The sequence below is a fragment of the Chrysemys picta genome, chromosome 19, assembly GCF_011386835.1.
Source record: "Chrysemys picta bellii isolate R12L10 chromosome 19, ASM1138683v2, whole genome shotgun sequence".
NCBI lineage: Eukaryota > Metazoa > Chordata > Testudines > Emydidae > Chrysemys > Chrysemys picta.
The window spans coordinates 18,817,004-19,048,566 of NC_088809.1; the positions used below are offsets into that span (position 1 = coordinate 18,817,004).

The 231,563-nt window shown below is 52.0% G+C and overlaps 6 protein-coding genes across 19 annotated transcripts; 3 read left to right on the plus strand and 3 right to left on the minus strand.

Moving 5' to 3' along the window:
* The first annotated feature begins 292 nt into the window (after positions 1-292).
* Positions 293-10,649, plus strand: PRKRIP1 (PRKR interacting protein 1). The gene is given in 7 exon segments (XM_005284424.4): positions 293-412; positions 2,191-2,233; positions 2,236-2,268; positions 5,035-5,135; positions 5,973-6,058; positions 7,516-7,583; positions 9,910-10,649. Coding segments are annotated over 7 exon segments (567 nt in total). The 3' UTR covers positions 10,026-10,649.
* A 4,318-nt stretch (positions 10,650-14,967) lies between these two features.
* Positions 14,968-27,749, plus strand: ORAI2 (ORAI calcium release-activated calcium modulator 2). Of its 6 annotated transcripts, none has more exons than XM_005284429.4 (4): positions 14,981-15,106; positions 15,942-16,154; positions 19,236-19,476; positions 27,063-27,749. In XM_005284429.4, exons 3-4 carry the CDS (start codon positions 19,249-19,251, stop codon positions 27,606-27,608), a joined length of 774 nt encoding a protein of 257 aa, XP_005284486.1. In that variant the 5' UTR covers positions 14,981-15,106; positions 15,942-16,154; positions 19,236-19,248; the 3' UTR covers positions 27,609-27,749. The 6 variants fall into 6 exon arrangements, with proteins under 6 accessions (XP_005284487.1, XP_005284486.1, XP_042713676.1 ...); XM_042857742.2 differs by having other exon boundaries at positions 14,982-15,110; XM_005284430.4 differs by lacking the exon at positions 15,942-16,154 and having other exon boundaries at positions 14,968-15,106.
* An 11,789-nt stretch (positions 27,750-39,538) lies between these two features.
* Positions 39,539-42,423, minus strand: ALKBH4 (alkB homolog 4, lysine demethylase). Of its 2 annotated transcripts, XM_065573071.1 has the most exons (4): positions 42,290-42,423; positions 40,913-41,110; positions 40,621-40,661; positions 40,192-40,288 (listed from the first exon to the last, which is right to left on the minus strand). In XM_065573071.1, the coding sequence occupies exons 1-4, from the start codon at positions 42,395-42,397 to the stop codon at positions 40,270-40,272; spliced, it is 366 nt and encodes a 121-aa protein (XP_065429143.1). In that variant the 5' UTR covers positions 42,398-42,423; the 3' UTR covers positions 40,192-40,269. The 2 variants fall into 2 exon arrangements, with proteins under 2 accessions (XP_065429142.1, XP_065429143.1); XM_065573070.1 differs by lacking the exon at positions 40,621-40,661 and having other exon boundaries at positions 39,539-40,288.
* On the plus strand, positions 41,041-63,743 carry LRWD1 (leucine rich repeats and WD repeat domain containing 1). Of its 5 annotated transcripts, XM_065573067.1 has the most exons (17): positions 41,041-41,181; positions 41,690-41,809; positions 45,535-45,681; positions 48,773-49,007; positions 49,819-49,938; positions 52,030-52,182; positions 53,707-53,850; positions 54,833-55,156; positions 56,004-56,130; positions 56,508-56,617; positions 56,942-57,149; positions 58,824-58,896; positions 58,989-59,129; positions 60,440-60,537; positions 61,354-61,515; positions 62,328-62,452; positions 63,369-63,743. In XM_065573067.1, exons 3-17 carry the CDS (start codon positions 45,602-45,604, stop codon positions 63,507-63,509), a joined length of 2,241 nt encoding a protein of 746 aa, XP_065429139.1. In that variant the 5' UTR covers positions 41,041-41,181; positions 41,690-41,809; positions 45,535-45,601; the 3' UTR covers positions 63,510-63,743. The 5 variants fall into 5 exon arrangements, with proteins under 5 accessions (XP_065429139.1, XP_005284482.2, XP_065429140.1 ...); XM_005284425.5 differs by lacking the exon at positions 41,041-41,181 and having other exon boundaries at positions 41,656-41,809; XM_065573068.1 differs by lacking the exons at positions 41,041-41,181; positions 41,690-41,809 and adding an exon at positions 41,931-42,085.
* On the minus strand, positions 61,353-71,809 carry POLR2J (RNA polymerase II subunit J). 2 transcript variants are annotated; one of them, XR_010593810.1, is made up of 5 exons: positions 71,652-71,809; positions 67,604-67,693; positions 65,293-65,467; positions 63,737-64,348; positions 61,353-62,498 (listed from the first exon to the last, which is right to left on the minus strand). XR_010593810.1 is itself a non-coding variant. In XM_065573075.1 (4 exons), exons 1-4 carry the CDS (start codon positions 71,702-71,704, stop codon positions 64,313-64,315), a joined length of 354 nt encoding a protein of 117 aa, XP_065429147.1. In that variant the 5' UTR covers positions 71,705-71,809; the 3' UTR covers positions 61,353-64,312. The 2 variants fall into 2 exon arrangements, 1 of the variants encoding a protein (XP_065429147.1); XM_065573075.1 differs by having other exon boundaries at positions 61,353-64,348.
* Positions 71,810-72,459: 650 nt separating this feature from the next.
* On the minus strand, positions 72,460-120,074 carry LOC101931252 (ras GTPase-activating protein 4). 3 transcript variants are annotated; one of them, XM_008166188.4, is made up of 21 exons: positions 119,887-120,074; positions 105,602-105,658; positions 103,411-103,524; positions 99,757-99,818; positions 97,384-97,513; positions 91,027-91,108; positions 88,515-88,646; positions 87,375-87,466; positions 86,787-86,904; positions 85,679-85,835; positions 83,803-83,867; positions 83,081-83,193; positions 81,743-81,935; positions 80,402-80,539; positions 79,771-79,915; positions 78,494-78,654; positions 77,428-77,565; positions 76,748-76,883; positions 75,821-75,941; positions 74,743-74,804; positions 72,460-74,416 (listed from the first exon to the last, which is right to left on the minus strand). In XM_008166188.4, the coding sequence occupies exons 1-21, from the start codon at positions 119,949-119,951 to the stop codon at positions 74,280-74,282; spliced, it is 2,418 nt and encodes an 805-aa protein (XP_008164410.2). In that variant the 5' UTR covers positions 119,952-120,074; the 3' UTR covers positions 72,460-74,279. The 3 variants fall into 3 exon arrangements, with proteins under 3 accessions (XP_008164410.2, XP_005284488.2, XP_042713675.2); XM_005284431.5 differs by having other exon boundaries at positions 85,679-85,832; positions 119,887-120,073; XM_042857741.2 differs by lacking the exons at positions 97,384-97,513; positions 99,757-99,818.
* Positions 120,075-231,563: the final 111,489 nt, after the last annotated feature.

The following is a 231,563-nucleotide window of genomic DNA, read 5'->3' on the forward strand; positions in this document are numbered from 1 at the left end:
AGTGGCCCTACAATAAAAACACAACAGCCCGGTGCTAGCAAGAGATGCTGCTTGAATAAGGAGCCAGAGCTTCCAGGCGACCCTACAATAACAATAACACGGTCTGGCGTAGACACGCTCTTGATCAGCGCCTGGCTATGAATATTGACGTTCTCATGAATATGCACAGAACTCATAGTAATCCGCCTGACCTGGTGAATATTCATGTATGCTAATGAGCAGCGGCCCGTCGCCGCCAGGACGTCATCAGCAGGGGCCGGGCGGGCCCAGGCGCTGCCGGCAGAGGCCGGAGATGGCGGCGCCCTCGGCCCCGCGGCCGCCCCGGCCCCGCAAGGAGCCGCAGCCGCTGGTCATCCCCCGGAGCGCGGCCGAGGAGCAGCGGCTGCGGCTGGAGCGGCTCATGAAGAACCCGGTGAGCAGCGCCGAGCCCCCGGCCCGCCCCCCGACTGATTCCCCCGGCCCGACCCGCCGCGCCGAGCCCCCGGGACCGGCCCCCGGACTGATCCCCCGGCCCGACCCGCCGCGCCGAGCCCCCGGGACCGGCCCCCGACTGATCCCCCGGCCCGACCCGCAGCGCCGAGCCCCCGGGACCGGCCCCCGACTGATCCCCCGGCCCGACCCGCAGCGCCGAGCCCCCGGGACCGGCCCCCGACTGATCCCCCGGCCCGACCCGCAGCGCCGAGCCCCCGGGACCGGGCCCCCGACTGATCCCCCGGCCCCCCCGGACTGACCCGCAGCGCCGAGCCCCCGGCCCGGCCCCCGACTGATCCCCCGGTCCCCGGCCCGACCCGCCGCGCCGAGCCCCCGGGACCGGCCCCCGACTGATCCCCCGGTCCCCGGTCAGAACCCGCCGCGCCGAGCCCCCGGGACCGGCCCCCGACTGATCCCCCGGCCCCCCCGCGAGCCCTTGGACCGGCCCCCGACTGATCCCCCGGCCCCCCCGCGAGCCCTTGGGACCGGCCCCCGACTGATCCCCCGGTCCCCCCGCGAGCCCCCGGACCGGCCCCCGACTGATCCCCCGGATAGACCCGCCGTGCCGCGCCCCGGGCCCCGACTGATCCCCCGGCCTGACCCACCGCGGCGAGCGACCGGGACCGGCCCCCGTCCCACTGTTCTCAGCTCTACCCAGGGGCACGTCAACCTTCCCCCCTCCCCCGCGGGACTGATCCCCCTTCATGCCCTGAGGCATCACAACCCCCACTAGCTGAACCAAACTCCCCTTCCCTCACTGATCCACATCCCTCTGCTGGGGGCTTGGACCACACCCTGTCTCCCAGGACTGGTCCCACTTGTACTGTCCCCACCATCTCCATCCTGGGGCACCCTGATCCCCCACTCTGGGAATGAATCCCCCCTTGCTGCCCAGGGGCACCCCCACCCCCTCTGGGAACTGATTTCCCCCCCCCCCTTGCTGCCCTGGGGCATCACAACCCCCACCAGCTGAACCAAACTCCCCTTCCTTCACTGATCCACACCCCTCTGCTGGGGGCTTGGACCACACCCCTGTCTCCCAGGACTGGTTCCACTGGGTACTGTCCCCACCATCTCCGTCCTGGGGCACCCTGATCCCCCCTCTGGGAACTGATCCCCCCCTTGCTGCCCAGGGGTACCCCAACCCTTTTCCCCAACTGAACTTGCTCCCTGTTTTGGGGGCCCAAATTGACCCTCCCTGGGACTGGGTCCCCTTTGGGACTGACATCCCTCCTTATGCTGGGGGCCTGAACCAACCCCCCACGCGCCCCCTCCCTGACTGTTCCCCTATACCCCTTCGCTGGGGGCACCTTGATCCCTCCTCCCTGGCAGACTGATCCCTTATACCTCTGTGCTTGGGGCATCCTGATTCCTCCCCCTTGGGGGGATTAGTTCCCCCATCCCCTGTGTTGGGTAGACACTGTAACCCTCCATTCTGTATCCCAGGAGGAAATCCCAAATTCAGTATGTGTGGGGAGGGGTGGCTGGCACTGACCTCCAGTTCCCATTCTGGGGGTGTACCCTGACTCCTGTCCCTTGGGGCCACTGATCCCCAATTTTTCTGCTGGGGAAAGGAGCTAGCACAATTCTATTTCCACTAAGATCTGTGCTGACATGGAGAGATTCCACCATTGTGTGTATATCAACTTTCGATAATGCATTAAACCTTCACTCTCTGCCCAGAGGAGATATTGATGGTTGGCTTGTTTCTTGTTGTAGGATAAGACTGTTCCAATTCCTGAAAAACTAAATGAATGGGCACCACGCCTCCCCCGGAATTTGTGAGAGATGTTATGGGTAAGGGCTCTCGCTATTCTTCAAATAACTATAGATCAAATGGCCAATCCTAGATGAATGTGCAATAAAGACGGGGGAGAGAGCTCTTCTCCTGTCCACCTTTGTTAAGAAAAGCAGCAGGAATGGGCTTTTGGTAGCATTTTTCCAAGTGGTCCTTTTATTAGTCTACGTTGTGGCTGTTTATTTTCAGAGTGTAATGTGAACAGCACCTAAGCCTCCCCAAAACGGTCGTCTGCGCTTCTGACCATGTGGGTAGCGGCAAGGTGCTGCTATATTGATAGTAAGTAGTAACTCTGTCCTCCTCTAGGATCTCAAAGTGCTTTTGCGGATGCTAATTCAGACTTCACAGCCCCTTCTGTGAGTGTATTATCCCCATCTCTCAGAAGGTGGGAAACTGAGGCACATAATGAACATCTGAGCCAGGATCAACCTGGATCTCTTGATACTTAGACTTGAGCCTTGAAGACCATCCTCTGGTTTGGGACCGTGTCTCTGTTAAGTACTTTGCTGAATTGGGGCCTTAAAGAGGTGGTTTAGCAATCAAAGGGAAGGGACAGATCCTGCAGGTGAAGCCCCAGTGAGAGTCCGGGTGCAGGTTGACACCAGAAAGAGGGAACTCCAAGGATCACTTTGCAAAAGGGCAGGGGAAGCCAATTATATCTATAATACCATTATTGCCTTAAAAGGATGTGTGGTGAAAAGACTACAAAGGTTTCATTACCACTGTATTTGCTCTCCCTCCCTGACTTTGTATAAGACTTAGTGATGCATGTGGAAAGGGGGGCAGGTGGGAGGGACTGGTCTGTGTGTGCATAGCAGGACAAGATGTACCACACTGCCCAGTCAACCTACCGTTACTTGAACCAGGATGGGGGATGAGTTGAGTCTCCATGGCCCGTTCAGTTCTTAGAGACTCAGCTGAGACTGATGGCAAGAGGTCTAGTCAATGAACTGACGGTGGTGATGGTTTTGTGTTGTGAGCTGCTGACCAACCAACAGAAGCTGGACTGAGCCACTGGGGTCTCATAGCTCACTCTGGCTTTCAAACCCTGTTGACCTGGGCTGGATAAAAATCGATGATAAAAATATGCTGTTACCAACTTGTGATGGTCTTTACTTCCTACAGTCCCTCAGTCAGTTGTATCCCATATAGGGTGACCAGATGTCCCGATTTTATAGGGACACTCCTGATATTTGGGGCTTTGTCTTCTATAGGTGCCTATTAACCCCCACCCCCGTCCCAATTTTTCATGCTTGCTGTCTGGTCACCCTAATCCCATAGGCATCCGTTTGGGAGCATCTTAGACCAGGGACATTTTTAAAACTGGAGTTTTGTTAAACTCAGTCTCCAGACACACGCCCCAGGGCTGCTGAGTCCTTTCAGAGCACACCAGACTCTGCTTCCGCACCCTGGGCCATTCCCTTTGATCTCCTCAGCAGACGTCAGTGCTTAAAGGGGCAGAGTTTAGGTAAATCTTACTCTGACCTTCCCTTAGGAGGTGCTGTGTATACAGTGTGACAGGTTTGGGCCCTTTGGGGTGTCACCTGATGATGTGCTGGGGTGCCACTGAGTCAACCTATTCTGCCAGCCTGGGTTCCCTTTACCTGGCCTTGCTGGGCTAGGCTCACAAGCCTCTTCCAGTCAAGCACACAGGCAGGGACACACCCAGCTGTACAGAGAGACAGAGATCCGATCTGGAAAGATTCAGCCTTAGGGGCTCGCCCCAACACTCTGGTGCCCACTCCCTTTAAGGGGCACAAACCCAAAGGTTTTATGAAACTCGCCCCCTCCCTCAATGTGGAGGGAGATATGCACAACTCCCCCCCCCCCCGTTAGAAATTACATAAATTGGATTATATTATAAACAAGAAATAAGTTTATTCACTACAAAAGGTGAATTTTAAGTGAATATAAGAGAAAACAGACGAACAAAGCAGATTACTGAACCAATAAACCAAAGTACGCAAGCTAAGCTCAATAAACTTAAGAAATAGGTTACAAAATGTAAATTCTCACCCTAAATGTGATTTTAGGCAGGTTGCAAAGCTTCTATGGTTCAGAGTTCCAGTTATATTCCATTTCAGAGTGGACCCCTGTCTCAATCTGGACCCCTTCCTCCCGCCCCCCCGGCCTTCCCTTCAGGTGGCTTTAGCAATCTTTCTTCTTGGGCAGACACACCATGGAGAGGAGGAGCCATGTTTGCCTTTCTCCCCACCCTTAAATAGGATTTACATAAGGTGAGAATCCTTTGTTACCAAAACTTGACCCCTTCTCCCCCCCCTTCCCTTCCAGTGGAAAGTTACAAGAAGTGCCAGATAATGTTTAGTATCGGGTGACAAGACCACCTGACTCTGTAGTGTCACAGCGTCCATGAGTCAGTGGCAGTATGGAGCAGTCTGGAGGAAGGCCAGGCCTTTTCACAGTCCATTGTCCTCGCTGATGGGTCATCAGCCCTGTCTGGCTTTTCAAATTTGTTGTACCTGAAGTGTTAGCAGTGGGCTTCACCCAAGGTAGCATAGTTGAAATACAGATACACAGTCGCTATTCCTAACTTCAGGTACAGAAATGATACAGGCATACACATTGGAGAATCGCATTCAGTAAATTATAACCTTTCCAATGATATCTTACGAGACCCATCTTGCATAAAGTACATGAGTTATGTCATATTCATACAAGCATATTTTCATAAAGAATATGGAGTGAAACGTCACAGACAGTACTAAGAGTAGCAGACTATCTAATGATCCCTGTGCCGTTGGCAGGTTCTAGCGCTGGAGCCGGCAGTGGGGAGTTCCATGTGTACCGACATCTTCGTCGGCGAGAGTACCAGAGGCAGGATTTCATGGATGCCATGGCTGAGAAGGTAAGCGGGCCCCTTACGGCAGTCAATTGTCCGATTACTCAGTGTTCATTGCACTGTTTTTCTAAGAGTGTCTGAAATCAGACGAACTTCAAGCTGGCTGTTTTTCCTAATATGGGATATGGGCCCTGGAAAACCAGCGTTAACACATCTGGCTCTTTGCATCAGACCGTGCCATCCCCTTTCTGTAGTGGGTGACCCTGCTGGAGGTGGACTAAGCCAGAGTGCTTATGCCCCCGTTCCCAAATACGACTTAAAAATGCTTTAAAAATCAATAGAAACATGAGTAGATTCTTCCCAGCCAAAAAAGTGAGCAGCATTGGTTATGCTTCCTTGACTAACAGCCCTTCGCTTACAAAGACAGCATCAAAGTACTTCTGTAAAGTGAGGAATCAAAAATTGCACTCTCTTGGACTTGCTCTCAAGTCCTGGACCAGGGATACATCAACACTGCTCTCCCATGGATCTTTGTCCCTCAGCACATCTTTTAAAGCCACTTGATTCGTATGTTGCTGCTGATGTCTTCCATGTTATTCCCTCTTTTGCTATATAATTTTCTAGGGCCAAATCCTCAGGTTCTTGCTGCAATTGATGTTGATTGAGACCTCACTCTTTCCCCCTCCCCTCTCAGTTAAGGATCTTGGAATTTGGCTGTTAAATTTTACATAGAACATTTTTCTTATCAATACACACCTTTTAATATAAATAGGCACGCACACCAAACCTGCTGGCAAATCTTCCCAGTGTGTCTGCTAAGAGACTTCTCCCAACATCGAGAGACAATTTATATAATCACATTTTGTTTAGATTGTAACCAAAATGTCATATGATCAATTACAGCAAAAACTGGATGAGGAATACCAGAAGAAACTGGAGAAGAATAAGATAATTGCAGAGGAGCAGACAGCGAAACGCAGAAGGAAGCGGTGAGAGCAAATTGTTCCCGGGGGACTGAACACAGAAACTCTAAATGCTTTATGTCCTGCCTGTAGCTACGTACTATGGCTAAATGCTGTCTTCCACTCTCCAGATCTTTCAGCTCAGATGTCTGGCTACAGAGATCAGTTTCAAAAGTGTCACCATTAAAAGTTTCTTAAGTGAGTGTCTGTAGCACTTGGAGCCAAGAACTTTAAGTTCAGAAAATGACTGTGCATCTTGGGAATTTGCAGGGGTATGAGCCTGCAGAACAAAAGCGGATGACTTTGTAGATCAGTGTTCTGTATAAATCAACAGGATTTATTCAGCTCATTGTTTTATGTGGACGCTCAAAAAGACTGCAGATCAGATTTACTACTTAAGTTGACTATTTAAGTCAACAGTACTGTGTGTGCTCTCTTATACCAGTAATGAATTTAGCTCTGAAAATATACCAAATATATGGAACCACTGATTAATGTGAAATGTTTAAAACCACGTAAATGACTGCCATCCATCAGCATATATGGGATTGACACGGATAAATTCCTGTTAACAAGCGTACTCCAGGAATTGTATCGGAATGATGGAGGCATGTGAAGTCTGCAATCTTCGTTTAGTACCGTGTCTTTTTAAAACACCTAGAGGATTGAATTTTCAGGTGTTGAACCCCTGCAGCTTCCATTCACCACCACTGGAGGTCAGTGTTCAGGGTTCTAGTGACTGAAAGGTGCTACCAGCTGTTGAAAGGTCTGTGAAATTAGTTGCTGGTCTCAGTTAATGTATCTGTGCACAAATATCCACATCACAAACAGCCTTGTCACCCTTGACTGTTACTGGTCCCTTGTTAGCATTCTTGACATAAGGGCCAAGGAGAGAATGAGCCCTGGAGACTGAAATTCCCTCCTACGCCTAGAGGTGCTGCCTTTAAGTTAGAGCTGAAGCACGCTGCTGGGGAGATGTTTGTAATAGGTCAGTATAGTTAGAGAGATGATTTCAAGTTAAAAACTTGTATATAAAAATTGTTGTTATTGATAATGCCTTCTGTTTTTTTTTTTTTTTTTTTTTAAATGTTCAGCTTTAACAAACTGACTTCGCCATTCTGTTTGCTTTTGGGGCTTTTTACCTTGGATAATGAAAATAGATGAGTCACATTCATTTTTGTTTCATGTCTGTTCCATTTTCAGGTTCTCCTGTACTAGCACTTGCGTTGCAAGTCCCCCAGGGAAATGGCTAAAATAGAAAGTTTTCAGTTGGAATAAAAACAACTTGGGGACACTTCTGTTGGTCTTGTTTCGTCAAACTTTGCTCTCACTAAACGGAAATGTGAGGCCAGATTTGACCTGAACTTGGCTTTTAAGGTCCAAGTTTCAAATCTGACAGCAACATATTGTCTAACACATTAAAATGTACAAAAATATGGACATGCTGGAATTTTCAGTTACAAGTGTTTTTTCTTGTTTTACAGACAGAAGTTAAAAGAGAAGAAACTGCTGGCTAAGAAAAGTAAACTTGAGCAAAAGAAGCAGCAAGAAGGTCAGTGGAATAAAATTTCCCCCTTTTTCAGGGCTCAGTTCTGCTTTCCAATACAAGGGCAATAGCTGATTCTCCTCTCTTCCCCCCTCCCCCCCCCGCCCCCCCCCCCCCCCCCACACACACACCCTCTGAGCCTGCAGTTTGTACCTGTGTGATTGAGGACAAGCCAGTCTGTTAAACTTGAAATTTCAGTCCAACTTTCAAAGGCCCCATTGGAATTCACTTAGAATGGGAGCTAGGCTGGTAAATCATGTGGGGTATGTCTGCAGGGGCAGACAGACGCGCTAGCTCTGCTCCAGCTAGTGCACTCACAGGAGCAGTGTGGAGATAGCAGCGCAGACTCACCACCAGAGTACGGACCAAGAGGGTTGAGCGGGTGTGTACTCGGGTGGCTAGCCCATGCCACTGCCCATGCTGCAGTGTCCACGTTGCTATTTTTAGCGTGCTAGCTTGAGCAGAATTAGCGCGTCTGTCTGTCCGGGCTGGGAAGCAACTTCCCTGCTGCAATGTAGACATATCCTTAGGTGCTTCTGAAAATGTTACCCTTCATTCCAAATATCGCTGACCTACAAACTGGGTCCGTTTGCTCCTGAACTGCAGCTAACGTTGGTGTTTTTCTAAGGTGATGCTGTTGCAAATATTTGGCTCGGTCAAACTGAGAACTTGCAGAATTAGAGCATTTTACAAAAGGCATTTTTAAAAAGGAATCAGATGACATAAAAATAGTCTTGCGCACTGAGGACAGGGCAGAAAAATTAGAACCACACTGAGGAAAAAACTACATATTCTGTGGCCAGCCAGAAACTGACTTAGGGTACTGCATGTAAAAGAGTGATCTATTCCAGTACCATCCGTGTTCCACATGTAGAAAGAAACCTCCACAATTCTATAGCTGTTCTGTTTAAATCTGGAAAATCAGGTATTTTAGTACAATCAAGATCACTGATTTGAGAATCAAACACTTGCTCTAGTGAGAGCACTATAACTCATTTTTCTTAGAAATAACTGCACTTTGTGGCTTTGAATTATGATTCCACGGGAAGTCTTTGAGGGCTGTAGCAATGCTGACAGTTTTGCTAGATGTGTGACTATTTCTGCTTGTAAAACACACATTTATTTGAACCTGACATTTGCCAGCCTGTGACCTATTAAATCAGAGGGTCAATCCTTGGCGTAATTCCACTGAAGTGACACTACGGGTGGATTTGGTCCCTTGTTATCAGTTCGTTAGTTTGTTGTGGAGCTTGATCTCGAGGGGAACGTAAATTGCAGAGTCTTTATTTTGACTAGTGTCATATTTAACTAAAATTGTGTACTGGTGAGGATGGAATTGCTGCATCAGGGACTTGTGATGTGATGTGGAATCTTTCACAACTAGGTTGTTGGTTTGAACTAGCATCACAGTTGGCTGTAGCTGGCAAATGTCTTGGAAGTCTCAACAGAGGTCACACTCCCCTCTGTCTTCTAGAGAGAGCCCTTCCAAAGCAAGGTGGAAGTTTATTGGTTGGATTGGGTATGGAAGCTTGTTCTCTGAATAAATAGGACATCAGTCTCCAGGACTGTGAATCCAATTCCTGTCGCCTTCGCTTTTTTTTTTTCTTTTCTCCAATAAAGTGTGGTGCCTAATATCAAGCGACATTACACAGCTTCACCAGTTGGTGGCATCAAACTACTAAAAAATAAATGCTGTGGGCAAGGGTTGGCACTTGGGATGAGTACTGTTGTGTCCCAAACCAAATTCAGATGCAGGGGCTGGCGGAGGGATTTTGGATGAAGGGTCCCATTGTATCCAACCAAAGGTCATCATTGGGGTTCTGATAAATGGTCCCAGGTCTGGTCCTTCTCCAACAGATTGAAACCGGAGACGCTTTTCATGAACCTGGTTTGCAACACATACCCCAAAGAGCTCGGCATACTCCTAAGCAAGGCCAAACCTGTCAATCTGTTGCAGATCCCAGCCTAGGTATAAAATAGCTGTGATCTTGAACGGGCATTACCTAGTGGTACATGAAGTGCTAGTAATAACTAGGAGCAATGGGATACAATTAAGAAGATGCAGTGAGGGAGTATTCCTGAAGGTGTGATTTTTCTGGTGTGTCCATCATTTCATTTGGAAGCCTGTCACATGGGGCCTTTAAAATTTAACTGGACAAAACGTTGGTAAATACATGGTAGAGAGCAATCTTGCAGTGACCCTTTAGGATTGGACAAGGTGGGTAACCTAATAAGCTTTTTCTCTTCTAATTTCTGAGGTTACCCTGCTGTTTAATACATTGGCATGCACGCCTTGTTACAGGTAATCAACACGTTCTCTTTACCCCATTAGAGTCTGACCAGTCTCAAGAGCAACAGACCAGTGAGGAAGAAGATGAGGATACCAAGGAGGAGGAAGAGGAGAAGGAGGAGGATACAGAAGAGCCCAGCTTTGTGATGAGAAGATGATGATAATGCAGTGGCAGCTGGAAACAACGTTCATTACTTTATGTTCAGGAACACAGAAGCTTTCATTTCAGCTGGGCAGAACCCATTAGCATATGTTGTACCTGCTTGACAGTGGAGGTGTGACCTTCACATCTGAGTCCCAAAGGCTTTTGGTAGAAGGCTGCCAAATAAGAATATTTTCATAACTGCTTGTATAACTGCTGTGCAGTCTGCTATAAGGTTGCTCTAACGAGACAGCCACAAGCCTGCGTTACCCTAGAGTTCTTTCTAGCATGGCCCAAAGTGTTTTCTGGCTGAGATCTAAAACATATCCATCAACATTTAGGGCAGATTCTACCCTGAAGGCTGTGTACACAACATTCATTGAACTCAATAGGAATGGGATGTATGACTGAGGGCAGAATTTAGCCTGAAGTAAAGATTGGTCTGGGCCCAGACTTCCCCACACTGTGAGTGTTTTCAATTTGGGGTTTTGTATTGGGCCCGTCTCTAACCCGAATAAGTCGGTTTCTGTTGCTAGACGGGTGTGATAGGTATTTAAACAGAGAAACCCTTTTTTTATTGCTCAGATGTGCCCTATTACTTTCTTTTAAATTTTTCTATTAATAAAAAGGGAATGTCTGATTTCCTGTCTGCTCTTATTTGAATGTGATTTAACTAAAACAAGAACCTCTTGCTTGTTGTTTTTAAAGCTAGACTGAGGAGTTTTTAAAGAACATGATACTTTGTTTCATGGGGGGGAGAGAAGTGTGTGAAATTCCAGGAAATCTAGAGTTACAGTAAAGGAGAAATACTTAACACTATATGGCAATGCTGTGCCATCCCAGCCATGTTTGGATTAAGGGGATGAAGAGATGAGTAGTGATACTGACGCTTAACATGGAGATAACAGATTTGAGACTGTAGAGAGCTGCTGTGTATACTGTGCCTTTAATTTTCTGATAGGAGGAACTTTTTCTTCTCATTTTTCCAAAAGAAAGTAGGTCTGTAAACACCACAGAGCCAGTCATCTCTTAAGGGATAGCAGCCTCTCTTTCGATCATGCTTTGAACCTTGTGTTGCTGTGTTAAATGTTTTGTGGTCCTGGGACACGCATCCTTCTCTTAAAGACTGTCTTAGGGGCGGTCTCTGCAAAAAGCCCCAGCACAATGCAGCCTCAGGGTTGACGCACACTTGCAGGGCATCTTGCCCTGCCACTGTTTGAACTGTGCCCGTTTTGTGGAGCGAGGACTTTAGGTTTCAGGAGCTGTCAATCTAGCACCTTCCATCTGCGCTGAAAACTAAACCCCAAACCCATTATTGTGTTCATTGCCTGCAGCTTGAATTGAAGAAAACAACTTTTGTTTCTTTTTAACTTGGAAGTGCTGGTCATTTTTTTGAATGCTTTTAGTCCAAAAAGCCTTTGCTGATGCTAAGTTATGTAAAATAACCTTAAAAGAAAGGGAGACTATTAGATCAGCCCACTGCATCTGATGTTGCTGCCTGAAACCAGTTGTGGTGTTTGAGCAAGTGAATGTTATGTTTCTCTGTAAAGTTATCTGCATAACAGGGAAACAGACTTTGTCGCTTCCACAGAGTTTTTTCCAGTTCTTGAGGACTAGATCCCTTTCCTTAATGGCCTGTGGCAAGGTAACCTCTCCTTCAGTGGTGGAAAGCTGCATTGTGCTCTCTTGGGAGCTCATCGCTGCAGAAGGTGGTGCTGTAATGCCCTTTTTTGCTTTGTATGCTGTCTCTAGCCCATTCCCAATGCGGGGAATAGGATTGAAGAGACTGAATGATTCCATGATCAGTGAGACAAGGTGGGTGAGGTAATATTTTTTATTGGGCTAACTTCTGTTGGTGAGAGAGACAAGCTTTTGAGCTTACACAGAGCTCTTCTTCAGGTCTGGGAAATGTACTCCATGTCCCAGCTAAATACAAGGTGGAACAGATTGTTTAGCATGAGTGGTTAATGTATATTTCAAGGTGAAGTGGCCTGTCAACACCTGTCATGTGGGAGAAGGGGAAAAGAAAGGCAGCTGGGAGTGGGGCAGAGTGGCTGTTGTAGTGAGCCACAATTCCAGTGTCCCTATTCCGTCCATGATTTTTAGTGTCTAGCAAAGTTATTTAAATTCCCAGGCTCGTCCTTTGAAGGTATTGTGCAGATTTCCTTTGTGGATGAGGACTGAAAGATTTTTCACCCACAGGTGACAGGGTGTGTTTATCTTTTTTCCTTTTCCTGTGAGCTCACGCGAGAGCGTAGTGATTGCTTTCACCCACGTAGTTGTTGAGGCGTTTAGTGTGCTGGAAGGAGGTACGCTACACGTGAACAACACGCTGTGATCAGTGGCGTTTCCCCAGGGATCTTGGTACAGACATGAGTTAGAAGGGCTGTGCCCTCTGCTTGCTCCAGGCAGGCACGAGGGTGGGCAGACTTTCCACACTAGGATGATTTGTAGGTGACAGGTAAAACATAGATTGTTTCCCAGCCTGTATGTGGGGAAAGGGAGGGGAGGAGCATGAGTCTCATGAATAAACTATACCCTGAGGCATTGCTTCTCTTCTGAGCTGTCAAGTTGCTGGACTGAATGAAATGAATGGGGTTTTTCATTAATAAAAGGCATGTGTGTCACCGGAGGACTCTTGTCTGAATGGTGAAGATGGACTTGTCTATCCCACTACATTAGGGTCCAACTGCATTCAAGCTATGCTGCCTGGTTCTGTCGCCTTATGACTCCCTAACGACCTATAGCGAATTGTGTACACACACACATCTCCTTCCAAGAACATTAAGCTTGTATGAGAAACTCATCAAAGGACTGATGTTGCACCACTGAAGGTGAAATGTGTCCTGCTGTCTCCCTCGCTGGCAGTCTCTGGGAGGGCTGAATGTGTGCGCCAGTTCAGGCCATGTTTGGTGTATGTTGCAAGAAATCCTGCAAAGAACTGTATAAGCTACTTTAGGGATATGTTTCAATGGTGTCTCTTCCAGACCACAGACATTGTACAGTAAATATCGATGCAGTATGTTTGCCCCCTAAAGACGAAGAGCACCGTCTGCTGTGGTGATCTTATAAAAGAAAATTAGTATCATTATCCTCATGTAGAAAGGAAAACTGAAGTACAGCAGGGGAAGTGGCTTGTTCTGGGTCCCATGAAAAATCAGTAGCAGAAACCCAGGTCTCTGGATTTCTAGTCCAATGCAGTCCCAAATGAGGATTGGTAAAATAAAGCCTACAGTGGTAAAACTAAGCAACTTTCAGCATCTCACCTTGAATGAATGCAAAAATTGAACAACCTAAATGGTGAAAAGTCAATTAAATACATATTTATATTATTGTAGGGCTAGAAGTTATTTGGAGTGGTGCAGTCCCTTTAGTGGGCTTTTGCTGTGTGTTGTTTTTTTCTCTCTCTTCCCCTTCTCCCCTCCCACCCAGAAAACTGACTTCTGAAAGATGGGGATGACTTTGGGGGTCAAGCTGCCCTATTGTGCTACTTTGTCCTGGTAACTTCTGGTATGGAATCTCCATTTTCCTGCATCTCCTTTTTAAGTAAAGAACTAATACAGCCTCTTCCCTGCAATGCAGTCCCCCTCCCTGCTCTCTTGTGATGGGCTCCTACACGATTTCCTGCAGAGGCTATAGAGAGAAGACGCAGCACTCTGGCTTTGTTTCTAATATACAAAGGGATACTTTCCTGTGCTGCGGCCCAGAAGTGGCTGCAGCTTAGAAGAGGAGGTCTCTGCCTTTCTGAGTTCATCTCAGTGGGACAAACAGGGATGTTTTGGAAGATAGATGGATGATTGCGGGGGTGCATAATTATTTATTCTCCAATAAAGCAAACAGGGTGGTTCTTTCCATCCTATTGAGTCCCTCCTGGCCTCGGTGCAAAGAATAGCGATTACATCAGAATGGGCGTGTGATGAAATTTTGATGCAACCGGATTTGTCTTTTGATCTTCAAAAAAGCCTCCTTCAAAGATTGCAGGCCCTGCAAACACGATTATCCACTTGGTTGCTCCTGGGTCATTGGCTCTATCTATGCCTTGTATATAGCACGACACTGCAGCAGCCAAATGCACTCCTCCACCTGATGCTTGTAAACCACACATGGTATGGGTGTGGCAGACGCAGCTCCTAGTAGTGGGGGGTGCCTCCATTCTCATCCCCGCAGTGCTCTGCAGCCAAGGGGCTATGCCTGCAGGGTGCTGGGACCTGCGGGGAGGGGGTCTGCCCATTGCAGAGTTGGGGAGATTTGCCACCTGTTGGGATTTCCCTGGAGACTGGGATGAACAGGGCCAGCCCCACAGTCCCCATCCTGGCTCTGGGAGCCGCAGGGGTTACACAATCCCCTAGCAGTGAGGTACCCCAGTGTGTGTGGCTGCTGTGGCTCCCAGGGCCAGCACTGCAGGGGAGGGGGGGCCCTCTGCACCCTTCCTGCCCCATCCACTCCTATCCAGACTCCTCCTGCCTCCCCCCCCCCAGTGGGATGAGCCCCAGACTCCCCCTGCCCCCTCTATGGGGGTGAGCCCCAGACTCCCCCTGTCCCCCTGCAGCGAGGCGACCCCAGACTCCCCCTGTCCCCTCTATGGGGGTGAGCCCCAGACTCCCCCTGTCCCCTCTATGGGGGTGAGCCCCAGATTCCCCCCTATTCCCCTGCAACGAGGCGACCCCAGACTCCCCCTGTCCCCTCTATGGGGGTGAGCCCCAGATTCCCCCTATTCCCCTGCAACGAGGCGACCCCAGACTCCCCCTGTCCCATCTATGGGGGTGAGCCCCAGACTCCCCCTGTCCCACCCCAGAGAACTGACCCCAGACTCCCCCTGCCCCCTCTATGGGGGTGAGCCCCAGATTCCCCCAGTCTCCCCCCCGCCATCCCCAAGGGGATGAGCCGCAGGCCTCGCCCATCTCGCCCCCTCCCCGCCTGGCGCGGGGCTGCTCCGGTCACGTGGTGCAGGACTCCCCGAGTCACGTGCCGGGGGGTCCGGCGTTGCCGTGGCAGCGGCGGAGGCGGCTGGGTCTGTTTGGCGGCGGCGGCGGCGGCTCCAGGTCCAGCGCAGTCAGCGGGGCTGAGCGGACCCGCCCGGGCACGGCCCCCGCCGCGGTGCGTGAGTGCGGGGATGCCGTGGGGGGTCGGGCCCGGGGAGGCGCGGCGGGGCCGGCGTGGGGCTCAGTGCCCGGGTGCTGGGGCTCGTGCCCCGGGCTAAGGAGGGAGCTGACGTCCGAGACCCCCCCCCCCCCGCCCCTTGTCCCGGGGCTTGGCCTGTGATTTGGGGCTGTTCCACTTTCGGGTCCCAGTGCCGTGGGGGGCTGGGCCAAGCCATGGCCGCAGCGGGGCTGGAGCCGCGTGTACAGCGGGGGGGGGGCTCTGAGAGCCAGGGAGGGAAGGAAACCCCTTCCCCCGGCACCCCCATTCCCATAGGCAGGCATGGCCCGGGGAGGTCGCGAAGCCGATGGAGATGGTGAAACCGGGCAAGTAGGGTGACCAGATGTCCCGATTTTATAGGGACAGTCCCGATTTTTGGGTCTTTTTCTTATATAGCCTCCTATTACCCCCCATCCCCGTCCCGATTTTTCACACTTGCTGTCTGGTCACCCTACGGGCAAGGGTCCTGAAATCCTAGTGACCCTGCTGTGATTCATTCAGCAAATGATCAGGCAAAAGGCAATTGTCCTGTTTGCTACTCCCGAGTGCTGACCCTTGGTTTCATATGCAGAAAAAAACCAGTTGTGGCACAGGTAGGCTGTGGAGTTCTTATATCCGCTTGAGAGGGGCCTCAGAAGGAAAAAGGTTGAGGACCCCTGGACTATTAGACTGTGGAAGAGTCTCCTTGTCACTTGGTCCAAAACGTGACCTAGTGCTGGTGAATAGACTTTGGAGAACACTACTACGCTCTTCCACATCTGCCCTAACTTCCCTTTCTTTTCCATTCTACCAGAGGCAACAGCTGGTGGTCTCCTGTCTTGCAGTATGACAGGGGCAGGACCAGGATTCCTAGAATTACTCTGCCTCTCTACTCAGATGTCTGGCTAGCGATTACTGTGCAGTAAAACTGTTCTGTTAAAGACACCATCCCTACAGGAATCTCCTTCTGGGTCTCCTATCTCAGCCCTCAGAACCATCCAGTCATTTCCCTCTGCAGTCAGAAAAGGTGCTCCCACCAACGTTTTTGTTGCTTATCTGGCATTGGCCTTTTCTTATTTTGCTTGTTGCAGTGTTGTTCACATTCATTTTAGGTCATCTGTCCAGCTGCTTGCACTCAGAGTCACAATCCTGTACTAACGGTATTTTTTTGAAAAGGGAAAATTATTCACCTGTGAATCGGCTTCTTGAAAATATCATGCTGGAGTCTCACTTACCATGTGGAGCCTCCTTCTCCTTCTTTGTTTGCAGGGATGTTTCTGTGATTTTGTTCTGGTTTTTATTGTCACGTGCCTTGGGATGGTTTTATAGACATTTTATCTGATTTCTGAATGGAAATAAATTGGGAGGTCTTGCTTCCCGCACAGTTCAGGAGCGGAGTAGGAATACCCCAAGGGCTGAGGCTGTAGCTGCTGGTGCAAGCTGACCAGGAGGAGGGTCTTGCACTCGAACTATCACCATGTCAGAGGGCCAAAATCTGAAAGAATTTGCAGAGCACAAGACTCAAGAGTGAGAATCCTCTGTCATTGTATCTGCAAAATAGTAGAAATTGCTGGTGAGCAACTTTCCCTTGTTGGCCACAACAACCTACTCTATTCCTGGTTCACCATGGCATGTAGAAGTAGCATCCATTTTAAAATAGTGTATGGAATGAAGACCGTTTCTACATATTGTTGGCATTCGAGTGACATTTACCTCCATCACTGCTTGAAACCCTGGGGAAAATACTGGTTTATTAGTTATGTTTGTAGTCTCCATTTGTACTGCATGGTTGTGAATAAAAAGTAACTTGTGCCAAACTAAAGGCAAGGTGCTTTTGACCTTGAAGTGTGGTGCTGAGATGAATTAGTACCACGTCATGTGTGTTCCTTTTAGATACGTATAAATATTCATAGCGTTAGAATGCTGATGTGATCCAGTTCTGCAGTAGCTCCTGTGTGTTACTCTCATTGAGGTCAGTGGCAGTCTTGTTGGTACAAGGATTGATTGCAGGGTCAAGGTCTCTGTTGTTGATCTGAAACCTCCTAATTAGGATACGAGTTTCAAACTTGTGCTAGAGTTCATAAACCCTGCTCAGTTAAATTCTACTGTATGTCCATGTCCACGAGTAACACTGTGATCATACCCCAAGAGGTTGCTTTTTAAATAGCAATAAGGTTAACTCATAGTATTAATGAAGGTGATGTTTCGGTCATGGCCAGTGTTGTATGTGGTCACTTGAAATAGTCTTGCTGATTTAACTTGCTTTTCAGACAGTTGGTTGAATCTGATGATGTTTGAACATTTATGAAACTACATAGTTGAGAAGTAAAATCTGATTTCCCTTTAAGAATCACATCTTTTCCTTCACTAAGCGAGGCTGATAGACGTAAAGAAGCACAAATATTGGCTGATAAGCATGGAATGGGGTGAGTGGGTTAGGAAATCCACAGCTGTCCCTTTCAAGGTATCAGCCAGTTCAACTGCTCTACGCTATATGCCATTCAACTCCTTTCGTATCTTTGCAATCTCAGGTGGCGGGAGGAATTGTAAAATGAATTGTGCTCCATGATGTGATTGTTACAGTTCAGGGCAACTGCACCTCTATTCCCCCTCTATGGTCCAGCAATGGCACCCATTTTTAGGCTTCCAACTCCCACTTGTTACCTCTGTTGAGTAGAGACCCACTTCCCTTTCCCATGTGACTGGGGTTTTCCCCAGGCTGCACGATTCCCTACCTACATTGTGGTATTCTCAGCAAACCAGACTTCCTAAACAGGCCCACAGCTGTACTTTACTTGCTCTTCGAAGGCTTACGACCAACTTAACTGCCAGCAGTTATGTTACCACACAGCTCTTTGTAAGTGAACACGTTTATTCTGAAGGTGTAGGCATTACAGTGAAAACATATTAAAACAACAAAAGATTAGCATGTGTGTAGGTTAAGCGCTCAAACCAGAGCCTACAACCCCTCCCCCTCCCCAAATTCCAACATGGACTTTGGTAGGAGTCAGTCCTTCAAAACCCACACAGGAGATTTTCTGAGGTTACAAGTTCATACCAGCCTTAGCTCAGAATAGGTTAGTCCTTCCTTTATACAGCTTGGGCCTTTGACCTTGTGACTCTAGGACAGGTAATCAGTAGACAATGGTCCTCCCTTCAGGATGTAGCTTCAAAAGGCTGGACTTTTGCCAAACTGGAGGTGGGAATTTGCATTTGCTTCCCCCTAGAGATTCCCCAGGCAAACCTTTTGACACTGTTTGTCCAAAAGTCCATTTTTGTCTGGCCCATTGTTGAAAATAGTCCTCTGAAGTTTATAAAACTTCCCAGGTTGAAATCCCATCTCCCCCCCCCCCCCCCCCCCCCCCCAACGATACTACATACAATCCCAGCCCACGTTAATACATAAAATTTGCCTTTGATACAATGAACTCCAAAGCTACTTACATTTAATTCAATAAGGTTTTTCAAGGATACTGCAGGAAATTCCCATCTCTTTCAGGGCGACTTAATTGAAAATGCTTCAATTTAGAAAATAATGAACATGGACACACTGAATGCAGTAGCCGATATTACAGCAGTGCTTTAATAAGAAGCTTTTGAGACACACCCATGATGCAGCATGGAATTAAACTGTGTCACTTTGGAAACAAAGTAGAAAGAACAAGCAAGGTTTAGATTGAAAAAAATAAGGGCAACCATCTTAAAACAAACAAAGAAGAATGGGGTGGGGGGCAGAATTAAGCAATGGTTTAAAGTTGAAATGCAAACTGGCAGCAACCTAGAGATACAAAGGTTAACTGTCACCAACCCATCCTGAACTCATGCTGAAAGTAGTTCACAGCCTTACTTATGTAGTCTTTCCCCTTGTAACTCCCATAGGCATTCACAGCAGTTACAGATGAGCAGGGAGGAGAGATTAGAGCTCTATATGCCATGCAATCTAGTTTACATCTACCTCCTGAGGGTAATTTTTTTTTAATGTAGCTTTTTACTGAATTCCTATCCATACATCTTCTACAAATCAGGCTAATAAAACAGTCTGTGGGATTGCCCTCTCCTGTTCAATAGTTATTGCTATCCTGAACATGCAAATGTTTTATTTCTCTAGCATTGCTTTCATCATGAGTTCCGAGTTAAATGTCCCGGCGGATCCTGCCACTCCTGCTTGCGGCTCTGAACCTGGCACAAAGGGCATGGATTATCGGGACTGGGTCCGGCGTAGCTATCTGGAATTGGTCACTTCAAATCATCACTCTGTTCAGGCCCTCGCATGGAGAAAACTGTACCTGAGTCGAGCCAAGCTCAAAGCTTCCAGCAGAACGTCTGCTTTGCTCTCTGGATTTGCTATGGTATGTATTTCTAGTTGCTGGATTGTGAATGTTGAGTTGTGTAAAATCTTCCTTTGTTAATAGGGGTTGTTTTCAGTACATAGAGCAGGACATTCCATTTCCTTATTAGGTGGTAAGGAATCAGAGTGTGTGCGTTTTTGTTGGTCTGCTGTTGAAAAGTTTTAACTCGAGACATTTGTTGCAGTGTTGTGATATCAGCTGCCTAGAAATAGTCTCAGGGAGCCCCCAAACCCAGGCCCCAAAGTATCAGCTGACCGGTCGCTAACTGGCAGCCAGCAAGAGTCTTTGGCATGAACAGAACACTTGCATAAGATGATGAAGTGATGAACCTCCCCCTTATCGAACCTCTGGATCTCACTCATTGGTGGATGGAACTGAAACTCCTATCCCTATGCATGCGCAGCAGATATGTGTGGTAGTGAGGAGGTGGAGCATCCTCCGCACCCCTAGTTCCCGTGCCTGCGTCTTCTGGGACCGACTGAGCTGACTAATCGCACTGGCCTGCGGGGGCCCCCCCAAAGCGCGGGGCCCAGAGTGGTTGCCCCGATTTGTCCTACCCAAGAGACGGCTCTGAGTGTAAAAATCAATAGTTAATAAGTTGGTTATTAGAACGGCCGTACTGGGTCTAGTCTAGTATCCTGTCTTCTGACAGTGGCCAGTACCAGATGTTTCAGAGAGAATGAACTGACAGGGCAATATATTGAGTGATCCGGCCTCTGTTGTCCCCAGCATCTGTCAGTCAGAGATTTAGAGACACCCAGAGCATGGGGTTGCATCCCTGACCCTCTTGGCTAATAGCTTGAACTTATCTCATTCTTTTTTGAACCCAGTTATACTTTTGGACTTCATAATGTCCCCTGGCAATGAGTTCCGCCGGTTGACTGTGCGAAGAATAACTTCCTTTTATTTGTTTTAAAGCTGCTGCCTATTAATTTCATTGGGTGACACTTAGTTCTTATGCGAAGGGGGAAATTACACTTTTCTCCAGGAGTGCTGGAACTAGGGACTTAGGGGTGCGGCAGCACCCCTTGTCTTGAAGTAGTAATAACAACCAAATATGTGGTTTCTGCTTTCAGTACCTCCACTATAAAAATTGTTCCAGCACCCCTGCTTCTCTATTCCTTTCTCCACACCATTCATGATGTTATAGATGACTATCATAGCCCTTCTTAGTTCTCTCTTTTCTAGGATGAAGTCCCAATCTTTTTAATCTCTCTGCGTATGGAAGCTGTTCCATACCCTTAATCATTTTTGTTGCCCTTCTTAGTATTTTTTCCAATTCTAATACATATTTTTTAGATGAATACTTGGGTGAATACCATCTGGTCCTGGTGACTAATTTGTTCCAAAACCTCCTTTGCTGACACCTCGGTCTGAGACAGCATCTCAGATCTGTCACTTTGAAGGACTGGCTCAGGTGTGGGGATCTCCCACACATCTGCTGTAGTGAAGACTGATGCAAAGAATTAATGTAGCTTCTCTGCAATGGTCGTGTCTTCCTTCAGTGCTCCTTTAGCACCTCCATCGTCCAGTGCCCCACTGATGGCTTGGTAGGCTTCCTCCTTCTGATGTACTTAAAAAAAATTTTTCACTGTTAGTTTGTGTGTCTTTAGCTAGTTGCCCTTCAAATTATTTCATAGCCTGCTTTATTTTATTTTAAAATACATTTTACTTGGCTTGGTTGTACTTTTGCACGTGACTTGCCAGAGTTTATTCTCCTTTCTGTTTTCCTTACAAGAATTTGGCTATTCGGCACTATTAGAATCTATAGGTAAAATCTGCTTCCTTTTAGTAGTATTTAGCATAATTGTTGTATGTCTTTAGAGAGAGAATTTTGTAGTAAGAACAGTGTCATTATCCTAGCTATAATGAATTCTGCAACCTGATCTAGGCAAACGGACCTTCTATGCCCCTGTGGAGTGTCACTGAAGTTCACAGAACTGCTCCTGGGCTCAGGGTCTACCCACACAGATCTGTTTGCAGGATCGGAAATCACAGTGGTCACTTTAAAAACAAAACACTACTTCTCAACTCACTGAACACAAACAGCAATGGAAAGTTCTCAGCAAATATCCAATATAAACCATCTGACTTCTATTTATGGCATATTCACAAGGTGTTTAGATGTTTCTGCTAAAATTATCCACTTCACTTTGTGCTATTGGATCTGTTAGATTTTTTTTTCAGTGCAACTGTTGTGAGAACTTCAGAGCTGACTCCAAGGAGTACTGGTTGTTTGGGTATATTTTTTTTTAAAAATGGAACAAAAATAGACCAAAATGACTTTCATTTTGGATGGCGTGCGTTTACATTCAAAGAAGTGGGATCTCTGGTCTTTGGTATTACTTGCAATGTTTTCTTCATAAACCTAACTTTCAGAATATAGGGATTCCTTTAATTTGTGCAAGTCTTTTTACTAATTTTTCTCCAACTGATAGAATTGGGCATCCCAGTTAACGACCATGGTATCATTTGCAGCCAATTTATTTCTGCTGCAGTAATTTGGTAGGCAAATACTTATTAAGCAGGCTGTGTACTCTGTCCTAAGAGAGGCAACAATCTGGCTATTGATGGAAGTAAAATGTATTCCCAAGTCTTATGTATATTTAAATATGTAAATAAAATAAGTCCAAAATAATGTAGTATGGGACGCGGATTCAGATCTTTTCACCACCCTGTTGCTGCTTTCAATTCAACACAGATCAGTAGTGGCTGAAAATTGTTACCAGCTGATAGCTGTTTAATGATCTATGTGAATCAAGCTGCTGGTCTGGGTCCCATTCCTATTGGGCAGGCATCCTATCACACAAATCATCACTAATTGATGCTCTTATTGGCCGTTTTAGCGGAGAGGCCAAAACCGAATAGGTCAGGAAGACAGAGCTCCTCTTTTTCCTGTAGGTATATTCCCTCTAGGTCTAGTTTGAGGCAGGTGGGGAAGGTCTGCATTGTCACTGCACCTGGCCTGTGACCACTGCAAACAGAGGGCCTCTGGTACCCGTGGTCTCAGACTAGCACTAAATTCACTTTCAGAAGAAAGATCTTCAGAAATCCCCTTCATCATTTTCCTGTCTGAGATAACAGCTGCTTCTGCAATCAGCCTCCTTGGCTTGTTGTCAAATTGCTCTGAGATTTGTCCAGGTTTCTCCCCCCGCCCAGATCTACTGGCCTGACTATTTGCAGAGGCTGCCCAACCATGTGCCTGATGGTAATATATTTGTGTTCAGAGTTACTGTCAACATCTTGCCTCACAGCATCAGTCCTAGCCCCATTTCTGAAGGTAAGAGAGTTCTCTGTAATCGTGCTATGGAGAAGCCAGGGAGTATATTGAACTAAATGATGTGATGATGGAGAAAAAAATCAAGAGCTCAATCCTGCAAGGACCCTGAGCCCTTTGCCTTGCCCAGCGAAAAACTTAAGTGCCTGCTTAGCTTTAAATGCATGAGTAGTCCCATTGATTTCAATGCTGCAACTCACAAGCTTATAATTAAGCACATGCTTAAGTTCTTTGCTGTGTCAGGGCAAATTGCTCAGCAAATTGGGGGATCGAACTCTAGGTATCTCTAGCTACATTTCCAGGGGCAAGTTAAGGGAGTATAAGGCCCTGAGGCCAGGGTGAGACAATGTAGTGTTTGATACAACACTATGTTAAATATTGAGAGCCTAATGACACCTACAGTTTAGGAACCCAGAGGCTATGCGCTCTCAATGGTCCTTGCCGGTCATTCTGTGTCGCTATACGAAGAAGAAAACTGCAATCTCCTTTCTGCCCTAACTCTTGTGTTTAAATGGTCTGATCCTGTGCCTGCCTGCCTCCCTCAAGGTCAGAGTTTATTCTCTCTCTCAAAGATGTCCACCAGTGACTGCTTGAATTAACGATTCCAAGACTAACTTCGAGCTGTCTAAATTGTCCAGTAAAATATTTTATTTTACAGAGAGATTAAAATAAACTCTAGGTATAAAAATAAACTTGACTAAATGACTAATATGGAAAATTTTACCAGGCTGACCCTATGCTGAATTACATGTACTGAAACATTTACCAGGACTTCTAGCATGTTAGCTTGTCCTTTTTCTCTGATTTTGACCAGAGAGTAACGACAGCCTTTGAGGGGAAAAGTGCTAAGAGGAGACTGCGTTTCTTCAGTACTTGTTTGGGCTAAATAAAATCTCTTCCTCCTTTTCTTCCACCTCCCGTTGTCCATCTTCCTCTGGACTGTTGTTGCTTACCTGTGAAATTTCACAGAGTCATCAGTCAATCTTAAAGATTCATCAGTTCACACCACTAAGGCCAGCCTTAGGGAACGTTAGCGTGACAGGGAGCACCCAATCAACTGGAAACTGTTGTCCGCACAAAGGGTAGCAATTGCAAGTGGAAACTGATATTTTGGCAAGCCAGGCTGATTAATAAAAAGCCTTAAATCCTATATATAGGTAAAATTCCTGTCCAATATGCTGAATACTGTATATGTCCTTTGGGTCTGGTACTCTCCCTCAAACAACTGTATAATTTTTCCAGTCTAATATGGTGTGGTTGACATGCAGCATTGTAGAACAGCAAAGTGGAGAATGAGAGTCCTTTTTCACTTTGGAACTCAAATAGTTGAGGGCTGATGGGTCCCTCGCTGAATCAACACAGAGAGAATTACAAGGAGAGAACGTCTGCAAGCATATTTCTAACAAAACATACATTTTGATTAAAAGATTCATGCTTGTAATGGATGGCAAAGCTAAAACCTTCATTAATTTTGTCAACATATGAAGAGAGCTCATTTTTAGAGCCAGTGAAGAGCCCTGGAAAGCGGTATGTAAACACTAGTGAAAGGATACAATATTTCTGGAGATTCAGTATCCAAAACACTTGATGTATTTACTGAAATGAGAATCATATGATCATAGAAATGTAAGACTAACGGGACTTGGAGAGGTCATCTTGTCTAGCTCCCCCATGCTGAGACACCTCCAACTATATCTAGACCATCCCCTGACAGGAGTTTGTCTAACCCAGTGATACTCACTCAGACTGTGGCTTGTGAACTGCAAGTGGCTGTTTAATGTGCCTTATTTGCTGTGAGAATAACATATATTATATATAATATACACAGACACTAAATATTTCCCCTGTCATACTGTTTAAATGTGAATAGTACTATAGTAAATGAAACCATGAATTTACACTACTCTCGCTCTTTTGGGTAATGTTGATCACCAATTTGGCTCCTGAACCACTGAGGTCTGAGTATCACTGATCTAACCAGTTCTTAAAAACCTCCAATAACTGGGATTCAACAACCTCCCTTGGTAACCTAGTTACAAAGCTTTTCCTCGTATTTAGCCTATCTCTTCCTGGTCACACATTAACCTGATGATTTGTCTTACCTTCAGTGACCATGGAGAACAATTGATCACCATCCTTTTTATAACAGCCCATAACATATTTGAAGACTGTTAGCAGGTCCCCACTAAGTCGTCATCTTCCCAGGACTAAATGTGCCCAGGTTTTTTAATCTTTCCTCTTAAGTCATGTTTTCTAAACCTTCTAACCTTATTGCTCTCCTCTGGACTCTCTCCAATTTGTTGGAAGTCCAAGAACATGGAGATTCACAGTTTCAGTCACTGTAGGAACAGGTTTTGTTCAGCTAAATCAAAAATAACAATGTCACCTGTGTACACCGGTATGCTGTATGTATTTGCTAATACGACTTTCCTGCAAGCTTCTAATCAGTCTGCTGGTGGTTTCAGAGTAGATGGCAGGTAGAAAGGTCAGTCACCCTAGCCTAGGCCCTAGTCTTGTTCCGCTGAAATTAACTGCAGAGCTTCCGTTAACATGAGTGGAAACAGGAGTGTATCCCTGGACTCCCAATGCATTTTAAAGGGTCTTGTAATAGGACGTACCCCACAATAAATGAATTGAGGTATTGTGTAGAGCCTGGAACAGCTATTCAAGACATGTTTCAAATGGAACCTTTGTAAAAGTGGGGACACTTGGCCCAATGAAATCCATTCACCCAGCGCTATGGTCAAGCTATTCATTCTGCCTCCACTAAGCTCCTGTAAACATACTGAGGTCCCTCCTGACAGGGACTGATCTGGTGCTGGTATCCAAAAACCATCCCTGTTTGATCCTCGTTTGTTAACAGACATGGGTGATGGGGCCTTACTGGAATACAAGATCAGGGAGAGTATGAGCCAACACGTTTGTTTTTATTGCTTTGCTTACTGACATGCTTTGTTAATCAGTGTAAAATCAATAAATACAGCTGCAAACAAATTTGAACAATATGCTGGAGGCTGACTAGCGGAGACGTATAGTATCTGACTGCTACTGTTATACAGGGGCATTGCACTTACATAGCTTCTCGTAACTCTGGATTTTCTGAGTGTTTTACAAAGATTAAATTTCACAGCAAACCTGGGATATAGTTATGCTGAGCATTTTTCTTGTTATAAATGGAGAAACTGAGTCACAGACAGGTTGAGTGACTTGCCCAATTTCACCCAGCAAGCCAGTAGTAGAGGTGGACTGGCATTTGAGTCCTGACACCCAATCCTCTGCTCTGTTGAACATGCTCCATTCTATTTTTTACATGGAGCTTAACTTAATGAAGTGATAAAACTCAACAGTGTATGGGCAAAATGATCAAATACACTTTATAAAGTGAGCGTCTGTGAAGCTAATTTCTGTAGAGTACATTGGAAACAAAAGTGCAAGACAACTCCCACCTGTTCGTGCTCTCTGTATGTGTGTATATATATCTCCTCAATATATGTTCCACTCTATATGCATCTGAAGAAGTGGGCTGTAGCCCACGAAAGCTTAAGCTCTAATAAATTTGTTAGTCTCTAAGGTGCCACAAGTACTCCTGTTCTTTTTTCACTTATATGGAGTTACTAAGCATGCATAACGCAGCTATCATCCATTTCTCTTGAATATTCAGTAGTTATTGGAAACTGAGAAAGATACTCTGGATGGAAATAATTTCCTTGATCTGGCTATATTTGTGGTGGCATAAGGATTTAAAATAATAGGAGGCACCCATTTAACCAAGGATTAGTTAAACTATTCAATAGCTTGAGAGATAGTATCCCCTATCCAATGACCAGAATTACAACTTTTCTGACTTAACCCTTTTTACACCAGAAGTCAGTGTTTCCTATCATGTGACTACTAATGATGCAAACTGAAACTATGTGATGAACTGCATGGTTGGCTGCGCTGTTATCTGTGCCAAAGTTACACTTGCTGCCTAATAAATTCCCCTTTTGAGCCTTTTATTTGATGCTGTTCACATGGGTCACAATTTAAGGGAGAGTTTGCTTAAAAAAAACAACCGTGCAATGTTGAAATAATTTCCTGTGGGCTTGGATGTAACTTTGTGAGTTAGCCTCGAGAAAGGGAAAGATACAGACTGTTCATGCATCTTCAGGGAAAAAAAGGAATGATCCATTTAGGCCCCAATTCAGGAAAGCACTTAAGTATGTGCTTTAAGCACTCTGAATAATGATGCTCTCCTGAACTGGAGCCTTGAAAAGTGAAATATGGGAATTCTAGCAACTGACCATCCTTTTTTCCCCCTCCCCCCCAGGTTGCCATGGTGGAGGTGCAACTAGAGATGCAGTATCAGTACCCCCAAATGCTGCTGATTGCGTTCAGTGCCTGCACAACAGTGCTGGTAGCAGTTCATCTCTTCGCCCTTCTCATCAGCACCTGTATACTACCTAACGTGGAAGCGGTGAGTAACATTCACAACCTAAACTCCATCAGCGAATCCCCACACGAACGCATGCATGTCTACATAGAGCTGGCCTGGGGTTTCTCCACAGTCTTGGGAATCCTCCTTTTCCTCGCTGAGGTGGTGCTTCTGTGCTGGATAAAATTTCTGCCTGTGGACTCCATTATGAAAAACGAGACTACCGTCATCCAAAAGCCCAGCGGCCATGTGGGCTGGCAAGCGGCTCTGGTCTCCACCATCATCATGGTCCCAGTGGGTCTGATTTTTGTTGTTTTCACCATTCACTTCTACCGTTCTCTGGTGCGGCACAAAACGGAGCGACATAACCGGGAGATTGAAGAGCTTCACAAACTGAAAGTGCAATTAGATGGACATGACAGAGGGTTGCAGGTAGTGTGACAGAGGAACAGGGATCTGTTTCAAAGCAAATCATTTTGCTGAGGCGAAGAGCAAAATAAATATTTTGCTAACATGAGCAACCCAAACCAATGATGGATTATTTGGGGGTCTAACAAACTAAAATGTGAATTGCCTGATTTATAGGGCAATGGGTTCTAGTGCTTTTCCAAACTAATGGGGTCTCTGGCCTATTTCTAGTCCTACACAATTGTGTACTTAAGTTGATACTGCCATACAGTTAAAAACCAAAACGTTACCTACTTTAACATTATGTTCTGGAGGGTGGTTTCCAAATTGTTATATTTTAACAATGCAACCTTCTTTGGCCAAGAGTGAAACTACTTGACACTTCAAAGAAAGCCACTGTTTCTGTAGGATCTGTTTGTTTGGGTTATTTTTAAGTGTCCGCGCTCTCTTGCTGGCTGTGCAGCAGCAAACTGACAATGACTGTTTCCAGGGTTGAGGTGATAAGTAGTGCTATCGACTACAAATCCGAGGACATTCTGAATGCGCTGCAGAACATGGGTGTGTTACCTTTATTATAAAATGGGTATGACAGAAACCGCTCACTAGAATGATGCAAGAGGTTAGAAATCAGCAGTCTTAGTACATATGTCCTCCTTTTGCTATCCTCTCTTGCTAGTGCCTAACCCTCCTTTAGAACAGGGGAGAGAGAATTTCAGACTGGCAGGAAGCTCTGTTTTTGCCTGCTTCAGTAGTGTCCATTCTTTTACAATGAATGCATGCCAAGATCTTCTAATGTTACTGATAATGAAAGTTGGTGTGTCCAGGGAAGGCTTACAGGTATTTTCATTTTAACAACAAAGACATTGTTAAAGCAGGAAACTAACTGGGAATTTAAAAAGACCTGGCATAGAATTTCGAAGGATTAGAAAAGCAGATTTAAAGGGGTGAGGAAAGATAGCACATAACACAGTGACAGATTTCAGCTGTATGCTTTCTTCATTTGCTTTGTATATACCAGAATGATTCATGTGTTTTGCTGGCCTGGTTTGTCACAGAGGGCTCGGAGTCCAGATCCTGTGCTTTTCCCTTGTTCTTTGTGCTAGTTGTGCCTGAGAGCATACAGCATTCTTACCTCTTAGGGAAGAAAGCATCTTGCATTTTCTCAAACAACACATACCCCTTGTGGCACATGGAGCTGCATTTTTGAGTTCAGGGTGAGCTGCAAACAGCCTTTGCCATTCCAAAGGGAAAGCTGCGTGCAGTTAAAGTACTATCACATTTCACTTGTTGGCTGTATTTCAGCAGTGGAGGAAGTGATTCTTGTTTGTGCTTATGTAGCTTAGTGAGTGAAACTTGTAAAGCGCTGTAGCATCTTTCTGGGTGAAAGTATTAATAAAGTCCCAACTAATTACAACTACTTCACGGGGAGGCAAAATATTCTTCTGCAATCAGTAGCTTGATTTTAGTTTTTAAAGGAAAAGTCATACGTATTTCAGCTACAGAAATATGTCAAAATATTTAAGCAAAATGGTCCGGTCCTGTCTCATCACGCTCCGTAATCTGCAGGCGGCTGCCAGTGCTAATTTCAGGCCTTACTCCCTTGCATTCTATAATAGTCTTACAATTTCTGCCAGTTCTTGAATATTTCTAAAATAATTGAAGAAGTTTGTAATGTTCTATTTAATCCCCTCCCTTTAACCAGTGGTATTTAGGAAATATGTCAGTGTATGAAGTCAGATTCCCAGCATGGAGTGTGTGTGAAATAATGCGTGCAGCAAGATGAGAATGTAGCTTTAAATATCTCTCTCTGACAAGTTCCTGGAAAGCCAACTCCAATCCTTTTTTTCATTTTAATTCAGTCATTCCTGGGCAAGCGGCTTAGCGCGTGTCTGTTTTTTCATCCGTTATTCTTACCCCCATCAACATGGGCCATGTTTACATAGGACTACCTACTACTTTCCACATACACAATATAAGGACCTTGTTCCTGTAAGGGGTAGTTTTAAAATTCCTGCTAAAGCTCCTGAATGTAATTTCAGTGAGCTTCCATACCAAATGCTAATACACTTCCTTATATGTAGTACCTCTATCCTAAGGACCCCAACGTGTTTTGAATGTCACCCAGTAATCTCTTCATCCGTTATTGAAATGTAGCCACTATTTGACATTGCACAGGTACACCATGCAAGTTTTAGGATGGAACTTTAATTCTGATTGCAGTTGAAATTGCTGGGATAGTTTAGGTAAGTAGAATATAATTACCTGATGTGGAGGTTGGCTAGGGCATTAGGGTTGAATTCTGTCCCACCTCACCCCTTTTCTCATCTCACCACAGTAAAAATTAGTATTGACATGACAAAACCAGATCAGGATCACAGTAATGAAAATCAGATTTTCAAATGTAGTGGTATGAAATTTTTCACAACCTTAAGTGAAGTAGCTAGGTTGACTTAAGTTTTTGGTGTAGACCAGGCCTCAGGCTGTGCCTAAGTTTGTCCACTAGAGCAGCGGTTCTCAACCAGGAGTCTGGGGCCCCCAGGGGGGCCGTGAGCAGATTTGAGGAGGGCCGCCAAGCAGGGCTGCCATTAGACTTGCTGGGGCCCAGGGCAGAAAGCCGAAGCCCCAAAACCCCGAGCCCCATCACCCGGGGCTGAAGCCTGAGCAACTTAGTTTCATGGGGCTACCTCCTAATGCTGGTCCTGCCTTTTATATGCAGAAAAACAGTTGTTGTGGCACAAGTGGGCCATGGAGTTTTTATAGCATGTTGGGAGTGGGAGGCCTCGGAATGAAAAAGGTTGAGAACCCCTGCACTAGAGGCTGTCTCCTGCAGGCCAGTAGGATGATTTGGCCCTCCAGCTAAATCAAATCATCCTCTGCCGTGGCAAATAAAGTCAAAACAAGAACAAGCAAGATTCAGGCCACATCCCTGCCCAGTGTGTGTGTGGGCATTAATCTTTCCCCTGGCATCAATAGTTCTTTTACTGCTTGGCTGCAGGGGTCCACGACAGCCAGGCATTCCTAGATCCTCTCATCAGCTTTTTGCCAAGGCTCCTCTCCAGCTCCTGCCCCAAGAGTAGTGGTTCCTTTTCTCTTTCTCCTGTGCCTCTTCATCTTCCTCTAATGTGTCTTCATCCTCACCGCTCTCGCGTACAGACTCACTGACGTGTGTTCCTTAAAGGTTGCATATGGTGTCAGCCACAGCAACGGGAATTGTAGTTGATCCAAAAAAGGGTGTTTGGCAGCATGGTGAAACTCAGCCGTTTCCCAAGCAATGTCTGAAGCAGTATGAGCTTGTTTTAATTAGACTTTTGCTAAGGCTTCATGGAGTTGAGCCCTATCGTGGCCAGCTGGGCGTGTCTGAGCCACTATGCCAAAAATTCCAGCAGCTGCTGCTTGTCTTCGCACGAACAGGATTTCCAGTAGTGAAGTTTGTAAGTGCCTTTTCTGTTTCCTTCCATTACATTCTCAGTTGTCTCAGTTTACCAGTTGTTGTCTTGCATTTTCCCCCACTGCCTCTAGTCCCTCTATTCCAGATTTCACCCCTGGGACCTCCCTATACTGTAGAGCAACAGTTTGTCTTCAACTCCCAACTGCTTGCTTCATGATTCCCAGGGCCACATTCTGCTTATATCTAGCTCTGTTCAGGCTTTCTCCCTGGCTTCTTCCTGCAGTCTTCTACTCAGCCCCTCATGGACTCTGCTCCTGATTCTTTGCCGCAGGGAGCCACCAGTGGTTTCGCTGCAGATCCCTGATGACTGCTCTTCCCCAGGTCTTCTTCTGAGTCTTCTCAGGCAGTTCCTTCCTTGGCTCCCTTTTAGCAGGGAACCATGGAGGCCCTGGCTCAAGCTATCCTTGATGAGCCTTCCCACCTAGCTGCTGCTCTTCTCAGGTCTGTCTCCCCTGCTGAGGGAAGGAAACTACCTATCTAGGTACTTATAAGGCCCCTCCTCTTCATAGCGTTGAGGCACCTCTTATTACTTAAAAAGGTGACAATGATCTCTCTCTCTCTCTTTCACTGCCACCAAGTATCAGGCTTAGAGTATTTCTGAAAAGAATGAATTTGAGAATGAGGGCACTATTGTGGGAAAGTCTAGGGGAAGAGATGGGTTTTATACTTGGCTCTGAATACATTGAGGTTAGTGGCTGTTCTGACTTCTTGTGGAAGTGAGTTCCATATTTTTAGTCCAGACCCTGTCTCCCATAGTTACAAACCTACACCTATTGGTCGACAGTATCATTTTCCCATGAAAACACAGTGGTTGGGAGGTCCTTATCACACAGGGAGATATGTGGTCTCAGGGGTTTGGGACCAGTTCTGTGTAGAACTTTGAAAATCAGGACTGTGACTTTTTGAACTGGACTGTCTTCTTTGGGAAACCAGTGTAGAAAGCAGTGTGTTGGGGTAAGAACATGAGAATGGCCATACTGGGTCAGACCAGAGTTCCATCTAGCCCAGTATCCTGTCTTCCGACAGTGGCCAATGCCAGGTGCCCCAGAGGGAATGAACAGAACAGGTAATCATCAAGTGATCCATCCCATTTTTCCCATTCCCAGCTTCTGGCAAACAGAGGCTAGGGACACCATCCCTGCCCATCCTGGCTCATAGCCATTGATGAACCTATCCTCCATGAATTTTTCTAGTTGGTTTTTTTGAACCTTGGTATATACTTGGCGTTCACAACATTCTCTGGCAAAGAGTTCCACAAGTTGACTGTGCATTGTGTGAAGAAATACTTTATTTTGTTTGTTTTAAGCCTCCTGCCTATTAACTTCATTTGGTGACCCCTAGTTCTTGCGTTACGAGAAGGAGTAAATAACACTTGCTTATTCACTTTCTCCACACTAGTCATTATTTTATAGACCTCTATCATATCCCCCCTTCATCGTCTCTTTTCCAAACTGAACAGTCCCAATCTTTTTAATCTCTCCTCATGTGGAAGACGTTTCATACCCCTAATCATTTTTGTTGCCCTTTTCTGAACCTTTTCCTGTTCCAATACATCTTTTTTGAGATGGGGCAACCACATCAAGGTGTGGGCGTACCATAGATTTATGTAGAGGCAATATATTTTCTGTTGTCTTATCTATCCCTTTCCTAATGATTCCCAACATTCTGTTCGCTTTTTTGACTGCGGCTGCACATTGAATGGGTGTTTTCAGAGAACTATTCACAATGACTCCAACATGCACATTTAAATCGTTGCTGCCCCCAGATAGGAGGGGGAAACAATGCAAGCAGATTTCGAGAATCTAGATCTTTCTTAGGGAAATGAAGTTTACTCTAGATAATAAGAAATAATAAGTCTAATGCCAAGGCTGGCTTATGTATGACAGAACAGTAGTCCAGACCAAAGATTTGGGGGTCATAATAGGGAAAAGCTCTTAAAGGTACAGTGGACTTCGTTTTCATCTCCTCAATTGTTTCTTTGCAAGTACCTGACACAGTTAGGATCGCTAAGCAGGTTAAGATACGATAAGATGTGCTTTGGCTCTCTCTGATGGGGACTTTTTGGAAAGATTCGCAAAATCCACTTACTGTCTTACTGAAAGCAGGGTTAAAAAGCAAAATTGTGTTTTTAATTTTCAAAAATGGCCCAATGTACTGTATTGTGCACATGTGGGGTTTCTAACCAAACTATTTTTGAACACGGCTACAAAAAAAAAATGGCTGGAGTCTGAAACGTGGCTGGGACATAAATCCTCCGAGGATGTGTGCCTTTGTTTTGTGGAGGAAAGAGATGAGACATTGAAAAACTGATTAAGGAAAGAATCACATCTGAATATGCTCATGGTGCATCTGCTAAGATTTTAGTAGAGCCTATTGAAACACGCTCCCTCTTCAACATCACTTAAATTCTCCCTGCTAGCGGAGGGCCCAGACAGGGACATCAGCTGGTGCTAGGACTGTAAATGTGTCAGTGGAGGATTTTGCTGCAAGGAAAAGATGAAAAGTGCAGGTGCAGAAAAGCAAAAAGCCCATGATTTCAGAGTGCCTCTGATGCAAATTACAGTGTAAACGGCAAGAAAACTGTTTCCAGCCCAAACAGTGACAGCCATAAAGGTGAGAATTCTCTCCCCTTCGGTACTGAAATAGGTATGGTCTTCAAAGCCAAATTAAGGTAAGAATGACAACACGGGGTCAGACCTAGCTCAGTATCCTGTCTTACGAGAGAGGCTGGTGCCAGATGCTTCAGAGGGAATTAATAGAACCGGACAATTATTGAGTGATCCATCCCCTGTCATCCATTCCCAGCTTCTTGCAATCAGATGCTTAGGGACATCCAGAGCATGGGGTTGCATCCCTGACCATCTCGGCTAACAGCCATTGATGGATCTATTCTCCGTGAATTTATCTAACTTTTTTTTTTTTAGATAATTTTTTTTTTAACCCAGTTATACTTTTGGCCTTCACAACATCCCCTGGCAATGAGTTCCACGGGTTGACTGTGTATTGTTTGAAGAACTACTTCCTTTTGTTTGTTTTTAAACCTGCTGCCTATTAATTTCATCAGGTGACCCCTGGTTCTCGTGTTATGTGAAGGGACAAATAACATCCATAACACAAGACTTAAATAAACAAATAATTGTCATTGTGCCTGGAGTGGGTCACGGCTAAAAATGCCAAACTCAGGACAGATTGTCAGAAAATAGGGCAGACCCCCGAAACTGGTGGTATATTCTACCATTAGATTTTACCAAGACAGTAATAAAATATGCTCCTGGAGCATTATACTAATTTTACAAGGGAGCCACAAACAATTCCCTTAGGCATTCCAGCCCCTTATTACCGCCCGGACAAACCGGACTTCTGTGATGTAAGGTTATTAAAACGAAAAAAACACCACACATTAGGTTCTACCCAGGTCAGTGGATGCTCAGGACCTTATATGAGAAACAACTCTGTAGCCAATCCTTAGTAAACTAACTAAAGATTTATTAACTAAGAAAAGAAATGCGTTATTAAAAGGTTAAGACATATTACTGTTGGATCAGAGAATGTAGTCCAAAATGTTAGCAGGGATGTTAAATTTGCTAGTTTCTTATAAGTCTCTCTGGGTTGCCCAAATAGCTTTGGGACCTCAGTCCTTTTGTTTAAAACTTCCCTGGTCAGAATTCACCATCCAGAGATGGGGTAGGAAAGAGGTGGCCAGGAGCCTTTGTTCTCTCCTTTTGTATCTTGACCCTTTGGTTTTGCTGGAAAAATCCTGGCTGTCTCAAGGGGTTGAGCAGTTCCATGGCATAAGTGCTTTGCCCTCAGTTCCTCCTATGAATTTCAAATCTTTGCTTGCCCCTTTCTGCATACATGCCGTCTGAGGTGTCTTTACCCTTGTTTACAGCTTCTTTGTCATTCTGAAGAGCTAATCTGTGGGTGTTTCTCAAGCTCACAACGTGTTTGAGTTACAAATATATATCAACATTTCATAACTTCATATACAACGATGATGCATTCAAACAGGACAATGAGTTTCAGCAAATTATCACTTTTTAAAATGATACCTTACAAGGCACACTTTGTACAAGATTTATTACAATTTTGCAACAGCGGTGACCATGTTAGTGTAAACGGCCACCTTCCTCTTTAGACTGCATCACAATAATAATAAGACAAATACAAATTATTTGTCAGGAAAGGAAAGGCACCAGACAACAGTAATGCAGCATCACAGTTTTGATCTTGCAAACATTTGAATATCTTTAAGCACATGAGTACGCTCGCTGAACTCGTCTGTAGTACTGGAAGGGTTGGGGCCTAAGGCTGCTCACTTAAAATCACAATCAAGATACAGAGTTTTGGAAGGGATAAAAACTCCAGATGCAAGATGGTGCCAATCTGATTCTTGGGGATTTGGATGAGACTTGCATGGGGGCAGACCACATCTGCCTACTATGGGGTTCTGGCATCTTCCTCTGAAGCATCTGGTGGAGGTTCTGTCAGAGACAAGATACAGATGGACCTCAAGTCTGATTCAGTCTAGTAATTCCTGTGTTCCTATGATTAAGATGTCTTAAACACCATGGATGAATTAAGGTATGGCATGCATTTTACAATACGTGGTAGTAAGATGTGGGAAGGTAGAATGCACACCACCACAGAATTAATATGCTTGACTTTGTGACTTTAGCAGTGTATCCTTAGGCTTTGATCCTTCAATTTACAACACGCAGATGGATGCTGTGTCCGTGTGGAGCCATATTGATGTCACTAGGGCTCCATGAAAGCACAATAGTCTGCCATGCAATGTAAATTGCAGGACTGGAGCCTACGCTCCTTGTCCAATATTTTTGTTTTGTATTTCAGGACATCCATCCTCCTGTCTCCCCCCTCTCCTATTTTAAATTCTCATGCCCTCAACATTCCCCATTTCATACCTTCCCTATCCTCCAAGCTTTGTACCACGGCCACAAGCCCCTCCCCTCCCATTCCTTTCAGCCAGAGAAACAAAGAAACCAGTTCTATCCCCCAAGTGCCAGCACAATCAGGCCAGCCCATTTATTTTCTAATTAACTTCTCACCATCAATCTCCTTTGTGTCCACTTCAAAGTTAATACTCTAAATCATTTGATAACCATCTGAATATAGCAAACATCTACATTAATATCTGTACATACCGTTCAAAGCTCACCTTTGCTTTGATTCTAACAACTGATATCGAGAACAAAATGTTGAATAATTTAAGTGCCAGGAGAAAACTTTTGAAGTCTGTGGGGCTAGTTCCTGTTCCAGTCTTGCTTTATCTATGCATGGAGTATTTTATGGAATACATATATATCCTAGGCTGTATCTAGATGTGTGACTAATAAAAACCCCTCCTATGTGAAACTGGATAAACATTTTCTAAAGTATAGTGGCCTTTACACTGTCATGCTGTTTAAGACTATATTTTTGAAGGCTAGACTGAGTTATCCAGTGTCCTGTATGAACAAAGAAAATATAATAGTACATTAGGATGTTGACTTAATTTAATTAATTTGACCAAACGTGGTAGGCTCCCCCTTTCTAAAATGTACAGGATGCACGTCAACTTGATAAATTTGATTTTTGAGAAGGATCCTGTTCTTGGAATATGTTTACAAGCACTAATCTAGGTTAAGAAAATATACTGCTCTGATAGGAGTTACTGTTGCATTGAACTTTAATAGTTTAAATGTATTACATTAACTGCATTAGCAAAGAAGACCAAAACTCTTCTTAGCAGCTACTAGTTACAGATTAAAAACCTCTTTCCACAGATCTCCACAATATCTGATCATCCGAAACAACTATTAATGTCTTTACAATGCTGCCATTCTGCCTTTTCAGGAGAGAACGTGCATATGCTTTTCACAAATCAAAACAGAGCCACCCTGTGTGTTACTGATGCCATAGCAGCATGAAATGCCAGGCTTACAGCTATTGCATTCAGGAGCTCCTTAAACAGGTGCCCATGTCAGTGTGTACCTAGGAAAAGTATGCACTAAGATGCAGCAAGAAGCAAACAGTGACCAAATTAAACTCCAGCCTCTCTAAAATACATAGTATAAAACCCTTTAGTTTATAGTTCAGAATATAACAACATTAGTTCATTCGGAGTCTCTCTAGTCTGTTTTCCTCAGGGCAGGGACTGTCTTCATTTAGATTGTACAGGGCTGAAAACACAGCCAATAAACACATGGCAAAATGTGAGCCAAAAGATGCATTACAATTTATCTTCTTGTTATGGAGTTAGGTTCTCCATGAAACCATTTGGTATCCTACCTTGAGATTAAAACAACGGGCATATGTAGTATTTTAGCAGTGGAGTGAGAGCACAGAGCGTAAGTTAAAGGAAGAATGGTTAATGACTGAAATATAAGGACCAAACACTAATTTAAATATTCTGTCTACTGTCGCTTAGTAAGCGAAGAGCGTATTACTGCAGAGGCTAAATGCTAACAGCAAACAGGATGATTTAGGACCATGGATCCAAAGTATTGTTACATATACAACTATGGTACTCTAGGCTTCCTAACTTACTGAACCATTGTACAGCGCTCCAGGATTCTGCCACTACCTTCCTTCCAGTCAATTGGACATGCACTGAATTGAGATGGAGTTGGGAGCACCCCAAGACTCAGCTTGTGATGGAGCACGCTATGCAACTGAGAAGTAGGTGCTAGCAGTACAGGAGAGGTTAGAATGAATTGGTACATTTACCAGAAAAAGTTGAGGGGACCTTTAGCTTAAGAGCACAAGTTACACACACAATCCTGCTTTCTGATTGGACCAAAAAGGTTGTAGCCTATGGGAGAGGTGGCGTTTTTTTTAAATAAACGACGTGGCTGTAGTGAACAAGTCTCATGCATGTTGCATTTTTACACTAGTATCGGGCACAAAGAATTGTCCTGCTGTGACAGACCTTCCCTGTAATCACAGTATGTTGTTCCCTGCAGAGAGAGGGAATGCTTTAACTGTGTGAAGCAAATGCTTTGCTGTCAGCAAATCTGAATAGCAGCTCATGCTTTCGAAGCTTATGCGGGAGTCACGGGTGTGACACGATGTACATTTAATACTTGCTAATCGATGTAATATGTTGCTATTTGTGTATTTGCATTTAAATATTTGACTAAACTGAAACTGGTTCATTTTGTCTGCAACTATGAACAGACCCGTGTTTGTGTATGTAATACTCAATGTGATTAAAATATCAGATAACTCAATGCTTTTTCGATTTGTGTCAATTGTTTGTAGTGAGTAGATTTTTTTTTTTTTTAATACAAGTGGCTGAAGCCTAAGACTTACAACATGAAGAAACTAGCTTCTGCCACAGCTGACTTCTCAAATCTCCTACATGGAGTGACACAAACCTGAGCCTTTCTGTTGGAAATTACAGGAAAGGACTCCTGCTGTAGTCTGCCTCTTTGCTTATTCTTAAAAACATACTTTTATTACTGTGAATTAATGGCAGGGTTCAGAGATTACAGATGCTCAGAAAAGAACACAAGCTACTTAGACAGAGTTCAGATACTGAAGATGTCCGAGTTGTCTTTGAAAACAGCCCACTGCAAATGTTGCTGTCGCCCTGAAATCCCAGAAGATGTAGGTCATACACTATCTATCTATCTATCTATCTATCTATCTATCTATCTATCTATCTATCTATCTATCTATCTATAATTAATTCTCACAATCACAGTTAATATTTTCAGTAAAGGGAAAATTACTTTAATTAGTTCTCTGTGTATAGTATTATCTATGGGTAGATACTTATGCTCCTCCCCTGGAGAGCTGGCCTTTAAAGGAACTAGCTGATGCAAACAAGAAAATAGTTATGTCCCTAAGGAACAGCGCAGCTCTAAAAGCAGTGTCTCAGAACTGAACCTTGACCAGTAAAGTTTGGAATCTGCTCCATTGCTTGGACTGAATTTGAACCAGAAGGTTAGTGACTGGTTCCTAGAATGATAGTGTGAAACGTTCTGTCCCATAGGAAGGGACATTTATTTTTCATTCACTAATTAGTTTAGGCAGAGCACCTGCATTCTTAAAATAGAGCCTTAAAGAAAAGTCAAGGCAGAAAGATGATCCAAAAAGCTTAAAGAACAAGACCCTTTTCTGCTTGCAGTAATTTGAAACATCAAAATAAACCCAGATCAATTTACAATAATGTTTAGACTATACAGACTGTCAAATTGAAAGTCACTTACAAACCAAGTTTCCGTCCTGATTTACACCTTAGCTTCAAGTGATTATTTTAAAGTGGTTTGTTTACTACTTTGCATTTCATTACAGTAAGGACAGAAGTACAATAGCCAGTTTCTGATTCTCATCCAGCAGCTAACACCACAATGTTTTGGGTTGTGATACTGCCAGAGAAGGCTTACTTTAAAAACAACCAACCACCTTCAATCTGCTGCAATGTTGTAACATTTCCATGAGATCTACCTTTTGTATTTTGCATAATTTGGTCTGATAATGGCTCTTAAACAATCTCCAAATAAGACAGTGATAAATTGAAAAAATTCTGAACTTTAATTTTCAAATATCCATACAACTCATAATACCGATGTTCTCCCTCTCATGTTCACACTGGTTTTCCTTGAAATGTCAGGGCTATTTCGAGGAGCTCTTTACCCAGTTTTTCCTGCTTTCCTCCCAAAGTGAATTCTGCAGACAGCTCCCTGAAGGTGACACAGATCCGGCGATGCTCAATGTGCTTGCGGTAAATTGCATGTTTCCACTTATAGCGTGCATCTCCAGACAGCACAATCAGGGATCTCCTAGGTAAGAGAATGTCTACAGTAACTTCTTTGTATGGAATAAGTCTTGGGGAAGATGAGTGGTCCATATCCCAACTGTCTACATTTTCACATGCTGATGTGGGAGTAAGGTTGTTTGGTTTATGGGTCTGAGAAACTTGAGGTGAGGCAGAGTGATTTGATTCCCCGCTTCCTTGACTGTGAGTGGCAAATAACTGAAGACTGTCCTCTGAATCACAAGACATGGACAGCACAGTTTTTGAGAGCAAGTTTAAGCTAACCAGTCGCCCCCCCCAAAGCCACCAGTCATCAAAGTGTGGGTCAATGGCAGAACCTCTTTCAGGTAGATAGTCCAGGTTACACTGCTCAACAGGAAAGAAATCCTCTAGCGCAGAATGAGCCTTCATTCGCTGCACAATCTCCTGGCTAAAACTGGGCAAGCCAATGAAACCACCAGCTTTCAGCTTCTTTTTCTTAAAGTTCACTTTGGGCCCATAGTCCTGTTGAAAAGGAAAACCAGATGATGTTAAATAAAAATCTGGGGCCTGGTTTTCTAGGGAGGCACTATCCTCTGGACAAACCAAGGAGCCCTGGGTCTCTTGGGTTCTATTCCCATCTTCACCAGTGACTTGCTGGTGCAAGTCATGTTCTGATAATATGACCCCGTGAAAGTTGTATAATCTTGTATTCAGTTTTCCTCTCTATGGACACTGGCGTGATATGAGGTTGTATTTGAATGTGCACTATCAAGTGTAATTCATAACGATCACAAATGCACTCTTGAGAGAACATAAGAATGGCCACATTGGGTCAAACCAAAGGTCCATCTCACCCAGTATCCTGTCTTCCAACAGTGGCCGATGCCAGGTGCCCCTGAGGGAATGAACAGAACAGGGAATCATCAAGTGATCCATCTTCTGTCGCCCATTCCCAGCTTCTGGCAAACAGAGGCTTAGGGACACCACCATTGCCCATCCTGGCTAATTTCAAATACAATTATGGTTTTGTTATTTCAAAAAGAATCAATTTAATGAAAACATTAAACCTAAAGCATGATTTTTAACTGAAGAAATAATCTCCTTCCCCAGAGGGAGTTAGAAATAAGCATATTTCTGGAATCAGACCTGCTTCCTTCGGCCAGACTGCGATAGTTTCCAGTCATCTTGATCCATCAGCTGAACCATCTCCGATTCCTCATCTTGGTTTATAAACTCCTCCAGCAAGAACACGCCTGGAAATGGAAATGCCCAGCCAGCAAACTCTGAGCATTCATTTCCTACTGCTAAACCTGCTGCTGGACAATAAGTGAAGTTACCCTTTTCCTGCAGAAATAAAAAAGGACACAGCAAGATAAGACACTGCCATGATATCTGTTGTTACAGCATTGCAACAGGTAAGCGATGCATAAGACTGTTGTAGAGTTAAACCGTTATACTGCTTGTCTTCATGGAAATGTCTCCCTCCTTTTATAGTTGCATCTTTGCAATGCAGGTTAATAGACGCTGTCTTTCTTTAACAGTGACATCTATAGTACAAGCCACCACTGGAGGAAAAATAAACTGTGCATTCTTAAAACAGTGTATATGTGAGGGATTATTGCCCCTCTCCCATCCCTCAGTGCTCCAGGTTGCAACCAACTTCACTGGGGCAAAGACTACTGGACTCCCTGCAAAACCAGGGGCACCTCTACCAATGCTGCTGGTTAGAGTAACAAAATCCTATGCTTTAAAAATGGATCCACTGTCTGGTGCACTAGCCCTAGGGCTGCCCCAATAACGATTTTGTGTGTCTTTTCTGCCTCTAGGTGAAATGTGAGCAACTGACTCTGGACTGGGTGTGGGTTGGCCAACTGGGGTGCTCCAATTGTATAACTAACAAGTCTTTTGATGCATTTGACACAGGCCGAAACAGGAAGTGATCCAGATCAGGCTTGACAGTGCCGCACACTAAGTCGAAGCAACATCTCCTGCCCTGGCTAGAGGGGATGCCCTCTGAAGCTCGTTAGCATTACTCCTAATCAGGTAGAGATCAATGTCATGCTCATGCTCCGCAGGCCTGGGTGTTGCCTGAAGCTATCTCCAGTACCATGCCCTGGAAATGCCAAGGGCAGGGGCTGCCCTTGTGGGGTTTCCTCTACCTGGCAGGAGTGGGGGAGGGCAGTGGAAGGGAATCAGCTGATTTTACAGATCTCCCTCGAAGGAAGGAGGGGGAGGATGCAAAACCCTTCCAGCTAGGGAGAGGCAGACACAGCCCCCTCTGCCGCTCTCTGTTCCTCGGGGGCAGCAAGGGGGCAAGAGGTATTGGGGGGGGGGGGGGGGGGGCTCCAAGAGGCTGAAAGAAGGTAACCCCGCCCCTAAACCCCTCCCACCCACGTACCCCCCCCCATTCTGCCCTTACCCCCAACCCACCATTGTCCCCTCCCCCCAGTCTGCCCCATCCCCTGCCTCCTTGGCCCCCTCCATCCTCCCCCCCTGCCCCCTCCCGGCCCCTCCCCCCGCTACCTGCGGGGGCGGAGCGGCCGGCGCGGGCCCCTCGCAGAGCAGGCAGGAGCGGATCCCCTTGCAGCCGCAGGCGGGCCCCGCGCCCCCGCCGCCTCCCCGCGCCTCCATCCCGCGGGGAGAGGCCCCGCCCGGCCCCCCCGCCCCGGGCCCAGCTCGCCGCCAGCCGGCTCCGCGCTCCGGCTCCCCCGCGGCGGCAGGGCCCAGCGCGGCCCGCCCGCGGCCCCGGCGGCAGGTGAGTGAGCGGCGGGGGGGGATTAGGGGAGGGGACCCGCGGCGGGGGGAGGGACACCCGGGCTCCCCAGCCAGGCTCCGGCAGGCCCAGAGCCGATCCGGCCGCCCCTACGCGGAACTCGCTTTCCCAGCAGTCTGCGGGACGCCCGGCCAAGCTAGAGGGCCAAGCTCGACCCCGGGGCATGCTGGGAGTTGTAGTTCCCCCTATTTCCGGCCTTAGCCGCTCCTCGGCACCTACTCCCGTCCCTGCCCCTGGGGACAGGGTCCAGCTCCCGGCTCTGCCGACCCCAACTCGGGCCGGGCCGGCCTGGGACACGGGGGCTCCCTCCCCCCAACGCCGCAGGCAGGGCCCGAGCCAGGGCCGGCCCGGGACATGGAGGCTCTGCCCCCCAACGCGCAGGCAGGGTTGGCATGAGACATGGGGTGTTTTTGACCCCATCCCCCAACATCACAGTCCTGGCCCCGAGCCTGGGGCATGGAGGTCTTCCCTCCCCCCCATTGCAGGCAGGGCTGCGAGCCTGGGCCGGCCTAGAGCATGGGGGGTCTGGCCGCCCTCCATACTTCGGGCCGGGTTGAGAGTCAGGACTGAGCTGATATGTGGGGACGTGCCCGGGGAGGCTCTGCACCCCCAGACCCACCCCAGAACTGGACTGGACCAGAACACAACATAGTCACAGCCATGTTAACACATAACATGGTAACGTGCCCCGCTCTGCAACTGGACCGGGACGCAGCCCTGTGTCTCAGAACACAGCACCGGAACAGGACCAGAACATGCCGATTCAGACACAGCCATATGGCCCAGAGCATGGCAATGCCACGTCTCGCTGGAACTGGACCAGGACACAGCAACATGACAAAACACGGCAATGTAATCCTGAGCTGGGACTGAACTGGGAAAGGGTGACTTGGTCACAGCCACCCGACCCATAACATAATAGCACAACCTCACGCTGGAACTGGACCAGCCCCGACCATGGCGACCCGGTCACAGCCGCGTGACATGGCAACACAACCCCATGCCAGAACTGGATCGAAACGGTGACTCAGACACAACCACGTGAACCTTAATATGGCAACGCAATCTGGATCCAGAACTGGATTGGAACATAGCAACCCAGTCACAGCCACGCAACCCCCATGCTGGAATGGGGTTGAAACACGGCGACCTGGTCACAGCCATGCAACCCATAGCACGGCAACGCACCCCTGTGCTAGAACTGAACCGGAACACCCCAACTCGGTCACAGCCACATGATCAACAACATGGCAACACAAACCTTTGTTGGAACTGGACCAGAACAAAGTTACATGATCACAGCCGAGCAACCCATAACATGGCAACACAATCCCGTGTTGGAACTGCACCAGAACATGGTGAGGCAGCCATAGCTAGGGAACCCATAATGTGGCAACACAGTTTTGAGACCGAGCTGGACCAGAACATGGTGATGCAGTAACAGCTCCACAGGAACCTGTAAAATGGCAATGCAACCCTGAGCCAAAACACAGTGACAGCCACTCAGATGTGGCCTGTAACATACCAACGCAATACAGCCCTGAGCCAGAACCGCACCAGGACACGGCGACAGTCACAGCCGGCAAAGCAACCCTAAGCCGGAACTGGACCAGAATACTGTGACGTGGTCATAGCCACATGGCCCATAATGTGGCAACAGAACCTTGAGCCAGAACGTGACAATGTGGATACGGCGATGCTGTCCTAGTATAGTGACCTAATCCATAACGGTGATGTGATGCTGAGCCAGGACTGGAGGAGAATTTGGTGATGCAGTCCTTATCGCTGTTCTGATCCAGAAGCAACTTCGAACACAGCAGTGCAGCCCAATACACAGTGACGCAGCCCTGATACATAACTAGCCTAGAACATGGTGATTTGTCATAACATAGTGTTGGCATATTTGAGCCAGAACAGGCCAAGGATGTGTCCCTGAGTGAGTGCTAGTCCAGAACGTGGCTGTGTGAAACATGACAATGACGTGGCCTGTAACGTAATAGCAAAACCTGTAATGCAGTCACTATAATGTGATCTGTAACTCAGTGGACAGAGCCCCTGAGATGGTCCATGATATGGCCCCGGTGTGACCCATAATGTGGCCCATGACAGTGTGACACAGCTGTGTCTGAGACATCAGCACAGTTTCTAACATGGTGCCATGGCTCATAACTCCACATACTCTCATCGACTTGCAGCCTAATCTCGGTTTCAACAATGGGACTAGACGGCAGGTCATGATCATGGCCTAATAGCTCTTTTGTACTCCCTTCCTTTAGAACGAGGGCTGGAAAGAAAGCGAACCCAAGGCCCAGTACCCCCAACAGCAGTTCCATAAGGCTGTTCTGGCTCTGTACACAGTATTGTTGAATATGTGTCGTTTCCCCTTTCCACAGCAATAACCTACAATATTGCTATTAGCATTTCTTTCCCCTGTGAGAAATTAGTGCCCATCAAAGGTGATGGACATTATCATTTGTACCTTCTCTCCCTTTGGATAGGGGAATCAGCCAGTTAGTCCAGCTTTGCACAATTCTGGGACTTGCCAGACTGGATCCAGCTAGTGGTCCCAGTATCCTATCCAGTGGCCAGGAACACTTGCTTCAGAGGAAGAAACCTTGCAGTAGGCAGACTATTAATTATTTGCATTGCGGTAGCGCCCAAGAGCCCTAGTCATGGACTAAGCCCTGTTGTGCTAGGTGCTGTACAAACAGAACTAAAATGTGGTCCCTGCACCAGCTTACAATCTAGGCTACAACTCACCTGTAAGGAGTAACTTCTTTTAATGGGGGAGCAAAGTATCACTAGTGTTTTTATTATCATCATTGCAGTCAGGGCAGGTGAAGTGGGATTTGATTGTTTTGCAAGGCTGCGTTGCTAATATTACCCAATGATTTCAGCTTTATCAACAAGGGGTAGTTGCACCATAACTTTTTTTCTTTCTCTTGCTGGGACACAGTTTTAAAGGATTCCCCCTAATTCCTGTTTCTTTCACCAGGAAGGTGCCAAGAAGACAGTCTACTGCTGACGGCCCTGTGTTTCCAGGAAAGAGGCAGAAATTAAAAATGTCAAAAGTTACTACAGAGCTTCTTTTGGAAAGAGCGGTTCCAAGATCTACTAGGCTACGAAAGATTGAGACTCTGAAGTAAGTGCAAACCAGACTCTCGTCAAACTTCAGTTGAATCCAACCTAGGCTATACCCCCCCTTTTTCTTTCTTTAAATAGTGTCATTGGAATATGAAATAATTAGGGCTGTCAAGCGATTAAAAATATTAATCATGATTCATTGCGCAATTAAAAAAATGAATCGTGATTAATCGCACTGTTAATAATAGAATACCATTTATTTAAATATTTTTGGGTGTTTTCTACATTTTCAAATACATTGGTTTCAATTACAACACAAAATACAAAGTGTACAGTGCTCACTTTATATTTATTTTTGATTACAAGTATTTGCACTATAAAAAAACCAAAAAAATATAGTATTTTTCAATTCACCTAATACCAGTATTGTAGTGCAATCTCTTTATCATGAAAGTTGAACTTACAAATGTAGAATTATGTACAGAAAATAACTGCATTCAAAAATAAAACAATGCAAAACTTTAGAGCCTGCAAGTCCACTCAGTCTTACTTCTTGTTCAGACAATCACTCAGACAAACAAGTTTGTTTACATTTGCCGGAGATAATTCTGCCTGCTTCTTGTTTATGTCACCTGAAAATGAGAACAGGCATTCTCATGGCACTGTTGTAGCCGGCGTTGCAAGATATTTACATGATAGATGCACTAGAGATTCATATGTCCGTTCATGCTTCAACCACCATTTCAGCAGACATATGTCCATGCTGATGACGGATTCTGATTGATAACAATTCAACATGCGGACTGACACATGTTCATTTTAATTATCTGAGTCAGATGCCACCAGCAGAAGGTTGATTTTCTTTTTTGGTGGTTCAAGTTCTGTAGTTTCCTCATTGGAGTGTTGCTCTTTTAAGACTTTTGAAAGCATGCTCCACACCTCATCCCTCTCAGATTTTGGAAGGCACTTCAGATTCATAAACCTTGGATCGAGTGCTGTAGCTATCTTTTGAAATCTCACATTGGTACCTTTTTTGCTTTTTGTCAAATCTGCAGTGAAAGTGTTCTTAAAATGAACAACATGTGCTGGGTCATCATCCGAGACTGCTATAACATGAAATAGGTGGCATAATGTGGGTAAAACAGAAGGGAACATAAAATTCTCCCCCAAGGAGTTCAGTCACATAATTAACGCATTATTCTTTTAATGAGTGTCATCCGCACGGAAGCATGTCCTCTGGAATGGTGGATGAAGCATGAGGGGACATACAAACTTTTAGCATATCTGGCATGTAAATACCTTGCAATGTTGGCTACAAAAGTGTCATGCAAATGCCTGTTCTCACTTTCTGGTGACACTATGAATAAGAAGCAGTCAGCATTATCTCCTGTAAATGTAAACAAACTTGTTTGTCTTGGCGATTGGCTGAACAAGAAGTAGGACTGAGTGGATTTGTAGGCTCTGAAGTTTTACATTGTTTTGTTTTTGAGTGCAGTTATGTAACCAAAAAAAGTGTAAATTTGTAAGTTGCACTTTCAGAACACAGATTGCACTACAGTATTGTATGCGGTGAATTGAAAAATACTCTTTCTTTTGTTTATCTTTCACAGTGCAAATATTTGTAATCAAGAATAATGTACACTTTGATTTCAATTACAATACAGAATATATATAAAAATGTAGAAAAACATCCAAAATATTTCATAAATTTCATTTGGTATTATATTGTTTAACAGTGCGATTAATCCCAATTAATTTTTTTTAGTTAATCGCGTGAGTTACCTGCGATTAATCGGCAGCCCTAGAAATAACACACATTATAAAATATGGAATACTTGATGGTGTGATGGGTACAGGGGTTTTATCAGCATTATAGGGTTGAATAGGCAAGAATTAGATAGTCATATTATCTGCAGTTGTAAGATCTTTGCCACCATACATTCTGCATATGCCATGTATTTTACTGCAGAACTGTTTAAGGAGGGCCAGCTTCTGATCTCCTTACATTAAATAGCACTTTCCTCCATTGTCTATAATGGAAACCACTCACGGAGTAAGGTGCTACTTGCTGTGAGTAAGGGGATCGGAATCTGGACTGTAATGTAAAGGTTTAACTAGACCCAGTCTGACCCCAATTCTCATGATATGTCAGGTGGGAAAGGTTCTCTATCCCCTTAGAAAGAGAATTTCCCATTTCTCCAATGGGATGAAACACCTGTTTGGTTTTTTATAGGACCAATCGTTCACAACTACCTTAAACCTCTGCTTGTTCTAGGATAGGATTCAGCCCTTTCTGTACCTCAGGCCATCATGGGCTTGGAGGTGGAATTCCACATTGGAACACTTTTATAGCATGATTTATTATTTGATTTTATTTTATTTATTGAAAGTAAAACATCATTTATTTTTTTGAAAGTCAGTCAGTTGTTTGGAAACTGCCCAGGGTCTGATCCCAGGCTAGATGGTTTAGTGGTTAGAGAGGGAAGTGCTTTGAGGTGCATGAAAAATATAGTGTATCCTGTGGGTCTGGCCGCCATGTATGTGATGTAAATGGATACAACAGACACAGTCTGATGAGAAAGTATCTCTGCTATGTTATTTCTCTTTTGGAAATAGTGTTCCGGAAGTCAAGTGTGGATTCTGAAAGATGTGAACTCAGAGAATTCAGCAAGAGAGATGCATCAAAATTGCTACAGTTATAATTGTTATCATTATAGGCTATGGAATAGAATGGGTGATAGGTGTTCCTATGAACAATAACTTGTTTCGTAGTGAGCCACTGACTGCATGGCCTGGGAATTAAGATACAGTCATTCCACTGTTTATTGCGAGTGTCACAAATGGCTGTTTTCTCAGTAAGTAACAGGTGCAGGTTTTGCCTGTAGATGTTAGCAATGGTTACTGTTCACCCACCAAACTTGTGGTTACACTTAACTCTCTTCTCGTCATCTTCAGATTTATGCTTGAAACCTGTAGCACTACACTCAAAAGTTAAGGTAGGGTCAGCAAGATTTACTCAGCAAGTTTTGCCTGAGTGAGAAGTGCAGCAGAATGAGATTTTATATCCATTAAAACTCAGATGTGTCCACATTTGTCCTTACCTTTGGAGAACTGGAGACAGCATGTGTTCTGTTTTTGTTTTGTTTCAGCTTATCCAAGCTACAGTTAAAGACCGGAGACTTGGACCCCCGGTTGTTTTCCCGCCTGAGACATCTGCAAAATCTCGATCTCTCTGATAATCTGTTGGACAAGCTACCTGCTAATCTAAGCCTGCCAGACCTGCGTGTCCTAAACTGCAGTAACAACCAACTGGAAGATGTGACTGTCCTGAAGCAGTTCCCGCTGCTGGAGGAGCTAAACTATGAAAACAATGTGTACCTGACAGTGAGTGATACAGTTTCCATCCTTAGGTGATAAGCAGTATATTGAGTGGGAAGTAAATAATAATTGTACCTTATATAGCACTCTTCAACAGTAGAGCTCAAAGTGCTTTACAAAGGAGGTCAGTAGCATTATCTCTATTGTACAGATGCGGAAACTGATGCACACAGAGGGCTCAGGGTCACCCAGCATGCCGGGTCTCCCGTGTCCCAGACCAGTGCTCTAGTCATTAGGCCAGCTACAGGAAACTTCCCACCCAGGGCTGCTTGTTCAGGGTGTTCTAAATCACTCCTCTGTGCAACGCTTTGAAGATGGAAAACACTATGGAAGTGCTAAGTGTGAAAGGGATCTCGGGGACCACAAAAACCCTTTTGCTACTTTGTACTCCACATAACGCTGCAGATGTGCCACAACTGTGGGAGAGCAAGGGAGGTCATCAACAGAAGAGTTAACTGAGTTCTACGCGCAGAAGCAAATTCTGTCAGCCATCATATCTGCACAACTCTCTCTGGTGTAGCTACGGGCAGAGATTTTAGTCGTGGTGATGTATGAACAGGAAAGAGCCCGACTTGACTTTCAGACCCCAGGTTGAGTTTCCAGGGCTGGAAGTCAGGAAAAAGCTTTTACTTGTAAATGGAGCATATTTGATCGGGAAGTCCTGTGCGGTGCTAAATTATTTTAAGTGCCCATTGTGGAATAAATATCTTCAGTTCCTTCCTGGTGGTTTTGTAATTTAAAAACAAACAATGATTATTTGTTCAAGGGAATATCATACACGTGTTACCATAACTGAAACATTTTATCTGTTTTCTAGACCAATGATGACTATAAGGTCATGTTTCTTTTACAAAATCTTCGGCTACTCAATGGCAAGGATGTCACCAAATTAGCTAATCACGTGAGAGTTGTCAACAGCCGAGAGCTGACCAGCAAGGTAAGATGTGTAACGTTTCCCCAGGCATGCCAAAGAAATAGCTTGTTCTTACAGTAGAACCTCAGAGTTACAAACGCCTCGGGAATGCAGGTTGTTCATAACTCTCAACAAAACGTTTTAGTTCTTTCAAAAGTTTACAACTGAACATTGACTTAATATAGTTTTGAAACTTAACTATGCAGAAGACAATGCTGCTTTTAACCATCTTAATTTAAATGAAACAAGCACTTCGTCAAATCTTTTTTTTTTAACTTTCCCTTTATTGTTTTAGTATTTTACATTTAAGACAGTATTGTATTTGCTTCTTTTTTTTTTTTTTTGGTCTCTGCTACCGCCTGATTGTGTATTTCCAGTTCCAAATGAGGTGTGTAGTTGACTGGTCGGCTCGTAATTCTGGTGTTTGTAACTCAGAGGTTCTACGGTAGATACAATACAATATTCAGGTTAATGCCTCAGCCGCTGTCCTCCACTTTGCCATTGAAACTATGCTGGCAGCCGGCGTGTTTAAATACAGTAGCACAGTTTCATCTGCAGTGTGAACAGTCCTTGTAAATACTTCAGAGTCCCCTTCACTGGCCTCCTGTTCTCCGAAATCAATTCGTGATTGCTTTCCTGGTTTTCGTTAGTCTCCTTACACTCACTCCACCCAGCCTTCATGACCGTCCAGTGCCCCCAATTTAAACCAGCATGCTCAGCGCTAAAAGACATGGGCCCCAATTCTGGGATTCCCAGCAGCACCTGTCTACCAGCTGTGCTGGTGTATAGGGGCTGCAAAACTGGCAGATCTTCCCACCTGGAATTCCCCTTTGTACCGGGGGGATTTGACAGCCCTCAAAGAGCTCGGCTTGTTTAGCCTAACCAAAAGAAGGCTGAGGGGAGATCTGATCGCTCTCTATAAATATATCAGAGGGATAAATACCAGGGAGGGAGAGGAATTATTTAAGCTCAGTACCAATGTGGACACAAGAACAAATGGATATAAACTGGCCATCAGGAAGTTTAGACTTGAAATTAGACAAAGGTTTCTAACCATCAGAGGAGTGAAGTTCTGGAACATCCTTCCAAGGGGAGCAGTGGGGTCAAAAAACATATCTGGCTTCAAGACTAAGCTTGATAAGTTTATGGAGGGGATGGTATGATGGGACAGCCTAATTTTGGCAATTAATTGATCTTTGATTATTAGCGGTAAATATGCCAAATGGCCTGAGATGGGACACTAGACAGGGTGGGATCTGAGTTACTACTGAGAATTCTTTCCTGGGTGCTGGCTGGTGAGTTTTGCCCACATGCTCAGGGTTTAGCTGATCGCTGTATTTGCGGTCAGGAAGGAATTTTCCTCCAGGGCAGATTGGCAGAGGCCCTGGAGGTTTTTCGCCTTCCTCTGCAGTGTGGGGCATGGGTCACTTGCTGGAGGATTCTCTGCACCTTGAAGTCTTTAAACCATGATTTGAGGACTTCAGTAACTCAGACATAGGTTAGGGGTTTGATACAGGAGTGGGGGGGTGAGATTCTGTGGCCTGCAATGTGCAGGAGGTCAGACTAGATGATCATGATGGTCCCTTCTGACCTTAAAGTCTACGAGTAGATCCCCTTGCAGCCCGTAGTAAATGGGTTTGGCTGAGATTGTGTGTGTCGGGGGCCTTCAGCTTCTCTGGGCTTACTGCAACAACCCAGAAGTATGTGGTTCTCAACCTTTCCAGACTAACGTACCCCTTTCAGGAGTCTGATTGGTCTTGTCACCTCACTTAAAAACTACCTGCTTACACAATCAGACCTAAAAATACACGTGTCCCACGAGTAAAGGTGCTATGTAAATATATCAGTTATTTGCAGATGCTTCCAGGGTGCCTCTTTCTAACACATACGTTCTTTAAAGTAAAAACACAAATGCAAAATGTGTTAACAAATTCTCCTTCCCCTCCCACTCCCCCTCCCAAATGAGCTGAGATCATATACAAGCACCTGATCAAGGAAATGGCAGACAGAGCAGTGTCTGGGTCTAGGGGTTGGCCATTTCTGGAGCAATTTTAGTAGGGAGCCTTCTGATTTCCATGAAGTATCCAGTTCAATAAACCAAATCTCTCTGCCTAGGTCACAGCTCACTGGGAGAGGCACTTCCGAAGCCAACTCCCTGAGAAGTATTCAGCCGAGCACGTGAAGTTCATCAGGAAAAAGTTTCTGAAGTCTGCACAAACCCACGTCATATACGGACCCAGCTCCCTTGGTGAATTTACCCGATGGAGGGTAAGTGTCTGATCTTTCTGAGCTTTTTCTGAGTTGCCCGACACCAGGATTCTGCAGCTTCGTTTTGTGCACCCATAAAGTTAAACTGATCTAATGATTCCTGGTCAGGGGCGATCCGGCAAACTACAGTATCCGTCTTTTGGTTTTCGTTGTTAATTTAACTGTGGCTGTTATACAAGTGCCAGCAATACATTCCATTCCGGATGGAGTGATGGTCTTTACTGTCTTTGTTTTCTACTCGCCAGTAGTTAAGGTACTCATAGTAATTAAGTATTAGAAATACGGTAAAAAGCAACAGAGGGTCCTGTGGGACCTTTAAGACTAACAGAAGTATTGGGAGCATAAGCTTTCCTGGGTAAGAACCTCACTTCTTCAGATGTCTTGCATCTGAAGAAGTGAGGTTCTTACCCAGGAAAGCTTATGCTCCCAGTACTTCTGTTAGTCTTAAAGGTGCCACAGGACCCTTTATTGCTTTTTACAGATTCAGACTAACACGGCTACCCCTCTGATAGAAATACGGTAGTCATTGCAAGTGGCAAATGATTTTAATGGCAACCACTGTGTATTCACCGCTCATTTTGCACAGCTCCCATTAACGCTAATGGCCGCTGTGTGCATATCGCCAGAGGGAAATAGGCCCTTTTGTTTCAGTATTTGAATGGCATGTGCCCTAGACTTCCATCTGTTCTTTGTCTAGCTTTATTGCTTTTGAATTCCTTCCTCAGATGACACCATTGGCATCAGTAACAGAGTGGGGTGCCTGGTCTACGTGGCACAGACATACCCAGTAAAACAAAACACGTATTGGCAGAAGTCCTACGTGGAGGTTAAGATTGCAGTCAAACAGGCTTGTATTTCACCACATGTTGCAGAACTCTGCTGTGCTAATGCAGACAGTTCACCCTGATCTCTCATTTCTGCCTGTGCACTTTGGTCTCCCAGCTCACCAGTATCTATCACTTGCCATTCACGGTGTCCAGGTGCGCCCCTTGGTCGATGAGTCGCAATTGCTGCTCCGATGCACTGGTCTTTGGCTAATAACTGGTTTCAATTGGCTATCTTTTCATTGCGTCAACCCGTATTGCTTCCGGGCTCACTGTATTGCCAAGCACCTGCTCCTTTCTCGGACTCTAAAAAGAGCTGTCTTTAAACTATCGTAACTGACCCTGGTTGCTAGCAGCCTCAGCAGAGAGGCTGTAGACCGAATGAGGCTGAATTCCAACCTCCTAGCAGTGGTCCCTCCAGATCAGGAATGAGGCACGGGAGGGTGGCAGCATGGGGCATCTTGCACTGCTGCTTCCCATCCTGGACGAATTCTGTGACTAAAGAGAGGGCTTCAGTTTCCCTGCCTGTCAGCCCAGGGTCCTTCCAGCAGCCAGTAAGTATACACAAAATATCTAATGGAAGCAAAGGTTAAAAACACCCTCCCCTATTACAAACTCTAATTGCATAGTTGAGTCAGGATGGTCTTGTTCTTTGTCCTCCATGAAGTGATGCCTTTTAAAAATGTACTTGCAATGCTAGGTGAAAATGATTGCAGAGGAGTTGCTGGCATCCATGCTGGGACAGGAAGAGAACACAAACCCTGAAACACAAGAAAGGATGGACGATAATGAGGAGGAGACTACAGAAAACCCCAGGGAGGTGGGAGATGATGATATTGCGCAGGTAAGGATTCTCCAGGGGATTCTTCTTGTTTTTTTAAAAAGAATACTGCATTAAAGAGTAGGGACCGTGCACTACTGCTTTTCCAGTTAGGTTTTACACCCGGCATTGAGGTCAGCTTTATGATCTTGATGTAACAAACCTGCATTCAAGAAGTATATTTCTCTACTAAGGAATCCCCAGCCCGGAGATCTTAACAGATTCAGTTGCAACCTCATCAGGGAAGTAAAGACAGCTCATTCCATCGATGTTTTTACTTTGATCGAGAAGGAACTTAAAGTCCTCTACAAAATGAATGCTGCTGTTATGAATTATTTGTATTCGGATAGTGGCCTTAGAGGCCCCAGCCTGAGATCAAGGCCCCATTGTGATTGGTGATGTATGTGTATATAGTGAGAGATTGTCCATGCTCCGAAGAGCTTACAGCCTAAACAGACAAGACAAAGGGGGAATAGAGGCACAGCAGGTCAGTGGCAGAAACAGGTCTCCTGACTGCTAGTCCAGTGCCGTAGCCACTTGACCAGGCTGCCTCTCCGTCAATACAGGGATTGCTTCACCCACCACTAAAATGCCACCACCTCTGGGATGATATGCAGCAGCTGCATGCTGACTTTCAGAAATCCTAATTGAAACGAGAGGTTGGTTTTGTTAACTTTTATTTTTTAATTGATTTTCTTACAAATTCAACAATACTCATCAGTTGCATCCAAAACTTACCCTTCTGTAACTCAGGCAGCATCTCCGGTATTATCCTATTTTAACAAACCTTGCAAGCTAGTGGCACCTTCATCTGGTGCCAGCTTTAAGCTTCCCGAGGAATGTGAAGGCAGGGTTAGTATCCCAGAATACTAGCTAGATGTAGGAGCCCAGTCTCTGGGCATTTAAGGGAATCAGTTTTTGGGTGAAGACTTTCTCTGTATTACAAGCTGTCTGTATGCTGGCTGGGGCGGGAAACAACCCAGTACATTGCCAGTGTGTCTTGTAGGTCACATTAATCCCCAGCAAGAGAAGAGGGAATCACTCAACAGCGGGATCTGCGAGCAAAAGGCCACGGTCCCAGTGTAACACTGAGGAGGAAGTAGTGCTTAGTCCCAGGAAGTCCAGCCATTCACAGGATGACCCGACTCCCGATAGACCAAGAGCATCGAACCAACAGGCCAAGGTGGCCGAAGAGACTCACAGGAATGGAGAACAGCCTCCGAAAGGACAAAGCCACAGACGATCCAGCCACTTGACAGAGGAGCAGAAAAGCCAGGAACAGGACAAAAGGGTTCTGACCATAACCCCGGTCAAGAACCTAGAAGACAAGGTACATTGATCATTCTCCTTTGCGGTTGGTTTTTGGCCTCTTGGGCATGCAGAGAGGATCCACGTTCAGATGGGGGGATGGGAAGGTTCTGCTCTTTCAAGGCATCTCAACAATTCACGCAGCTTTCCCTGATGCACAGTGCCCCACTGATCCCTGCCTAGCCGAGCAACCCCTTGGTGCCATAAGTGTCTGGAAATAAATTTAAGCAGCCCTGAAACTACTCTAACATACAGCAGGAACTGGCCCATTTCTCAGCCAGTCCCAGGATAAGGGGAGCATGACTGGGGCACAAAGCCACCTTTCCACCCAACTTGGATATAGCGCAGGATCGGAGCCCTTGTCTTCAAAACCCTAATGGACTCTAGCCAGCCTACCTAAGGGAGTGCCTTGCTGCCTGGAACATTTCATGTCTAGGCACTGTTAAGGACTTTGGAAAGCAGAGAGGCCCAGAGAGAGGGTTAGCAGCTGGATCTGAGGCTGTGGGACCTCAGGAAATAGAATGCAGCCTCTAGTCTGATCCCCTTCAGAGACTGGTGCAGACCTCCCAATTTATATGCAAACCTTCCCAAAGGTTGAGATGATGACTAGGTGTCTAACACACCAGTACAAGCAGCTGGGACCTATGTAGGCAAGAGCAGATCCCTTTTATAGGAAGTATTCTGCCCTTTTTTTTACACTGTATTTTAACTCCTAGCTGCAGTGACGGGGGCTGTGTAAACACCTAAGATCCGTCTGCCTCTGGCTCTAGTCACTGATGTCCTGTTTAAACAAGCCCTTGGAGTAGCAGGCTTCTGATCTTCTATTCCCGTTCCTGGCGCATGTTTTCTAACCATGAGGTTTATTGCAGGAAGTTATCAGTTTGGAGCCATTGCATTTTCTTCAGTGTCACAGTAAAGGCAACAGCCGGGAGGATTTTAAAACGCAGCTCTGGTCCTGTGTCTTCGAGCCGCCGTTGGATTCTGGGACGAGGAAAGGTGAGTTTGTTCAAAGGCACCTGGAGAGCACTTTGCAGTGGGCCGGCTTCACAGAATGACTCCACAAACCCTTTGCGAAGGGGGTGGTGGGCACGATGCCCAACTGACTCGTGTGTTAGACCCCTCCACTTTCAAGCAGTAGTTTCCACTGCTACCTACTTATATTTTTGACTATAAAATAGATCAGGATTCTCTTGTGGTTAGCTTGTGTGAATTTTGTGTCAAGTTAACCTCCCTAGAGATGCCAGCCCCCAGAATCGGTCCAGTACCGCACAGACAGGGGGAGCCTCGGGTAACCGAGAGATTATGATGATTAGTATAATAAGCAGAAGTGTAACAAGCCCTGGGATTTCTTACCAGTTCCTTTCACCTTTCAGACCCTGTAGTGAGCACCTCCAGAACCATGGCCACGTGCGGAGGGGAATCTGTTTGTCTTATCGACTGCGAGACCGGAATCGTGCTGAAAAAGTATAAAGTTCCTGCCGAGGTAGGGGCGTGAGTACAGTGACGATAACCGTGTTACAAAACAGCCTGTTAGAAGGGTGGACGGACGGAAAATGTCATTTGTTGATGCTGAAAATAATAATACAGGGTAAAACTTGTAGGCTACCCCACTTGTAGGCTGCTGAATCTGTTTCACAGCGTGTTTCTTCCCTTTAAGTTTGGTCTGACATGCATGGCCCCTGACTGAATAGTCATGTCATTTCAAAATGCGGCTTCTCACTGGTGCCCTAGATTGCTCTCTAATCCGTGACCTCACAGCCATCCTCCTGTGTTACCTTTCACGACTTCTCACCTCTCTCTGTCCTAGGAGTTTTTCACCGTTGCTTGGACAACTCTGACCATGGTAACTAATGACGGTCGGAAAAAAAAACATAATATCCTGGCCGCAGCCGGAAGAAGAGGAATTGTAAAGCTGATTCATGTATCGGCTGATTTCTGCTACGGCGAGATAAAGGCTCACAAAAAGCCCATTGCTACAGCCTGCTTCAGCCCAACCTGCGAGACCCACCTCTTTAGTAAGTCTCCAGTTCTGCATCTCTCTAGTAGCAGGGAAAAGGCCTTGCTTCCAAATAAGGAGGCATTTCATGGTCGTCAGTGTTGGAGCAGGTACTGGCAGGTGGGTATTGATGTGGAGGAGTGTTGAGACGCACGTGTACCTCATTGGGGCCTGTGGTACAAGTTTCCCCTCGGTGTCTATCCACAGAGGATAGGAGTTGTTACAGCCTTCTGCTGTAGAGCCTCGATTCTTTCGCTCAAGTGGTAGCAGCTCAGGCTCTTGCCCGTGAGGGCGGCCGTCCCACCTAATGACCTTATTCAGGGCCAGATCCTGACATTGAGGAGAGTTTTGCCTGGGTAGAGAGAGCGCGGTTTGGTGCTCAGTGAGCAGCCAGGAATAACCATTGGGTTACAAGTTAGAGTTGTATTTTGTGTCCAGTAACATATAGAGCAGGGGTAGGCAACCTGTGGCACATGTGCCCAAGGCGGCATGCAAGCTGATTTTTCAGTGGCACTCATACAGCCTGGGTCCTGGCCACCGGTCCGGGGGGGCTCTGCATTTTAATTTATTTTTAAATTAAGCTTCTTAAATATTTAAAAAACCTTATTTACTTGACATACAACAACAGTTTAGTTATATATTATAGACGTATAGAAACAGACCTTCTAAAAACGTTAAAATGTATGACTGGCACACAAAACGTTAAGTTAGTGTGAATCAATGGAGACTTGGCACCCCACTTTTGAAAGGTTGCCGACCCCTGATATAGATCAACCCTTCTTTTTCGCATTCCATACATTGTCTTGCGTCTGAAACGACTCTCATCCTGCTGTGCGCCCAGTGCCACATGAATTCACGAAGGCTTAAACTTTCAGAAGCATCCACTAACTTTGGAATCCTCCAGTTCTGGGTGCCCAACTTCTGGAAGCAGCCAAAACTAATAGACATGTGGCAAAAGTACGCTCAGGAATTTAAAAACAAGAGCCTAGCCCAGCTGAGGGGGACTTTTGCCTGGAGAATTGTTCTGAGTTGGCAACCACAGGGACCTGGAATAGAGGCAGGGCCACTTTATTTTGTAGAGTTGTGGGTTTTTTGCAGGGGTTAACAGTTGTTCCCTGAAGGACGGTCTGGTGCCCAGGTAGTGGCAGTTTGAGGGCAATCATTTGATTGGGGGTCTGAGTTATTTTCCGAATAATCTATTGGAAATGTACCACGTAGCTCTCAATGCCAAAAAAGATTTTAAAATCTTTTGTACTTGGTGCCTAGCGTCCACAATGGGAGGTTCTATGATGATTAATAAAGGATGTGGAAAGAACTGGTGGGTCGCAGTCCATTGGGACGAGTAACCAAAACAACACTGCCTCTTATTGGCCTTCTCAGAGGCCTGGAAAACCAACTTCCCTTTCCCCCTTCGAAGAGCTCCCTTGAGAAGACAGATTTGGTATGGGGGAAGCTTACACTGCCTGTGCTGTGGATAAAGGGCCCCAGAGCTAGGAAACTGGCACTCTTCACCAGCAGTAAATTCACACAAGATAGGGCCGGGCTGCTTTGTTAGTTGGGCCAAAGCCCATATGGCTGATGCTGTGTTAATGGCCTCTCAAGTGATCCAGGTGGAATTTTTAAGTGGAACAAAAAGAAAAGTTGGCAAGTAATGGTCTGTAACTACCTGGTACCTTTTTTTGTCCCCCCACAGCTGCATCCTATGACAAAAGAATCGGCCTCTGGGATATTGGGGTTCCGGATTGTGATTACAACTTCAAAGCAAGGTAAGTGTTCAGAAACAAGATTCACGCCGTTAAATTCTCCTGAGAAGCAACTGTTACAGGAGGTTGGACTAAGTGTCCATTTTATTTGCCAGCCAACTGATGGTGCTGGAAGTTGCCTCTATTCCATTACGGATTGCCCTGGTCCCATCCTGCCCAGATCAGTTCCTGCTGGCTGGTTGTGAAGACGGTTGCTTTGCTTGGGATATTAGACTGGACAAGCCACAGAAGAGCAGGTAAGAACCATGGGCCTGGGACACAAATTCACTTTCCACAACCATAAGCATTCTGAGGGCTTTGGGATTTTGATTATAGAGGGCTGAGATGAGGAAAACCTATTAGATCTGGATATAATTCCCCAGCTCTTACAAGATGGTGGACCCCAGCAAGAGGTATAGAGAGCAGTTATTTGGCACGTATGATGCTCAGATCCCGGACTCCAGTAGCGAGCTCCAAAGCACAAGGTTTCACCTGGCTCTCACCAGGCTAGTTACTCCTTGGAGGGTGACACCAACAGATCTGTCCTCCCTGAGTTCTTAACTACCAAACACTCAAACTGCCCCCCCGGTTCATTATCCCAAAGACATGAAACCAGTCCTCCGTTATCAATTCACTTTGGCACCCACATTCCTAGCACCACAGAGACCTGTTTGGGATAAAAATAGACAAAAAGTTCATTTAATATAAAAACCACCGATTCAGAGATGAAATAGTAAGGGAAAGCAAACCGACACAAATGACAAAGGCTTAACCTCAGGCTTTCCACTTCTACATTAGAGAATGTCCCTTTTCTAAAACAATTTACCTAATGCCTTTGAACAGGTTCCCCCAGTACCCTGTAACTCTAGGGGGATACAGGTTTCACAGACAGCCTCCAGGCTGTCCCTCAGTTTCCAGATTTAAAAAAAAACCCTTCAGCTACAAGCTTACTTTTAAAAGACTCCCCTCCCCCTTTTAGTCCAGGGTTTATTCAGTGTGTAAATCCCTTCTTAACTTTATAGCTGGGTTGGATGGATGGCTGGCTTTCCATTCACTCTAATGCTCCACCGTTGTCTCTTCCTGACTGGACAATGGGTCATTACTTGAAGCCAGTTTCTTGAAAATACCTGGCTTAGGAGATGCCTCCATGCTGGGAGATGTAGTTGAAATTGTAGTGCAGGTATGTATACATCTCTCATAAAAACCGTCAAGTTCAGCACATTACAGGCTTTCATAAAAGACTTTACTTGATACACTTTGATAGTACAATATAGTACGCAATCAGTTACTTCACGTGCTCATTGTTGGGGGTTTAAACCTTCTGTTCTTCCCTTGGGGTGTCAGGACCTGATTATCACAGCATAATAGGAGGCCTATTTCTTGGCACATCTAAAACTAGATCGTATTAGAGAATGATCCTGCCTAGGCACCGAGAAGGGCTAGATGACATGCTATGTTTGCATCACTGAACTCTGTGAGACTGTCTCATTTAACGGATCACGTGGTGTTTGGAGATGTTTGTTTATTCGGTAGCTGACCACTATTTAACGTCTCAATTTTTCATCAGGCCTTTTGAAGTGGCGTTCCAGTTTCCTAATGATGAGGGAGAAGAGACAGCTTCCCACAGAGTGGATGGATTGGCTTTTTTGAACAAGGATGTTGTGGGTAAGCATGAATTCAGTTCCCTCTTAGTTGGAGGCAGATTGCCATAAGCACAGTTACTTCCTACACACAATAGAAGTCATGCTTCCTGGTCTCAGGAAGACTGGAACAACTTTAATTTGTACTACAGCTGGGGCAGAGTTGGGACTGGAGCCACGTACCGTGAATATGGTAATGTTACATTCTTAATCTAAGGAGGAACCTCTAGCCATGCAAGGCAGATGGCGTGTACTTGCTTTGGGTGTTGAATAGAACTGGAGAAAATGCTTTCTTGGTTCAGGGACCCTAATTCCCACCCTGAAATCTGGCAGGGTTTGGCTCTATGGGCCTCTCCACACAGGGACGTTCGCACTAAGTAACTTTGTGCACTTTAAAGCCTGGGGCACTTTTAGCGCAGTGTAGCTAACGTGTTGTAAATTCACACCCTACCTTGCTGTGCACTAAACTTCTCAGGATGGACAACCTTTTAGCCTTTATAGTAGCCAGCTGTTCATTGGCCTTCTGTTTTCAGCAGCTGCTTCCCAGGCCCCACTAGCTCCAGTGCCCTTGGGTGCTGCTTTAAAGTACTACGGGGTGGAAAATCACGTTTGTTTAATTCTTCCTTTAGTCTCTCACGATCAGTCTGCTTAAGACCAGCGTGGCTAGAAAGCTCCCTCAGCTATCACCACACATGGTGACTAGATTTCTTTCGTAATAGGGAGCCATGTTACTGTCAGAAAGGCAGTATTTAAAGAGGGCTGGGTGTTTTGAAATAAATGTGTCTGAATATTTTAGGACATTCATTCCTGATACGCTTTTGCTTTTTGCTCTCTCCTCCAGTTTCTAAGAGTTCTAAGACAGGGTCTATCTACTTATGGAGCTGGAGCCAGTCGTTTGAGGCACAGGGGAAATCATGTCACAGAACACGACCTGCACTTATTCTAGCTGAACTGGAGTGGTCTACAACAGACCTGCCCTACCTTACCCTCAGCACCTGCCCAGGTAAGCCCACTTTTACAGCTGCCAATGGAGAAGGCTGGATTGGACTTGAGAAGCTACAAGTTGTTTTTTTTAATAGGCCTTGCCATTTCTGCTTTACTTACCCTGCCCAAGATATCAGCTAAGGATTTTATGCCCAGCCTTGCTGCTCAGTTATTCTGATGCTGCCTCTAAAATGCTAATAGCTACCTTCTGAACATCTGCAAAGCACTTTAAAATGAGGGGTGCTTTCACTATACAGGTGGGCAGTATGTTACCATTTGTGCTGCATTTAAAACTGCTGGTAGAACTTCTGCCCGGCCCTCATAATAGTGACAAATTTCCGGCAGGAACCTGAATCTTAAAATAATCCACACTCTTTCCCCTCCTACTGCCTTACTTTGAAAGGAGTGCCTCCTAACAAAGGCCACCGCTCTGAGCTGTCTGCTGGAGGCACCCAACTGAGCATTACAACAGGGACACTAACAGTGCAAGACCAATGTTAAAACAACTTTATTTCAGCCTTGCAAAATAGTCATAAAAACATACCAGCTTGAGCCCAAAACCCACTCAGCGCCTCCTTCATGTGATATGACAAATGATATTGGACTAGCCCATAAAAATAATTGGAGTTGAATTTTGTAAGGTGGGTTTACTTAACACACTGCAGCAATTAAGAATGGGATACATCTCATCTGGAAGGTAACATTCATTATCCTGGGCTCTGTCTGCCACAAGAAGAGGAACATCAGGTTAATGAGCGGTAGAGGGTTGAGAAGGTTTTGGTCTTGGCCATCAGAACTCTCAACCCTGCCCTGGTTCCTTTGCTCTTGCAGCAGCAGAGTATGTGTTCTGTGGCGACGAAAAGGGAAGTGTGTGGATGTACAATCTCAGCAAGTACTCGTCAGCCTGGAGGGCCTCCAAGGGAAAACGCTCAGAGAACAGAATAGCTCCCACACAGGTAGGCCTTTGGTTTTTATATTGAACGATATTCCCCCTCAGTGAGGCTGTGCAAACAGGAGGCATAAGACAAATTACTTAACAACTGTACAGATTTGAGTTTAAGATCATTAATGTTAGCATATGAAAGTAACTAACAGCACTGTCATTAGATGGCTCTTAAGAATTTTTTTTAAAATTCAGATTGTTCAATTTAATTCTAAAAGGGGTTGTTAGAGTCAGCAGGGAACTAAATGTGGGGTAAGTCTCTGCCTTTCCCACGCTCTGGTGCCATTGGATAGTGTAATTCTTAGCATGTGAGAAGCCTTTCAGTAGGAAGAGGTTAAGTCCTGACAGTACCAATTTATAGTTGATGTTTTTTCACCACCAGCTCTGAAAACTTGATGATTCTCTCCCCCAACAGCTGGTCTTTAACAAGGCTCTCCGCATTACCTACTGTCTTTCCTCGATTAAACTAGTGTGTATCAAAACCTGAGTTAAGACTAAAGCTGTTGAACAAGAGGAGAGATTTTTAGATAACTTGAGAGGCAACCATCTAATTTTTTCCATGCACTTGAAAATCTATGTGGTTACCCTAGCTTACATCTCTATAATGGATTTACTGTCCTAGATCAGTGTTGATATACTCCCAACGACTGAGGCCCTAACTGCTAGCATGTAGTTTTCGTAGGTGACTCTTCCAGACTACTGCCATCGCATGCTGTTAGCCAATAGCTACTCCACAACCCTATTTACTTACAAACTTTTTATATAATCTTACCACAACTGGTAGGTATAAAGGGATGGACTGGGGGTCAGTGTTTTATACACTCCCCCAGTGAAGACTTGGGGGGGGGGGTAGCTGTACCTTTCCTTTCTAAACGGAGGTAAACCCAAACCAAGACTGACTTTGTACAACTAATATGTTCTCTTGCTAGATTCTTGAGTGGCCAGAGCTTCGAGCAAATGGAGAGCTGCTGACTGAAGTCTTAATAAACAATGTGGTGACAGACCCTACTTTCACTTACCTTATTGCTTTAACTGGCGTAAATATAGCAGCTGTATGGAAGAAAACATAGCTTGTTCTTTATGGAAAATTTCATTCCTGTGATGTTTTGAAATAGTGCAGTATTAGTGATTGTTTAACCATGAAGTTTTCTAAACCAGCCCTTATCATGCAAGAGAGAAAACGCAAAGGGACTTGGCACACATCCTGTCCTTGACAATACCCAATTTCTTTTACTGTGAGTTTTCACAATTTGTGTATTTGTTTTATAGAGATATGATACTTAATAAAACGTAATACCTGTTAACGTGGTAGTGAAGAGATGACTTCTGGGGATGGGAGGGAATGCTGCCCTAGATCTAGGAGGGGCATCAGTGGCACAAGAATAGATTAGCCAGCATAGCTCAGCAGTTAATCTTGTTCTGGACGTACAGCTACTAAGCCCAACATGCTCCACAGGACAAAATAAAGTGGAGAACTACCCAGCTGTTAAGTTTGATGGGGTCTTACAACAGTAATCAAAGGCTCTACACTCAGACAGTAAATGATGGTTTGAGCAAGTGTAAGTCTTACACACAGCTTTGAAAAAAGTTTAATAGCTCAACTGATACAAGACTTCTCAGACACTTACCATCCTACCTGCAAATAATTTATCCTGTACAGAAATCAAAACGCTGCTTTCTCTGGGCAAACTAACTAAAAATAAGTGAATTTAGGGCCACTGTTATTAGAGACATTAATTCTTACTGAAAAAGTTTAAAATAATCCTTAAAGAATTTGTTCAACGAAGTAGTCACATCCACTATAATGAAAACAAACTTATTTATAACACAATCCAGGTTTTTTTTAAAAAAAGTCCACTCTAAGCTTCACGTTCTATTCAATTCCTTCTTGTTTATCTTTGATGGCAACCTGTAAAACAAAAGAAATAGATAATCTGTTTTAAAGGAATTCTGTACCAGAGTGATCTCATTTATTTCCTCTCTAAATAGGGTTTGAAGACCAATAATTTGAGCAAAACATTCATCACTATAAAAACTATATTTGAGATTAAAGAGATGACTTTGTATCAGAATATATGATTAAATATTTTTTAAACCAAGTAAAGAAACAATGGTTTAAATCAGCAGCAGAAATATGAGCATCTCCTGATGGAAAACAGGAAATGTTCTGAGGGAGAATGCATATTTTTACATTTTATTAATTACTGGAAGGCATTTACATGAAAAGAGGAAAACTTTCAAAGGATTTCCTGTGTGTCAACTGCTTTATTCTTTGAGATATCATTAGTTGCTGTGATTATATTAAAACAAGTCAAGGATATGATTCAATTAAGGAACTAGCAAATAGGAGTGTATGAAATTCACTATAGCTTTATTCTGAAATGTTTTTCAGACCAATGGTATCTCAAACAATTTGAGGTTAGACACTGTACAGTAAGGAATGGAGTAATTACAGAAGGGCACATAAGTGAAAGTATTATTAAAGAGTTCTTGGCATGGGAAAGAAAGATTTGAAAGGCAGAATTTTTCAAGTAAGTTGTTCCAGGCAACAGGCTTTCACACTTAAATGCTTGTGAAAAGGGAGAGACAGCAAATGCTAGACACCTAGAGAGACAAGGGGTGTGGGAAACTGAACAAGATCTCAAGTGTCCTGTGGTAACACAGCCAAATTCTGCTCCGGCTTAGTGGAATTTACACATGGGTATTCAGAGCTGAATTGGGCTGATCATAACCTTACAGCTGTTGCTTTCATATGAAAAATGTAACTTAACTGTCATTTTTAAACCAGGTCACAGTTTCAGAACTTTTCCCCACATTAGTGACACCGCAGTTTAGCCAGAGAAGCAAACTTACCCTGAATCTCTCCTCCAGAAGGGAGAGTTCACTGATCAGGTCCGTGATAGCATTGGTGAAAGCTTCCTGGGGACTGTAATCAGGAGTGGTTTGAACTCGAATGATGATTTTATGTTCCAGAGGATGTGGGACCTTGTATCCTGCAAACAACACCTGAGGGTCTTTCAGTAATTGCCTGAAATGGGAAGGGAGGGGGGGGAAGCATTTAGAGGGTACAAGACACATGACTTAAACAGTTTAGCTGCAAAATTTCTGTAAGATCCTAAAGCATGAAGTTGGGTCTGCCACACATCACACCTTTCTAACAGGCTAATTCAATCCTTGGAGAATTTTTCCATAAAGTTTTTTTTTTTTTTTGAGGGCTAGAGGGAATGTTATGTCCATGCCAGTACATGCATTTCATAAAACCACTGCACATTTTGGCAGCATTGACAGATCCAGGACTGGAACAGCAGGGATAATGGGAAATGCTTGGCAAGAACTGAGCAGTGGTGTTCGTATGAACAAAGCACCAGGGTATAACTCGAATCATTTTCAGCAAAAATCCATGCAGAAGAGCTATCAAAAGCATACTTCAGTCATCTGATGCAGAGAGCCCAAGTTTAGCAGTATTTACTCCTACCGCTGGAGGCCACGTGCTGCTGTTCTGAGCTTATAAATTACAGAAGGGACTTACGCAAAAGACCTTCTGCATCACTAGCTATGAATGGATTAGCTCCTGTCATGTTCAACCATGTGAAGTCAACCTGGTTTAGCCCTGGAGATTCTTGAATTTCCTACACTCTTAAATTAACAGTTTCTTGCTTCATTAGAATCAGTGTGAACTGCTACAATGCTAATTTGTAATTTAGAAAAAAAAAGTAGGCATTTGCACCTTTGCCACCCAGATTGAGTCTCATATTTTAAGGGCAGACGGGATCCCTGGATCATCTACTCTGACCTGTATATCACAGGCCACTACCACCCCCTGCACTAAACCCAACCACCAACATTAGACCAATGTATTACAGCCCACAGAAGACTAAACTATTATGTACCACAGGCAGAGACTACAAGGGATCAAGATGCATCAGGCCCAGTAATAGCAAGGGAAACAGTAAAGTGAGATATAACCAGATCATTCAGGGAAGCAACCTGCACCCACATACTGGGGGGGGAGGGAATCCACAAGGTCACTGCCAATTTGACTTGGGGGGGGGGGGGGGGAGGGGGAAGAGTCTTCCCGTGTTACAAAGAACCAATCTTTACCCAAAAGTTAGAGGCTATATGCTAACACTATGTTCTAGAGCAGGAGTGGGCAAACTTTTTGGCCCGAGGGCCACATCTGGGTATGGAAATTGTATGGTGGGCCATGAATGCTCATGAAATTGGGGTTTGGGGTGCAGGGTGGGGTGAGGTGAGGGCTCTGGCTGGGGGTGCAGTCTTGGGGCTGAGGGGCTTGGGGTGCAGGAGGGTGGGATTGAGGGGTTTGGAAGGTGGGAGGGGGATCAGGGCTGGGGAAGGGGCACAGGAGGGGGTCAGGCTCGGGGAATTGCTTACCTGAAGCAGCTCCCAGAAGCAGCGGCATGTCCCCGCTCTGGCTCCTACACGGAGGCGCGGCCAGGCTGCTCTGCGCTGCCCCATCCACAGGCACTGCCCCTACAGCTCCCATTGGCTGTGGTTCCCGGCCAATGGGAGCTGCAAGGGCAGCACTTGGGGCAGGGACAGCATGCGGAGCCCTCTGGCTGCCCCTATGCATAAGGGCTGGAGCGGGGACATGCTACTGCTTCCAGGAGCTGCACAGAGCGGGGCAAGCCCCCGACCCTGTTCCATGGCGGGAGCTCGAGGGCCGGATTAAAATGTCTGGTGGGCCGGATGTGGCCCCTGGTCCGTAGTCTGCCCACTCCTGCGCTAGAGGTATGATTCCCATGCTTCATGTACACATACTCCTGCTAGCTCTCATAGCGGCAGAAGTACAACCCTGCCTGAAACCGGGGGGTGTATGTCTGCCGCTGCGGCCACACTGCTATTTATGCTCACGCTAGGAGCTGGCACCAGTATGTGTACACGAGCAGAAGAATCGCCCCCCAGCTCAAAGTTTGACACATGGTGGTAACAAGGGCCACAATGAGAAGTGGGTGTCAATGAACATAACTTCACATCCGTAACTACCACAAATAGGCCTGCATGCTAGTGAAACGGCTAGTTATCCAGTGTTTATGGTTAGAGTCACACGCTGCACCTTGGCAATCTTCCCAGCTAAATGTAAGTTACTGCATCACCATTAGACCGTTACTCCTAGAGCTATGCAACAGGAATTGGTTTTACTTACGATTTAATAATATTTCCAAGGGTGTGGTCTTCCTTGTTGATTGTAAACAAACAGGCATTTGGTACTTTTGTATCCTTATTAATTGTGATCCTGAGTAAAAGACAAATATTGGCATTAAAGCAAGTGATGTTATCTAACAAATCAAACCAAACGGTTCTATGCTTTCAGCCATAAATGGTTATCTTTAGATTCACACCAGATAGATCCTTTTGTACCTGTTTTGGATACACAAAGTTATGAAGTCAATATGGAATCACAATGATACTTTGATTCATCAGAAGGAGAAGTTTATGCAATCCCTACAGCATTGCTAAAGCAGCACAACAGTGACATAAGAAAACTAATGAATTTCAGAGCCCGGTTTCCTTCTTTAAGAATTACTGTAATAGCAATTGCTTCCCACACAGCTGTAGCTGTATACTGGTATTGGCAAGGGAGAATTTTTTTAATGTGCCAAAAATGACTCTGCACAGTGCACTAATAAAAGGGTAATTTAGCAGATAATTTTAAAAGCTCTGTGGGTGAAATACAGAATAATTTGTCAACCTCAAAGTTGCACCATTTTTTAAATTATAGCTTCTAAATGTCACTTCACGATGAATACTGTAAAGCCACAAACATTTTATACTTGAGCTGTTTGCCAAATTGTCTATTTAGTAGATGCTGCCTTTAATAATTCAGATAATTTTTGGAAGATTTAGCTTATCAATTTTTTTTCTGTCTTTAATCCATTTGTATTTCTGAAAGTTTCTCACTTAACCCATAACTTTGACTGATTGTGCAGCTCAGAGACTAGGTAAAAGGTGCAACATGCAACCAATGCATGTCTCACTGATTTGGCAGCTGCAAAATGACAAACATAGCCATATGTACCAAATATCACAGCAGAACAGAGCAGGAGTTTGAAATGAAAGGATTTGATTGGGACATACTTGTTTATGACTGAATGTCCTAGGATTGTGTACACACAATTAAACAATTGAAACATCTCTAAGCTGGAAGCCTACTTTCGCCGCCTCCGACTCAAAGAATACTTTCAAGACAACATTGAACAGCGCACTGATACACAGATACCCTCCCACCAACAACACAGGAAGAAGAACTCCACATGGACTCCTCCTGAGGGTTGAAATGAGAGTCTGGACCTATACATAGAATGCTTCCGCCGACGTGCACAGGCAGAAATGGTGGAAAAACAACATTGCTTGCCTCATAACCTAAGTCGTGCAGAACGCAATGCCATCCACAGCCTCAGAAACCACCCTGACATTATCATCAAAGAGGCTGATAAAGGAGGTGCTGTTGTCATCATGAACAGGTCTGACTACCAGAAGGAGGCTGCCAGATAACTCTCCAATACCAAATTCTACAGGCCACTTTCCTAAGATCCCACTGAGGAATACATTAGGAAACTGCACCATCTACTCAGGACACTCCCTACACTAACATAGGAACAAATCAACATACCCTTAGAGCCCCGACTGGGGTTATTCTATCTACCTCCCAAGATCCACAAACCTGGAAATCCTGGACGCCCCATCATCTCGGGCATTGGCACTCTCACTGAAGGACTGTCTGGATATGTGGACTCCCTACTCAGACCCTACGCCACCAGCACTCCCAGCTATCTCCGTGACACCACAGATTTCCTGAGAAAACTACAATGCATTGGTGACCTCCCAGAAAACACCATCCTAGCCACCATGAATGTAGAGGCTCTCTACACAAACATCCCACACACAGATGGAATACAAGCTGTCAGGAACAGTATCCGTGATGATGACACATCACAACTGGTTGCTGAGCTCTGTGACTTTATCCTCACGCACAATTATTTCAAATTTGGTGACACTATATACCTCCAGACCAGTGGCACCGCTATGGGCACCCGCATGGCTCCACAATATGCCAACATTTTTATGGCTGACCTGTAACAATGCTTCCTCAGCTCTCGTCCACTCACGCCCCTTCTCTACCTGCACTACATCGATGACCTCTTCATCATCTGGACCCATGGGAAGGAGACCCTGGAAGAATTCCACCATGATTTCAACAGCTTCCACCCCACCATCAACCTCAGCCTGGACCAATCTACGCGGGAAGTCCACTTCCTAGACACCACAGTACAAATAAGTGATGGCCACGTTAACACCACCCTATACCGAAAACCCACCGACCGCTACGCCTACCTTCATGCCTCCAGCTTCCACCCCGGACACACCACACGATCCATCGTCTACAGCCAAGCGCTGAGGTACAACCGCATCTGCTCCGACCCCTCAGACAGAGACCAACACCTACAAGATCTTCACCAAGCATTCTCAAAACTACAATACCCACACAAGGAAATAGAGAAACAAATCAACAGAGCCAGCCAGACGCGTACCCAGAAGCCTCCTGCTACAAGACAGGCCCAAAAAAGAAACCAACAGAACTCCACTGGCCATCACCTACAGTCCTCAGCTTAAACCTCTCCAACGCATCATCAGTGATCTACAACCCAGCCTGGACAACGATCCCTCACTTTCACAGACCTTGGGAGGCAGGCCAGTCCTCGCCCACAGGCAACCCGCCAACCTTAAGCATATTCTCACCAGCAACCACGCACCGCACCATAACAACTCTAACTCAGGAACCAACCCATGCAACAAACCTCGATGCCAACTCTGCCCACATATCTACACCAGCAACACCATCACAGGACCTAACCAGATCAGCTACAACATCACCGGCTCATTCACCTGCACGTCCACCAATGTTATATATGCCATCATATGCCAGCAATGCCCCTCTGCTATGTACATTGGCCAAACTGGACAGTCACTATGCAAGAGGATAAATGGACACAAGTCAGATATCAGGAATGGTAATATACAAAACCTCCCTGGCCACACAATAGCAGATGTAAGGGTAGCCATCTTACAGCAAAAAAACTTCAGGACCAGACTCCAAAGAGAAACTGCTGAGCTCCAGTTCATTTGCAAATTTGACACCATCAGATCAGGATTAAACAAAGACTGTGAATGGCTATCCAACTACAGAAGCAGTTTCTCCTCCCTTGGTGTTCACACCTCAACTGCTAACAGAGCACCTCACCCTCCCTGATTGAATTAACCTCGTTATCTCCAGACTGATTTATACCTGCCTCTGGAAATTTCCATTACTTGTATCTGAAGAAGTGAGGTTCTTACCCACGAAAGCTTATGCTCCCAATACTTCTGTTAGTCTCAAAGGTGCCACAGGACCCTCTGTTGCTTTTTACAGATTCAGACTAACACAGCTACCCCTCTGATACTATCTCTAAGCTGGAAATAGATTTATGGTCTGCCACCTAATTCCAAGTCCTTCTGCCAATTGAGATTTTACAATAATAGAAACGTAGGGATGGAAGGAACCTCAAGAGCTCATCTAGTCGAGCAGTTCTCAAGCAGGAGACCACAAGCGGGTTTCAGGGGGTCTGCAATCCCTGGCACCCGCGGGACCGGGGTGTGTGTGTCCGGCACTGCCCGGCTCAGGGGCTGGGGTGGAAGGGGGGCGGGAGGGAGCTGGCGCTGCCCAGGGCGGGGGGGGGGGGGTCTGATGTGGTGGGAAAGGGGGAGCAGGGAAGGAGGGCGAGGGGGGGGCTGGCGCTGCCCGGCTCGGGGGGAGGGGGAATGGAAGGGGGCCTGGGGAAGGCGTCTGGTGCGGTGGAAAAGGGGTGCAGGGAAGGGGGGGCTGGTGCTGCTCGGGTCGGGGGAGGCGGGGGGGGGGTGTCTGGCGCTGCCCAGATCGGGGGGGGGGGAATGGAAGGGGGCCCGGGAGGGGTTTGTCTGGCGTGACGGGAAAGGGGGGGGCGGGGAAGAGGGGCCCGGGGGGGGGGCTGGCGCGGCGGGAAGGGGGGGGCGGGGAAGAGGGGCCCGGGGGGGGGGCTGGCGCGGCGGGAAGGGGGGGAGGGGAAGAGGGGCCCGGGGGGGGGGCTGGCGCGGCGGGAAGGGGGGCGGGGCTGGCGCGGCTCGGCGGGGTCGAACTCGGGGCCTCACAGCGCCGGGGCCCCGCCCCCCGCACTCACTTCTTCTCCCCCTCGAAGAGCAGGAAGGACTCGAAGGCCGGCGGCGCGTTCATCCTGCGGCGGTAACGGCGCCGGCGGCGCGTCCGCTGCCAGCAGCGCCGAGCTCAGGTTCCGCTTCCGGGAGCACCCAGGGGCCCGCCCCTTCCGCTTCCGGGGCACTCAGCGGCGACGGCGCCCCCTGCCGGCAGCGAGGAGAAATTGCCGCTCAGCAATAGGCAGCGACCCCCCGCTGAGCCCGGCCCAGGGGCGCTGCCCTCAGCCTCAGCCACACCAGCCCCGTCACCGCCAGCAACCCCATCGCCAACCCCCTGGTTACCACCTTCGTGGCCAGCGCCGCCATGGCAACGCCCCTCGATGGCACCATCCTCACCGTCACCCACGGCAACACCAGCACCTGTAGCAACATCCTCACCAGCGTCACCCACCCCGTCATCGGGCCCCTCCCGGCAGCAACACCCTCTTAGCGCCTTTGTGGACAGTGCCCCTCAGCCCGGGCAGCACCCCCCTCTGAGGGAGGCACAATACATCATTATTGAGGGCAACGCCGCAAACCTGCATCTGCACAGCCCCTCTCTCACCGGGCAGCCCCCCACCCTGGGCCTGAGGTGCCAGCAGGACCCGGGTCCATAGGTGGCTCACACGCAGGCCGGGCCTGTCCCCAGTTCTGAACATGAAAGTAAATTCAATTAACTGAAAGGGTTAAAAACAAACAGTCTCTTCCCTTGAACTCAACTGAGTGACCACAAATCCCATTGGCATTTTCTCCCGAGGGAGATGCTGGCAGGGAATGAAAAGCAAACACATGGCCTCATGATAAAAGAGGTGTTTATTGTACATTCAAATACACAGCTGTTTCTCTAGCATTGGTTCTGTACAGTGGATGGGAAGGCATAGGCCCTGGTTACTCCCTTTGACACCGCTCTGCTCTGGAGGCTATTTCCTTAGGTCACATGCACCTGATCAGGGCTAAGCCACCTCTGCGATGAGCGCACCAGCCCTGGCCCCGCATGCAAGCTGATGAACTGCCAAAGGGACACATTTTCTGTGGCAAATGGATGGTTATTTGGGTCCCTCCCCCAGGCTGCTAGATTGTGCTGACTCCATGCGCTGCGCTAAATGATAATATTGCGCAGAACAGCAGGTCTAACCTGTGGTATTCTCCATCCAGTTCAATGGAGGGGCCATGTGATCCGGCAGGTGCACTGTTCTGACCCCCAAATGGCCATGAACCAGACTGTTTATAACCAGCACCAGCAGTAACAGCCAGGCCACCTGCTCTGTTTACCTGGGCCTGAAATGCGGCATACGTGGTAGTGGCCAGCCTGCATTTCTATAGCACCTGTCGCCAGGGATGTGAAAGCACTTTTTGGACAGGAAGCCGTTATACAGACAGTATTTTACATTTCCTGTGATCAAGGACCACGTGACAGGTAAGTAAGCTTTGCAAGACCCCTGGGAGATAGGCATGGGGAGTGAAAATCTGCCTTCAGTGACTGCCAATGGGACTGCAACTGAGAACTTGGTTTAGCCGAATATATATTATCCGCAGTTACAGATCAGAAAACAGACGCAGAGGTCAAGGCCCTGGCTTTCAGAGGGGCTGAGCCCCTCCAGCTCTCACTGACTCTTGCAGGTGGATTCCAAGTGCTTCTAAAACCCAGCAATTTACCCAGGGTGGGGAGAGGTGGGAATAGAGTCAGGAGGCCTGGCTCAGAATCAGCTGCTCTAACGAACCACTTCCCCATCTCTTCTTCCTCAAGGTGTGGAATGGTCACTGAGCAGCCAGCAGTAACCACATACCACGCAATGGGGTCTGAGGTGCTGACTGAAGACTTGTCCATGTTCATTCAACAACCCAGTGAGACGGATGGATGTGCAGCTCAGGGACGTTCGTTACAAATTCCAGGCGTCAGCCAGCATCTCCAGTTAACGGATACTCTGCACCTCCATTGCGCCTTTCATCAGAGGATTGCAAAGCACTTTAACAAAGGAGGGGAAGGCTCATCATCCCTATTTCAGAGATGGGGAATCTGAGGAACACAGCAGGGTCAAATGACTTGCCCCAGCTCACACTGTGGGTCAGTGGCAGAAGAGCATATGGAATCCAAGCCACCTGACTCCCGGTCCCCTGCCTTAAGAGATTCCCCCTCCTCTTCTGTGGATGCATCACTACTGGCTTCAGTGCTCCACCGAGTCATTTTGACCCTGGTGTCTCAAACCCAGGGTGGAGCAGCTCAGATATAAGGTTGCATTGAGGAGCTACGATTTCACATCAGACCAGGCTTGACAAAACAGCTGGATCTTGACTGAAAGGTGAAAATAATAGTGGAGAGAGACTCCCTAGTGCCACCCTGGCAGAGGTGAGACGTGAAAGCTTCTGCACTAGTCCCCAGAGCGGGATGGGGGCCTGTGAGAGCACAAGAGGGTCGTTGACAAGCCGCTCACTAATGGAGACATACTAAGCTGGCAGAAGTCCATGGCATGGCTTTTTGAGCAGCGGGGTGATGGTGAGAGCACACGGTGTCGAGGGAGTTCCCATTGCAAAGATGTCTGGTGTTGGCAGCTCTGATGGACGCAGCAGGACCAAGTGAGCAGAGTGAGAGGCGACGGAGTGGTTCACTCCAGGAGTCACGTCTGCAGCTCCAGGAGGCAGTTTCTGTCCCGGTCAGCTAGGGTGCCTGAGCTGAAGATGGCTGTGTGATGGGCGTCTTCGAGGTCCTGCAGCACCTGGAATAGCCTTGTGGGTCCGTCCACATTTTCGGGGCCTGTGGAAGTGCAGGGAAGCAGAGAGAATTACCCTGACTGGAGTGGTGCTTGCACAGCAGCTGCTGACAACACTACCAGCCCCAAGAATCACCAGAGGAGACAGCACCACCAGAAATTCGAGCCCACCCCCAGCAGCAAAGGATGATAGCTAGGGCTGGTTGAAAATTTTGATGGCCATGGTTGATGGCCAGGACAGGGAATTATTACAAGGTAAAGTGGCATTGTCTGGGAAAAGGGAGGAGAGTGTGGATTATTAGATATATTGCTAATCATAGCATGTGCCCACTTGGGAAAGATGAATAATCCATCAACAACAAAGCAATACCTCCACTTTGGCGCAGAAGAACGTTTTCATTTTTCTCCGTCAACATCTCCAGATACTTTTCCCTTAAGGGAGCAAGATGAAACAATGGGTTTTCAGATGTAATCCGCAATTAACCAATTAGCCCCACTATATTCAAAGCCAAGAGGCCAGAAGGTGCAATCCTGCACAATGCCACTGATAACAGGAGTTGAAGACAATCAGCATCTCATGAGATGGTCAGGACCTTGCAAGATTAAGTTGTGTGTGTCTGCTCCCCTTGGCTAACTCTGGACACATGGTGGCTTCTTCTAAGGACCTTTGAGCAGCCACCCCAGCCTCTTGTATATGTCCATCGCCCTGCTCACCCACACTTCCTTCTCTGGGATGTAGCCCCAGTGAATGCTCAGAAAGGAGGAACTGTTCAGGGTGATATGGGGTGTAGATGAAGGAGGATGGGGACAGTCAGAAAGGGAACACTCAGGGTGAGTGTCAGGAGTTCCCGCACCGTGAGATCCATTAAGATAATGGAAGAACCTCCCAAGGGAGATGGTGAAAGCCCCACTGCTTGGGGCATTTAAACTAGAATGGACAGAGCACTGAAATAGACTGAAGGGAACAATCCTGGCCTGGGGTTGGGCAAGATGTGACCTAACAGGGATTCCAATCTCCAATTTCTAGGCTAGTCACTAATGATATCTTTCTGCACAGGATCCCAGGCTGCAGACCTGCGTAGAGGGGGCCCCTGGGTATCACCCTCACTCTGGCGTCAGTCAGAATGCCTGGGACATGTGCATTTAGACAGGTACGAACTCCAGGCTGATTCCGGCCGGACCTTTGAAACAGCAGAACTCTGGGCCTTAGGCAGATGATTGCCGGGGCAGAGTGCGTGGCCTGTTGGCCCCTGGGACACGTAACTCACTGTGCTGATTGGCCCCTCTCCCTCCTTGGGGCCACAGAGATGGTCCTCCGTGAGCAAGAGCACAGTGTGTGAGACTCACTCCATGCTTACAGGCCCCTCGCAGGGCACAGAGATGATCCCTGGGTGCAAACTCCTAGAGGGAAACAGCCCCAATCATGCCACACGAATCAAGCGACTCACCTCATTAAGTCTCTAACTCCAAACAGGTGTCTAAAAATTAACTGAGACTCTAGATCTGGATCCAGGGGGTCATTCCATTCCTGCAGAGTGACTCCATGCCGGGTTTTATCACATCCCAAACCTAGGCGACAGCGGCCAGGACAGCAGGTTAATTTGAGGTGGGCCCCCAAAGGCGGGCTGTTGGTATCAGAGTGGTGCCCTCTAGTGGATGTAAGAGCCATCAGGTTTAACCACACGCACCAAGGCATTCTGCGACTCCCCCTGCTCTGGCTTCCCTGGAGGGGGGAGCGTCCGGGTGTTCCCAAGCCATCAGTACAGCAAATTAACACAGCTCCGCACCCAAGGAGACAGGAACAATACTCTGCCTTTCTCTAGCCCCTGAGCCCTGGTCTACACTACAACCGAACTCCCAGTGTAGCCAGCGCTACATCGACAGGACGGCTTCTCCTACCGCCTCTCAGGGAGCTGGGGGTGGAGCACGTATGCTGACGGGAGACGCTCTCACAGGAGCGTCTTCGCTACAGCGATGCAGCTGCACCGGTGCGGCCTTGTAAGCGTAGAGAAGCCGAGCCAAGGGGCTCCAAGCCCGCTCGGCAGACAGCTAAAAGAACAAGCTGACGACCCACATGTCCCTAGTTTGGACTGTACCAGCCACAGCCTCTGCGGGTCAGGCACAGAGGGGAACCCATCCCACCCACCCACTTGTAGATTAGACAAACACTTGATGCCCAGGCATGCGTCTCACAGATGGGACCCAGAAGGAACAGAGAGGTCAGGTGACTTGCCCAAGGTCACACAATGAGGCAGTGGCAGAACTACAGCCCTAGAACCCACCCACGAGCCACGCCTCTCTGCTCTCACCACTAGACTCCCTTTCCATTCCCAAACCTTCCCCTTTGCTGGCAGGAGGCTGGGCAAGCACAGTACCTGTTTTATCCTTTTGGTGGCAGCAGCTCCATTTGTCTCCTTTGAACACTCCCGGGTGATAGGAGCCCAGCATCTCGGCGTTGTTAACGCAGACTTTCCTCAGGGCCGAGAGCCACTGGTTCAGCTCATTGACGCACTGAAACAGACACGCACAGCGGGCACTGCCCTATGTCCCTGCCAGAGGTGCCAGGCACTGAGTGACTGGAGGGTCCCCACCCACGGCCCCCAGCATCACTTGGGCTGCAGCCCATGGGCACTGCCCAGCACAACGCTCGTGTGCCAGACTGGGCGCAAAGCAAAGGGCCCCCATCCGTGGCGTGCCAGCCGTGCATTGCACTAGTGCCAGAGCCTCCTCCCCGAACTAGCCGGCCTCACGAGGCAAATGAAGCGTCCGCCCCTCACCGCCCAGCACAAGAGCCTCTTCTGGCCCCTGGGACTGACCAGCTGTGTCGATCTCTGCCTCAGGACTGCTGCTCACACATTCTCAAACTGCAGAGCGTTGTGGCCGGCCTGCAGGCATAGAACCCAGGAGTCCTGACCCCCAGCCCGCTGCGCTGTCAGGGAAGGGGGACGACACCGGACGTCCACGGCCAGGCCCATGAGTTCCAGTCTCCGTTCAGACTGGAGCAGTCTCCCGCGCATCCTCACCCGCTCCCTGAACAGACACCCGACCAGCCCACCTTGCACTGCAGATAGGCCATCTCCAACTGTCCCGCCTCGTCAGCATAGATGATCTGCATCACGTGGGAGCTGCCAAAGCTTTTCTCCTCCACCTTCTCGGCCGCCCGGATGTTGGACAGGGTAATGAAGGAGCTTTTCTGAAATGAAGGGGAGGGCAGGAGCCATGGAAACCTCAGCAGAGGAGAGGGGGCAAGGGCCGGCCCCATGGCAGAGCCCAGGAGATCTGAGCTCGCCCAGGGAGAGGCCATGCACCCTTTAGACGGGGCTTCACAGAAGAAAGCTGTCTGACCAGCCTCCCCAGACTCTAGAGACGATGCCAGCGGATCCCCTGCACTGCAGAACGGCTGGCCATGCTTCTCTGGCCTGTGCTCTGCAGGTCAGACCAGGTGATCTGAGCGGCCCCCTCTGCCCTTCAGCTCTCGAACGGATGGGCAGGAAGAGCCTTCAAGGCCCTGGGGCAGCGTTGGCCAGTTCACCCACCCCAATGGCTGTTTTAATCTGGCCCTCGAGCTCCTGCTGGGGAGTGGGGTCTGGGGTTTGCCCCACTCCAACCGGGGAGCAGGATCGGGGGCTGCTTCACGACCACTTCGCCCACCCCTGGCGCTTTGCATCTTGAATTCTCACCACCACCCCCGGAGGCCAGCAGTTCAGCTCCACATCACAGATGGACAAATGGAGGTACAGGCCCAACCTCGGCTCCCAGTCCCACCAGTGCGAGAGAATCCCCCCCATCCCCCCCAAGGACAGGCCAGCAGAGTCTTTGCCCCGTGTCGCTGCCAGGTGCGTCAGGGGACGAATATCCCCTAGAGCAGAGTGTTCCCGGGGGGCTCACTGCGACGCTGGCAGCAGGGGCTGGGCTGGGGGCTGAGTGGGGAAGCAGCTTCCATCTGTCTGCCAGGTCCAGGCAGAGCCGTGTCCATCTGGGCCCCCCCGGACACTTCTCTTTCACAATCAGTGCAGCCCGAGCGAAGACGTGGGACCAGCAGCTGCCTTCCTGAGATGGGCCCGTCCGAGGGATGGGCTGCAAACCACCCCCCCGCTAATGGCAGGGGGCGTCCCCCTTACCTTGGAGTTGGGCGTCTTGGCAAAGCTGAGGGCCTCGCTCGTCAGCGAGAAGTAGAGTTTCTTAAAGGAAGATGACAACAGCGGCCCTTTGCCTTTGCTCTTGTGGATGAATAAAGGCCCCTCCTTCACAACCAGCGTCTGCGCCTTCGGCTGGTCCACCTCTGCAAGCAACAGGGATGCCCTCAGAACCAGCCAGCTGCCGCTTAGCCCCCGGGCAGCCGCAGGCCTCAGAGCAGCGCGTCCCAGAGCTATTCCCATTTCACAGCTGGGGCAAGCACACAGGTCTCCTGCCCAAGGCAGTGCCCTGTCTGCTGGAGTACACCGCCTGCAGGCAGGGCCGTCTGCGACAGACATGGAAATTTCCTGCACTGTCCCTGGAAAACCTTCTTGGGCCTGGAGTCCATGGTATTAAGAATGCAAAGCTTATGCATCGCTGTGGGATTGCATGTCATGCCTCCAGGGGCAGACGGGACCAATGTGAACCCGGGGGAGTGTTCTGCACTCCCAGGGAGCGTTTGAAACTATGGGCCAGACAAGAATGACCTTTGGGGGACAAACAGTTAAGTGGGTTGCCTAGGGAATCTCTGGGGAGGTATACAGGAAAGGCTAACCTATGCACAGGCTGCCACGACCTTGTAACCACGGAAACCCCCCTGGGTGTGGCGTGAAGGGCTGCTCACCCCTTGCTGGAGCTGGGGGTGATCTCTGGTAAGCATATTAGCCCACATGTAGGTTTTTACTGTTTGTAACGCTGTCACCTGAAGAACAGGGTGTTTGCTTAGAAAGGGCTGCGTGGTACCTGGTCACTATGGGAAATTCTCCTGTCCTAGCCTCTGGACGGGAAGCAAAGCGCAGACATTGGCCTTTTAGACAGTCTGGCTTGCTGGGCTTATCACGGCATAGGCAGGGGACTGTGTAGCCTGGGGAAACCCGAGTCAGGTGGGTGTGAGATGTGAATCTCTGTCCAAGAAAGGGGATGGCTGGGGCCTGAGGACTAAAAGTGGGTGTCCTTGCTGATCCATGGAGCAGGAATACAGGTCCCCTGACCTGTGACAGGCTACTTCATTGATCCCAGTCTGATCCACCTTGCTCTATCCATCTAGGCTGAGTAGAGAGACTGAGTCCCAGCGTCCTACTTGTGGGGGCCAGAAGCTGCTATGCTTTTAGAAGAGGGATTCAGCCCAAAGCCACATCAGCGATGGCAACCCCCCCCCCCCGAGACAGATGGAGCAAAGTGTGGGGTCCTTAGGCCAACTGGCTCCAGCAGATCAATTCACCTTCCTTCTCCTCGAGGTCTATGAGCTTGGTGATGAACTCCTTCATCTGGGAGATGCTCTGCTGGATGGTGGGCTGCAGAGGGGCCATCCAGCCTTCCTTGGCCCGGCTGGCCGCAGCATCCATGTTCCCCACGGTCTGGATAGCCTGGCGCCAAACGAGAGGGAAGGATCACAGCACGCCACCCGAGCTGCCCACAGGGCAAAGCCAGGGCAGTTACCCTCTGCCTGACCTCAGGGCAGGAAGAGAACCCAGGAGTCCTGATTCTCAGTCCCCCGCTGTAGAGAAATGAGCAGCCGGACACGGGCAGACTCTGTGGTTCGCTCTGGCTGCGTGACTGGCTGACGCCGCCCACGGCTGCCTGGAGTCCCCCCTGAATGTCCTGGCCTTGCTCAGAGTTGCAGGGAAGCTAGCGGATTCCACTGCTGCCTTCCATCCAACGGGAGCATGGCACACTGGGTCAGCAGGCAGCGAGGGCTGCCTGGGGGGGTACCGCCTGTGCTCCCATGCCAGCCCCTCGGCTTGGCTGATCGGAAACGCTGCATTGGGAAGCGCTGGCAGGGTCCCTTATGGACACAGACACCCCACCCCCTGCCGCCAATGGAGCACAGCGTGGGGCAAAACGGGACTTACCTTGGCTAGGAGCAGCAGGGTCCGACTGGTGCGGGCATCTGCATGTTTCTCCCGCAGGTGGAAGAGCTTGGGGGACATGATGGCAGGAGAGAAGAAGCGGAGGCAGAGGAAGCTAGTGACAGCAATGAACTTCACGTTCTGCAGGAGGAGAGCGGCCAGGGAGGGGTGGGGTGTCGGCAGGGAGACAGAAGGAAATCGTTCATTAAACACCAATAGAAGCAACTTAGGCCTCCCAGGGAGATGGTATGGGTCTGTCAGCTGATCTCTGTGTAAGCACAATCGGAATCAGGCCCCCCGCGCCTCCGTGGGTCAGCAGTGTCGCAAAGTGCTTTCGCAATTATACAGTGTGTTCTCCCGCCACTGTAATGCAGCCACCTCTGGGGTGGAACGAACATGCCAGCTGTTTGACAAGGCAGCCAACAGTGGGGAAGAATCCTGCATTCAACTTAAACTGCAAAGGGGAATTCAGGGAGACATGTACCATGCTGGATATGGGGAGAGTCAGAAAAATGCAGTTTTTTTCCTACAGTAAATTCAGATGGGGGGGAGGGGAATGATTTTTATCTCAATTTTCTCTGGAGAATTTTGACATTTCAGTGAAAATCTGAAAACTGGTACATTTCAATTTGCTGCCATTGTACCTCATGGGAGCTGTAGTTCGGTGCCTCATGCTCTCCTATTGGTACAGCTTCCTGGTTGGACTACATCTCCCATGATGCACCACGGGGTTCCCTGGCCTTGGTGCATCATGGGACATGTAGAACAGCCAAGGAGAACCACACTACAATTCCCATAAGGCACTGGGGCAGGCTAATCCAAATCAAGATATTTCAATTTTCAGTTTTTTGACAAAAAGTTCAAGATTCTCCACGGTGCTTCCTGTGAAAAAAAAATTATTTAGTCAAAAACCCCATTTTCCATCCCAGAACAGTTTAATTTCTGACCAGCCCTGCAGGCCACCATTGCTTCATTAATGGTCCAGAGGGAAGAGCGCCCCCTGCTGAACCACAGCGCTGCTCCTTGCAGCTCCCACCTCAGCAGGCCCCGCACTGGGGCCCGTCTTGGTCCAGACGGAAACAAGGCTGCAATTTCCAGCCAGGGTTGTCCCCTTCCCATCACTGCTGGGTACGACAGCAGGCTCAGGGCAGCTGCTGCCTGGCAGGTTAAGCTGTTCTGCAGCCTCACAGCCAATGCCTGTTGGAAGCCAGCCACAGCACGGGACAGCCAGTCCCCCCGGAGAGTCACGGTCTGGCAGTGAAAGTCACCATCCCAGTCTCTGTGCTGGGCTGGCTTCTCTCTGGGCCGGTGACAGAAAGGGATGGGGAGGGCCTGGCACCTGACCTTGTGTTTGTTCCCCGGGAAGCGCTCCTCGACCCGCTTGAAGAGCTGCCGGAAGGTGGCGCGGATGGTGGCGGGACACGTCCTCACCGACTTGGCGATGGCGATGAGCAGGTCGGTCAGGTAGGACTGCAGGTGCTGGGTGCTCTGGTGGATCACCTCGCTCTCCGTCTGGATCCGATGGAGCCCGGAGCACCTGCCGGGCAAGCCGCATGGACACAATCAGGAACGCACACTGGGGGAGACCGTGAGTGGTCTTTGCAGCCACGCAGCTGGGGTGCAGGGCTGCCAATCCACATGCTTCAGGACACATGCTGGCCACTGGCTGGGGTCAGGAAGGACTGCTGCCCTTCCCCACCGGGGTGAGGACTACACCATTTGGTGCTGAAGAGTCTAGCACAGCCGGACGTGGGATATAGGACACTGAACTAGCTGGACCATCGCCGGGTGAGTTAGCTCCCTCCTTCCTAAGTCATCAGCCAATCCCCCGGCATCTGTCTGGCTCTGTTTAGAGACAGGCCTGAGACACCAAGTCAGGAGTGGGAGCTGGAGGTTTGGTTTGGGCTCCTCTCTAGCCCTATGATTCCAGAGCAGAGAGAGATTTGCAGCCAGGGACTTACAGGCTTTAGAAGAACGCTCTGTTTGGAGGGGAACATCAGGCAGGTTTGTGATCCACACAGAGTCTAGGGCCTGATCCTCAGCTGGTGTCAGTCAGTGTAGATCCATTGACGTCAATGGAGCGATGCCGCCAGCTGAAGATCTGGCCCCTTAGGGTACGTGACACAGCAACCCCCCGGTCAGCTGACTTGGCCTCATGCTGAACAATAGCTGTGTCGATATCCAAGCTCGGGTGAGAGCCCGGGCTCTGAAACCCAGCAAGGGGGAGGGGCTCAGCGCCCGGGCTCTGAAACCCAGCAAGGGGGAGAGTCTCAGCATCCGGGCCCTAACGTCTACACTGCTCTTTTAGCCCCAAAGCACAAGCCCCATGAGCCCGAGTCAGCTGCCCGGGCTCAGACTCGCTGCCGTGGGGTTTGGTTTACTGTGTGGACGTACCCAGAGACACTCTCTCTTAAAGATTGTGGGCCTGATCAAGTTTGCATCAGGTCTTCATGGGAGTTACAGCCAGGGGAGAGGAGCATCTGGCCTCCCGCATCCCCTATGCTCAGGGAGCGCTGTCAGCTCCAGCAGCAGCGTGGTCTCAGGGCAGGGTGGCTGGTGCCATAGCAATCCGGGGTAGCAGTCTACATGTCAGCGCCACATTCCTCGGTGTCGGAGCCAGAACAGGGCTTTTGGGTTTCTGCCACTCTCGTCCCCTGCCTGGCGCCCGGCACGGCCTCTTACCCGACCTCTTTAATCTCCACCTTGCTGGGATCCAACTCGATGTACTTCTTCTCATCAAACACTCGGTTCACGGTCGGCCCCAGGACACTGTGCAAATACTGCATCCCTGCCACCTAAGGAGAGGCGGCCAGTGAGGCAGGCAGAGGAGCATGCAGCTCTCACACACACACACACACACACACACACACACACACACACACACACACACACACTCTCTCTCTCTCTCTCTCTCCTCCCTCCCCCAGAATTTACAGGCATAGTCCTGCATCCAAAGGGCAAAGCTAGATCCACGCCACGTGTCCGGATCTCTCCCCCACTGCAGCCCTTTGGCCAATGAAAGTCTCAGAGGTCACCCCACTATCTCACTGAGGATGGGGGTCTAACATTTACAGATGGACTCCAGCTACAGAGATCCAGGCCCAGGTCTCCTCACCGTTCATTGCTCTCAGAGCTGGGCGTTTGTCCTGGCCCGTTACAGAGATAAGGGCGGGCTACAGAGTAAAGATCTGGATCCAAACTCCCCACGGTCACAGGGTTTCAGCGAAGACCCAGCTCTGCTCCCAACTCGTGGAGTGAATCTCAAGGCAGACTAGGGCCTGCAACTGGAGGGGGCCAGCCTCAATTATCTAGGAGGTCATCTCCCGCCCCGGCATCTGTGGATACTACAAGACCGGTAACACACTCCAGGGGATAACACGTGGCGGCTGAGCACGGGGCAGCACCTTCAGAAAGGATTCCATCGACTTCGAGGCCAGGGAGTTGCTCCGGAATAACGTGTTTGGCTCATCTGAAAATAAGAGCATCACCCATGAGAGACCCGAGGAGCCAGAGCCCCCGGGAGCAGAATTTCCCTGGCACGTCTAGCACGCTTAGGGCATATCTTGCAGGTCAGCCTGAATGTGCTTGGATAAAATAAGAACAACCCAAAGCTTCACTTTGGAGCTCAAGTCAAACCCAAACTGACCCTTTGGGGGCCCTGGAAAAATTCAGGTCCCTTCCCCAATTATTTTATTATCATTCCTGTTGCAGTTTCTAAGCATTCCCATCATGGCAGGGTCTCCTGCACTTCCAGCCCAGCCGTGCAGGCCCAATGGGAATGGAGGCGACTCTCAGCAGTCCCGACACCTAGTTCCCACTAACGTTCAGCCTCAAGCACGGAGCTGAGCCAACCCTCCAGGCCTTTTGGCGATCGGCCCCACTCGGATACTTGGGCCCACGTCTCCCAACGCAACATTAATCCAGGTGGAGACATTATTCCGCAGGTGGTACTGCAGCCCTTGTGACTCCATCCTGGCCAGCAGACGTTAGCCCTGGTCACTAGGAGAAGAGAGCTGTTCCCGAAGCCTGGCTCCAGATCAGAACACCCCCAAAGTGGGGGGTTAGCCAGTTCCAGGGGGGTTGGCCTGTTTTAGAATTCAGTGCCATCAGTGGACTCCAGAGCCATCCAGCCTCTTGTCTGTGACCTCTCTGCATCATCAGCTGTTTGGAGGTTGACAGACAAAACTCACCTGGGCCGGGGCAGCTGACCCTGATTCATCCCAAACCTACAGGGACATGGTGGGTTTGAAAACATGAACCAGACGTCACAGTGTTTGCGACAGACTTGGGGGATGATGGGGGGAGACGGGGTGGGGTGGGGAAGGGCAAAGACCGTCTGATGAAAGACTCTGAGCTTCCCTGCTTCTAAGAGGAAGGACAGTCCAGTGGTTAGAGCGGCAGCCCAGGCTATGGTTTCCTGTATTACCTGGGGCAAGTCACCTACTCTCTCTGTGCCCCAGGTCCCCCTTTGTACAAGAGGGATAATAGTCCTGCCCTGCCGCCCAAGGCCTTTGCGAGGTTGAATCCATTAAGGACGGGGAGGTGCGGAGATCCTCCAGTGACAGCGGCCATAGATGCCCCTTGGACAGATTCTCCTTTCTCGCCAGCACAGTTAAACTCGTTCAGAGCTGGGGCTTCAGCAGCCACTTTAACCAAACACCAACTTTACCTTACTTACGAACAATGTCCCATTTTCTTACTTGCCAGTAGATGGCGCTCTTTGTATTCACTACTTACATACTCAGAGCCAGGTAAACAAACCAGCCAAGAGACAACCTTGTAACAGCGGTGGCACTGCACTGGATTTACATCAGAGAAAGCGAGAGGAGAACCGGGCTCACAGCTGCAGGACACGCACCTGGCTTTTGGGACGCTCGTCCATCCCGTACACATGCAGCAGGCTGCCCCTTACCTAGAATCACTTGGGTTGTTTAATGGAATCCCCGGGTGTGAAAGGAGACAGGTAAGTGACAGAAGAAAAATGGTTTGTGAATTCCTGCTAGTTTTACATCCCCGTAACTACATCTACCTCGCCCCTTTCATCCGTAGATCTCAAAGCACGTTCCAAAGGAGGTCAATAGCATTATCCCACTTTACAGGTGGGGAAACTGAGGCACAGCGGGGCAGTGACTTGTCCAAGGCCAGCCAGCAGAACCAGGAATAGAACCCAGGTCTGGTGAATCCCAGTCCAGTGCTCTATTCACTAGGGTCTCAGACCATTTGACTCTAGCCAGGTCACTCGCGGCTAGTGTAACAACAGGCTCCTCCCCATAGCCTCACCCGTTTTATCCAGCTCCAGCTTGAAGAGGAGATCCAGGAACTCTTTGGCCAAGCCTTGGCCTAGGAAGAGCTTGACGAGGTTGATGGCCACTTCCTGCCTGCACTCCGCCGTTGTGGTTTCGTCGATCAGGGTGATTAAGCGAAGCTTCCCATCCTGCTGGGAAGAGAAGCGGGGGCCGCAGTGAGTGGAAGAGGCAGCCAGGATAAGGCCTTCCCCCTCGGCAGGGCAGAGCTGGGTTCTGGGGAGTTTTCTTGGCTGCTGGCAGCTCTGGAGGCTGAAGTGTCGTCTACAGAGCGGGTACAGCGTGGGCATTGGCAGAGCTGGGGTAACCAACCCTGCTTGGCCTGACAGCGGGGTTCGAAACCCTGCCTCATCAGTGGTAAAAGCACGAGCCTCTGCCACCTGAGCTACAGGAGTCACTCCCTTAGCTGCCAGCTGTAGTAGACTGTTGTCCTTTTACATGGGCCAGCCACTGGACAGAGACAAAGACCACACTCGCTTAGTGTGGCTTATACTCGCTTCCCCCATGCAGCCCCACCAAAACGCCTTAGACTGTAGGCTGCTTGGGGCTGGGGCCATCTCTGTTGTGTGTTTGTACAGCACCTATCACAACAGGGTCCTGGGCTCCATAGCTTGTTGCCAGTCCCGGGAGCCTGCAGGGACTGAGGGGTGGCTGACCGGGAGCTCCTACAGTGACAGATTATTTGAGTTCCGAAGGGCGTTTAACTGGTTTAATTCTTTTGATAGCTTAATGGACCTAGCACACATGCGCCTAAAACATTTGCTCATGTGCACGTGTGAGCGTGTGCAGTAACCACTGGAACAGCTTCCCAAGGGATGTGGTGGATTCTCCTCACTTGGGATCTTTACGTCCAGTCTGGACATCTCTCTAAACTCAATGCTCTAGTTTACCCTCTGGTTATGGGGCTCCAGGCAGGAATCGCTAGGTCCGGACTCTGAAGAATAGACTAGATGATCAGAGTGGCCTGAAAAAAAAAATCTATGACTGAATTCCTGTTCTGAACGGGGGTGATGCCGGGAAATATTAGCCACGTGCCCAGCCTCCCAGTGTGTTCTGCGTGGGATGGTGTGGTGCAGCCAACTCACCTTGGGCCCCGCTTTTACTTCTTGGCACAGCAGCTGGACCAGAGGCTGGTAGTAACTGCCTGGCAGCACCGTCTCATCTCGAAGCCTCACCTGCAGCTGCAGGGAGCCCAGGTTGCCTCTGAAATGGACGGAGCACAGAACCAAAGAGTGGAGAGAAGCCAGAAGCTGGGAATGAGCAACAGGGGATGGATCACTTGATGATTCCCTGTTCTGTTCATTCCCCTGGGACACCTGGCATTGGCCACTGTCGAAAGACCGGATACCGGGCTAGATGGACCTTTGGTCTGACCCAGTAGGGCCACTCTTATGTTTCTATAAGATACCACGTGTGCCAGGACCAACGAGGACACCCACCCGATCGTGGTGCGCAGAAACCCCACGGACGGGCGTCCCCTCGAAAGGGCTGGCACAGAAATACAGACGCAGAGGGGAGAGTGCACCCTACTGCATCGTCCGCCCTGCTCCCTGCAAGCCCCAGGAACGATGGGGTCAGCACTGCCTCGGAGGGAGAGCGCCCCCTGCTGAATCCCCTGGCGTTCTCTCTGCATTTTATGGCACGAAAACGTAACTGGATAAAGACAGACTCACTCATCCACTCTGGGCTTGGATTTATCTGGCCTCAGCCTGAACCATCCTTCCTCTTGCTGAATGGTCTGTGACCCCTGGATATTAAACACCACCTAGGAAGGAACGCAGGAGGAGAAAGCTGGCAAGGAAAACCGACCGGGTTACCACAGGGCACTTTCGCTATCGAATCACTTCTGGAATAGTTCTGACGAGTGTCACCTGCTACTTCTCTCACCGTTAGCTCGTTCTCATGGCCAATTGCACGTATTACACCACCACCTAGGAGGCAGCAACTGAGATCAGGGCCCCCCATGGCGCTAGGCGCTGTCCGTGCACATAATGAGAGACTGTCCCCCCTTCCACCCATCCCCCAAGACGCTTACAGTGCAACAGACAAGAGAGACAGGGTGGGAGAAAGGATTTCAGATGGGGAATGGAGACCCAGAGAGATCGGGTGACTTGCCGTGAAGTCCCACGGGAAGGATGTGGCAAAGATGGGAACTGATACCCGGTAATCCTGAACGCCCCCTTCCTCCACTAGGCCATCCTCAAGATGTTGGCTGTTAGCCTAGAGATGGCCCAGACCCAAATGCTTCTATCTGAACCCCCAGCCTGCCCAGAAACTTCAGTGGTTTGGATAAAATAATAATGAAAACACTTCACCGAGGGACTGGCAGCACTTTACAAAGGAAGGGAGAATTATTTCATCCTAACTTAGGTGTTTCTACCTAAGTATCTAATTTTCTCTCTTGGATTTTACAGTGATGGGAAGTACCTGAGCCCCTCCCCATCTTTAACACGCTTATCCTGCGAGGCAGGGCGGTGCTGCCATCCCCTGGTACAGATGAGGCACAGAGAGGCTACATGACTTGCTCAAGGTCACACGGGAAGGCTGTGGCAGAGCTGGGAATTGACTCCGGGTCTCCTGAGTCCCAGACTAGCACTTTGACCACTGGGCCATCCTGCCTCCATTTTAAAGATGGGGGAAACTGAGGCACCGGGCGGCAACATGGCTTACCAAAGCTACAGAGGGAGTCAGTGGCCGCGCTGGAACTGGACCTCAATGTCTGATCCATGAAGCTTATTAAATATTAATCCTAATGAGTGTATAAGAACCAGGCCAATGGAGGTGGCTCGGATCAGCTGGCGGTCGCCCCTCACCTTCCCCAGGAAGTCGTTCCTGCTGACGAGATCCCAGTCCCACACCTCAATGCAGAGCTTCTCTGTGGCTGACTCGTCCAGGTCAAACTCAAAGGTCTCGTTCCAGCGGGGGTAGCAGGATTTCTTGACCACCTTTGGGCAGGGCAAAGCAATACAGCTTTAATCACCCTCCCGCGCGGGATCTGTAATCCTCCACTAAGCAGCGCAGGACAAGGGACCAGCGTCTCACCGAGTCACCAAGGGAAAAATAATGTTTTTTTTTTTTTTTTTAAAGGAGTGTGTTCTTACCTGTGTCACTAACCGCCCTTAGATTATCAACGTGGGAAGAATTGTAAAAGCCTAGTGCCCGATTCTTCCCGGCCTTGATTCCTGACCCGATTCACTGCGGCTCTGCACCTTGTGTGGTCGTCCGCATCAGTGCAATGTGCCTCAGGCCCACTTTGCACAGTGTGAGGGACCACGCAAGGCCCAGGACAGGGAGCGTCAGAGACGGCCTCAAGCCACAATCGCCAGAGCTAGATCTCCAACCCCTCAGCGCTGAGGAGTGGTGAGAGGCCAAGGGTTTGGAGCAGCCCGTTATAAAAAGAGGTGGAGTATGCAAAATTCAAATGCAGATGTCTAACGAAGGCTGGGCTTTTGGAGCCAGTCTCCATCGATTTGTCACCCTGGCTGTTCTTAGTTCCCTTTTTGCCCTTTGGGCAGCGGAATTACGCTCATCAAATTTCACCCCTGTCTTTTCTCTTTCTAATCAGTTTCACTGCTGAGGCCCAGATTCCTAGTTACTCTAAGGCCTTGTCAATGGTTCTGGCAATCTAAAGGGGCACTAAAGTGCATATAAATTTACATTTAAGACCACCAGAAGGCCTCTTTTCCCTGTTAGAGTGGTATAGTGGGGCCTTAGTGTCACTACGAATTCAGGCCTTTGATTCTCATGCACTACAGCAGGTTTAGATCCCAAACACAAACGTTAACCCTCACTCCTCACAGCCCCCTGTTGCCATTACGCAGTGTTACCACGCTTGTGATTTCATAGTGAGTCTTGCCATAGGACACGTTTCACTGAAAGCCCCAGCTCCTGGAGTCATGTGATTATGGGGGGAAATCGTAGCTTTCATTTTATAGAAGTAAGTTTCTAGCTCTCAAAGGCAAAAATGTGACCCAAAGGTTCAAAAACAGCAAAGGCAAATAAAAAGAATCCAATTTTTTTTAAGCCAATCTCATGATTTTTGAGGGGACGTTTGTGGTTGTCAGTACTGATGCCTTTTTTCATTTGTAATTGTGCAATCATTTCCATTCCTATTAGCTCTGGTAAAACTTTCTTTAAAAACAAAAAACCCCTAACTATACAAACGTTAAACTTTAGGTCTAAACTACCTACGTTTCCATCCCTAGGGTCAGCAGATCTCTCACTCTGCTGACTTCTTCCCACAGGAAAACAGTTAGCAGCTCTAGATCGTTCCTATGCATGGTTTGCCATCCAGGAACACGGGACTTGCAGAGACCTCCTGGGTCACTGAGTCTAGTACGCTGCTATTGCGGGCAAGAATCCCATTCCTAAATTTATCAAGCCCCACCTTAAAACCACGTAGGTTTCTTGCCCCCACTACTCCTGTTGCATTCCAGAGCCTCACTCCTCTCATGGTCAGGAGCCTTCTAATTTCCAGCCTCCATTTTCTCAGGGTCAGTTTAATCGCCATTAGTTCTTGTGCCAAGATTGTCATTTAGCTTCAGCTGCTCTTCCCCCTCCCTAGCATTTACCCTCCTGCCGTATGTCGAGAGAGCAACTGCATCCCTTCCCCAGATCGGCATAACTACTTCCCCGTAACCAGACAGTACCAGTCGGATTGTCCCTGCTCTGCTAGGCAGGCGGTGCTGACCTGGACTGAGTCTCTATGCTCACATGTCTGGAGCTAATTTATACTCCTCTACTAGGTCACTGCAAAGAAGCCTAGGCCGGATACAGACAGTGCCGAGCTGTGAGCCGGGCAATAACAGGAGTCAAACAGGGCACTAGAAATGGGGCCACGCTGCAACGTTTCAATTGGGGTGCCAATCCCCCCTCCCAAAGCCTGGGGTCGCTCAGATCTCGGGAGTCTGGGTCAGGCCCATCCCGAGGCAGTTCGTCTTCTATCCAAAATAACGTCACCAAAATGGCTCACGCCGTCGCACCTGAGCGGTTTCCCTCCCTGAGTCCTGAACACGACAAGGGCTAAATTCTGGCCTGATGTACATCTCCCCTGAACCACCCCATTAGCGCCAACGGAACATCCGCACAGAACGAGGCTCCTAGCGCTCTGGTCCCAGTGATGCTCACATGTAACTCACTGATCCATCCAAGAGTAACCTCCTCCCCTCATGCTGTGTCCAGGAAGGGAACAGGACCCACCATGCGGATTGCCTCCCTGGTTCCCCCTTGGGGAAGGGAAAGGCAGAAGGGAGTTTCTAGCATGGGCTGCATTCCTCCCTGTCCCCACAATGGACTCAAACACCCCGCCCAGCTCTCTCGACTCACCGAGCTCTCCTGGGTCTTGCTGTTGTAGCGAACTCTGACGAAGGGATCGGAAGCGCCGTTCCGGTCTTTCCGAGCCAAGTCCCTGCGAGAGAGGAGGAATCAGAAGGGCCTTGGCACAAGAGAGCCTCTGACTCGAGCTGGCAACATTTTCCAACTGAAACAGGTCAGTGCAAAATGCAGATTAAGGTCGACCAAAACATTCCGCCAATCGGCGTCGGCCCAGAACCAAACTCATTTTGGACACTGTTCGTTTGGACGTTTTCCAAGTGACTTTTTATTTAGAAATTTCCTTCAGTTTTATTGAAACCAACGTAAAAAACATACAATTAAAAAAATGCTCAAAATTTAAATGAAATGTTTCATTTTTGTTGGAAATTTTCAAAAAAAAAAAAAAAATTTGTTGTGGGTCAACCGGAAACAAACAAAAGAGTTTATTTTGGAACTGCCACTGAACAAAAAACAAACAAAAACAAAACAAAAATCAGTTCTTTGCCCAGTTCTGCGTGTTTTAAGGGAACCTGCAAGATCCTCACTCTTCCTACTGAAAGCACAAAGGAACGGGGGCCAGTTCATGGTGCGCACCATAAAGGAATCTGCTACTTAACCAAAGCAGCTTTCAAATGCGTGGTCCCTCCTCTGTTACTCCTCGCTGCTGCATGCATACAGGGCCAGAGGAAGGAAGCGGAACAAGCTGCATGTCCATAACTGGTGTGAATGTTGATGGGAAGGTGGGGGAGTCACGGATCCAGGGAGGGATCTCCCATGTGCCCCAGTCAGGGCTAGGAGAGAAGGGCAATAACTTCATTCCCCATGGGCTACCAGCTGCTTCCACAGAGCTCCTGTAACTGTTGGTTGGATCTTGATCCACCAGGAGTTGGTGGGAGAAAGGAGGGGGATGGTTAATTTCTCCTTGTTTTAAGATCCAAGAGGTTTGGATCTGTATTCACCGGGGAATTGGTGAAGAGTCTCTCAAGGCTACCCAGGGAAGGGAATTAGCATTTTGGGAGTGGTGGCAGCGGACCAGATCTAAGCTGGTAGTTAAGCTTAGAAGTTTTCATGCAGGCCCCCACATTTGTACCCTAAAGTTCAGAGTGGGGAAGCAGCCTTGACAGAGCGCTCGGGGGAAAGCCAACAACAGTGGTGTTCGGGGGAAGATGGGAGAGAACTCCTTTGGGAGCGTCAGGCTAGGCTCCCCCGGTCATGGGAATTGCACTGGTCCAATAGCCCGTCTCTGGGAGTGGCCAATATTAGCTGCTTCAGAGGAATCATCTTTCTAACGCCCATCAGTCAGAGGCTAGCTGGAAGAACGAGAGTTTACATTCCTTCCCACCTTTCTCTTTTCATCCCCGCTATCGTAACCCTGGAGCTTCTCATTATTTATATATGGCCAATCCCTTTCGCCATCATTCTAAGCTCTTGGCCTCAGTGACATCTTGTGGCAAGGAGTTCCACAGGCCAACTGCACGGTGAGTAAACACTTATTTCTTCATGTGTGTCTGTCAGCGACATTCCTTGTACTTACATTACAAGACAGAGTGAACAGAAAGGCCTGATCTACCTTCTCTCCATCATTCATTATGGCAGTGTGTCGCCTCGCTCAGGTAAGCAGGCCTCTCTTTCGCGCTCCTTTTTTCCAGACCTCTAATCATTCCTGTCGTCTGAGCCCTCTCTACTCCTGCGCTATCCTTTTCAATGTCGCGTGACCGGGGGGGGATATATTATTTCAGATAAGGACACGCTACCGATTTATATATCGTCATCATGCTAATTTCGGGAACGTGCTTCACTCCAGGCCCGAGGCAGCGTTCTCACTCTTTTGTTGCTTACGGTAACTGGGTTTGATCTCTGGCGAGAGACGCCCTCCCTAGAGGCAAACCCCTTGCTGACTGCGTCTGTGCTTTGTCTCTGCAGGCTCAACGCAGCTGCTGACACTGATGTGTTCGAAGGCGGCATGAAATCGATCAGATTCCAGCAGAATTTGCACTAGAATTGTCTGAAATATTTCTACCAATATGCCTTCTGGCTTTATAACTTATGGAGACACATATGCCCCCCCAAAGTGCCCTTATTCCCCGCCCCCCACCACACACACACACACACACGTCAAAATCCAAGCACCATTCCAACTAAGGCTCGCTGTAGCTAGACAAATTATTTCCACATGGGGCATCCCCCATGTCTTTGCAGAGCAGTTCAATGGAACCCTTGTGGTTTTGAAAACGCGGCCAGCCCGGTTTATTACCCGCTCTCCGCGGCACTCTTTAGCAAGACAATTCCTGCCCGCTTTAAACTAGACCAAGAGATTATTTCCACTGACGTAGGTTTTCCATGGCAAAGTTCACGTTGCCGGGTGCTGACAAACTGGGAATAAAATGCTTAGGGCCTTCCGTAGGTGTATTTTTAGTCTGGATGGCTTCAAATAAAGGAACGGCGGGCCAAGAAAGAACAAAAGCAAAGTCTCAATGGCAGAGCACAGCGTGTGTACGTGTGACTCCCATGACACCCCCTTCATATTCATTTCATTACAGCCGAGTTCGCTCTGCCTCCCACGCGCCAAGCTTTTCCCTGAGATCTAAACACGTCCACGGTTGCGTCAAAGCACTTCTGATCACCTACACGATCCTTTATTAACAAGGCAGAGCTCGGCCGACCCCACTGTTCAGAATTCAAATGGCAGAGATCCCTGTGTGATGTTGCTTTTAACCGGGGTTGATGTGTGCAGGGCTCCAGGGCATTTAATGAAGGATTATTATTTGCCTTAAAGAGAACTGGCAGGTACAAAGACTAGTGAGGAAGACGCATTTCCACGCAGTCTGTCTGACTCATACGGGCTGCCTCCTCAGCTAGCGCAAATCAACACACTCAGCAGAGCTCCCCAGAAGGAGCGGAGTGACGCCAGGGACAGAAGCTAAAAATAGCCAGACACCCAAACCAGAATCCTCCTCTTTAATTAGGGAATAAAAGAGACTAACGTGTTGCAAGTGCTCCCTTTCCAGAATCCACAGGGCGGGTCGGAGCCATGTGACCGGTGCCATCCGCATGCAGGGTGAGTCACCGACTGCTAGCCAGGAAAAGCCACCCGCTGCTGCCGGGCTTACGTGTGCAAAGCGTCAAAGCCACACGCAGGGTCGGCCAGTGAGGCGCTTCCCAGAGCGAGTCACAAAAGGGGCTCGTTTGTTTCCTGGGGAGTCGCAGGTTCTGGCACTCGCCCCTAGAATTTGCACTCGGCACTTCCCCCAGCAGCAGGGAGATGGGGGGGTTAGCTGACATGGAAAATAATGAAGCCCAATAAAACAATGGGGCAACCCACAGACTCTTTGATGATGCAGTTCAGTGATCGGAAAGGCCAACAGAGCAAAGAGGGGGCTGCCTTCTCTCCTCCTGCCCCACCAAAGAGGGACTAGACCCACACCCACAGGCTGCGGTCGATATCAGGACCGTAGGTGCTACCACGGTATGAATATTAATTCCTTATTGTTCATTAATAGAAAAATAACACCACCGCTACGGACTACTGTTGAGTACCTGGGTAGGTGCGCTCCAGGAATTTGCACTTGGGATGGAGTAGCTGAATCACTGCGTACTGAACCAATATCCCAGGCGCACCGTGCCCCGGGGGTTACGTGGCACATAGGACGTGCTGCCTTTCAGATGAAAGCGGCCCTGAGCACGCGTGCTCATTAGGATCCCCTGGGAAGAGTAACCCCGGGATCCTGACCAGATTCCTCCCTAAATTCCCCCTGCAACGTCACTTGGACAAGAGCCGCCCGCAAAGGGAGGTGTGCCAGGATCCCTGCCCGCAGGCAGGCTGGCTCAGAGCAAGACAGAAGCCAGCTCGTATTAGAGAGAATCACTCCATGCGGCTGGGCAGACACCAGAAGGAAATTGTGTCCGAATCTCTTCCGTAGGCGGCCTGCTGTACCCTCCCCACGTAGCCCTTGGAACAAGGCTCCTGGGCATTAGACTGACTGCGATTAGAGACCGGCTGGTCATTGCTCTTGTGCAGGGTATATCCCCCCCCCCTCCCCCAGAGCCAGTGGAAAGGTCAAGAGAGCGAGGGGTGGGGGGAAATCGTGCGGAGCGGGGAGTCACAGGGAAGGGAACTCCACGCAGCTGGCTGGCTTGGCGAAGCGGATTCCCTGCAGCTCCCCGGGGGCTTCTCCTCCCCCATGTGCCTGGCTGACAGCGCAGGCTGGGCCACTTGGCTGCTCTGAGGGGGCGGACTAGAGAGCTGCCTCAAGGGCGTTCTGCCCAAACAGAGCGCTGGCTTCCCATCTGCGCAGCCTTCGTGGGTCACCGAGCCCCAACTAGCGAATGCCTGGGGAGGCTGGTACCCTGGAGCAAACGCCCAGCAGCAGCTGGCACAGTCTCGCCCACACCACAGCAGCAAGGCCCCCTTGCCAGCCTGGCACTGCCCGCAAGCCCCGAGCCTCACGGCTCTGCAATGGCAGAGTCAGGGCCAGACATGAGGCTGGCTCCAGGAGCAGAACCCAGGCCCCGGGGAGGAAATGGTTACGCAGAGACTGAACAGAGGAAGGAGAGACCCGTCCTTGGGGTCACTCACCTGGAGCCAGCGGGATGGATCTGGCCCTGAATTTTCGAGTCGCTAAAAGGTCTTGCACACATCAGCCCATTATCCTGCCCCTGAGCGTCTTCACTGCAGAGTTAACCCAGGCTCTTACCCAGGTGTTGCCCTCAGCCCCCCACACTAAACCCCTCACAATTCCCTGGGAAAGCACCAGAGAGCAGCGCAGCTCACTGCAGTGCTCAGAGCCATGGGACGGGCCCCCAGAAGTCCTAGTGACTCACCCAGGGGAGCGCAGCACCGCGAGCGCCCAGTAACCGGGGCTGGGCTTTGCAGTGGGGCCGATCGCCTGGGCTAACTCTGCAGTGAAGACGTCCCCTTTGTTCCGTGTGGCATGAACCCTCCTCTCCCCGAGGCAGACGGGGCATCCCACACCTCTGCCCGTCTGGGGGGACAGAGATTCCCCAACAGCCCCGGAGGGTGGTACCCAGCCTGAGCACACGCAGCAGAGAAAGCGGCAGGTGTCAGAGAAGGGAAAGCCCCGGGCAGTCGGCCTGTCCACCCCCACTCTGCAGCGCTTTGGCCAGCCTGACTCTAGGGTATCTGAACCCACAGGGCTCCCCCCACTTCCCTGGGGACCCTCTTCCACAGCCTAACGTCCAAGGGCAGGAAGCTTTGCCTGATGTTCATCTCCTCCATCCCTCCTAGTGACACCCCTTGGAGCTCCCCGAATAACTCCTTTCTGCCCTGCCGTGCACCCCTCCAAGCAACGCCAGGCACCCCGGCCCCACCTACTCATTTTCTAGCCAAGGCAACCTTTAGGGCAAAACCAAGACAGCAGTTGCCCACCGGTGGCCCCCGCCTGCACCTGATTCTCACACCCGTTGGTAGCAGTAGCAGCAGGGGGTCTTGGGACTCATTTAACAGGGGCCGTGAGGGAGGGAGCTCAGCTGGGTTTGCAGGGAAGATTAACGCCTCATTAGAAACGCCTTTTCAGTCTAGCGCCTGCTATTCTGCCAGCTGCATCAGGGATTCGGACGTGCGTTGTGTGTGCGGTGCGCACAAGGACAGCCAGGATGGAGCAGGCACAGGGTCCATCTTGCCCAGTGTCTTGTCCCCAACTGGGGCCCGGAGCAGCCATCGCAGAGGCAGGGACAAGAGACCCCAGAACGGAATAACCTGGCCCCAGGGGAAATTCCGTCCCAACCCCAGGCACTTATTGGTTGATCTATGGCCTGAAGCAGGAGGAGTTTTAGCCTTTTTAATGGAACTTTCTCAATATCCAGATAAACATCTGATCCTTTTCCAAATCCTGTTAAGCTATTGGCCTCAGTGACATCCTCTGGTAATGAGTTCCACAGGCTAATTATACTCCACGTAATAATAATACGCAGCTCCTACATAGCACGGTCATCAGCAGAGCTCAAAGTGCTTTACAAAGGAGGTCGGTATACTTAGCTCCATTTTACAGGTGGGGAAACTGAGGCATAGGGAGGGGAAGTGACTTGCTCAAGTTCACCCAGCAGGCCAGTGGCAAAGGTGGGAATAGAACCCAGGTCTCCTGAATCCCAGGCCAGTGTTCCAGCCACTGTACTTCCCTGTAACATCACTGGATGTCCCTTTGTTCTCGTTCTACTACACCCACCTCTACGAACCCCCGTCCCCTTTAGAGCCTTACTGGTACATTGCACGCCCTGAGGTTTTAAAACCCTCCTTCTTTCCCAGGCCCCTGATCAGTTTCATTGCTCTTCTCTGGACTCTTCCTGGAGAGCAAAGGGGCATTAGCAGCTTCCTCCCCGCAGGCCGGTCTCTGCCTTGCTCCACCCCCTTACCTGGCTTCAAAGACGCTACAGCGCAGCTTCCTCGCCGCGTCGCTGCCCAGGATCTCGATCTGGAGGTGGATTTCCCCCTGCACCTCTTCGTCGGGATCGATTTCGGTCAGGTTCAGCCAGCCACTGTAGCCTAGGCACAGAGAGAACCGCTGGTAGAGAAAGCTGTGTGTGCCTCCCTGCCACGGGTTTGTCTGGCCAGGCCCGTTTTCCCGCACAGGAAAGCAGGCGTAGGGAGCTTAAGCAACTTACTGACGATCAAACAATGAAGCAGCGACAGGGCCTGCAATAGAACCCAGGCGTCCTGACACGCGGTCCGCCACTCTAACCACTAGGGCGCACTCCCCAGGTCTCCAGCAGCCCTGCCTGGATATTAATATCTCGCTCTTATGCAGGGCTTTCCATCAGGAGATCTCAAACCACCTCACAAGTTTTAATGCATTTCTCCTCCCAACACCTCTGGGAGGCAGGGCTGGGCTGTCCTCCCCACGGTACAGCTGGGGAACTGAGGCATAGAGAGGCGAAGTGACCTGCCCAGGGTCACTCAGGAAGTCTGTGGCAGAGCAGGGACTTGACTGAGTCTCACAAGGCCTCACTAGACTAGTGCCCAAACCACTGACCCATCACAGTGCCACACAGTCGGCTCACACTACCCTCCACAAGAGACCGACTGACAGCGAATTTAGTGCTGGCAAAAGGCACCAGGCTTAGAGCCCAAAGTCGTCTCTCTGTAGAGCCCTTCCCCCCAACAAGACCCACGCCTAACCCGGAGGGAGAGGAGATCTAGATTTCCAGGCCCACTCAGACTCCAGCTATCCCCACTGCCGACACCGGTGCCCGTTACCGCGAGTGGTGGCTGGTGGCATGCGCCACGCAGGCCCTGTCCCATAAGAACCGGGCCAGCAGCTCAGTTTGCAGGCGAGGCTGCCAAGCAGCCACCAAAGGGTAACGACATTCAGTCACTGCTGGCCTCAGACCAGGCCCAAACCAGCAGCCTGGCGGGGAAAGGCACTGTACCCCGTTACCAACCCCCTGAGCCACCCAAAGCCTCTCACTGCTAGGGGCAGCAGGGTGGGGCACGACCCTTTACTAGATCTTTAGCCTCTCTGGTGTCTAAAAGAGCCAGATAGTTCCCAAGTCCTCACAAATCCAGACAGACCCTCCCCTAGGGCAGCTCCCTTCCCTTCTGCAGCCTCCCCTGGGCTGGGCCCAGCCGCCCAGACAGACACGCAGGAGGGAGGCCAGTGCAGCGTTCCCTCTCCCCTCCTCCTCTACCCACGCAGCATTCGCCGAGCCGCTAGATAATAGTAAGCCGAGGACGTGAGCTGCCTACTCAAGGATGAGGGGACTCGGGCAGCCAGAGACCTGCATGACTCATCCCTGATATAGGTGGGAGATTGAGTTCTGATGAGCTCCCTTTGTGCCAGGAGGAAACACTTTCTGCTCCCTCTTGGCGTGCAGCCCTTCGATCCAGCTCTAGCTCGAACCCGGGTGGAAGCGTCAGGAGCACAGGCTGGCGCCCGTTTGCATGGAGGGCTGGCGGATCACCCGTGGGCTCTGGCAACTTGCAGCTAGGCAGTGCTCAGAACGGGGGGCGCTCTCTGCCCAGACGGAGCGGGTAGAGGCACGGGAGCCTGCTGGAATGGGCAGCTACGCTCCTGCAAGCTAGCCCTTAGCGAATCCTCGCCGAGTCCCTGCAAAACTGCTATTGCTACAGCGCAGCAGGGGCTAGAGATCACACTCACCGACAAAGCACAGTGCCAGACGGCGCACCGGGACCCCGGCTGAACTGATCTGGGGCAGCATCTTGCAGACAGACGCTTTGCGTGCAGGGATAATTAGTCGCCGCACATACCTTGGAGACCGCACTGATTTACAGGGGGACTGGAATGAGTGACAGCCCAAACCCCAAATCAAATGCCACTGCATTTGCCACCCCCGGTTCCCGAGGCATCGTGCCCTGGGGAGCTGCACAGTGCCCGGCGCAGCCCCGCTGTTTGGGATACAGTGGCAACATGCAGCGTTGACAGGCTGTCGGTTTCACTCCCACCTAAGGGCTGGGGCAGTAGCGGGGTCGTAGTGCTTGCGGGTTCAAATCTACCCTTAGATGCAACCAGGCAAGTCTGTGGCTTTTGATGGGGCTGTGTAAATGGCAGGGGAGAAGCCGCAAGAGAAACTCTGGCTGGCTCAAGCCTGCGCTTGGCTGTGGGGTCGAGTCTGGCTTTCATTTCCACCGGTGCAATCTCCCTGAAGCGGCTCTCCAAGCCGCTTTCCATCGTCAGCGCGCCGGGGAACGGGACGGTGCTGTTTTGCGTCTGGCAGCATGCACAGAAACCAAACCCACCCGGACTCCGCTGGAGCGAGAATCTGCCTTACCCTTCGGATGCGCAGTCAGCACGTCCCGAGTGACACAGACTTTCCCGATAACATCATCGCGGCTGGGGAAACAAAACAAAGCGCCTCGCAGTGCAGGGGCCGAGCCAATGTAAAACCTCGACACGCCAAAGCCCTGCAAACAGCCGGTTCGAATCCCCAGGTCAGAGCCTGACCCCATGGTTCAGGTTCAGGGGTGGAGCTAGCTCGCTTCCTGGGTCAGACATGGACAAGCAGGGCCGGCTCTAACTTTTTTGCTGCCCCAGGAACGCCCTGCCCCCCACCCCCGTGAGCGCCGCCGAAATCCCCGCCCCCCCAGCACCACGCCACCCAAAGCCCCACCCCCCCGTAGCCCCCGCCCCTCCTCCGAGCGCCGCACCATGCCAGCCGCCGCCCCCCCTCCGAGCACCGCGAAGCCCGAAGCCCCCGCCCCCCTCCGAGCGCCGCACCATGCCAGTCGCCGCCCCCCCTCCGAGCACCGCGAAGCCCGAAGCCCCCGCCCCCCTCCGAGCGCCACGCCGCCGAATCAAAATAAATAATAAATAAAAATTAAAAAAAAAAAAAAAAAAATCGAGCTCCGCCCTGCCTCAAGGTGCCGCCCCAAGCATGTGCTTGGTCAGCTGGTGCCTGGAGCCGGCCCTGCAGACAAGATATTGGCATAACCCAGCCCAACCCACAGCCCCAATCAGGGCAGTACCTAAGCCTGTGATGAAGTCCCAATGCCTTCAAATAGGACATAAACACGTGCTTACATGCAGTCCTGAATCGGGGCTATACCCTGCTTTGGCCTCAAACCCAAGCCCCATTCAGCCAACCTAGTTCCAAACAGCACTTTCCATCAGCAGGTCTCAAAGCTTTACAGAGCAGGTCAGTATCATTATCTCCATTGCACATATGGGGAAACTGAGGCACAGAGCGGGGAAGTGACTTGGCCAATAGCAGAGCTGGGAGCAAAACCCAGGTCTCCCAAATCCCAGCACTGGGCTCCACCCGCTAGGCCAGGCTTCCTCCCCATTCCAGCCTGCTCAGGATGCGGCCTCCTCGGCTCACGAATACGCAATGCAAGTTCCCCTTTAAAGAGCCCGAGCCAGAGAGACGTGGCAACGCTGCAGCTCCCTGGGAGCCCCCCTTAGCCTGTTGGGATCAGTTTCAGAGAGACGCTGCTGGGCAATCAGCCAAGCCTGTCACCTGGGCACGGGGCCGTCCCCTTCCTGTTTATGGAGACCTGCTTTTCGCTGCTTCCCGGCTCCTCGCGGGGGTGAAGTCAGGGCGGGGGGAGGTGGGGGAGGTCCTTTTCCGGTTAGCTTGATTAAGCTTCCTGATCCAGATCTGCTTGCGATGCTCGGGGGCTCCATCGCTCCCCCCCCCCCCCACAGCGCACATATGTATGCACACACGCGCTCTCAGGCACCAGCGCTGTACCAGAGCAATGACTAGAGGCTGGCAAGATGGCATCAGTGCTGCTGCTGGGATGGGGAAACCGAGGCACTGAGTGGGGACGTGATATGCCCAAGGTGACCCAGTGACAGAGCCGAGACCCAGTCCAGCGTTCAGTCCACTGGACCACACTGCCCCCCTCCATCCTGGCAGAGGCTTCCAACACGCTGCTTTGGAGAGGGAACGTGGCAGCCTGTCAAAATTATTCTTCCCCTGTGCTGCGGTCACAATGTGTGTGTTATTGTAGGGTCACCGGGGAGCTGGTTTGCTACTGTGTGGCTGCTGGCACTGCACATGCTGTTGTGTTACTGTAGGGTTGCTTAGGAGTGCTGGTTTGTTATCGTAGGGTTGTGGGCAGGTGCGAGGTGCCATTCTCACCCTGAATCCTTTGTTGTGAGAAATAAATTCCCATAAAAAGTTACACACGCTTAGAATTTGCTATGTGTGTGCACACAAAGGCAGGCCCCATTGGGCTGACAGTGCAGATCTGCACCCTCTAGATTTGAACGGCTTATCCTCTTCCATTCCCACTTGATTGTGTCCACTCTTGTGCATCAAGCGGACAAGGGGTTTCCTCTTCGATGACCATGGGGTAACCGCTCATCTGGAGTTTCCTCTCCCACGTGTTAACCGGTGCTCCCAGCGCCGCACCGAACAGCCAGACCCTTTGGCATCCGACGCTGGACCAGCAACTGTGCCCTCAATTATCGGTGTGTAGCCTGCAGGGGGGTTTGGCCCTCTGTCCTCCTGACATTCAAGGAGAGAGAATCAGAAACGAGGCCATCTCACCCTGCAGGGACCCCATCCCATTGTTCCAGCCCCCCCCAGCCTAGGCCACTGTTCTCCAGCTGATCGCGATTATCTGAAATGCTCTGCAAGCAGCTAAGTGAGGAGCTTGGCTCTGGAGTGGCTGATCTCCAGGGGAGCCAGAGACCTTCCCACGTGGCTGAGTCTTCACCTCCTCCATCTGCATCGCCAGCAGGAGGCATCGGGCAGCTCCTAGGATGGGGGGAAAACCCCTCACCTCGTTCACAGCTGGCAGCCCGAGAGCCAAACACATTCCATGCCCCTCTCTGGCCAAGGAGCATAGGAAGCACATTGTGCCCAAGACAGGGAAAGCCTTAAATTCCTACGGACCCTACTAGAAGAAAGAATGTTTTCATTCCTAGGCAGCTTTGGGGCCCAGTAGCTGAAAGCAAGGGGCTCACAAGAAGCCCCTCAATTTGTGGGACAGCCCTGATGCACATTCCCTCCACTGAGGTCAACGAAATGAGGATCTGGGCCCGAGGCGGCTGGCGGTTCTTAGTCCAGCCCAGAAATCACTGCAGTGGAAATGCCCTGTTTTACATCCATCGCCATTCAGGACTTGCCCATCTCTCTCACAGAGCCGGGCACCACTGCCGTGAGCCCACCCTGCACCTCCTCTGGGCACTCATGCACTTCCCTGCTGCGGCTGCCCGTGCCAGCGGAGTTTGCACAGGACGCAGGGAGTTTCCCTTCAGGAGCCTCTCTCCATGGAGCCGAGGATTCCAGCAGGAGGAGGGGGTCTCCAATGCCCCATGGCAGTCAGGCACATGCTGGAGTATTCAGCACTGAGGGCAGCCTGTGAATTAAGCAGTGGAAGGTTCTGAAACGATTGGTTTTTGCCTTCCCCGATGCAGCAGTGATGGTGCTGAGGGTTTGGCCTCTCCTGGCTTCAATTTTATTTGGATTTTTTTCCACCCGTCCTTCTCAGAGGGGGTCAGAGGAGGGAGCAGCGAGTCAGCAGAACCCGCCAAGTCAGACACAGATCGGTCATTTCTCTTCCCTAGTTCCTTGCAGTTGAAGATGGTCTTGTGGCTAAGGCACTGTGGATACCTGGGAGGTTCAATGGCCTGACCTGTCACTGAGTCCATGTGTGACCTTGGGCAAGTCACTTGATCTCTGTGCCTCAGTTTCCCATCTGTTAATGAAGGGGTAACAGCACTTCCTGGGCCTTGTCTGTTTGGAGTGTAAGCTATTTAGGGCAGGGATGGTAAGTACAGGGTCTAGCACATTGGGATCTCCTGGTGCTACTGTCCTACAAACAAACAACAATACTAATGTCTAGAGAGATCTGCCGTGGATACGTCCCAAGGCTAAAGTCTCATTCTGGGGAGAGTCAGGGCTAACTCCTCTGAAGCCAGCGGAGCTGCACGGGTGAGAGCGAAGAGAAGAGTCGGAGAGGCGTCTACACCATACCTGAGTGCATCTTCATCCATCACGTAAAAGGAGACGCTGTGGAAGGTGGGCGGCAGATGGACCTCATATTCCTCCCCCCAGAATGGGGATAACGTCTTCCAGACCGTGGCCGTCCTGGAGGGAAGAGGGTCCCTTTAATCACAAGTCATTACCGGGAGCGTGGGTACCCGTCTCCCAAACAACCATCCGCTCCTCACTGAGATGTACCTCCTCTAGACACCTACCTGAGGTCTTCTGCAGTAGACATCGCAGTCGTTTCCAAGTACTCATATAGGGACAGGGAGACACCAGCTTCCTCATGCAACAAAGCCCCACGTGAGGTGTTCTCCCAAGCTCTCCTGACCATTCATGGTCATTGAGGGTCTGTCTACGCTGCAGTGGCAGCCCAGGGTTAGGAGAACTCGAGTTATCAGACCATGAGTTTGTTAACCTGGGGTTTGAGCGTCTACACTCAGTTGTAACCTCAGGTTAGGAACTGTGGAGCCCTGGGTCCCAACCTGGGACTCCAGTGAGGACCCTGCCTTATGCGGGCCTGAGCCCAGCCCCCCAATATCCCAGACTTCCCAGTGCCCTCCCAAAAACGTGGCTGCTCTAGCCCTTTGTTCATGGTGCAGTGTGGGAAAACTTGACTGTCCAGAGGACAAAGGAAGTTGGCCCAGGGAATTGTGGAATACTTTTGACAAACTCCCAGAGCATGAGTCCAGTGGGGCTGCATCTACACTGCAAAACTCAGGGCTTGAAACTTGGGTCCCGGCTTGATTCAGGTTCAGCCCCTCCACCCCCGAGGGGTCCTGGGTCTGAGCCCTGGGTTAGTGCGATTTGTGTGTAGATGGAAGGGGGGTTAGACTTGAGCCGGTGTTCGAACCCTGGGCTTACACTGCAGTGTGGACATAGCCTCAGGGACCCAGGGCACGTCTCCATAGTAGTGTGTCCTAGCCAGACTCCAGTTCCCCCTGAACTTTCATTTGGATACACTACGGGCTCTCAACCTGGGGGTCAAAAATCAGGTTTTAGCAGAGTATGCCGAGCGGCTCTTTCTTTATGGTTGGAGGAGCTTGAGGGAGCGGGAGTTCTCTCTATTGTAATCACGGCATGGAAAAATTTGAGACCCACCAGATGACCACCTTCTGACTCACTGTCTGTCCTAAACCATGCTCTGATGCGAACAGCTTTTGGTCACTACTAACCTGGGGCTGGGGATTATCAGCGACCTCGCAGCAAAAGGATTTGTGTGTGACTAGCAACAGCAGCCTCCTGTCTACACTAGTTAAAAAAAAAAATAATAAAGCGCCTTTTTAAAATGTGATCGCTAACACATACTAGAGTCCTAGTGCAGACGGGGTGAGCTGTCAGCTCTAATACGGGTTAGCTGGTCCGGATCCCAGAGTAGAGCCAAGATAGCTGGTTGAACTTCACTCTAACATGTGTTAAACTTGCCCGGTCTACACTAGCATTCTATCACCGGTTAGCCATCATACTTGAACAGCACACGTCTCAGCCTTTAGCGCTGGCTTGTCATGGATCGCCGGGAAACAAAACCTCAGGTTCATGCCCCCTCTGCTCTGAACACAGGAGAATAAAAAGCAATGTGGAGAGGATATGAGACAAACAGGAGATGGGAAATAGCTTTTCTGATAGCTTCTTGTTTACAGAACCAGCGTGGGGAGGGGTGGGAGTTGACAGTTCTACCAGCGGTTCCAAGATCAACATGACATTAATCTCTAATCAGGAGGAGGAAAAATTCATAACCTCCCTAACGGCCATTTCGCATGGAAAGGAAACGTCTCTCTGATCACTGGCTCCTAACAGCCTAAAACCACAGCAACCTTTTTTTTATATATGGCAAATATTGTAAACGGCGCCAAACTGCACGGCGCTCGGGATTAGTTCCCCGCTGGCTTTTCAAGTTTCGGAATATACATGTCACACATGGAACACACATTCTAGAGGGGCAGAAGAAATCAGCGTGTGCTCCAGGGAGCACTTCAAGGGAAAAAACAACAACAAAAGCCAAACCAGGACCCCAGATCCTTAGCAGTGTCAATTGGCCTAACTTAACTGATGTCAGCAGAGCTAAGCGGATTTGCACCTATTGAGGATAGAGTCTGCACAGAGAGAGAGAGAGAGAGAGAGCGAGAGCACAAGACCACGCGAACGAGCATTAGAGAGCGCAAGCAGATGAGTCAGTTACCTGATGATCGCTTCATTGTCGATTTTCACGATGCAGTAAGGGTCACTGCTGCCCGTGCTGCAAAACAAAGACAAAATGCCCACGTTAGCACAGACTTCACTGCCCAGGGAATTTCTAACCACAGTTGCTACAAGGGAAAGAAGGCACCCAGCTTTCATTCTTCAGTCACAATGGCCTTTCCCTCCTATGCAAGTCACGGTCCACTTGTCTAAGGGTACGGCTATCCTGCCAAAATAACACCGGGGCAGCACGTCTCAGAGCCCAGGTCTACAGACTTGGACTCATGCTATGGCTTTAAAAAGATCAGTGTAGACGTTCCCCCTCGGGCTGGGGTTTGGGCTCTGAAACCTGGTGGGGGTAAGGGAGGGGGAGTGTTTCAGAGCCCAAGCGGGAACGTCTACATGCCTGTCTTTAGCACTGAAGCGTGAGCCTGTAGACCCCAGCTCCGAGATTCACTGCTGGGTGGTTTATTTTGCAGTGTAGATGTATCCTTAGAGCGCTAGCAGCAGGCTTCCAGAGGCATGTTGTGTTAGGGGAGGAGACTCTGTTTATTAGTTTTTGTGGGAGGTTTTAATCTCATGGTTTTTAAGCCAATCTCATGACTTTCTCAAGGCCTGACTCATGGTTTCTGAATGCTCACAGTCGGCAGTTCTGGGCCTCTAAGGAAGGGCTGATACTTGCTGTGTGATTGTATCAGTTCTTTTTTGGGACAGTGGGAGGTAAAAATCCATGTCCTGCCTTGCCTGCTATACCCACCCTTCCCAACTCCAGAACAACTCTTCTAGACCTGATCTTAGCAGGACGATCTAGGTCCTACTGCAATCCAAATAATAAATAAACTAATAGGAGCAGCTCAGACAGGCTATTTCTCTGAGACCCAAATGGAGCAGGCACGTCAGCGAGGCACCAGTCATTGGCACCCTAAGCTCACTAGGAAATAAAATGAACCGAAGAGTCCTGTAAACCAAGGGAAGCAAGTGGTGGATTCTCCATCTCTTGAAGTCTCCAAATCAAGACTGGTGCCATTCTGGAGGCTTTCGTCAAACACAAGGTACTAGGTGAAAAAAACTGGCCTGTGTAGGTCAGACTACCTGGTCCAATGGGACATTCTGGCCTTAGAAATCTGTGCAAGCCCTTTCACCCAATAGTGTCTGGACTGAACAGAAATAAGAACGGATCCAGGATGGGGGAGGGTCAGGCGTGAAGGAAATAAATCTCAGACCCTGGCTTCCTTGTAAACACAGAGGTGCCTGGCTGGGAATCTCTCAGTCCTTCTGGCTGCCAAGAAGTTTTCTTCTTTCCAAAACAGGGGTGGAAAACCCCCCGCTCTATCACCGGATCTGAGCACGTCCAACTTCCCCCATCAGGCGCTGGCTGTTTGCGACCAGTCGGCTCGAGCCAGAGTGACTTAGTGCTGCTGGAGATGCAGCTGCTTCCTGAAGTGGCATGGCAGCAAAAAGGAGACACAGTTGGACCCCGCCCCGCTCCCCCAAGATCTGGGGGGCTCAGAGAACGCCACCAACCAGGTTCTTCCTCTCCTTCCCCCACTGGACAAACTGCACGGGGAAGTTAAGATCTGTGATATTTCCTTGACTTTACCTTGTGCTAACACTGAACCCAGGTGTCCTGAGAACTAACTCCAGGAGGCCCAGCGCCACCCCTCATCATAGCCAACGCTCTCAGTCTGGCATATGGGTCCCGTAGCACATCCAGCTACTCTCAACCCATGCCCCACACACGTTCCTAACAGCCACAAAAATTCCCGTAACTCCCCGGGGGTGGGCTTTAGGGGGCTTTCCGCACGTCCTGGAGGAGGGACATCCTTATGCCCCGAAAGAGGAAGTTCCAGTGGTCTGGGTTTGGGGGGTTAATTCCCAGCCAGGAAGGCACACTGACCCAGTGCTGACCCGACAATCCAAACATCTGGAGTTAGGTGGTGCTGGCCTGAAAGTGACTTCTAGGTCAAGGAATAGACTAGATCCTTCTGCACACGGACTCAAGGTCTTGAAGGCACAGAACTCAAAGGGAAAAAGGAGAGCACTGACCAGCACAAGCAGCTGTCAGAAAACTGGCAAGGTTAGGATCCATCGGTCAGTGCCCTCCAAGGTTTGTGTCATGGCCGGAATTCCCACTCAACAGATCAGCATGGAGGGGAAAAAACAGCCCACCGAGCGCTAATAGTGCTTCTCTAGCTCGGTGGCTTCGAGGGTCGAGATTTCAGGCAGGTCCTTACCACAACTGTGCTGCAGATATCCAGTCAAAACAATTGGCTTAGGACTAGATGCTCTTCATTAGGAAAAGGACATGGCATGAACCTACCAGCCCACAAACAAAAGGCTGCCCAGCTCAGAGGAAGCGGAAGAGGAGAGGAGACCTTTCATGCCTTGGCCACTGGCTTACAGATGGCCCAGATCAGGACTGACTGAAAGCCACTCCCGTCTGACAGCTGCATGGGCCCCTCTGATCAACGGAGCTGGGGGATCTCCTCCAAGCTGTATTTGACTTAGAGACGGTGGGGTTTCATTGCACAAGCATGTCCAGAAGTTATTCTGCAAGACTGCCCTGGTGGCCTAGAGCCATGTGGGGAATCCCAGGCAGATTCCGCATCCAGCCTGCTCTGTGGCAAAGCCCTCAGATGGCCTTATGCAAACCCTGCCCAACAGGGTCTTTGGCGACACGCTGCAGATCGAGAGGCTAACGCTGGATTCCTCCCAGCTCTGGGTTAAGGAGAACTCCGTTCAGCCTTGGACTGAGCCTGGTGATCTCAAGCCAGCCTGTGCACAGTCCTCTGTTTCCCAGCACAACTCAGCCTCCGTCTGGCCTGGGGCTGGAAAGGGCGTTCTGTGTTCAAAGCACGGCTCTTTAAAGAGGTGCTGACACCGATTCCAGTCTCAGGGTAACCAGGGTCGACAGCTCTTCGCGGCACCCCAGGGACGGCAGTGCTAACCAGACCGTGGTCACGCCAAGGTCCTGTGGCCAGGAAACGCAGCGCTACCTGCTGGGGACAGAGACCTTTACTTCTCCTTCCAGCAGCTCTGGCGAGGGTGTCTGTCCTGGCAGCTTTCCAGGGAGAAAAGGATTCCCAGTGTTACTTGCTGTTAAAACAAAGGGAGCCAGGCAAGGCCCTGAGGACCCAGGACAGGTGGAGCAGCTATTCCAGGCTGCCAGGGCTTTCTATTTCATCCGGAATCGATCCTACTCTGAGATCCGGGGACGTGCAATCCTCCTGCACAGCGTCTGTGGTCCCCAGCGACTGGGTGTGGAGTACGCTAGGGCCCCACCACTATCCATCTTCTCAAAGGACACCCCTGTGCTGCTGGCACAACAGCGCCTCCTTCTGGCCTCCACCAGGCAGCTACAGCCCCCCCACACCACACCCTCTCCTGCAGGCTGCCTCTCTGCTGACCAAGCAGGGAGGGGAGCAGATCTAGACAAGGTGGTAACGAGGCTGGTGCCACTCCGCTCCCACCATCACGGCCACGGGGAGAGACTCCCATAAGGGTGTAGCATAGCCAAGGAGGGGAAGAGTTTGGGGGAAACCAGCACAAGTGCCCAGATACCATGGTGATGGTCACCAGACAGAAAAGGCACATGCTATGGGCCTGACCCAAAGCTCATTGACTGCAGTGGGTTTTAGATCAGGCCTATTACAGGGTCTGGGCAGGGAGAAACCATGTGTCCCGGTGTGCCAGACATGGTCACCCAAAGGGAGGCTAGAGGTCAAAGCAGGACCCTGACTCTGAGGAGAAACGAGGCAAGGAGACCTCGACACCCACCCACCCACACTGCTATGCAGCACCGTGCTGGCTTGGGGCAAGCGTAAAGCAGGGAAAGGCCAGTGGTAAATGCAGCCTCTTTGGCACATTTGCTGTTTTGATGAAGTTTCCAATCAAAGGAAGGAACGGGGGCGGAGGGGACCCAAACACGGCATTCTGCAGAACTGTCTTAATGATTTGCAGCCGGAGCAACAATTCCCCCGGCCAGCAGAAAGGTTAATTCTGCCAAGGAGCGTTAAGTGGCTGATAGACTAAAAACAAACATTAGTCGCATGGCTGCAAACTGCAGGCAGGGTTCGGGCCTCTGCTTTTATGCTAGGTTGAGTTTTTTGCCCTCAGTTGCTGTCTGCCACAAACTTACTCCCCAGAATAGCAAAAGCTGCCGTTTGGGGCAGCGGGGGCCGGGGGGGGGGCGGACTAGTAGTCAGAGCGCTAAGGGAACCCACATCAGTTCAGCAGGACTGGTCTGGCAGCAGCCAGAAGGCAGACAGCTCACCGGTTCTGGTGGCCATTTTCAGTACCGTATGAATGCGCTGGGGGCGGGGAGGGCGGAAGAGAGAGAGAAGAGCTATCTACGCCGTCGCTCGCACCCGCGCCACTGAGCTGGGCATGGTCCTAGAGCAGTGGTGGGTAGACGTGGGTTTAGTCTTACTGCGGTTTCGTTTCCTCATCTGTTTAGCATGTTTGGTGCTTCACACCCATCTCAGAGTGGGGTGGGGCGGCTGAACGCAGCAGGGCGCCATTTTCAACGCCTTGCCTGAAGTTGCAGCAGCTAAATCTGTACTGAGGCACCCATGGTTTGGGTACCTACGTGCCACTTTAGAGAATGAAATGATTAAACTGTGGAACTCACTGCTACATGAAATCACTGGGGCCTAGACTGAAAGGGATTGAATATTAGTATGGATAAGTAAAAACAATAATTCTGAAAGTATCTCTAACTATTAGACCAAGATGAGACCTAATATGGGGATAGATTTTCCCACATCCGCTACTGTTGGCCTCTTTCTTACACCTTGTTCTGAAGCATCTGGTACTGGCCAATGTCAAAGACAGGTTACTGGACTGGATGGACCAGTCTGGCAATGCCCATGTTCTTCCCAAAGCCGGCCCCTCAGATAAATAACTGACCTTATTTATTTTAAAGAGCCCTTCTTTTTGTCCTGTTACCAGCATCATTTTCCCTGCTCCCGCCTCACTTACATTCTCTGTTATTATTTGACAACACATTTTCCAAAGCAATTTCATTTTACGGGGAGCTGATCATTTGAATCTGTGTGTTTTGCTGGAAGGAATTTCAGGTTGCTAAGAAAGTGTTTCTCCCAGCATTTCAATGAGCTACAACTGCATTCTGGACAGGTTTTAAAATGAAATCAGTGGATCAACTTCTGTTAAATATAGGCCACTGCTGACAACATTTCCTGCCTTAGACAAACTATTAAGTATGTAGGGAATACACGTAGGGAATGTCAGATATGGGCAAACTAGTCTGTAGATTGTTTCTTTACATACTCCAGGTTAGATATTAAGGACCAGCTCCTAGCTGGTGCAAACCATTGTAGCTTTATTGAGGCCAATGGGGCTGTATCAAGTTACATCACTTAAGTGTCCGTCCCTAGATCAGGGGTGGGCAAACTATGGCCCGGGGGCTGCATCAGGCCCTTCAGACGTTTTAATCCGGCCCCGGAGCTGCCCTTATCAAACCTTTTGTTTCAACAACTGTGAAACAATATGAAATAAAATATTAAATATGTTTATATTTAGATATCAAAGCCAAAACAAGAGTCCAAATGAAACAAAACCATGGAAATCAGCCCCTCCATTTCAACGGCACGCCATTTTGAAATTTTTTCCATTGAAAGTTGTGTCAAGATCAACATGCTCTCGCTAATCATTCTGATTTCAACCCAATGGCATTTTCCAACTCTTCCAATATTTCTCGGCCAGCGCCAACAACTAATGAATCAGACAGTCCTGGGAACCATTTGGCTCACTGCTCCAGAGAACGGCAGAGAGGAAGGATGGTTCAGTGGTTATGGTGCTAGCTGGAGACCAGAGTTCAACTCCCCGTGTAACCTTAGGCAAGTCATGGCCTTACGCTACAGTGCTGAGGGTGTGAAAAATTCCAACCTAACCCCCAGTGTAGACGTGGCTAAGTTGACGGAAAAGTCTCCCCTTGACCCAGCTCTGTCTACACGGTGCCACAGCATGAACTACGGAGTTGTGAATTGCAGAGAGCACCAAAGAGGTGCACTCTAGCTGCCCTGCAACGACAAGGTACCTACTTCATGTTAACCCTTAGCTACCGCTGCTTGGAGAGGCGGCTTCCTACAGCAATAGAAAAAACCCTTCCACTGGGTTGGGGCCATATAAGCACCTCAGAACGATCCTGGTGGAGCAGGCATTTCATCTGAACGGAGGAAAGCAATCCAAAGAAAGGTTGCTGCGGAACAAGGTAGCACGAGAGGTGCCTGACCGAACGTAGCTGGAGAGAGGCCATTTTTAGGCTTCCTCCCAGCAGGTTTTAATGTCCCATTGTTTATGGGAAGCCATAGATCCTCCGGGGAGGCTGACAGTTTTATAATGAAATGCCAAGGTTGAGTTGTGTGCATAGCTTGCGGTGCTGGAAACTTCCCGTTCTGGGGGTTTGTTAATCATTGCTGAAGCTAAATGACCCAGGACTTCTGGCTGAGGCTGGGAATCAAAGCACCACTAAAAAGGTGGCAGTGACTCCTTTTGCCTTGATGGTTTTTCCACCATTAACTCTAAGGATGCTGGTGTTTTCTGACTGCCAGGAGGATGGCTGCTTAACAGGACAAAGGAGCAGTCCTAAAAAATAATAGCGTCCTGTTTTCTTTATAAGGCCCCAAAGCCCCCTGACTTACCAAGAAAACAGAACTAAAACCCAGGTTAAAGGGAGCAGAAACAGGGGCCACGACCTCCCAAGGGACATGAAACTGAAGCTCTGCCCTCTCTTTGCGATGGATGTAGAAGGCCTAAAGGGGGTTTTCTAGGGGGTTTTTTAACCTTGGCAATGTCAAATCTTGTCTTCCCTGTTTTAGCGAACGTGGATAGGCCTCCCTGGACTGCAGTCATACCTTTGCTTGCAATGGAGACTTGTTACAAAACTCATCATCCTGGGGCACCCCCACCTGGTGAAACCTGGCATCACGGTGTTCCCACCTCAGTTGTCCCACAATCAGCTTTGGCCCTACTTTGGCCATAGAGGCAACTTGACGTCCGGCCAAGCCAGTTTAAAGCATTCAACCCCTTCCGGGGTTACAGAGTCCCTTAGTCCAAGTCTTCAAGCAACATCCAAACAAGGGTCTCCAGTCCCACAGGACTCAGCCTTCAGCCCCCTTCCTTACAGGTGGGCTCCCAGCAGCAAAGGCCTGCCCCAGTCTACCTATTGTGGGTCCTGGGATGGGTGGGCAGAGGCCCACCCTCTTCAACTGAGGGGGAGGAACCAGAACGCCCAGCTGGCAAATGGTTATGGCCTTGGGGCGAAAAAAACCCACAAGAAAAGAGGGACAGGAGTGTGGGTCAAGGGATCCAGAGGGGCTCACAGAGCAGAGAACCCCACACAGCCTCCACGGTTCCTCAAAGGACTCCGAGGAGCCAGTGGACACCACCTGCCCAACCAGACTCTGCCTGGAGACGTGATACAAGGAACCGGAAGCAGAATCCACAGCCACAGAGCAAGCCCCCCATCCAGTTCCTCCTCCTGCTGCTGGTCTTGTGCACGGCTCTCCTGGCCAACGCCAGGAGGAAGTTGACGGGGAGGTTTTGTGACTTTGTGGGGGTCACGGATAGCATGTGCAAATCGGAGGAGATGTGGAGGGAAATGTAGCGGAAGGTGCAGCGAACTCCAAGGGCTCCGACTGTATTCCAGTAGCTTGGGTAACTCCAGCAGACAGAAACGGCCTTTGTTCAGATGAGCCTCCAATATTGGGGTCTACATTTGTGCTAGCTAAGCAGGAGGGCAAAAACTTGAGGCAAAACTGTACCTGAAGGCATCAGCATGACCCTGCTAGGACATCTGTCCATGGAAATAACCCATGACCCCTCCTGCAGAGGCCATCGCCTTGGGATTCAGCAGGGATATTCCTCCTCTCTAGATCAGATGTACAAGCACGGTCTATAAAGGTGAAGTGACTTGCAGCCTGTATTCATGCCCCATCCTCGGCCAGGAACAAGGAGCAGGTACAGCAGAAAGGCAGAGGGGTGGAATATCATGGTCAACAAAACGGCCGCAGGAATTCTTCAACTAACGCTCCAGCTGAAGCCTCCAGGGGGCCCCTGATCCCCTAGGAATGCGCGGCTTGGAGTCTCCTAAGAATTAGCCACATCCCTCTCCCCACGCCCTGCTGCTCTAATCTCCTCTGTAAATCTGTGGCCATACCAGGGCTAGCTAGAAATGATTTAAACCACCCAGCTGGCACTAGTCTGCTCCATTTTGGATGCTTTTGCTGTGCCGCTGAATGCTCCACACACGACCTTCCATTGAGGTCCACAGGCTGGGGCGTGGGAGGGGTCAGGGTCAAAGCCACCAGCCTTCAGGAGTTAGAGCGCTGGGTTAGTGCAATGGCTGCTCCTTGCCAAAGGTGCCAAACCAAGGAGCTGGTCAGAAGGGAAATACCTACGGTGGCTCAATGTGGTCCCCATTCGTCCCCAACGCAAACCCAACAAACCCATCCCTGGTCCAGTTCCACTGGCTGCAGGGGAGAGACCCCAGGCACGATACAGCCCAGGAAAGCAGGAGAGGCTGCCAGCCAGGACTGCGGTTCACTGGCAGAACCGTGTAGAGTGTCAGGCGTGAGGCCTTGCAGCTCCATTTGTCCAGTCACCAGGCCTCCCGTGAGCGCAGCTGAGCCTGAGATGACCACTCTGCCTGGCTGGCCGAGGAAGCCAGCAAGCCAGCGGTTAAGTGCCCCAGCTCTAACCGAGCTCTGGCGATTCACCACACCTGCCTGCAGCTGTGATCTCTCCTGTGCCTGCCTTGTTTCCAGCCTTGCTCCTGCCCAGCCCTGCTGGCCTACTGGCTTCCTGACTCCGTCTCTAACCCCTGGCTTCGGTTCCTGAGTCCGGCTCTGATCCCTTGGCCCTGGTTACTGCATTCCTGACTCTGGCCCCGAGTCCCCAACCCCTTGGCCCTGGTTACTGCATTCCTGACTCTGGCCCCTACGCCAACCAGCAGGCTTGACAGTCCACATCCCAGTTGATGACAGTGGGGAACCTGTTCTGAACTGGAAGAGACAAGCTGCAGGTCACAACTGAGGTGCATTGTGGGGAGCGGCCCAGCATCAGATTAACAAAATGTGCGTTGCAGCTCAGGCTAGAACTGAGCTGAGGTGGGGGAAGCTCACACAACACCTGTCCGCGCTATTTCTGGTTGCTAGGAGTCCCCCACTATCAAATGCCACTGAATCACCCACAATTAAACAATAAACAATCGGCAGCTTGACGGCTTGGGAGAAGGACGCGTAACATTTCCCCGGGAGGAGAGGAATCATTCGCATGGACGCAGCACGTTATTACAAGCAGTCTAGAAATAGCTTCTTGAGAGGTGCCTTTCTGGTGAGCACCCAGAAACTGCAGAAGGTGAGAAACCCAATCCCTTTAGGGCAGCCAGCTGGCAAGGGCTGGGCTCCCGGCTGGCAACTGGAGTCACTCTTCCCAGAATGGTCCACCCGCCACCAGGCCCTGGACCCGGCCCTCCTTGGAAAAAACTTATTTCAGGTGCCAAACCCAGGGTGTACCAGAGCCAGGCTGGAAAAGCATGACTCAGACACAGCCAGATCATATAGGAGCACGCAAGGTTTGTCCTGGTTAAGCAGCAGCAAGTTGTAGATTCACTCCACAAACGGGTTCTGCTGCATTTTGTCCAAATCCCTCTTTTAGGCCTGATCCAGAAAGGTACCGAGGCCCAGCTACTCCAGCGAAGTCAACCGGGGTTGTGGATTTTTAACAGAGCCCACCGAAGGAGATTCGAGTGAGGCACCCAAAGATAGGGGCTGTGTTTGGAAACATGGATGTAAACGGAGCTGATGTTGCACGGAGAACATGCCTGGTACACAGGACGGCATATGGTGGGGTTTCCCTATAAACACATTACACAGACAGAAACCCATTTCTTTCCCTGTGTTCCTAACATGACATTAGATTATTGAAAGGGAGTGTCAAAAATCCAGTTCATTTGATGCTCTTCATGGCTCTTTGCACAAAAAAACCCAAACAAACCAAAACTATCTCCCTTGGCTCGGACCATAGTGGGGGAGAAAAATCAAAGGGGTTTGTTTCCCTTTGGTTTAGTCAGTTTCAAGTTTTCAGGGCAGCCAAGTCTAGGCTGCAAACACGGCCAGGGGAGATTTGTGCTTGAAAATGACTTTTCCCATTGTTAAAATGAGGTGAAAATTTGGGGTCAGGTTTAAGCGTCTCTTGAACAGGAGGCACTTGGGTTTGTTCAGATTCCTGCGGGAGCTGGATCCATGCACTGACTGGGTCGGATTCATCTCTCACACCTGCTTCACACTGGGTAAATAGCTCGCGTCTATTGCGGTGTCGGGCGAATCAGACACACTTATGGCAGAGTTTCCATAAGTCATCCCTGCCCTGTATCCATCCTGAGCTGCATATTGTAGGCCAAATTCTGCCCTTGGCTACCCTGGCGTAAATCCAGAACGATCCATTGATTGAAATGGAGTTATCCTGGATTTACAACTGTGCCAACCAGAGCAGGATTGATCCCTACAGGGCCTGAATCACCTCGCGCTGACGCTGGTGCCACTCTGCAGTAGATCCATTGAAGTTGGTGGAGTTACACTGGGGAAAAGCTGGTAGAAGGGAGAGGAAAAAATCAGGCCTTAAGACTTTTACAACCTCAGAAGTGATTACAGGCCGGGCAGAACATCCCCAGGGTCACTGAAGGGCAAATCCAGGTGAAGTGGCAAGTTCAGAGCTTCCTTCCCAGTCTGTTTCCACGGATACAGGACACCACTAGCTCAGACTCTCCACTGAGCAGTCCAGGGCCTTGAACCCTCGGGATTCATGGCCCCAGCAGTGGCCCCTCAAAGCACTTACTAACAAACACAAAGAGGGCCAGCGAAGCCAACCCAGAGCTGGAGACAAGCCAAGGCTGCCTGGGGAGCGAATTTCATTCCAGGCATCGGAGAAGGCAAACCCATTAATATATTAACAAATAGGCTGCCTAAAATGTCAGGGTGCCCTGTGGACTGAATTGGACACCGCAGGCGCAGCTGTGGCTATCAGCAACCTCGCGGATCAGTCACCGCGGAGCTGCCGGTTGTACCTACAGCTGGGGCTTTGGGTCAGTTTACAGATGTGGGGCCCGATCTTCAGCAGACACAAGTCAGCACAGTCCCCAGGACTTGTCATTGGCGACTGTGCGGATTTAGGCCAGCTGAAGATCTGGCCCACGGAGCGAAATCCAGGAGCAAGGATCAGAGCCAAATCCTGCTGTAAACGCAGAGTAACTCAGCTGGAACAAATGGAGTTACTCCAGATTTTCATCAGCAGAACAGGTGCACCACCCACAAACATCCACAACTATAATGGGCCGGATCCTGGGCAGGTATAAAGCAGCATCGCTCAGTGACCCTACCACGGTTTACACCAGCTGAGGAGTTGGTGGATAGATTCAACGCATTGAATCAGAAGAGCAATTAATAAAAACAACCCTGCACCCAGAAACGTCACTGAAAGTGTCGGGAACCGTGGTCCGATCCAAGGCAAAGGGTTGGGATCCTGTCCTTAGCTTTGGAGCCCAGGGCACCGGAGTCGCAAGGAGAAAGCGCTACTGCGGAGCCGCACTGGAGGTAGACAGACCGAATCAGTCTGGCCACCCATCCCATGACACATCTTGTGCCTCCCTCCAAGTTAAAGCAGGTTGGGCCAGATTCTGATCTCACCCAGGGGTAAGGTCCATTGACTTCAGCAGGGTTCCTTCCCTTGCTCACACCCTCGCGTCTACCGAAGGTACTGACACGGCCCCATCACTAGGCTATCCGGGCACCTCAATCTTTGCACGCCTTTATCCTCACAGCCCCCCGTGAGCCTGGGCAGGGCTGTTACCCACCTTTCACAGGTGTGCCACTAAGGCGCCGAGACAAATCCGTAGCAGAGCAGGGAATTTCACCCAGGTCTCCCACGTCCTAGGCTAGTGCCCTAACCACTGGACGATCGTTCCTCAGAATTAGGCCCAACTTTTTGAAGGGGATCCCCTGGAATCACCCCATTATTCCTTTCACCCAATGCTAAGCACCCTACACCAGCCCTACTGGCTGGGTGCATCTCCAGGCAGTGCCTGGGAGCTGCTGCGTCAGCTGGAGTAGGAATTGTTCCAGAGTGATGGAGGCGATTCCCTCTCCCTGCAGAGAGGGTGAAGCACAGGTACACGGATCCACCCCATGGCAGCCCAAGCGGTCACCTCTAGAGCACCTGGGTGAGCAGCAGCCACCACTCAAAAATGGTGTATGGAACCCGGATGAGAAAACTTGTCTCCCAAAACGACACACGCTAGCAGCCCTCAGCAGATACTTCTGCTCCTTGTGAGTTTTTCTGTGGGGACGGCACTGCCTCACTTGCCATTTCCGGCTGTGGAGCCCCCCTAGGGCAGAAGTATTGGCCCACCAGACCCTCACGGCTGCAGCACGACTTCAAACCCTCATGCTCCAGCAGCCTGTATGGAGAGGCTCTCTCGGTGCACAGAGCCTGCATCACCTCCCCTGTGCAGCCTGACCACCAGCTTTAGGGGAGGAGGCTATGCAGAGCATAAACCTGAGCAGTATTTGGCTGGCCAAGTTAAAGACAGAAGAACAATGGTCCAGATCTCGAGGCACTTTAACATAGGCACATAAAGATAATTAACCTTGTTTTACAGAGGGGAAGTGACTTGTGCAGGGTCCCCCAAAAGGCCAATGATAGAGTTGGGCATAGAACCCAGGTCTCTTGTTTCGCCAGCAAATGCCGTACCCACTAGACCACACAGCCACGCTGGTGAAACAGGAGCTTGTCCAGTCCCTGTTCCCTGCAAACGCAGTCTATGGGCAACACAGTCTTTAAAATGCTGTTTCACCCTCAGTTTTCCGTAATGTCCAATTCTCCTCTCATTCACACTCCGGCAAATCAGGAGTGTGGCATTATTACACGGACGTAAACCTGGTTTCAGAATCAGGCCCGTAAAACACCCAAAAGTCACGTTTCTTTCCTTATTTAGGTCTATTCCTTTTCCGTGACGATTGTTAGGGGTTTTTTTTTGGCAGGCTTTCAGCCCCACCACTGATTCCTTAACACTAACAGCCCCCCGGAGATAGCTGTCCTAGCTGAGCAATTCAGGATTTACACTGGGACCCTGGTTACAAATGCCTCCATATGGTAAGAAGCAAAATCTCGTCTATTTCATTTACTAACCCTTTTCCCCTTCACTCATGCAGCTGCTTCCTCTCCTCTCCCTCAGAAAAAAAGCGACATGTAGCCACTTCTCCTCTTCCCCAAGAAAGGGCCAGGCAGGATGGAAAATAAGAATCAATCAAGAAGCAAATAAATAAGTCAATCAACCTCCTTTGGTTACATTATGATTTTTTTGGTTTCAGTCCAGTGTCTGTAAAAGAGAAGCAACGTGAAGAACAGGCAGGTGCCGGGACGCTGCCTTGTACCCACTTTCCAGAGCCAGAACAGGCATGCTCGGAGGGGTACGTGTGTATGGGGTGAGAATCCTAATAAACATGCATGCATCAGAAAGGCATGTGGCGTATATTGGGAAAGAACCCCTCAAGCGTGCCTACACCCGGAGAGGGTGTGTGTGTTGGGGGAAAACCCTAAGACCAAGACCTCGCTTGCTTGGGAAGGACGCATGAGTGGGTGTGTTGGGGGACTAACCCTGCGAGGTGTGTGGGTCTGTGTTGAGGAAACACGCCCGCGCTGGAGGTGTGTGTGAGGGTTCACATGCAAGAACTACGCTGGGAGTGAGGGGTGGGGAGGAGATCCCTCAAAACCTGCCTGCAATAGGGGTTGTATCTGAGTAGCAATAACCCTATGGACAGGCCTGCACAGGGGGGTAGGGTGGGGGTGACAGTCTTGTGGGTAGTTGGGGGAGGAAAGGGTATCACTTTGGCCATGCTTGTTGTTGGGGGGCTGCGGGTTAACATGCCAGTCCGGTGGGGCTGGGAGATCCCTTTTCCCTGGCTCAACACCAATCTCTATCCTCCCTGTGTTTCATGCACCGCCTCGAATCTGCGAGCTAGAACCAACCCAATCCCCTCAGGCGCTGGAACTGGGGGGGCTACCGCACCCCCCGGCTTGAAGTGGTTTCCATCCTATCCAGGGTTTACAGGTTGGCTCAATGGCTCTCAGCAGCAGCACCCCCCCCCCACACACACACACACTCTGCCAGCCCCCCTGCAAATCACCCCCAGGCTGCCTGTGCCCCACGCGGGACAGCCCAAGCAGAGCCCCCCACCCCTGGGGCTGGGCAGAGGCGCTTTGACTCACATGTCCTTAGCTGGCAAGTGCTTCCCCTCCACGACCCGTATGAACAGCGAGCTCCGCTTGGCCATGGCCGGTGCCAGTCCGGGCTGCAGCCGCTCCGAGCCTGGCCCCGCAACGGGACGCTGGGGACTGAGCCCAGCCGGGCAGCTCCCCGCTCCATTCCCCCATGTGTGGGGAGCTACGTCACGGCCAGCTCGCTGGCCTATCGGAAGAGGGAGGGGCGTGGCCAGGCGGGCAGCTCCAGCGGTGATTGGCTGTTGGCGACAGACTGAGCCACTTGCTTGCTCTGTGGTCAAGGCACCTTTAATGCTCCCACTCTGGGGGGTTGCTCTTCTAAAGCGAGGCGGCGGAGTGTGACACCCGACTGGGTAACGCGCCCCTGAACTAAGAGCAACCCCGGTGATATTAGTGTCGGTGAATCAGCCACAGCTGCGGCTTCTCCGCCTGATGCTTTTGCAAGGGCACAATCTGGATCCCCCAGGCAGCCTGCAATCCCAATCCTCCAGTTTCACACCATCGACTCCAGTGGAGTCCCCTCATGTACATGTAAACAGGAGGCGGCCCTAGGCGGAGGGTCCGCCCTCTGGCACCTTCAAACATGGGGCAGAGACCTACAGCAGCAGACACACCCACCGAATAATACACGGGGAGGGAGCTCAGACAGTGATTTATTAGCAACATTCTGGAGCAAGCGAGTACCCAAGGTTTCCAAGCCCTGCACTGAGTTAAATCCGGTGTTGCCTGCAAACTAGAATACAAATGAGCATGAAAACACAGGGAGACGTTGGGATAAATACATTCAAGCGGGCTGAGAAGTTACCGAATGCGGAGAACCAGATGCTAACATTAGAGAAACATACAAAGAGCCCATCCCATTGTTATTTGTACTGCAGCAGTAGCAACTAGAAGCCCAGTCATAGACCAGCACCCCATTGTGCAAGGTGCTGTACAAACACAGAGCAAACAGATGATCCCCGGCCCATGGAATTTACAATCTAAGCCTGTAATTTACAAACGTTTTGCACATTGCCTGATGAATCCCAATAAAACCTACTGATCACACGAGAAAAGAAAAATACACCAAAGAAACTTTTAATACTGGCCAGCAAAGTTATCAATGCACCTCACCTCAAAGAAAAAAAATACCACTGGTTAAAACAAAATTATATTAAGGCTAAGAGCCTAACATTCTTTTCACTTACAATGAAGGGACTCGCGCGCTGCTCCAGGGAAGTTCAAGGAGTTATACTGGGACAAGTCAGGTCTGTATCTTCCTCAGTGGAAAGGGGAGTTGGGGGTCTATATTTCAATAATCTATCACAGTTGACATAGATGGCCAGGTCCTCAGCTGGTTTAAAGCCTCTTTTACATCTGCTGAAGTTCTAGCCACTAATGAACTACAATAGAAAGAATCATTTCTAACTTCCCATCCACCTCCCAATAAATAACCCTCCACCACGCGTCCCCTACTCATCCCCTCAGTCTCACACACAACCTAAGGGACCCTAAATAACTCTGGATACAATTGACCAGAAGCAACTGACCAAGAAAAATATAAACACACCTTTCCATACACGGAAATCTGCTGCATCGAGTCTCAGACAGGAGCCCAGAACAGCTTGTGTGGGATCCTTCCTTTCAGTGCACCCCCATAGCCAGCCCTAACTTTGAGTGCTTGGAACAAACACGACTGTGCTCCAGGAACAAGCAGAAAAACTGTGTGTGTTTCTTGGTGCACTCATGGTCTCTGGGACTGCATCTCCTGTCACTCGCCGGTGCAAGTCAGCCGCAGCTGATATAAGAGAAAAAAGAATCAGGCATGCGATAAACCAGACACCTGAACCTGCAAGCTTTACTCCCAGGAGTAATCCTTACCTATCTGAGTAAAACCTTTAGGCCAAACCCTGAGCCGCTCACACAATTCTCCAAGGAAAGTTTTGCCTGAGTAACGATTTAGCCCGTTTATGTCAATGGACATACTAGTGCTGATATGGGTTACCCACGTGAATAAAGGCTGCAGAATTGGGAAGCCCATTTTTTTCTTGACCCATCTCCTACGCTACCTGTGCTCTGTTAATCAGTAAATGGGATGTCCCTCATTTCGGAGCCTTCTCCCCCACACTGGGCGTTACCTCAAAATCAAAGTACGGTAAATTATTGACCTCAGAGACTGAATTACAGAGCTAGTGTAAATGTCTGTAACGTGAAGTCTTTAAACCATGATTTGAGGATTCAGTACGTCAGCCAGAGGTTAGGGGTCTATTATAGGAGTGGTTGGGTGAGGTTCTGTGGCCTATAACGTGCAGGAAATCAGACTAGATGATCATGATGGTCCCTCCTGACCTTAAAGTCTAGGAGTATAGGCCAAATTCTGCTCTTAGCTACACTGTTGTAAACATGGATTTACTTCAAAGGAGTTACTTCAGATTTTCATTGAGGAAACGGGAGAGCAAACTGTAGCCTAATGCTGTAGGCTCAGGAAACTGTGGAGAAGGTTTTGGGCAGTCAGGGTACAGGTAGGAGGTAGAGTCCTGGGGGGCAGTTAGGGTGGGGGGGGTCTCAGGAGGGGGCAGTTAGGGGACAAGGCACAGGGAGGCTTAGGTAGGGGGTGGGGTTCTGGGGGGCAGTTAGGAGCAGGGGTCCCAGGAGGGGGCAGTCAGGGGACAAGGAGCGGGGGGAGGGTTGGGGGCTCTGAGGGGGGCGGAAAGTGGGAGGGGCAGGGGCGGGGCTAGGACAGGACTGGGCGGGGCTCCTCCCGTCCTCTTTTTTGCTTGCTGAAATACGGTAACCCTAACAGATGGTTATTAGCCCATCAGCAGCAGGTGGTATAGATGGTGATATAAGCAACCTATTGGCCTTTATAACAACCAATTAACCATTTATTAAACCATCTAGCAATTTATTAATCCTTTCTAAAAAAAAAAAAGTGGGACACATCAAGGTTTATAAAAAGCTTTCAAATTCTTGGACATTGTAGAAGAGCTGGGTATTCACACGTAATGTCCCTGCGCTATTATTTTCTGTCTCATTTCAGGCCTTTTTCTTACATTGTGCCAGTCGGTGGAGCATCAGCTAATTGAAAGGCAATGTGAACAGTGAGCAGAACAGAGTACCGAGCGTCAGGACTCTGCCATTCTATTCCTGGCTACCCAGCTGCAAGAACTTGGGTAACTCCATTTTTCTGTGGCTTGGGTTCCTCTTTAAAGAAAGGGAAAACTACCTTGAGATGTGTGGATGAGAGCAGCAGCTGAAATGCAAAGTATTATCTCACTCACACACACACACACACACTCACACGCCGCTCTACTCCATCTACCCACACTGTTGTCTTTCTCTCTTCCCCTTGCTCCAGTTCCCTCCCATATGCTTCCCTTCATCGTCACTCTTGGAAAGAAGAAAAACAGGCAGGAATTCAGGAATTCAATTGAATTGAATGTCACATCCAGCCCGTAAAAATTCCACTGAGGTCAATGGCGTTCTGCTGTTATACATGGGTGTGGGAGCACTCGTGGGGGTGGGTGAAGGGAGTTTGCTTTACCTTCCATCCTCCTGCACATTGAGTCTCCTGCCTGCCATCTCCAAGTGGTGCAATTCGAGTGTTTTACCCTGAACTGAACATTAAAACTATTTAAATTTCAGATCGTTGCACAGTTGGACTGTAACTTATCAGCTCCTGGAAGAGTTCACGATGCTGTTTAAATGTTGTGACTGTTCCATTTTATACATATGGAATTTGGGTTTTGTACAGACTAATTCTGCACTTTTACAAATAACGGGAAAAATAATAACATTTTTCATTTTTATATCTCCCCCCCCACAATAAAAAAACAATCCACCCCGCCACACTCAATTTGCACAAATCCACACCCGTTCATTACTTTAGCACTCTCGCCGGGTTATACTGGATACGTAACTTACTCTGCTGTTTACGGCCTGGCTGATGTTGGCCTTACAAGCTTTATTTTTAGTTTTTTAATTCAGAAATCCAAGTTGCCCAGATGTGGCACACACGAGCTGGATCCAGGATTAGGAGAGAGTTGACTTCCTCTCCAGACTAAGCCATATGGCATTTTATTAACAGATCAGCCTCTGCAAAGGAAGCCTGAGCCGGGATCCAGTTTCAGGAGACCAGAATAGATGCCTTTGCCGAATGAATTTGTAGGGGCCCTAAATTCTGCCCTCTGACCACTATAACTATGGACTTCAGTGGAGTCCCTCCTGATTTACACCACACTCACTCATGCCCGTCCCCCCAATGATTTACACCAGGGCGAGACAAACACATGGCCCCCACTAATGCCTCCAAGAGCCATCAGGTTTCTTTACTAAACTAGGGCCCCAGTTTAACCAGTGCACCTAACTCTCAGCACGAGTCAATGGGACTATTCACATGCTTGAAGTTAGGCATGTCATTAGGTGCCTTGCTTAGCTGTGGGCCTAGGTGCTTCACTACAAATAGCCCATAGCACTTTTCTTCCATAGCTCTCAAAGTGCCTTGACAGAGCAGGGCAAGTGCAGTCCTATGGTTAGAGCATTACCCTAGTATGTAGGAGATGTGGGTTCAGTTCTCTACTACCAGCTTCCAGCATGACCCATGGCAAGTCACTTAGTATCTCTGTGGCCAGCCTGTACAATGGGGATAATAGTTACCTTGCCTCACAGGGGAGTTCTGGGATTGAAGACATTGATGTGCTTTTCTATCTGCCAAGGAAGCATGATATCCTATTTCACCGCTAGAAAACTAAGGCACAAAGAGACATGACTGACATAAGGTCACACAGCTGAGCTGGGAAAAGAATCAAGGTCTCCTGCTCCTTAGCTAGGTACCCAAGCCACCAGGCCATGCTGCTGCAACTCTTGGGAGTGTCACTTGTGAGCTTCCAAGGGGTTCTGTCCTGCAGCAGCCAGGTGGGAGCTTCGTGGCATGGATAGCCCCTGCTTTGGGGAGAAAGAAAAGCAAGCACTTGCAAGCCATGGCATCTGCAAGGAGGGAGGCAGGCCAGTGGGGAGCAGGGGCTCCTGGTTACCACCACTTGGATAGGGACTGCTTCTGCTGGGGCCAGCTCCCACACCGCCTCCCTTCATGCCAAGCCCTGTGGGGCGGAGATGGGAGGGGGGAGAACGTGGAGCTGACCAAAGAGCCCGGCTGAAGGAGAGCACCAAAGCAATGCATTCACGTGCCTGAAGTTAGGCATGTCCTTAAGTGCCTCGCTTGAATGAGGGCCTCGGTCTAGAGACAGCAACCCCTCGGTACAGTGAGGGAGTCCATCCCGTCCTCGCTAATGGAGGCCCCTGTGAAAAGGCCAATTACTCTGCTGAGCTAATGGTTGTTACTGACAAGCCCCGTCCCTTTGGCTGAATGGCCAATGGAGCTAAGCTTGGCCGGGTAGTGCCCCTGCTCAGAGCTGGGGGGGTAGGGGAAGAGACAGAGCAACCTCGGTTAGGCCAGGCTCAGCGCCGGCTGCAGAATCGTGCTCCGGAATCTCAGCTTTCATCATAATCCATCTCTAGCCTTTCGGGGCGGGAAGAAACCCTCGAAAAGGTTGGCCCTGAATACAAGCAGTGCAGCGACGTCTGCCTGAGTCTGCAGAGCGCTTATGTGACGGCCACCAGCTTGGCAACACCAGTGATTGAACTGAGGGCCTGCAGAGCTAGTGGGGCTAAGAAGCCCCACATCTTCTATGGAGAAGGTACAGAGGACTATATTGACTATATTGACCCGTAGGATTACTCCTGGATCAATAGATCTGAGAAGCATGAACTGCACCCATTCATAGCGATGGGCCGTTCACTCTGAAACCTAATAACACACTGAACAACCAAAACATGCCGCTGACATGCATCTGGATACTGGATCTTGCAATACAGGGTTAGATTAGTGTTTGCTGAGGTCAATGGGACTTATTAGCCATGTGAATGGAACCAGCAACAGATCTTGAGTAAGGAAGCACCAGTTCTGAAAGGGAAGGCTAGTTAGAGAGAGCAGCAGGAAGAGAAAAGGGGTTGGAAACCAGGCCCTGATATCCACAGGCTGCAGAGTTGAGTGTTGTTATTGCAGGGCCGGTGGGGATGTCTATATTTATTGATGCTAGACAGAGCGTCAGACACGTCAAAGCTCGTATAAACCAAACTACAAATGCCTCTGTCTAATGTTAACCTCCCGCTTTATTAGCATAATCCTTTCCGAAGCTGACATTAACCAGGGCCATCATTAACCAGCTGATTGTTAGGAAAGGGATTTGATAGCAATCCGGGAGGCGGTGAGAGAAACGCTCACCGAGCTCCACACCAGCAATGCCTTTCCCAGCAATCCCAGCTCCCTTCAAAGGAACACAACAGGAGAAAGGGCAGCTGCTCACCGGTCACGTAATAGTTAACCTGGCCCTGATGCTCTGCAGCTGGCGGTCTCTGGTTAAGCAATACGGATGCTGGACCCGATTCTGAGCACCCTTGCACTGAGGTAAATCAGGATTAGCTTCACGGCAGTCAATCGGGCTACGCTGGTGTAAGAGAGGAGAGTCGGGCCCCCTGAGCCCAGAGGAGTTATCTTTGGTTTGCACCAGCACGAGCGAAGAGGTTCATGCCCGCTGACCAGTGGAGTTACTCTTGCAAATCAGGAGTAGAGAGGGAGAAGAGGTTTTAAGCTGCTGCTCTGGGTAAACGTCATCATTTTTCATAGCACAAAAATCTCCCAGTGAAGCCAGGTTCCCGTGCCCGGTGTGAGACGCCAGCCAGTCCCTGCAGAGAGCGAGTGGCCAAGATCCAAAAGAAAGGGGGAAAATAAAACAACCGGTCTCTGGTATGCACAGACGGGGAGCCTTCTCCCTAGTCTGATCCTCAGACACTCCCACTGCAGTTCCTGGGAGCTCAGAGAATGCCGGATCAGGCCCCTGGCAAGCAATAAGACAGTCTCTTTGGAGCACACTCAACTGGCAGTGCTCAGGGGGGTGAGATGGCCAGGCGTTGCTTCCCATCCCCCCCACTGTCACAGGAAGGTCATTGCTGGAAGGATCAGCAGTTCACACCTTCCCAAGCTAACCTTTCAGGTTGTCTGGCCCCACTGCATTGGAAGGGTTGCCTTTTGAAGTCCTTGGAGGATGCCACAGAGGGAAAGGCTCTGACGGAGTAGGGACTTGAACCCTGGACCCTCAGATTAAAAGGCTGATACTCTACCAATTGAGCCAGCTAGGCTCACCCTGTGACTTGGGTGCTGTGGAGCAGCAAAGCCTTCATCAAGCCCCACCCCATGCAATGCCCCTTTTGCAGCCAGATTTGTCTCCGATACAGGGGGCATGTCTTGGGCAGCAGGGCATAGCTGGGGCTGCAGCCTGTACCTTAGAGGCAGCACGACCAGCTTTCTCGTACCAGCGGCTGTGGTGGCAGGAGGCTGGCTGGCGGCTGCTGTGCCCGGCTCTGCCTGCGCTAACTTCCCCGCAGGGGGAGTATAAAACAGGCTCGGTGCCCCCGCTCAGAGCTGCAGCCGGGGCACGGGAAATGGCAGCGTGAGCTTGTCTAGGCCTCTCTCTCAGCACCTGTATCATTACTGGGAGTCGTGAGCTGGCGATCCAGTTACCGAGGAGGGGAGGAGATTCCAGTGGTGCCAGACCACATGGAATCACATGACCCAAGACACTGTTGCCTGGGGGGAAAAAAATGCAGGCCAACACTAGGTCCCCAAAATTGTGCAATGAGGCTATCGCACATGCTCAGACACTTTCGAGTGGCGAGAAAGCAGATGCTGCACACCCACACTTCTCTTTTCAGCCCTAGAGAAGTGAGCTGCAAGAGGAAGACTGGTCTGATCGATAAGACGCTGGCCTGGGAACCCTGGAGATCTGGGTTTAGTTCCCACTTCTGCCACAGACTCATTGTGTGACCTTGCGCTGGGGGCTGGCCCATGATATAACCTCAGACTAGCTGGTCTCATGATCTATCTGGCCAGTCTCTCCCTGCCTTGTTTCCTCTCTGTAAAACAGGAGAATAGTCCCTTTCTCTGATCGATTGTAAGCCCTTCAAGGCAGGGACTGTCTCTTACTAGTTGTACGTACAGCACCGAACACACATGGGCCCCTCGCTCTGAGGGGGACCATCAGGTGTTAATGTAATACAGAAATAAAACATAACTAAGATGTACTGATCATTTCACCTGAGGCAACAGCTGTGTAAAATACTGGTCTAGGGCCAGAAAATCACCAGCCATGCAAAAGACCGTGCTGAGCGTTGAGCTTCTTTCTTTGCAACTGCTCACATCCCTTGGGCAATATTTTAGGGTTATTGCCCTCAAAACCTGGAAGGGAAACTATTGTAACGATCAGTGAAGTCAGCACAGATTCGTGTGATTTTTATAATCAGTATTACAGTCTTCCCTCTCGCCGAGGTTGTTAAGGGGCAATGACCCTCCTTCACTCAGCCACACCTCGTAACTCGGCCCTTCGTTTTACACCCAAGCAACAGCACTGCAGGGAGTGGCATGATTTGGCTCAATGAGTAGACAGATGAGGGGCCCTGATACTGGCAAGGGACAGAGAAGCGAAGGAACGGGGAATCTGGGAAGACAAAATAAATAGAAGTGGGCATGAAAGCTTATGCTCAAATCAATTTGTTAGTCTCTAAGGTGCCACAAATACTCCTGTTCTTTTTGTGGATACAGACTAACATGGCTGCTACTCTGAAACCTAGAAAGAGGGAGAGAGAGAGAGAGAGAGAGTGTGTGTATGTGTGTGTGTGTGTGTGTGTGTGTGTATCTACAACGGAGTTAATCTCCCAGAGAGACAGTGCCAGGAAATGAAAAGTGAGGTGCCACGCTCAAGAAGCCACGCACATGATAGATGTTGTAGCCTAAAATACACAATGAGTCAAAACAAGCCAGCGTGTTCTGCTTTTCCAACGCCGCTGCTTAATCACACGGGGGATTAACGGGGAACCTGCTCTGAGTTCCTGATGAGCTTGGTGGGTGGCAGGGAACACCGCTCACGGCTCAGCTAAAAACGCAGCAGGGGAGCATACCGAAAACCGGGAGTCCTGCTTCGCGCTTCGGAAAGTACTGGTTTCCAGGCCTGGGAGCATCTGGCCCATAGGCCAGTCATTGGGCTAGCGAAAGGGGTAGCTTCCCTCGCTGCCCACGCAGTTCTGAGAAGAACGGTTCCAGGAGCAGAGACAGGCCAACAAACCCTGCCCGTTGTATTGTGAGCGTAACTCAATGCTGCCAGTCGCTAGCGACTGAGACCCTCGGTCCTGTAGCAGGGAGAGCAGCAAAACCGGCCTCCACCACCCCACCTCCGCCCGCCCCCCGGGGAACCGACCCCGTCCAGTCCCGGAGACCTTGTCGAATCTCCAGCCTGTCTGCTGACTTTTCCCACCGCAGCAGTGGCTCTGTGACCTGGAGACCTGTCTGCGAAGGAAGGGACCACAACCCACCAAGCCCCGATCAGCGGGTAATAACGGACGGCCGTTCCCAACCGGGCTGGGGTTCAGCGCATGAACCCAGACGTGGTGCCAGCACCTCAGTTGGTGTCGACTGTAGCTGCCTGGAAGTCAATGGAGCGATGTCTGTTTATACCAGCTGAGCGTCTGGCCTTAAAGGCAGCCCTCCTATTACCATGCTCTGAGCCAGCGTGTGCTCCAGCCTGACTAGCCGAACCCAAGCTCCCCGCTTTGTCAGCGCAGAGCATCGGTGTATTCCCACTGCCAGCCTGCCCCACGTATAAATCTAGCTGACTCCTGTCCTAATACACACTGCTTCTCCCTCTGCTCAGCATTCCCCCTACAATCGGAGAGCCTGTGACACATACCAGTCTGATATACAGTACCACTGGTTTCCATGGAGTGACTCCTGCTGGGAAACAGCATGGCCTAGTGGGATAGAGCAGCGGACTGGCATGCACAAGATCCCCGGGCTATTCCCAGCCTACAGGGTGACCTTCCCCCGCCTCGTGCCTCGGTTTCCCTCCTCTGTAAAACAGAGCAGATGCGATCGCCCTGCTTTGTCAAGTGCTTTGAGCGCCAGCGGTGAAGTACGCTACGTGGGAGCTCGGTGTTATGGGGTAAGTGATATAAAAATCGCAGGCCTTTGTACACGCACCAAGCTGCCGTGGGCAGTGAGCAATCACAAAGCAGGGTTATGTTTATGGACATAATACTTTTAACTAAGCCTTCACCATCTGTTCCCAGAGCCCCTTAATTAGGGCTGCAAAGAACACACAGCAAAGCGCAAGCTATCAGCAATGAGACGAAAGGGATTGGAGCCCTTGGGCCCGAATCCCTTCTCACTTGCTGATGTTTTACACCACATGAATCCACTGACTTCAAAGGGGGTTACTCCCGATTTACACCGACGTGAGTGACGGTAGGATTAGGTGCCTGCTGCCTTTATTCTTGGTCTAATCCAGCCTCCTGAGAGGATGATAATATATTTCAGATGCATATTGGGGAGTCCAACCCACATGGGAACGAGACCTCTGCTTTTTTTCACGGGGAAATGGTTTGACCTGAATCCTTCACTCTGCTGATTACACACACAATGGGCCAAGTCCTCTGCGGGTGTAAATCAGCATAGCTCCATTGAGGCCAACCGAGCTATTTACGCCAGCAGGGGATCTGGCCCTGTAACCACACTCCCACCTTCGGTGTGACATTTCCAGCTGTTCTGGGTTAATCTGCCTAAGCAATTCATGAAAATGATTAACTTGCTTTTTATAGAGGGATTTTGCGTGATGTTTGGAGCCACTATTTCTCAGAAAGGGTGAGAGCTTGGGTGGTAAATATTTACCAAAGGAAACACCTCTTCTCTTCCATCCTCTCCCTGGTGATATTGCATCACAAGGAAACCTGCGCTAGAAACTACCATCGTTAGCAGCTCTAATCTGAAACCTCCACTTTAACCAATTATGCTTTGCATTTCTGTATCATTCCCCCCCCCACGCCACCTCAAAGTGCTTCAGAAACGCTAATAAATTAAGCTTCACCATATCCCCCCTTGGCCCAGTTTTCCCCAGCCTCATTTTACAGACGGGAAAACTGAGGCACAGAGCGGCTAAGGCTCACATTTTCCTAAGTGGCTTCTAATTATGGATGTCCCAGACATTCAGGACCTGATTTTCAAAAGTGTGGAGCACCCACAACAGGTGTCAGGGGGAGCTGTGGGTTGAGGGTCTCAGTCGCTAGGGACTGGCAGCATTGAGTTACGCTCACAATACAACGGGCAGGGTTTGTTGGCCTTTCTCTGCTCCTGGAACAGTTCTCAGAACTGCATGGGGAGCGAGGGAAGCTACCCCCTTCTCTAGCCCAATGACTGGCCTATGGGCCAGCTGCTCCCAGCTGGGACACCTCAAATTAGGGGCGTCAATCCACAACCTTGGACCAGAACTAAATTCACCATAAAAAAAAAAACAGAGTAGAACCACTGCTATCTGCACCCCTCTTTGAATGCTATCTGGTAATGCAAGACGCTGTACAGAGGCCAGAAGAAATGGCCAGGGTCTGTCTTAGAGCAATGGCTAGAAACAAATGCCCAAGCAAATGGGAGAAGGATGGTTTGATCCAGGATTTGGCTCGGATCCAAGAACTGGATTTAAGGAGAGACAAATAAACCCACTAGGACAAAGCACCTGGGACCAGATCGTCAGCATCACTCTCCCGACACCGCCTTTCCCCCCACAGAACCATGGGAACTACTGGAGCAATGTGGATTTACAGCAGGGGAGGAGCTAATGAATTGCAGAAGGATAAAGACGTGGGCAGGCCTTGCAGGACCAGGCCGGATGTGGGCACCACGACATGTGGCGGCTCGACATGTGGCTGTTCTCGGTTAGCGGAGCTGCCGAAGGAATCCGGCGCACCGTCTCTAGAGGCTCAGACAGAGCGACTCGGGAACGAAGACTGTGCGGATTATCCAGTCTGTGCGTGGTACGGCGACAATATAATCCACGGGGTAAAATTGGTGGCATAACAAGAGAGCTTTTGTGAAATAAAGAAGAGAGAAAGGTCAGGGGAAAAAGCTCCCCCGCAGAGGACGTTTCCATTGGTGAGAACAGCTCATCGCGGTGTATTTTTCCTATGGCTCAGAGAGGCCCTCACTGCCAAGACAGTCACCACCCTCCGCTCTATATTTAGTTTGTTTTCATTTCTCTCCTTTCCATTTGGCAGCTGACATGGCAAAAGGGAATTTTAGGCAGCCCAGGCACAACAAACTGGCAGCTGGCAAGGCTCCTGCCTGCTGGCCCGGGGTGGGTCACCAGGGCTGGTTTAACTCCAAGCCCCATCCCAGAACTTGCTGTGGGATTCACCCCTGCCATAGGAAGTGTCCACTACCCTCCAGCACGAGTTCTGCCCCTCCGTTACATGGGACCAGACAGTTGCAAGGCTGGAGAGGAAAGATGTGTTAGTAGTTGAAGCACTAGCTGGAGACCAGGGTCCAATTCCCCACAACCACAAGGTCTTCTGTGGCCTTGGTCAAGTCACTTAATCACTGTGAGAACTGGGGGCTAAGTCTCTCTGTACCTCAGCTCCCCATCTGAGAAATGTCAATAGCAGCCCTTCCCTACTTTAAAGGGTGGTTGTGAGGATAAATACAGTAAAGATGACGAGGAGCTCAGATACTACGGGACTGGGGGCCATGTAGGTACCTAAAACAGGATAGATGCAGCGGTTCATCTAGACTAATATTCTGTCCCTGACAGTGACCAGTATCAGCTGCAAGAAACCCTGCAGCAGGCAGTTATTGGGTAACCTGCCCCTCCAGGGCAAGCATCTTCCTGACCTCCATTAGTTAGTGCACGGCCTGAAGCATGAGGGTTTAGATCCCTTCCAAAACTCCAGGATTTGTTTCCAAACGTTACTAATCTAACTCTGGATATGTTGCTTCGGCAGCAGTATGTGCTGAAGTGGAAACAGGCACTCCTATTCCGGAATAAAGGCATCCACACAGGGAGTTATATTGCTGTAGCTACAGCAGTGTATGATTATACTAGTCAATTTCCCCATGTAGGCAAGACCTAAGAGGGAAAACAAATGTAACCAGACTCCGGTTCAGTGTTCCCCTCCGCTTGGGCACTGACTCTGTGCTCAGGGCTTTTGGAAAAGTGCCAATGCTGTATACTGCGACCTGTTTTTCCTGCAGCCATAACGTCTTGAGATTTGAGCTCACCACAGCCAAAGCAGGGTCCAACCTGCTCAGGGTTGGGATGGGAGATGGTCAACAAACCCCCTTATTTGCCACAGCCCTGCACCGTGTGTGGTCATGCACACCCGGGCAACACGGGTGTAAAACGCTACCAGATCAGATCAAGTCTGCAGTCACGTTGCGTTGGTGTAAAGGATTGTACAAGGTGCAGGACAGCAAAGAATCTGACTGCTGGACATCGAGTCACTGCTGATTTACCCCACTGAGAGTCAGAGGACAAGGTGACCTCTAACGAAAGGAGGTCAGGACGAAACTTTCCCCAGGGGCAGGTGATTTAATCGCTGCCAACTGCAGAGGTTCTGCATCTGGTGCTGGCCTCTGTCCGAGACAGGCTAAGAGCCTAGATGGTTCGCTGGCCTGAGCTACTGTGGCAAGTGGGTACGCTGAGGGACTGTGGTCTAGAGCAGTGAACACTAGACTAAGCCTTAGAAAACCTTGGTTCTGTTCTTCATACTGGCACGCCATGGCTCCCTCTCTGTGCCTCAGTTTCCCCATCTTGCAAGTGGGATGATAACACTCCCCCTCGGGGGTAAAGCACTTTGAGATTTAGGAACAAAACATGCTAGAGGAGAGCTGGAGGGTAGCATGAAACGAAGAGCCCTGAGGTCTGCAGTGAAGAATGGAGCAAGACAAAGCCCCTCTTCTACTTGCCCTAGCTCTTTTATGAACTACCCCACGTCCCAGCCAGCCAATCCAGGAGCCTGTTGCAGGTACTTGGCTTATGCCCTCCAAATGGAGCTGGCTCATTGGCTGGTTGATATGGCAGGGCAGCCTCTGAGCTGGAAACCCCAGTGGGTTCTTTGTGCCAGGAGTCCAACGGGGCTGGGAGAACGAAATCTGTCTCCATTTTTTCTAACTGATTTGGAGGCTTGGTTACGATGACATTTGGTGGAGATGGGGGCCCCATCTCACTCTGGGGGCTTCGAAAATCTCAGCCAGAGGGAAGACGCGTTAGAAGCCTCTGGAAATTACCCCAATAGATTTTTCCATGCTTGATATTATTGCCGGTTTAACCCGACCTTCATACAAGTGTCAGACTCACGGCCGAAGGGCACTGGGCTCCCCACCTGCTCGGGAACGGAAGGCTTCTGCCAGGCCTGTTTACCAAACACCTCTCGCTGGTACAGCTGCAGGTCACAGAGCACTCCTTGTTCCTGCCCAAGGTCAAACCCTTGGTCACGCTGCCGCCCAGCCCAAGGTTCATGTCACTTTCCAGTGCAGCATCTCTCCTGTTACCACGGGCTTCAGCCACACAGCCATTGATTTGCGGAGCTGGTGGCTGGTAAAGCAACAAGAGGAAGAAAATGCAGAGAGAGGGAACGAAATCTGTGCGGTGAGGCTGGAAGGTCACAACTAGCAGGGATATGATGGGAAAGCACTGTCCCTGGAAAGTCACTCAGTCTCTCTGTGCCTCAGCCCCACCCCGGCTGTGAAACAGGGAAGTACCTCCCTCGCCTCTGGCCTGGGTAGTGACTCTTATTACATGTTTGCACAGCACCTAGCACAAGAGGGGGCTTGATCTCGGAGGAGGCGTCTGGATGTCCCAGTCCTACAGGGAACAAATGATAAATCAATGTGGCCTGGTCTGCCCGAGAACCACCACCCGTTGCTGCCAATGAGTGCAAGGGAAGACAAGGATAAGCTGCCTCTAGAACCATTTCACTAACCCCAGGTTAAATACCCAGCCAGATCCTGCCTGGGTGGCTGCATTTAAGGACTGAACTAATCTGTCAGTTACATCCCTGCAACCTCACTGACGCATGGCTCCGATAACCCAGAGAATGGAGCCGACATAGACAGACGATAGGATACACAGGCTTAGCCCAACGTGCCAGACCGTATTTCTGTGTGTGAAAAAAAAATGAAGAGGCGTTTTAATTGGGATCATTATGTGAATTTGGGAGATTTCCCAGTAAATACAGAGCAGAGGCACGGGCCAGATTTTGTTGAGCTGACGAGGGCAGGCAAACATATGCATCGTGACTTAATAGTCTGAAACGCATCATGAAGAGAGAACGCCGCAAAGGCACACGCCAGCCTTCGCTAGAAGCGACGGTGCCGAAAAGGCACCAGCTGTTTGCATATGTCACAGGCTTGACTGAGAGATGGTCGCTAGACTGTTGTCACCCGTCACCTGAGCTTGTTAAAAGGTCTCTCTTCGCTGCAGAGTGAACACTGCTGACCGGCACCGGCAAAGCCCAACCCCAGCGACAGTTGTGGGAGAACTCATCGGTCCCTCTGGGCACACGGGAGGGAGGAATTGTGGGAAGGCCCTGGAGGACTCTTGGCATTGGTGTGGTGTAGCCAGCGTCCTCACTGCAAAGTGGGCGGGTTACCAGCCCGAGTGAGAGCGGAACCCAGGGTTTAAACCAGCCCCCCCGCCATGCCAACTAGCCCGGGTTGAAAGCACACTGACCTCGGGAGAGAGGGCTGGGGGGAGGTTAGCAGCATCCCCAGCGTCAGAGCGCAGATTCAGTCTGCAATGAAGACAGACCTTGGGGACAGGCCTGGACAGCAGTGCTTGCCCAAGCCAGCGACAGGACTGGGAGCTCCCCTCTGCTTAGAGAGGAGAGGAGAGGCAACTGGACTATCTCCTGCTCTCGCCTACTCTGTGGTCGGAGCAAGGCGATGGCTCCTTCTGGCATGGCCCGGGGAGTCAACGCCGAGACTCTAGGCCACTTCTGAACACGTCAGCAAAGCGCAGCAGTGAGCGCGGTCCTGCAGAAAGGGCTGACTAGTAACCTCGGGGCTGATCCTCCTCCCTCTTCCCCCTGTCCTACACCATTATAACTCCACGGGCTTCAACGGCCTTACTCCTGCTTTCCATCATCAGAACCAAGCCATTAAAGCTGGTCTCAGTGCCGCCCCCTACTGGCTGGCTATAGGTCCAGTCCTGCCCCCACTGAATTCAGCGGGAGCACGAACAGGGCTTGGGCACACAGAGCTTCCAGACCCCAGAGACGTGGGGACACCTGCCTGGGGGAGCCCCGAGCCTGGCAGGCGTCCTGCGAGAAAGAACTCTCCCCCGTCGGACCATTTGGAAGAAACACCCCAACAAGCGAAAACACAAAGAGAAGCGGGTTGGATAACCCGGCCCAGGCACCAGCCAATGGTCACAATTCAGGCCCATGGCCGGCCACTGCTCCCTCCTGGGCCTAGTTCCCAGTTAACTAATGAGGAGCAAAGAAAGGATGGGACGGGACGGAGGAATCTTACCGTATGCATTGGCTCAGCCACGCAACCCCCACCGCAAGGCTAGCTTGGAGTGGGGGTGGGGACCAAGCGCCAAGACCTCGCCTACGATCGGTGAGCCATTTAACACAGCTCCCCAATGGGCACCTGCCTCACCCACTCCATTCTCCTCGCCCCCGGAATCCATTACACATAATAGCCGGTGTCGTCAGCTGCGTGGTCTCTGAACAAACCGAGCCGGCAAAGTGCCCCCACGACCAACCCAGCCCTGCCTTGAGAGCCATTCAGTCGGCAGCAGCCTGACTCCTGCGGCAATTTCATGTGACTGGAGTCAAAAGAAAAAAAGTGAAGCTGTTCTCCGTGTAATTGCAGGTAATAGCGGCCCTGAATTAACAGCCCGGCAGGAGCCCTCTACTGAGAGCGGCTTTCTGAGCTGTCATGCAGCCGAGCCCCCCTCCCCAGACTGCTGCTTCTAAAGGCAGGTTTGAATGGCAGCCTCCTCCTTCGTGTCCCCCCCCCCCCCCCCCCGAATGCAACGAACACACTGCAGAGAGCATCAGCACAAGAGCAGCTGCCGGGGTGTTTCATGCTGTCGGGAGGCCAGGGGCGAGCAGCCCCCCACATCCCTCGCCCACTGTGCCGCGGCTCCCATTTGCTCTCTGACTGTGGCGGCTGGCGGGGTGCCGGCGCCGACGCATTTCTACCCCCACCAGGGACGGCCTGACACTGCGCAGGTGAAGTTGTGTCCAGGTCCAGTTTGGCTCCTGGATCTGAACAGGCTCAGTGTTTGGAGCATGGGGATCCGGGGACCTGGGATGGGTTTGTTCTACTCACCGCGGGATGGTGCCACCTCCTGGCCGTTCTGGGGATTAGCTCGGTCCAGGCCGACACCCCTTTCAGCGGTTCCACCTCGGTTTCTCCTCTGCCGCCCCTCTCTTGCTTTCAGGAGCCACTGCTGTCTTCTTCGTGACTCAGCCCTCCAGCCGGGTCACTATCGGGGTTCCCCTTCTGGGGGAAGGGAGGAGTGAAACAAGGTTCCTGTTCTCCAGCTGTCTCCTGCTTCACTGCCTCCCAGTGCCACTCCTGCAGTGGCTGGCAGGGGAGCCCGGGCCCACCCACTATTCCAGGTGCTGGTTCAGTGACTCCCTACACAGGATCCTTGCACCTTCCCCTGAGCTGCGTCCAGACCTCCCGGCCTTCCCCACTCCTTGCTCCCTCCTCCCAGGGAATAAATTTAGGCAACTTGGCTCTCTGCTTGCCCCCTCTGCTTCCAATTTCCTGTCTTTTGTAGAAGCCCCGCCTGTCCCTCAAAGGTGAACTTCTCTCGAATTAGCTGTCTCCAGCCTAAAGCTCCCCCTGTTTGCAGCCGAATTAGTTGATTGGGCCCACCTGGCCCAATTCAGCTCTTGCCGGGCCAGAGTGGGGAGCACTCCCCATCACAGGGCGGTCCTTCTTCATGACACAGGATGATGCTGTAGTGTGGGGGCCCCCTTTGGATCTGGGGGCCTGGATTTGTGGACCCTCCCTCAATCGCCCTCTCTTTGTTACTTTGCTTTAGCGGAACCCATTAGACAGACAGGATCAGATGGTCAGCTGGCGTCAATCCGCGGCATTCCATTGACTTAACTGGCCCTCCGCCTCTTTACTCCAGCTGGGAATCTGGCCTTGGTTTCTTTGTTCTTTTCTGCAGAGACCGATGACAGATCTCCCTATGGGGAAAGTGGAGACTCTTAACGTGGAGGGGGGATGCCTGAATGCAGGGTGGCACTTTGTCCCCGTGTGGCTAGGCCCCCCTACAGAAGTTTACAAGTCTGCTGCTGGGAGACAGCAAAGATCAAGGGTTCGGCGCTTGTTGTGGCACTGGGCTGCCATTCTCCTAGCGGTCTGGCTCTTTGAGTCCGTACTTGCGAGGGCTTCCCTGCTAGCCCTGCGCATTTTCACTGGGTACGAAGCAAATCCATCCGTTTCTTTAAACAGCTCCACCGGCAGTTCTGCTGTCCTCACTCGAACGTTTGCTTTGCCCACGAAAAGCTGGCTTGGGTAAAGCCTAGTTCATCCCATTCGTCAGCCAGGAGATTTCACTAGTCACTGTTGATTTGACGCATCTAGGTATCTGTGCTGCCCTCATCACCGTACGATCTCAGTGGCTATTCTCGGGAAAGTTTCTCAGTCATGATTTGACCAGCACAGCTAGCCAATTGCCTGATCTGTCATCGGGGGATTCCAAATGCATAAAGAAGCCGATGGGAACCCTTTCTCCTTTGCCTTATCCCACACGCCATGGGGCAAACCTCCCTCTTGCTGGCTTAGACCTTGCCGAACAGCCTGGAGAAGATACTCAGCGTCATCACAGTGCTTTGAAAGGCATCGCCACCTCACCTGGGGCCTCCTGAAGGCACATCCAGCCCCCATTCTCTGGGAAACAGAACGGCCACTTCCTAAAAGTCACATTGAAGGCAATGAGCCACATTCCTCTCTAGCGTACGGGGCCTGAACCCAGGTGTGTGGCCCTATCTGTTTATTAGGCGTTGAAGGCCATTTTACCTGGAGCTGTAGAATATCTGGCTTTGCTCCCCGATCTCAGTGTCATGATGCCTTGGCCATTCCTAGTCTGCAGACTCAGCTGGACGCCTCCCGCCAGGTCACGATGCAGCACAGAACCAGAAGGTTGATTCCTCCAGACACACTCAGCTTTCTGCTTTAAAAATGCCTGGCACTTTGCCTGTGACCGGGAGCCCTCCCAGCCCTTTGGGGGAAGGAACACCACTTGCCTTCCCAGCGGCCCGTGGGGCCCACACCCAACATGCGATTTCTATTTCAAGCCACGTGACTGGGTGCTAAACCCACTTGAGCTCCCCTAAGCCGCTTTCCAAGTGAAACATGTACTTCACTGAACGAACTGACAGAAGATGGCTTAGAAAGGAAGCGCCGTTTCGAACGAGGAAAAGGCCGTTTGTTGCCGGCGAGATTATCTTTGGTTAATTTATTTAATACTCTTCTTCCCCTGGGGAACAAGATCTAATTTCTGGCACGACCCCCACACCTTTTGGTGTGGGTAACCTCGCGTAGGGGATCCGTCACAAGCTGGTCTCTCTCTCGGAACGTGCCCAGTAAGTGGCATTTGGCTGTGCGTGAATGAATGGCATGCGTTGGCAGTACTATACGGGGACAGTAGTAAGGACCACAGCAGTTTAGTCCCTTCTCAGATTTTGCTATCACTGATGGGATGGCTTGTTTTAACGTGACCTCCTCGTTACCTTGGAAGCCAAGCCCATAAGATTAGTTGGTATTATTTCTTTCCCCCCCGTCTTCGTCTACTGGAAAATTGCTTTATTCTTCAGTCACACGCGCCAATTCTGCATTCCGTCTCAGGACTCCTGGGTTCTAATCTTCAGTTGGCCACTGACTGCTCAGTGAGCTTGGAGAAATCATTGAACCGGCATGTACCTCTATTGAAAGAGTCGAATACTAATCCCTTGCAAGAAAATGCTTTGCTTTTGCATCGTACCTATTGGACTATTCCCAAATAACTCGGTGCACTAGGGTAGATCACCTTCCTATGAAGCATCCAGTACCAGAGACATGCTATAGGGCTAGATGGAATGGGCATGTGCTCTGGAGAGGTGGTGTCGGCCAGTGGCTAGGATACTAGCTAGGAGACCTGAGTTCTCTTCCTGATTCTGGCATTGTCCCGCTGTGCGACTTTGGGGAGTTACTTCCCCTCAATGTGTCTATGCTTTCCCCTCCGGCCCTTTGCCTATTTAGACTGTAAACTCTTCAAGACAGGGCCTCTCTCTCTGATGGATAGTGCAATGCTATGTGTACGTACAGCCCCTAGCGCAGCTGGGGCCTCTTAGCGCTACTGTAATTCACACGATAAATCTATTCCTCTCCGATTGCTAGACGCCGAGGCCAGTGGTTTCTGAGAAACGTATTCTGGTGGATCTATTCCGAATGCAGCTTAGCTTCACTTTGTAAGTTACGTAAGGGGGTGTGAGGCAAATTACCCAGACAATAGGAACAATGATGATAGTCATTATCCATAAACAATCACAAGGGAAAGTCAGCAAGAGCCTTGGGCAGAGTAGACAGCTCCTTCTAGATCCTGTGACAGCCTTATAGCAACGTAAGCTACGTGGGCATTCCTCTATTCCAGTACACCGCAGCCCCAGGACTAAGAACGTGTCGGGTCGCAGCCTCGCTTTCATAGAGTACTACAATCTGAACAGACAAAATGGCAGCAGGCAGAGAACAGGAGTGCCTGGCTGTTTTCCTCGGCCAAAATTCAAGCCTCCCGCATGGGTGACACCACCCGGTATTTAATTTGCCAGTGCTGCATGAAGATGGAGACACCCGGCAGCACAAGGACAGAGATGCCCACGTCCACTTCGGCCTTGTTCCTCTTTGAGAGGTGAAACGAGGTGCAACTGTTCATGGCACGCTGCTGAGTGGAGACCATATGCGACAACAGGATATGGAAAGCACGTGCAAAAAGGTCCCTGTGAGAAGTGCCAGTGGTAGTGTGGTCTAGCGCCATCTAGTGGACTTGCCAGGTGTCTAAGAGGAAGTAAGTTAGAGAGAAACATGGAGACAGATAAGAGTTTAGACCAGGGGTTGGCAACCTTTCAGAAGTGGGGTGCCGGGTCTTCATTTATTCACTCTAATGTAAGGTTTCACGTGCCAGTCATACATTTTAACATTTTTAGAAGGTCTCTTTCTATAAGTCTATACTATATCACTAAACGATTGTTGTATGTAAAGTAAATAAGGTTTTTAAAATGTTTAAGAAGCTTCATTTAAAATTAAATTAAAATGCAGAGCCCCCCCGGACTGGTGGCCCCCCGGGCAGTGTGAGTGCCACTGAAAATCAGCTCATGTGCCGCCTTTGGCACGCGTGCCATAGGTTGCCTACCCCTGGTTTAGACCTTCTGACGCACACACTGAAGCCATTAAGTGGTTGATCTAACACAGCATGGCCAATGCTCACAATTTTATCATGATTTTATTTGATCATATCATGGTGTTTCTTAGAATCACATGACTCCAGGAGCTGGGACAAGTGGAAAATCTCCGCTTATTTGTCATTTATCTGTTATTTGATTCTTTCTGGGTTCAGAGTCACGGGACTTTGTACATTCTTTTGATGCAGTTTTGTTTATTTACAAAGAACTACCTGGCTATCACAAATTTCTCCTCCTAACTGAAACAACCTACTAGACCCCCACATTTTTGACTAGCTGCTCGGGTCAAAGGGGAACAATACTCTAGACGGGCTATATCATTAGAGGCAGAGCAGTGTCCCTTTCGTCTCTGATGAGGACCCAGCCACAGCCATCCATGCATTTGACACTGCCCAAATGTTATTTTTACGAGTGTTCACAAGAGGCTCCACATCTATGTAACCATCAGCTATAACCACATGACACAGCAAAACCTACCAGTGCTCTAAGATACACCCTCAGTTAGCAACCCATTCCCTTCATCTACCATTTCTGTGGCCCCATCCCCACAGTATCTGCGCACCTCCCAGACATGCCTGTATTTTCCTCACAGCCCCCCTGTAATTTCCATGTCATGGATAGAGAACTGATGCAATATTCAATAGGAACATAGGACTGCAAGGGACCTCCTAGGCCAGTGACTCACCCAGGGTCCCATGGTAAGTCTGTGGCAGAGTCAGGAAACCACGTCTCCCGAATCCCACTCCAGGGCCTTCACCAGCTGAGTGAGCACTTGAAAGCATGGTCAAGACTCCAATATAACTGCGTTGGACCATCTGGCTGTGTGATTGTAAAGGACGTGCTATGATGCTGTCGTCTGTAAGGGGTTTCCTTGCCTGTCTGCTGTGGGGATGGCGCAGTGAGAGGAGGATTGCTGGAGGATTCTCTTCGTCTTGAAGTCTTTAAATCATGATTTGGGGACTTCAACAGCTGAGTCAAGGGAGACAATTATTCCAGGAGTGGGTGGGTCAGCTTTTGTGGCGTGCATCATGTGGGAGGTCAGATTAGATGATCGTAATGGTCCCTTCTGACCTTAAAGTCTATGAGTCTATGAGTCTATGAACTCAAGATGGCTGCCAGGCAAAGAGTCTCACACACTGTGCTCTCACTCTCTTACGGAGACGCAGATTTGATTGGTTTTTGTTGTTGTTTTCCCCTTTTCTAAGATGGAAATTGCAGACCTGGCTCCTTGTGCCAGGCAAACAAAGTGAACCTTTCAATAGAGTCCCATCTCTGCTAACCTGGTCCCTTGCTCAGTCTCCCTTTTACGAGGATTTTAGTGGCTAGCGTGTGTATAGATACGCGGTTACAGTGTGGTCTCAGTTGTCACTCTTAGCCACTAGGCCACGCTTGAGGCGGTAGCGGGGAGCTGTCCCACCTCTACAGGAACTCTGGGGAGGAGCGTCCTTCATAGAGGCACGTCTCCTTCTGGAGCTTTCAGGCACTCAGGGGGAGCGTGTGTCACAGCCAGGGGTCAGCAATTACCAGTGTCCATGGTAAAAATGTTGAGGTCCATGGTAATTCTTCAAAAAAAAATTGAATGACAACCCCCACCCGCCACGTCCATCACTAAGTACGGTAATTTTGTCAAGTGTCCATCGCAACATGGTGGTGCCGACCCCAGGTCACAACATGACCCTGTGTGGGTTGCTGGTAGTGGGGATTGAACATGGGCCCTCGGGTCTGAATGCACAGAGCCTGGACTCCCTGAGCTAAAACGGCCAACTCAGCGCCAACGTTAATCAACCTCTGGGGCCCAACCACCACTCGAGAGACACAATGCACCCCAGTGAGTGGGTGTGGGCAACACACACTCATTGAGCCATGCCTCAGGACAGGGCAGCGGGTTACCTGCGCTGCACCCTGCCAGCAGGGAGAGAGGGGAAATGGGCAGGCCATGCCCCACCCCCTCCCTGGCCCCTTCTCCCTGGGGGCTGCTATGTGGCCCTACAAGAGCTAGGAGAAACTCCAGTTATGTCTGGTCATTGCGTGGAGCTTCTAAGCTTCTTCCATGCCTGGGAAGGAAGCAGACAGCCTGGCCCTGTTTAACCCCTTACGTTCAGCACAGAAAAGTTCAACTGTCCGAAATGGGCCATCTTGATGATCACTACAAAGGTTTTTTTTCTCCTGCTGCTAATAGCTCATCTTAATTAATTAGCCTCTTAGAGTTGGTAGGGCAACGTCCACCTTTTCATGTTCTCTGTATGTGTGTATATCTCCTTACTATATGTTCCATTCTGTGCATCCGATGAAGTGGGCTGTAGCCCACGAAAGCTTATGCACCAATAAATGTGTGAGTCTCTAAGGTGCCACAAGTACTCCTGTTCCATCAAATGACAGGACATCGGTCTATTGGAGAATTAGTATTGCAGCGAAGCGTATTCCCCAATCTGCTAGAATGTGCGTTCGCCCCGAGGCACTTGTCTTTAATTCCCCTTTATAAGATCAGCCCCCAGATTCCCCCCCCCCGTCAGCCCCCACATTCTCCTGTTCACTGTTTTTACTCATCTGAGCAGCTTCTTTGGAGTGAATGTTTGGGATCCAGAGTCAAAGTGACTAACGGCCTGCAGCAGGATCTGCAGGCGTGTGGGCACTGAAGGACCAGGCTAATCTGGACAATTTCAACATGTGCAGCTCATTTTGTGTGTGTATTTAGACACGCCGAGGCAGAGTAATGCAGGGGGTGAGACCAAAACTGGCAAGCAGGAAATTGGGGTTTTAAACCTGGTTCTGCAGCTGACTAACTCTCCCCCTTCGGGCAAGACGCGTCATTTCTCAGTGGAAATAATCCTGACCTACACTTTGCAATTTATGGAGGGATGGGGCTAAGCGTTGCTATAGCAGGAGTCAGCAGATGGCCACACGTGAGCAATGTTCAGCCTTCGATGATATGCGTGTATTGTTAGTTGTGTAATGTGGATCTTGGTGGGGGAAGCTGTTGCAAACAGCAGAAAACTTTGCTGCCTGTCTTCATTTTTCATAGGTTCCCAAGCCAGAAGGGAACATCTGGTCTGACCTCCTGGCTAACACAGGCTGTCGGCCTTCCCGAAAACAATTCCTAGAGCAGATCTCTTAGAAAATCGGCCAGTCCTGATTTTAAAAGTTCCCTCCCCAGAGAGGGCAGGCCCGCTCCCTGGGAACCAGCCAGGGATGGTTGAGCTGAGAGCTATGAACGGGGATTGCCTGGGTGCCATTTGGGAGACTCTCTGGGCCAGGGCTGCTGTATATAAATGTAAATACAGCAAATCGCTGCTTCACCTCCTCAACTTGCAGAGCTCCCAGATCTGCTGCCACTTAGCAGGGGGGCAGCCAGGTCATTACACTGGGCCTTCGTTACAGCCAGGCCCCTCCGCGCAACTGACGGGGTGGAATGCGGTGCCCGGCGTTTCAAGGACGCACGCTAGAGTGAGCCATTTGAGACGCAGAGTTGGACGAGATCAGCGTGTAGGAGAACGTGGCTTCAGGGTTCCCAGGGGGTGGCCTTTACACAGCGATCGTTTTCCAGAACCGGTGCCGCAGTCAGAACTCCCACCAGAACTCAAACGAGTCTAGGGCCTCCGCAGGCAAAAGGCTCACGGGAAAGAAAAAGTCCAGGGGAGTTTCCCCAGCTTGCATCTCGTCTTCTGTATACAACTTCCAGGCAACTTGCCCTCCTGGGCTAGGCGGGAAGTTTTCAGATGAAGGCAACCAACCAACCAAGAAAGAATAAGTCTCTGTGACGAAGGGAGCTGAGTGCCCCATAGCCCTGCAGCCAGACTTCTGACCTTTAAAAGGGAAATCAGAATCACATGCCCCGTCCAGGAAGGACTTCAGAGGCAGGCCCAGCACAGGGAGCTCTGTTAGAGGGGACGAGGAGGCCGATAACTATGCCCAATGGTCTGTGATGGGACACTAGACAGGGTGGGATCTGAGTTACTACAGAGAATTCTTTCCTGAGTGTCTGGCTGGCGAGTCTCGCCCACATGCTCAGGGTTTAGCTGATCGCCATATTTGGGGTCGGGAAGGAATTTTCCTCCAGGGCAGATTGGCAGAGGCCCTGGGGGATTTTTGCCTTCCTCTGCAGCGTGGGGCACCGGTCACTTGCTGGAGGATTCGCTGCACCTTGAAGTCTTTAAACCACAAGTTGAGGACTTCAATAGCTCAGACATAGGTCAGGGGTTTGTTACAGGAGTGGGTGGGTGAGATTCTGTGGCCTGCGTTGTGCAGGAGGTCAGACTAGAAGATCGTAATGGTCCCTTCTGACCTTAAAGTCTATGAATCTATGAGAAAACCCCCTTGCTTGGGCCGTAGGATGGTTTTCCCAGCCTGGGCAGCATGGCACAGCTGGCCTAGCGTTGATACCTGCTGGCAGAATGGCACGGCTGCAGCTCACAGGGCCAGCCAGGAGGGAGTCATGAGGCAGGCATTGGGAGCTCGACTCTCTTAGCTCCAGGAATCAAAAGGCTATGGGTCTTAATGCCTAGGCCCCTCTGCCTGGGCGCTAAGTCTCCCTTCCGCCCCAGACTGGCTGCAGCAGGTGTAGTGAATGGCTCGTAGCCGCGCGTAACAATGGAGTCCCCCCCCGCCCCGCGGGAGGGATGATGCTGAACTGCATCAGAGCCAGGCGGGGAGGCAGCTGCTCGTTAAGGTTTATTTTGAACAGCTTTGCCGTCTATTTTTAGCCACGCTCTCAGCAAGTGAAAATGAGCGACTATAAACAGGGGAGCATGAGAAAGAAAGCGGCTCAGTCTCGGCGCCTGGCGACGAGGGCAGGAAGGATCCATCTAAGGGGGAGATCAGAAGAGGGTTTCATCGGGGCCGGGGGGGAAAGACACAGACGGGACATTTCAATCCTGTTCACCCCACCGAACGACACTCAGGCCCCACATATCAGACACTGCCCCTGGATCAAACAAGCACCGAAGGCGATTTGGCGCCTTACGGCTAAGAGCCGCTATGCACCTGGATGGCGGTCAGCGGTCACCCTTCCCATGGCGACACTCCCTGCGGGGTGGGGTAAGAGTGGCATTGGAAGATCAGCGTTTCCTGGGGCTGGAGGAGGAAATGCAGCCGGTGTCCCAGGAAAGCCGAACACTGGGGCGGGGGGGAATGCTGCTTTTGGGGATTGCATCCAAACGCATCGCACGTCGGAGCTGTGCTGCACGGCAGCGCGGTCTAGTGGACGGAGCACTGGGCTGGGAGTCAGGAGACCTGCAAAGAGGAGGGGGAGAAAGCCAAAGGGGAGCTCCTCCCTACCCCCACCCCCACCCACCTCCCAGAGCAGGTAGGACCCACAGCCCCCCGCTGCTTTATTCCCAGCACTGCCAACGCTGTCACTGAAGAGGTGGCTTCCCCTCAACCCCACGTCATAACAAACGCCGAGCAGAGCGACAGCAGCCTGTTTGTGTGGGCGGCTGCCACTGAAACAAACAATGCAATTACCTCACGGTGCTAGAACGCTGCACGCCAGCGGGGGATACGGCTGGAGGAGAGCGGGGTGCGGGCCCCGGTGCTCCCAGCAGCCAGCGTACTCGCTCTGGGCTGTCCTGGACTTTACAAGCCCTTCACCACCGTTTGCACCAGTTTCTTTGCTTCATAAACCTTCTGGCCGTTCCACAGCACTAGGAGGGAGCCTGGCTCCATTTCCCACCAGCGAACGACGGTCCACCTTGGGGGAAAAGGCTATCATCATGAGCACACTCATTGGTCCCCTTTGCTGGCACGGGAAGGGTTGGCTGTGAGCAAGGCAATCCTCTCTTGCAGATCGCAGGGCGTGGCTGTGCATGAAAGTTCCTTGGGAATACAACAGGGTAGGAATCTGAGGCAGATTAATTCCTTCCTGATTAATTCCGTGTGTGGCTGTTGCAATGAATGAGATCTTTATTCCAAACGACCTCAGTCCAAAGGGATAAGCTAATTTGGAATAAGGTGCTCTGATTCCAGAATCAGAGGGTCCAGACGTGGCGTCCGTCAGGATTAGCTATTCCAGAATAACTCCCCCCATGTAGACAAGCCTAAGGCCTCATCTGCATTGGGATTTCAGCCCCAAGGGCACTTGCACTGATGCTAACCCCTAGCGCAGACAACTCTCACCTGTCCTGGCCTAGTTTTTCCAGCTGTGAATCCACATCTGCCTGACAGTGCTGCGGGGGGTTTCCCATGCTGATCAACACTGTCTGCATGGTTCCCTCATGGTTTCCCCCAACACACGATCTGTTGTATCCACCTATTGTCTCATCTTTAGACTACAAGCTCTCCAGGGCAAGGACTGTCTCTGTCTCTTTGTTTGTACAAAAAGAACAGGAGTACTTGTGGCACCTTAGAGACTAACACATTTATTAGAGCATAAGCTTTCGTGGACTACAGCCCACTTCTTCGGATGCATTGTTTGTACAGCTCCCAGCCCCAGAGGGCCCTGATCATGGCTACTGTCAAGCACCAGTGCTTGAAACTTCAGCGAAGACAAAGCCTAATTCACCTCCGCACCCATCTCCTCACCCCACCCTTTTCTTAGAGATCTCACTGCCACTTCAAGTTAAAACCCAGCTCTCACCCCTGCCCCTGTGCTGCCCTCCACAGCCATTAACACAGCCATCCTTCCTGCTTCCCAAACCAATACCAGCTCACAAGCATCGGCCTTTAAGTGGGAAGCGCCTTGGGACAGGGCCTGGTAATTGTACCATTCCCAGGCTCGCACCTGCAAATTAAGGATGTAACAACATATCCATCACCAGCTCTGCATGGGGTCAGGATTGGAGCCCCAGCACTTCCAAATTACCAGCATAAGGCTCTAACGCTCCAGCTAGAAGGATGAAGTATTCTAAGTAAATTGCCAACTCATATATTGCTTAGTTGATTCCACAAGGTTTTGATGGAGAACCATAAATCAACTCAGGCTTGCGAGCCTTCCAATGAACTTCAGCTGCCCTCGGAGTTCCTGACTGTACCTGGAATGAGGAGGGTCTGGCTTTGGTTTCACGGCAAATATTTTGCATGGCTCCCACGGGGCCCCTAGCAGCTCGCCTGAGAAAACCTAGCATGTCTCTTGGGTCTTCGCTCTAAGCTCCAGGAACTTTCATTGATTGCTGAAACCTCCCCTTGGGGAAGGAAACTTGCCTTGCTCTGTGATTGTGGGTAGGATTGGAAATGGCTGAATCCTGACACACAACGCTGGGCTCTAACCGCTAGACCAGGGGTCGGCAACCTTTCAGAAGTGGTGTGCCGAGTCTTCATTTATTCACGCTAATTTAAGGTTTCGCGTGCCAGTCATACATTTTAACGTTTTTAGAAGGTCTCTTTCTATAAATCTTTAATATATAACTAAACGATTGTTGTATGTAAAGTAAATAAGGTTTTTAAAATGTTTAAGAAGCTTCATTTAAAATTAAATTAAAATGCAGAGCCCCCTGGACCAGTGGCCAGGACCCGGGCAGTGTGACTGCCACTGAAAATCAGCTCGCGTGCCGCTTTCGGCACACGTGCCATAGGTTGCCTACCCCTGCGCTAGACAATGCTGCTTCTCTGCTCCTTAATGTCACCATCTTAATGTGCACAGGAGGGAAGAATATATCCTTGAATGCAGGATGTGGTTTAATAGTTGTTATTAGAACAGGGTTATTTTGTACGAGGGGGGAAAAATTGCTCTCTGCTCTAGGTCTTTAAAAATGAAATGTCAGGAAGGCTGAGTCATGTCCCTTTGTGCCCGTCTGTTCACTACGACCAGGAGAATGTAACCCCTTTGTAGCTGGTCCCAAGCACAGTTTCGGTGCAGGACAGGCTTGCTAGTTTTCGTGGTCTGCCCCATGGGATGAGTAAACAGAGGGAAAAAATATTGCCCTTGGATTTCAACTCCACATGGTACAACGCTGCAACAGGAGGATATCAGGATACAGTTAGAGCTGGGAGAAAAGTTTTGGCCAAATCAAAATTTTCCAGCAAAAAATTTGTCCACACCAAAACAGTCCGCAAAGACAAGCCTGGGAACGTAGATTCCTAACTTTGCTAGACACTCAAAATCATGATCTTAATAAAGGCACTGGATTTATGGCTTATTACAACACTCTGTAACCCACTAACCCCTGTTTTTGTCCTAAGATTGCAAGGGTGCTAACAGACCACTTCAGCTTGAATGGCCTCTTATGTGCGTTAGCTACTTATGCTAAACAATCTAGTCCACCTTGTATTCACCTGTGACACGCTGAGGGTTGGTCTATACTGAAAACCTGTGTGTGGGGGGGGAGTTGACGCTGTAAACGCTGCATCAGCCCGGCTGCACCGGTGCCGCTGCGCGGCTGCATCGCTTTAATGAGGCTGCTCCAAGCTGACGTGAGCGAGTTTCTCCCGTCGGCTTAGTTAATGCGATGTAGTTATACCAAAGTAATTCTGCAGTGTAGACCAGGGCGTACATTGGCTGAGCTGTATTGGGAGGGACCTGGGAGATTTCAAACCAGAGCATTTTCAAATGTTTCCTATGAAAGGATTGATCGGCACAAGCTGAATGATGGTGTCACACGGAGCAGCTCCACGGTGATGCCGAAGGAAGGGGCACTGATCCCCTCAGAGAACTGGGCCCTGCTGACTGCAGGGGCAGGACGGATGTAGAGATGAAGAGCCAGGCCCTGTGCCAGGTGGCATGGGAGCACCAGGGGCCTCTTTCCTCCCCTCCCCCTGTCTGTGCAGGAGTTGGGCAGGGTTCCAGGACTCAGCCCAGGTGATCTGTGTGTCGTGCCGGTTCCGCTGGAGAACCATCCAGCCCTCACTGGTGCTGTTCAGCTCTCAGTAGACCTCGAATTGATGGAGTCCTGTGGGCTGGATGATGAAGACGCCACTGACCCTGTTCCAGGTTATCTCGCTGCAGTCCTTGGGCCAGGCTGTGGGCGAAACGAAACAAGTTGTCAAGAACAAAACCTCATGGAACAAAACCCCGCTCAGAGTTACGATCACAGTGGAGTTTCCATAAAATCTTTCCTTGGCCTCCTTCCCAACTCCTCCACCGAGGAATAGCAGCTGCATCTTGGCCAGATCAGGCTGCACTGAGGAGTCCTGGAGGTGAGCTCTGGTCCAAACTCTGACACCCGCGGGGAGGCAGGAATTCACCCAGAATCCCTCCAGAGCAGAGACCCACCCTGGTACCCTCCTCAGCCTGGCCACAGCCCCGCGTCGCTGCTAAGAACCATCAGCATGAGGGGGCCGGGCACCAATCCCAGAGGCCTGATAGGCTCTACCAGCATCGGGCACCAACAGGCTCCTTCCCTCTGGGCCAGGGCCCGTTCGCACATGCGCAGGGCGGCTCCCTGGGCCCAGCTCCCAGCCCTGAGCTCAGGCTCCCCTGGGCCCTGCTGTGTCCCTGCAGGGACAGCACATGTCTCTCCGACAGCCCCTTCTCGAAGGGTGGGAGAAGGGCTGGCAGCAGGCAGGAGAGGCAGGATTTCCTGCCAGCTCTCCAGCCAGCCAGGGCTCTGAGGGACGGGGCGGGAGGCCAGCTTCTCCTGTGTGCCCATCCCCAGCCAATCAGGGCTATGGAGGCAGGGCCAGTCCTCAAAGCACTGCTCCTGATCCATCCAGTGCGGGTGTCATGACTTCGACTAACCCAGATTCCCCTTAGCTGCTCTACCTGGCTCCTGGCCGCTCCCCTCCAGTCTGGCCCAAATGCAGCCACCAACCTCACCGCCCGCTCCCGTGGCTCTGCCCACACCACCCAGAGGCCGATTAAGGATTATTGGGGACCTGGGTACAAAGAACATTTGGTCTCCCCAGCTCCCCTCACCATGGGGTCCTGCCCCTTGGTCCTCCTCTTCCCCCCCAAGGCTCCACTCCCAGGCCTGGCCGGAAGCTGGCCTGTGGTAAGAGCTGCCCAGGGACCCAAGTCACAGTGGGGAGGCCCGGACTCTCCACCTACCCTGGGTGGCATTCCCTGGGGGTTGGGATATAGACTGTGGGCTGCTCTCGGGCTCCCTGGCCCCCCACCCTGGGCAGGTGGAGGGTCCAGGGCTCCCCACAACTGGCCCCGGCTCCCTGGGCGCCTCTTACCACAGCCAGGCTCCAGCTTCCAGCCTGGCAGGGGACAGAGCCACAAGGGAAGAGGACAAGCGGGGTCACAGTTCTGGAGCCAGTGGCACCCTCACTTCTGCACAGGTTCCGGCGCTCCTGCAGGGGCCCCCAAATTGGCTGGCGCCCCTGGGCACGGGCCCTGTGGGCCTGTGCATTAATCTCCCATTGGTTCTGCCACCCTTTACTCATACGGATAACAGCACTTCAGCACCCCTGCACTCAACACTATCGTGAACTGTACCCAACAGCACCCAGAACGGATCCCTTTGGCAAAACAGCTCCATCGGCTCATTACCTAGGCACAGTAGCGTGTCTGTGCAAATACGGCCTGTTCCTGAACTCTTCCCCCCAGCTCACAGCTAGATGTTAGGGGAGAGCTCATTCACCCGCTGCTTACGTTGCCTAGGGTTACCATATTTTAACAATCAAAAAAGAGGACGGGAGGAGCCCCGCCCTAGCCCCGCCCCCGTCCTGTCCTAGCCCCGCCCCTGCCCCTTCCACTCCCTCCCACTTCCTGCCCCCTCAGAACCCCCAACCCTCCCCCCCACTCCTTGTCCCTGACTGCCCCCTCCTGGGACCCCTGCCCCTAACTGCCCCCCAGGACTCCACCCCCTCCCTAAGCCTCCCTGCCTCTTGTCCCCTGACTGCCCCCTCCTGAGACCTTCCCCACATCCTAACTGGCCCCCTAGGACCCTACCCCCCTACCTGTCCCCTAACTGCCCCAACCCTTATCCACACCCCCACCCCCTGACAGCCCCCCCCAGAACTCCTGACCCATCTAAACCCCTCTGCTCCCTGTCCCCTAACTGCCCCCTCCTGAGACCCCCCCACCTGTACTCTGACTGCCCAAAACCTTACACCTCCAACCCCCAGACAGCCCCCCCTGAACTCCTGACCCATCCAACCCTCCCCCCTGCTCCCTGTCTCTTGACTACCCCCCCCAGAACCTCCCTGCCGCTTCTCTGACACCCCGGCCCCCTTACTGTGCTGCAGAGCAGCGTGCTCAACAGCGGGGGGAGGGGAGCAGGGTCGGAGCTCCAGACTGCCAGAGGCCCGAGGCGAACGGCCGGCCGGCGATCTGCGAATGCAGGGGGGGGGGGGGAGGGAGGGAGAGGAGGGGAGTGGTGTCAAGTTTCAGGGGAGAGGAGGGGGAAGTGGAGGAAGGGCTCTGGCTGCCGGAGCCCCGTGCGAGTGGCACCATCCGGCCGGCTGCCCTGTAAGCTGCGCGCGGTCTGCATGGGGGGGGGGAAGTCCGGACATTGACAAATTCCCCCCGGACACTATTTTTAACTCAAAAAAGCTGGACATGTCCGGGGGAATCCGGACGAATGGTAACCCTAACGTTGCCGACAAGGGGCTTTACTAACATCTAAAGAGGGTTAAGCCAGGGATTTCCCCTTCCAAAAAGACCCTTTAAGCCAAAAGAAGGAAAAGTGACCTGGAGCGGGGCAGTAACCCTGCTCCGAGGAGAAGAGGTTAAAGGCAGTTGAGGTCGGCTGCTTGAAGAGGCAGCCACAGCTTTGGCCCTGCTAGAAGGGCTAAGGGAGGAGCTGGCTCAGTCTCACTCCAGCTGGGAGTGGGAAGGGCCTGGCTGCCGGGGAGCACAGGGGACCTGAAGCAGAGCAGGGCTGGGGATGGGCAAGAGGAGCTGGGGAGCTCCGGCTTGGCAATTCCCCAGGCTGAGGCGTGGTAAGGCCCAGGGTGGCACTGGGGCTGCAGAGGTGCCGCCTGGGCATAGGCAGAAGCAGCTGATCCAACCCCCTTGCCAGCGATGAGCGGCCATGACAGACTGCATCTGCCCCAGAGAAAGGGGGCTCGATGACGACTGGCAGGAGCCACTGAGGCAAGGTGGGCATAGGGGGAGGGGGTTCCCCTGGGAAGGGAGAGCCAGAGTGTGGGGGCACTGCTTTGGGACAGCACCCCAAGGTAAGGGGCACTGGGGTCTGTGAGGGACATGGGGGCCTGAAGCAGGAGAGACACTGGCTAGCAGGAGGCGCTCCTAGTGCTGGAATTGAACTAATTCCTGGATGACCAGCAGGAGGCGCCGCGCCAGTGAGTCAGCAATCTGCTACGTGGCCAAATAAACTAGTTCCTTTGAAGCAGTAAAACAAGAGTTCTGTGATTAAACCCCTCAGCCCCTTAGAAAGGCACAGCGGGGCGGGAGCCTGGAGGGACGAGGGGAGGGTAGTGCACGGAAGGAGGGGTCGTGTGGGCATCAATGCAGAACGGTCTAGTTAACGGCCCCTAAATGCACTTTCTGCACAGAACTACTGCAGCTTCCCAAGCCCCAAACTGCACAAAGCCTTGCACACCAAACCACCTCCTGACAGTCAGGCAGTTTCATATGCACACGTCAAACCCTCGGTTTGCCACTCAGACACCACGGTGATGGGCACAGTAAGGACCGAGAGACGCTAAACAGGCAGACAGACAAGGAAATAGTGGCCCTGCCTACAGGTGTGTGTGTGGTGCAAATGGATGAACATCAGTTGCTGGCTGAAGGCACAACCTTAATTCCCGCATCTCCTGTCTGCCAGCTATCGTTCGCTTGGCAGCCTGAGCTCCGATTTCTAACGCAGCGTTTTGCTCTGGCCTATTGTGGTTCTCATGTCCGGGGGCGCCTTGGCCCCTGGTATCAGGAGCGGTGCTAAGGAGGCTGCTTTTCAAAGGTCCTTAAGTAGGGTTGCCAACTTTCTACTTGCACAAAACCAAATGCCCTTGACCCAACCCCTTTCATGCCCTTCCCCAAGGCCCCACCCCCACTCACTCCAGCCCAGCCCACCTCCCTCAGTCGCTCACTCTCACACCCTCACTCACTTTCACTGGGCTGGAGCTGGGGGTTGGAGTGCAGGGAGGGGTGAGGGCTCCGGTGAGGATGCGGGCTCTGGGATTGGGCTGGAGATTAGGGGTTTGGGGTGCCAGAGGGGGATCCGGGCTGGGGCAGAGGGTTGGGGTGCAGAGTCTGGGAGGGAGTTTGGGTGCGGGAGGGGGCTCAGGGCTGGGGTAGGGGATTGGGGTGCGGGTGGGGGTGTGGGGTCTGGGAGGGATTAGGGTACAGGAGGGGGTTCCGACCTGGGGCAGGGGGTTGGGGTGCCGGGTGTGAGGTCTGGGAGGGAATTTGGGTGTGGGAGGGGGTTCCAACCTGGGGCAGGGTTTCTGGGTGCGAGCTCCGGCCAGGCGGCGCTTACCTCAGCCAGCTCCTGGTCAATGGCACACCGGGGCTAATGCAGGCTCCTGACCCCTGGTCTCCCTCCGCTGGCAGGCTCTGAGCAAGGCCTGGCCAGAGAACATGGATGACGAGCTCTCGATCCTGCTGACAGCACCCCCCAGCGCAGACAAACTCCAGCACATCTTGGAGGTGAGCAGAATGGGGAGGGGCCGCAGGGGTTTTACCTTAGCCCTGGGGACTCCTAGAAAGAAGAGACTGGAAAATCCATGTTTCTGTTGGATCCTTCCGAGTATGCATTAGTGATATAAACTATCTGCCCCATCTCCTAAACTGCCCTGTCTTTCCCTCCTAGGGCCTTGTCCTTAGTGCTCAGCCTGGCCCCTTCCCAGCTTGTCCCTGACCTTTAAAGGACTCTCCAAGCCCCTCCCATGCCTGCTTCCCTTGGGGTTCTCTCTCCTGGCTGAGCACAGGCTGCCCTTCTATCTCTCAGCAGGCCTGGGTCCTAGTCACAGGCTGCGTCTTGTCATGTGACCCCCACACTTCTTCCCTTCACCCTAGGGAGCTGCATCACCTGGGCTAGGTGCAGTTGAGCTCCAACCCCTTTCCTGGCCATCTCACCCAGGGACAAGTTGAAACTGGAAACCTGTGGGTAACAGTAACTGGTTGCTCCCAAAGGTGCTGAAGACACAATGGAAGAGGAAATCCTTTGGCCTGGATTGAAATTATTCCGACTGAAAGTGAATGAGAGAAAATAGGTCCAGAGTTCTCTTCCCAGCAGCAGAAAATGTAGCGATTGATAGAGGTTCAGGTCAGAAAGGACCATCATGTGCATCTAGTCGCCCCTCCTGTATAACTCAGGGCTAGAATGTGACCAAGTAGTTCCTTCAGCCAACCATAGCATGGGACTGAGCCAGAGCACGTCTTTTGGAACGACATCCACATGCAGGAGAGCCAGCTGGCTACCAGAAAATCTCTCTTCTGCAGTGACGTGGGGTTAAGGGACACGGGGGAAAAGACATGGCGGCTGTGACTAAACTTAGAGCAGCAAGGCCAGGAAAACCAGGGTTAGGTCCCAGGCCTGGCTATCAGATCTGCTGTTTTCTATTCCTGGTTTTGGGACCACGAGCGAGTCTCTGCACCGCTGGGTGCCTCGGTTTCCCCAGCTATCAAATGGAGCTAATCAAGGTTTTGTTTGTTCTCCCCATTTTACAGGGTGGGAAACCGAGACACAGTTGGGACCTGTCTACACTACAGGTCTGTCGTGCGTTTGTAATCTGCTGACCCCCACATGTTGTTCAGAGCCTATGGACAACACAGCTCCTAAAGGTACGTTTGTTCTGTGCTTATCCCCTATGTACCAGCAGGGCTGGACAGCATTTCTCACTGTGCTATGGGGAACAGGTCCTGGGTACTAAGGGTCTGAAGAAGCTCTCAAGGACTAATTTTTTAAAATAATTGTTATCAATAAATTGGGAGAAAACATACAATCACTGCGGATAAGATTGGGGGGTGACAAAATACAGGCAGAGTGGTAATTCCTGATGGCGAGAGGGCAGTGATATACAGCGATCTGGCTCATTCGGCCAGCTGGACCCATTCAAAGAAAACAAGTTTGAGCAGAGCCCAATGCAAGGTCCTATACGTAGCCACAAGGCATGCCGGCCACACCTCCAGAATGGGGACGTGTATCCAGGAAAGCAGTGACTCTGAAAAGGATTTAGGGGCCAGAGTGGAGAAGCCACTCAACATGAGCTCCCAGTATGATGCTGTGGTGAACAGGGCTAAAGCCATCATTAGACGTAGGAGCAGAGCCGTGAGTAGGATAGGGAGGTGACACAGCAGCAGTGAGACTGCTATTGGAATACTGCCTCCAGTCTTGGTGTCCTCCTTTGAAAAAGATGGTCCTAGAAATTGGAGCTGGGGCAGCAAAGAGCCACCAAATGTTCTGAGGGCTGGAGAAAAATGCTTTCTAGTGAGCTATTGAAAGAGCTCAACCTGTTTAGCTTATCAAAAGAAGATTAAAAGGGACTTCATTGAAGTGTTGAAGTGCCTTAATGGAGAGAAAATACTGGGTATTAAAGGGCTCTCTAGTCTAGCAGAGAAAGGCAGAACAAGACCCAATGGCTGGAAGGTGAAAAGAGACAAATTCCTATGACAAATAAGGCACAAATATTCAACAGCGAGGATGATTGAACACAGGAAGAAGCTACCAAGGAAAGTGGTGGATTCTCCATCTCTTGATGTCATTTAATAAAGAGTAGATGCCTTTCTGGAATGTGTTTGCCCCAAAAGTAGCTATTGTGGTAGACAGGAGGCCTGTGATATGCAGGGGGTCAGATTAGATGCTCTAACTGTCTCTTCTGGCCATAAAGTCTACTCATTTCTTAGAAACCGAGTGTAGCATTGGGAGCAGCTTGTGATGTTTTACTGTCTAGCCGGCTTGCTTCCTAGAATGAACACTCATTGAGCAGGGTGATCCACAGGGACTAGCTCAAACCTCCAAAGGGTCTGGCCTGTGGCAGGACATTAGCACTGCAGGGGAGGAGTGGGTGTGGCAGTGACATAACAAAGGCCCTTTGCAGGACCGCAGCCTATTGGCCAAAGGTGCAGGGGAGGTGGTGACCTCACAGAGAGATGCTGACATCAGCCAGGCAGGACAGGGGCGCAGGGCCAGGGAAACCTCAGAGTCCCCTGTGGCTTGCTTCAGCAAGTCTCCTTCTCGAGGTCTCTCTTTGAGGTCTGAGAGAGTATTTGGGTTCATGTATGTGAGCACCAGGAGGAACCTCTTTTGAGTTTTCTCTTTTCTTTTTCCTGATTTCACTAGAAAACTGACGTCCCTGTTTAGAAGGTAAGAGCCTCCGAGAGGTTTGGAACCTGTTTAGTCTGATCCATCTGGCGCCAGCTGAATTTTAGGCATGGAAAACACGAGCTTAAGGAGGCCAAATTTTATTCCCCACCTGGGATTTTGTCCCTTAGAATCTCTGGGGACATTAAGGTTTGTCCTTTTTCTTTTACCTTTTCCTCCATCCCTCCCTCCTTTCTCTTCATCTCTTACTTCTTTTGTCCTTTCCTCTGTTCCCCTCCCACCACCAGGAGGGGTGTGTGTGTGTCGTGGGGGGTGCTCTACAACTCCCATTGTGGGAGGTCCACCGAAAAATGTGGCGTTGAAATAGTGCTCAGACAGTGATCCCCAGCGGTGACCTGGGCCATCCTTTGGGCTCTCTGGTGAGAACCCTCATCCTCCCACCCCTCGGTCTCTACCCTGATTGGCTGAGCAGGGGGTTATTGACAGGGAGGAGACTCAGGTCCCTGTTGTTTTCTTTTAAGACCAAGTAAATAGTCATAACCAGTCATATGTTCGACAAATTTTGCTGCTTCTTTGCAGTTCATTATTTTCTCTACCATTCCAGTTCTCCTAAAATACTTGCTGAATAATTACTATGAACTCTTGCTGGTCTGGAACTCACTTGAGAGCACTTTATTCAGGTCATTCAATGTCTGAAATTCAAGATCCGATGGTTAGTTTGAAAATCAGGGCTCTTGGGTCCTATTCCCAACTCTGCCACGGACTGGCTGTGTGACTTAAGACAAGTCAATTCTCCTTTCTCAGCCTTAGCTTCTCCCTCTTTCAAGTAGGTATAACAATCCGCCCCTACCTACCTCCCGGCGGGTGGAGGATGGGGATCTATTGGAGAGTGTCACTAGGAGCAGTGCATAAGATGAGGTGTCCTATCATGTTTACTCAGATCAGATTATGACATAATAGAATGGCTGAAATAGTCTATTTTATTTGTATTTTATTATGTAGCAATTGTTAAGAGCAGCAACTACTTAGCTCAGACTGAAACATCTCATCTAATTTTTGAGATCTAAGTGTCTCCTCTTTGTGTAGCTCAAACCTCCAAAGTGTCTGCCCTGTGGCAGGACATTAGCACTGCTGGGGAGGAGTGGGTGTGGCAGTGACATCACAAAGGCCTTTTGCAGGACGTCAGCCTATTGGTCAAAGGTGCTGGGGAGGTGGTGACCTCACAGAGAGATGCTGACATCAGCCAGGCAGGACAGGGGCGCAGGGCCAGGGAAACCTCAGAGTCCCCTGTAGCTTTCCTTCAGCAAGTCTCCTTCTCGAGGTCTCTCTTTGAGGACTGAGAGAGGATTTAGGTTCATGTACATGAGCGCCAGGAGGAACCTCTTTTGAGTTTTCTCCTTTCTTTTTCCTGATTTTACTAGAAAACAGACATCCCTGTTTAGAAGGTAAGAGCCTCCGAGAGGTTTGGAACCTGTTCAGTCTGATGCATCTGGCGCCAGCTGAATTCTAGGCATGGAAAACACTAGCTTAAGGTGGTCGAATTTTATTCCTCACCTGGGATTTTGTCCCTTAGAATCACTGGGGACATTAGGGTTTCTCCTTTTTGTTTTACCTTTTCCTCCATCCCTCCCTCCTTTCTCTTCATCTCTTACATCTTCTGTCCTTTCCTCTGTTCCCCTCCCACCACCAGGAGGACTCTGTGTGTGTGTCGTGGGGGGTGCTCTGCAGTGGGAACAGGAACAATTCTCCAACTTTGGGCAGTCGAGAGCCTGGATGAGATAAGGGGCGTTAAAGCCCTTTGTGAAGGAGAAAGGGGAGTTTCACGGTGTTGAGCACCAAGGAATTCTAAACTTTGCTAAAACATCTAGTCTGCAGAAACCAGAAATGGTCGGGGCCAGATTGTAACCATTGTCTTTTTTAAAGCCCATTGAGGGATGTGAGTCCCACCCTTTTAGGTATCTGGGGTGCTGGGAGAAGAGAAGAGGTGCCTGTCTCCATTTTATGGCCTCAGCAAACTAAGTGCTGTGCCCCAGTTCTCGTCAGAGATCCCTGAAAAAGAACGTCTTCCCATCCATTAACATACCTGGAAAGATACTGGAACTCCTTATTAAACAATCAGTTTGTCAGCACCTACAGGACAATTTGGTTCTTAGGACTAGTGAGCATGGACTTGTCAAGAACAAATCATTCCAAACCAATCCTAGCTCCTTCATTGGCAGGGTTACGGGCCTAGTGGAGGTGGGTAAACAGTAGATGTGATCCATCTTGGTGTTAATAAGGACATTCTCACAAACAAACTAGGGAGATGTGGTCTAGATGCAATTAATATAATATGTGTGCCAGACGGTTGCAAGCCCGTACTCCAACAGCCCAGAACCAAACACTCCTCCTCCTGGGCAGTGCGCTCCGACCTCTAATGGTCAGATGCTGCTTAGCACTGTCAGAGCAGCTTTTGCTGGGGGATTCTCCCAGCACTTTCCAATAGTGGGAAAGTATGAAATCCCCATTTGACTGCTGGGGACAGAGCCTAGAGCGGGGAGCAACTTACCCAAAGTCCCACAGGTCAATAGGAAACCAGCAATGGAACCCAGGAGTCCTGACTCCCAGTTCCCTGCTCCAATCACTCCAGCGGAGCACACTCCCTCTCAAAGCAGGGGGACCGGACATGAGGGCCTGGTTGTAATTGCCAGCTGTGGGAGGGAGTGTGCAGCAGTGGTTAGTGAAGGGGCCTGGAAATAAGGACTGCTGGGTCCCATCCCTGGCTCTGACACTTGGTGTGACCCTGAGCCAGTAGCTTCCCCGCCCCAGGCCTGGTTCTCATCAGTGGGGTTGGGGTCGCAGCCCCTACAGACTAGGGGGGTTGGGAGGCTCCAGGAAGGTGTGAAAAGTGCCGGGATGTCAGGATCCCGGAGGCGCTGTCACCCCCGCACTAGGCCAGTGTTCTGCACCCCCGGCTGCTGGCCGAGTTTCTCTGTCCCTTGGCAATAAGACAGACTCTTGTTTTCACAGCCAGTCGATCGCCCAGTGCTATTCCCCTGCCTGCTGGCTGGGCAGGGTAACTCCTCAGGTCACCACCACCCTCTCCAGCCTGCCTTGGCTTTGGGGAGTGAGGAGAAGGGCGAGGGATGACACTGAACATCCTCCATCCATCGCTCCGTCAGCAGAGCAAGTGAATGGCATTAGGGTTCCCCGTTGGCGTCCCCTGTCTGTCTGGGGAGAGGCAAAAAGAGGGGGAAAGAATCTCTCCCAAAGGAGATTGGATTTGCAAACCTCCCCCAGGAGCCCCTCGCTCTCAGACCGGGGAGGGGCTTCTCCAGAGCCGTCTCCAGTGTGTTTGGAAAGGTCCCAGCAATGGGGCTCCCAACCCTTCCCTTGTGGGAGACCGTTGCCCAGGCTGAATGTCTCTGAGCTTGGCCAGACCCTGTGAGCTGCTGAGCATGGAAATCAATGTGAAAGGCGGGGGTCCTGGCCTTGCTCTGCCTCGGGACTTTGACGTGGGGAATGGTTTCCCAGGAGAAGTCTGGACTCCTGGGTTCTGTTCCTTCTCTAGCCTGGGAGGGAGTGTGGCCTGGGACGGCAGGAGGGAGCTGCTTGTCCAAACTGACTGAGCCCAGTGATGGAAAAGGAGGAGACTCCCCGGGCATTGCAGCACCAGGGGTGATGAGGGGGAACGCTGGGAGCAGATCATGCAATGAACTCCTGCCAGTGCGTGTAGATTGCATTACATGCACCCCTGTCGGGGAGGAGGAGCTGCTCTGGCTGGGGCAGGGATGGGGAGGGACCAAACAGGCTGGTTAGTCAGAGGCTGCCTTGACCCCAGACTCACGCCCGCTCCCCGCTCGGTTCCAGGATGGCCAGGCTCCTGAGGAGGTTCAGGAAGAAGGCTCTGCAGGTGGCCCCAGAGCCTGAGGGAAGCAGCTGCCATCTTCCCCAGGAGCAGAGCGGCCCCTCCGTCCCTGCTGGCAGGGAAGGAGCTCCCGGCCAGGCCGGGAGGTGGAAGTGCCCAGCCTTCTGGCGGAGAAAACCCGCTCCCAGCGCAGGCGCCGAGGTGGGAGAGGCCAGGTCGAAATGGAGCTGGGCCAGGCTGCGGCTGGGCAGGCAGGACCCAGCGCAGGAGGGGAGCCGGGCAGGGTGACTCTGGGGCATGCTGTGTGGGCAGCAGCGACCCCAGGAGCCCAGCCCTGATTCCCAGCAGGAGGCATCGCCCTGCCCGGTCACTGAGGACCTTCCAGCCTCCCCAGGGCAGGGGGTGGAGGATCCCTGTCCCACCACCAGCAGCTCGGCCCGCTCCCCATGGGACAGCAGCAGTGCCTGGGACTCGGGCAGCAGCGAGGCCGATGGGCGCCGCAGCTTTGTTCCAGGTGAGGAGTCAGGCTGGGCTCAGGGAGAGGTGAGGGCGGGGCTGTGAACACCCTGGGCCCAGGCCCTCGATCAGTGCTATGGGGGCGGGTCCCCAGCCCAGGGGTCTGGCCTGAGCCACATGAACCCCACTGACACTAGATGCTGCCACTTTGGTCCTTGGTGCTCCAGTTGGGGGGAGGCACCTCCCAGGGAGTCCAGGACAGCGTGGGGGGGTCTCTTTGCTATGGGCTCCTGAAGGAGTTGGGGGCTGAAGGCATCACTGAGAGGGGGGAGTGTGGGGCCCGATCTGCCCTGGCTCCCAGAGGTGGGAAGGGGGCACATTGCCCCACCGTGCCTCTGTCCTTCCCCCGAGTGGCAGCTGGGGTCACCCTGTCCCCTTCTCTCCCTGGTGCAGGGACTGCCAGGGACTCAAAGGACGAGGAGGAGGAATGGGTGGACGTGGCCACAGAGGAGGCTGCTCTCAATAACAGCCGAGAGCAGCTCCAAGACGGAGAAAAGGTACAAACGTACCCAGCTGTGCTGGAACTGAGACTGTCCTGCCCCTTCCCAGCACCTGACCCCCTGCAGAGGGTCTTGTCCCTGATGATCCACCAGCCCTAATGGGGACCTTTGTCCTCCATGATCTGGGACCCCAGAGGTGGGGGTGTCTGTCACACACCAGCCGGGTCTCCTCCCCTCACAGGCACTGTCCCAGTTCCTGACCCTGCTTGTGGTGGAGTGGTGGGTGATTTGGACAATGGGCGGGTCCCCACTATCCCCCATTCAGGCCTGAGTCCTGCAGCTGCTGTGTGGGGGCAGGGAGGTCCCTGCCTAACTGGCTCTCTCTCCCCTAACCCCACTCCTGGTGGGTGCAGGAGGAGGCCCAGCAGCTCGTGTTCCTGCACGCCATCCACCCCGCGTCTCGCTGCACAGCAGAGAGGGCAGGACACACTGGAGCCGCACTGCTGCAAGGTGGCTGTGGCGGAGAGGATTGTGGTGAGCGAGACACGGTGCCCAGCAGCTGGAGGGAAGACAGAGACATGGGAGGGGCAGGGGTCTCCCCAGGCCAATGGATGGGGGATGGCTGGTGCTGGAGGGGCAGCAGAGGGCAGGGATTGCTGGGGCTGAAGACTGGGGAGAAGAGACGGGAGAAATTCGGAGAGTGGTCACTATTGGGCAGGAATCGGAGGAGCGGATCAGATACAGGAGGGGCAGCAGGGTCCAGGGAACAGGGGCTATTCCTGCCCTGCCACTGTCTGTGTGAGAAACCTTGGCCTTATCATTCCCTGGCTCGGTCCCTCAGTTTCCCTTCTTGCCAGCCTGTGCCTATTTCCCTGCAGTTTCACCTGCGTGTTGGTGCCAGTCCCATCCCCGTACTGCACAGTCTAATACCGGCTCCTCTCTCTTGCCAGCACCATGACACCTGCCCTGGAGCCAGAGCTGGAGACCCACCTCCTTCGAGCTGCCCTGCACGCCGTCTTCACCCTGGGCATGGAGAAGGACACCACCCAAGTGCAGGTAGATCATGCTAAAGTCATGGATTGAAGAGCCAGCTGTCATCCTGCCATGAGTCCTTGCTAATTGCCTGCAGTGGCATGTGAAGGAGAGAGGCCAGGATATGTGTTTGGGAGTCTCACCAGTGCTTCCCAGAGACCCCACTTCCCATCCTGTGGCAGGTGTAGCCCCAGTTTCCCTAACTCTGACCCATGGCTCTCCCTTGCTTTCAGGATCTGCCTAGGGTCTTGCCAGACCTCCTGGATGCCATGCTGGGGAACCTGCTGGCAGAGTCCCCAGACACTGACAGGCTCCACTACATCTTGGAGGTGAGCCCGATGAGAGGGGTGGGGGCAATTTTACCTTCACTCTTAGATCCATTTTCCAGTCTGTCCTCCTAGCCGGGCCCGCAGTGGGCATCCTTGGTCAGGGCAGTCAGTGCAATGCCTCCTTTCCCCACAGCACATTAACTACTGGATCGTGTCCAGGGTGCCACGAGAGAGATCCAGCGCCGTTAAGAGCAGCATGGCCCTGCTCAGATCCACCATCACCCTCCCTGAGTTTGACGTAAGTGACCTCTGACCACAGCTTCCTGACTCCAGGCGTAGGTGATCTGGCTCCGACGGGCTGTAGGATCTGCTGCTGCATGGGCTGTGGGTTAGGAGTGTTCCCCTTGGGGAGGCAGAGTCAGAGCAGAGAGTGAGCCTGGGTTGAGTCAAGTTCTTCTTGTCCTAGTTAAGTGGTGACTCTGGGCTTTTAAGGGGACTGTGCTCCAGGTTCATGCCTCCCTGTCATCCTGGAGCAGCTGGGGAAGCAAGTCCTCATGGAGGGCCCTGCCCACAGCCCTGTGCTCCAGGCTTCCTTGGGGGCAGAGGAAATTAAGGGTCTGGCTCTAGCTCCTATCCTCTAGCATCTCCTGCAGAGGGGCTGAGGGGAAGGAGAGTCCTGGCCCGGGGGGGACTGGGAGCTGACAGGAAAATGCTGATGGAGTCCCCTCTCCCTCTCCCGTTCATTAGAACTCAGCGGAATTCCCCAGGATGGGTCACCACATGGCACAGCTGGCTCTGTCCGTCAGTGACCCAGCCAAGGACATCAGCCGGCAGGCCAGGGAGGGGGTTTACCGGCTCTACCAGCTGCTGCTGCACCAGAGGGGTAAGGAACCCAGCTGGGAAATGGCACCCGCTAGAAGAGTGAGACTGGGACCCCAGCCAATTTCTCTCAGACTGACCCCGGCTGGAGGATGAGTCTCTCTATCTCTTTCTGTGTTCCACACCACGCCCTGCAATTCTGTTGGGCCGGGCACGCAGCGAGGACTCTGCCCACTGTGCAGCCACCAATGGGATTGGAAGGACACAAGCCCTGCAACCAGAAGGACAAATGTGTGTGTCTCTTTCCGAGGGCTGACCATCCATGAGGCCGAAGACCTGTGGTGCTGGGACTGGCACCAGGACAGCAGGCTGCTGGGCTACAGGAACACAGCCAGGGTGGGGGAGATAAGGACACTCTGCCAGGGCATGAGACAGCTCAGGGAGTGGGGGTGGCTGGGTCCCCTGCAGTGGGTACCTCCTTGGGCCACTAGACGGAGATGCCGTTCTAGCCCCAGAACGTGGAGCCTGGCTCTGGGCAATCAGCTAATGCCTCACACCCTGTTGGTTTTAGGTCTTTGGCAAGTTCTTCTCAGAGGGGCAGTGCTGGCCATCCACGCCCCCCTGCTGCCTGTCAGCCAGGCTGGGCTGCTCCTCACCTACTCCCTCCTGGGGGAAACCCAGCAGCTGATGGGGGACAAGATGAGCAGCTGCATTAGACTCAGGAGATTGGGGCGGGGCCCAGGCCTCATTCCCATCCTGTGGCCATTCGCTGGCCTGGCACAAGGAGCCTGGTGGGGAATGAGAGGGAGAGCAGGTGCTCCTGGGAAGGGAGATGAATTCACCTCCATGAGCAAGAGCGAGCCAGCTTGTCCGCGGAGCAGCTCCACCCAGCTCTTTAGCCAGGCGAATTAATGACAAGCTTTGCCTCATCCCAGACTTATGTTCTTAGGACAGGGTGCTATCGCTCTTGGGAAGGGCAGGAGAGTCCCCCAAGTGCCCTCTGCGAGACTCTCCTGTCCCACAGGGCCGCACCCAATTCCTAGTGGTCTGGTGTCTGTGTCACCCGAGCCACCACCCAGAGTTGCTCCCATCACTGGCAGCCTGGGAGGCCAAGGACTGACGGGTGATGGCGTCTGACCAGGCAGGGCTGAGGCACATGGGCAGGGGACGCTTGTCCTGCTGCTGGCAAGGCTGGACCCGTTCTGGAGAGAACAGGAGGATTCAGTCAGCAGTAGGGTTACCATGTCTAATAAATAAAAAAAGAGGACCCTCCACGGGCCCTGGCCCCGAACATTTCCCCACCCCTAGCCCCGCCCCAACTCCGCTCCTTCCCCGCCCTAACTCTGCCTCCTCCTCCCTCACACTCCCAGCCATGGGGAAAGGGCTGCCCCAGCACTACCGGCTTCACGGTTTGCCGGGCAGCCCCCACACCTGCGCCCCCGGCCGGCGCTTCCCCAGCGCAGCTGGAGCCTTAAAGTCTGAGAGGGGAGGAGCGGAGCAGCTCAGCTGGAGCCCGAGAAGGGAAGTGCCTGGCCGGCGGCTGGGGGTCCGGAGGCAGGGGGGGCTGCCCAAAGCCAGTAGCGCTGGCTCGGGCAGCTCGGCTCTTAAAGTCTGAGAGGGGAGGAGCGGAGCAGCTCAGCTGGAGCCCGAGAAGGGAAGTGCCTGGCCCGTGGCTCGGGGTCCGGAGGCAGGGGGGGCTGCCCGAAGCCAGTAGCGCTGGCTCGGGCAGCTCGGCTCTTAAAGTCTGAGAGGGGAGGAGCGGAGCAGCTCAGCTGGAGCCCGGGAAGGGAAGTGCCTGGCCGGCGACTCGGGATCCGGAGGCGGGGGGGGATGCCCGAAGCCAGTAGCGCTGGCTCGGGCAGCTCGGCTCTTAAAGTAGGGTTACCATGTCTAATAAATAAAAAAAGAGAACCCTCCAAGGGCCCTGGCCCCGCCCATTTCCCCACCCCTAGCCCCGCCCCAACTCCGCTCCTTCCCCGCCCTAACTCCGCCCCCTCCTCCCTCCCACTCCCAGCCATGGGGAAAGGGCTGCCCCAGCACTACCGGCTTCACGGTTTGATGGGCAGCCCCCAGACCCTGCGCCCCCGGCCGGCGCTTCCCCAGAGCAGCTGGAGCCCGGGAAGGGAAGTGACTGGCCCGTGGCTCGGGGTCCGGAGGCAGGGGGGGCTGTCCGAAGCCGGTAGCGCTGGCTCGGGCAGCTCGGCTCTTAAAGTTTGGGAGGGGAGGAGCGGAGCAGCTCAGCTGGAGCCCGGGAAGGGAAGTGCCTGGCCGGCGGCTGGGGGTCTGGAGGCAGGGGGGGGGCTGCCCGAAGCCGGTAGCACTGGCTTGGGCAGCTTGGCTCTTAAAGTCTGAGAGGGGAGGAGCGGAGCAGAGCAGCCGTGGCTGGGGAAGTGCCCGGCCGGCATTTTCTCGGACATGTTTGGCTTTTCGGCAATTCCCCCCGGACAGGGGTTTGATTGCCGAAAAGCAGGACATGTTCGGGAAAAGCCGGACGTATGGTAACCGTAGTCAGCAGGGGCTACCGATCCGTCCCATTCACCAGGGCTGCCATCCTGCGGCTTCAGCATTAGTGGCTGGGGTGACTTGGGGAAAGGTCTCAACCTCCCCACATCCCACTTCACTGCTGCCAGAATCCCTCCTGCCCCCCCACTACAGTCCCCTCCCTACCCAACCTGGGTGGGGCTGGAGGAGAGGGGTCTGAGAACTTGAGCTGTGGATTGGAGGTGGAACAGCTGTCAGGGGCTCTGAGGGGGAAGTGGCAGGAGCTCCCCGTACAAGGAGGGGGGTTGCCACTGGAGGTCACTAGGAAGGACAACAAGACTCCATCCTGGGGGTCAGGAGGGGGAATCCATCCCTCAGAGGTGGGCAGGGGCTGGGTGGAAATGCTGCTGGTTCCAGGGGCCGTTAATCCCCCCTGATTCCTCGGAGGCGTCTGAGTCTCAGACAGGTTCTCGTTCCCTTGCAGCAGGAGGCCGTCACGGCCAATGTGATGCGCCAGCTCCGTATCATGCGGCACTTGCGCCACGTGCCGGAGGCCAGGGCCGGCTTTAGGCCGATTCAGCCGATTCGGCTGAATTGGGCCCCGCGCCAAGAGGGCCCCGCGCTGCAGCTGTCCACCCCGCCCCCAGCTCACTTCCCCCTCCTCCCCTCCCCTGAATGCTCCGCCCCCTCCCCTGCTCCCCTGCGGCGCGGCTTGGGTCCCCCCCTCGTCCCCCCCGCGGCGCGGCTCGGGTCCCCCCCCGCCGTCCCCCCCCGCGGTGTGGCGCGGCTCGGCTCGGGTCCGCCCCCATCCCCCCCCGCGGTGCGGCGCGGCTCGGCTCCCCCCCGTCCCCTCCGCGGCGCGGCGCGGCTTGGCTAGGGTACCCCCCGCGGCGAGGCTCAGCTCGGGTCCCCCCGTCCCCTCCGCGATGCGGCTCGGGTCCCCCCCGTCCCCACCGCGGCGCGGCTCGGGTCCGTTCCCCCCCCCCCCCCCCGCGGCGGGAGCGTGGCTCGATTCCTGGGGGCGGGGCTTGCTGCAAGCCCCGCCCCAGGAATCGGGCCCCGCTCTTGCTAAAGCCGGCCCTGCCCGAGGCGCTGCAGGTCCTGTGCCTCTGAGGCCACCAGCAACTCCCGCTCTCTGCTGCAGGTACTGCTCTGGCTCTCTGTAAATGGGGAGCTAGTGGAAGGGGAAATGGAGCCCCCTGGCACTCACAGAAACCCTCTCCCCTCTCTGTGGAGCAGGGTCCTTTCCTCTGCCCCCAAATTCCTTCATCTGGGACAGGAGCTCTTTCCCTCACACCCATTCCCCTCCCCCCTTTCCTTGATCTACCCCCATCCCATTCCCCCTGCGCCCAGGCAGAGCTCTGCCTGCCCCATATGGTGCAGAAAGGCCTGTGATATGCAGGGGGTCAGATTAGATGCTCTAACTGTCTCTTCTGCCCATAAAGTCTACTCATTTCTGAGAAACCGAGTGTAGCATTGGGAGCAGCCTCTGCTGTTTTACTGTCTAGCCGGCTTGCTTCCTAGAATGAACACTCATTGAGCGGGGTGATCCACAGGGAGTAGCTCAAACCTCCAAAGGGTCTGGCCTGCGGCAGGACATTAGCACTTCAGGGGAGGGGTGGGTGTGACAGTGACATCACAAAGACCTTTTAGGACCTCAGCCTATTGGTCAAGGGTGCTGGGGAGGTGGTGACCTCACAGAGAGATGCTGACATCAGCCAGGCAGGACAGGGGCGCAGGGCCAGGGAAACCTCAGAGTCCCCTGTAGCTTTGCTTCAGCAAGTCTCCTTCTCGCGGTCTCTCTTTGAGGACTGAGAGAGTATTTGGGTTCATATATGTGAGCACCAGGAGGAACCTCTTTTGAGTTTTCTCCTTTCTTTTTCCTGATTTTACTAGAAAACAGACATCCCTGTTTAGAAGGTCAGAGCCTCCGAGAGGTTTGGAACCTGTTCAGTCTGATCCATCTGTTCCACAAGTTCTTCAGTCCAATCCACTTCCCTAACTAATTTCCTTAATTTTTTAAAGTTAGCCCTTTTGAAAAAAAAAAACCCTAGTCACAGATCTATTTTTGTTTACCCTTCCATTTAGTTTAAACTGAATTAGCTCACGATCGCTCAAACCAAGGCTGTCCCCTACAACCATTTCTTCTAAGAGATCCTCACTACTCACCAAAACCAGATCTAAAATGGCATCCCCTCTTGTTGGTTCAGCAACTACTTGGTGAAGGAATCCATCAGCTATCACATCTAGGAAAATCTGAGCCCTATTATATTACTAGCACTTGTCCTCCAGTCTATATCTGGGAAGTTAAAGTCTCCCATGATCACACAATTCCCATTAGTATTTACTTCATTAAAAACATTGAAGAGGTCTCTATCCCTATCCAAATCAGACTCTTGTTCTAACAGACACTTGATTCATCCTATGGCCTGTTCCCATCTCTACCCACCACACTCCCAACTCAGCAGCTCCAGCTACCGAAGGGAGCACGAACCAGAGGCCTTCCTGCTCCTGGGACAGAGGAGTAGGTTGATGATCTACCTGGATGTGAGCGTTGGCCTTCCCCATGCCCAGGGTCTAGACTCCATTCAGGGCAGCGCACAGGAACTGCGATTCCTATTCTGGATCTAGTGGCAGCTTCAGTTTGCTGGCAGGAGACTGTACATGAGACCTTGCAGTTGCGGGGGTGACACAGGCACTAACATGTGCATGGGAGTTTGAGCAACAGGGCAGAGGCCTGTGTGGGGCAAGGAGGGCAGGGATTTGGGAAGCAAGAGCAGAGGATCAAACCCTTTCTTAATGTGGGTCGGGATGATCCCCATTTCAAAGAGAAAGTGAGGCACCAGGTGGGAGAGTGACCTGGCCAGGATCACGTTACCGCTCAGTGGCAGGACTGCAAACAACCCGTTCCCTGATCTCCTCACTGGACGCTGCTGCCCCTCCTGTATGACCCCTCCAGCCATCCTCGCCCACAGGCCATCCCCACCACTCTCCAATACCAGGCTGTTTCCACAATGGAAGCAGGCTTTTAACAGAGGTCACTCACCGATAGGTGCCCCTTCCTTCAAGGCCTGGAGTCACAGATTTCTTGGGCTAGCATGCCCGCCAGCAGGTTTTTGGCTGGGAACTCAGCCCTTTGGCCAGGCGACCATCTTTTAGTCCCACTCCTTCCTGGTTCGCGCTCATCCCAAACGAAAAGTCAAAAATGTCTTTAACTGAAACAAGATCCTCTGTCCCTTGGGGGCTTTTCCTCAGCCTGACTTTGGCTCGGCCTGCCCTTGCTGGCCTTGGTAGCCCTTTCTATGGCCCTGTACATCCCCTTCCTTAGAGACCGTGGGAGAACCATTCCTACCCTGGATTCTAGGTTCTGCCCCAAGGCCCTGTACCGAACAGCTAGGCCTGCTCCTGGACCTTTGTTGCGGTTTCCCCTAGTTTCCCCTCAGCTGGAGCTCACTCTGTAATCCATTTGGCCTAGCTCCAGGCTTTATAGCCCACAGGCCAAGCCCCCCGTTATATACCCTCCTCCTTAGAACCTGGCCCACGCGGGGGCAAGTTCTATTCTTCTCCAAGCTTCATCCCTCCTCATCTCATCGCTGTCACCGGCTGCGCGCTTGTACAGCCTGTGCGCAGTGTCTGCAGCTCCACTGCCAGCTCGCTCGGGGCAAACCTTCTCTTCTGCAGTATCCCGACGCTCTTCCTGCAGCCACTCAGTCTCATGAAGAGCTCCTTTAGCGTCTTCTGTTTCCTTTTTGCTACTGCCGCTGCATCTGCCAAAACCTTTTGGGTCAGGGTCTGAGAACCCACCATGGACCGCTCCACCCTTGTGTTTGTCCCTCCTCCAGTCTGCTTCATCCCTGGGCCAATCATTTCGTCCTTCATCTCCCTGCAGCACCCGACAGGGGGTGTTGGTGGAGGGTCTGCAAGGTCCATGGCCACCCCAGCCACCTCCACCTTGCCTGCCTCATGGGGGTTTGTGTCAGAGGACACCTTCTCCTTTCTTTCTAACTTCTTAGGGCCCTGGCCCCTCGTTCAGCCACTCAGCAATTTCCTAAGCAGGCCGTGTCTTTTGATATGGCCTGCTTCTCTGCCCCCAAAACAAAGAACTCTTGCTCCCATCTTGGCATTAGGCCACGCTTGTACCCTTTCTCATGCCCTTCTCCCTGGGCTAACCTTCTCAGCACAGCCCAGGCATGCTCTCCTTCTCTGCTCTTTTTGTCCATGGGCATAGCAGACCCTGGGTTGATTTCCCTTTGCAGGATCTCTCACAGGTATTGCTGCTGCTGCGTCTGTAGCTCCACCTGCACTTCCTTCTGCTTCTGTTGGTTTTCTAGGAGCTGCTGGAGAAACCCCTAGATCTGCTTAGCCAGTCCCTGGAACTGAAGTGGGAAATCCAGCGACCAGCTTGGTCCCTTGATACACCTGCTTGGGGGAGGGATAGCTCAGTGGTTTGAGCATTGGCCTGCTAAACCCGGGGTTGTGAGCTCAATCCTTGAGGGGGCCATTTAGGGATCAGGGCAAAAAACTGTCTGGGGATTGGTCCTGCTTTGAGCAGGGGGTTGGACTAGATGACCTCCGGAGGTCCCTTCCAACCCTGATATTCTATGATTCCTTCAGCAACCAAGACTTCCCTCACGGATCACAGGGGGAACTCAATCCTGCCAACTATGCCAATCATAAATGAATCTCCTCATCGTTAGGTGCCCCCCGGCGGCCAGGCATGGCATCACAGCCCTCTCGCTGGGCTAGCGTCCCCCATCCATGGTCGCTCCAGCACCACGGCAGTTATGTGCAGCCCAGGGGAAAGCACCCTGTTACAGGCCTGCTCTGCCCACTCTTTCTGTTACTGGGCTGGGGTCCTTGCTCCCCATTTCACACCTGGATTCCAGAGGGGCTGGAGTTTGCTCGTTCTGGTGACTCTGACATTCAGGCCCTTCATCATCAGAGGCTGACAGGTGTGGTGAGGGAGCTGGAGAAACCCCACTGCTGAGCGGAAGGAGGTCAAAGAGTTGGGATTCTGGGAGCTGATGGCTTCGTTTGCCCTGCTGCGGGAAGTGGGGCTGGAGACCGGAGATGTCATGTGAATGAGACTACCAGATGCTCTCTTTATGCCCGAGGGGCCGGAGCCTCCTACTGGAAACGCTCTCAGGAGTCCAGGTTCGAGGACGTCTCTGGGGAGCCTCTTCTTAGGAACAAAACCAGGGTGGCATGATGATGGAGGCGTCTCTCTCCCAGAGCTGGGAGCCAGGGACAGGGGAAGCTCCCAGCCAGGCTGTGCATTGAGAATCCCATTTCTCCCCCAAGAGACCCACACGCCCCAAGGAGTAAGTGGCTCTTACCTCCATGAGAGAGCAGGGTCTCCCATTTAAGCCTCTCTGACCCCCAGCATTGCTTGCTTGGATGGGACGAGGTGACCGGTCCCCACTGCTCCCTGACGTGGCTCTGCTGCAGGGTGCGCCCGTCTGGGAGGCTGGGCCAGATCCCAGGGTCTGGCAGACATCTGGGAATGAGGCTCCGATTCATTTCACACCCAGAGACCCCATAGAAGGGCCAAGGGGAGAATAAAGGGCAGGAGGTGAAGCTAGCCCTGCGCTTCTATCCCACCCCCACCTCCTCAAAAGTGGAGCTTTCCGAGCTCCAGTGGGGCTAGGGGTGGGGCCCTGACACAACGGCCTTTCTGCACCATATGGGGCAGGCAGAGGTCTGCCTGGGCGCAGGGGGAATGGGATGGGGGTAGATCAAGGAAAGGGGGGAGGGGAATGGGTGTGAGGGAAAGAGCTCCTGTCCCAGATGAAGGAATTTGGGGGCAGAGGAAAGGACCCTGCTCCACAGAGAGGGGAGAGGGTTTCTGTGAGTGCCAGGGGGCTCCATTTCCCCTTCCACTAGCTCCCCATTTACAGAGAGCCAGAGCAGTACCTGCAGCAGGGAGCGGGAGTTGCTGGTGGCCTCAGAGGCACAGGCCCTGCAGCGCCTCGGGCACCTGGCGCAAGTGCTGCATGATACGGAGCTGGCGCATCACATTGGCCGTGACGTCCTCCTGCTGCAAGGGAACGAGAACCTGTCTGAGACTCAGACGCCTCCGAGGAATCAGGGGGGATTAACGGCCCCTGGAACCAGCAGCATTTCCACCCAGCCCCTGCCCATCTCTGAGGGATGGATTCCCCCTCCTGACCCCCAGGATGGAGTCTTGTTGTCCTTCCTAGTGACCTCCAGTGGCAACCCCCCTCCTTGTACGGGGAGCTCCTGCCACCTCCCCCTCAGTGCCCCGACAGCTGTTCCACCTCCAATCCACAGCTCAAGTTCTCAGACCCCTCTCCTCCAGCCCCACCCAGGTTGGGTAGGGAGGGGACTGTAGCGGGGGGGGCAGGAGGGATTCTGGCAGCAGTGAAGTGGGATGTGGGGAGGTTGAGACCTTTCCCCAAGTCACCCCAGCCACTAATGCTGAAGCCGCAGGATGGCAGCCCTGGTGAATGGGAGGGATCGGCAGCCCCTGCTGACTGAATCCTCCTGTTCTCTCCAGCAGGGCCGGCTTTAGGAAGGGCGGGGCCCAATTCAAACATTTTTGGCGGGGCCCCGGCAGGGATGACTAACAAAAAAAAAAAATGTAAAAAAAAGCCTTTCATTTCTTCCATGTATTATTTACTTTCCATAACTATATAAATAATAAAATTCTATATTCTGTACATTGCATCATATATGCTGTTGATCGGTTATTAATGAGCTCCGTTTCACGTGTGTGGGTCCCCGCCACTCCCTGGGGGTGTGCTAGGGTGACCAGATGTCCTGATTTTATAGGGACAGTCCCGATTTTTGGGTCTTTTTCTTATAGGATCCTATTATCCCCCACCCGATTTTTCACACTTGCTGTCTGGTCACCCTAGTGGTGTGCACATGTGTGGGTCCCAGCTGCTCCCTGCCCCCCTCATTGAAGGAGGTGTGCAGGGTTACTGCCCTCGGAACTGCAGGGCACCAGTGGACATGGGTCTGGCTGGAGGCAGGGCAGGGGCTCACTGGAGGTAGGGTCTGGCTGCAGGCAGGGCAAGGGGTGCGGGGCTGGCTGGAGACAGGGGTGTGTGGGGCTGGCTGGCTTTGGGCAGGGCCGCAGCGGGGTGCGGCAGGGGTTGCCTGGAGACAGGGCAGGGGGTGCGGCAGAGGCTGGCTGTGGGCAGGGGGTGCAGGGCTGGCATCTGCTGTGTGCTCACCCCAGAGATTTCTTTCTTTCTGCAAACTGAAGAGGCCTCTCTCCTGTAGCTGCAGCAGAGGCTGCGAGGAGGCCAGCAGGCCCTGTGGCCCCCGCCCCCCCGCAGACTCGGGGAGGCCCTGACCAGTAGCTCTAAAGGCCAGAAGACCCCACAGGACAGGTGGGGAACGGGACTGTGACGTTACGTTGCTGTTCCATGGTTCCTTTCTCCTCAGCTGAAGAAGAAACTGAGCCCTGAAGCAAGGCACCAGACTGGCTTGTCCGTGCGGCTGACCCAGTATTCACCAGAGGGGGGAGAAGGAACAGTGAGGCTGCACTCTCTGTCTGGAGGCCCCTCACAGCATGGCATTGCAGCTCCAGGCAGAGACGGCAGCATGGAGCAGCAGCGGTGCAGAGCAGAGGCAGAGGCATCCCTGGCCCACCCCTTCTCTCCCTGGGGCAGGAGGCGAACCCCCCCCCCCCCCAAACGCCCTCTGAACTCTCAAACTCTGCTGAGCTGGGCCCGTAAACTGGGCGAGGGGCTAGCAGAGGGAAAATGGGAGGGGTGTGCCAAAGGGACATTCGTCCATTGGACTCTCTCATCCCAAGGTGGGAAACTGAGGCAAGGGGCTGCTGCCCAATGGATTGTAGGGCGGGCGTTTCACTCACAGTTCACATACTGCTGAGTCACTCTTGTGGTGGTTTCCCCAGTTCATGCTGCGTTTCTTTCTCCTCTAAATAAAAGTTCTCGTGTGTTAGACTCAGACTCAGTGCTCGTGACGGGGGAACAGCTGCCTGTTAGGGGCGTGCTGGTCAGTTTCCCAGATTTCTGGGAGGGGCGCTCCAGCTGGTTCTGCTTTGCAATGCTAAGAGGAACCCCGAGATCCTGATTCTCGTCCTTGTCACTGCCAATACCACCTGGCACAAGCGTTACACCCCCATCGCGTTCTGCACAACCCCCGTTCCTGCCATCTCCTCTGGCTTGATCCTCTCCATTTAGTCTGGAAGGCCGATGCTACGGTAATGCCGCAGAGTCCCACTGAGAAATTAAATCCCTGGCTCACACCTGCCCGGCTTCAGAAACGTTGGCATTCTCGGGGAGGAGGGAGGGAGCCCAAGAAATCTGGTATCTGCGGTAAATAAAGGATGGGCAGACGTTCCGGAGGGGGCTCCCTCCCTGCCCACAGGCCAGGCTTGAGGCCAGCGGTTGAGAAAGCAAGATAAGCTGGGTGTGGAGTGGCGCTTTCCCCATAAAGGCATGGAGCCCCGGCTCTGGTTTCTGATGTGGAAGTGGGACGCTTCAGGGTGCTAACTCGCCCGCTCAGCTGCAGTCTCGGGATGGGTGAGTTTTATTGAAATGCCCAGTATTTCACACAGCCTGGAGATGTAGGGCCAGAGCCTGGTGGTGGGCACCAGAGCCCCAGGCGGTGTGGGCACGTGGGGGAGGTGCAGTGGCAGGGCATGCTATGTGGCCCCTGTGGGACACCATGTGCCCTGAGTGCCCGGGCACAGGAAGGAACGTGCCCAGACAGACGCAGTAACTACCGCATAGAGAGGGGCAGCCTGCACTCCTCTCAGTGCCGCCCCTCAGCCTGGGCACGTGCACAAGGGGGAGGGGAGCCCTGGTGCATCCTCTGCTTTCCCGACCCTGCCTGGCCGAGGCACAAGGGATGGGGGGGCAGTGTGGTACATGCTGCTTTTCCTTTGAAACGGAGCAGCATTTCCCCCAGCAAGTGCATGCTGCAGCATGAGCCTGGCTAGCTAGGAGTCTGGCAGTGCCTCCTGGTGGGTAAAGAGTGCCCCCGGGGCCATGGGGTACCAGGAGCCTGGCGGGGATCCCCTGCCCAGCGCTCTGCTGGACCCTAGGCAGGAATCCTCCCTCCCTGCCCCAGGTACCTTTGGGCATTGGGGCCAAAGTACTTTAGAACACAAAGGAACTAGCATAAGCCATGTTTTAAAAATGGGGAAACTGAGGTATGGTGCAGTGTAATGAGTTTTCCAAGGTCACAGGTCGAACTCAGGCCCTCTGTGTCTTAGACTATTAGAGTGTGTGAATGGCTGCTAGCTGGCAGCGTCCCCGCTCCTCTGGGGCGTCAGGAGAAGGGGAGGCGTGTTTTCAAGGATGAGTGACTCCAGATTGGTATTTCACTTCGGTTCCAAACATTGTAGTTCTGGCTTGTCAGACTCACTGAAATCCTTCTCCTTTAAAGCGTTAAGCCTTTGCCTGCCATGGGGTTACGCCTCTCTCCTCTCTCTCACAACTGGAGCCCCGCTTCCACTCTGCCTCGCTGGAAGCCATGTCACTCACTACGACTTTAGACCCACATTAACCTCTGCTTCTCCCAGCCCTGCCACTGCCCATTGGCATTAGTGATCAATGAATCATGACACTGGATTTCTAGCAACTGTAATTGAGCATTTAAATGGGGGATGACTCAAAGCCAGGACTTTACGTCTGAATCCTGCATGTATTAGCAGTGGTGAGTTTGGGTTCAAAAACCTGGCCTCTGTGGCCACCAAACTGCTAAGCTTAACTACCAGCTTAGATCTGGTCCACTGCCACCATTCCCAAGTGGATTCCCTTCCCTGGGAAGCCTTGAGAAACCTTTCACCAATTCCCTGGTGAATACAGCTCCAACCCCCTTGGATCTAAAAACAAGGAGAAATTAACCATTCCCCTCCTTCCTCCCACCAACTCCTGGTGGATCAAGTTCCAAACCTCTTGGATCTTAAAACAAGGAGAAATCAATCAGGTTCTTAAAAAGAAGGCTTTTAATTAAAGAAAAAGATAAAAAACATCTCTGTAAAATCAGGATGGATAATAACTTTACAGGGTAATCAAACTTAAAGAGCTCAGAGGACCCCCCTCTAGCCTCAGGTTCAAAGTACAGTAAACAGAGGTAAACACTCTAGTAAAAGGTACATTTACATGTTGAGAAAACAAAGTAAAAACTAACACGCCTTGCCGGGCAGTTTACTTACAAGTTTGAAATCTGAGAGACTTGTTCAGAAAGATGTGGAGAACCTGGATTGATGTCTGGTCCCTCTCAGTCCCAAGAGCGAATGACTTCCCAAACAAAGAGCACAAACAAAAGCCTTCCCCCCACCAAGATTTGAAAGTATCTTGTCCCCTTATTGGTCCTTTGGGTCAGGTGTCAGCCAGGTTATCCAAGCTTCTTAACCCTTTACAGGGAAAAGGATTTTGGAGTCTCTGGCCAGGAGGGATTTTATAGTACTGTACACAGGAGAGCTGTTACCCTTCCCTTTATAGTTATGACAACTCTGGTTATACAGTGCTCTGTATACATCTGAGAAGCAGGAGTGCTGAAACCCCAGTCACAGACGGGGTCCAGCCCCAGAAAGCGCCAGCCTGGCCCTGTGGGGTGGGGGTGGGAGGGTGACATGGAGAGCAGTTTGGTCCGATGGAGGGCACTGCTGCCAGGTGGCTTATGGGGAGGGGCGGGGGTGGGCTGTGGCATATGAAGAGTTCAGGTTGTTTTGGAAGGGGAGAGGTAGCCACGTTCAGGGGGGAGTTGGGGTGTGGGTGGGACCCCAAGTTGGGGGGAATGGTGCAGGGGAACCCTGGGTTTGGCAGGGAGCCCCCAGTTAGCAAAACGGCTGAGCGAGCTGGTTGCGGGGGGCAGAGGAATTGGGTGCTTTGCCATTGCACTTGATCAGCTCAATTTGAAAATTCTTTCAAAGGAAATCCAGATGTATACATCTGACTGGGGTACATGTACACACATACACACGCACACTCACATGTGCACACACTCATGTGCACATACACGTACACACATACATACCCACATGTACACATACACATATATACAGACGTTCACATACACGCACACACGCTGTCCCTGGAGCGCCCCAGGATGCGACTGACGGGGTGGCTGGCTATTATGGAGGCAGAAGGGGGTTGGGAGAAAATAATCAAGAAGAACTTTTGCTGAAAATGCAAAGCTAAGCTGGAAATCTGTGCAGGGCTGGGCTCAGCGAAAATGATCTTTTGAGCTGTTCTTATTAACCGTGGTTCTGTACTTCCTGGTTTGCGTCGGACCCAGGCAGGAGACGGGGCTGCTCTCAGCTGTAGAAGCCATTGGAATGAGCCAGGTCAGAATGAGCCAGGCCCTCAGAGCCTTCTGCCACCAATCGCCCCAGCAGTCACTGATCCACACCAAACCACGTCCTTCCAGTCAGGCAGTTTCATATGCACACGTCAAACCCTTGGTTTGCCACTCAGACACCACGGTGATGGGCACAGTAAGGACCGAGAGAGGCTAAACAGGCAGACAGACAAGGAAATAGTGGCCTTGGCTACAGGTGTGTGTGTGGTGCAAACGGATGAACACCAGTTGCTGGCTGAAGGCACAACCTTAATTCCCGCATCTCCTGTCGGTCAGCTGTCAGCTATCGTTCGCTTGGCAGCCTGAGCTCCGATTTCTAACGCAGCGTTTTGCTCTGGCCTATTGTGGTTCTCATGTCCGGGGGCGCCTTGGCCCCTGGTATCAGGAGCGGTGCTAAGGAGGCTGCTTTTCAAAGGTCCTTAAGTAGAGTTGTCAACTTTCTACTTGCACAAAACCAAACGCCCTTGACCCAACCCCTTTCATGCCCTTCCCCAAGGCCCCACCCCCACTCACTCCAGCCCAGCCCACCTCCCTCAGTCGCTCGCTCTCACACCCTCACTCACTTTCACTGGCCTGGAGCTGGGGGTTGGAGTGCAGGGAGGGGTGAGGGCTCCGGTGGGGATGCGGGCTCTGGGATTGGGCTGGAGATTAGGGGTTTGGGGTGCCAGAGGGGGATCCGGGCTGGGGCAGAGGGTTGGGGTGCGGACTCTGGGAGGGAGTTTGGGTGCGGGAGGGGGCTCAGGGCTGGGGTAGGGGATTGGGGTGCGGGTGGGGGTGTGGGGTCTGGGAGGGATTAGGGTACAGGAGGGGGTTCCGACCTGGGGCAGGGGGTTGGGGTGCCGGGTGTGAGGTCTGGGAGGGATTAGGGTACAGAAGGGGGTTCCGACTTGGGGCAGGGTTTCTGGGTGCGAACTCCGGCCAGGCGGCGCTTACCTCAGCCAGCTCCTGGTCAATGGCACACCGGTGCTAATGCAGGCTCCTGACCCCTGGTCTCCCTCCGCTGGCAGGCTCTGAGCAAGACCTGCCCAGAGAACATGGATGACGAGCTCTCGATCCTGCTGACAGCACCCCCCAGCACAGACAAACTCCAGCACATCTTGGAGGTGAGCAGAATGGGGAGGGGCCGCAGGGGTTTTACCTTAGCCCTGGGGACTCCTAGAAAGAAGAGACTGGAAAATCCATGTTTCTATTGGATCCTTCCGAGTATGCATTTGTGATATAAACTCACTGGGTGACCTTGGGGTAACTCACTTCCCCCTTACGGCATCAGTCTTCTCCACTATCAAATCTACACTGGGGAAGAAGGACAGAAGCCCCGACAATCACCTTCACCTCTGGGTGTCTGGTCCTGGGAGCCGAAACCAACTGGACTATCTGCCCCATCTCCTAAACTGCCCTGTCTTTCCCTCCTAGGGCCTTGTCCTTAGTGCTCAGCCTGGCCCCTTCCCAGCTTGTCCCTGACCTTTAAAGGACGCTCCAAGCCCCTCCCATGCCTGCTTCCCTTGGGGTCTCTCTCCTGGCTGAGCACAGGCTGCCCTTCTATCTCTCAGCAGGCCTGGGTCCTAGTCACAGGCTGCGTCTTGTCACGTGACCCCCACACTTCTTCCCTTCGCCCTAGGGAGCTGCATCACCTGGGCTAGGTGCAGTTGAGCTCCAACCCCTTTCCTGGCCATCTCACCCAGGGACAGGTTGAAACTGGTAATCTGTGGGTAACAGTAACTGGTTGCTCGCAAAGGTGCTGAAGACACAATGGAAGAGGAAATCCTTTGGCCTGGATTGAAATTATTCCGACTGAAAGTGAATGAGAGAAAATAGGTCCAGAGTTCTCTTCCTAGCAGCAGAAAATGGAGCGATTGATAGAGGTTCAGGTCAGAAAGGACCATTATGTGCATCTAGTCGCCCCTCCTGTATAACTCAGGGCCTAGAATGTGACCAAGTGGTTCCTTCAGCCAACCATAGCATGGGACTGAGCCAGAGCACGTCTTTTGGAACGACATCCACATGCAGGAGAGCCAGCTGGCTACCAGAAAATCTCTCTTCTGCAGTGACGTGGGGTTAAGGGACACGGGGGAAAAGACATGGCGGCTGTGACTAAACTTAGAGCAGCAAGACCAGGAAAACCAGGGTTAGGTCCCAGGCCTGGCTATCAGATCTGCTGTTTTCTATTCCTGGTTTTGGGACCACGAGCGAGTCTCTGCACCGCTGGGTGCCTCGGTTTCCCCAGCTATCAAATGGAGCTAATCAAGGTTTTGTTTGTTCTGCCCATTTTACAGGGTGGGAAACCGAGACACAGTTGGGACCTGTCTACACTACAGGTCTGTCGTGCGTTTGTAATCTGCTGACCCCCACATGTTGTTCAGAGCCTATGGACAACACAGCTCCTAACGTACGTTTGTTCTGTGCTTATCCCCTATGTACCAGCAGGGCTGGACAGCATTTCTCACTGTGCTGTGGGGAGCAGGTCCTGGGTACTAAGGGTCTGAAGAAGCTCTCAAGGACTAATTTTTTAAAATAATTGTTATCAATGAATTGGGAGAAAACATACAATCACTGCGGATAAGATTGGGGGGTGACAAAATACAGGCAGAGTGGTAATTCCTGATGGCGAGAGGGCAGTGATATACAGCGATCTGGCTCATTCGGCCAGCTGGACCCATTCAAAGAAAACAAGTTTGAGCAGAGCCCAATGCAAGGTCCTATACGTAGACACAAGGCATGCCGGCCACACCTCCAGAATGGGGACGTGGATCCAGGAAAGCAGGGACTCTGAAAAGGATTTAGGGGCCAGAGTGGAGAAGCCACTCAACATGAGCTCCCAGTGTGATGCTGTGGTGAACAGGGCTAAAGCCATCATTAGACATAGGAGCAGAGCCGTGAGTAGTATAGGGAGGTGACACAGCAGCAGTGAGACTGCTATTGGAATACTGCCTCCAGTCTTGGTGTCCTCCTTTGAAAAAGATGGTCCTAGAAATTGGAGCTGGGGCAGCAAAGAGCCACCAAATGTTCTGAGGGCTGGAGAAAAATGCTTTCTAGTGAGCTATTGAAAGAGCGCAACCTGTTTAGCTTATCAAAAGAAGATTGAAAGGGACTTCATTGAAGTGTTGAAGTGCTTTAATGGAGAGAAAATACTGGGTATTAAAGGGCTCTCTAGTCTAGCAGAGAAAGGCAGAACAAGACCCAATGGCTGGAAGGTGAAAAGAGACAAATTCCTATGACAAATAAGGCACAAATATTCAACAGCGAGGATGATTGACCACAGGAAGAAGCTACCATGGAAAGTGGTGGATTCTCCATCTCTTGATGTCATTTAATAAAGAGTAGATGCCTTTCCGGAATGTGTTTGCCCCAAAAGTAGCTATTGTGGTAGACAGGAGGCCTGTGATATGCAGGGGGTCAGATTAGATGCTCTAACTGTCTCTTCTGGCCATAAAGTCTACTCATTTCTGAGAAACCGAGTGTAGCATTGGGAGCAGCCTCTGCTGTTTTACTGTCTAGCCAGCTTGCTTCCTAGAATGAACACTCATTGAGCGGGGTGATCCACAGGGAGTAGCTCAAACCTCCAAAGGGTCTGGCCTGTGGCTGGACATTAGCACTGCAGGGGAGGAGTGGGTGTGGCAGTGACATCACAAAGGTCTTTTGCAGGAACTCAGCCTATTGGCCAAAGGTGCAGGGGAGGTGGTGACCTCACAGAGAGATGCTGACATCAGCCAGGCAGGACAGGGGCGCAGGGCCAGGGAAACCTCAGAGACCCCTGTGGCTTTGCTTCAGCAAGTCTCCTTCTCGAGGTCTCTCTTTGAGGTCTGAGAGAGTATTTGGGTTCATGTATGTGAGCACCAGGAGGAACCTCTTTTGAGTTTTCTCCTTTCTTTTTCCTGATTTCACTAGAAAACTGACGTCCCTGTTTAGAAGGTAAGAGCCTCCGAGAGGTTTGGAACCTGTTTAGTCTGATCCATCTGGCGCCAGCTGAATTCTAGGCATGGAAAACACTAGCTTAAGGAGGCCAAATTTTATTCCCCAGCTGGGATTTTGTCCCTTAGAATCTCTGGGGACATTAAGGTTTGTCCTTTTTGTTTTACCTTTTCCTCCATCCCTCCCTCCTTTCTCTTCATCTCTTACTTCTTTTGTCCTTTCCTCTGTTCCCCTCCCACCACCAGGAGGGGTGTGTGTGTGTCGTGGGGGGTGCTCTACAACTCCCATTGTGGGAGGTCCACCGAAAAATGTGGCGTTGAAATAGTGCTCAGACAGTGATCCCCAGCGGTGACCTGGGCCATCCTTTGGGCTCTCTGGTGAGAACCCTCATCCTCCCACCCCTCGGTCTCTACCCTGATTGGCTGAGCAGGGGGTTATTGACAGGGAGGAGACTCAGGTCCCTGTTGTTTTCTTTTAAGACCAAGTAAATAGTCATAACCAGTCATATGTTCGACAAATTTTGCTGCTTCTTTGCAGTTCATTATTTTCTCTACCATTCCAGTTCTCCTAAAATACTTGCTGAATAATTACTATGAACTCTTGCTGGTCTGGAACTCACTTGAGAGCACTTTATTCAGGTCATTCAATGTCTGAAATTCAAGATCCGATGGTTAGTTTGAAAATCAGGGCTCTTGGGTCCTATTCCCAACTCTGCCACGGACTGGCTGTGTGACTTAAGACAAGTCAATTCTCCCTCAGCCTTAGCTTCTCCCTCTTTCAAGTAGGGATAACAATCCTCCCCTACCTACCTCCCGGCGGGTGGAGGATGGGGATCTATTGGAGAGTGTCACTAGGAGCAGTGCATAAGATGAGGTGTCCTATCATGTTTACTCAGATCAGATTATGACATAATAGAATGGCTGAAATAGTCTATTTTATTTGTATTTTATTATGTAGCAATTGTTAAGAGCAGCAACTACTTAGCTCAGACTGAAACATCTCATCTAATTTTTGAGATCTAAGTGTCTCCTCTTTGTGTAGCTCAAACCTCCAAAGTGTCTGCCCTGTGGCAGGACATTAGCACTGCAGGGGAGGAGTGGGTGTGGCAGTGACATCACAAAGGCCTTTTGCAGGACGTCAGCCTATTGGTCAAAGGTGCTGGGGAGGTGGTGACCTCACAGAGAGATGCTGACATCAGCAAGGCAGGACAGGGGCGCAGGGCCAGGGAAACCTCAGAGTCCCCTGTAGCTTTGCTTCAGCAAGTCTCCTTCTCGAGGTCTCTCTTTGAGGACTGAGAGAGTATTAGGGGTCACGTACGTGAGCGCCAGGAGGAACCTCTTTTGAGTTTTCTCTTTTCTTTTTCCTGATTTTACTAGAAAACAGACGTCCCTGTTTAGAAGGTAAGAGCCTCCGAGAGGTTTGGAACCTGTTCAGTCTGATGCATCTGGCGCCAGCTGAATTTTAGGCATTGAAAACACTAGCTTAAGGTGGTCGAATTTTATTCCCCACCTGGGATTTTGTCCCTTAGAATCACTGGGGACATTAGGGTTTGTCCTTTTTGTTTTACCTTTTCCTCCATCCCTCCCTCCTTTCTCTTCATCTCTTACATCTTCTGTCCTTTCCTCTGTTCCCCTCCCACCACCAGGAGGACTCTGTGTGTGTTTCATGGGGGGTGCTCTGCAGTGGGAACAGGAACAATTCTCCAACTTTGGGCAGTCGAGAGCCTGGGTGAGATAAGGGGCGTTAAAGCCCTTTGTGAAGGAGAAAGGGGAGTTTCACGGTGTTGAGCACCAAGGAATTCTAAACTTTGCTAAAACATCTAGTCTGCAGAAACCAGAAATGGTTGGGGCCACATTGTAACCATTGTCTTTTTTAAAGCCCATTGAGGGATGTGAGTCCCACCCTTTTAGGTATCTGGGGTGCTGGGAGAAGAGAAGAGGTGCCTGTCTCCATTTTATGGCCTCAGCAAACTAAGTGCTGTGCCCCAGTTCTCGTCAGAGATCCCTGAAAAAGAACGTCTTCCCATCCATTAACATACCTGGAAAGATACTGGAACTCCTTATTAAACAATCAGTTTGTCAGCACCTACAGGACAATTTGGTTCTTAGGACTAGTGAGCATGGACTTGTCAAGAACAAATCATTCCAAACCAATCCTAGCTCCTTCTTTGGCAGGGTTACGTGCCTAGTGGAGGTGGGTAAACAGTAGATGTGATCCATCTTGGTGTTAATAAGGACATTCTCACAAACAAACTAGGGAGATGTGGTCTAGATGCAATTAGTATAATATGTGTGACCCTGAGCCAGTAGCTTTCCCGCCCCAGGCCTGGTTCTCATCAGTGGGGTTGGGGTCGCAGCCCCTACAGACTAGGGGGGTTGGGAGGCTCCAGGAAGGTGTGAAAAGTGCCGGGATGTCAGGATCCCGGAGGCGTTGTCACCCCTGCACTAGGCCAGTGTTCTGCAGCCCCTGCTGCTGGCCGAGTTTCTCTGTCCCTTGGCAATAAGACAGACTCTTGTTTTCACAGCCAGTCGATCGCCCAGTGCTATCCCCCTGCCTGCTGGCTGGGCAGGGTAACTCCTCAGGTCACCACCACCCTCTCCAGCCTGCCTTGGCTTTGGGGAGTGAGGAGAAGGGCGAGGGATGACACTGAACATCCTCCATCCATCGCTCCATCAGCAGAGCAAGTGAGTGGCATTAGGGTTCCCCGTTGGCGTCCCCTGTCTGTCTGGGGAGAGGCAGAAAGAGGGGGAAAGAATCTCTCCCAAAGGAGATTGGATTTGGAAACCGCCCCCAGGAGCCCCTCGCTCTCAGACCGGGGAGGGGCTTCTCCAGAGCCGTCTCCAGTGTGTTTGGAAAGGTCCCAGCAATGGGGCTCCCAACCCTTCCCTTGTGGGAGACCGTTGCCCAGGCTGAGTGTCTCTGAGCTGGGCCAGATCCTGTGAGCTGCTGAGCATGGAAATCAATGTGAAAGGCGGGGGTCCTGGCCTTGCTCTGCCTCGGGACTTTGACGTGGGGAATGGTTTCCCAGGAGAAGTCTGAACTCCTGGGTTCTGTTCCTTCTCTAGCCTGGGAGGGAGTGTGGCCTGGGACGGCAGGAGGGAGCTGCTTGTCCAAACTGACTGAGCCCAGTGATGGAAAAGGAGGAGACTCCCCGGGCATTGCAGCCCCAGGGGTGACGAGGGGGAACGCTGGGAGCAGATCATGCAATGAACTCCTGCCAGTGCGTGTAGATTGCATTACATGCACCCCTGTGGGGGGAGGAGGAGCTGCTCTGGCTGGGGCAGGGATGGGGAGGGACCAAACAGGCTGATTAGTGAGAGGCTGCGTTGACCCCAGACTCACGCCCGCTCCCCGCTCGGTTCCAGGATGGCCAGGCTCCTGGGGATGTTCAGGAAGAAGGCTCTGCAGGTGGCCCCAGAGCCTGAGGGAAGCAGCTGCCATCTTCCCCGGGAGCAGAGCGGCTCCTCCGTCCCCAGTGGCGGGGAAGGAGCTCCCGGCCAGGCCAGGAGGTGGAAGTGCCCAGCCTTCTGGCGGAGAAAACCCGCTCCCAGCGCAGGCACCGAGGTGGGAGAGGCCAGGTCGAAATGGAGCTGGGCCAGGCTGCGGCTGGGCAGGCAGGACCCAGTGCAGGAGGGGAGCCGGGCAGGGTGACTCTGGGGCATGTTGTGTGGGCAGCAGCGACCCCAGGAGCCCAGCCCTGATTCCCAGCAGGAGGCATCGCCCTGCCCGGTCAGTGAGGACTTTCCAGCCTCCCCAGGGCAGGGGGTGGAGGATCCCTGTCCCACCACCAGCAGCTCGGCCCGCTCACGATGGGACAGCAGCAGTGCCTGGGACTCGGGCAGCAGCGAGGCCGATGGGCGCCGCAGCTTTGTTCCAGGTGAGGAGTCAGGCTGGGCTCAGGGAGAGGTGAGGGCGGGGCTGTGAACACCCTGGGCCCAGGCCCTCGATCAGTGCTATGGGGGCGGGTCCCCAGCCCAGGGGTCTGGCCTGAGCCACATGAACCCCACTGACACTAGATGCTGCCACTTTGGTCCTTGGTGCTCCAGTTGGGGGGAGGCACCTCCCAGGGAGTCCAGGACAGCGTGGGGGGGTCTCTTTGCTATGGGCTTCTGAAGGAGTTGGGGGCTGAAGGCATCACTGAGACGGGGGAGTGTGGGGCCCGATCTGCCCTGGGTCCTGGAGGTGGGAAGGGGACACATTGCCCCACCGTGCCCCTATCCTTCCCCCCCGAGTGGCAGCAGGGGTCACCCTGTCCCCTTCTCTCCCTGGTGCAGGGACCGCCAGGGACTCAGGAGACGAGGAGGAGGAATGGGTGGACGTGGCCACAGAGGAGGCTGCTCTCAATAACATCCAAGAGCAGCTCCAAGACGGAGAAAAGGTACAAACGTACCCCAGCTGTGCTGGAACCAACACTGTCCTGCCCCTTCCCAGCACCTGACCCCCTGCAGAGGGTCTTGTCCCTGATGATCCACCAGCCCTAATGGGGACCTTTCTCCTCCATGATCTGGGACCCCAGAGGTGGGGGTGTCTGTCACACACCAGCCGGGTCTCCTCCCCCCACAGGCACTGTCCCAGTTCCTGACCCTGCTTGTGGTGGGTGATTTGGACAATGGGCGGGTCCCCACTATCCCCCATTCAGGCCTGAGTCCTGAAGCTGCTGTGTGGGGGCAGGGAGGTCCCTGGCTAACTGGCTCTCTCTCCCCTAACCCCACTCCTGGTGGGTGCAGGAGGAGGCCCAGCAGCTCGTGTTCCTGCACGCCATCCACCCCGCGTCTCGCTGCACAGCAGAGAGGGCAGGACACACTGGAGCCACACTGCTGCAAGGCAGCTGTGGCGGAGAGGATTGTGGTGAGCGAGACACGGTGCCCAGCAGCTGGAGGGAAGACAGAGACATGGGAGGGGCAGGGGTCTCCCCAGGCCAATGGATGGGGGATGGCTGGTGCTGGAGGGGCAGCTGAGGGCAGGGATAGCTGGGGCTGAAGACTGGGGAGAAGAGACGGGAGAAATTCGGAGAGTGGTCACTATTGGGCAGGAATCGGAGGAGCGGGGGGCAGGTGGGGGGATCCTGCTGGCTGTGTGGGGCCCTGGCTGTGTAATCTCCTCACTGGGAAGTGTCAGTGAGGCCCGAATCTCACACGCTCCTTTGTCTCCTTTGGGTCTCACAGGAGCTCATTGAGGAGCTGCCTGATAACTCTCCACCCGGCGCCGTCCTCGCTAACTCCCTGATTGCTGTGGGCAACCTCAGGTACAGAGACCCTCCGGCCCGGTTCCCCTAACCCCAGTGCTGCTCAGGCCCAGGGCTGGGAGTCACTGCCCCTCCCACTCCCAGGTCACCGCCCAAGGGTGGCTCCTCCGGCAGAGGTGCGGGGAAGGTTCATTCTCTCCTGGCTGGGCTGTTCTTTTCACTCCAGTAACATTGCAACGGCTTTGGGGAGAGGCTCACTCCCAGGATCAGATACAGGAGGGGCAGCAGGGTCCAGGGAACAGGGGCTATTCCTGCCCTGCCACTGTCTGTCTGAGAAACCTTGGCCTTGTCATTCCCTGGCTCATTGCCTCAGTTTCCCTTCTTGCCAGCCTGTGCCTATTTCCCTGCAGTTTCACCTGCGTGTTGGTGCCAGTCCCATCCCCGCACTGCACAGTCTAATGCCGGCTCCTCTCTCTTGCCAGCACCATGACACCTGCCCTGGAGCCAGAGCTGGAGACCCACTCCTCCGAGCTGCCCTGCACGCCGTCTTCACCCTGGGCACGGAGAAGGACACCACCCAAGTGCAGGTAGATCATGCTAAAGTCATGGATTGAAGAGCCAGCTGTCATCCTGCCATGAGTCCTTGCTAATTGCCTGCAGTGGGATGTGAAGGAGAGAGGCCAGGATATGTGTTTGGGGGTCTCACCAGTGCTTCCCAGAGACCCGTCTTCCCATCCTGTGGCAAGTTTAGCCCCAGTTTCCCTAACTCTGACCCATGGTTCTCCCTTGCTTTCAGGATCTGCCTAGGGTCTTGCCAGACCTCCTGGACGCCATGCTGGGGAACCTGCTGGCAGAGTCCCCAGACACTGACAGGCTCCAGTACATCTTGGAGGTGAGCCCGATGAGAGGGGTGGGGGCAATTTTACCTTCACTCTTAGATCCATTTTCCAGTCTGTCCTCCTAGCCGGGCCCCCAGTGGGCATCCTTGGTCAGGGCAGTCAGTGCAATGCCTCCTTTCCCCACAGCACATTAACTACTGGATCGTGTCCAGGGTGCCGCGAGAGAGAGCCAGGGCCGTTAAGATCAGCACGGCCCTGCTAAGATCCACCATCACCCTCCCTGAGTTTGACGTAAGTGCCCTCTGACCCCAGCTTCCTGACTCCAGGCGTAGGTGATCTGGCTCCGACGGGCTGTAGGATCTGCTGCTGCAGGGGCTGTGGGTTAGGAGTGTTCCTCTTGGGGAGGCAGAGTCAGAGCAGAGAGTGAGCCTGGCTTGAGTCAAGTTCTTCTTGTCCTAGTTAGGTGGTGACTCTGGGCTTTTAAGGGGACTGTGCTCCAGGTTCATGCCTCCCTGTCATCCTGGAGCAGCTGGGGAAGCAAGTCCTCATGGAGGGCCCTGCCCACAGCCCTGTGCTCCAGGCTTCCTTGGGGGCAGAGGAAATTAAGGGTCTGGCTCTAGCTCCTATCCTCTAGCATCTCCTGCAGAGGGGCTGAGGGGAAGGAGAGTCCTGGCCCGGGGGGGACTGGGAGCTGACAGGAAAATGCTGATGGAGTCCCCTCTCCCTCTCCCGTCCATTAGAACTCAGTGGAATTCCCCAGGATGGGTCACCACATGGCACAGCTGGCTCTGTCCGTCAGTGACCCAGCCAAGGACATCAGCCGGCAGGCCAGGGAGGGGGTTTACCGGCTCTACCAGCTGCTGCTGCACCAGAGGGGTAAGGAAACCAGCTGGGAAATGGCACCCGCTAGAAGAGTGAGACTCGGACCCCAGCCAATTTCTCTCAGACTGACCCCGGCTGGAAGATGAGTCTCTCTATCTCTTTCTGTGTTCCACACCACGCCCTGCAATTCTGTTGGGCCGGGCATGCAGCGAGGACTCTGCCCACTGTGCAGCCACCAATGGGATTGGAAGGACACAAGCCCTGCAACCAGAAGGACAAATGTGTGTGTGTCTCTTTCCGAGGGCTGACCATCCATGAAGCCGAAGACCTGTGGTGCTGGGACTGGCACCAGGACAGCAGGCTGCTGGGCTACAGGAACACAGCCAGGGTGGGGGAGATAAGGACACTCTGCCAGGGCATGAGACAGCTCAGGGAGTGGGGGTGGCTGGGTCCCCTGCAGTGGGTACCTCCTTGGGCCACTAGACGGAGATGCCGTTCTAGCCCCAGAACGTGGAGCCTGGCTCTGGGCAATCTGCTAATGCCTCACACCCTGTTGGTTTTAGGTCTTTGGCAAGTTCTGCTCAGAGGGGCAGTGCTGGCCATCCATGCCCCCCTGCTGCCTGTCAGCCAGGCTGGGCTGCTCCTCACCTACTCCCTCCTGGGGGAAACCCAGCAGCTGATGGGGGACAAGATGAGCAGCTGCATTAGACTCAGGAGATTGGGGCGGGGCCCAGGCCTCATTCCCATCCTGTGGCCATTCGCTGGCCTGGCACAAGGAGCCTGGTGGGGAATGAAAGGGAGAGCAGGTGCTCCTGGGAAGGGAGATGAATTCACCTCCATGGGCAGGAGCAAGCCAGCTTGTCCGCGGAGCAGCTCCACCCAGCTCTTTAGCCAGGCTAATTAATGACAAGCTTTGCCTCATCCCAGACTTATGTTTTCAGGACAGGGTGCTATCGCTCTTGGGAAGGGCAGGAGAGTCCCCCAAGTGCCCTCTGCGAGACTCTCCTGTCCCACAGGGCCGCACCCAATTCCTAGTGGTCTGGTGTCTGTGTCACCCGAGCCACCACCCAGAGTTGCTCCCATCACTGGCAGCCTGGGAGGCCAAGGACTGACGGGTGATGGCGTCTGACCAGGCAGGGCTGAGGCACATGGGCAGGGGATGCTTGTCCTGCTGCTGGCAAGGCTGGACCCGTTCTGGAGAGAACAGGAGGATTCAGTCAGCAGGAGGGTTACCATGTCTAATAAATAAAAAAAGAGGACCCTCCACGGGCCCTGTCCCCGAACATTTCCCCACCCCTAGCCCCACCCCAACTCCGCTCCTTCCCCGCCCTAACTCTGCCCCCTCCTCCCTCCCACTCCCAGCCAGGGGGAAAGGGCTGCCCCAGCGCTACCGGCTTCACGGTTTGCCGGGCAGCCCCCAGACCCTGCGTCCCCGGCCGGCGCTTCCCCAGCGCAGCTGGAGCCTTAAAGACTGAGAGGGGAGGAGCGGAGCAGCTCAGCTGGAGCCCGGGAAGGGAAGTGCCTGGCCGGCGGCTCGGGGTCCGGAGGCAGGGGGGTGCTGCCCGAAGCCGGTAGCACTGGCTCGGGCAGCTCGGCTCTTAAAGTAGGGTTACCATGTCTAATAAATAAAAAAAGAGGACCCTCCAAGGGCCCTGGTCCCGAACATTTCCCCACCCCTAGCCCCGCCCCAACTCCGCTCCTTCCCCGCCCTAACTCCGCCCCCTCCTCCCTCCCACTCCCAGCCATGGGGAAAGGGCTGCCCCAGCACTACCGGCTTCACGGTTTGCCGGGCAGCCCCCAGACCCTGCGCCCCCGGCCGGCGCTTTCCCAGCGCAGCTGGAGCCTTAAAGTCTGAGAGGGGAGGAGCAGAGCAGCTCAGCTGGAGCCCGGGAAGGGAAGTGCCTGGCAAGCGGCTGGGGGTCCGGAGGCGGGGGGGCTGCCCGAAGCCAGTAGCGCTGGCTCGGGCAGCTCGGCTCTTAAATTCTGAGAGGGGAGGAGCGGAGCAGAGCAGCCGCGGGAGGGGAAGTGCCCGGCCGGCATTTTCCCGGACATGTTTGGCTTTTCAGCAATTCCCCCCAGACGGGGGTTTGATTGCCGAAAAGCAGGACATGTCCGGAAAAACCGGACGTATGGTAACCCTAGTCAGCAGGGGCTGCCGATCCGTCCCATTCACCAGGGCTGCCATCCTGCGGCTTCAGCATTAGTGGCTGGGGTGACTTGGAGAAAGGTCTCAACCTCCCCACATCCCACTTCACTGCTGCCAGAATCCCTCCGGCCCTCCAACCGCTACAGTCCCCTCCCTACCCAACCTGTGTGGGGCTGGAGGAGAGGGGTCTGAGAACTTGAGCTGTGGATTGGAGGTGGAACAGCTGTCGGGGCACTGAGGGGGAGGTGGCAGGAGCTCCCCGTACAAGGAGGGGGGTTGCCACTGGAGGTCACTAGGAAGGACAACAAGACTCCATAGTGGAGGTCAGCAGGGGAAATCCATCCCTCAGAGGTGGGCAGGGCTGGGTGGAAATGCTGCTGGTTCCAGGGGCCGTTAATCCCCCCTGATTCCTCGGAGGCGTCTGAGTCTCAGACAGGTTCTCGTTCCCTTGCAGCAGGAGGACGTCACGGCCAATGTGATGCGCCAGCTCCGTATCATGCGGCACTTGCGCCAGGTGTCCGAGGCGCTGCAGGGCCTGTGCCTCTGAGGCCACCAGCAACTCCCGCTCCCTGCTGCAGGTACTGCTCTGGCTCTCTGTAAATGGGGAGCTAGTGGAAGGGGAAATGGAGCCCCCTGGCACTCACAGAAACCCTCTCCCCTCTCTGTGGAGCAGGGTCCTTTCCTCTGCCCCCAAATTCCTTCATCTGGGACAGGAGCTCTTTCCCTCACACCCATTCCCCTCCCCCCTTTCCTTGATCTACCCCCATCCCATTCCCCCTGCGCCCAGGCAGAGCTCTGCCTGCCCCATATGGTGCAGAAAGGCCTGTGATATGCAGGGGGTCAGATTAGATGCTCTAACTGTCTCTTCTGCCCATAAAGTCTACTCATTTCTGAGAAACCGAGTGTAGCATTGGGAGCAGCCTCTGCTTCTCCTTCTCCTTTTCGAGGTCTCTCTTTGAGGACTGAGAGAGTATTAGGGGTCACGTACGTGAGCGCCAGGAGGAACCTCTTTTGAGTTTTCTCCTTTCTTTTTCCTGATTTTACTAGAAAACAGACGTCCCTGTTTAGAAGGTAGGAGCCTCCAAGAGGTTTGGAACCTGTTCAGTCTGATCCATCTGTTCCACAAGTTCTTCAGTCCAATTCACTTCCCTAACTAATTTCCTTAATTTTTTAAAGTTAGCCCTTTTGAAAAAAAAAAACCTTAGTCACAGATCTATTTTTGTTTACCCTTCCATTTAGTTTAAACTGAATTAGCTCACGATCGCTCAAACCAAGGCTGTCCCCTACAACCATTTCTTCTAAGAGATCCTCACTACTCACCAAAACCAGATCTAAAATGGCATCCCCTCTTGTTGGTTCAGCAACTACTTGGTGAAGGAATCCATCAGCTACCACATCTAGGAAAATCTGAGCCCTATTATATTAATAGCACTTGTCCTCCAGTCTATATCTGGGAAGTGAAAGCCTCCCATGATCACACAATTCCCATTAGTATTTACTTCATTAAAAACATTGAAGAGGTCTCTATCCCTATCCAAATCAGACTCCTGTTCTAACAGACAGCAAACCCCCCAAAGGCAGGGATAGAGCCCAGGAATCGAGATGGTGGGGAAATTTCATTGAAACCGTTTCTGACCGAAAATCCCATTCAAACTAAACCAGTTTGTTTCTTGAAATCATAACAAGTGGCAAAGAAAATTCTTTGTCACAATGTGTTAAATTGTCTCGTGGCACTCAAAGAGGAGACACTTAGATCTCAAAAATTAGATAAGATGCTTCAGTCTGAGCTAAGTAGTTGCTGCTCTTAACAATTGCAAAATAATACACTGCTCCTAGTGACACTCTCCAATAGACCCAGCAGTCCTTATTTCCAAGACCCTTCACTAACCACTGCTGCACACTCCCTCCCACAGCTGGCAATTACAACCAGGCCCTCATGTCCGGTCCCCCTGCTTTGAGAGGGAGTGTGCTCCGCTGGAGTGATTGGAGCTGGGAACTGGGAGTCAGGACTCCTGGGTTCCATTGCTGGTTTCCTATTGACCTGTGGAACTTGGGGTAAGTTGCTCCCCGCTCTAGGCTCTGTCCCCAGCAGTCAAATGGGGATTTCATACTTTCCCACTATTGGAAAGTGCTGGGAGAATCCCCCAGCAAAAGCTGCTCTGACAGTGCTAAGCAGCATCTGTTTGCTTGTGAGAATGTCCTATGGGACTGTGTCAAAAGCCTTATTAACACCAAGATAGATCACATCTAATGTTTACCCACCTCCACTAGGCCCCTAACCCTGCCAAAGAAGGAGCTAGGATTGGTCTGGAATGATTTGTTCTTGACAAGTCCATGCTCACTAGTCCTAAGAACCAAATTGTCCTGCAGGTGCTGACAAACTGATTCTTTAATAAGCAGAGGCTGCTCCCAATGCTACACTCGGTTTCTCAGAAATGAGTAGACTTTATGGGCAGCAGAGACCGTTAGAGCATCTAATCTGACCCCCTGCATATCACAGGCCTCCTGTCTACCACAATAGCTACTTTTGGGGCAAACACATTCCGGAAAGGCATCTAGTCTTTATTAAATGACATCAAGAGATGGAGAATCCACCACTTTCCATGGTAGCTTCTTCCTGTGGTCAATCATCCTCGCTGTTGAATATTTGTGCCTTATTTGTCATAGGAATTTGTCTCTTTTCACCTTCCAGCCATTGGGTCTTGTTCTGCCTTTCTCTGCTAGACTAGAGAGCCCTTTAATACCCAGTATTTTCTCTCCATTAAGGCATTTCAACACTTCAGTGAAGTCACCTTTCAATCTTCTTTTGATAAGCTAAACAGGTTGAGCTCTTTCAATAGCTCACTAGAAGGCATTTTTCTCCAATCCTCAGAACATTTGGTGGCTCTTTGCTGCCCCAGCTCCAATTTCTAGGACCATCTTTTTCAAAGGAGGACACCAAGACTGGAGGCAGTATTCCAATAGCAGTCTCACTGCTGCTGTGTCACCTCCCTATCCTACTCACGGCTCTGCTCCTTCGTCTAATGATGGCTTTAGCCCTGTTCACCACAGCATCACACTGGGAGCTCATGTTGAGTGGCTTCTCCACTCTGGCCCCTAAATCCTTTTCAGAGTCCCTGCTTTCCTGGATTTCCTCTTCCATTGTGTCTTCAGCACCTTTGGGAGCAACCAGTTACTGTTACCCTCAGGTTTCCAGTTTCAACCTGTCCCAGGGTGAGATGGCCAGGAAAGGGGTTGGAGCTCAACTGCACCTGGCCCAGGTGATGCAGGTCCCAAGGGTGAAGGGAATAAGTGTGGGGGTCACGTGACAAGACGCAGCCTGTGACTAGGACCCAGGCCTGCTGAGAGATAGAAGGGCAGCTTGTGCTCAGCAAGGAGAGAGACCCCAAGGGAAGCAGGCATGTGAGGGGCTTGGAGAGTCCTTTAAAGGTCAGGGACAAGCTGGGAAGGGGTCAGGCTGAGCACTAAGGACAAGGCCCTAGGAGGGAAAGACAGGGCAGTTTAGGAGATGGGGCAGATAGTCCAGTTGGTTTCGGCTCCCAGGACCAGACACCCAGAGGTGAAGGTGGTTGTCGGGGCTTCTGTCCTTCTTCCCCAGTGTAGATTTGATAGTGGAGAAGACTGATGCCGTAAGGGGGAAGTGAGTTACCCCAAGGTCACCCAGTGAGTTTATATCATGAATGCATACTCGGGAGGATCCAATAGAAACATGGATTTTCCAGTCTCTTCTTTCTAGGAGTCCCCAGGGCTAAGGTAAAACCCCTGCTGCCCCTCCCCATTCTGCTCACCTCCAAGATGTGCTGTAGTTTGTTTGTGCTGGGGGGTGCTGTCAGCAGGATCGAGAGCTCGTCATCCATGTTCTCTGGGCAGGCCTTGCTCAGAGCCTGCCAGCGGAGGGAGACCAGGGGTCAGGATTATGGAACCTGGGGTGACACCTGCCAGGATGACAGCAGGCTCTGTAGTCCTTGCCCAGAGCAGCTCTCTGCAGAGGGCCTGGTGCACAGCAGTGTAGGGAACAGCCAAGCTGCTAGGGATGGGAGCTGGGCTTCCTGGCAGAGTCCATCACCCAAAGCCCAGCATCTGCAAGGAAGGGATTCCCCACAGAGGGGCAACATCATCTCCCACACACAGGGAGTCTCCCCCTGACACTTGATTCATCCTATAGCCTGTTCCCATCTCTGCCCACCACACTCCCAACTCAGCAGCTCCAGCTACCGAAGGGAGCACGAACCAGAGGCCTTCCTGCTCCTGGGACAGAGGAGTAGGTTGATGATCTACCTGGATGTGAGCGTTGGCCTTCCCCATGCACAGGGTCTAGACTCCATTCAGGGCAGCGCACAGGAACTGCGATTCCTATTCTGGATCTAGTGGCAGCTTCAGTTCGCTGGCAGGAGACTGTACATGAGACCTTGCAGTTGCGGGGGTGACACAGGCACTAACATGTGCATGGGAGTTTGAGCAACAGGGCAGAGGCCTGTGTGGGGCAAGGAGGGCAGGGATTTGGGAAGCAAGAGCAGAGGATCAAACCCTTTCTTAATGTGGGTCGGGATGATCCCCATTTCAAAGATCGAGAAAGTGAGGCACCAGGTGGGAGAGTGACCTGGCCAGGATCACGTTACCGCTCAGTGGCAGGACTGCAAACAACCCGTTCCCTGATCTCCTCACTGGACGCTGCTGCCCCTCCTGTATGACCCCTCCAGCCATCCTCGCCCACAGGCCATCCCCACCACTCTCCAATACCAGGCTGTTTCCACAATGGAAGCAGACTTGTAACAGAGGTCACTCACCGATAGGTGCCCCTTCCTTCAAGGCCTGGAGTCACAGATTTCTTGGGCTAGCACGCCCGCCAGCAGGATTATGGCTGGGAACTCAGCCCTTCGGCCAGGCGACCATCTTTTAGTCCCACTCCTTCCTGGGTCGCGCTCATCCCAAACGAAAAGTCAAAAAATGTCTTTAACAGAAACAAGATCCTCTGTCCCTTGGGGGCTTTTCCTCAGCCTGACTTTGGCTCGGCCTGCCCTTGCTGGCCTTGGTAGCCCTTTCTATGGCCCTGTACATCCCCTTCCTTAGAGACCGTGGGAGAACCAGTCCTACCCTGGATTCTAGGTTCTGCCCCAAGGCCCTGTACCCAACGCTAGGCCTGCTCCTGTACCTTTGTTGCGGTTTCCCCTGGTTTCCCCTCAGCTGGAGCTCACTCTGTAATCCATTTGGCCTAGCTCCAGGCTTTATAGCCCACAGGCCAAGCCCCCCGTTATATACCCTCCTCCTTAGAACCTGGCCCACGCGGGGGCAAGTTCTATTCTTCTCCAAGCTTCATCCCTCCTCATCTCATCGCTGTCACCGGCTGCGCGCTTGTACAGCCTGTGCGCAGTGTCTGCAGCTCCACTGCCAGCTCGCTCAGGGCAAACCTTCTCTTCTGCGGTATCCCAACGCTCTTCCTGCAGCCACTCAGTCTCAGGAACAGCTGCTTGCAGATCCTCTTCTGAAGCCTTTAGCGTCTTCTGTTGCCTTTTTGCTACTGCCGCTGGATCTGCCAAAACCTTTTCGGTCAGGGTCTGAGAACCCACCATGGACTGCTCCACCCTTGTGTTTGTCCCTACTCCAGTCTGCTTCATCTCTGGGCCAATCATTTCGTCCTTCATCTCCCTGCAGCACCCGACAGGGTGTGTTGGTGGAGGGTCTGCAAGGTCCATGGCCACCCCAGCCACCTCCACCTTGCCTGCCTCATGGGGGTTTGTGTCAGAGGACACCTTCTCCTTTCTTTCTAACTTCTTAGGGCCCTGGCCCCTCGTTCAGCCACTCAGCAATTTCCTAAGCAGCCCGTGGCTTTTGATATGGCCTGCTTCTCTGCCCCCAAACCAAAGAACTCTTGCTCCCATCTTGGCATTAGGCCACGCTTGTACACTTTCTCATGCCCTTCTCCCTGGGCTAACCTTCTCAGCACAGCCCAGGCATGCTCTCCTTCTCTGCTCTTTTTGTCCATGGGCATAGCAGACCCTGGGCTGATTTCCCTTTGCAGGATCTCTCACAGGTATTGCTGCTGCTGCGTCTGTAGCTCCACCTGCACTTCCTTCTGCGTCTGTTGGTTTTCTAGGAGCTGCTGGAGAAACCCCTAGATCTGCTTTGGCTGCTTAGCCAGTCCCTGGAACTGAAGTGGGAAATCCAGCGACCAGCTTGGTCCCTTGATACACCTGCTTGGGGGAGGGATAGCTCAGTGGTTTGAGCATTGGCCTGCTAAACCCGGGGTTGTGAGCTCAATCCTTGAGGGGGCCATTTAGGGATCAGGGCAAAAAACTGTCTGGGGATTGGTCCTGCTTTGAGCAGGGGGTTGGACTAGATGACCTCCGGAGGTCCCTTCCAACCCTGATATTCTATGATTCCTTCAGCAACCAAGACTTCCCTCACGGATCACAGGGGGAACTCAATCCTGCCAACTATGCCAATCATAAATGAATCTACTCATCGTTAGGTGCCCCCCGGCGGCCAGGCATGGCATCACAGCCCTCTCGCTGGGCTAGCGTCCCCCATCCATGGTCACTCCAGCACCACGGCAGTTTCTCTGCCTGGTAACTCCGGCCAGGTCACCACCTTTAGTCCACCCTTCTGGGGCCCAGCTTGCCTCACACTAAAAGTCCAAAGAGGTCTTTCCACAGACAGAAGTCCTTCTGCCATCGCTGGGGCACTTGCTCAGCCTGTAGCCCCCTTGCTGGGCTTGGGAACCCTCTCCAGGTGCGTGTACGCCGCCTCCTCTGGGGCCGATAGGGGAACCCAGTCCCACCCTGACATTGATAGCAGCTCAGGGCCCTGGACCCAACAGCGTGGTCTGCACCTTTCTCTTTGCTGCACTTTTCCAACCTCTCTTCTCAAGTTCCCCTCCAGGCTTTCCTTGCTGCTCTGAACTTCCTACCTCGTTCTCAATCCTGTTGCTATCCCAGCTGGGGTGTATCACCACCGAAGTCTGGCTCTTTAGGGGGGCGGATATGGTGCTTCTCAGTTCGGGCTCATTCTGTAATCAGCTTGGCTAAGCCCCAGGCTGTGCAGCCCAGGGGAAAGCTCCCTGTTACAGGCCTGCTCTGCCCACTCCTCCTGTTACTGGGCTGGGGTCCTTGCTCCCCATTTCACACCTGGATTCCAGAGGGACTGAGTACGCACAGGCTCCTCTGCCTGGAACTGGAGTTTGCTCGTTCTGGTGACTCTGACATTCAGGCCCTTCATCATCAGAGGCTGACAGGTGTGGTGAGGGAGCTGGAGAAACCCCACTGCTGAGCGGAAGGGGGTCAAAGAGTTGGGATTCTGGGAGCTGATGGCTTCGTTTGCCCTGCTGCGGGAAGTGGGGCTGGAGACCGGAGATGCCATGTGAATGAGACTACCAGATGCTCTCTTTATGCCCGAGGGGCCGGAGCCTCCTACTCGAAACGGTCTCAGGAGTCCAGGTTCGAGGACGTCTCTGGGGAGCCTCTTCTTAGGAACAAAACCAGGGTGGCACGATGATGGAGGCGTTGCTCTCCCAGAGCTGGGAGCTAGGGACAGGGGAAGCTCCCAGCCAGGCTGTGCATCGAGAATTCCATTTCTCCCCCAAGAGACCCACACGCCCCAAGGAGTAAGTGGCTCTTACCTCCATTAGAGAGCAGGGTCTCCCATCTAAGCCTCTCTGACCCCCAGCATTGCTTGCTTGGATGGGACGAAGTGACCTGTCCCCACTGCTCCCTGACGTGGTTCAGCGGCAGGCTGCACCCGTCTGGGAGGCTGTGCCAGATCCCAGGGCCTGGCAGACAGCTGGGAATGAGGCTCCGATTCCTGTCACGCCCAGAGACCCCATATAAGGGCCAAGGGGAGAATAAAGGGCAGGAGGTGAAGCTAGCCCTGAGCCTCTGTCCCACCCCCACCTCCTCAAAAGTGGAGCTTTCCGAGCTCCAGTGGGGCTAGGGGTGGGACCCTGACACAACGGCCTTTCTGCACCATATGGGGCAGGCAGAGCTCTGCCTGGGCGCAGGGGGAATGGGATGGGGGTAGATCAAGGAAAGGGGGGAGGAGAATGGGTGTGAGGGAAAGAGCTCCTGTCCCAGATGAAGGAATTTGGGGGCAGAGGAAAGGACCCTGCTCCACAGAGAGGGGAGAGGGTTTCTGTGAGTGCCAGGGGGCTCCATTTCCCCTTCCACTAGCTCCCCATTTACAGAGAGCCAGAGCAGTACCTGCAGCAGGGAGCGGGAGTTGCTGGTGGCCTCAGAGGCACAGGCCCTGCAGCGCCTCGGGCACCTGGCGCAAGTGCCGCATGATACGGAGCTGGCGCATCACATTGGCCGTGACGTCCTCCTGCTGCAAGGGAACGAGAACCTGTCTGAGACTCAGACGCCTCCGAGGAATCAGGGGGGATTAACGGCCCCTGGAACCAGCAGCATTTCCACCCAGCCCCTGCCCACCTCTGAGGGATGGATTCCCCCTCCTGACCCCCAGGATGGAGTCTTGTTGTCCTTCCTAGTGACCTCCAGTGGCAACCCCCCTCCTTGTACGGGGAGCTCCTGCCACCTCCCCCTCAGTGCCCCTGACAGCTGTTCCACCTCCAATCCACAGCTCAAGTTCTCAGACCCCTCTCCTCCAGCCCCACCCAGGTTGGGTAGGGAGGGGACTGTAGCGGGGGGGGCAGGAGGGATTCTGGCAGCAGTGAAGTGGGATGTGGGGAGGTTGAGACCTTTCCCCAAGTCACCCCAGCCACTAATGCTGAAGCCGCGGGATGGCAGCCCTGGTGAATGGGACGGATCGGCAGCCCCTGCTGACTGAATCCTCCTGTTCTCTCCAGCAGGGCCGGCTTTAGGATGGGCGGGGCCCAATTCAAACATTTTGGGCGGGGCCCCGGCAGGGATGAGTAACAAAAAAAAAAAAATGTAAAAAAAAGCCTTTCATTTCTTCCATGTATTATTTACTTTCCATAACTATATAAATAATAAAATTCTATATTCTGTACATTGCATCATATATGCTGTTGATCGGTTATTAATGAGCTCCGTTTCACGTGTGTGGGTCCCCGCCACTCCCTGGGGGTGTGCTAGGGTGATCAGATGTCCTGATTTTATAGGGACAGTCCCGATTTTGGGGTCTTTTTCTTATAGGATCCTATTACCCCCCACCCAATTTTTCACACTTGCTGTCTGGTCACCCTAGTGGTGTGCACATGTGTGGGTCCCAGCTGCTCCCTGCCCCCCTCATTGAAGCAGGTGTGCAGGGTTACTGCCCTGGGAACTGCAGGGCACCAGTGGAAATGGGGCTGGCTGGAGGCAGGGCAGGGGCTCACTGGAGGTAGGGTCTGGCTGCAGGCAGGGCAAGGGGTGCGGGGCTGTCTGGAGACAGGGGTGTGTGGGGCTGGCTGGCTTTGGGCAGGGCCGCGGGGGGTACGGCAGGGGTTGCCTGGAGACAGGGCAGGGGGTGCGGCAGAGGCTGGCTGTGGGCAGGGGGTGCAGGGCTGGCTGCAGGCAGGGCAGGGGGGCGGGGCTGGTGCGGGCAGAACAGGGGGGGCGGGGCTGGAGGTAGGGCAGGGGTGCAGCAGGGGCTGGCTGTGGACAGGGCGTGCAGGGCTGGCTGGAGACGGGGCTGGCTGCGGGCAGGGCAGGGGGTGCAGGGCTGGTGCGGGGACGGGGTGCAGCAGAGGCAGGTGGAGCCCCGGCCCTTTAAATAGCCCCCGAGTCCCCCGCTATCCCAGGGCTCTGAGGGCTATTTAAAGGGCCCAGGGCTCCCCTGCTTCTACCGCCCCGGCCCGTTAAATAGCCGCGTGAGCCCTGGGGAAGCAGCGGGGCTCCAGTGGCTATTTAAAGGGCCGGGGCGGTAGAGGCAGCGGGAGCCCCGGACTTTTTAAATAGCCCCCAGAGCCCCGCAGCCCTACCCCAGGGCTCCAGCAGTGGGGGTCTGGTGGCAATTTAAAGGGCCTGGGGCTCCGGCCCCTGCTGGGAGCCCTAGGTCCTTTAAATTGCCCCCTGGGGAAGCCGGGCCACCCTGGTACAGCGCACTGGCTCTTGCCGGTACACCGTACCGGTGCTTGGGCCCGGGGCCCGATTCAGGGGAATTGGTTGAATTGGCCTAAAGCCGGCCCTGGTGGGGGGATGGCCACAGAGCCGCAGGGAGGGGAACCCTGAGGTGTGGGGGCTGGGTGGGTACTGGGAGTTCCTCCTGAAGGGACGGGGGTTGGCCAAGGTCACTCAGCCCCGGGGTGTGGGAGCGGGACTGGCTGAGGGCACTCAGAGCCCCAGGAGGTGGGGGGGGCTGAGGGGAGGGACTGGCCAGGGGCACTCAGAGCTCGGGGGGGGGGGGCTGTCCGGAGGGGGGGGCACTCACAGCCCCAGGAGGTGGGTGGGGGAGGGGCACACAGGATTTCAGGAATTCCCTGGCAGTGAAGAGCTGCTGGTGGCAGGGAGGAGCCAGCCGTGACAATCCCCACTTGGGATCCCTGGCTGGGCTAGTGGCTATGGGGGCCCGTGGCCAAGCTGCAGCGGAAGTTGACCTGAAGGAAATGCCTCAGCCTCGGCCTCCTGCTAGGAAGGGCCTGGGCCAGACAATGACCCACCGCGCAGTGTCCCAGCTCCCTACCCCACACCTGCGGGGCACGGCCACTCCTCTGTAGGGAGGTTGGCATGTACCTTAGTGCTGCTTCTCCAATCCCCAAAGGCCTCTCCCAGCCAGTCTCTGGCAACCCCTGCCGTTCAGTACGCACATTACCCTGCTTTGACATACCAGGGGGGGGGACCCCTCGGGGATGGGGGGGCTGTCACACAGCTGGGAAATTTAACCCGGCTGGGCCGGGGTGACTGTCTCCCTGGAGCTGGGGTCTCAGCCCAGGTGTCTCTCTGCCCTTCCCCCCAGTTGCCCCCGGGCGAGGTGGGAGCGCCCTACGTTGAGTTCCAGCCCCACATTTGCACCCACAGGTGCTGGTGGGTTCCAATCCCAGCTGAACACGCCCACCGGCCCTAGTGCAGAGCAGAAGGGCCCAGCGCTGCCCCACAGACCCTCTGGCTCTCCGAGCCCGCTCTTACCCATCACCGCAGCACGTCTGGCCCAGGCTGAACGCTGCTGCTCTGTGCAGAGGGGCTGGCACTTCTCGCTCCTGCTGTACGAGGGGCAGGTGCTGCTACCGACTGCTCCCCCTAACCCCCGCCCTGCTGCGCTCTGGGGATGCTGCCCTGCTGTGGAGCTCTCAGGTGTCTTGAACCGGAATTTGTTTGGAGAGAAACTGCTAAGGAGCCTTATCAGCCCCGAGCAGAGAGTACCTGGGAGCCTGCCTGGGTTGGGCGGGTCTGGTACAGCCTCCCCCCAGATAAGGCTCTTCCCTGAACCTGCCACCCATTGGAATCTGGAACGATTCCCTCCGAGGTAACACCCGGGGCAGCCAGGGCAGGGCAGGGCACGGCCTGCTCCCCGGGAGCGTTAGGGCTTTCAGGAGTCAGAGGTGTCAGCGGAGCAGGTTGTAAAGCAGCGAAGGCAGTTGGGGGGCAGAGGAATTGGGTGCTTTGCCATTGCACTTGATCAGCTCAATTTGAAAATTCTTTCAAAGGAAATCCAGATGTATACATCTGACTGGGGTACATGTACACACATACACACGCATACTCACATGTGCACACACTCATGTGCACATACACGTACACACATACATACCCACATGTACACATACACATATATACAGACGTACACATACACGCACATACGCTGTCCCTGGAGCGCCCCAGGATGCGACTGACGGGGTGGCTGGCTATTATGGAGGCAGAAGGGGGTTGGGAGAAAATAATCAAGAAGAACGTTTGCTGAAAATGCAAACCTAAGCTGGAAATCTGTGCAGGGCGGGGCTCAGCGAAAATGATCTTTTGAGCTGTTCTTATTAACCGTGGTCCTGTACTTCCTGGTTTGCGTCGGACCCAGGCAGGAGACGGGGCTGCTCTCAGCTGTAGAAGCCATTGGAATGAGCCAGGTCGGAATGAGCCAGGCCCTCAGAGCCTTCTGCCACCAATCGCCCCAGCAGTCACTGATCCACACCAAACCACGTCCTTCCAGTCAGGCAGTTTCATATGCACACGTCAAACCCTTGGTTTGCCACTCAGACACCACGGTGATGGGCACAGTAAGGACCGAGAGACGCTAAACAGGCAGACAGACAAGGAAATAGTGGCCCTGCCTACAGGTGTGTGTGTGGTGCAAACGGATGAACACCAGTTGCTGGCTGAAGGCACAACCTTAATTCCCGCATCTCCTGTCTGTCAGCTATCGTTCGCTTGGCAGCCTGAGCTCCGATTTCTAACACAGCGTTTTGCTCTGGCCTATTGTGGTTCTCATGTCCGGGGGCGCCTTGGCCCCTGGTATCAGGAGCGGTGCTAAGGAGGCTGCTTTTCAAAGGTCCTTAAGTAGGGTTGCCAACTTTCTACTTGCACAAAACCAAATGCCCTTGACCCAACCCCTTTCATGCCCTTCCCCAAGGCCCCACCCCCACTCACTCCAGCCCAGCCCACCTCCCTCAGTCGCTCACTCTCACACCCTCACTCACTTTCACTGGCCTGGAGCAGGAGGTTGGAGTGCAGGGAGGGGTGAGGGCTCCGGTGGGGATGCGGGCGCTGGGATTGGGCTGGAGATTAGGGGTTTGGGGTGCCAGAGGGGGATCCGGGCTGGGGCAGAGGGTTGGGGTGCGGCCTCTGGGAAGGAGTTTGGGTGCGGGAGGGGGCTCAGGGCTGGGGTAGGGGATTGGGGAGGGGTGTGGGGTCTGGGAGGGATTAGGGTACAGGAGGGGGTTCCGACCTGGGGCAGGGGGTTGGGGTGCCGGGTGTGAGGTCTGGGAGGGAATTTGGGTGTGGGAGGGGGTTCCGACCTGGGGCAGGGGGTTGGGGTGCCGGGTGTGAGGTCTGGGAGGGAATTTGGGTGTGGGAGGGGGTTCCGACCTGGGGCAGGGGGTTGGGGTGCCGGGTGTGAGGTCTGGGAGGGAATTTGGGTGTGGGAGGGGGTTCCGACCTGGGGCAGGGTTTCTGGGTGCGAGCTCCGGCCAGACGGCGCTTACCTCAGCCAGCTCCTGGTCAATGGCACACCGGTGCTAATGCAGGCTCCTGACCCCTGGTCTCCCTCCGCTGGCAGGCTCTGAGCAAGGCCTGCCCAGAGAACATGGATGACGAGCTCTCGATCCTGCCGACAGCACCCCCCAGCACAGACAAACTCCAGCACATCTTGGAGGTGAGCAGAATGGGGAGGGGCCGCAGGGGTTTCACCTTAGCCCTGGGGACTCCTAGAAAGAAGAGACTGGAAAATCCATGTTTCTGTTGGATCCTTCCGAGTATGCATTTGTGATATAAACTCACTGGGTGACCTTGGGGTAACTCACTTCCCCCTTACGGCATCAGTCTTCTCCACTATCAAATCTACACTGGGGAAGAAGGACAGAAGCCCCGACAATCACCTTCACCTCTGGGTGTCTGGTCCTGGGAGCCGAAACCAACTGGACTATCTGCCCCATCTCCTAAACTGCCCTGTCTTTCCCTCCTAGGGCCCGGTCCTTAGTGCTCAGCCTGGCCCCTTCCCAGCTTGTCCCTGACCTTTAAAGGACGCGCCAAGCCCCTCCCATGCCTGCTTCCCTTGGGGTCTCTCTCCTTGCTGAGCACAGGCTGCCCTTCTATCTCTCAGCAGGCCTGGGTCCTAGTCACAGGCTGCGTCTTGTCACGTGACCCCCACACTTATTCCCTTCACCCTAGGGAGCTGCATCACCTGGGCTAGGTGCAGTTGAGCTCCAACCCCTTTCCTGGCCATCTCACCCTGGGACAGGTTGAAACTGGAAACCTGTGGGTAACAGTAACTGGTTGCTCGCAAAGGTGCTGAAGACACAATGGAAGAGGAAATCCTTTGGCCTGGATTGAAATTATTCCGACTGAAAGTGAATGAGAGAAAATAGGTCCAGAGTTCTCTTCCTAGCAGCAGAAAATGTAGCGATTGATAGAGGTTCAGGTCAGAAAGGACCATTATGTGCATCTAGTCGCCCCTCCTGTATAACTCAGGGCTAGAATGTGACCAAGTGGTTCCTTCAGCCAACCATAGCATGGGACTGAGCCAGAGCACGTCTTTTGGAACGACATCCACATGCAGGAGAGCCAGCTGGCTCCCAGAAAATCTCTCTTCTGCAGTGACGTGGGGTTAAGGGACACGGGGGAAAAGACATGGCGGCTGTGACTAAACTTAGAGCAGCAAGGCCAGGAAAACCAGGGTTAGGTCCCAGGCCTGGCTATCAGATCTGCTGTTTTCTATTCCTGGTTTTGGGACCACGAGCGAGTCTCTGCACCGCTGGGTGCCTCGGTTTCCCCAGCTATCAAATGGAGCTAATCAAGGTTTTGTTTGTTCTCCCCATTTTACAGGGTGGGAAACCGAGACACAGTTGGGACCTGTCTACACTACAGGTCTGTCGTGCGTTTGTAATCTGCTGACCCCCACATGTTGTTCAGAGCCTATGGACAACACAGCTCCTAAAGGTACGTTTGTTCTGTGCTTATCCCCTATGTACCAGCAGGGCTGGACAGCATTTCTCACTGTGCTGTGGGGAGCAGGTCCTGGGTACTAAGGGTCTGAAGAAGCTCTCAAGGACTAATTTTTTAAAATAATTGTTATCAATAAATTGGGAGAAAACATACAATCACTGCGGATAAGATTGGGGGGTGACAAAATACAGGCAGAGTGGTAATTCCTGATGGCGAGAGGGCAGTGATATACAGCGATCTGGCTCATTCGGCCAGCTGGACCCATTCAAAGAAAACAAGTTTGAGCAGAGCCCAATGCAAGGTCCTATACGTAGCCACAAAGCATGCCGGCCACACCTTCAGAATGGGGACGTGGATCCAGGAAAGCAGTGACTCTGAAAAGGATTTAGGGGCCAGAGTGGAGAAGCCACTCAACATGAGCTCCCAGTGTGATGCTGTGGTGAACAGGGCTAAAGCCATCATTAGACGTAGGAGCAGAGCCGTGAGTAGGATAGGGAGGTGACACAGCAGCAGTGAGACTGCTATTGGAATACTGCCTCCAGTCTTGGTGTCCTCCTTTGAAAAAGATGGTCCTAGAAATTGGAGCTGGGGCAGCAAAGAGCCACCAAATGTTCTGAGGGCTGGAGAAAAATGCTTTCTAGTGAGCTATTGAAAGAGCTTAACCTGTTTAGCTTATCAAAAGAAGATTGAAAGGGACTTCATTGAAGGGTTGAAGTGCTTTAATGGAGAGAAAATACTGGGTATTAAAGGGCTCTCTAGTCTAGCAGAGAAAGGCAGAACAAGACCCAATGGCTGGAAGGTGAAAAGAGACAAATTCCTATGACAAATAAGGCACAAATATTCAACAGCGAGGATGATTGACCACAGGAAGAAGCTACCATGGAAAGTGGTGGATTCTCCATCTCTTGATGGCATTTAATAAAGACTAGATGCCTTTCCGGAATGTGTTTGCCCCAAAAGTAGCTATTGTGGTAGACAGGAGGCCTGTGATATGCAGGGGGTCAGATTAGATGCTCTAACTGTCTCTTCTGGCCATAAAGTCTACTCATTTCTGAGAAACCGAGTGTAGCATTGGGAGCAGCTTGTGATGTTTTACTGTCTAGCCGGCTTGCTTCCTAGAATGAACACTCATTGAGTGGGGTGATCCACAGGGAGTAGCTCAAACCTCCAAAGGGTCTGGCCTGTGGCTGGACATTAGCACTGCAGGGGAGGAGTGGGTGTGGCAGTGACATCACAAAGGTCTTTTGCAGGAACTCAGCCTATTGGCCAAAGGTGCAGGGGAGGTGGTGACCTCACAGAGAGATGCTGACATCAGCCAGGCAGGACAGGGGCGCAGGGCCAGGGAAACCTCAGAGACCCTTGTGGCTTTGCTTCAGCAAGTCTCCTTCTCGAGGTCTCTCTTTGAGGTCTGAGAGAGTATTTGGGTTCATGTATGTGAGCACCAGGAGGAACCTCTTTTGAGTTTTCTCCTTTCTTTTTCCTGATTTCACTAGAAAACTGACGTCCCTGTTTAGAAGGTAAGAGCCTCCGAGAGGTTTGGAACCTGTTTAGTCTGCTCCATCTGGCGCCAGCTGAATTCTAGGCATGGAAAACACTAGCTTAAGGAGGCCAAATTTTATTCCCCAGCTGGGATTTTGTCCCTTAGAATCTCTGGGGACATTAAGGTTTGTCCTTTTTGTTTTACCTTTTCCTCCATCCCTCCCTCCTTTCTCTTCATCTCTTACTTCTTTTGTCCTTTCCTCTGTTCCCCTCCCACCACCAGGAGGGGTGTGTGTGTGTCGTAGGGGGTGCTCTACAACTCCCATTGTGGGAGGTCCACCGAAAAATGTGGCGTTGAAATAGTGCTCAGACAGTGATCCCCAGCGGTGACCTGGGCCATCCTTTGGGCTCTCTGGTGAGAACCCTCATCCTCCCACCCCTCGGTCTCTACCCTGATTGGCTGAGCAGGGGGTTATTGACAGGGAGGAGACTCAGGTCCCTGTTGTTTTCTTTTAAGACCAAGTAAATAGTCATAACCAGTCATATGTTCGACAAATTTTGCTGCTTCTTTGCAGTTCATTATTTTCTCTACCATTCCAGTTCTCCTAAAATACTTGCTGAATAATTACTATGAACTCTTGCTGGTCTGGAACTCACTTGAGAGCACTTTATTCAGGTCATTCAATGTCTGAAATTCAAGATCCGATGGTTAGTTTGAAAATCAGGGCTCTTGGGTCCTATTCCCAACTCTGCCACGGACTGGCTGTGTGACTTAAGACAAGTCAATTCTCCTTTCTCAGCCTTAGCTTCTCCCTCTTTCAAGTAGGGATAACAATCCGCTCCTACCTACCTCCCGGCGGGTGGAGGATGGGGATCTATTGGAGAGTGTCACTAGGAGCAGTGCATAAGATGAGGTCCTATCATGTTTACTCAGATCAGATTATGACATAATAGAATGGCTGAAATAGTCTATTTTATTTGTATTTTATTATGTAGCAATTGTTAAGAGCAGCAACTACTTAGCTCAGACTGAAACATCTCATCTAATTTTTGAGATCGAAGTGTCTCCTCTTTGTGTAGCTCAAACCTCCAAAGTGTCTGCCCTGTGGCAGGACATTAGCACTGCAGGGGAGGAGTGGGTGTGGCAGTGACATCACAAAGGCCTTTTTCAGGACGTCAGCCTATTGGTCGAAGGTGCTGGGGAGGTGGTGACCTCACAGAGAGATGCTGACATCAGCAAGGCAGGACAGGGGCGCAGGGCCAGGGAAACCTCAGAGACCCCTGTAGCTTTGCTTCAGCAAGTCTCCTTCTCGAGGTCTCTCTTTGAGGACTGAGAGAGTATTAGGGGTCACGTACGTGAGCGCCAGGAGGAACCTCTTTTGAGTTTTCTCTTTTCTTTTTCCTGATTTTACTAGAAAACAGACGTCCCTGTTTAGAAGGTAAGAGCCTCCGAGAGGTTTGGAACCTGTTCAGTCTGCTGCATCTGGCGCCAGCTGAATTCTAGGCATGGAAAACACTAGCTTAAGGTGGTCGAATTTTATTCCTCACCTGGGATTTTGTCCCTTAGAATCACTGGGGACATTAGGGTTTGTCCTTTTTGTTTTACCTTTTCCTCCATCCCTCCCTCCTTTCTCTTCATCTCTTACATTTTCTGTCCTTTCCTCTGTTCCCCTCCCACCACCAGGAGGACTCTGTGTGTGTTTCGTGGGGGGTGCTCTGCAGTGGGAACAGGAACAATTCTCCAACTTTGGGCAGTCGAGAGCTTGGGTGAGATAAGGGGCGTTAAAGCCCTTTGTGAAGGAGAAAGGGGAGTTTCACGGTGTTGAGCACCAAGGAATTCTAAACTTTGCTAAAACATCTAGTCTGCAGAAACCAGAAATGGTTGGGGCCACATTGTAACCATTGTCTTTTTTAAAGCCCATTGAGGGATGTGAGTCCCACCCTTTTAGGTATCTGGGGTGCTGGGAGGAGAGAAGAGGTGCCTCTCTCCATTTTATGGCCTCAGCAAACTAAGTGCTGTGCCCCAGTTCTCGTCAGAGATCCCTGAAAAAGAACGTCTTCCCATCCATTAACATACCTGGAAAGATACTGGAACTCCTTATTAAACAATCAGTTTGTCAGCACCTACAGGACAATTTGGTTCTTAGGACTAGTGAGCATGGACTTGTCAAGAACAAATCATTCCAAACCAATCCTAGCTCCTTCTTTGGCAGGGTTACGGGCCTAGTGGAGGTGGGTAAACAGTAGATGTGATCCATCTTGGTGTTAATAAGGACATTCTCACAAACAAACTAGGGAGATGTGGTCTAGATGCAATTAGTATAATATGTGTGCACAGATGGTTGCACGCCCGTACTCCAACAGCCCGGAACCAAACACTCCTCCTCCTGGGCAGTGCACTCCGACCTCTAATGGTCAGATGCTGCTTAGCACTGTCAGAGCAGCTTTTGCTGGGGGATTCTCCCAGCACTTTCCAATAGTGGGAAAGTATGAAATCCCCATTTGACTGCTGGGGACAGAGCCTAGAGCGGGGAGCAACTTACCCCAAGTCCCACAGGTCAATAGGAAACCAGCAATGGAACCCAGGAGTCCTGACTCCCAGTTCCCTGCTCCAATCACTCCAGCGGAGCACACTCCCTCTCAAAGCAGGGGGACCGGACATGAGGGCCTGGTTGTAATTGCCAGCTGTGGGAGGGAGTGTGCAGCAGTGGTTAGTGAAGGGGCCTGGAAATAAGGACTGCTGGGTCCCATCCCTGGCTCTGACACTTGGTGTGACCCTGAGCCAGTAGCTTCCCCGCCCCAGGCCTGGTTCTCATCAGTGGGGTTGGGGTCGCAGCCCCTACAGACTAGGGGGGTTGGGAGGCTCCAGGAAGGTGTGAAAAGTGCCGGGATGTCAGGATCCCGGAGGCGCTGTCACCCCCGCACTAGGCCAGTGTTCTGCACCCCCTGCTGCTGGCCGAGTTTCTCTGTCCCTTGGCAATAAGACAGACTCTTGTTTTCACAGCCAGTCGATCGCCCAGTGCTATTCCCCTGCCTGCTGGCTGGGCAGGGTAACTCCTCAGGTCACCACCACCCTCTCCAGCCTGCCTTGGCTTTGGGGAGTGAGGAGAAGGGCGAGGGATGACACTGAACATCCTCCATCCATCGCTCCGTCAGCAGAGCAAGTGAGTGGCATTAGGGTTCCCCGTTGGCGTCCCCTGTCTGTCTGGGGAGAGGCAAAAAGAGGGGGAAAGAATCTCTCCCAAAGGAGATTGGATTTGCAAACCGCCCCCAGGAGCCCCTCGCTCTCAGACCGGGGAGGGGCTTCTCCAGAGCCGTCTCCAGTGTGTTTGGAAAGGTCCCAGCAATGGGGCTCCCAACCCTTCCCTTGTGTGAGACCGTTCCCCAGGCTGAGTGTCTCTGAGCTGGGCCAGACCCTTTGAGCTGCTGAGCATGGAAATCAATGGGAAAGGCGGGGGTCCTGGCCTTGCTCTGCCTTGGGACTTTGATGTGGGGAATGGTTTCCCGGGAGAAGTCTGGACTCCTGGGTTCTGTTCCTTCTCTAGCCTGGGGGGGAGTGTGGCCTGGGACGGCAGGAGGGAGCTGCTTGTCCAAAGTGACTGAATCCAGTGTTCGAAAAGGAGGAGACTCCCCGGGCATTGCAGCCCCAGGGGTGACGAGGGGGAACGCTGGGAGCAGATCATGCAATGAACTCCTGCCAGTGTGTGTAGATTGCATTACGTGCACCCCTGTGGGGGGAGGAGGAGCTGCTCTGGCTGGGGCAGGGATGGGGAGGGACCAAACAGGCTGGTTAGTGAGAGGCTGCCTTGACCCCAGACTCACGCCCGCTCCCCGCTCGGTTCCAGGATGGCCAGGCTCCTGAGGATGTTCAGGAAGAAGGCTCTGCAGGTGGCCCCAGAGCCTGAGGGAAGCAGCTGCCATCTTCCCCAGGAGCAGAGCGGCTCCTCCGTCCCCACTGGCGGGGAAGGAGCTCCCGGCCAGGCCAGGAGGTGGAAGTGCCCAGCCTTCTGGCGGAGAAAACCCGCTCCCAGCGCAGGCGCCGAGGTGGGAGAGGCCAGGTCGAAATGGAGCTGGGCCAGGCTGCGGCTGGGCAGGCAGGACCCAGCGCAGGAGGGGAGCCGGGCAGGGTGACTCTGGGGCATGTTGTGTGGGCAGCAGCGACCCCAGGAGCCCAGCCCTGATTCCCAGCAGGAGGCATCGCCCTGCCCGGTCACTGAGGACCTTCCAGCCTCCCCAGGGCAGGAGGTGGAGGATCCCTGTCCCACCACCAGCAGCTCGGCCCGCTCCCCAGGGGACAGCAGCAGTGCCTGGGACTCGGGCAGCAGCGAGGCCGATGGGCGCCGCAGCTTTGTTCCAGGTGAGGAGTCAGGCTGGGCTCAGGGAGAGGTGAGGGCGGGGCTGTGAACACCCTGGGCCCAGGCCCTCGATCAGTGCTATGGGGGTGGGTCCCCAGCCCAGGGGTCTGGCCTGAGCCACATGAACCCCACTGACACTAGATGCTGCCACTTTGGTCCTTGGTGCTCCAGTTGGGGGGAGGCACCTCCCAGGGAGTCCAGGACAGCGTGGGGGGGTCTCTTTGCTATGGGCTCCTGAAGGAGTTGGGGGCTGAAGGCATCACTGAGACGGGGGAGTGTGGGGCCCGATCTGCCCTGGGTCCTGGAGGTGGGAAGGGGACACATTGCCCCACCGTGCCCCTATCCTTCCCCCCCGAGTGGCAGCAGGGGTCACCCTGTCCCCTTCTCTCCCTGGTGCAGGGACCGCCAGGGACTCAGGGGACGAGGAGGAGGAATGGGTGGACGTGGCCACAGAGGAGGCTGCTCTCAATAACATCCAAGAGCAGCTCCAAGACGGAGAAAAGGTACAAACGTACCCCAGCTGTGCTGGAACCGAGACTGTCCTGCCCCTTCCCAGCACCTGACCCCCTGCAGAGGGTCTTGTCCCTGATGATCCACCAGCCCTAATGGGGACCTTTCTCCTCCATGATCTGGGACCCCAGAGGTGGGGGTGTCTGTCACACACCAGCCGGGTCTCCTCCCCCCACAGGCACTGTCCCAGTTCCTGACCCTGCTTGTGGTGGAGTGGTGGGTGATTTGGACAATGGGCGGGTCCCCACTATCCCCCATTCAGGCCTGAGTTCTGCAGCTGCTGTGTGGGGGCAGGGAGGTCCCTGGCTAACTGGCTCTCTCTCCCCTAACCCCACTCCTGGTGGGTGCAGGAGGAGGCCCAGCAGCTCATGTTCCTGCACGCCATCCACCCCGCGTCTCGCTGCACAGCAGAGAGGGCAGGACAAACTGGAGCCGCACTGCTGCAAGGCGGCTGTGGCGGAGAGGATTGTGGTGAGCGAGACACGGTGCCCAACAGCTGGAGGGAAGACAGAGACATGGGAGGGGAAGGGGGTCTCCCCAGGCCAATGGATGGGGGATGGCTGGTGCTGGAGGGGCAGCTGAGGGCAGGGATTGCTGGGGCTGAAGACTGGGGAGAAGAGATGGGAGAAATTCGGAGAGTGGTCACTATTGGGTAGGAATCGGAGGAGCGGGGGGCAGGTGGGGGGGTCCTGCTGGCTGTGTGGGGCCCTGGCTGTGTAATCTCCTCACTGGGAAGTGTCAGTGAGGCCCGAATCTCACACGCTCCTTTGTCTCCTTTGGGTCTCACAGGAGCTCATTGAGGAGCTGCCTGATAACTCTCCACCCGGCGCCGTCCTCGCTAACTCCCTGATTGCTGTGGGCAACCTCAGGTACAGAGACCCTCCGGCCCGGTTCCCCTAACCCCAGTGCTGCTCAGGCCCAGGGCTGGGAGTCACTAACCCTCCCACTCCCAGGTCACCGCCCAAGGGTGGCTCCTCTGGCAGAGGTGGGGGGAAGGGTCACTCTCTCCTGGCTGGGCTGTTCTTTTCACTCCAGTAACATTGCAATGGCTTTGGGGAGAGGCTCACTCCCAGGATCAGATACAGGAGGGGCAGCAGGGTCCAGGGAACAGGGGCTATTCCTGCCCTGCCACTGTCTGTGTGAGAAACCTTGGCCTTATCATTCCCTGGCTCGGTGCCTCAGTTTCCCTTCTTGCCAGCCTGTGCCTATTTCCCTGCAGTTTCACCTGCGTGTTGGTGCCAGTCCCATCCCCGCACTGCACAGTCTAATACCGGCTCCTCTCTCTTGCCAGCACCATGACACCTGCCGTGGAGGCAGAGCTGGAGACCCACCTCCTCCGAGCTGCCCTGCACGCCGTCTTCACCCTGGGCATGGAGAAGGACACCACCCAAGTGCAGGTAGATCATGCTAAAGTCATGGATTGAAGAGCCAGCTGTCATCCTGCCATGAGTCCTTGCTAATTGCCTGCAGTGGGATGTGAAGGAGAGAGGCCAGGATATGTGTTTGGGGTCTCACCAGTGCTTCCCAGAGACCCGTCTTCCCATCCTGTGGCAAGTTTAGCCCCAGTTTCCCTAACTCTGACCCATGGCTCTCCCTTGCTTTTAGGATCTGCCTAGGGTCTTGCCAGACCTCCTGGACGCCATGCTGGGGAACCTGCTGGCAGAGTCCCCAGACACCGACAGGCTCCAGTACATCTTGGAGGTGAGCCCGATGAGAGGGGTGGGGGCAATTTTACCTTCACTCTTAGATCCATTTTCCAGTCTGTCCTCCTAGCCGGGCCCCCAGTGGGCATCCTTGGTCAGGGCAGTCAGTGCAATGCCTCCTTTCCCCACAGCACATTAACTACTGGATCGTGTCCAGGGTGCCGCGAGAGAGATCCAGCGCCGTTAAGAGCAGCACGGCCCTGCTCAGATCCACCATCACCCTCCCTGAGTTTGACGTAAGTGACCTCTGACCCCAGCTTCCTGACTCCAGGGGTAGGTGATCTGGCTCCGACGGGCTGTAGGATCTGCTGCTGCAGGGGCTGTGGGTTAGGAGTGTTCCTCTTGGGGAGGCAGAGTCAGAGCAGAGAGTGAGCCTGGCTTGAGTCAAGTTCTTCTTGTCCTAGTTAAGTGGTGACTCTGGGCTTTTAAGGGGACTGTGCTCCAGGTTCATGCCTCCCTGTCATCCTGGAGCAGCTGGGGAAGCAAGTCCTCATGGAGGGCCCTGCCCACAGCCCTGTGCTCCAGGCTTCCTTGGGGGCAGAGGAAATTAAGGGTCTGGCTCTAGCTCCTATCCTCTAGCATCTCCTGCAGAGGGGCTGAGGGGAAGGAGAGTCCTGGCCCGGGGGGGACTGGGAGCTGACAGGAAAATGCTGATGGAGTCCCCTCTCCCTCTCCCGTTCATTAGAACTCAGCGGAATTCCCCAGGACGGGTCACCACATGGCACAGCTGGCTCTGTCCGTCAGTGACCCAGCCAAGGACATCAGCCGGCAGGCCAGGGAGGGGGTTTACCGGCTCTACCAGCTGCTGCTGCACCAGAGGGGTAAGGAACCCAGCTGGGAAATGGCACCCGCTAGAAGAGTGAGACTGGGACCCCAGCCAATTTCTCTCAGACTGACCCCGGCTGGAGGATGAGTCTCTCTATCTCTTTCTGTGTTCCACACCACGCCCTGCAATTCTGTTGGGCCGGGCATGCAGCGAGGACTCTGCCCACTGTGCAGCCACCAATGGGATTGGAAGGACACAAGCCCTGCAACCAGAAGGATAAATGTGTGTGTGTCTCTTTCCGAGGGCTGACCATCCATGAAGCCGAAGACCTGTGGTGCTGGGACTGGCACCAGGACAGCAGGCTGCTGGGCTACAGGAACACAGCCAGGGTGGGGGAGATAAGGACACTCTGCCAGGGCATGAGACAGCTCAGGGAGTGGGGGTGGCTGGGTCCCCTGCAGTGGGTGCCTCCTTGGGCCACTAGACGGAGATGCCGTTCTAGCCCCAGAATGTGGAGCCTGGCTCTGGGCAATCTGCTAATGCCTCACACCCTGTTGGTTTTAGGTCTTTGGCAAGTTCTTCTCAGAGGGGCAGTGCTGGCCATCCACGCCCCCCTGCTGCCTGTCAGCCAGGCTGGTCTGCTCCTCACCTACTCCCTCCTGGGGGAAACCCAGCAGCTGATGGGGGACAAGATGAGCAGCTGCATTAGACTCAGGAGATTGGGGCGGGGCCCAGGCCTCATTCCCATCCTGTGGCCATTCGCTGGCCTGGCACAAGGAGCCTGGTGGGGAATGAGAGGGAGAGCAGGTGCTCCTGGGAAGGGAGATGAATTCACCTCCATGAGCAGGAGCGAGCCAGCTTGTCCCCGGAGCAGCTCCACCCAGCTCTTTAGCCAGGCTAATTAATGACAAGCTTTGCCTCATCCCAGACTTATGTTCTCAGGACACGGTGCTATCGCTCTTGGGAAGGGCAGGAGAGTCCCCCAAGTGCCCTCTGCGAGACTCTCCTGTCCCACAGGGCCGCACCCAATTCCTAGTGGTCTGGTGTCTGTGTCACCCGAGCCACCACCCAGAGTTGCTCCCATCACTGGCAGCCTGGGAGGCCAAGGACTGACGGGTGATGGCGTCTGACCAGGCAGGGCTGAGGCACATGGGCAGGGGACGCTTGTCCTGCTGCTGGCAAGGCTGGACCCGTTCTGGAGAGAACAGGAGGATTCAGTCAGCAGTAGGGTTACCATGTCTAATAAATAAAACAAGAGGACCCTCCATGGGCCCTGGCCCCGAACATTTCCCCACCCCCTAGCCCCGCCCCAACTCCGCTCCTTCCCCGCCCTAACTCAGCCCCCTCCTCCCTCCCACTCCCAGCCACGGGGAAAGGGCTGCCCCAGCGCTACCAGCTTCACGGTTTGCCGGGCAGCCCCCAGACCCTGCGCCCCCGGCCGGCGCTTCCCCAGCGCAGCTGGAGCCCGGGAAGGAAAGTGCCTGGCCCGTGGCTCGGGGTCCGGAGGCCGGGGGGGCTGTCCGAAGCCGGTAGCGCTGGCTCGGGCAGCTCGCCTCTTAAAGTCTGAGAGGGGAGGAGCGGAGCAGCTCAGCTGGAGCCCGGGAAGGGAAGTGCCTGGCCGGCGGCTGGGGGTCTGGAGGCAGGGGGGGGCTGCCCGAAGCCGGTAGCACTGGCTCGGGCAGCTCGGCTCTTAAAGTCTGAGAGGGGAGGAGCGGAGCAGAGCAGCCGTGGGAGGGGAAGTGCCCGGCCGGCATTTTCCCGGACATGTTTGGCTTTTCGGCAATTCCCCCCGGACGGGGGTTTGATTGCCGAAAAGCAGGACCTGTTCGGGAAAAACCGGACGTATGGTAACCCTAGTCAGCAGGGGCTGCCGATCCGTCCCATTCACCAGGGCTGCCATCCTGCGACTTCAGCATTAGTGGCTGGGGTGACTTGGGGAAAGGTCTCAACCTCCCCACATCCCACTTCACTGCTGCCAGAATCCCTCCTGCCCCCCCGCTACAGTCCCCTCCCTACCCAACCTGGGTGGGGCTGGAGGAGAGGGGTCTGAGAACTTGAGCTGTGGATTGGAGGTGGAACAGCTGTCAGGGGCACTGAGGGGGAGGTGGCAGGAGCTCCCCGTACAAGGAGGGGGGTTGCCACTGGAGGTCACTAGGAAGGACAACAAGACTCCATCCTGGGGGTCAGGAGGGGGAATCCATCCCTCAGAGGTGGGCAGGGGCTGGGTCGAAATGCTGCTGGTTCCAGGGGCCGTTAATCCCCCCTGATTCCTCGGAGACGTCTGAGTCTCAGACAGGTTCTCATTCCCTTGCAGCAGGAGGACGTCACGGCCAATGTGATGCGCCAGCTCCGTATCATGCGGCACTTGCGCCAGGTGTCCGAGGCGCTGCAGGGCCTGTGCCTCTGAGGCCACCAGCAACTCCCGCTCTCTGCTGCAGGTACTGCTCTGGCTCTCTGTAAATGGGGAGCTAGTGGAAGGGGAAATGGAGCCCCCTGGCACTCACAGAAACCCTCTCCCCTCTCTGTGGAGCAGGGTCCTTTCCTCTGCCCCCAAATTCCTTCATCTGGGACAGGAGCTCTTTCCCTCACACCCATTCCCCTCCCCCCCTTCCTTGATCTACCCCCATCCCATTCCCCCTGCGCCCAGGCAGAGCTCTGCCTGCCCCATATGGTGCAGAAAGGCCTGTGATATGCAGGGGGTCAGATTAGATGCTCTAACTGTCTCTTCTGCCCATAAAGTCTACTCATTTCTGAGAAACCGAGTGTAGCATTGGGAGCAGCCTCTGCTGTTTTACTGTCTAGCCGGCTTGCTTCCTAGAATGAACACTCATTGAGCGGGGTGATCCACAGGGAGTAGCTCAAACCTCCAAAGGGTCTGGCCTGCGGCAGGACATTAGCACTTCAGGGGAGGGGTGGGTGTGACATTGACATCACAAAGACCTTTTAGGACCTCAGCCTATTGGTCAAGGGTGCTGGGGAGGTGGTGACCTCACAGAGAGATGCTGACATCAGCCAGGCAGGACAGGGGCGCAGGGCCAGGGAAACCTCAGAGTCCCCTGTAGCTTTGCTTCAGCAAGTCTCCTTCTCGCGGTCTCTCTTTGAGGACTGAGAGAGTATTTGGGTTCATGTATGTGAGCACCAGGAGGAACCTCTTTTGAGTTTTCTCCTTTCTTTTTCCTGATTTTACTAGAAAACAGACATCCCTGTTTAGAAGGTCAGAGCCTCCGAGAGGTTTGGAACCTGTTCAGTCTGATCCATCTGTTCCACAAGTTCTTCAGTCCAATCCACTTCCCTAACTAATTTCCTTAATTTTTTAAAGTTAGCCCTTTTGAAAAAAAAAAACCCTAGTCACAGATCTATTTTTGTTTACCCTTCCATTTAGTTTAAACTGAATTAGCTCACGATCGCTCAAACCAAGGCTGTCCCCTACAACCATTTCTTCTAAGAGATCCTCACTACTCACCAAAACCAGATCTAAAATGGCATCCCCTCTTGTTGGTTCAGCAACTACTTGGTGAAGGAATCCATCAGCTATCACATCTAGGAAAATCTGAGCCCTATTATATTACTAGCACTTGTCCTCCAGTCTATATCTGGGAAGTTAAAGTCTCCCATGATCACACAATTCCCATTAGTATTTACTTCATTAAAAACATTGAAGAGGTCTCTATCCCTATCCAAATCAGACTCTTGTTCTAACAGACACTTGATTCATCCTATGGCCTGTTCCCATCTCTACCCACCACACTCCCAACTCAGCAGCTCCAGCTACCGAAGGGAGCACGAACCAGACGCCTTTCTGCTCCTGGGACAGAGGAGTAGGTTGATGATCTACCTGGATGTGAGCGTTGGCCTTCCCCATGCCCAGGATCTAGACTCCATTCAGGGCAGCGCACAGGAACTGCGATTCCTATTCTGGATCTAGTGGCAGCTTCAGTTTGCTGGCAGGAGACTGTACATGAGACCTTGCAGTTGCGGGGGTGACACAGGCACTAACATGTGCATGGGAGTTTGAGCAACAGGGCAGAGACCTGTGGGGGGCAAGGAGGGCAGGGATTTGGGAAGCAAGAGCAGAGGATCAAACCCTTTCTTAATGTGGGTCGGGATGATCCCCATTTCAAAGATCGAGAAAGTGAGGCACCAGGTGGGAGAGTGACCTGGCCAGGATCACGTTACCGCTCAGTGGCAGGACTGCAAACAACCCGTTCCCTGATCTCCTCACTGGACGCTGCTGCCCCTCCTGTATGACCCCTCCAGCCATCCTCGCCCACAGGCCATCCCCACCACTCTCCAATACCAGGCTGTTTCCACAATGGAAGCAGACTTGTAACAGAGGTCACTCACCGATAGGTGCCCCTTCCTTCAAGGCCTGGAGTCACAGATTTCTTGGGCTAGCACGCCCGCCAGCAGGATTATGGCTGGGAACTCAGCCCTTCGGCCAGGCGACCATCTTTTAGTCCCACTCCTTCCTGGGTCGCGCTCATCCCAAACGAAAAGTCAAAAAATGTCTTTAACAGAAACAAGATCCTCTGTCCCTTGGGGGCTTTTCCTCAGCCTGACTTTGGCTCGGCCTGCCCTTGCTGGCCTTGGTAGCCCTTTCTATGGCCCTGTACATCCCCTTCCTTAGAGACCGTGGGAGAACCAGTCCTACCCTGGATTCTAGGTTCTGCCCCAAGGCCCTGTACCCAACGCTAGGCCTGCTCCTGTACCTTTGTTGCGGTTTCCCCTGGTTTCCCCTCAGCTGGAGCTCACTCTGTAATCCATTTGGCCTAGCTCCAGGCTTTATAGCCCACAGGCCAAGCCCCCCGTTATATACCCTCCTCCTTAGAACCTGGCCCACGCGGGGGCAAGTTCTATTCTTCTCCAAGCTTCATCCCTCCTCATCTCATCGCTGTCACCGGCTGCGCGCTTGTACAGCCTGTGCGCAGTGTCTGCAGCTCCACTGCCAGCTCGCTCGGGGCAAACCTTCTCTTCTGCAGTATCCCGACGCTCTTCCTGCAGCCACTCAGTCTCATCAACAGCTGCTTGCAGAGCCTCTTCTGAAGCCTTTAGCGTCTTCTGTTACCTTTTTGCTACTGCCGCTGCATCTGCCAAAACCTTTTCGGTCAGGGTCTGAGAACCCACCATGGACTGCTCCACCCTTGTGTTTGTCCCTCCTCCAGTCTGCTTCATCTCTGGGCCAATCATTTCGTCCTTCATCTCCCTGCAGCACCCGACAGGGGGTGTTGGTGGAGGGTCTGCAAGGTCCATGGCCACCCCAGCCACCTCCACCTTGCCTGCCTCATGGGGGATTGTGTCAGAGGACACCTTCTCCTTTCTTTCTAACTTCTTAGGGCCCTGGCCCCTCGTTCAGCCACTCAGCAATTTCCTAAGCAGGCCGTGTCTTTTGATATGGCCTGCTTCTCTGCCCCGAAAACAAAGAACTCGTGCTCCCATCTTGGCATTAGGCCACGCTTGTACACTTTCTCATGCCCTTCTCCCTGGGCTAACCTTCTCCGCACAGCCCAGGCGTGCTCTCCTTCTCTGCTCTTTTTGTCCATGGGCATAGCAGACCCTGGGTTGATTTCCCTTTGCAGGATCTCTCACAGGTATTGCTGCTGCTGCGTCTGTGGCTCCACCTGCACTTCCTTCTGCGTCTGTTGGTTTTCTAGGAGCTGCTGGAGAAACCCCTAGATCTGCTTTGGCTGCTTAGCCAGTCCCTGGAACTGAAGTGGGAAATCCAGCGACCTGCTTGGTCCCTTGATACACCTGCTTGGGGGAGGGATAGCTCAGTGGTTTGAGCATTGGCCTGCTAAACCCGGGGTTGTGAGCTCAATCCTTGAGGGGGCCATTTAGGGATCAGGGCAAAAAACTGTCTGGGGATTGGTCCTGCTTTGAGCAGGGGGTTGGACTAGATGACCTCCGGAGGTCCCTTCCAACCCTGATATTCTATGATTCCTTCAGCAACCAAGACTTCCCTCACGGATCACAGGGGGAACTCAATCCTGCCAACTATGCCAATCATAAATGAATCTACTCATCGTTAGGTGCCCCCCGGCGGCCAGGCATGGCATCACAGCCCTCTCGCTGGGCTAGCGTCTCCCATCCATGGTCGCTCCAGCACCACGGCAGTTTCTCTGCCTGGTAACTCCGGCCAGGTCACCACCTTTAGTCCACCCTTCTGGGGCCCAGCTTGCCTCACACTAAAAGTCCAAAGAGGTCTTTCCACAGACAGAAGTCCTTCTGCCATCGCTGGGGCACTTGCTCAGCCTGTAGCCCCCTTGCTGGGCTTGGGAACCCTCTCCAGGTGCGTGTACGCCGCCTCCTCTGGGGCCGGTAGGGGAACCCAGTCCCACCCTGACATTGATAGCAGCTCAGGGCCCTGGACCCAACAGCTAGGTCTGCACCTTTCTCTTTGCTGCACTTTTCCAACCTCTCTTCTCAAGTTCCCCTCCAGGCTTTCCTTGCTGCTCTGAACTTCCTACCTCGTTCTCAATCCTGTTGCTACCCCAGCTGGGGTGTATCACCACCGAAGTCTGGCTCTTTAGGGGGGCGGATATGGTGCTTCTCAGTTCGGGCTCATTCTGGAATCAGCTTGGCTAAGCCAAGGGGAAAGCACCCTGTTACAGGCCTGCTCTGCCCACTCCTCCTGTTACTGGGCTGGGGTCCTTGCTCCCCATTTCACACCTGGAGTCCAGAGGGGCTGAGTACGCACAGGCTCCTCTGCCTGGAACTGGAGTTTGCTCGTTCTGGTGACTCTGACATTCAGGCCCTTCATCATCAGAGGCTGACAGGTGTGGTGAGGGAGCTGGAGAAACCCCACTGCTGAGCGGAAGGGGGTCAAAGAGTTGGGATTCTGGGAGCTGATGGCTTTGTTTGCCCTGCTGCGGGAAGTGGGGCTGGAGACCGGAGATGCCATGTGAATGAGACTACCAGATGCTCTCTTTATGCCCGAGGGGCCGGAGCCTCCTACTCGAAACGTTCTCAGGAGTCCAGGTTCGAGGACGTCTCTGGGGAGCCTCTTCTTAGGAACAAAACCAGGGTGGCACGATGATGGAGGCGTCGCTCTCCCAGAGCTGGGAGCCAGGGACAGGGGAAGCTCCCAGCCAGGCTGTGCATCGAGAATCCCATTTCTCCCCCAAGAGACCCACACGCCCCAAGGAGTAAGTGGCTCTTACCTCCATGAGAGAGCAGGGTCTCCCATCTAAGCCTCTCTGACCCCCAGCATTGCTTGCTTGGATGGGATGAAGTGACCTGTCCCCACTGCTCCCTGACGTGGTTCAGCGGCAGGCTGCGCCCGTCTGGGAGGCTGTGCCAGATCCCAGGGCCTTGCAGACAGCTGGGAATGAGGCTCCGATTCCTGTCACGCCCAGAGACCCCATAGAAGGGCCAAGGGGAGAATAAAGGGCAGGAGGTGAAGCTAGCCCTGAGCCTCTGTCCCACCCCCACCTCCTCAAAAGTGGAGCTTTCCGAGCTCCAGTGGGGCTAGGTGTGGGGCCCTGACACAACGGCCTTTCTGCACCATATGGGGCAGGCAGAGCTCTGCCTGGGCGCAGGGGGAATGGGATGGGAGTAGATCAAGGAAACGGGGGAGGGGAATGGGTGTGAGGGAAAGAGCTCCTGTCCCAGATGAAGGAATTTGGGGGCAGAGGAAAGGACCCTGCTCCACAGAGAGGGGAGAGGGTTTCTGTGAGTGCCAGGGGGCTCCATTTCCCCTTCCACTAGCTCCCCATTTACAGAGAGCCAGAGCAGTACCTGCAGCAGGGAGCGGGAGTTGCTGGTGGCCTCAGAGGCACAGGCCCTGCAGCGCCTCGGACACCTGGCGCAAGTGCCGCATGATACGGAGCTGGCGCATCACATTGGCCGTGACGTCCTCCTGCTGCAAGGGAATGAGAACCTGTCTGAGACTCAGACGCCTCCGAGGAATCGGGGGATTAACGGCCCCTGGAACCAGCAGCATTTCCACCCAGCCCCTGCCCACCTCTGAGGGATGGATTCCCCCTCCTGACCCCCAGGATGGAGTCTTGTTGTCCTTCCTAGTGACCTCCAGTGGCAACCCCCCTCCTTGTACGGGGAGCTCCTGCCACCTCCCCCTCAGTGCCCCTGACAGCTGTTCCACCTCCAATCCACAGCTCAAGTTCTCAGACCACTCTCCTCCAGCCCCACCCAGGTTGGGTAGGGAGGGGACTGTAGCGGGGGGGGAGGAGGGATTCTGGCAGCAGTGAAGTGGGATGTGGGGAGGTTGAGACCTTTCCCCAAGTCACCCCAGCCACTAATGCTGAAGCCGCAGGATGGCAGCCCTGGTGAATGGGACGGATCGGCAGCCCCTGCTGACTGAATCCTCCTGTTCTCTCCAGCAGGGCCGGCTTTAGGAAGGGCGGGGCCCAATTAGAACATTTTGGGCGGGGCCCCGGCAGGGATGACTAACAAAAAAAATAATGTAAAAAAAAGCCTTTCATTTCTAAAGTATTATTTACTTTCCATAACTATATAAATAATAAAATTCTATATTCTGTACATTGCATCATATATGCTGTTGATCGGTTATTAATGAGCTCCGTTTCACGTGTGTGGGTCCCCGCCACTCCCTGGGGGTGTGCTAGGGTGACCAGATGTCCTGATTTTATAGGGACAGTCCCGATTTTTGGGTCTTTTTCTTATAGGATCCTATTATCCCCCACCCCCTGTCCCGATTTTTCACACTTGCTGTCTGGTCACCCTAGTGGTGTGCACATGTGTGGGTCCCAGCTGCTCCCTGCCCCCCTCATTGAAGCAGGTGTGCAGGGTTACTGCCCTGGGAACTGCAGGGCACCAGTGGACATGGGGCTGGCTGGAGGCAGGGCAGAGGCTCACTGGAGGTAGGGTCTGGCTGCAGGCAGGGCAAGGGGTGCGGGGCTGGCTGGAGACAGGGGTGTGTGGGGCTGGCTGGCTTTGGGCAGGGCCGCGGGGGGTACGGCAGGGGTTGCCTGGAGACAGGGCAGGGGGTGCGGCAGGGGCTGGCTGTGGGCAGGGGGTGCAGGGCTGGCTGCAGGCAGGGCGGGGGGGCGGAGCTGGTGCGGGCAGAACAGGGGGGGCGGGGCTGGAGGTAGGGCAGGGGTGCAGCAGGGGCTGGCTGCGGACAGGGGGTGCAGGGCTGGCTGGAGACGGGGCTGGCTGCGGGCAGGGCAGGGGGTGCAGGGCTGGTGCGGGGACGGGGTGCAGCAGAGGCAGCTGGAGCCTAGGCCCTTTAAATAGCCCCCGAGTCCCCCGCTATCCCAGGGCTCTGGGGGCTATTTAAAGGGCCCAGGGCTCCCCTGCTTCTACCGCCCCGGCCCTTTAAATAGCCGCGGGAGCCCTGGGGAAGCAGCGGGGCTCCAGTGGCTATTTAAAGGGCCGGGGCAGTAGAGGCAGCGGGAGCCCCGGACTTTTTAAATAGCCCCCAGAGCCCCGCAGCCCTACCCCAGGGCTCCAGCAGTGGGGGTCTGGTGGCAATTTAAAGGGCCTGGGGCTCCGGCCCATGCTGGGAGCCCTAGGTCCTTTAAATTGCCCCCTGGGGAAGCCGGGCCACCCTGGTACAGCGCACCGGCTCTTGCCGGTACACCGTACCGGGGCTTGGGCCCGGGGCCCGATTCAGGGGAATTGGTTGAATTGGCCTAAAGCCGGCCCTGGTGGGGGGATGGCCACAGAGCCGCAGGGAGGGGAACCCTGAGGTGTGGGGGCTGGGTGGGTACTGGGAGTTCCTCCTGAAGGGACGGGGGTTGGCCAAGGTCACTCAGCCCCGGGGTGTGGGAGCGGGACTGGCTGAGGGCACTCAGAGCCCCAGGAAATGGGGGGGGCTGAGGGGAGGGACTGGCCAGGGGCACTCAGAGCTCGGGGGGGGCTGTCCGGGGGGGCACTCACAGCCCCAGGAGGTGGGTGGGGGAGGGGCGCACAGGATTTCAGGAATTCCCTGGCAGTGAAGAGCTGCTGGTGGCAGGGAGGAGCCAGCCGTGACAATCCCCACTTGGGATCCCTGGCTGGGCTAGTGGCTATGGGGACCCGTGGCCAAGCTGCAGCAGAAGGTGACCTGAAGGAAATGCCTCGGCCTTGGCCTCCGGCTAGGAAGGGCCTGGGCCAGACAATGACCCACCGCGCAGTGTCCCAGCTCCCTGCCCCACACCTGTGGGGCACGGCCCCTCCTCTGTAGGGAGGTTGGCATGTACCTTAGTGCTGCTTCCTCCATCCCCAAAGGCCTCTCCCAGCCAGTCTCTGGCAAGCCCTGCCGTTCAGTATGCACATTACCCTGCTGTGACATACCGGGGGGGGGAACCCCTCGGGGATGGGGGGGCTGTCACACAGCTGGGAAATTTAACCCGGCTGGGCAGGGGTGACTGTCTCCCTGGAGCTGGGGTCTCAGCCCAGGTGTCTCTCTGCCCTTCCTCCCAGTCGCCCCCGGGCGAGGTGAGAGCGCCCCACGTTGCGTTCCAGCTCCGCATTCACACCCACAGGTGCTGGTGGGTTCCAATCCCAGCTGAACACGCCCACCCGGCCCTAGTGCCGAGCAGAAGGGCCCAGCGCTGCCCCACAGACCCTCTGGCTCTCCGAGCCCGCTCTTACCCATCACCGCAGCACGTCTGGCCCAGGCTGAACGCTGCTGCTCTGTGCAGAGAGGCTGGCACTTCTCGCTCCTGCCGTACGAGGGGCAGGTGCTGCTACCGACTGCTCCCCCTAACCCCGCCCTGCTGCGCTCTGGGGATGCTGCCCTGCTGTGGAGCTCTCAGGTGTCTTGAACTGGAATTTGTTTGGAGAGAAACTGCTAAGAAGCCTTATCAGCCCCGAGCAGAGAGTACCTGGGAGCCTGCCTGGGTCGGGCGGGTCTGGTACAGCCTCCCCCCAGATAAGGCTCTTCCCTGGACCTGCCACCCATTGGAATCTGGAACGATTCCCTCCGAGGTAACACCCGGGGCAGCCAGGGCAGGGCAGGGCACGGCCTGCTCCCCTGGAGCGTTAGGGCTTTCAGGAGTCAGAGGTGTCAGCGGAGCAGGTTGTACGTTAAAGCAGCGAAGGCAGTTGGGGGGCAGAGGAATTGGGTGCTTTGCCATTGCACTTGATCAGCTCAATTTGAAAATTCTTTCAAAGGAAATCCAGATGTATACATCTGACTGGGGTACATGTACACACATACACACGCACACTCACATGTGCACACACTCATGTGCACATACACGTACACACATACATACGCACATGTACACATACATATATATACAGACGTACACATACACGCACATACGCTGTCCCTGGAGCGCCCCAGGATGCGACTGACGGGGTGGCTGGCTAGTATGGAGGCAGAAGGGGGTTGGGAGAAAATAATCAAGAAGAACGTTTGCTGAAAATGCAAACCTAAGCTGGAAATCTGTGCAGGGCTGGGCTCAGCGAAAATGATCTTTTGAGCTGTTCTTATTAACCGTGGTCCTGTACTTCCTGGTTTGCGTCGGACCCAGGCAGGAGACGGGGCTGCTCTCAGCTGTAGAAGCCATTGGAATGAGCCAGGTCGGAATGAGCCAGGCCCTCAGAGCCTTCTGCCACCAATCGCCCCAGCAGTCACTGATCCACACCAAACCACGTCCTTCCAGTCAGGCAGTTTCATATGCACATGTCAAACCCTTGGTTTGCCACTCAGACACCACGGTGATGGGCACAGTAAGGACCGAGAGACGCTAAACAGGCAGACAGACAAGGAAATAGTGGCCCTGCCTACAGGTGTGTGTGTGGTGCAAACGGATGAACACCAGTTGCTGGCTGAAGGCACAACCTTAATTCCCGCATCTCCTGTCGGTCAGCTATCGTTCGCTTGGCAGCCTGAGCTCCGATTTCTAACGCAGCGTTTTGCTCTGGCCTATTGTGGTTCTCATGTCCGGGGGCACCTTAGCCCCTGGTATCAGGAGCGGTGCTAAGGAGGCTGCTTTTCAAAGGTCCTTAAGTAGGGTTGCCAACTTTCTACTTGCACAAAACCAAACGCCCTTGACCCAACCCCTTTCATGCCCTTCCCCAAGGCCCCACCCCCACTGACTCCAGACAAGCCCACCTCCCTCAGTCGCTCGCTCTCACACCCTCACTCAATTTCACTGGGCTGGAGCTGGGGGTTGGAGTGCAGGGAGGGGTGAGGGCTCCGGTGAGGATGCGGGCTCTGGGATTGGGCTGGAGATTAAGGGTTTGGGGTGCCAGAGGGGGATCCAGGCTGGGGCAGAGGGTTGGGGTGCAGAGTCTGGGAGGGAGTTTGGGTGCGGGAGGGGGCTCAGGGCTGGGGTAGGGGATTGGGGTGCGGGTGGGGGTGTGGAGTCTGGGAGGGATTAAGGTACAGGAGGGGGTTCCGACCTGGGGCAGGGGGTTGGGGTGCCGGGTGTGAGGTCTGGGAGGGATTAGGGTACAGGAGGGGTTCCGACCTGGGGCAGGGGGTTGGGGTGCCGGGTGTGAGGTCTGGGAGGGAATTTGGGTGTGGGAGGGGGTTCCGACCTGGGGCAGGGGGTTGGGGTGCCGGGTGTGAGGTCTGGGAGGGAATTTGGGTGTGGGAGGGGGTTCCGACCTGGGGCAGGGTTTCTGGGTGCGAGCTCCGGCCAGGCGGCGCTTACCTCAGCCAGCTCCTGGTCAATGGCACACCGGTGCTAATGCAGGCTCCTGACCCCTGGTCTCCCTCCGCTGGCAGGCTCTGAGCAAGGCCTGCCCAGAGAACATGGATGACGAACTCTCGATCCTCCCGACAGCACCCCCCAGCACAGACAAACTCCAGCACATCTTGGAGGTGAGCAGAATGGGGAGGGGCCGCAGGGGTTTCACCTTAGCCCTGGGGACTCCTAGAAAGAAGAGACTGGAAAATCCATGTTTCTGTTGTATCCTTCCGAGTATGCATTCGTGATATAAACTCACTGGGTGACCTTGGGGTAACTCACTTCCCCCTTACGGCATCAGTCTTCTCCACTATCAAATCTACACTGGGGAAGAAGGACAGAAGCCCCGACAATCACCTTCACCTCTGGGTGTCTGGTCCTGGGAGCCGAAACCAACTGGACTATCTGCCCCATCTCCTAAACTGCCCTGTCTTTCCCTCCTAGGGCCTTGTCCTTAGTGCTCAGCCTGGCCCCTTCCCAGCTTCTCCCTGACCTTTAAAGGACGCTCCAAGCCCCTCCCATGCCTGCTTCCCTTGGGGTCTCTCTCCTGGCTGAGCACAGCCTGCCCTTCTATCTCTCAGCAGGCCTGGGTCCTAGTCACAGGCTGCGTCTTGTCACGTGACCCCCACACTTATTCCCTTCACCCTTGGGACCTGCATCACCTGGACTAGGTGCAGTTCCGCTCCAACCCCTTTCCTGGCCATCTCACCCTGGGACAGGTTGAAACTGGTAACCTGTGGGTAACAGTAACTGGTTGCTCGCAAAGGTGCTGAAGACACAATGGAAGAGGAAATCCTTTGGCCTGGATTGAAATTATTCCGACTGAAAGTGAATGAGAGAAAATAGGTTCAGAGTTCTCTTCCTAGCAGCAGAAAATGTAGCGATTGATAGAGGTTCAGGTCAGAAAGGACCATTATGTGCATCTAGTCGCCCCTCCTGTATAACTCAGGGCTAGAATGTGACCAAGTGGTTCCTTCAGCCAACCATAGCATGGGACTGAGCCAGAGCACGTCTTCTGGAACGACATCCACATGCAGGAGAGCCAGCTGGCTACCAGAAAATCTCTCTTCTGCAGTGACGTGGGGTTAAGGGACACGGGGGAAAAGACATGGCGGCTGTGACTAAACTTAGAGCAGCAAGGCCAGGAAAACCAGGGTTAGGTCCCAGGCCTGGCTATCAGATCTGCTGTTTTCTATTCCTGGCTTTGGGACCATGAGCAAGTCTCTCCACCGCTGGGTGCCTCGGTTTCCCCAGCTATCAAATGGAGCTAATCAAGGTTTTGTTTGTTCTCCCCATTTTACAGGGTGGGAAACCGAGACACAGTTGGGACCTGTCTACACTACAGGTCTGTCGTGCGTTTGTAATCTGCTGACCCCCACATGTTGTTCAGAGACTATGGACAACACAGCTCCTAAAGGTACGTTTGTTCTGTGCTTATCCCCTATGTACCAGCAGGGCTGGACAGCATTTCTCACTGTGCTGTGGGGAGCAGGTCCTGGGTACTAAGGGTCTGAAGAAGCTCTCAAGGACTAATTTTTTAAAAGAATTGTTATCAATGAATTGGGAGAAAACATACAATCACTGCGGATAAGATTGGGGGGTGACAAAATACAGGCAGAGTGGTCATTCCTGATGGGGAGAGGGCAGTGATACAGAGCGATCTGGCTCATTCGGCCAGCTGGACCCATTCAAAGAAAACAAGTTTGAGCAGAGCCCAATGCAAGGTCCTATACGTGGCAACAAGGCACGCCGGCCACACCTCCAGAATGGGGACGTGGATCCAGGAAAGCAGTGACTCTGAAAAGGATTTAGGGGCCAGAGTGGAGAAGCCACTCAACATGAGCTCCCAGTGTGATGCTGTGGTGAACAGGGCTAAAGCCATTATTAGATGTAGGAGCAGAGCCGTGAGTAGGATAGGGAGGTGACACAGCAGCAGTGAGACTGCTATTGGAATACTGCCTCCAGTCTTGGTGTCCTCCTTTGAAAAAGATGGTCCTAGAAATTGGAGCTGGGGCAGCAAAGAGCCACCAAATGTTCTGAGGGCTGGAGAAAAATGCCTTCTAGTGAGCTATTGAAAGAGCTCAACCTGTTTAGCTTATCAAAAGAAGATTGAAGGGGACTTCACTGAAGTGTTGAAATGCCTTAATGGAGAGAAAATACTGGGTATTAAAGGGCTCTCTAGTCTAGCAGAGAAAGGCAGAACAAGACCCAATGGCTGGAAGGTGAAAAGAGACAAATTCCTATGACAAATAAGGCACAAATATTCAACAGCGAGGATGATTGACCGCAGGAAGAAGCTACCAAGGAAAGTGGTGGATTCTCCATCTCTTGATGGCATTTAATAAAGAGTAGATGCCTTTCCGGAATGTGTTTGCCCCAAAAGTAGCTATTGTGGTAGACAGGAGGCCTGTGATATGCAGGGGGTCAGATTAGATGCTCTAACTGTCTCTTCTGGCCATAAAGTCTACTCATTTCTGAGAAACCGAATGTAGCATTGGGAGCAGCTTGTGATGTTTTACTGTCTAGCCGGCTTGCTTCCTAGAATGAACACTCATTGAGTGGGGTGATCCACAGGGAGTAGCTCAAACCTCCAAAGTGTCTGCCCTGTGGCAGGACACTAGCACTGCAGGGGTGGGGTGGGTGTGGCAGTGAAATCACAAAGGCCTTTTGCAGGACCGCAGCCTATTGGCCAAAGGTGCTGGGGAGGTGGTGACCTCACAGAGAGATGCTGACATCAGCCAGGCAGGACAGGGGCACAGAGCCAGGGAAACCTCAGAGACCCCTGTGGCTTTGCTTCAGCAAGTCTCCTTCTCGAGGTCTCTCTTTGAGGTCTGAGAGAGTATTTGGGTTCACGTACGTGAGCACCAGGAGGAACCTCTTTTGAGTTTTCTCCTTTCTTTTTCCTGATTTCACTAGAAAACTGACGTCCCTGTTTAGAAGGTAAGAGCCTCCGAGAGGTTTGGAACCTGTTCAGTCTAATGCATCTGGCGCCAGCTGAATTTTAGGCATGGAAAACACTAGCTTAAGGTGGCCGAATTTTATTCCCCACCTGGGATTTTGCCCCTTAGAATCTCTGGGGACATTAAGGTTTGTCCTTTTTCTTTTACCTTTTCCTCCATCCCTCCCTCCTTTCTCTTCATCTCTTACTTCTTTTGTCCTTTCCCCGTTCCCCTCCCACCACCAGGAGGGGTGTGTGTGTGTCATGGGGGGTGTCCTACAGCTCCCATTGTGGGAGGTCCAACGAAAAATGTGGGGCTGAAATAGTGCTCAGACAGTGATTCCCAGCGGTGACCTGGGCCATCCTTTGGGCTCTCTGGTGAGAACCCTCATCCTCCCGCCCCTCAGTCTCTACCCTGATTGGCTGAGCAGGGGGTTATTGACAGGGAGGAGACTCAGGTCCCTGTTGTTTTCTTTTAAGACCAAGTAAATAGTCATAACCAGTCATATGTTCGACAAATTTTGCTGCTGCTCTGCAGTTCATTATTTTCTCTACCATTCCAGTTCTCCTAAAATACTTGCTGAATAATTACTATGAACTCTTGCTGGTCTGGAACTCACTTGAGAGCACTTTATTCAGGTCATTCAATGTCTGAAATTCAAGATCCGATGGTTAGTTTGAAAATCAGGGCTCTTGGGTCCTATCTCCAACTCTGCCACGGACTGGCTGTGTGACCTAAGACAAGTCAATTCTCCTTTCTCAGACTTAGCTTCTCCCTCTTTCAAGTAGGGTTAACAATCCGCCCCTACCTACCTCCCGACGGGTGGAGGATGGGGATCTATTGGAGAGTGTCACTAGGAGCAGTGCATAAGATGAGGTGTCCTATCACGTTTACTCAGATCAGATTAGGACATAATAGAATGGCTGAAATAGTCTATTTTATTTGTATTTTATTATGTTGCAATTGTTAAGAGCAGCAACTACTTAGCTCAGACTGAAACCTCTTATCTAATTTTTGAGATCTAAGTGTCTCCCCTTTGTGTGCGACGAGACAAACACGTACTCCTTTTTGTGACACAGAAGATGCTTTTGTTTTGCAACAAAATATTTTTGCAAAGAATTTTCATGCCACTTGATATGATTTCAAGAAACAAACTGGTTTAGTTTGAATGGGATTTTTGGACAGAAATGGTTTCAATGAAATTTCCCCACCATCTCGATTCCTGGGCTCTATCCCTGTCTTTGGGGGGGTTTGCTGTCTGTTAGGAGTCTGATTTGGATAGGGATAGAGACCTCTTTAATGTTTTTAATGAAGTAAATACTAATGGGAATTGTGTGATCATGGGAGACTTTAACTTCCCAGATATAGACTGGAGGACAAGTGCTAGTAATATAATAGGGCTCAGATTTTCCTAGATGTGATAGCTGATGGATTCCTTCACCAAGTAGTTGCTGAACCAACAAGAGGGGATGCCATTTTAGATTTGGTGTGGGTAGTGAGGATCTCTTAGAAGAAATGGTTGTAGGGGACAGCCTTGGTTTGAGCGATCATGAGCTAATTCAGTTTAAACTAAATGGAAGGGTAAATAAAAATAGATCTGTGACTAGGGTTTTTGATTTCAAAAGGGCTAACTTTAAAAACTTAAGGAAATTAGATAGGGAAGTGGATTGGACTGAAGAACTTGTGGATCTGAAGGCGGAGAAGGCCTGGAATTACTTCAAGTCAAAGTTGCAGAAACTATCAGAAGCCTGCATCCCAAAAAAGGGGGAAAAATTCATAGGCAGGAGTTGTAGACCAAGTTGGATGAGCAAGCATCTCAGAGAGATGATTAAGAAAAAGCAGAAAGCCTACA

What these genes read in the sequence shown, in the direction of transcription:
- ORAI2 (XM_065573072.1), top strand. Translation starts at nt 19,219, where the DNA reads ATGTTTTATTTCTCTAGCATTGCTTTCATCATGAGTTCCGAGTTAAAT. An exon ending in TGCTCTCTGGATTTGCTATG is followed by an intron (nt 19,477 to 27,062) that starts GTATGTATTTCT and finishes CCTCCCCCCCAG; the next exon opens with GTTGCCATGGTGGAGGTGCA.
- ALKBH4 (XM_065573070.1), bottom strand. Translation starts at nt 42,397, where the DNA reads ATGGAGGCGCGGGGAGGCGGCGGGGGCGCGGGGCCCGCCTGCGGCTGC. An exon ending in CGGCCGCTCCGCCCCCGCAG is followed by an intron (nt 41,111 to 42,289) that starts GTAGCGGGGGGA and finishes TTATTTCTGCAG; the next exon opens with GAAAAGGGTAACTTCACTTA. An exon ending in AGTCTGGCCGAAGGAAGCAG is followed by an intron (nt 40,289 to 40,912) that starts GTCTGATTCCAG and finishes CCTTTTCAACAG; the next exon opens with GACTATGGGCCCAAAGTGAA.
- LRWD1 (XM_065573067.1), top strand. Translation starts at nt 45,602, where the DNA reads ATGTCAAAAGTTACTACAGAGCTTCTTTTGGAAAGAGCGGTTCCAAGA. An exon ending in GGATTCTGGGACGAGGAAAG is followed by an intron (nt 56,131 to 56,507) that starts GTGAGTTTGTTC and finishes TTCACCTTTCAG; the next exon opens with ACCCTGTAGTGAGCACCTCC. An exon ending in TTTGAACAAGGATGTTGTGG is followed by an intron (nt 60,538 to 61,353) that starts GTAAGCATGAAT and finishes TCTCTCCTCCAG; the next exon opens with TTTCTAAGAGTTCTAAGACA.
- POLR2J (XM_065573075.1), bottom strand. Translation starts at nt 71,704, where the DNA reads ATGAACGCGCCGCCGGCCTTCGAGTCCTTCCTGCTCTTCGAGGGGGAG. An exon ending in CTCTTCGAGGGGGAGAAGAA is followed by an intron (nt 67,694 to 71,651) that starts GTGAGTGCGGGG and finishes TCTTTTACTCAG; the next exon opens with GATCACAATTAATAAGGATA. An exon ending in TTCTGGAGGAGAGATTCAGG is followed by an intron (nt 64,349 to 65,292) that starts GTAAGTTTGCTT and finishes TTTGTTTTACAG; the next exon opens with GTTGCCATCAAAGATAAACA.
- LOC101931252 (XM_008166188.4), bottom strand. Translation starts at nt 119,951, where the DNA reads ATGGCCAAGCGGAGCTCGCTGTTCATACGGGTCGTGGAGGGGAAGCAC. An exon ending in GGAACGACTTCCTGGGGAAG is followed by an intron (nt 87,467 to 88,514) that starts GTGAGGGGCGAC and finishes GTTCCTTCCTAG; the next exon opens with GTGGTGTTTAATATCCAGGG. An exon ending in CCAAGACGCCCAACTCCAAG is followed by an intron (nt 77,566 to 78,493) that starts GTAAGGGGGACG and finishes CCTTCATTTCAG; the next exon opens with AAAAGCTCCTTCATTACCCT.